The sequence below is a fragment of the Engystomops pustulosus genome, chromosome 3, assembly GCF_040894005.1.
Source record: "Engystomops pustulosus chromosome 3, aEngPut4.maternal, whole genome shotgun sequence".
Lineage (NCBI taxonomy): Eukaryota > Metazoa > Chordata > Amphibia > Anura > Leptodactylidae > Engystomops > Engystomops pustulosus.
In genome coordinates, this window is record NC_092413.1 from 150,900,039 (window position 1) to 151,188,396 (window position 288,358).

The 288,358-nt window shown below is 41.1% G+C and overlaps 1 protein-coding gene and 1 long non-coding RNA gene across 7 annotated transcripts; one reads left to right on the forward strand and one right to left on the reverse strand.

The window, feature by feature from the left end:
* Positions 1-459: 459 nt before the first annotated feature.
* LOC140120584 (uncharacterized) lies at positions 460-55,879 on the reverse strand. Of its 2 annotated transcripts, XR_011853886.1 has the most exons (4): positions 55,779-55,879; positions 52,772-52,925; positions 3,311-3,495; positions 460-653 (listed from the first exon to the last, which is right to left on the reverse strand). It is a non-coding gene; the product is annotated as an uncharacterized lncRNA (long non-coding RNA). The 2 variants fall into 2 exon arrangements; XR_011853887.1 differs by lacking the exons at positions 460-653; positions 3,311-3,495 and adding an exon at positions 27,780-27,948.
* Positions 55,880-69,524: 13,645 nt separating this feature from the next.
* On the forward strand, positions 69,525-225,160 carry IL1RAP (interleukin 1 receptor accessory protein). 5 transcript variants are annotated; one of them, XM_072142580.1, is made up of 12 exons: positions 69,525-69,707; positions 94,019-94,083; positions 155,369-155,433; positions 185,290-185,575; positions 188,511-188,700; positions 194,726-194,891; positions 199,881-199,952; positions 203,902-204,031; positions 208,707-208,861; positions 211,977-212,126; positions 213,530-213,673; positions 223,906-225,160. In XM_072142580.1, exons 3-12 carry the CDS (start codon positions 155,370-155,372, stop codon positions 224,628-224,630), a joined length of 2,082 nt encoding a protein of 693 aa, XP_071998681.1. In that variant the 5' UTR covers positions 69,525-69,707; positions 94,019-94,083; position 155,369; the 3' UTR covers positions 224,631-225,160. The 5 variants fall into 5 exon arrangements, with proteins under 5 accessions (XP_071998681.1, XP_071998682.1, XP_071998680.1 ...); XM_072142581.1 differs by lacking the exon at positions 94,019-94,083; XM_072142579.1 differs by lacking the exons at positions 69,525-69,707; positions 94,019-94,083 and adding an exon at positions 95,944-96,059.
* The last annotated feature ends 63,198 nt before the right edge of the window (positions 225,161-288,358 follow it).

Consider the following 288,358-nt stretch of genomic DNA (forward strand, 5'->3'; position numbering starts at 1 on the left):
TGTATATAGTAATCACTGGGGGTTGTACATAGTGGTTGCTGGGGGAGCTGTATACAGTGATTGTTGGGGAGCTGTATATAGTGATTGCTGGGTGAGCTGTATAGAGTGATTACTAGGGGAGCTGTGTATATTGATTACTGGGGGCTGTATATAGTAGTTGCTGGGGGAGCTATATAGCTATCTTGCCATCATGCTCTTTATTACACATGGTTTGGAAAGATGTTTCTGTAACAATGTAATAGAGGCTGCAAGTGGTCGACAGTGGTCGGGTTTTATTTTTACCACATTCACTGAGAGGGTCCAATAAAGTTTTTGAGTTATTGTACAGATTGTTACAGATATACAAAATATGTTTTTTTGGGGGTTTTACTTTATTAGATTACAAAAGTTTTGAGAGGAAGCGGTGTGAATAATAGAAGTCATAGACTTTGCCACATTTATTAATATGTGCAGCATCGTTTGGTGCAAAATATGGAAAAATAACAAAAGACGTTATTGTCTCCGAAAGTCATATGCAAATAAGTGGAAAAGAGTCACAAAGGTCTGGAAGCAGATTTCACTTCAGAAACCAATATCTTTGGTTCTATAGGAAATAGAAACAGGCTTCTTAGGTCATTTTAAAGATGCTCTCTGTGGTGTACAAGTAAGTTTCCCTGTGGTGTAGAAGCAGAAATATAGGCAATTAAAAACATAGTTGGAAATTAGATCTTTGTCTGCAATGTTTTTATTAAGAATTACACTAGAACAATGGTTCTAAGTTCAACAGAGCCCAAGATAGCCTCACAGATACTCACCTCTAGTATTAAGAGATTTTACATAAAAGAGGGAAACTACCTTTTGTTTTGTTATCGGATTCTAAAATGCTGATTATTTTTTTTTAGCATTCTACTTTAGCATTTGTAATTTTAACTACAATGTACTTCTGTTTTTACACTACAGAAAAAAATGTAAAGTTTACTTTATTACTTCAAATAAAGTATTCCCTTCATACATTTACTAGTATACCTTTTCTGAGGGTTAAATGACAGAAATGGTTACTTACTCTGCATATTAAAGCATAATTAGATTAATTATTCTTTCAATGAGTTACACTTTAATACAAAAGAAAAATATGACTGCAGCCATCAACTTCTCCCACAGCACTGCTATCTTGGCAGCAGTGTCTAAACTGTTATGTTAATATAATTCGACTAGATAGAACTGACTGTTTGCAATACCTATGGACTTGATGCTGATGAATTCCAAATACAAAAGTCACAAAAAATAAAGCTTAAAAGGCCTGCGATTTACATTAACATAACAGTCATGTTTTTTGCACTTTATCTAGGTAAACTCCATTGTGGCTGGTCTATTGATGTATTATTGTACAGTATATTATATTTCTTTAGCATTCATTATAATTAATTTTACCTTAAATGTAGGGATGAGCGAAACCAAACTGCAACATAGGCCCTCTTTGGGTATAACTGTGATTGGCCAGGTGGGACATGTGACTCAGCAGTTTAAGAGCAAGGTCACATGTACAGACACCAATACACACAGGGGACATGGCTAGGGAGAGGTTGCTGTTGTTCATGAAGGCAGTCAGATAGGCACTTGGGTAGGGACAGGAGGCTGCTGTGATTAGGGACAGGTGGAAATCTGAAATAATTACCAATTTTAGGCCACTGTGAAAAACTGCATTGAGCTACTGATAGACTACTATAGTGCAGGACCAGAGTAAGTACTATCACATTTACATATATATTAACATATATACATATTTACAGCATCATGCAGCAATAACTTAAAGGCACACTCTCAGTATAGTGTGCAGTTGCATCAAAATCTGAAAGGGGCTGTGGAATTATAGTTTGCAATTCCTGCATCTTCCAGCATTTTCCTTAAAGCACAATACAGGCGGTCCCCTACTTAAGGACACCCGACTTACAGACAACTCATAGTTAAAGACGGACCCCTTTGCCCACTGTGACCTCTGGTGAAGCTCTCTGGATGCTTTACTATAGTCCCAGACTGCAATGATCAGCTGTAAGATGTCTGTAATGAAGCTTTATTGATAATTCTTGGTCCAATTACACCAAAAATTTTGAAACTCCAATTGTCACTGGGGCAAAAGAAAAAAAATTGTCTAGAACTTCCATTATAAAATATACAGTTTCGACTTACATACAAATTCAACTTAAGAACAAACCTCCAGACCCTATCTTGTATGTAACCCGGGGACTGCCTGTATCAGTATAGTTTGCAAATTAATGAAAATCTGAACGGTGCCATTGTGTTATAGATTGCAGTTGCGTCAAAATCTGAAAGGCAATGTGTCATAATAATTTATAGTGGGATCATTTCTAGCAAGGTAATCGATACTGGTGGCTATGGGAAAAACCTGGCCATTCCTCTCAACGCCTTAAAAGATAAAATAGGAATAACCCAGCCTACTGCTATCCGCCTTAAAAGATGCATTGGGAAAAACTTGGTCCTTCATTGCACTGCCTTAAAAGATGCATTTGGAAAAATCTCGTCCTTTCTCTCACTGCAATGGGAAAAAAATTCCTCGTACCACTGTAAAAGATGTAATGTGAAAAACCTTGGCCCTAGTCTTACCACCCTAAAATATACAATGTAAAAATCCTGGCCCTTTCTCTCACCCCCTTAAAAGATGCATTGGGAAAAATCTTTAAAATCTCACTCCCCAGATGCAGGGACAAGCTGTCCTTGTTGGAGTGCCTTCTTCCCTTCACATTCCCCCAGCAAAGCTCCAGTTACACCTGTGGGCTGTACTGGATTTCACCCTGCTGAGGGGAAATCTCCTCCTCTTCCTCATTGTCCTCCAAAACTGTCTCCTGGCTGGACAGTGGAGCACCTCTTCTTCCTCCTGTGGGAGTGATTTTTTCCCAATTCTGGGCGATGCATGGTCTTTTGCCCAGACAAATTGTGCCAGCCCAAAACTGACTGGATGAGGAGGCAGGAGAAGGAGGAAGTAGAGGAGGCAAAGATTTATGTCTGGCAATTGTTTGTGGTGGTAGTACAGTATACTGTATACGCTGCAGCGATTTCTGCCTAGGGCCCAACCACCACTATATTAACCCAGATGGCAGTTAAGGAAATGTAACATCCTTGCCAATACACTTTGTCTATGTATCAGTTGTGATGGGCAGCTTGCAAACAATAGTTTTGTGCAGTGCATGCTCTATGTTGTCCACAATCAGTTGGAGTAGAGCAGGGTAGGCCTAATTAGTGGCTGGAAAAGACATATTGTTGGACAGTCACCCCCATAAGATTTTTAAAGCTTTTCAAAGGTCAGCAAACTTACCCTTTTTATCCATTGTTTTGTGGCATAGGTTGCTGAACACTTCCCTGGGATGATGTGGAGTTTGGAAGAGTGAAAAACAGGCTGAGGCCGCGCTACTCAATTTTCCATTTTTTATTTCAGAATCAGGGTGGACTACGCGTTTCGAAAGCGGAACGCCTCCTTCATCAGGTCCAAGAATACAATTTCTAAAACAAGTACAAGAGATTTTTGATACATAATCAGAATGGATACTGACCGATTGAGCAAGTTTTTTTAAAAAATACACATAGATGAGAAGAGAATCATAAAAATCATCAAAATTGTAAAAAAACTATCAAAATTGTAAAGAATCAACATAGTGGTAAAAAATCATCATAATCATAAAAACATGTTTTTGCATATATATGATGAGCCAGAATAAATGAGTGTGTAGTAGGTATTAAAAGATTACATAAATTAGTTAATGAATTGATAGATCAATAAATTAATTAAATTAATTAATAGACTAATAAATTAATAAATATATGAAAAGGGGAGAATGATTTGTTTAATTAGAACAATAAATAAATAAATAAAAGAGTGAATCCCTACCCAATAATAATCTTTCAGGTGGTATGCCCCAGGTGGATATGATAGGGATACTAAAGCTGTCCTATAAATTGTATGGTTTACACGGAGGAAGAGATATAATTAGTAAATTGATGCATATACTGTGAATAGTAATAGGTGGACTTGGATATGGAGGTACCTGTGGTGTGGATCTGGAATGTATAAAGGGATCTGGAATGACAGGAGTGTGTATAAATTAGGGGATTTGTTCAAGTAATTTGTTCAAGTAATTTAAATAGAGTAGTGATACCTGGAAGGATGTAGTACTTACATTATTAGGAGAGCGAGCCGGCAGGGGAGCTGTGCATCGTGTCCCCGTCAGCTTAACGAGAGGTTCAAATAGACACTGAGAATGTGATGTGCGCGTGCGCGCGCGGCGGCGCGCATGCACAGTGGCGGGAATTATGTAATGCACATATGGTTTAGTGCACATGCGCGGACCGAGGGACCGCGCATGCGCCGTGTGAGAGAGATTGGACTTCTATTTTAAGAGTGTCATCATGAGGTGAAATATTCGCTGGATAAGAGGACAGGTAAGTAGGAGTTATGGATCTGTACCCAGGTGTTTGGGACTGGCATGATATAAAGGCAAGAGCAAGGATACACAGGGTAAATATTAAATATAATGGATAAAGGTTAAGATGGAATGTATGGAATTAGTACTGATGACAGAGTACGTGGTACTTGATATTAAAACACAGGTTAAATGCGCTCCATAGATTCATTAAGACCATATGGGCACATTGGGGCAGATTTATCAAGCTGTCTGAAAGTCAGAATATTTCTAGTTGCCCATGGCAACCAATCACAGCTCAGCTTTCATTTTACCAGTGTTCATGAATATTTTAAAGAGGAGCTCTGATTGGTTGCCATGGACAACTAGAAATATTCTGATTTTCAGACACTTGATAAATCTGCCCCATTGTGTTCAGCTTAAAAATCTAGTAATTTTCTCTTTTGATCAGTTGTGATAGACGGTCTGGATGGTCCTTAGGGATCTGTTCGATCGCCAGAAGAGAAAGCTGGTTGATGTCATTATTATGATGTTGGTGACAGTGTCGTGAGACACTGTGGAGCTGAAAGCCACTTTTGATTATGCTCCTATGGGTGTTCATCCTATCTCTTAAGGTTTGAGTTGTTCTGCCCACATACTGGAGTGGGCAAGGGCACTGAAGTAGGTAGATGACATAATCTGATGAGCAGTTGAGGAATTTTTCGATTTTAAAGGTCTCTCCTGTGACCGTGGAACTGAAGGAATATGTACAATAGAGGATGATGTCACACGTAAGGCATTTACTGCCATTGCACTTGAAGCTTCCTTTCAGGTCCGGAAAGAAAGAGGGTTTTATTTGTCAGATGTTGTCTAAATTCCTAGTTTGTCGAATCCTTTTGGGAGCCTGGGATGATGTGGATAGGCCTGGTGATGATTGTGGTTGTGGTATCACATCCTACCTTTGTGGGGAGGCAGCGGTAGGGGCTTAGACAACTGAAGCAGCAGAGGGAACCTCAGGTATTTTCATATTTTTTTAGGTGTGTCGTCCATTGCAGCTAATGTTTTGTTTGTTGGGGAAATGGTCATATACATGGTGCTCAGAATGTTGCTTGCTTTAGGGACGGGTAGCACAGCATGCAAATGACACATGTTTTGTCTTCTGCACATTGCTTGAAAAAATACCATGCCAGGGAGTTCCTCCGGGCTGAGCTTTGTGTGTTCAGCCCTGTGCATGGAGGCAAGGTCATGGCTATGGCCTGCCGATACGCCTTCCTCAAATTATCATTGCCTTTGCCATCTTGGGTCTAGGCATTGTCATCAACCCTCAGATCTTCTTCCACCAAGCCCTCACTGCTGTCCATGTCAGTCTGGGCATTTAAAAAAAAACAGCAGTTTCGGGCAGGGGCATGCGGATGACTGCGGAATGCCAGAATTACTTGCAGTAGTGAGTGTAGTGAGTAGTAAGTGGGGGGATAGAGCAGGAGTGAGGCGCAGGGAGTGGATGGAAATGAGTGAGGAGGAGGGGCGGAGGCATTAAGTAGAAGACGGCATTTGAACTATCCCCATTTGAACTATCCTTTCCACGGGATTCCCCACCCACTGCGGCAAGGGAGCCAGATAATGTTAAAGAAATTATTAAAATTCGGTGTAATTCCTGATGACAGGTTATCTTTAATATTTGATTTTATAGAAAAAAAATGATATGAGAATTTGTCAAGCCACAGCTTTATAATTCTTGTCTTTTTTTCACTATTTGTTAAAAATGTTATTTAGAAACACCTTTAAAAATATTATAAATTACAAAATTATTTATTTTTTTCATTTATAGCAGATGTTTGAAAGATTCTATGGTAGTAGATGCCAAATGATCTATTATTCCAATTGGCTAGGGGGATGTTACTGCTGTTCAAATAAATCAGCAAAGGTGAGTGTGGTGGCACTGCACACTTATATTAATGGGCACGATTACAGTTCCTGGGATGTTCTGACAACAACACTTTATCATCTGTCTGGCTACTCTTAGGGAAATTGAGGTCAACATTGCTGATTAATAATAATAGCTGCAAATAATGTACAATGGATGAAGTGGTAAAGGTCATACCAGGCTGAGAATTAAACATGACTAAAACCTGTAATATAACTATTGGTAAGAAGAAATTCCTAAATTATAAAGGAGACAAATTGGTCTTATTATCAGCACAAAATCAGCGCATATGTTTTGAATTATAAGTCTATCCTTGCAAAGAAACTACCAGTCATCTAATTAAAATAAAGTTGCAAAAGATCCTGATAATTGATCTAAAATGGCTTAAAAATGTAATAAAGATCTAATAAATTTAAAGACACATTTAAAAAAAAATATCTCAGTGATCTCCAAAATGTGGCTCTTTAGCTGTTAGAAAACGAAAAACTCTCACAGGTCCTGGCAGGAATCTAAAAGGGCATGATAGGAGTTGTAGTTTCCCACTGTTCTAAACCCTCATAAAAGCTGAAAGTGGACCTTTTATGTAATAAAAAAAAAAATGTGTGAACTGCTAAGCCATGGCTTTACAGCAGCCTTCTCCATTTACCAATTACAGGCAGTCCCCAGGTTACATACAAGATAGGTTCCGAAGGTTTGTTCTTAAGTTGAATTTGTATGCAAGTCGAAATTGTATATTTTATAATTGGAGTTGGAGGCAAATTTTTTTTTTTGCCCCAATGACAATTGGAGTTTCAACATTTTTTGCTGTAATGGGACCAAGCTTCATTACAGAAACCTTACAGCTGATCATTGCAAACTGGGACTATAGTAACATCCAGAGAGCTTCACCAGATGTCACAGGGGTCCATCTTTAACTAGGGGTCGTCTGTAAGTCGGGTGTCTTTAGGTAGGGGACCGCCTGTACTTTTGGATCTTTCTGAATTAAGTTTTGTCATTTTGACGTCTGGCCACCAATTATTCTTTTATAAAGATGCTTATTATTTTTTTTTTAATTCTCATGGGCTTGAGGTTGTACGTTTTGATTTGTTATTCATCTGCAATCCAAAGTCCATTCTTATAGGTTTTACAGTATTAGAGTATATAGAAAATACTTCTGAATTCATCCTACTAGCTTTATCTGCAGACACACTAAATGATGGATCAGGCCCAACCAGGCCTGTCCAGGTAGGGAAAGAGGGTATGAGGCCTCCCAAACCACCCACATGATGTGTGTGCCTGCTGTAAGCTATTGGCAGGTCTGTGTCATCAGAAAACAAATGAACTGGATCTGCATCTTTAAGACACACATGCAGTTGATAGCGAGATTGGTGCAGAAAGTGGCGCAGACAGAGATATAGGCATGATGCAATTATGGAATTGTGCCATACCTGTGTCCTTTTAGAGAAGCTCAGGCACTGCAAATTAGCCTGGAAAAGTATTTGAGATGATGAACAGGGAAGGAGCAGGGCCTGGGCACAGGCCTTTTTGTGCTTCCTATCGGATTCTCAAGCCTCTGCCCTGAGCCAGTTTGGTGAGTGCCACATATTTCTTTTACTCGATGTTCATGTGGACTGTATATTTTAGTGGAGCACCGCCATTTGTGTTGTGCTCTATATCGTGGATTGTATCTCTGTCCAGTACGGCTGAAAATGCCTTGACAAAAGTGGATGGTGCGGAGAATTCTTTCTTTGCTTCCATATATTATGGGGAAAGGTGCTATAAAATTATTGAGGAGGACTAAAAATTTAGAATATGTAACTTAGTATATAAGGGGGCTGTACATTAATGGATGTTGCTGTATATGAGAAGGCTGTAAATAAATTAATTAGGAGGGCTGAATATGACAAAAATTAGGGGGCTGTGTAAAGTAAATTTGACGGCTATAAATATATTTTTTAGAGAGCTGTATGTAAATAAGGGGGCTTCATATATTCATTAAATAAGTTGCCACTTTAACCCCTTAACAACTTTTTGCACCTTCCTGACATGGCCCATTTTTTCGAATATGAATATGGTTATAACTTTTTGAGTTAGTTTTCGCGTGACACATTGCACTCTGCATAGTTTGAAAAATTGGTGATATGAAAATGTTTAATAATTCTCAATTTTTTAAAATTCTAAATTTCTGACACTTGGTCATTACACCGAAACTACTTGATAACTAACATTTACTGAATGTCTGCTTTATTTCGGAATGTTTTTTAAGTGTCATCTCAATTTTGTAGTATGTTATGAGGCTTAGAACTTTAGGTGCGATTTATCACATTTTCGAAGAAAAGGAACATCACACTTTTCAGGAACTTGCTCAGGTTTCAAGATACTTTGAGAAATCTAAATAATAGTAAACCCCCATAAATTACCCTATTATAAAAACTACACCCCTCAACTTATGTAAAAAACTTTTTTTTACACCCTCTAAGTGTATAGTGCCATCAAATTCTGTAGCGCTTTACAAATCATAGGGGACATAAACAAATATAATATTACATTACCAAGTTCAAACATTTATATGGAAAAATAGGAGTGAGGGCCCTGCTCGCAAGAGCTTACAGTCTATGAATATATTTTTCAAAAAATGTACTCAATGGATAAAATACCACAACACTCCACAAAGATTAATACCCATTTTCTCCCGATTATGCCAATAGCATATGTGGTGGTAACCTACTGTATTGGCACATGCCATGGGATTGAAGGGAATCTGCACCTTTGTCACTTTTTTAAGGCTATACTGTACAATCTTTACATTTTTTGGGCAATTTTGCTATATGAAGCATTATTTTTGTGGGATGAAATGTACTTTACTGTACTTTAGCTTATTGATGAAATTGCACTGTGTGGATTGCACTGTGTTGTGCAATCCACTGACCATCCTGCGCATTCTTAGTAGACTACAGCCGGGTCCTGCCTTGAACATTCTGAGAAGATTGCATAGTCCTGGGGCACTGGCAGGCTATATATTATGGGGACTGGCATGCTGTATGCTGGGAAGGGTCAGGCAGGCTATATACTACAGGGCTGGCAGGCTATATAATACAGGGGCTGGCAGACTATATACTACAGGGTCTGGCAGGCTATATACTATAGGGGCTGGCAGTCTATATACTACAGGGGTTGGCAGGCGATATACAGGGGGACAGGGGCTGGCAGCTACATACCGGGGGAGACAGGGGCTGGCAGGCTACATACTGCAGGGGTGGGCAGGCTGTATACTGGGGTGCAGGAGCTGCTGCCTATATACTTGGGATAGAGGCATTTCCTACCCTTGGCTTATACCAGAGACAAAAGGTTTTCCCAGCTTTTTGTGTTAAAATTAGGTACCTCGGCTTAAATAACAAAAAGTGGCAAATCTCATGTACAAATAGCTACAATATGGTTTCACAATAAGTACAGTAATTAAACAAACGTTAAAGTATATTGTGTGCTCAAACTATGGGCATGATTTAATGGGATTTGAGTAACTACTTGAGTAAACTAACTTCTGAATATAAGCCCAATGATAGGCTAGAATAATATATTATGTATGTGTATATATGCATCTATATGATCAGTACCTTAAAAAGGAATTCAGTCAATTCCATTTAAGATGTGATACAACATGTTCATTACAAGGACTGGCTTCTCTTGTATAACTCACAACATGCATTTAAATGGAAATGACTTTCTTTTCTTATAGCCAAACAAAGTGTCACTTTAAACAAATATTCTTTGTACATGAAAGTTGTCTTCATTGTAATAAACCCTTTTCTTTCATTACACTTTGGCCTTTACTGTTTATCTCTAACATCTGGGAGCTAAATGATATGTTAAAAAAATCAGTAATTCAGCTGCATGAACTACTGAACACATAAATTGCAAGCTTACATTGCTTACATTTGAGTTAATGATACATCCGTTTACGCCCCGCGCATTATAAAATTCCTGGTTACACACTGCGAGGACACTTGCAGGCACACAACACACTCTGCTAAATTTCAGTGTAATGGTCTGGAAGCTTTATTGTCAATTGATGCCTTGGTTTATGTTTGCTCTTGGCCCACAGTAGGAGGACAAGCATTTTATCTTCATGAGTTTTCAGCACTAAGCTCAATCAACCAACATCATTTTTCCTGCTGTGATTTTTCTGAAGCAATCTCTGGAATCCTGAATACAGAATTCTATTTCCCATTATCCTTGTATTGTAATTAAAAAAGGAGTCACTGAATGGAAAAACAGTGATTCCCAACTTCTACCATGCTGAAAATGAACAAGTTGAAAGGGGAAGTCTGTCTATAAGTGAATTTCAAACAAGTGTTTGTTGGAACTTATAGATACAATTGGAAAGCTTATCTGGGCTTGTAGGTCCCCATTTGCCTCTCTCATGGAATACAGGTGGAACGTAAATTAGATCTTTCATGTTTGTCTATTTTCCCCCAATTTTTTTTTGTTATTATTCTGAAACTGCAGGAGTTCTTGTAGTTATTACGGATCTAGAAACATCTATGGTAATTGTAAGATATACTATGGCCTGCGCTAAAGCTTTAGCTACATAACTGTAATTGTAGACATTGGGGCACATGTACCATAAGTCTGGATTTTTCTGTCTGGTTTTTTTAGACTTTTCTTGGCTTTCCTGCTGGTCAGATGTATGTTAGTGGTTTATCCTTATTAATACATGCAGCGTTTGGTCTGTGGTGAATTTGTGACTTTTTAAAACGAAAGTTTCCAAAAGTTGCAAACAGTTCCCCAGCTAATTTCTACGCCTGGTCAGGGGCAGCCATAGATTTGCGCAAAAATGTGCAACTTTTTTGTGACTTTTTAAAAAAGTCGCAACTTTCACATCTGGATTTAGGTGATAACTCGGGGAACACTGCAGAAAACAAAACGATCTTTGAAGGGAGACAGTTTTAGGCACAAAAAAAGTTTCAAATGAGCACAAGAGACATGAAAAGTCTTAAAAATTAAAGAAAAAGGCAAGCCAAAAGTTTGATACATGTGTCCCATTGAATTAAGAGTTTGGCAACCTGGAGTACCACAATTGTGAATATACTAAAGAAAAAAACATAACTATAAAATGTCATTATATAAAAAATTATATTCCTACCTCAAAATAATTAACACCAATTAATTGTACAAGTAAATCTGGCAATAAGTAAGATTGAGATGCAATCTCACAACTTCATTGACCACCACAGCAGGGTCAAGTAGAAAGAAAATAAACGCAATGCAACGCAATGAGGTATTGCCTTGCTTGTAGACTAGCCTCCATTATAGTCAACAGTAATAAAACCAAGTGATAAATCAAATTTGGGTTGTGTGTGATTTCACTGTGATGTCCACTAATCATATATATCTATGATTTTGTTGTGTTCATACATTGTATTTCCAGTATTAATGTTATTAGTGTCCTAGTCGACAAGCTGTTTATAAAGACATTACCACATTACAGCTTTACAAACCACTCTAAACTATGCAGAAGAAAATATTTCAGTTCTCTGTCATATCACAAGCACCCCGCTGTCTCTTGATAGGATGTGAATTGGAAGTCAGTGCTCATTAGGAACTTTAAAAGCCAAGTAAGACATTGGATCAGAAAAAAATAGAGAAAATTTTATATTGAAAATTTTTTTTAATAATGATATTTTGTTTCAAATTTTTGAAGGGTATAGTGTAGAAATGTGGCATTTTTTTTTTTAGAAATAATAATCATTTTTTAATTTTTTTTATAAGCAGAAGATACTGTTCATATTGTTCGTACTGGCTCAGAGGGAGAGAGAATGGTTGTCACTGTACTGTGCTTAAACCCTTTCTAATGCTGCTGATGGGCATACAACCAAGGGAAAAAGTGAGGGAAGACACAGAGAGTAAGGAGTGGGAAAACTACCAATCTGTCCCTACCTACTGATCCTAACCTGAATAGTAGAGGACAACTAGGGGATGTGCCCCTAAGTTTCTGAAGCACATATTTTTCTGTGCTCTTCCGTGACAACACTACTTTTCTGGTGCACATAATAATGTGTGGTATTCTGCAACAGCACTACTTTTCTGATGTACGTATTCACGTGCACTATTCTGCGATGACACTAGTTTTCTCCTGCACATAATCATCTGTAATAGCACTTACAGTAGGAACTTTGCAATCAAGGATGAATACAGTGGATGAATACAGAGAAAGGAGCTACCAAATCCTGCTGGATGGTGCAGTAAATGCTAATAAACTTTAATTTACAAGTAATGCATGTCACAGGTGGTCGCGGGCTCACCCGTGCCTCTCACCCCTCGCCAGTGCGCCGCAGGCGCGTCTCACGGACCCCAGCTCCTGCTCCAGCTTCTGCGCTCCCTGCCGCGGCTGCTCCATCATCTTTGGCCGTGCGCGCACATCCCCGACTCCTAGGATGCGCGCACACTGGCTTCTGCAGATTTAAAGGGCCAGTGCTCCATTAATTGGCGCTGGCCATTCCAGGTAATCTATTTAATCCTGCCTCTTCCTGTGATCTCTGCCAGATCTTTGTGCTTAGTGCCCTAGAGAAAGCTTTGTTTATGCCGTGTGCTGTTTCTGTGTTGTGACCCTGGTTCTGCCTTTGACTTCGCTCCTTTGCCGCCTGCCTTGACCTATTGATACGTCTCTGACTCCGATCCTGTGCTGCCCGTCCTGACCGCCTGCCTGTCCACAACTACGAGATTGCCTGCCATTTCTGTACTTCGACCTTGGCTGCCACTGCGGACAAGTCACGGCTGTGGAACGACCTAGTGGTACCATGCAGCAGCAAGACCATCCTGCTTTGCAGCGGGCTCTGGTGAAAACCGGGTACCACTTAGACTCCGGTCCCAGGTTGTGGCTTGTGCCATCGTCCGCAGTGGTCCAGAGGATCCACAACCTTGAAGCCTGACATTGCAGTATATTCCTCTATAATCAGTGTCACGGTTGTCCCCCTGATCCATGCCGTGGATCGCGGGCACTCCCGTGCCCCTCTCGGTGCCGCGGTCCCCGTTGTCGCTCCCGCTGTCCTGCTCCCTGGCCCGGACTCACCTCTCCACGCTCCTGGCTGTGCTCCTGTTTCCCGAATAGGCCATACGCTTCCCGCTCCTGCTAAGTGAAAGCCCTCCAGTTTTCCCTGTGTTTCCAGTGTTCCTCTGTGTTCCAGCATTACCAGTGTTCCCGTTACCAGTTCCTGCCTGCCTGTACCGTGTGCCAGATCCTGTAGTCCTGCCGTGACCAGGACCACACCTGCCTGTATACCTGCTGTCATCCCAGGCTCGGACTGTATCCTGCATCTCCCTCAGCACTACCTTGGCTGCCACCATGGGCCTAGTCGCTCCCGTGGAACAACCTGGTGGCACCACGCCGCAACATGACCATCCCGCTTTGCAGCGGGCTCTGACGAAGACCAGGTGCCACTTAGACTCTGGCCCCAGGTGTCAGCTAGTACCATCATCTCCAGTGGTGGTCCAGAGGGTTCACAGACTCTTCCCTAAAAGACTCTCTGACAGTTCGCCCCCTCTGAACTGTGACAATCAGTAAGAATATCACTACACTGATGCAATTATTTCAGATTTCCACCTGTCCCTAATAATATGAGCCTCTTCTATACAACTATACAGCAATTACTGTTGTTTCACAAGTTCCTGCCTAGCTGACTGACCCAGCAAGCTCTCCCTATCTTTATCTGCTATTCGTAATAGTATATGGACATGTGGCCCTGCTATTATACTGCACATGTCAAGGCCAGCCAATCACAAACATGCCTACACCGTAGTGTAGTTGCACGGTGGTTGCTATGGGGCTTGAAGTGGCATGACTTGCCATTACAACAGTGAATTAAGCAGCTTTGCACTTTTTTCCCAAACACAGAACCCGAGCCTGAATAGTGAAACCTGTTCGAACTTCATTTCCGTTGGTGATGAACCCAGGAAATTCTGTGCAGACCCGAACTATTCAGTTCAGGTCTGCTCATCCCTAGTATTATTATTTTTTCATTTTTGAGGAGTCTGACCACTTTAGAAAACAAATAGTCAACCATGACAACAACTTTAGAAAGTTGTTCTATTTAAGGCCCCTGTATTTCACAATGAAAATCTCAGTTACAGGAACCCCTATGAGACAGTATGGGGCAGATTTACTTACCCGGTCCATTCGCGATCCAGCGGCGCATTATCTGCGGTGGATTCGGGTCCAGCCGGGATTCACTAAGGCAGTTCCTCCGACATCCACCAGGTGTCGCTGCTGCGCTGAAGACCATCGGAATGCACTGAAGTTCCCCGTCCTATCGTGGGTGAAGGTAAGCGCGTGTCGAGCGACCCTTTTTTTTTTTTTAAATGCGGTGGTTTTTCCGAATCCGTCGGGTTTTTTTTACGCCCACGCCCCCATTTCCGCCGCGTGCATGCCGGCGCCGATGCGCCACAATCCGATCGCGTGCGCCAAAATCCCGGGGCAATACAGGGAAAATCGGCGCAAATCGGAAATAACACGTTGGGAAAACGTGAATCGGGCCCTTAGTAAATGACCCCCTCTATGTTTAATGCTGCTGACACCAGAGTAAATGTTAATTTGAAATCCAGTTTAGTTCAGCTTCATTGTTACAAAAGCCCAAAGGAAAGTGGTTGAAAATCCACTTATTGTGTGAAAAAAAATAATTTCCTTTTCTATTGTAACTTATTGCACTTTACTGAAGAGTTAAAGTTTTACAGCATCACTGTCACATGTCTGGAAATGTGGTATGCTGCGCTTTGACTCTCTCATTTGCTGCCAGGCTTAAGCTTATTAGGGGGATGTATTATACTGGGGGCAATGATTCTGGCTTACATCCCAACCACCTATTTTAGTGATTTCCTGGTAAGAACATTTTCTTATATGCAGCAATCTAATAGTGACTTTAGCACAGTGTAATTCTCATCATTTAGATGCTGGTATTCAGAGCTGAGCTGCACTGCATTATAACCATTCACAGCCTTTTACAAAAAAATACTGCAGATAATACTGTGCGCTTGCAATTTGTGTGATAAAAAGAATGGGTCATGCTGCGCAAACACATTAAAGGGATGGAGAAGTATATTTCATACACTGATGTGCAGCTTATATAGGGTGGGGGTGTTGGATGTCCATGGTGCATGTCCTTTGTCCAGCTGATTTGTATAAATTACAGGAAAGATCCGAATGGCAAGTGATTTGGATGCTGCTGGATTCCCATATAGGACTTTTTGATAAAAGTTAACAATTATCATGACCATGTGTAATTTAGGATAGTTGGTCATTGTTAACTAATGGAGTTCAACTATAAAACTATGACTATGAACTATGTTATAATCTTGAAATTTTACAGTATGCCATGGATACATACATAATTTTGCTTCCTCTGTATGACATCTTTCCTGTGCCCCCTCCTGATATATTCTAAGATCCCCTCATTTCTATATTATCTGTACTCCTATATCCTACAACCCTTGTGTCCACCCTTGTGTTGACCACCTAACACTCTGTTCTCCCCTGTAACTTAATTTCAGGAGAATATTAGCACCTGTTTCCCCATATTTCCTACATACTATAGTACAAAATACTATCAATCTGTGTCTCCCCACCTTTATAGTACTATTAACCCAATTTTTCCTCCATCTTTACATGCATCTTATCTCCTATATCTCCTCTACTATAGTTTATGGCAAACAGTCACACTGTTGCAATGACATGGCTTCAGGGAAACATAACAAAAGTTAGAAAATGTTAACCAGTTTGCTGTTCCCGATGGCTGACACAACTGGACACTCTTGGCAAAGGCCCTATAGTATCTTATGGCAAATACAGACATTTAACAGCCAGAAATTCATTGCACAGAGAAGCAATTTATAGTAGAGACAAAAGATTTTTAAGATATGTTGTAACCTTTATATGATTTTACATATATGTGTGTGTGTATTGTAAGATAATTATGATTAATAGAACTGTATTAGTAAGAATGTCAAGTGACTTTGGTTATATAAATGACCTACAGTCAGGGCTGGGACAAGACATTTTGGTGCCCTAGGTAGACAAGACTATGGTGACCGCCACCCCATTAATATTTGCACCATGACAATGCCACCATATCTAGACCACCGATATATTGCATAAATAATAGGTACAACCAGACATATGGATTTAGCAAAATTAGAGATTTAGCAAAATACTTTATGTACACAAACTGTGCTGTATTAACTATGGAACTATATAGCTCTATCAAATACAAGCAACCAACCATAATAAATGAAAACACGTTCTGTGACCCCCATGGCATTTCCGGTATCGGCCGTAGTAAGGTGCACTATATATACAGTGCTGTGCAAATTAATTGGGACAAATTGGGACAAAGCAAGACTACAGTGCACACTTGGAATTCTGGCATGGAGCCAAATGGAATGTCCCTTCAAATTATGCATGAATGGCACAATAAAACATTCTTAAACATCTATGTATTTGGATGAATTCATTATAACATCAACAGGAAATAAGCTCCCCATACTATCAGCTGTAAAAAAGCCCCAAAACATCTGTTTGGTGTTTTACAGTTTGTTAAATATGATCAGCTCGCAACGGTTCATTTTTACTTCTTCTAACAACAATTGCTCTGTACCCTTGAACAAAAAGATGGGTTTCATCATTGAAAATTACCTTTTTCTACTAGTTGTCCAAGATTTATATTTGTATGTTTTGCCTTCATTGAAGATGTCAGAAGTTGGATTTTTACTGACTTTGTTGCCCTCCCACCAACTTTCAGTCAAATCGCAAATATCAATACCTACAGTGAAAAAGTCTCTTTGGAGGTCTTCACTTGTTTTTCTTGCAATAATTTTACTATTTCTGATAAGTCATTTTACTTTTCCTTCCACATTTCCTTTTTCGTTTTGGAGAAAATTATCGAGTTTCATTGTGTTTGTGAATTATTCTTGAAACAGTAGATGTTTCAATACCAACGTTGTATGCGATTTCTATTACAGTCAGACTTGTATGTTCAGTTAGAGTAATTATTCTAGTCCTCTTCCGTGGAGTAACATCCATTTTTACAGGCACGAATCACACTGAGAGAAAAAGTACACTAAACCACTCCTCACAGAAACAAGCTCTCAAATTAAGCTTAGGTGTTAGTTAGCTGTGATTTTCTGACTAAAACCAGTCAAACCATATTTTGTTACTGAAGGTTGTACACTCACACCTGTTCAATCAGTTACAATTGGTTTGAAACATAACCAAGTTACAATTTTACTCAAAATATGCTTTGTCCCAATTAATTTGCACACCACTGTACATCTACACTCACCGGCCACTTTATTAGGTACACCATGCTAGTAACGGGTTGGACCCCCTTTTGCCTTCAGAACTGCCTCAATTCTTCGTGGCATAGATTCAACAAGATGCTGGAAGCATTCCTCAGAGATTTTGGTCCATATTGACATGATGGCATCACACAGTTGCCGCAGATTTGTCGGCTGCACATCCATGATGCGAATCTCCCGTTCCACCACATCCCAAAGATGCTCTATTGGATTAAGATCTGGTGACTGTGGAGGCCATTTGAGTACAGTGAACTCATTGTCATGTTCAAGAAACCAGTCTAAGATGATTCCAGCTTTATGACATGGCGCATTATCCTGCTGAAAGTAGCCATCAGATGTTGGGTACATTGTGGTCATAAAGGGATGGACATGGTCAGCAACAATACTCAGGTAGGCTATGGCGTTGCAACGATGCTCAGCCTGAACCGTTGATACAAGGCAGGATGGATCCATGCTTTCATGTTGTTGACGCCAAATTCTGACCCTACCATCCGAATGTCGCAGCAGAAATCGAGACTCATCAGACCAGGCAACATTTTTCCAATCTTCTACTGTCCAATTTCGATGAGCTTGTGCAAATTGTAGCCTCAGTTTCCTGTTCTTAGCTGAAAGGAGTGGCACCCGGTGTGGTCTTCTGCTGCTGTAGCCCATCTGCCTCGAAGTTCGACGTACTGTGCGTTCAGAGATGCTCTTCTGCCTACCTTGGTTGTAACGGGTGGTGATTTGAGTCACTGTTGCCTTTCTATCAGCTCGAACCAGTCTGCCCATTCTCCTCTGACCTCTGGCATCAACAAGGCATTTCCGTCCACAGAACTGCCGCTCACTGGATGTTTTTTCTTTTTCGGACCATTCTCTGTAAACCCTACAGATGGTTGTGCGTGAAAATCCCAGTAGATCAGCAGTTTCTGAAATACGCAGACCAGCCCTTTTGGCACCAACAACCATGCCACGTTCAAAGGCACTTAAATCACCTTTCTTCCCCATACTGATGCTCAGTTTGAACTGAAGGAGATTGTCTTGACCATGTCTACATGCCTAAATGCACTGAGTTGCCGCCATGTAATTGGCTGATTAGAAATTAAGTGTTAACGAGCAGTTGGACAGGTGTACCTAATAAAGTGGCCAGTGAGTCTATATATATATATATATATATATATATATATGTATATATATATATATATACACACACACATATATATATATATATATATATACACACACACACATATATATATATATATATATATATATATACACAGCATTTTAAACTACCCCTTCACTACTAACAACATGCTCTCCTACTCCCGACTGTCAACATGCAAGTTCCCCCTCCCCACTGAAAACACACATACCTCCCCAATGACAATATATAAGCTTCCCCTCCCCAACAGACAACATTCAAGCTCCCCATTCCCCACTGACAACATCCAAACTTTCCCCGCTAACAAAAAACACACTGCTTCCTCCCTCACTGACAATACACATACACTACCCCCTCCCACACTGACAACATCCAAGCCTCCCTTCTCCCACTAACAACATTCAAGCTCCCCTGCTGACAATACACACACTACCCCATCCCCATCTACACTGACAACATGAAAGCTGCCCCTTTCCCCGGTTACAACAACCAAGCGCCCCTTCACCCATACACCCACCCCCTCCCTCACTGACAACACACACACTCCCCCCTCCCTAATGAATAACATTTCAGTCACTTACCTCATGTTAGCAGTCCTCCATGCAATCTGTTTCCGGTCACTGGACAGCCACTGTTGCACCCCGACTGAAAACCTATAAATAAGCTAACATATGGATAAATCATAAATAGTCTAGGCCTGTAAATCTCTTTAAGCCCAATTGTGTACGTACCTTGAACGCCAGTTTTTTGGCATGTTAAGCGAAAAAAAAAGATTACAATTTATGGCACATAGCGATGAAAACAAGACTTTTCTGTCCTTCTGCACCACTTTGAAAGAAGTGGGTGAAGCACAGGGAACAAGGCAAACCAGGGACACCTTGGCCATCCAAATTTACTATCCATCCCAGCTGAATTGTGCCCCAGCACAGGATTGCTATAGATTTTAATGCTAACGTGCATTCCAAGTGCTGTACCAGAATAATTGAGAGGTTGTAACTTAAAAATTCAGTTTTTCTTTTAAACGTATTTGTCCTGAAAAAAAGCCAATCCATTGAACTTGAAAAAAACAAAAAACTCTCATCGGAATGCGCACCTTGTTGCAAGGAAAAGACATAGGGGCAGATTTATCAAGCTGTCTGAAAGTCAGAATATTTCTAGTTGCCCATGGCAACCAATCACAGCTCAGCTTTCATTTTACCATTGCTCATGAATATTTTAAAGGGGAGCTGTGATTGGTTGCCATGGGCAACTAGAAATATTCTGACTTTCAGACAGCTTGATAAATCTGCCCCATAGTTTCTTTATTATTTAGAATTGCAGGGGTCAGATCCCACTGATCATAAAATGTCATGGCACTTGTTAGTGACATAAGACTGGGAATAGCCCAGTTTGTGTTAAGAAAGCCTTCAACATAACTGACGAGTTGATGATGTGTAGTAGAAGGGTGACAGATCTCTTGGGTACACGTCTGTTCAGTTTAGCATTCTTGTATTGTATTATGTGATTTTAGGATATCTCTAAGAGAACCAACATATAAGCACACATGAAACACAATTTTAAATATAATCAAAATTATATATATCTCATATACCACTTATTGATATCATTAGTGCTAAAAGATTTCTTACAGTATGGCTGCTCCTTTGTTGTAGAGCAGAAAAACATCTGTGTGTATAAGTTATGTCATCCTTGTCAAACAATTTTTTTTGTTGCTTTATCTCTGAAAAATAGAAGAAAATGATACTGGAAGTCTTTTATAAAATATCTTCCTAAAGCTCAATTTTTATACAAATTGATGCTCATCAATACCCTGTTGCCCAGCTTATTAGTACCTGAAAATTGTAATAGCCGGTCAGAGACTCAATACTGATAATTAAATTATGAAAGGTGTACTGAATGTTTATGTTTTTAACATGTGCTGTTTTTTTATTTTTTTTTTATGTTGATTTGTATGCATATCATTTTATGTCTTGAATCTTGATTGTTACGGCTATAGCAAATAAATTTCCCTCCAGGGACGATAAAAGTCTTATCTTATCTTAAAATAATATGCACAGATTTATTAAAATTGTTATTTTTTTCTCCACATTCACCAGAATCAAGGCAACAACATTTATTATAGAATGTGAAGAGTCAGATCTAGTTGAGGTGGTGACTCATGATGAGTAGACCTGCATAGTTTGTGTCCGTACTGAATTTCACAGGTTTGGCACCCATGTACTTGGAGCCTGAACAAGCATCACTATTCAGGATCCGGGTCTGCATTCTGGAATGAAACACAAAGCTGCTTGATTGACTGCTGAAGAAGCCAATCAAGCATCTTACAGTCTCTTAGGAAGTTCTCTTTAGGCATGCCAGTGACTGGCCAGACAGTACATGAGACACTTCAGTATAAGAGCAGGGTCACATGTCCAGACACCACTACACAAACAAGATAGCTAGGGAAAGGTTGCTGCTCATCACAGGGTCAATCATACAGACAGGGACTTTGGAAAAAACAGCAATTGCCCTTGTTAGGTGCATAGATGAGGGTCCTGTTATAGGGACAGGTGAAAATTTGAAATAATTGCCCTGCTCTAAAGAATGAAATGATATTTTACTAATCATCCTGGATTATAAAGCAATACTTACAAAGACTAGATAGGATTATTAGCATTTACTAAATTATCCATGGAGATCTAGGTCTTGGCCCTGTATAGTATTCAGCTCCAGAAAAATCTTGAATTATGCCTTAATTGCAAAGCACACATGAATACTTGCTTAAGTAATGTAGTGTCAAAGATTAGTGCACATCACTTAGTGCCTTAGGAAAGTTGTGTTGTCACAGAATAGTACACACGATTATGTGCATCACAAAAGGAATGTTGTCACAGAATAGCGCTGATCATTTTTTACATCATTACAGAAGTAAGTACAGTTGTCTCAGAAGACAGATTGCAGTAATTTTACTATTTATAATCTTTACACTTACCCACCCCCATCTTTAATTTATTTTTATTCCCTGACAACCCCTTTAAGAAGTAATATCATTAGGCCCTATTATTCATGTCTTTCTGTCTGTTACAAAAACTGCTGGTTATAAAATTCACACTATTGAATTCAATTTTTAAAAATGATTTTAATAGCAATTGACTAGTTACATATCTCATGTAAACTTATACTAATAATATCATTGCGTGACACAGGGCAATCAAAACAGTCATCACTTAACACTTCAAGGACCAGTTTATTGCATTTCTGTTTTACACTCCACTCCTTCCATAAATCACATTTGTTTAGATGGTGTGTTTCCTGTATTCTTTTGGTTCATAGAATCACTGCGATACCAAATTTATTCAGTTTGGATATGTCTTAATAGTTTTTATAAATTGTAAAAACGTAGCCAAGTCCTGCAAGCTATGTTTTGCCCATTCTTTGGTTTATGAGGCGGTGTAATTTGGCAATTATTGCAGGACAAGCTGACATTTTCATAGATATAATTTTGAGAACTGTAGAACCTTTCAAACTTTTATAGGTGACAAAATGGCAAAAAAAAATGTTTAATGATTAAAACATTTTTTTCTGTTGCAGTGTTAACCTCATGGGATTACAGTTTTTATATTTTGATAAACTGGACATTTTGGGATATGGGAACAACTAACATGTTAATAATTTCATTTGTTTTGTATGAATGTGCTTTAGGGAAAGGTATCACTCCTACATAGTGTTGAGTGGACCCCAGACCGATTCTAGCCTTTTTGTTGCCTGAGGCAAAAATTGAAACCCCCCCCCCCCCCCCTCTGATAATGCTACCTCATACACTAGTAGTCAGTCAATGACTCAGACATTAGTGACATCTAGTACCTTACAGGTGATGATATGCTCAATCAGCAAGAGGACTTCTTTACTATTTCTCCCAGCCATGGATTATCTCTGCTGAATCCACAGTCAAATATCTTCAGCTTCATGCAGCACAACTCCACACAGCGTTTTTGCGTTTTCGTTTTGCACTCCCAACCTTTAAAAATGATGTAATTGATTTTTCAGCCTTCTTCAGCATTTGGCAAGTCCGTACTACGATCAATTTGCTGCCCCCAAAAAGGGTCTACAATCTGCTGCCTGAGGCAGGGACTTCATACCGCCTCATGGCGGTAACAGCGATAGGCAGTAACGGTACCGCAGTTATAGACTGGTCAGGAGAGTAAACAGACAAAGTCCCATTACTGTAATAGTGAGCTGGAGCCAAGTGAGTTTATTCTATTTAATTTTTTTGTCCCGCCCCCAACTCAATTACCAGTAAGTATGGAAAATCACATTTAACATTTATCATCTACCTGTAGGATAAAATTAGTAATGTCACTAATGTTTCCTGGAGTACAATTCTTTTTCCTTCATGTTTATGATTACACTTGTAAGGCCGTGTTCACATTTCTGCAGGAACCTTCATCACAGAAACAGTCTAAAATCACAGACACAAGCAGTATGCATGACAATCTTGTCCAGTAACATTCACAATCAAGACCTGGATGGTCATTGGTGTCAAATGGCCATTGATGGTCAAATGTCATTAGTGTCTTTTTACGGATCTGGAACGTCCTTTATTTCTGTTCTTCAGCTCCTTTAACAAAGCAGAATAATAAAATAAAAACTATCCCAATCTGAACTCGACCTAGGATTGTGATGTAAATGCATTCATGACAGGCCAGATAGTGCTAGAGCAACTACTCAACTGTTACAATACTGTCCCCCCTGCTGGCAGCAAATATGTGTTTTAAGCATTAGTTCTTATAATTGTTTTTATAATGTAGATATCCAACAGGAAGTAGTTCCATTTAAAAGGCAATTGAGTTAAATTACACAAGAAAATAATTATGTCAGATTACCCTTTAGCAAGAAGAGCTAGCGGAGCAGCTAGGAAATCATTATTTCTGTTTATTTTAGAAAATCACCAAAAGTCAAGATATTTGTTGTCACACAATAAGAAGGGATAATTTATGATCTTTGTATCATTAGCTGGTGTATAATGTTTAGTTCCTGACAGTAAACAGAAGAACAAAGAAGAAATATCTATACAGAAGGGTGTATAAAGTATACATGCCAGGAAACTTTTGGACATTTTGGGGGTGATTTATCTTTGGCCATGAGTCATACACCTTTTTTTTTCACTTTACAGCCCTTCAGATTTATCTGAGATGAATCATGCTCTTTTGTGCTATTTTTATAAAGGGTGCAGTTATTACTGCATCTTATATCCTACAGTTGTCTCTGCCCGGTGGGATCTGGAATGTTCTTTCACTTTTAAGGCGCACCAACATCTTGAAGCCTGTTAAACTATAACATATAGAAGGTAGAAACCAGGCTTAAAAGTGCACAGCGAACTGGGTCTGAAAAAGTTGCAAAAAAGGCACAACTCTAGTCTTGCGCCAAAAAAACAGCAACGAGAAGAGATAAAAAGGAGGAAAACATGAAACAATCCCGTCTGAGTTTAGTCTGATAGGCCTATTAAACTGCAACCAATATTCCTAATGTGCAGAGCATTGGGCAGCAACAGAAGGTGAGTGTCTAAGTTTATTGTATGATACACCGACGAGCTGCATTGGGCATTTCATACTTAAGGGGGCTGCATTGGGCATTTCATACTTAAGGGGGCTGCATTGGGCATTTCATTATTAGGGAGCTGTAGGGCATTTCTTTTTTAGGGGGTTGCATCAGGCATTTCATTATTAGGGGGAGCTGCATTGGGAAATTCATTAATAGGGGGTTGCAGGGCATTTTATTCATAAGGGGAATGCAGAGCATTTCATTCTTAGGGGGATGCATCAGGCATTGCATTATTAGAAGGGCCGCAATAAGCATTTGATAAATAGGGGGGCTGATTATGTATTCCATAAATAGGGGGTCTGCATCAGGCATTTAATTACAAGAGGGACAGCTGTAGAACATTTCATTATGGGGGGCTCCATGGGGCATTTTTCTTGACTGGGGAAGGGCTGCATGGGGCATTTCATTATTGAGAGAGGCTGCTGGGCACTACATTAGGCACTACATCACATCAGCTGTGACAATGCATTTCCAACTTTAAAATTAGGGGTCTCAGCTTATAATTGGGATGAATTATTCTCGAGTATATACGATATATTAAAAAAGGCTCATAATGTTCCTTGTTAAAGATAAATCACCCCTGCAATAATTTACTTTCAGCAGACATTTAATTTCAATTAACATTTAGGCGGGTATTTATCAGGGCTTCTGTGTCACGCCAGTGTCATAGAAGTAATGAAATAATTGCAAATGCTAGCATATTACTAGGACCTGTGATTATTTCCCCCTTTCCACCACCTCCACACCAGAGGAGGCACAGGACATTGAGAGGTCGGCACAACCGGTAGGGAGTTGGCCGGCGCGTGGCTTACCTGTCTCTGGCCAATGCGCTCGTTTTCATATATGAAAAGTCACTGACTCTTTTAATTTCAGATAGGGCCTGGCATAGAAATATAGAAATAAACAATGCACAGATGCCTTTATTTGACTGTAATACAATTCATCACTATATACAACTTGTTCAGTGTTCACATTGTTTAGTATAAACTTATTACCTGTAAGTGTATGGATACCTGTAAACTGGATTCCAGTAAAATTCCAAGGAACATTGAATACTATAAACTTCTAGAGATTCTATAGAGCTTCTAGAGAAGTCATGTGACCTGGTAACACATTTACCACTAATGATCCTACTAGTATCATGTACCGTAAGTTAGATCACACTTCAGTGTATAGCAAATGCTATTACTGTATTTTACTACAGAATAGAGTTTTACAGCCAGTACTCCGTATTTGACAGCAATAAATGGATAGCCTGTGGTGTAGACAAGTTCACATCTAAAGTCTCCATTTTCACATGCTACAATTCAATATAAGAATGAAGCATTAAATTTATCACAGAGGATGTAGAACATAACTATTACTTAAGTAAAAGATTAAAGTTCATTTGTGTGGGAGGAAGTCAAATTTCATCTCTTTTTTCATTTTTTTATTTCCCTTCCTTAACCATTAACAGCATTAAGAGGGACCAACAAGAGGCCTAACATTATGTTCAGTCTATAATTTGGATCTTGCCACATTTATGGAGGGGTGGATGAATCGTATATTTGAGTGACTTGACCTTAATCTCCTTATGGCAGTTTAACTTTTGACAAAATACTGAAAATACTCACATAAGAGCTTGACTTTATCTGTAAATTGATAAACAGAGTTGAGATTATGGCTTTATATTCACTCGCTCGCTCAAAACAAAAAAACAACAACTGATTATAAGAAAATGAAGCTATTGACGTATGCATGGGACTCAAAGCTTTTACTAAGTACTTCAAATATTCTCAAGAATTCACAGCGAAGGTAAACTCAAGCTATTCCTTGCCCTGATTCGAACTCTAAAAAGCTCTTAAAAGACCAAAAATTGAAAACAGCTCGAACTTGGTAACTTAACCATATTTCATTACATAAATGCATAGTCCAAGTGATAATAGTGAACTTTTTAATATATTAAATCATTGACTGGCTCTATGTGTAAGTGTAACTGGTTTATCATGCTTAATATTGATAGGTCTATATTTCTAAAAAAAAGTTTAGTACAGCTGGACACAAAAAAATGCTATGCGTCAAGAAAAACAAGTTTTAACAACTCTGTTAAAGTCCAAATTGAGATTGGCGGTATTTGGTTCATAAAATATGGTTAGTATTTCAGCAGAACATTGCTTCGATTCCGTCTCACAGTATTGATCTATTATACTAAGTGTAATATGACTGTATGACTATTCACCTGCACTGAAAACATTATTGTAGTTCAAGATAGGGGTGCCATAAGGAATCAGGGCCTCTAAGCATCTAAGATGACTATGATACTGGCTGAATGTTTGGATCTCTGTGCACTGTTATCACCATTAGATAACTTTCTTATCTTATGAATTTGATTTTAAACATTTCATGTCATTTAACAAAAATGAGAATAGCTGTTGTGCATTTTTTGTGTATTGTGCCCTTGTTGCTATTATGCTTATTATAGTCTTCTTGCTTGTAATGTAGTTTCCTTCTTATGACTCATTAGAGATTACTGATCAGATACAATCAATATATAAAATTTTGATTAATACATAATACTGAAAGAAGAGTGATTTAAGGAGAGTTTCAGTATATTTAGAAGAGCACTTAGAGGCTTGAAATATGTTTGTAGGTTGTTCTGTGGCTTTTTGTGGTCACAGAAATAAGTTCACACATGTATCTTGAAATGTATCGGATTTTTATTTTAAACAGTTACACAGAAATCGTTTACTAATGATCGAGAGGAACCAAAAGTAAGCCTCCCTCATTTAATTACATTTTGTCCTTACTTTAAAATCCCAACTCCAAATATATCAATCAGAATAAATCCCTGCCTCAGTTCCATATCTCCTAACAGACTCTTTATTAATTCATAGAAAATTAAATAAACAAGCAAAATACTAAAATGGTAGCTTTGAAGAGCTACATAAAAGACTGACATTTTAGATAATTGGTAGTTACTTGGTCTGAAAATAAAAAAGTTAAAAGAGGGGAATAGTCGGTAGGAAAATATTTAGTTATAAAAGCTAATTAAATGAAACAGAGGGTCTTTGGTCCCCTACAAAGAAACAAAAAAGGAAAAGTTTTTAGTATGAGAAGTGGATGGGTTAAAGTGAAAGGAAAATTATTCATGGTCCAGCCAGACTGCAAACACGGATAATCTTTTATTTTGGTAACAATAATGCCATGTTAATGAATGTTAATGAATGTTAACTTATTTCCAAACATATGTAATTTCCGGTTTGTTTAAAGAGTTAAAACCAGCCCTATCTCATCAAAGAGAAAATCGGACTGTAACAACATTATGATTACAACACAAACAAATAAACGGCATGACATATGGAGCAAAAAGTCTCCTGAACAACTATAGGGTCCAATCAATTGGCATAAGATCACGTGATGCATGTTTCACATGTAAACATCTTATTGGGAGCCACCGGAACCAGATGATATTGTGGAAAGATAGTAGACCTGGTAAGTAAAGCTGAATATATATCGGACGCACAGTGAAGAAATACGACCTTCCGTAACTTGCGGCGGAGTCTGTTTGATTCCCAGTTTCTCTGTCTCAGACCAAAGGAGATAGAAAATGACTGGAATAAAACATATAATAAAAAACTTGGCACTCCGTTCAGTGATGCAAAACTTTGAATTTTACTGGTGCATAAAGTATACTAGTTACCCACATTGTCTCAATATAAAGAAGGAACTAAAGTACCGTTATCTCAAGAAGTGATATAATTAAAAAAAAAAATTCCCTTACTGTATGCTCCTAATGTTTCAATTCTTGGATGGATGTTCTAGGCGAATCATGATTTAATTCTCATTTCAGTATAGACGAAAGTATTTTATTCTCAGAAGATTTTCTAACTTTTCATAAGACCCAAATTTATGTTAATGTTTTTATTCTATAGTATGGGACTGCATGTCACTCCACCAGATATATTTAAAGGCTGCTCATGTAGAATACCAGTCCATTCACAAATATAATAAAAAACGGCACTCCACTCAGTGATGCAAAAATTAGAATTTTACTGATTCATAAAGTATAACAATCCAAATTCATGGAATGTGTGGAAGAAATGGGGTCACTTAATGGATATTACTCCACTTAATGGGGATCCGAAAAATTGTGCTCATTGGAAATTGGATTGTTGATACTTCATTTTTACTTTATTTTATTTTTTCTATTCATTCTATTTTTACTTTGTGGACGCTATACTTTCAAATTCATGGAATGTTTTGTTCTGAACAGTAGACCTTCTTCAGACACAGGGTTATATAGCCTTGGGGCTATTTCCTGGCAGTGCTTACTGCCTTACCTACCACCTGGCTCCGCATACCGGCTTACTTTTACTCCTGTTGACACCTTGCAATCCTTGTCTGAAGTAGGTTTACTTTTCAGACCAAAACATCACATGAATTTGGATTGTTATACTTTATCCATTGGTACAATTCTAATTTTTGCATCACTGTATTGAGTGCTAAGTTTTTTTATTATATTTGTGAATGGACTGGTATCCTACTTGAGCACCCTTTAAATATATCTGATGGAGTGACATGCAGTGCCATTCTATAGAATAAAAACATAAACATAAAATTGGGTATTATGAAAATCTTCTGAGAATACAATACTGTCTTTGATACTGAAATGAGAATTAAATCATGGTTTGCATAGAACATCCAAGAAATCCAAGAAATGAAACATTTGGAGTATACAGTAAGAAAATGTTTTTTTTTTAAATTACATCACTTCTTGCGATAACGGTGCCTTAGTTCCTTCTTTAAATTCTTCCTGGTTATTCAGAAGTTATGCAAGATTGCCACATCTTATTGGTTTATATATTTGTTAAATAATCAAGGTGCTTATGCAATGCGCATTTCCTACGTCTTTGGCCGCTCCTGACATTTTACGAGAGATATCATATAGATCTTCTGTAAACCTCCATTTGAATTTCCTTATTGTTTGCCGACATAAGATAACATTTCATGTATCTAATCATATATACCTCTTTGCAGGAGTTGCAGTTGACATAACTTCGAATTGGGAAATTTTAGTCTCCCTCGCTGATCATGAAAAACTTTTTCTTGTTTTCTGCATAATTGCATGTAAAAACCCTGTACCAATAACCAGGATTCTTTAGTCTTCATTTTTAATAGAGACACATTACCCAATAGTTGTCCCTTTGATAGAATTTTCTCAAGGATCGAGTCCACATTTGTGGTGCAAACACATCTTAAATACCTGTGCAAGCAGTTTTCACTAGAAAAAACGTACAAAGTCCGACAGAAAACTGGCGCAAAGCCCTTAGTAAATATGCCCCATAGTCTTTGTTTTTCACGCTGTTTTTAACTCTATTAAGTGCCCATTCCAGATATTGATGGTCCTGCGTCCAGGGACATCATTTATCAGAAGTCTGGCGCATGATGTCACATGGGAGGAGGTGTTTAGTTTTACAGTTATCATAAATACATTGTAAGGGGTTAGTCTCGGGATCGTCGTCTCCTAAGGTAGATGGGCACAATTCATCAGCATTCGGGTACAACTGACCGCAGCCAGCTTTATCCAGCAGTAATACAAAAAAAAGAAAACATGAAAATAAAGCCTATGCCTCTCCGGCACTAACTACACATTGAGGTTCCCTACCTCACCAGGCGCTGGCCTACTGCCTGGCACCACAAACACTCCCGGAATCAGTTCACTGCCACAGCTCCACAGGCCTGGGAAGTCTGCACCAGGTACTTGTGCAGGACTTCCAGCTGGCTGCAAATTAAACTTAATCAGACAGATCCAACTTTCCCAGGTCAGCTTTTCCTTGGGCAAAATACACCTTTAATGCCCAAAATCTGCTTCAGTGGCAGCTACCCTGCCACAACATGTAATCTGAATTTTACTTCCCCCACAAAGACAGAGGCAGCAAAAAAACCATCATAAAGAGGTTGTTCACCTCTGCAAATAAATGTTATTGGTTATACAATGAAAAATTATTCAATTTTTCTACCTACTTTCTGTATTAATTCCTCATATCTTTCTCGATCTCTGCTTTCTGTTATTCTGTAGGAATCTTCATTGTTTACTTCCTACAGATAAAAACCAGTCCATTATGATGTTACACAGGTGAAAAAATCTATGGTCTTGGTACATGGCAGAAATCAGAAGGGAAGCTCTGTTTTCACCAGATAGGAAACGAATAAGCCCCAAACATAGTGCTGGGCAGAGACCGGCATGACTGGGGCTTGGAAAAAGCGTATTAGCTTCTTTAAATGATGCGAGTGCTGTAGCCTATCAGGAGAAAGTGTGGGAAGACATGTGGAAGTCAGTTTGGTGAGCGTTCTAAGGAGAGTAAGTCACTCACCTCAGCTCTCTTGTGATGGCCTCCACGCAGGATTTATTGACACAGCTTGCTGCAGCAGCCAGTGATTGGGGAGAGGACTGGTTGCGGGAGGCAATAAGATTGTCAGCTGACAAAGCAGGCACAGAGCAGCCGGCCAGGAGGACAAGGATGCTGCATTGTCCAAGCCCTGAGTCGGGTTCACCGCAGCAGCCCCTCCAGGGACCCTCCAAGTTGGGCACTGCGCTCATCTGCCTAGACATGGCTGTCCCTGCAAGAGAAGAATCTATAAAGGTGCCTGGGCCCTGCGGCAGGAAGTGGGAGGTGGCTTGACAGTACTGCACTGTCAGCTTCCTGTATGACAACAGGATCTACCATTTATACAGCCGCAGGTCCCTCTGGTGATGTTCTGGTCAGAGGTCCTGCCAGACAGCAAACAGAAGAGCTCCCAGGTGGCCGGGTTCCATTCAGAGAGGTTCAAGGCAAGCTGCAGGCAGCAGGCTCAGTGCCCGTGTTCCTATATCAGGTGGGCGGGCTAAAGTCAACTGGCCTTGAAGAATTTTACAACAATCGGGTTGTATGGAATGGCTTCTACAGGGAATACGCAGCAGATTGTATTTGAGGCAAGTGTCGGGGAGCGAAGTGGTGTGGGAGCATCCTCCAGTCAGCTACATGGACAATCATCTGTATTATGGCAGGTCAGCAGGGACTATGTTGGGGTGTCGGACAGTGACAGCCTGCTTTTTGGTTCAAAACAGAGATGTCCAGATTTGGGGTGTTCAGCTGGCAGGACTTCAGCTTCCGAGCAGCTTGGTGAATATGGTTCTTTGTCATGTCTGTTTCCTCCTTATCTTATGTCCCAATTTGCAAGCAATAGGCGTGAAGGGGTAGTAGAGAGTATACCGGTTAGTGTGCCTGAGAGTACGGCAGAGGCTGAGGGCGGACGGGAGTTACCTGGTAGGGTACTGTTAGAATATTGTGATAGGGGTCTATTGCAGTTGCCAGTGGCAGCTTGGGTTCTGGGTCCATGGCGAGTTGCGGTGTTAGCACAGAGAGTTCAGTGACACGTAGAGAGGTATGAGTCAAACTAACCGTCCAGACTAAAAAGGAAAAGGAGGATAGTGTGAGGTTGGATGATAGAGCGAGGGGTGAGGTTTATGTTTGTTTTGACGGTCCCACCTTTAGAAGGAGGTAAAAGAAAAGATATGGAAGGATGAATATGTTGAAATATTCTCCAAACTGCCTCTGGAAAAATGTTATCTTGATAAAGTAAAAAAGATGGGAGTAAAAAAAGAGGAAGAGGATAAGCGTAGGTGGCGGCTGATTCCTCAAACTTTTAATAATTGGTGGCGAGCTTTTGCTATACTCGTGACTGTTATAGGGGAACAGAGAATGGCTTTGACCATTTCTGCTGTGTAGATGCGATAGGTGAGGCTCATCGTGATTATGGGAGACGAGTTTGGCTCCGTAATAATGAGCAATTTAGACACCGCATAGCAATTAGACTTGCTATTAGATGGGACCAGAAAGATAAAGGTCTTTAGTTTAGGGTTTTCAGCCCAAAAAAGTTTGGCATTCCTTTCGGGAGTTTCCGGCTTATTCGGGACCTCAGGATCGCATGGGAGTCAACAGGCGGTTAGCAGGTCTGGTTTGTGCTGGCAATATAACGAGTGCCAGTGCCAGTTCAGATTTATTTGTAAATTTAAACATGCCTGCTCAGCTTGCAGAGGTACCTCACATGTAGCGGCAAAGTGTTATAGAAAGGGAAAGTGCGAAGATCCTTGAGGTACTCGAGGTACTGTCCCGCCCCTATGGGCGCTGCTGCTTACAGAGAGTGGATACACTCTAGTGGATGTAAAATATTTTTTTATTTGGAAACACTACACGTTTTGGATCCGGACCGGAGCCTTCGTCACGTGTTCATGTACCACCCTTTCACCCCTGTGTGGTATAACCCACAATTACTGGAGTTCTTCAGATTGGATGGGGTTCAGTCCCAGGCAAGACTTGGCATAAATGCAGCTCGTGAGTTGATCCGTGGATCTTTGGCTTATGGGACATGGAAGGTCTATGAAGCTGCTTGGCAGGAATAGAAAGTATGGTCGGGTAAATTTGCAGGATTGCAGAGTGATAAGGATAGGATTGGAGCATTGTTGTGTTTTTTGGGAGAAGCTGCAGAAAAAGGTCGGTCCGTGTCCCAAGTTAATAGAATTTTAGCAGGCATTGCTTTTGATTTTAAGTAGCAGGGATTGCAGGATGTTACCAGGGCTTTTCAGGTGCAGCAGGCATTACGTAGTTTTTCAAGTGGGGGAAAGTTAGCTTAAACAGCCACCGTCCAGTTATTTTTGCTATCTTAACTGGTCTGGCGATAGTGGTTGTGGAGACATGCGTTAACCAGCATGAGGTGTCTTTATTCAGACTGGCATTTTCCCTAGCATTTTGTGGCAAGTTGCGAGTGGGGCAATTGGTGTAACCATCCAAGAATAGGACCAGGGGACGGGGGGTGGGTGATGTGGTTAGGGGCGGAGGGGTCATTGAGTTGTGGATCAGGAGATCTAAATCTGATCAGCATGGCCACAGGTGGGGACTCAGTTATTAAGTGGGTCCATGGGAATCTAATAGATATGTCATACATCCGTCCTTAGTGTAATGCACAAATTGATTCGTCAGGTTTCTGTTAGGCGGGTGTTGTTAGAAGTTTTTTAAAAAAGGGGTTGATGAACATGTTTTATTTGAGATTGGTCTGGATCTTCGGACATTCGTTTGTACATTGGAGAGCAATTAGTTCAGATGTAAGACAGAACGGCAGACAGCTCAGTTTTCCTAGGGAGGCAGCGATTGTTCGTTGGCTGGGTTTTCAGGGCATGAGTTGGTGTAATGTGCTGTCTCAAATTTGTAGGTTGGCGGGTTTGGACAGGCCCCCGGATATTTTAGTGTTACACATAGGTGGTTTGGACATTATATTAAGCACAATATGTTGAGATTGTGGGTGTTGCATCCTAGGGTGTTGGTTGTTTGGTCAGATATCGTTCCACGTTTTTCATGGCCAGTCAGTGTAAGGAATCAATAAGGTGAGAGTGAAGTTAAATCAAGCTGTTGCTGGTTTTGTGTATAGAAATGGGATAGCATTGGCCTTAAGGGGGGCGTCACATGCTCAAGGTGTCAAGGCATGTGTGCTGTGGCGTATAGATGGTTCCTAAAGTTGGTGGTGAAATTGGAAGGGAGGTGAAGTCACAGGGCCTGGCCCACCTCCAGATTATTGGAGACTCTGATTAATGGGCATGCGCCTTTGGGAGGAGGTACTCAGACGGAGTCCCGAAGCATATTTCTGGAATGTGATGAGCCACTTAACGTGGCTGATGGAGCCTCTGAGGGGGTCGTCACATTCAATATGGAACATTTAGCGCACATGGACCATTTTTGGGCTTCTAGAACCCACTACCATATTAAACAATGTTTTCATTTTTTCCTGTTTGTTAATAAACCATGGCTGCTGTGGCCAAAGAAACAATTATGGGGGTTTAATTTCAAAGAAAGTTGGTCATGGTGGCTGCTAGGGGTTGTGAGGAGCAGTATTGACAATACCCAGTCATGGTTTTTGGGTGTGTTAGAAGAGCCCCTGACATAGCAGTACAATAGAAACACCCAAGAAGTGATCCTATTTTAGAAACTATACCACTTAAAGAAGTTATCAAGTGTTGAAATGAGTATTTTAACCCCCGAGGTGCTGGTCTATATGTAAGATATATTGTTCTCATGCCAGTAGAGACTATGACCCCAAACATCACTATATTTCACAGATTTTTTAATAAAGCCTCTAAGCTAAATTAGTAGATTCCCTGTAGTGTATAAGGATCTAACCTAGAAATAGTTAAATATAGCCATTATTATCAGCTGCATTCAAAGTAATAACCACAATGTTTTATGTGTCTTTCTAAGCCCAAGATAATTCTTAAAAACCAGTAACATTACAGATAACCTTAGAAAAGATCACACCTCCAAACAAACTCCACTAATCTTGTAGTGAAAGCTATTTGTAAGATACATGATTCTACCTAGCCTCCTATCACCTTTACACCATCAAGAGATTAACATTCATCAGAGGTCAATCAAAGAACAGATAGTAATATTTCATATTTCAGGTCTTTAACGGCATAGACTCCCCCTGCAGCATTGATATTAGTGGCGTGGGATGCTGGAGGACGCTGGGTATTTAAACAAAAATATACACACATATTGATTTGTTCACTGAACTTATGAATGCAGAATTGAAAAGCCTGCCACGTTACAGTGATGAGATGTCTAAAAATGTTACTTTTGTTAATTTTGTCATAAAACCATGGGACAAGAGCAGTATCATTGTGCCCATGAACCATGCAGACTATGTTCAAATGAGCAAAAATATGCTGCGTGATACACAATGTAACAGTTCACTCTGGTATAATCCGACAATCCAATTAAAAAAAGAATTGGAAGTCATGCTTGCAGAAGTGTCACCAGCAAGGCTTATAAGTATGGATGAAGCAAAATTTTTTATGACCCCAGCAGCGGTGGGTGGCGATACACATGGGGTTTCTGCCCCAGCTCCCCAACATAGATGGACCACTTGCTTTATCGGATAATTGATTGTATTGTTCATGGCTGATTGATTATTATTGATATGTTTTGCTTTTTGAGCACCTGCACTATGTGAAAAGTTTACTATTAGAGATGTGCGAACATACTCGTTCGAGCATTAGAGTACTCGAAACTGCTCGTTGCTCGGACGAATACTTCGCCCGCTCGAGAAAATGGCAGCTCCCGCCATTTTGCTTTTTGGCGGCCATAAACAGAGCCAATCACAAGCCAGGAGACTCTGCACTCCACCCAGCATGACGTGGTACCCTTACACGTCGATAGCAGTGGTTGGCTGGCCAGATCAGGTGACCCTGGAATAGACTAGCCCCTGCCTGCGCTGCTCGGATCATTCTGTGTCTGGATGCCGCTAGGGAGAGAGCTGCTGCTGGTCAGGGAAAGCGTTAGGCTGTTCTATTAGAATAGTGTTAGGCAGGAGTGATTCTACAAGAACCCAACAGCCCTTCTTAGGGCTACAATAACGTTATACTTTTTTTTTTTTATTTGCAGCTGGTACCATATTGTGAGGAATTTGCAGGGGGACTTGCTACCGTTGTGTTTAGCTCTTAGTGACACACACCTCAAACACCAAAGTGGGAAAATTTATTAGGGGTTTGATTTCAATTAGGCACAGTCTGCCATTTACTTTTTATTTTACATTTATTTTTTCATAACTCAGCGTCATCTCATCTGGCATAGCAGTGTGCTTTCATACTTGGCTAGAAAATAGCCATAGGAGAATCCAAACGGCTTACTTACGCCTACAATAGCGTTATATATTTTATTTCTGGTTGATCTGCTGGTGGCTGTCCTTGCTGCAGTGCATCTACTACCAAATTGTGAGGAATTTGTAGTGAGACTTGCTACCTTTGTGTTTAGCGCTTAGTAACGCACATATCCATCGCAAAGACCGAAATGGGAAAATTTATTAGGGGTTTGATTTCAATTAGGCACAGTCTGCCAGTTTCTTTTTATTTTACGTTTATTTTTTTAATAACTCAGCGTCATCTCATCTGGCATAGCAGTGTGCTTTCATACTTGGCTAGAAAATAGCCATAGGAGAATCCAAACGGCTTACTTACGCCTACAATAGCGTTATATATATTTTATTTCTGGTTGATCTGCTGGTGGCTGTCCTTGCTGCAGTGCATCTACTACCAAATTGTGAGGAATTTGTAGTGAGACTTGCGACCTTTGTGTTTAGCGCTTAGTGACGCACATATCCATCGCAAAGACCGAAGTGGGAAAATTTATTAGGGGTTTGATTTCAATTAGGCACAGTCTGCCAGTTTCTTTTTATTTTACGTTTATTTTTTTAATAACTCAGCGTCATCTCATCTGGCATAGCAGTGTGCTTTCATACTTGGCTAGAAAATAGCCATAGGAGAATCCAAACGGCTTACTTACGCCTACAATAGCGTTATATATTTTATTTCTGGTTGATCTGCTGGTGGCTGTCCTTGCTGCAGTGCATCTACTACCAAATTGTGAGGAATTTGTAGTGAGACTTGCGACCGTTGTGTTTAGCGCTTAGTGACGCACATATCCATCGCAAAGACCGAAGTGGGAAAATTTATTAGGGGTTGGATTTCAATTAGGCACAGTCTGCCATTTACTTTTTATTTTACGTTTATTTTTTCATAACTCAGCGTCATCTCATCTGGCATAGCAGTGTGCTTTCATACTTGGCTAGAAAATAGCCAAAGGAGAATCCAAACGGCTTACTTACGCCTACAATAGCGTTATATATATTTTATTTCTGGTTGATCTGCTGGTGGCTGTCCTTGCTGCAGTGCATCTACTACCATATTGTGAGGAATTTGTAGTGAGACTTGCGACCGTTGTGTTTAGCGCTTAGTGACGCACATATCCATCGCAAAGACCGAAGTGGGAAAATTTATTAGGGGTTGGATTTCAATTAGGCACAGTCTGCCATTTACTTTTTATTTTACGTTTATTTTTTCATAACTCAGCGTCATCTCATCTGGCATAGCAGTGTGCTTTCATACTTGGCTAGAAAATAGCCATAGCAATAGGATAGCATCGTTTGGTTTTAAAAACTAAAAAACACAAAAAAAAAAAAACACAAAAAAAAGTTAAAAAAAAATTAAAGTTATAACTTTCATTTTCAAAATGTTTAACCCGAGGGCTAGGGGTAGAGGACGAGGGCGGGGACGTGGGCGTCCAACTACTGCAGGGGTCAGAGGCCGTGGTCCTGGGCGGGGTGAGACACCACCTGCTGATGAGGGAGCAGGGGAACGCCGCAGAGCTACACTCCCTAGGTTCATGTCTGAAGTTACTGGGACTCGTGGTAGAGCACTGTTGAGGCCAGAACAGTGCGAACAGGTGATGTCGTGGATTGCCGACAATGCTTCGAGCAATTTGTCCACCAGACAGTATTCCACGCAGTCCACCCATGTCACCGAAATCGGCACTCCTCCAGCTCCTGCACCTCAGCCTCCTCCCCCCCAGTCTGCCCCCTCCCAGGAAAATTTGGCATTTGAACCGGCATACTCTGAGGAACTGTTTTCTGGACCCTTCCCACAGTCACAAACCACTTGTGCGGTTGCTGCTGAGCAATTTTCCGATGCCCAGGTTTTCCACCAGTCGCAGTCTGTGGGTGATGATGACCTTCTTGACGTAGTGGAAGAAGTGTGTAAAGAGGTGTCCGACGATGAGGAGACACGGTTGTCAGACAGTGGTGAAGTTGTTGTCAGGGCAGGAAGTCCGAGGGGGCAGCAGACTGAGGGATCGGAGGATGATGAGGTGACAGACCCAAGCTGGGTTGAGAGGCCGGGTGAACACAGTGCTTCTGAGACGGAGGAGAGTCCTCGACCAGAACAGGTTGGAAGAGGCAGTGGTGGGGCCAGACGGAGACGCAGGGCCAGAGCAGGTGCATCAGCGCCAAATGTTGCCCGTAGTCAAGCTCCCGTGGCGAGGGCTAGATTTTCAGAAGTCTGGAGGTTCTTTAAAGAAACACCGGATGACCGACGGACTGTGGTGTGCAACCTTTGCCAAACCAGGATCAGCAGGGGTTCCACCACTACTAGCTTAACTACCACCAGTATGCGCAGGCATATGAATGCTAAACACCCCACTCAGTGGCACCAAGCCCGTTCACCTCCGGCCGTGCACACCACTGCTCCTTCCCCTGTGTCAGCTGATAGTCAGCCCCCTGCCCAGGACCCTGGCACAAAAACCCCATCGTCGCCTCCACGATCCTCCACAGCATCCACCAGCGTTCAGCTCTCCATACCCCAGACGCTGGAGCGGAAACGGAAATATAGTGCAACCCACCCGCACGCCCAAGCCCTTAATGTCCACATCTCCAGATTGCTTAGCCGTGAGATGCTGCCCTATAGGCTAGTAGAGACCGAGGCCTTTCGCAACCTCATGGCCGCCCCTCGGTATTCGGTCCCCAGCCGCCACTACTTTTCCCGATGTGCCGTCCCAGCCCTGCACCAGCACGTGTCAGACAACATCATCCGTGCCCTGACCAACGTCGTTTCTGACAAGGTCCACCTGACCACGGACACGTGGACGAGTGCTGCCGGGCAGGGCCACTATATATCGCTGACGGCACATTGGGTTAACTTGGTGGAGGCTGGGACCGAGTCTGACCCTGCGGCTGGTCATATACTGCCGACGCCGAGGATTGCGGGGCCTACCTCGGTCCAGGTCTTTCAGGCATACTATGCCTCCTCCTCCTCCCACCCCTCCTCCACCTCCTCCTCCGAACTACCATCCGTGGGCATGGCGCCATCAGTCGCTAGCTCTAGGCACAGCAGCAGTGCCGTCGCTAAGCGACAGCAGGCGGTGCTCAAACTGCTGAGCCTAGGCGATAAAAGGCACACCGCCCAAGAACTATTACAGGGCATCACGGTGCAGACTGATCTGTGGCTGGCACCGCTGAACCTGAAGCCAGGCATGGTTGTGTGTGACAACGGCTGTAACCTGGTGGCGGCTCTGCAACTCGGCAGACTGACACATGTGCCATGCCTGGCCCATGTGTTAAATCTGATAGTTCAGCGTTTCCTCAAGACATACCCCAATCTGTCTGATTTGCTCACGAAGGTGCGCCGCATCTGTGCGCATTTCAGGAAGTCCAGCACAGATGCTGCCACTCTCAGGGCAGCGCAGCGCCGCCTCCAACTGCCCGCTCACCGACTGTTGTGCGACGTGCCCACGAGGTGGAATTCAACATTAACCATGTTATCCAGAGTTTACCAGCAGCGCAGAGCGATTGTAGACTGCCAGATGTCAACTTACACCAGCACTGGTAGTCAGGTCAGTCAGCTTCCTCAAGTCTACAATGAGGAGTGGACGTGGATGTCTGATATCTGTCAGGTGCTGAGTAACTTCGAGGAGTCAACAAAGATGGTCAGTGGCGATGCCGCCATCATCAGCCTCACCATCCCGCTGCTTGGCCTGTTGAAAAACTCTCTGATCAGCATGAAGTCGGAAGCTTTGCGCTCGTCACAAGAGACGGGGGAAGAAGATTCCCTTGTTGATAGCCAAAGCACCCTTAGGTCTGTTTCTCAGCGCATATCGGAGGAGGTGGAGGTGGAGGAGGATGAGGAGGAAGAGGAGGAGAATGTTGGCGAGACACAAGAGGGGACCATTGTTCAGTCCTTCACTGTTCAGCGTGTATGGGCAGAAGAAGAGGAGTTGGAGGAGTTGGAGGAGGAGGAAATGGACAGTCAGGCCAGTGAGGGGAGTGAATTCTTACGCGTTGGTACTCTGGCGCATATGGCAGATTTCATGCTAGGCTGCCTATCCCGTGACCCTCGCGTTCAAAGAATTTATTCCAGCACCGATTACTGGGTATTCACTCTCCTGGACCCACGGTACAAGCAAAATCTTTCCACTCTCATCCCTGGAGAGGAAAGGAGTGTGAGAATGCATGAATACCAGGAGGCCCTGGTGCACAAGCTGAAACAGTATTTCCCTTCTGACAGCGCTAGCGGCAGAGTGCGTAGTTCTGCGGGACAAGTAGCGAGGGAGAGTAGGCGAGCAGGCAGCTTGTCCAGCACTGGCAAGGGTACGCTTTACAAGGCTTTTGCCAGCTTTATGTCACCCCAGCAAGACACTGTCACCTGTCCCCAGTCTCGGCAGAGTAGGGCTGATCTTTACAGAAAGATGGTGAAGGAGTACGTAGCTGACCATACCATCGTCCTAAATGATCACACAGCTCCCTACAACTACTGGGTTTCAAAGCTGGACATGTGGCACGAACTGGCGCTGTACGCCTTGGAGGTTCTTGCCTGCCCTGCCGCTAGCGTGTTGTCCGAGCGGGTTTTCAGTGCAGCTGGTGGCATCATCACCGATAAGCGTACACGCCTGTCGACTGCCAGCGCTGACAGGCTGACGCTTATTAAGATGAATAAAGCCTGGATTTCTCATAATTTCCAATCTCCACCAGGTGAAGGAAGCTCAACCTGAATAATATTTTTCACTCCTCCTCCTCCTCATTTTCCTCCTTCTCCTCCTCTTTGTACACTAAAGCAGAGGAAACTGGCTATTTTTTTACAGGGCCCACTGGCTCTAACTATAGTACTTTATGCATTTAATTTTTCTGGAGGGCCACCTACCCGGTCCTCTGTTTTAAACAATTTTTTGGAGTGCCACATACAGGCACTCAATCTATTCAATTTTTCTGGAGGGCCACCTACCTGCTCCTCTGGTTTGAAAACTTTTTTGGACTGCCACATACAGGCACTCAATCTATTTCATTTTTCTGGAGGGCCACCTACCTGCTCCTCTGGTTTGAAAACTTTTTTGGACTGCCACATACAGGCACTCAATCTATTTCATTTTTCTGGAGGGCCACCTACCTGCTCCTCTGGTTTGAAAACTTTTTTGGACTGCCACATACAGGCACTATCCAAATTAAATTGTCTCCATAGCAGCCTCCACACGTTATCTCCATTGCTACCTCCAAAAGTCATCCATATAGCTGCCTCCATACATCGTCCCCTTATCAAACGAGGTGTGTCAGGCAGAAATTTGGGTTGTTTTCATGGATTCCACATCAAAGTCGCCACCCTGCTGTGTTATCCACAAAATATACTGGCAAACTTTTACCATTTACGGATATTATTTCAGTGCTTCTTGCGCATCTGTTTACATTCCCCTCACCCGCCATATCCCAAACTTATAAGAACGCTACTACACTTAACTTGGTGCAGGCTGGGACCGAGTCTGACCCTGGGGCTGGTCATATACTGCCGACGCAGAGGATTGCGGGGCCTACCTCGGTCCAGGTCTCAAAGGCCTACTATACCGCCTCCCACCCCTCCTCCACCTCCTCCTCCTCCGAATTACCATCCGTGGGCATGGCGCCATCAGTCGGTAGCTCTAGGCACAGCAGCAGTGCCGTCGCTAAGCGACAGCAGGCGGTGCTCAAACTGCTGAGCCTAGGCGATAAAAGGCACACCGCCCAAGAGCTATTACAGGGCATTCCACATCAAACTTGTTAACTTTGTCGCCACCCTGCTGTGTAATCCACAAAATATACTGGCAAACTTTTATCATTTACCAATATTATTTCAGCGCTTCTTGCGCATCTGTTTACATTCCCCTCACCCGCCATATCCCAAACTTATAAGAACGCTACTACACTTGATCTTATACAAAAGGTTCTTAGAAGTGCTGTTTGGGGAGTAGCCTTTAGGCTTGCCTAAAGAAATGGGTTTAAAAAGCACGTTTGAAACTTTGGAGGTTAGGTATTAGTCTGATAGTCCGGGGCAGAGCATTCCATAGAATTGGTGCAGCTCTAGAGAAGTCTTGGAGACGCGAGTGGGAGGTCCGCACTAGGGTAGAGGTTAATCTAAGATCACTGGCGGATCTAAGAGCACGGGTTGGGCGATAGACTGAGATAAGAGAGGAGAGGTAGGGGGGTGCAGCATTATACAGAGCTTTATGGATGAGGGTTATTATTTTAAACTGTATTCGAAAGGAGACTGGCAGCCAGTGCAGCGACTGGCATGAACTGTAGGCATACATGGTCCCCTTATCAAACGAGCTGTGTCAGGCAGAATTTTGGGTTGTTTTCATGGCTTCCACAACAAACTTGTTAACTTTGTCGCCACCCTGCTGTGTAATCCACAAAATATACTGGCAAACTTTTATCATTTACCAATATTATTTCAGCGCTTCTTGCGCATCTGTTTACATTCCCCTCACCCGCCATATCCTAAACTTATAAGAACGCTACTACACTTGATCTTATACAAAAGGTTCTTAGAAGTGCTGTTTGGGGAGTAGCCTAGAGACAGGGGCTTGGATTGGCGAAAGCTCGCCTGGCAGCGGAGCGCCAGCTCCATGCCAAGATCCAACTAACATAGTTTTAACTGCAGCACCTTTAATCTACTACTAGTTCACTGCCTCCATACATGGTCCCCTTATCAAACGAGCTGTGTCAGGCAGAATTTTGGGTTGTTTTCATGGCTTCCATGTTAACTTTGTCGCCACCCTGCTGTGTAATCCACAAAATATACTGGCAAACTTTTATCATGTACCGATATTATTTGAGCGCTTCTTGCTCACCTCCTTTGGTTCCTCTCTGCCACCCATTGGTTTGAAGCCTGAGTCCATTTAGGGTATGTCGCCATGCCACTCTCTAGCCTGCCGCTGCTGCCTCTGCCTCTGCATGCCGTCCCCTATAGTGTCAGGGTCAATTATTGGATGTTTTAGATGCTATCTAGCTTCATTCTGTCACTCTGTCATGGCCATGCTGTTGCCCATAATTTTGGCATAATGGTGCATTTAAGCAGCCTCAGAGGCATCCATGCATGCTGCCCCTGCTGTTTCCTGTCCATTTCCGTGGTGTTTCCATCCTTTTCTGAGGTTCCCAGGTGTTTGGCCAAGCTTCCCTGTGCAGAGCCTTGGTCCCCTTGAAAAATGCTCGAGTCTCCCATTGACTTCAATGGGGCTCGTTATTCGAGACGAGCACTCGAGCATCGGGAAAAGTTCGTCTCGAATAACGAGTACCCGAGCATTTTAGTGCTCGCTCATCTCTATTTACTATCCCATGAATGATTTGATATATGCATAGTTGTTTATTGATCTACTGTTTCTATGGTCATTGTCATGGTTTGCAAACACTGACATATGCTGTGCTTTCCCTAGAAATGTCTTTTTGGTGACATCTTTTTTGGTTTTCACCTTTTTAGTTAATTTTTGTGATGAAATGTGACCTTTTCAGACCCCTGAGGTCAATTAATTATCCTTTTACAGACACTTTCACTAGCCTCAGTGAAACAGAACCTTATCAACCCAATAAGCTGCCACCATCTTTCACTTAATATAAACCCGGTCCGTAATGGGATTAAATAGTTTGAGAAACCAACCCGGTAACGTGTATTTCACCAAGGCACACAGTGTATATATATATATATATATATATATATACAGTTTGCAAATTACAACTACAAGTGTAGGACTACAAGTATCAGCACATAGTGGGCCTAATGGGGACAGATAGTCCACACTTGATGATCCTCCCTGTATTTAGACTGTGAATCTTTCCCCCAGGTAAAAGACCCTGGGCACAAGTACCATAACTCCATAAATGGGATATTAATAATTCCTTTGTCTCTTATCTGAGAAATTAAGGGAAGCTCCTGAAAGATCTCTGGAGTTGCTGTGGCTGCGAAGGTGCTAGTTAATAGCTACCCGCTACAGAGCCTTCCTGCAGAGTCCCTCTGCAGCCTTTGTAGTAGGACATTCCCAAGGTCTCTTTAATTATATAAGGTAAGGCTAGGGGGATATTGATGGCCTGATGAACAAGAACAAATCTGGCATGTGAATCCCCCTTGTATATATGTATGTTCATCACAAAATCTGGCATGTAAATCCCCCTTGTACATGCATGTTCATCACATTATCTATTAATACATGGCATGTTTCTTTGTTTATTATTGATTAAGCCTGGTTGTTGAGGTATTATATTCCTCCAGCTCCCATGATTTGGGCATACAGGCAGTCAGATGTTACCTGGAGACTAGGTGGACCCATTTTAGGTGACACAATGATCTCATTATTAAACTTCTGAGATTCTTGTAGGAGAGAAACTATTCATCTTTTAAGGGCCACATCTTCCACCAGCAGCTAGGTACAGCAATGGGGAACCTGGTGGCCCCAACATATACCAACCTGTACCTCGGCTGGTGGGAGGAAACAGTCGTCTTCTCCAATGAAATGTCTAGATGGACATTATTCCAGAATTTCAATGAAATTCTGGCAGCCCTAAATGTGAACAATCTAGGCTTCACTAGAGAAATCAACAGGACCTCCCTTGCATTCTTGGATCTGAACATAACCCTCTTACCTGAGGGTTCCATAAAAGTACACAGGAAAGACATGGCTATAAATAGGTGGGAAAGCTTCCATCTGCTCCCCCTTAAAAGGGGCATACCACAAGGTCAATTACTCCACAGAAATTGTACTGGGATGGATGACTACATTTGTCAGGGAATTGAAATAGGATGCCACTCTGTGTAGCGTGGTGCAGGTGGACCAAGGAATAAATGGCAAATATTTGCATAGAAGAAATTTACCAGAACTCACTGTTGTCTTAATTCTTAGAAAGGTTATTTAGCCAAACAGCATACATAACATAATATTATGTTAAGACAAATAAATACAGTTCGAAAACGTCCCCTATATTGATGTCATACCACCAGCAAATCCTGGCCAAGGTATGATGCAGTTGGGAGGTGGGATGAAGCATGTCAATCACTTCACCGTACGTTTCTGGGGATAGGTAAGAGAGTCATCAGTGCTTCTTAATTAAGCCAAACAACATGAAGCATTCTATCTTTATTAACAATAAAAAGAAAACAATGTACACACAAAAAAAACTTTTATTGTGCATTTTAGCTGAACACATATGAATATTTACTTGGAAACTAATTTTATGGCTATTAGGTTACAACTAATGCTCAGAATAGCTAGATATCACTGCCATTATAAACTGAATGCACCACTTAGATACTTTGGGGGTCATTCATCATATCCCAGCACTTGTTTTCCAGCTTATGATGAAATACCATCCCTTCCAGCACCGGCAGATACATCAGGAAGCTCCGGCCTTCTGATGTTAGTGGGGGGCGTCTGCACTGGGAAACAATTCTACACTAGATCCTGTATGGAGTAGAATTGTGCTATAGCCTGAATAGCACTTTTAGACCTGAATTTTTTCAGGCTATAGGTAGTATTTAGATAGCCCATGGAACACTTGCTTCAGCCCACTCCACTGCTGGCCACACAACTCCACACCCACTTCATGCGTATATAACATGAATTCATAATTACTAGCCCTTCGCTAGTGATTGTGATTATTTTACAAATTATTCACTAAAATCATGGTCCTGATAAATGTCCCTTTTGATTTAAACTCACACCACAACAACATAGCTGTAACAAATATGCCACCTTGTAAATCCTGCCTTCAATTCTCAAGATGTTGTGACAACAATTGTTACAAGAAGGGTAATATTTAGAAGTCTGTTTCAGAAACAAGATGTAATGCACATCCATGCCACTTCTCATTAGCAAACCATTTAAACCAAACAAAATATAGATACCTTTTTTTAGCAATGGAACTGAAAGCTATAACTTGGGTGACACAGTGTGCCTCCATATTTAGATCAACTGATTTGGGTATGACAAGTTAGTATATACAGAAAGATCTTGGAAAAAGCCATGGGCATAACTGCAAGCAAAACATCTAATTGAAAATCTCTGCTTAAGGGTACATGTAGCAGATTCGTTTCAGACATTTCTTTTCAGACTGTTTTATTAATCTGAATGTGCCTTGCCAAAAGCTATGTGCATGCTCTAATAATAACACAATACACATGTGTATTACACAAGGAATAGATTTTCTGCAACATTTTTTCTCATAACTGTGTTGTGTCATCTCTGTGCTATTCTTCAATCATTGTCAACTAAGATAAAAGATGTCTTCCACTAACCATGAGCATCGTTCTTTTACGTTGTGTAAAGTTTGACTTCCTACTATTGCATATGATCTGCCACCAATAGTCTTTCTTATATTGGAATTTGTAAGCTAAATAAAGTCATTTTATTTATGGGATCTATGTGATTTTGTTTATTGGACCTATAGGTTTTTTTTTGTTCATATTTGATGCTGTGAAGTTGACAACTTTTTACCACTGTTTACCAAGCAGCCTAGGTTAGGACCTTCTCTAACAATCTGTCGATTTATTCACACATTTTTTAAAGAAATACATGACCAGCTAAGAAAATCTGCTCAATAATTATTTAATTTGAAGTTCAAGTTTTTCCTTAATGTAAGAAGAAGTGAGAAATCATATTAAAATAAAATATTTGCTGCTATTTCTCACGCTTTTTACATTGTTCTGATGGAGCAAATAGCGCTTGATATAGTAAATATGAAAAGAAAGAATCCTCATTCTTTTCGCAGAAGCATCTGTAATATTCTACACACAACATAACTGTAGAAATGTGTAGTCACCCTAGCTTTTATTGCACTTTGATATAAAATTGAAAAAATGATGTATAAAATAAAAAGACTACAGTATACCCCATGTACTGTTTATCACTGGAAATTACACTTAGCAGTACCTTTCTATTGCTTGTGTTCCTTCTCTATCTATATAGAAACAGGAAAACTTGCAATGTGCTTTCATAATTTTTTTGCTTTGGAATTTACTTTCAGTAAGAACTGGATCATAGATTAATGGGGGTCTAGGCAGATTGCCAAAGTGCTAACTTCCCATCAACATGTCCTTAAAAAGACCAATACATTTTGATCTAGTTAAATTCATATGACTAAATAATGTATACCAGTATATATACACTTATATATCACTAAGATTTATATGACTCATTGAAATTATCATGTGATCTATCATATTATTAGTGACCACCACTTGTTTTATTAATGTACCCCACCATCTGTGCTTGCTACGGGTCACAGTTACATTATTCATAAAGATGTACCATATATGACAGGGTGGATGGAATTTTTTGTCAAAGCATGACAAAATATGCAACTATTTGTCCTGGAAATATTAGCAATTGTCAGGGTGCCCTCATAGTGACACTATGTCTCCCAAGACATGAGTCATATGACCCCCAATAATAGCTGCTTCATAAACACTTTAATTGTGAGCTGAAAATAAGAAGTTGACAAAAAGAAAATGTTCTAATGTTGGAACAGGAAGATGAAGCGGCTTAATGCAATCGTCTGATACTATTGATTAATATTAAACACTTAATTCACTTGGCATGGTGCCTAAAAAGCCATTTTTATATCCCATGAAGGATGAGATAAAGAAAATGAGAGTATTTAAAGAACCCAAAGCAAGGAGACATTGAGAATCTTTATTTTCCCTTCCCTTTATTTTCTCTGGGTGTTGGAACCCAACTTCATTTGTACTATGTATCTTGTATTACCATTAATTCCTGTGTGTCTAAACACAAAAATAGAACATAATAAGCATGATAGAATTGTACCAAATTACAGAAGGCCATGCCTTAGAGGACCTGTTCAGGCTTCAGCTTCATCCTCTGCCAGTAAAGTTCAACTAACTGACTGTAGAAATTTTGGATTTAGTTATCATTCTGTCCTTCAATAGTCTGAACACTGCCATGTATAATTCTTGGCTGTCTAAAGCGATTTCCACCACACCCACCTGTCTACTGTTGACTTTGTTCTAAACAGGAGACAGTTATCATAGTATCATAGTATATAAGGCTGGAAGGAGACGCAAGTCCATCAAGTCCAACCTTCAAGAATTAAATAAATGTTTTATCCCCATAACCCGTGATATTTTTTCTCTCCAGAAAGTCATCCAGGCCTCTCTTGAACATGTACATAGAGTCGGCCATAACAACCTCCTGCGGCAGAGAGTTCCATAGTCTCACTGCTCTTACAGTAAAGAACCTTTGTCTATGGTGATGGTAGAACCTCCTCTCCTCTAGGCGTAGAGGATGTCCCCTTGTCCTGGTCACAGGCCTAGGTATAAAAAGATCTTTGGAGAGATCCTTGTACTGTCCGTTCAGGTATTTGTACATTGTAATGAGGTCTCCCCTCAGTCGTCTTTTTTCTAAACTGAATAATCCCAAATTTTGTAATCTGTCATTGTATTCTAATCCCCCCATTCCCCTAATAATCCTGGTTGCTCTCCTCTGAACCCGTTCCAGCTCTACTATATCCTTTTTATACACTGGTGCCCAAAACTGTACACAATATTCCATGTGTGGTCTGACCAGGGATTTGTATAAGGGCAAAACTATGTCTTTATCATGAGAATCTATTCCTCTCTTGATACATCCCATTATTTTATTTGCTTTAGCAGCAGCCGCCCGGCTCTGGTCACTAAAATTAAGTTTACCATCCACCAATACCCCCAAGTCCTTTTCAGCTTCAGTTTTACTAAGTAATTGACCGTTTAGAACATAATTATACTTTTTGTTTCCATGGCCCAAGTGCATAACTTTACATTTATCTACATTAAACCTCATCAACCATTTCTCTGCCCATCCCTCAAGCTTCCACAAATCCCTCTGTAATGCTAAACTATCGACCTCAGTATTTATTACTTTACACAGCTTAGTATCATCTGCAAATATTGAAACTTGACTGTGTAAACCCACTACAAGGTCATTAATAAAAATATTAAAAAGAAGTGGCCCCAATACTGACCCCTGTGGCACTCCACTGGTAACATCAACCCAATCTGAGAATTTGCCATTAATGACGACCCTCTGTTTTCTATCACTAAGCCAATTACTTACCCAGATACACAGATTTTCTCCTATTCCCAGCAGTCTCATTTTGTATACCAACCTTTTATGTGGCACGGTGTCAAATGCCTTTGAGAAGTCCAGATATACAACATCCACAGCGTCCCCCAGATCCAGTCTTGAACTTACCTCCTCGTAGAAACCAATCAGATTAGTCTGACAGGACCGATCTCTCATAAACCCATGCTGACGCTGGGTTATAAGGTTGTGCACAGTGAGATACTCCAGGATAGCATCTCTAACAAACCCCTCAAATATTTTCCCCACCACAGCAGTTAGACTTACGGGTCTGTAGTTTCCAGGATCGCTATTTGATCCTTTTTTGTATATTGGTACCACATTTGCTATGCGCCATTCCTGTGGAACATAACCAGTCCTCAGTGAATCTTCAAATATTAAAAATAACGGTCTGTCTATCACGGTACATAATTCATGCAGAACCCGGGGGTGTATGCCATCTGGCCCCGGTGATTTATCTATCTTAGTGGTTGCGAGGCGGCGCCGTACCTCTTCTTGGGTTAAACTGTTGACATTATAAAAAGAATTAACATTATTCCTCATTGTGTCTTCCACCAGGGGATTTTCCTGGGTAAAGACAGTTGAGAAGGCGACATTCAGTAGATTGGCCCTTTCCTCATCTCCTTCCACCATGACCCCCATGTTATTTCTAAGGGGACCCACACTCTCTGTTTTTAGTTTCTTATCATTTATATACTTGAAAAATAATTTGGGATTATTTTTGCTCTCCCTGGCAATATTTCGCTCAGTCTCTATTTTTGCGGCCTTTATCTGCTTTTTACAGGATTTATTTTTCTCTCTATAATCCTGTAATGCCTCATCACTACCTTCACGTTTTAGCACCTTAAATGCTTTATCTTTCTCGCTTATTGCTTTCCTTACAAGACTAGTTAGCCACATAGGGTTTTTCTTGTTCCTTTTATGCTTTTTCCCATAAGGTATGTGTTTCTCACAGGACTTTTTCAGAATATATGAGAAAAAGTCCCATTTTTGGGGGGGGCTTTTGTCCTTGAGAGCATTATCCCAGTCTATGCCTTTAAGGTCTTCCCTTAGTTGCTGAAAATTTGCCCTCCTGAAGTTTAGAGTGTTGGTTGCCCCTTCACTAACGTGCTTAGTAAAGCGTAATACAAAATCAATGATATTATGATCACTATTCCCCAGGTTCCCCCCAACCTGTAGTTTTGATATCCTATCAGGTCTGTTGGTAAGGATAAGGTCCAGCAGTGCCCCCCCTCTTGTTGGCTCCAGGACTAGTTGCGACAGGTAATTGTCTTTTGTTGTTGACAAGAACCTGCTACCTTTGAAGGACCTGCAGGTTTCTGCCCCCCAGTCAATATCTGGGTAATTGAAGTCCCCCATGATAAGTACTTCCCTGCGCTTTGAAGCCGCATCCATTTCACTTATCAGCATTTCCTCTGCTGCCTCCATTATATTTGGAGCCTTATAACAAACCCCTAGTAATATTTTATTATTCTTTTTCCCTCCTCTTATCTCCACCCATAGGGACTCCACATTTGCGTTACTGATGTCATCTCGCAGGACGGGCTTGAGGCAAGAATTCACATATAAACAAACCCCTCCCCCTTTTTTATTTATACGATCCTTTCTAAAAAGACTATAACCATCTATAGTAACAGCCCAGTCATAGCTACTGTCCAGCCATGTCTCGCTGATACCCACTATATCATATTTCCGTTCCAACATCAAGAGTTCCAGTTCCTCCATTTTGTTTGTGAGGCTTCTGGCATTTGTGTACATACACTTTATATGGTTTTCCCTGTCCGTATTCCTTTTGTCCTTATTCCCCAATCTCATTCCAGCCCCCCTTCCTCCCCCATGGACTATGACCCTTCCCAGCTCTCTATGTACACCGTCTATTTGCCCTGCACAAGTGTAATTGCCCTCCCCCCAGGTCTCTAGTTTAAACACTCCTCCAACCTTCTAGCCATTTTTTCCCCTAAAACAGCGGCCCCCTCCCCATTGAGGTGCAGCCCATCCCTACTGTAGAGCCTGTAGCCGACAGCAAAGTCATCCCAGTTCTCCATGAACCCAAACCCCTCCTTCCTACACCAACTTTTGAGCCACTTATTTACCTCCTTGATCTCCCGCTGCCTTTCTGGTGTGGCACGTGGTACAGGCAGTATTTCGGAGAAAATAACCTTTGAGGTCCTTGCCCTGAGCTTATGGCCTAAATCTCTGAAATCATTTTTAAGGACCTTCCACCTACCTGTTACTTTGTCATTAGTGCCAATGTGGACCATGACCGCTGGTTCCTCACCAGCCCCTCCCAGTAATCCGTCAACCCGATCCGCAACATGCCGAACCCGAGCACCCGGCAAACAACACACTGTTCGGTATGCACGGTCTTTGTGACAGATTGCCCTGTGTGTTCCCCTAATAATGGAATCTCCCACTACCAGCACCTGTCTGACTTTGCCTTTGCTCCCATTACCCTTCTTACTGGAGCAGACATTCCCCTGGTTGCTAGCGGCCACGTCTTTCTGCAGCATTGCTACCCCAGAGCTGATATCCCCCTCATCCGCCAGCCTGGCAAACTTATTGGGGTGCACCAGATCAGGACTAGACTCTCTACAACTCTTCCCTCTACCCCGCCTTCTACATGTTACCCAACTAGCTGCCCCCTCATTCTGCACCTCCATACTTCCCTCCCCACAACCATCTTCCCCAGAGAGTTTGTGCTCCAGGAGCAGCAAACTTCGTTCCATATTATCAATTGCCCGCAGCCTTGAAACTTGCTCATTTAGATCCAGAATCTGGGCTTCCAGATGAGCAATTTTCACACACCCCACACAGCAGTATTCCCCCTCGAACGGCTGTTCAAGGAAAGCATACATGGCACAGGATGTACACCTTGTAGCAATGCCACTTATGGAGTCCATAATTCTAATGGGGATTACAATATAAATATGCACAGAAAGAAGAATCTACAGTCAGAGTAACACAAAACACAGCAGTTACCTGCTAAAGCCCCTCAAACTTAAGTCCCTTAAACCTAAGTCACACTTATGACACTGCACAAACTTTGGATCAGTGCACACTCGCTGCCAAGCTCACACACTCGCTTTGCTAATGCTTTTTTTTAAAAGTTATCGGCCACAAAAATCTGCAGAGCTCACTGCACAAGATCTGGCTGCAAAACCCAAGTTAAGCTAGCTGTGGTGGAAAGTTGCCTCCTCCACTCATCCCTCCACTGTCTGGTTTATCTGGATGTCGGAGGAAAGGTTCAATCACTTTATGGACTACTTATAAGAGATTATCTGCCCACTTCCCAGTGTTTGCTGTAAGTCTTTTTTTGGCGTTCATATTGTTTTGTTTACATATTTTCACTTTGGCAGGAAGGGAGTGTTGACCAGTTATCACCTATTGTTGGTAAGCAGGTAGGGACAGCAGGCTGGGTCTATCTTTAGGGCTCACTGCCTGTCTCTGTCCTTCCTTTTTCATCTTGTTGTCATTTATTGTTGGGTTATTTAAAATTAAAAAATAAAAGATTTTAAAAGTACAGAATTCGTTGGTAACTACTTTTATTTTACAAGGTGTTTTGTGAAGCTTAGACTAGTAATCATACGTTTAACCTCAAGAGAGGAAGTTATGATCCACCTTCAGCCCCCATTAGGAAAACAAGCTTGCTTACCTCTCATATCCAATGTTTCCAAAGGCATGGCAGCCATATTAGTTATTTGGGCTAACAATGCGAATTCTGTTTTTGTAGCAGAAGTTATTATCAGCATTGTATATGATGGGAAAGACACTGGTCCTGTGGATTCTAAGTGAGGTTTCATCAATTACTGTTGAGTGAAAAAGTGACAGTGACAAGAGAGCAAGAGAAGTGAGTTAGAACACTAGATTTTATACACATGATTTTATACACATTCTAACTGAAAATTACAGTTGGATGACTGTTAGTTCTTCTTAGGGTAATGCGGGTAAGCAAAGTGACAAGAGGAAAAGAGACCACTCACTCACATTTGCATTCTCAATGTAGACAGCGTTCGACTTCTTCTTAAAAATAAACTATTTTTATTACATAAATGTTTAAAAACGCAAGGTCACATCTTGCATAACATCCAATAGAGGATCTATGCGTTACAAGAGCTGGGGGCAGGAGAGGGGGACAAGAACTGGAGGCAGGAGGGGGACTAGAACTGGAGCCAGTAGGAGGGACTAGAACTGGGGGCAGCAGGGGGGATTAGAACTGGAGGCAGGACTAGAAATGGGGGCAGGAGGGGGGACTAGAACGGGGCTGGAGAGGGGGGATAGAACTGGAGGCAGGAGGGGGAACCAGAACTGGAGGCAGCAGTGGGGGGACTAGAACTGGAGGCAGCAGTGGGGGGACTAGAACTGGAGGCAGCAGTGGGGGGACTAGAACTGAAGTTAGGAGGGGGACTAAAAATTGGGGCAGGAGAGGGGACTACAACTGGAGGCAGTTGTGGGGACTAGAACTGGGGGCAGCAGGGGGGAACTAGAACTGGAGGCAGAAGGGGGGACTAGAACTGGGGGCAGCAGGGGGGACTAGAACTGCAGGTAGGAAGTGGGGGGACTAGAACTGGGGGCAGTAGGGGGGACAAAAGCTGGGGGCAGTAGGGGGGACTAGAACTGGAGGCAGCAGTGAGGGGACTAGAACTGGAGGCAGCAGCGAGGGGACTAGAACTGGAGGCAGCATAGGGGGGACTAGAACTGGAGGCAGCAGGGGGGGACTAGAACTGGGGGCAGGAGGACGGCTAGAACTGGAGGCAGGAGGGGGGACTACAACTGGGGGCAGCAGGCTGGACTAGAACTAGGGCAGCAGTGGGGGGACTAAAACTGGAGGAAGGAGGGGGGACTAGAACTGAGGCAGGAGGGAGGAACTATTACTGGGGGCAGGAGGGAGGGGGAACTTGAACTGGGGGCAGTTCTGGGGTTTTAGTTCTATTATAGCAGTTATATTCTTGTACATAGGGGGCAGTATCATAGTAGTTATATTCTTGTACATAGGGGCAGTTTTATAGTAGTTATCGTCCGAGGACCAGCCCCCCCCCCCCCCATTTCTGTTGCGTGAAAGCCGATGCGCCAAAATCCGATCGCGTGCGATCCAATCCCCGGCGTGATCCCCAAAAAGTCTGGAAAACAGATGGAAATGCGGCCGCGGGACCCTTAGTAAATAAGCCCCATAGTATTTAACCTTTAGCCACACCACAAAATAACTGTATGTCAAGGTGCGGTTTAGGCTATATAGATAGTTACCACTGCAAAAACGGAATAGGACTTTGTCCTCTATGTGTTAAATATGTTTTATAGTAGGTGCTTTAAAAGGTAATATAATTGACACACATCTAGCTTTTCTATTGTAGATCATATCTTCTTTTTTACCTACAACTATTGTATTTTCAGACAGAGATTTCAGATTATCCTTTCTCACTCCTGAGCAATACTGGGGGTGCAAAGTTTACTGGCTGCGAATGTGCTGCTCTTTGGGGTTTAGAAGTTTCTTACAGATATAGTTTGTGGATGTGGATTTTGATATATTTTCACTTACTCTGATATTCCTATGTTGTTTCTCCAGTCACTAATATAAACCCTTTGCACATATCTATTGGATTCTTACATTTTAAACAGGATATTTGCATTTAATTTAATGAATCTACTATATGTATACATTTATTCGTACCTGCGTGACCATAATTTCCCATAAATGTAGTCATGTTGTTTCTTAGAAATGACCTTGGATATGACCACTACCACAGTCTTCCAACAGTGGCCACAGATACGCTATTAAGGCTCTTCCCGACCACCTGGATTTAGTGTTCATTACCATGGAATGACAATGGGACGTGCAGTAACTCATGTCCATTTCATATACAAAGACTATTTGTTTATTCATACAATCACTCCAACAGAGGTGGTCACATCCAAGGACGACTATCTAGTTTCTAAGGGACATGGCTACTTTTATGGGAAATTATCTTCACACAGGTTTTTTTTTATAACATCCCATTGGAGAAAAGTATGTTTATGGCAGAAAGATTTAATTAAATTAAATTTCAGCATTTGTGTGACTGTGCTAAGCAGGAGAAGTCAATCAAAGGTTAAAGAAAGGTCTAAGAAGGGTTAATATGATATGCAAATCTAAAGCACCAAGAGTGGTGTTCTTTGTGCAGTATAACAATGCCTTTAGAGTTTACAATGTACCTCTAGAGGACTATATATATATGTTTTTTTTTACATAGCTATCAGGCAGAGGGCACACAGTAAATCAGTATCAAGCAGAGCCCATTTATAGCTGTAACATTATGACCAAAAGTAATACAGACAATAAAAAAGTGACAAAAATATTCATGTGCAGAGCTAAATCTGGTGCAGCAAAAATAAAATATTCGCTTCCTATTGCTATTAAATGTATGAAGTCTGTATATATGCCATGTAACATTCCTCCTTGACTCGGAGCTTACACATTCCCCCTTCCTCAATAACAGCACACACTCCCCACAGAAAAGCACTGCACCTTGTCACAACTACACACTTCCCCTCCCCCACTAACACTACACAAGCCTAATTTCCACCCTGTCACCACACTCCGATCTGCCCCACTGACAACATACAAACACCCTCATCCTCCCTGGCATCACACACAATCCCTATCACCACTGACACCCAACACTTACTTCAGCTTATAAATGTCTCATCTCAGTGCTCTCTCTCTCATGGAAGCAGTCATGTTGTGGGGGCGGTGCTTCATGATGTATGGGCGGAGCTATATCTGCTCTGTACCTCTTCAACTTTAAAGCGAACATGCTGCAAGATGCCGTGGGGCAAGGCTGACAGCATGGAAGAGAAACAAGTCCACGCTGTTAGCAGATCAAACTCTAGACCCCATGAGGCAGATCAGAGGTTACGCCCTAGGCAGGCGTCTACTTCTGCATATATCCCTATCCCAGATGAAACAGTCATGCTACTGGTGGGAGCTATAATTTGGCCCTGGTGTTGTGCAGCAGGCAAGCCTATGATGATGATCTGCCTGCATTGCTGATCGCACAGCACAGTCAGCAGTCACTCTGCAGCGGTTCCACACTGATTCCCTTTAGCCTCCTTCTTTTGCTGACAGATACAGAGCCAGTACATGCTGCAGTCACAGTTATTTCCTTGTGATATGTCTTGGCTTACCGGCCTCATACAGTGTCCGACTGCTGTATGATGTTGTCGCCCCTCTATCGTCCACCAGGGGACGCCGCCAGAGGCGATATTCTCAACTCGCCTCATGTGTAGTACGCTCCTGGATATTCAGTATAAGGAAGGACCACTGCATTTAATATGTATTTTTTCAAACATAAAACAGGATTTCTCTTATATTGTGTGTCACGGGTGTCCCCGCGACCCACGTTACGGGTTGCTGGGTACACCAATGTCTCACTCCGGTCCCCAGGACCTCCGCGGCCCCCATACTGCCTTACCTCTCCACGCTCCCACTCAGGATTTGGCAGCGAGGTAGCGCTCGAAGATTTAAAGGGCTAGCACACCGCTAATTGGTGCTGGCCATTTCCAGGAATTTTATAAAAGCCGTCCACTTCCTGAATTGCCCTCCGGGTCTTTGTGCCTCACAGCCTTAAAATAAGCTCCCCAATGATCCTCCTGCATTCCTGTGTCTTCTGTATCTCCAGTGTTCCTGCTCCTGAGTTCCCGTGTCCTGCGTTCCTGTGTGCCTGTGTTCCCGTTGCAGACCCCAGATCAGACTTGACGTTGTATCTCTGCCGCCTGCCCTGACCCTGTGCCTGGACCTGACCACGAGACTGTCTTCCGCTAAGGTACCTCGACCTCCACCGTTGGCTAGTTGCTCTTGTGGAACGACCTGGTGGTACCCTGCCAAACCAATACCATCCCATTTTGCGGCAGGCTCTGGTGAAGACCAGGTGCCACTTAGACTCCGGTCCCAGGTGACGGCTAAGACCACCTCCCGCGGTGATCCAGAGGATACACTCATCCCAAATCCTGACACTGTGCATCAGTAGGACTTCAATATCTTAACTTTTTTATTACAATACATGAACAGGATATAAACTTGGGCACATTATTTATATGTTTGTACACTACTGTTTGCTACATTTGACCTTTATTTCTAATGACCTTTTCAGTGTTGTGTAAACAATGTAAGACCTATAAACCTGCAAAGTAAATAAGCAATGCATTGCTTTAGATTTATTAAGTAGTTCCTCAACTTTCATATATATTGATTTCTCATGTACTGTATACTGTCACAAGCAGAATAATAAATCAGAATTACTTCTTCTTCATGTTCATTGAAGGATTATGACTTTACAAGTTAAAACTAGTAACAAGCTGATAACAGGTAACAAATATAACATCTAATTTTGATTTTAGCCAAATGTTTTTATTTATATTTTTTAGAGTCTATAGAACACCAAATTAATAAAGTTATTTGGTAAGGAAGAAAAAAAACTATGGTGTTGCAGCATATAGGTGAGAAATGGCAATGTGTCTTAAATAGTCCTTTACAAACTTTGTACACGGTCATATAAAGCAATCCAAGTGCAAAAGAAATCTATATGCGTGCTGATAATACATGGTGCAACTTTTAGAAAATTCAAGGAAGGTTACCTGAACAATAATTGTAATTTCATGAGTTAAAATTACTGTTTGTGAGTTACTGAAATAGCAGATGTCTGTAAAATGATTTTCGAACAGTGGAGAATCATTTTAGCAGGTGCCATTCGAGACAAATGTTATCAAGTATTGTGGGCAAGGGATATCTAAAAATATCAGCTGCAGTTCAAAGCACAAAAGATCACACCTGAAAACAACAAATTCATAACTCTGATAGAAAAATCCCCAAATTCATGTTCCTAACAAATCTAAGTTTTTTTATTTAGAACATTGTCCTCATGTTTAATTGGGCTGCAATTGAAAAATGGCACTGCGATAGGTGGCTGCCTTTGTGCTGTGCTCCAAAACTTTCCCCCACTTTTCCCTTTGTCTCCCCAGCCTCTACAGAACTCTTGCCTCTCTCACCCCGGTGACTTGTGGACCTGAGCGATGTGGTGGAGTACCGACAGCTGGTGGTGGGAGAAGGCCCATCAACAGCATGTGTCTGGAGGCTTTCCTGAATTCCACCAAAGTGCCATCCTGCCCACTTAACGAGCGACCTGCCAGCCAGCAGCTGGATCCCGTCAACAGATGAGGATCATGCCAGCCACTTCACTCCAGCGGCCAAAGATTCAACGTCTGGCCCGAGTAGCTGATGACCCGGACTTCCCGCCAACAGATGAGGATCAAGGACCTGAACTAAAGATCTGGCATAGTGGCACCCCAGCAGCACCTCCATCTCTCTCCATCTCCTCAGCCTCTCAACACTGCTAAATCTCGGCACCTCTAGCACCATCTGGCATGTCTTGTCCCTGGACTGGAGAGAAACGTAGGTTGGTTAGGGTAGGAGCAGCAGATAGCCGATGCAGGGAGGTTGTGTAGGAGTCGCGGCCTAACAACAGCATCGGGATCCCTCGCTGCAGCATCAGTGGGGGCGGCAAAAGGAGCACATGCTATGCAGGCAGCAGCAGGGTCTCGGGCTTTTGAGGCAGCAAAAGGGGTCTTGTGCAGGGCCATGGCCTGACTGTGGCAGCATGGTTGGAAAATCACTTCAGCGCCACGTGGACCATGGATAGCTTATAACACCGCACCCTCCTCTTCCCCCCCCCAGTTCCTGCTTTCTCCCAAGGCCTCTCTGCCAGTCTGCCAACTGGTACCTGACTGGGCACCAAAACATGTGGGTGCGCCAATGAACATTGATGGTGGCCCATGGTGCCAGTGCTGAAAGACTGACTGCCTGATCACCATGCTACATTAGAGCGCAAGGTTCAGGTGCACTAGAGCGCCGGATCCTGGCTGCACACAGCACTTGATCCTGAAATGTATCAAGGTGCCAGGGGGATCTGTGGCAGCCAAAGAAAAAAAAAAGAGAAGCCAACCTCGAGCCTTCACTCCTTTACACCACCAAGCTATGGTCCCCCAACTCCTCCCCCCAATGGTACCTACCACAGCAAATGGAACATGTCCAACCATCGGTGTGACAGCGCTGGACGTTATTACAATTATCTATGTATATTGTATTATGTTAACCATGTAACTAAGACCTTCAAAACAAACAATTGTTAGTCTGTTGTCATCCTGATGTACCATGTATGTAACTGTATGTAACTACCAGTACCCCTTTCTGTAAGTAACAAGATGCCTGAGCACTGTGCACAAAATAATTTCCCAGCAGGGGATCAATAAAGTTATATTGTATATATTCATACTAATCTTATTTCTGTCAAGCTTTTGATGCAGATTTGTTTATGTAACTTATTTTACTGGTTAAATTAAAAACATACATTTAAGCATATAAGCTAACACAGATATAAAGTGCAAAAAGATGAGATAAATGTGGCTAGTTGAGGGCAGAAGAAAGAGGAGATACTTGTGACCAGATCAATATGGGCCATGGAGAAATGTGCTATAGACCCTATTATATTTTTTTTTAAAAAGGAAATGTAATTGTGATAGTTGTACTTCTATATTCAGGTTGGTTGCAAATATATTATAACGTGGGTACGGAAAGCATTCAGACCCCTTTACATTTTTCACTTTTTGTTTCATTGCAGCGTATTGGTAAAATGAACAAAATTATTTTTGTTCATTAATCTACACTCTGTACCCCATCTTAACAGAAAAAAATCCTGAAATGTAGATATTTTTGCTAATCAAGAATAACTGAAATATCACATGATCATAAGTATTCACACCCTTTGATGTGACAGTCATAGTTAACTCACATGCTGTCCATATCCTTCTGGTCCACCTTGAGATGGCTCTACCCCTTAATTGGAGTCCAGCTGTGTTTAATTAAAATGACTGGACTTGATTAGGAAAGGCACACACCTGTCTATATAAGACATCACAGCTCACAGTGCATGTCAGAGCACATGAGAATCATGAGGTTTAGGAAATGCCCAAGGAGCTCAGAGACAGAATGGTGGCAAAGCACAGATCTGACCAAGGGTACAAAAGAATTTCTGCAGCACTCAAGGTTTCTAAGAGCACAGTGGCCTCCATAATCCTTAAATGGAAGAAGTTTGGGACAACCACAACTCTACCTCTATCTGGCCATTCAGCCAAACTAAGCAATCAATCGAGGGAAAAGAGCCTTGGGGAGAGAGGTAAAGAAGAATCCCAAGATCACTGTGGCTGAGCTCCAGAGATGCAGTAAGAAGATGGAAAAAAGTGTCAGAAAGTCAACTATCACTGTGCCCTTCAGCAGTCGGGGCTTTATGGCAGAGTGTGCAAACAGAAGCATCTCCTCAATGGCAGCCTCTCATATGCAAGGCATTTGAAAGCCTCCATATGGTTTGCAAAAAAAAAAACAGAATGGACTCCCATACTATGAGAAATAAGATTCAGAAGAACCAGTGAAAACAAGGAAACATGGTGGTGGCAGCATCATGCTATGGGGGTGAGGGGTTCAGCTACAGGGACAGGACTAGTGGTGGTAATTGAAGGAAAGATGAATCAGTATAGATATATCCTGGAAGTATAAATATGGCCTGGATGAAAACCTCTTCCAGAGTGATCTGGAGCTGAGACTGGGCCGAAGGTTCACCTTCCAAAAAGAAAATGACCCTAAGCAAAAAACTAAAATAGCAAAGCAGTGGCTTCAGAAGAACTCTGTGACCATTCCTGACTGACTCAGCCAGAACCCTGACCAATTGAGCATCTCTGGAGTGACATGAAAATGTCTTCCAATAATGTTCACAATCCAACCTGATGGAACTGGAGATGATCTGCAAGGAAAAATGGTAGAGGATCCCCAGATCCAGGTGTGAAAAACTTGTTGCATAATTCCCAAGAGACTCATGGCTATACTAGCTCAAAAGGTTTCCTCTACTCCATACTGAGGAAATGGTGTGAATACTTATGACCATGTGATATTTCAGTTTTTCTTGTTTAACCCCTTAAGGACGCAGCCATTTTACAGCTTAAGGCTCAGCCCGATTTTTTGGATTCTGACATGTGTCGCTTTATATGGTTATAACTTTTAAACACTGCTACATATCAAAGCGATTCTGAGATAGTTTTTTCCTCACATGTTGTACTTCATTTTAGTGGTAAATTTTGGCTGATAAGCTTTGCGTTTATTTACAAAAAAAAAAGAAAAAATGATGAATTTTTTGAAAAATTTGCCATTTTCGAAATTTGAAATCATTGCGTTTTCAGGCAGATAGATTTACCACCTAAATAAATAGCTGAATATCATTTCCCATATGCCTACTTTGCATATTCAGCATTTTTTAAATGTCTGGATAATTTATTTTGACATTACGCGGCTTACAAATTGAATAACGCTTTTCCGGATTTTCAGAATTGACTATTTTGGGGATAAATATAGTTTTGAATGAAATTTTACATATTTAGCATATGTAACCGACCAATTTTCAAATCTGCACCCCTCAAGCTATCAGAAACAGCTTTTACGAAGATTGTTAACCCCTTGAGATCTTCATAGTAATTGAATCAAAATGGAAGTGAAATTTAGAATGGTCAAATTGTGCCAAGTTATACGTTCATTTAGCCCTAAAATTGACACATTTCCAAAAGATAAAAAGAGAAAACCGATCATACAAATTGTTCTATAATTTCTCCTGAGTACAGAGACCCCCCACATGTGGCCATGACTTGTTTTATGGGCGCACAGTGAGGCGCAGAAGGGAAGGAGAGCTCTGCAGCTGCCAAGATTTTAGTTTCCTCATTGGCCCCTTTTGTATGCTATACAATTTTGGCGCCATGTGATGGCATTTTTTTTTGCGGGATGAGGTGCTTTTTCCAGTGTTACCATTTTGGGGTTGGTATCCCCTATTGTTGAAAATTTAGGAACTTTTTTTTTGAGGAATTTTTTACTTTTTTTTTTTTTGGTGCTCACCATTTAGCCTAATAATCATGTTGTCTTTATTTTATGGGTCGATACGATTACGGGGATACCAGACATGAATATTTTACTAAATTTGTCAAATAAAACCCTAATGTGGGGAAACATCTATTATTTTTGTATTGCCGTCTTACAATGTTACTTTTTTTGCTACGGAGCTGGTTGATGGCTTGTTTTTTGTGGGACATGTTGTTCTTTGCACCTGTATAATTCTGGAGTACATATGTTTTTTGATCACTTTTTATGGCATTTTTTGTGGGACTGAATAGGTAAAAATCATAATTTTTGGAGGGTTTATAACAGTTTTTTTTAACTGCATTTATCGTGCGGGTTCAATAATTATTTAGTGTTATTCTACGGGTTGTTACGGACGTGGTGATACTATATATGTGGGGTATGTTTGTTTAGACTTTTTTTTTGTGTTTTTTTTTAGTTATATGTCTCTTTATATTTATATCGCGGGTGTTACACTGGGGTGCCGGCTATATATTACATTCCTGTTTTTTTTTTTGTCAAAATCCGGTGCAGTGTGTACATTATGAGCAAAAAAATAAAAGAACATTTTTGATCTTACCAATTGGCTGCAATGAAACAAAGAGTGAAAAATGTAAAGGCATCTTTCCATACCCTCTGTATATTTATAACTTTGCAGGTCTTTTAGAAACATTCCATGGGATACATGTATCCATATATTTAGTGCCAAAGTGAACTTACACCAAGCAGCACATTTTTTCTATGCCAGTATAATGTATCCGGATAAATATACCATCTTGCACTGAAGAAGTTAAAATCTATATTTTCTTCATTCTACAAAGAAACTTACTGCCAGGGGCCAAAACAAAATTGCAGACTTAAAAGCATCTAAGCAATTTCATAGCTTTTCATAGGGTTGTGTAGTTTTAATGACAAGTTGTATTGTGTTATTTGGTATAATACAGTAACTGTCATTGCACTATACGTTAAAATGTCATTTTTACATTTCTTTCTAAATGTACTCTTGTCAAATGTCTAAAGTGACCCTCAGTGAACAACAGCATATGATTGGAGGCTGGCAAGTAGGAATTCTAAGAAAAAGGCTGAAAATAAGGAGTAAGAATCGTCAGGCAGAACTGCAAGATCCTGGCGCACACTCCAGACATATCCATAGGCTCCCTTATACCACATTACATGGATTCATAGCCACAATTTGTACATGCTGATAATTTGCTAGTGGTCATTGATGATATAGCAAATCTTTTGATGTTTATTTCCTTGAAATTGTGCAGTTATGATGAGGGGTTTGTAGGAATAATCACTTATTTAACATAAGGGCATGTGCTGCTAACTATGATTTTTGTATATGACAGTATAACAGATGAAATAAATGACAAGTAAGTTTTCATAGTAAATCATTAGACAAGTTTACCCAAGACAATAATTAGGAGTGAACATTGATAGAAACTATTGTTCAACTGATTTTTCAGCCTATTATAAAGTTTCTGCCGTGATGAAACATCTTGTAAAAATGATACTCTATAGAAGTCACACCTTTTAAAAGATTTTCTTTGCCACACTCTGGATACTAAATACCACTCTGAAAAGATGTAAGATCCCTGGGTGCATAGTGTTCAGTTCATAACCTGATTACCCATAATAGTACAGTGGGTATGGAAAGTATTCAGACCCCTTTAAATGTTTCATTGCAGCCATTTGGTAAGATTAAAAATGTTCTTTTTTTGCTCATTAATACACACTCTGCAATACACCTGCAAAAAAAAGCAAAACCTGAAATATCACATGGTCATAAGTTTTCAGCCCCTTTGCTCAGTGTTGAGTAGAAGCACATTTGGAGCTAGTACAGCCAGGAGTCTTCTTGGGAATGATGTAACAAGTTTTTCACACCTGGATTTGGGGATCCTCTGCCATTTTTCCTTGCAGATCATCTCCAGTTCCCTTAGGTTGGATGGTGAACATTGGTGGACAGCCAACCCAAACTTATTCTATATGGATTACACTTGGAGGACACTTGGCTCTCAGGAACCTTGAAGGCTTCAGAAATTCTTTTGTAACCTTGGCCAGATTTGAAAAATGTTAAAGGAGTCTGAATACTTTCCATACACACTGTATATTTATAACTTTGCATCAATTATTACAGAGGATGCCAGCCACACAGGGTTGGGCGGGCATGTGTGGCTGGCGTCCTCTGTGTGTGTCTTAGTGAGTATATTTTAATAAAGAACACCGGAGTTTGTATCTTCTCTCCATGTTTGCCTGGGTTTCTTCCCACACTCCAAAAACATACTGGTAGGTTGATTAGATTGTGAGCCCCATTGGGGACAGGGACCAATTTGGCAAGTTCTGTGCGGCGCTGCATAATCTTATACTGCATTATTTTATATACTGTATTTTGGGAGGTTTTTTTCAGAGAATGAAAAGTTTTTTTAAGACAATCAACTTTTTTTTTTAAGCTTAAAATTCTAAACATGCCTTCTAATTTTGTTTATACATGTTTTCGAGCAGGTATATTTTTTACAGACTATCCATTCAGAATCCCCCCATGTACAGATGCAGCTGCCTAATTATATTATATACATCCCACCCAGTAATATTAAATGTAACATGTGGCCAGTAGTTAAATAACTAATACTTACCTGCAGTGATGCTTCTCCACCACCACTGCTATCTTTCTCTTACTCTCCTGGTTCTTGATGCCATCATCACACGCTGCCTGTGTCCACCATAGTGAAAACAGCAGTGCAGCGCTCTGCCTATCATTTGTGTATTAACCCCTAGGCGCACCTGGACGTTATAGTACGTCCCCGGGGCTAGATGCTTAGCGCACGGGGACGTTCTATAACGTCCTGCTTCTGGCACCGGCTCACGAACGGAGCCGGTACCAGAAGCAGCGGCTGTCAGCTGTCTAGTACAGCTGACAGCCTGCGCTAACACCCGCGATCGGAGCCGGCTCCGATCGCGGGTGTTAACCCCTTACACGCCGCGGTCAAACATGACTGCGGCGTGTAAGTGTGTTTGAGCTGTGGATCGGATCCCCCGTGCCGCTTACCGGGGGATCCGATCCACTTCTGGGCAGCTCCGAGGACTGGCATGTGCTCCGGAGCTGCCCGGTCTCCATGGCAGCCAGACCCCTTCCGGGTCTGGCTGTAAACTGTCTGAGCATGCGCAAGCTTGCTCAGACAGTTTACACTGCTCTACAATAAAATAGTATTGTAGAGCAGTGTATTGAACTTAAACCAGTGATCAGAGCATCACTGGTTTAAGTTCAAGTATGTATAATTAAAAAAAAGTCAAAAACACTAAAGTAAACACATTAGAATAAATAAAAAATAAATACATAAAAATATAAGCCCCTAAAATGTCACTTTCCCATAAAAAAACTTAATAAAGTATAAAAAACATAAAAACACAAAAAAACCCCGCATATTTGGTATTGCCGCGTCCGTAACAATCTGCATAATAAAACAGAATTGTTACTGGACCCGCACGGTAAACGCCGGAGGAAAAAAACGCAAAAAACATTCCGAAAAAAGATAATTTTTAATTAATACCCTATAAAAAATGCTCTAAAAAGTGATTTAAAAAATGTTATGCACTCCAAAATAAGCCCACTAAAAAGAACAACTGTTCTCGCAAAAAATAAGCCCCTAACAAGATTTATCTGCCAAAAAATAAAAAAGTTATGCATATAAAAAGATGGTGATGCTAAAATGAATTAGATTTTCTCCAAATTAGTTTTTATTCAGTACAATTGAATAAAATACACAAAACCCCCACATATTTGGTATCCCTGCGTCCGTAACAATCTGCATAATAAAACAGAATCGCAAAGTTAACCCCGTAAAAAACAAAACAAAAAAAAGCTCCAGAAAAAAGATCATTTTCAATTAATACCCTATAAAAATGCTCTAAAAAGGGATTTAAAAAATGTTATGCACTCTAAAATAAGACCACTAAAAAGAACAATCCTTCTCGCAAAAAATAAGCCCTTAAACAGATTTGTGAGGCGAAAAATAAAAAAGTTATGCATATGAAAGACGGTGATGCTAAAAGTAACAACATTTTTGCCAAATTACTTTTTATGCACTAAAAATGGGGAAAAAATAAAAAATCTATATAAATGAGGTCTTTTTGTAATCGTGGCGACCCATAGAATAAAAATAATATACTATTTTTATGGTATGGTAAACAGCCAAAAAAAAACCCCATAAAAATCTTCCTGAAAAGTGATGATTTTCATTTCCTCCACCAACAAAGAGTTAATAAAATCTCACCAATTAGCCTATAGATTCCCCCAAATTACGTACCAGAAAAGTGCATCCCGTGGCAAAAGAAATAAGCCCCTATAGGTCCACATTAAAAAAAAGAAAAAAATTATAGCCTGTACAATGTGACATGGCAAATCTGATCTGGATGGCGCCTCCTTCCCTTCTATGCCCGGCCGTGCGCCCATACAGCAGGTTACCACCACATATAGAGTATCCGTGTACTCGGGAGGAATTGGGTAACAAACTTTGTGGAGCCTTTATTCATTTAATCCATTGTAAATGTTTAATTTTCCACCCAAAATGAGTGTATTGTGAAAAAATATTACAATTTGCAGACTGCACCTCCATTTTGTTTTAACCCCTATAAAACACGTAAAGCGTTAACAAACTTCTTAAAAGTGGTTTTTCATACGTTGAGGGGTGAAGTTTCCATAATGGGGTAATATATGAGTCTCGCTATTATTTAGGCCTCTCAGTGTCAATTAGAAGTTGAGCAGGTCCATCTAAATACAGGTTTTGGTGATTTTACAAAAAATTTGAAAAATGATACCTAAATTCTGAGCCTCATAACATTCTAGTAAAATATGTGGAATCTTAAAAACCCATGCCAACATAAAGCAGACATTTGGGAAATGTAAGTTATGAATTTATTTGGGAGCTATGACTATCTGCATCAAAAGTAGAGAATTTAGAACGTTGAAAATAAAGAATTTTTCCAAATTTTTGCCAAATTTAGTTTTTTTTCATAACTAAACACAAAAGATATCATCCAAATTTTTTAACTAATTTGAAGTACAATGTGTCACGAGAAAACAATCTCAAAATCCCCTGGATATCTCATAGCGTTCCAAAACTATAACCACTTATAGTGACACAGGTCAGATTTGAAGAATGGGGCCGCGTCCTTAAGGCCAAAATAGGCTGTGTCCCCTAGGGGTTAACATAGATAGAACTCCCCTGTATTATCAAAATACCTGCAAGAACATAGACCCTGTGATGTAAGCAGCTCCCAGCGCTACCCCAGATGTAGTAGTGTTAAACTGCCAGCTGTATCGGAGGGTTCCACGCAGTTTAACACGTCAACCGCCCAAAAGACCCCCACCAAATGTGTCGCCCATAACACTCCCCCAGCCCTATTCTAGCAATGACATTTTTTAAAAAAATTTCGGTTAGTAAAGTTAGTTTTAATCCATTTGCTGTTGGCTCTCTGCGATACGGCCGCAGAGGAGCTTACTCTCAGCACTGTGAATAAGCATGGCGCCGCCGCATCACTGCATAATATATGTGCTGCTGCCGGCTATTCTTACCGGTCCCCGCTGACAGAGGCGTGGAGGGGTGTCTCGGCTGGCCCCCTCATGAATAAGGGGACTGCCAGGGGACAGGATACGAGGATCCTACCTCTTATTTGATAAGAGGTCGAATGGATTAAAACTAACTTTACCAACCGAAATTAAAAATAAAAAATGTCATTGCTAGAATAGGGCTGAGGGAGGATTATGGGGGACATATTTGGGGTGGGGGTCACAGGTCCTCTTTAAAGGTTATTCTAGCATTCAAATATAAAGATTTCATAAATGAAAAATAATAAGTATTTTTCAGAGGAGAAAAATAAATCCTCTCAATGTGGTTGCTGCTTTAGGGAAATACCATGTAAATTTCGGAAGAAGAGAACACTTCTGATACTAGATACTGGTCTCTGGCAGTTATGTATTCTGTAGGTGTAAGTATCATACTTGTTGCACAACTGCTTTTCTCATAGCTGTGACATTTTAATGTAAGTGTTAATGACATTGGTATGTGTCACCAATCTTGTGCTTTTCCAAAATTTTGCAACAAAAAAAACTTAAATAGTGATGTGTATATGTGTGCAGTCCTCTGTAATTAGACTGTAAAATCCAGTATGTCTATTTGCAATATAAGCGCCATATGTGACCGAACCCTCAAAGATTACCTGCAGTCCCATGTAACATATACCTCATCCCCCACCAGACACACAGTCCCATGTAAGATACACCTAATGCTACCTCAGTCCCCACCACACAGTCCCATGAAACATACACCTCATGCCACCTCCAGACACGCAGCCCCATGTAACATACACCGCATGCCACCTCCAGAGAAGCAGTCCCATGTAACATACACCTCATGGCACCTATAGACACGCAGCCCCATGTAACATACACCTCATCATGCCACCTCCAGACACGCAGCCCCATGTAACATACACCTCATGCCACCTCCAGACACGCAGACCCATGTAACATACACCCCATGCCACCTCCAGACATGCAGCCCCACGTAACATACACCTCATGACACCTTCAGAGAAGCAGTCCCATGTAACGTACACCTCATGGCATCTACAGACACGCAGTCCCATGTAACATACACCTCATGCCACCTCCAGACACGCAGCCCCACGTAACATACACCTCATGCCACCTCCAGACATGCAGCCCCAAGTAACATACACCTCATGCCACCTCCAGACATGCAGCCCAAAGTAGCATACACCTCATGCCAACTTCAGACACGCAGCCCCACGTAACATACCCCTCATGCCACCTCCAGACACGCAGCCCCATGTAACATACACCTCATGCCACCTTCAGACAGGCAGCTCCATGTAACATACACCTCATGCCAACTTCAGACAAGCAGCCCCATGTAACATACACCTCATGCCACCTCCAGAGAAGCAGTCCCATGTAACCTACACCTCATGGAATCCTACAGACACGCAGCCCCATGTAACATACACCTCATGCCACCTCCAGACACGCAGCCCCATGTAACATACTCTTCATGCCACCTCCAGACACGCAGCCCCATGTAACATACATCTCTTGTACTAGTTCAGCTCAGCGCCAGACACGCAGCCCCATGTAACACACATCTCTTGTACTAGACACGCAGTCCCACGTAACACACATCTCTTGTATTCGATCATTACTTGACCGTACTCTAATCCTCATATCATCCCGTACAGCCCCTTACACTCTCGCCTCCGTGTACACACATGTAACCAGACATGAGTCCTGTCACTCCTTCTCTATGTATAATCAGACATGAGTCCTGTGCACTCTCTCCCCTCCTCTATGTGTAATCAGACATCACTGCTTCTCTGCTTCCCGCAATGTGAAGCAACAGCCTAGAAGCCACACCCCTTTCCCGAGAGGCCACACCCCTTCCCGTGACATCATACCTACCAGGAGCAACTCCATTCTAGACACGACCCAAGCAGAAGAGAGAAAAGTGTCATGGAAAGTGTCTGGGTGACCCGCGGCAGGGCTGCGGCTGACATTCCCGGGGGCTGCACAGCTGGACGGAGCGGGAGGTGTCATCAGTGACTCCGGGCACAGGTGAGACTGCACATTACATCGCTGTGTGCCAGCTCGGAGTGGGCATCACACAGGGATGTTACTGGTGGGCACTCTGTAGTGGGTATGCTCAGTGCCCGGCTGTACTACCAGGGGCACAGGCACTGAGAGTTACTCCAGAGTTGGCTGGTGCTGAATGAAGGATGGCACTGCCTGGTGACATGTCTGTCCTGGAGAAGACTTGTGCCAGTGACTAAGGCACCTGGAATGGAGCAGACTCTGCCCCTCTCCCTGCCTGATCCTGCATTACCTGCTCTCCTCTCTATGACATGGTTCATGCTTCCTGCATATGAGGGATAATATTGGTAACAGAAATTTCAGGTTTTTCAAGAATGATGTAAAGGATTTGATAGAACCATTGATGTATCATAATGTATCGTCCTGCCCACAGACTCTGGAGAGTCTACTAGGACCCTGTGCTGGGTACAGCAGGCACAGGCCGCAAGTATTGCAGAGAAAACTGTGCCATAATTGCCACCCCCCACCCTTGGCATGAAGATATTGCCATAAATACATGTGGACATTTAGTATCTACTGTGACACTCCTTGGAGTTACAGGATCCATCGTTCTTTGCTTCTTCAATTTTCTTCTTCTTCTTCTTTTTTTTTTTGGATTGTCTTTTGTGTTACTGCCTGGTACCCAGTGCTCATAATGTTTTCTTGCCATACACTCTCACTTTTTCTCATAAAGACTGTTATCATTTCCTTTCTCTGTACTGATCTCCTTAATCCAATCACTTGCATATAGAAATAATAAATGCCAAGAGGTCAGGACTCCAGGCTCTGGCACGGATGTTTGGCTGCCTGTTTACATTAATATATATATATATATATAGATAGATAGATGTCTGTATGCTGTAGTGGAAAGTGTAACCATTGTACAGTGGGGTCTTTCTGGAGGTCTTAAACATGAACATGTAGCTCAAAGGATGCAATATTCTGGAGGAGTTGGTACGTCATTTATTTCACTATGAAACAAGCTCATGGACCTCTTGGGGAGATTGGGGTGCCCCCTTGGTAGCTGTACAAAGCCTGCACATGATATCCCTGAGTCCCTCTATACCGCTTGCAGTGATGCCCTTAAGTCTTTGTTGCTAAAAGGCTGGGTTATTGTTTCTTGTGGTCAAAACAAAACTGCTACAAATAAATATTGATGTACATTTCTCTAATAATTATTCTGAAGCCAGCTTTACAGGGCCACATAGCATTCAGGTATGGATCTGTATCACTGGTGGGCTAGGACAATGAAGGAGGTTTATGTCTGAATACCTAGTGGTCTGTCAAGATGAATGAGCTAGTGCTGCATGCTTTGTGGACTAGGGAAGTGAAGCAGGTCCCTGGTGGTCTACAGCAGGACGAAGATACTTGTCAATATAACTGCTGGTCTGTGGCAGCAAAAAGGGTGAATGTGAACATCTCTGAACTACTAGGGCATTGCGGAGCCCATGGTTATATTTATAATATGAAGAACAGTGGAAGGGTAGTGGTACATGCCTGCGCTCTGTCATGTCACTGTCCCTGCAGTTAGGGGAGTCTGCGGGCCTAATTGCAATGGCAGGTATCCCTTTAACAAGTTCTCTTCAGGAGTTTAAACCTTCTCCTTTAACACTGATAGATGGTTGTGTGGCTTGTGCAGTAATAATCATGCTGTTACTCTTTATTGCTTGCGTTTATACATTTCCAATAATTGTCGTAACGTTGATGGTTTACCGATTTATTTAAAATGAGTAAATGGAGAGTTTTTATTTATACGATACACTATCATCCATCTAAGTGGTCTGCTTGGCATATTTTACCTCCGCTATGGCTCCATTGCTTGTGATAGAAAAAAAGGTTGTTGCTTCATTGTAGGTGACCTCAAGGTCAGGGATGGTAGACATCACTAGGTGACATTATAGATTGGGACAGTTGAAGGGCTCATCTGGGCATTGACATTTAATGTAATTCATCTGCCATGTACATACATTTCTTCCATTGGATGTGATGAAAGAGGTACCTGTGTGGAGATAATTTCCACTAAATATAGCCATTGTTGTCCTTGGATACAACCATGGAAATGTCTGGGAGTTACTGCATGTCCCACATCCGTCCTGTGGTTATGAACTCCAGGTTATCAGGCAGGGCTCAATAGAGCATTTCAGACCACCGCTACCAGGGTGCGGGAGTGGTCGTATCCAAGGACAGACATTTTTTCTAATAACATCCAACTGGAGTAATATATGTAAATGACAGAGAAATTAAATGAAATGGGAAATGCCCCTTTAAGGTTATAACTCTTCATGGGGATTAAAACTGAGGTCAGCAGAGTTATGTCTTACAGCTATCTGCTGTCTTCATGGATCCTATAGGTATAAATCAAGGGGCTTGGTTTATGCTCCACTACCGCTGCATTCTAGTGATTAGTAGGGGTTTCAATGGTGAAATACTACACTCCTTTTGTCTGTCCTGGGGCCATTTTGTATTAGTTTTTTTCCCCATATTTAAAGTCTGAGAACAAATTGCAAGCAGTGGCATACATTATTGTCCATGTGACTTTATGGTGACCACATACTACATGCATATGTGTGTGTCCATGTACCCAGTACAACTGTAAAATATGTTTCATTGATTGGAACTCTGATTAATGGGGTAGACATGCATTACATTGATCCCTATTCCACATAAGTGCTTTGTCTCACAGGGTTGCTGCCAGCGTATAAAAACCTGCAGTTGTGTATTTGTTGAGTCCACTTTTGATACTGTATATGTGTTATGTGTCAGCTATGTGCCACCTCTAGGAAATGCTAGTCGGCAACGAGCATCCATAATAGGACCATCTACCACCAATAACGTACCAATAGGTTAAGCTAATTTCTGTTTCCCCTTTAATTATTATATATATTTATTATTATAATTATTTTTTGCCATTATAACAAAATTGTGATGGAAGCCAACGTTCCATTGAAGCCAATGAGGAACAGATGGTGAACGGACACTTTCCATTCACCTTTCATTCTTGGTGTCATTTATATTGTAATCTGCAAGATTTCTATGAGAATGTGTTGGTTAAGAACATTGTACTTGTGATTCTATAGCCGCCCCTCCACATCATAAATATATTACCCATTTTCAACTAGAAACTGTCAATGCAAAATGAACATTTTATTCCCAGATGGAGATGCTGACTATTGAACTGTTAGCATTATACATATCATGGTTGGTTTGTCACAGCTTCAGTCACTATCTCCCTAACAGATGGTAGGTGCTGTCATATAGCTTTGGTACTAATATTTTATCACCGTGGCAGCGAATGTATCTCTGGGTGCCGGGTATCAACTTTACAGTTTAATTTTGCTACTAGAAGGACCCTGCAAATGAAATACGATTGGAATAGAATTGCAGGCCTATCTAGCGATGAAGTAGATGGGCTGCATGACTTGATCAAGGTCACGTACTGATTGTAAGGGTGGGGGATACAAGTGAAAGGGTGCTCATCCATTAATTGTGATACCCTGTCTCACTGAATACATGACTAGCCCACTCCTGTGCTGGCAATTGGAGAATCACCTGGTGCGTGCAGGAGGGTAGCATGGCCCAATATGGTAACTGTATGTTTCTTGTACTATGTACTTGTATTTTAACAAGTCAAATTAGACATAACCTTTTATTTAAAGGGAACCTGTCACTAGCTTTTACACCACTGAACCAGCATCCTCAGTGGGGGGATAACATTTTTTCACATTCATACAGAAGAGACACATTTTGCCTGAAATGAGTCACTTTTAGAGGCCGGGGGTGCCTCAGATGCCCCTATATTGGCCACTACAGTAACTAGAAACATGCTTTGGGTTTAAAATTAAAGAATCTCCTCTTTCACATCAGCCTTGTGCTTCTATGAGCAACAGAACCAGCGGTACAGATAAATAGTTGGGAATGTGAACTGCAGATAAAGATCCAGTTCCTGCCAATTCTGTTTGGCAAGTTTTTGATTTTTGTTGCGACTTTATAGGTTCATTTATGGAACTAAGCATGCGTTTTTCACCTAAAAAAGTCTCAGTATTCCAACTTTTTGTAGAAAAAAATCAAAGAAAACATCTGTCTTGGAAAGATACATTTCGGAACACTGTAACAGACACACCCACCGACCCTGGCATAGTTGCAAAATTGCACCCAAAAAAACTGGATAAAGAAGAGAAATAAACTAGTCAAAATAAAGATACGTGTCTCCCTATGTGCAGGAAGTTCTTTGCCCCCGGACGTGCGGGAAGGGGTTAAAGTGTGCCGCTTAGTTCATAATGATTTTTACCAAATTGTTATGTCTGATTCCCCTTTTAAAACAAACAGAACAAAGCCCATATTGTGTTGCTCATCTATTTTATTTCCAGTGTTCCTTTTTTCTGTTATGAAGCTAATTGTTAAAAATCTTCTTTCTTAGCAGATAAGTGGGCGGAGTCCAAGCTCTTCCTGTCTTTGCCCTAATGCTGAGTTTATTACATCTTGCCCACACTTCCCAAGATGGCTTGTGTTATTGTTAAAAGAAATTTACCAACAGGATCAAGGATTGTAGACCAAGCACAGTTACATGCTGGTGCAAATCCCCTCTGAGCCCTTCAGGATCATTTGTAAAATTTTTAAAGCCTTTTTTCCATAATAACAAGGGCATAAAGAGCTAAATTAAGAGCATATTCTTCCAGAGGATGCACTCGCCTGTATGTAAGTGAGCTTGGTTTACAATCCGTGACCCTGTTGGTATATTGTCTTTAAAGGGGTTGTCCCAGTCTTATACTGGGACAGTTTTATCATCCAGCATTAGACACTTATATAAATCTGGTGCAGAATAAGACAGTGCAGAGTTAGACTAGACAGTCTTAAGACACTCTTTATAAATCTGCTCCATTTTTAAAAAAATGTAAGTAGTCTTACCCTGTAATGATCGAAACTAGACCTTCTTTTTAACCCGATCTATACGGCATAGCTGTAAATGTCAGCCTTGTGTAAAACCTGTAGTGTTTCAAATATTTTTTTATATGGTACTGTATGAAAAGAAAAGAAATAATTTGAAGTAATTTATTATTTTGATGATACTTAAAGGGCTTTTCTCCTTCATACCATGTGTTACATTTTCAGAAAATAGGTGATAAATGAGTGACCACTTTAATCCCATTTACATATGCTCATCACAGAATTGGGTTTCCTGGGTCTATTGTTAACAGCTTTGACTTTTTTGTATATATCAACAGACAATGAAGTAACTGTTACTGGTGATCTGTTTACACAGACATACGGGGGGGAGGATTTATCGGGGCGTGTGTGCCAATTTTCTCGTGTACAAGCCCTGAAAAAGGTGCAGTTCCTGGTGTTCCAGGAATTGCATATATTTCCCACCTTACGCCACCTCCACACAAGTAGGCGTGAAGGGGAGCATTCCCGCCCCACGGCTACGCACTACCCAAAGCCTGCTCAAGGAACATCAGGGGTTTTATCAGGTGACCGGAGTCTCCTAATACTGTAGATCTAGCAGAGGGCAGGAGGAACCTCGTACACTGACAGTGTCGGACTTGGTTTCCTTAGGCCCCCCAGAGAAAATCAATTTGGGGGCCCACTTTTCATTATTCCCCGGGAAATATACTCTAGCATTCTCCATGGTGTTTTCAGATGGACTTCTGTGGTTCAGTATTGGGTTGAGCCAGGGCCCACTGGAGGAACCTCTGGTACACCGGTGGGCCAGTCCGACATTGCACACTGGCACATGGTGCCCCCTCCCCAAAACAGAGAAGAAACAGATTGCTTGTTTTCAAGCCCCCCACTGCATAGGTAATCGTTGTCATTCATGATGTCAAGCAGTCTCTTATACTGAACATCAGTGGGACAGGCTGCCCCTGCAGATGGCACTCTGGTAGGCACCATCATACTCGCCACATTATTTAATGGATTGTATTCAAAAGGCCTAGTTTTATAGTCTTGGATGTGGTTGTTAAGGAGTTAAAACCATAATGTACTAAACAGACAAGAATAAACCGCACATTGTTTAATCCTCTGCTTGCGTCTCTTCCCAGCAGGAAGCCAATAGGACACATTTACAGACAAGCCTAGTATTCTGATTGGTTGTGTGCGATGTAAGGACGCAACCGGAGGATTAAGCAACAGGACTTCTTGTGTTAGATGTATACTGCTGTTTCTTTGATAAAGCTTAGATTTTAGATGAAGAAAGTAAGATCCATTATTAGATGTATTTACATAATGTGCAGGAGAAGGTCACCTCAACAATACATAATTGTATCATGCGGTAACGCCAGTGAACAGGTTTGGCTAAAGCCACAATGGTCCCAAGATGTGTTAAAAAAAAATCTTAACAAATCTTAAATAAAATATTTATTTCTTTTTAAAATAATAATCTTCTGTCTTGCTGGCCTCGCTGTTTTAATCTTATAATAAAATCTAGGTCATCATGACTGTGCCCAGGATTAAAATTGGATGAAATTAATATTTCTGTCAGTACTGAAAGTATTATTTTTGACATTAGTTATACCATAACTGACAATCATAACTTTCTCATGCCGTGCCATGAACAATTTCTCATGCCATGCAGATTTGGACCTGGAAACCAGAGAACCATAGGTTCCTTGTGGAGGTCTTATACCATAAAAGCACCCATTGGAGTGAATTTATAAATCTCTTTATGACAGAAATCCATCCCTTCGAACCATGGACTTAAATGGCGTTCACCAAATTTGTAAATCGTTTTAGACAGGCTGTATGTCAATAAAGACTTGTCCCCATGAAAAGCAGTGTGGCCTAAGTTGTGCCACAATTAGAGATGGGCTAATCGATTCTAAAGATCCTAAATGCGTTTAGAATTTCAAGAAAAATTAGATTTGTCTCGAATCCGAAGTTAACAGTGAATCGTGGGATCGAATTTTTATTTTTTCTTCCCCTTTATTAGCAAAATGGCTGTAAGTACTGCGTGTTACATGGGCCAGAGAACTCTTGGAAGAAGAAAGGAACATGGTGGTACTGTTCCTCATGGGGGCAGCGTTCCTCACTGTATGGGGGCAGCGTTCCTCACTGTATGGGGGCAGCGTTCCTCACCGTATGGGGGCAGCGTTCCTCACCGTATGGGGGCAGCGTTCCTCACCGTATGGGGGCAGCGTTCCTCACCGTATGGGGGCAGCGTTCCTCACCGTATGGGGGCAGCGTTCCTCACTGTATGGGGGCAGCGTTCCTCACTGTATGGGGGCAGCGTTCCTCACTGTATGGGGGCAGCGTTCCTCACTGTATGGGGGCAGCGTTCCTCACTGTATGGCTGTAGTGATCCTCACTGTATGGCGGTAGAATTCCTCACTGTATGGGGGTAGTGTCCCTCACTGTATGGCCGTAGTGTCATCATCCAGAAAATCAATCTTGAAGTGACATTTTAATTGGTTGTTCCGGAGGCAGAGAGTTTAGCACTGAAGTCAAGCTCTCTTCGTCTTGGAAAACCCCATTCACTGTATTAGATGGGCCTGCATTCAGGGACATAAGTAACCAGCTAAAGTCTGGTGCATAATATCAGTCACAGCAGGGAGGCACATTTTGTGGTGGGAACTTCAGTGCTGAACTCTCTGCCTCCATGACTTTATACAACCAATTTACATCCCTTTTCAAAGTAGATATTCTAGATGATGTCACTATACCGGGCAATGAAAGGAACATGATCTGTAATGTGTTTGGTCCCTCGTACACAATTGAGTGTGATGCGTCCAACTTGTAACACACTCCCAGCTTATGCTAGCTGAAATGTCTGGCCCAAACGCTGAGAACTGGGAACTTAACTTGCCAAACACTCAAAATTAAAGAACAACACACAATTGTCTACACAATGTCATTGTGTAGTGCTATGTGAATATACCATAACATGAGTAATATAGCAGTATTTTAAGCTTTTCATAAATTGTATATATTCTTAAGCACAGAATAAAACATAGAACATTTTCAGATACCTGCAAGCCAGATTCAGATTCTGGCACCTTGTGCTAATTTCCTCATTTCTCTGAAAAACCCTTAGGCTACGGTCACATATTTTGCTAGCTTTGCGTTTTAGAACATGTCACAAGCACAGGGGGCTGTGCCTCGGCCGGATTTAGTTAGCGTTTCCAGTGAAACGCATGCGATGGCTTACCGATCACATGTGTTCCACTGTAAATGCAAATGAGTTTGACCCGAGACATGTCCCCATCGCGCTAGCGCAGCAATTTCTAATGCAGCGCTAGCACGGTGTATGACCTACCCTTACAGTTTTCATTGACTTTGCAAAAATGGTGTGCCGTTCGAAAGTGCCAATTGAAGGCCTATCAGCCATGGCAAGAGAAGTTGGTCATTCCAAGTTTGTGATTTCTACAATATTGCTTCTTTACAACATCACAAACTAATTCAAGTGTCCCAAGAAGGCTTGTCGTCCTCAAAGACAAATACAAGAGAGGACAGGATAATGTATAGAATCTCCAACGGTAATTCAATACTGCAACTGGAATGCCCCTGTCACACAGCAAAATGTTATGGTTTAAAAACAAAGGTATAAGAAGCTTAAATTCTACCTCAAAAACTTCTAAGTTCAAGTCACAACTAAGAAAAAGATAATCCCCAAGTGACGTCTACATCTATAGACTGAAATCATTTTAAAGAAAATCTACCATCAAAATCCATGATGATAAACTTACTCATAGATCCAGGCACTGTGACTGCGGTAATCTTCTTCTTATATTCGTTATCCATGGCCTCTTTCCTTCTAAAATTAACTTTCAAAATTGTCTTTCTGAACCAGAAGGACTCTGGGTGGCATTACTAAAGCCCCTTCGTGCTGCAGCTGCACTGGCTGTTACACCGTTTCCTGCTCCCTCAGCACTTTGCCCCTCCCTCTGTCTGATGTAAGCGTCCCTGATTTATCATGCTTGATTTTGATGGTAGATTTCCTTTAAAATAAATTGTTACAATTATTATTATTATAATTATCATTTTACTATTAAAATATTTTTTCATAGCCCTGCCCCTAGACTGATCAGTATTGGACCACTTTTACAACACAAATATCAGATTGTGTTTATTTTTTGTCTTATTAGATGAAAGCAAATCAAAATCATGATCAAAAAAAAAATCCAAGTGGAAGAAAACATTCTTTAATAAAGAGAATATTTCCCCATTCCCCTCGAGCCATAGTTTGACCAATTTTTTGAATTGAAAGTATAGGGAAACTGATCTCCACATGATGTTAAAAAAGGCTCCAATTGCTATTAAACACAATAGCCCCAAATTTAGACTTTTAGAAATCCCTTGTAGCAATTTCCTAATTTTCTTCTATTAGTGTATATGCCATTTGCTATTACTAAGAAAGCTTCTGCCGGAAGTCGCATTTCCTGTGGTTTTTGACCTTGTTTGTATATAAGCCCCCAGTACAATGAAGATCCAGTAGTTCCCTTCTAGGATACTAACCAAACCTGATCATGTTGTGCTTACTCTGTAAATTGCCTTGCTATAATGCATCAGTTTTAATTAAAATTGTCCTTTCTTGCTGTACTATTCTCCTATCAAGTCAGTATCAAACTGTGAGGTCATTCATTGATGTGCTGTGACAGCTAAATGGCAGCTGGAGCAGCCAGAACCTAGTGTCCAGCGCTAGAACGAAAGGGTCAGGTATGTTTATATCAATTATTCTAACACAAAACTACAGTTTTGTGTTTGAGTTAGAAAACCCCTTTGATCCGCATACATTTTCAAGCTATTTAGGGCATCTGCAAATGTTGCAGGTTACGGAAAATCTGCAGCTGAATACAGTATCATCAAAGTGAATGTGATTTGGGAAAAGTAATGTAGACACCGTTTTTTTTTTCTTGTGGAAATTGTTGCCCAATGCTGAAAATAAAACAATGACCATATTTCTCTTCTTATTTCTGCTGATTTTTGCTTGTTTTTGTATACATTGTAGTCTAAGGGTATGTGAAAATGATTTTTGCTTGAAATAACATCAGATAAGGTCGAAAAAGGATGGGTAAAAAAAAAGTTTATGTAACAATCACATAAAAAAACCCATTACAGAAATCACAAATCTCCATTTGAAACGCACATAAAATAAAGCATATTTGTAGTGGGTTTTTGATGCAGATTTTAAATGTGTCCAGCTACCCTAGGGCCCTAAGTCCAGACTAGATTCAGCTACCCTAGGGCTAAGTACACAAATTAGCATTTTTAAAAAGGGTAATGCTTGCGGCCCATTTTGGTCAAGTGGACATAGGGGTGAACGCTGCTCGGACTGTCCGGCTCGGTCATACTGTGGCTGTGCATAATGGGGGCAACAGCATCCTTGAGCCGGCTGCACTAATTGCCTTTTATAGTCGTCTGCATGAGGCCTAAAGGGGACTTCTAGTTTTGATGGAAAATCCCTGCAGGATAAGGGTCCTTGCACATGACTGTTGGCTCACTGGAGCTGTATGCTACAAGCGGGTGGAGGAGGGAGGGTACTCCTCACCCTTCCTCTCTCCATAAAAAGCCTAGTGTCTGCCACCAGCAGTGAGATACAGAGGGCCTAATTTATCAAAACTGACTGAGATCGAAACTATTCCAGTTGCTCATAGCAACCAATCAGAGCTTTGCTTACATTGTATAAACTGATGTGGGAAATTAAAAGTTGAGCTCTGATTGTTCTAGTTTCTCATCGCAACCAGTTACCTCTTAGACACTTTATAAATCTCTGCGCTCACCGCAACGAGATCGGGTGCCATTTTATGTCTATGGGGGCCGTGCTCTAGCCACAAATTGTGCAGCCAGGTTACGATTCCCATTACAGTCTTGTGCATGAGGCCTAAAGGTAAGAAAATAAACTGTAGTTGCCTTGCTTGTGCTATTGTTTAGGCTCCCAGATGGCTGTAAGCTTTGGTGTTCACATGAGCACTGCAGGGAATCCATGGTGTCAGCGGTCACAGGAGCAGAAATAGTGATCGCACTGTTGATCATCCCTGGTATTGCACCTGCTGGGGCCACTGATTGGCTGCAGTCATCACATGATGACAGACATTTCTGGCCCAGCCTGTATGGCATCACATGACCAGGGACTGGTGTTTATCCTCAATGAGTAAACTACAAGGCTTTCTATAGAATGAAAGCAAGAAAATGGTTAGAAAACCGTGAGGAATTGATACAGAAAGTATATTGGGAAATTATATTTTTATTACACAAACACTACCATTTATTTGGTAAAATAATTGCCTGTACTACCTTTTCCACCTTAGTGCTTATTAAATGATCGATGATTAATGAAGTGATTGGAATAAATATAATAGATGGCAGAGAGAGAATTGTGTGATGCAATTGTAAACATGTTAAAAATCTGAAAAAATAACATATACTTTTAAATCTTAAAGTATATTATTTACCTTCTTTAATAAAAAAAAAACAAATTATGATACAAAGAGTTAGGACAATATGACAATATATGATGTTTCTTTTATTTCACAGTGTTCCATTAAAGAAGAGAAGGCCTACAATTAGTGGGGGGGTTTTCTTTGGAAATGACTACATTTCAAGGATTATTGCTTTGTCTAAATTAAATTTCACAGCTGGCGGTGGTAATGCATTGACAGCCGTGGAAAGGGGTTGCCACCAGCAGTACAAATGGCACTGCGAGTGACAAAAGTAACCGTAAACATTTCATTCAAAGATTTGAATAAATCATCCAGAAGAAACGGCGTCCTCCTTGTAGTCAGCTGGAGCCGATCTACTACTTATCATGCAATGATTCTCCCTTCTATGAATTAGCAAGAACTGCATTATAAATTCACATCTGTGCAGAAGATCAGAGTTTCCACCTTTTATGTGAATTGCAGGTGCTTTAATATGACTCTATTCATGTGAATTTATGGAAATATCTCTGCAGAAAGCTTGTGAACTATAAAATAGTCAAAAATAAGGCAGAAATATCAATGTTGCAATGATCTTGCATGTAAAAAGTCCATTCAGCAAGCAGCACGCTATACCTGCAGCGCCCCCTTTGCATGTACACAGGCTTAAGCCTAAATGCACACATATTTCCCTGCCAAGCAATTCTGGAAAAAATAAATTCTGAACAATTTTTACAATTTTGACATGTAAAAATAAAATAAAAATTATAGCATAAAGAATTATACTAAACCCCAACAAACCATATATTTTCTGAAAGCCCTTGCCCCATTTTCAAAATTGCATTAAAGAGTTTCTAGACGTAGAAACCTTCATACAATTTTGATTCAAAGTGTAACATTTTATAAAAAATATATAAAAATTTACTTTGTTGGGAAAAAATGTGCCCCAAACAGAAAACATAGAACTTTGTAGCTCCTAAATGTCATGGATGAACATAGTATTGGATGAACTCATTCATATGTTCACATGAATAAATCATCATAATATCACTAAAACTAAAATAACCAAGAATCTGCTTTTCAGATAGAAATAATTAGACAGGTCACAACCTGCAAAATATAGCAACAAAACATATTAAAAAAGCAAAGGCACCTCTAAAACCTAATATATATATTTTAAAGCAGATAACCTGGTGATTGCATTTGTTTTGATTAACAGTTCACAGCTACCAACATGCAACTTTGTGACAAACACAAATGATTAAAAAATGCTTTTAAAAATGCAATGAAAACATACTGTATATCTTGTGTATAATACTCGAGTCAATAAAAAAAAATAAACTTAAATACTTCCCCTCCGGCGCTCCAATGCTCGGCGCGGCTCCCTACCCTCGTCGCGGCAACTGGCGTCTCCTCTTCTTTCTTCTCTGTGCTGTATTAGCCGGCAGAGGCACGTCAATGTGAATTACCTCAGGGGGCTGGCTAGCTATATACTATAGGGGCTGGCAGGCTATATACTGGGGGGACTATGACCAATGCATTTTCCACCCTCGGCTTATACTCGAGTCAGTAGGTTTTCCAATTTTTTTTTTTTTGGTGGTAAAATTAGGGGTCACGGCTTGTTATCGGGTCGGCTTATACTCTACTATATACTTTACATATATTTACATAATACATGTAAGAGAAATTTTCCCTGCAGCCTACTGGCTAATAATCTGGAGGGGAGGGGGTACAATTCAGAGGGCTATGCCTTCAGATCTGTGGCACCTAGAATCTCAGTTCTTTTTCATCTGAAAGATCAGAATCTTTACAAGTGCAGTTGGGAGTGATCTTTCTCTATAAAAACTGCACTCAAAGTTTTTACTTCAAACTTAAAAATCTCTGGTTCTCTGGTGCCTTGAAACACAAATCATATGAAAGAGGAGGTTCTTTCTTTCAAAGGAAAGAAAATGTGAGATTCTAGGTGTCAGAGATCTGGAGTAATAGCCCTCTGAAGACGGGACATACGTCCTTACAGATGCCACCCGGTGAGGACATATGACATACGTCCTTGGCAGGAAAAGGGTCAAGGACTGAACAGAATGCATCAGTTGTTTGTATTTGTTCTCAGTATTTGTCCTGTTCTCCTGTTTTTTCCCTTGTGCCATCTAGAAACCGATCCACACATACTGAGGGCATACGGGTGTGTGGCAGTATTTTTCACAACTTAAAGGGGTATTCTCGTCTGGGCATTCACATTCAGATTCATTAATCTGCCATATATATATATATATATAATATTTCTTCAATTAGATGTCATTAAAAAAATTTGACCTGTATGAAGATAATTTCTCATAAATGTAGTCATATGGTCCCTTAGGAACAAGACCCTGGATACGACCACCTCTTCTGGAGTGATTGCACAAAGACACAAAGGGTGTTTGTATATGAAATGTCCGGGAGTTACTGCATGTCCCACAGCCGTCCTGTGGTAATGAACGCTGATGTGGAGGTCAGGCAGGACTCAATAGTACCTGTCTGACCACTGCTGCAAAAATGGGAGATGGTCGTATCCGAGGAAGCTATCTCATTTCTAAGGGACCATATGACTACATTTTTGAGAAATTATCTAAACACAGGAACATTTTAATAACCTCCAATTAAAGAAATGTTTACATATTGCAAATGAATTAAATTAAATGTAAATGCCCAGATGGGGATACCACTTTAATAGATAGGCTGCAAATTCAGGCAGGAAAATGACCTGCTTAAAAACAAATTAAATGGATGTGACCCACAGTGGCAGTGTGCAGGACTACATTGAATAACATTGAAAAGTGAGACAGCTGTATAAAAAACATAGTGTGCAAGTAGATACCGTACTTTTTTTGTTTGGGTCACATATTTTATGCACCATCTAAATATTTTTTTTTTTTAGTTAAATCTGGACTATGTGACAGGTGTCTATGTATTTCTGTATTGGGCCTAGTAGTTTATATGTGTGTTTTTGTTTTTTTTTTTTAAACATAAACTGTCCTGGTTTTCTGAGATGCAAACCCCAGGAGGTGAAAGGTTAATGCTGATTGATATACTGTTGATTTTGTTGGTACGTCTTGTACTCCCATGGAGGTGAAATGATATCTCCATCAGAATGGTCTTGGTGCTTTTGTTGCTATAGGAAAAATGACACTTTAACACCTACGGACTTCACGCAGAACTTATTCTGTCACTTTTTGTTTGTTACAGCTGTCAGTGATCTGTTGCATGACTCTGCTCGCAGATAAGAGATTGCTCTGATTCTTTTTTAGGTGTATCTATGACTTTTGCTACAGTACATGGCTTTGCAGTAGGAAACTCTGAAATGTGAAGTGCCTGGATACCTAAGGCTTGTTAGATTTATCATGATGTCTACTGCTGGATGAGAAATCTATGAATCTGGAGACATGGCAGACCCAGGTTCTTATATCCCTTGCAGAACTGGATAATATTTGATCAACCATAAACACTGCAATCACCAGATCACAGCTTCATTGAAAGGAGTACTTGCCCCTTTGGAGTGTTCACTTAAAAAAACAACTGGGACAAAGGGGGGATGTATTGATCTGGAGGAGGTTTCCATGGTAGTATGCCAATCCTGGTGTTTACTGCCATATGCTGAGTAGTTTTAGCTTAATTTTATATATCCAAGTTGTTGGACCTGGTCTCCTGGTATCAGTCCCTTTACAAACTTTCTGTAAAAAAATGATTTTCTGATTTTTACCTGATTTTCACAGACTTTTCAGCTTTTTATTGCAGGCCAATTCAGATGGCCGTATCTAGTCTGGGAATCTGTGTGCCTGTGTTATGGACGCTCAGAATCATAGTACAAAACCGTAGAGACACCGCTGTTTGAGACTGTGAATCTTCTCGGCTACCACCACAATACTGGTCATATCCAGACGCATAACTAAAGTAAAGTAGATAGAAGAAGGCACTGGTTATGTCCTAAAAACTTTATGACTGAGAGAATATACAGTGTATTCCTTCAATCCTGAGATGTAAATGATTGACATTACAAGTACCAAGCCTCAGGCTGCACTACTGAAGCATTTGGATGACAAGATGTCCTCTTCTAAAATGAACATTGCAGTGATGTTAGAGGACATGTTTGGACACACTCTACAGCATAAAATATCTAGATTATAGATTAGCCAAATCTATCGTTGGTATCTTCAAGATTTTTTCCAACTTCCTGTAAGATTTTTTTCCAAGTATATAAGTAGCATATTACAGAGGACCGTATATAGCTGTACTAGCGGCAGCTGCCATAGGGGTGCTGGAACACAGAACTAGCTCTATCTATCGCCATACGTACAGCCTATTGAGGGGGGTGGAGTCCCTCCACCATGCACGGGTATAAAACATAGCTCTGTAAACAAATTTCTTTTTACTTTATTTTGTTACAATTATCTTGTTATTGTTTATATCTTCTGCTCATGTCTGTCCGTTCTTATGGCCAGGCCTGTGGTACAAATTGTAATCTGCTCTCAGTACTAGATCACAAATGTCTTGTGTAATTGGTCCATGGCTCCATAGGCTGTAGCTGAGTGCTCCTCCTGTTCTGCTCCTCATTCTTCGTCTGTATCTCATCAGCACAGACATGCATGAGCCTCCGCCATAGAGCGTTTTATTGCTACAGCAGCAGGAACGGAACATAACTCTCCCACTGTGATAGAAAATCTTTACATTTTGAGCAAGTTGAATTGCTGCCCTGGTGATTGTTAAACTGTGCATCACTTGATCATTGTTTAACCTATTAGGTGCTGATTCTTTAACATGGAAATCGCCAATACCATTGAACGTTGATGAACATATGACCATTTTTGGGGATTATTTATGGCCGATCTAGATGGTGGCCTAGGAAACGGTGACACTTGCATTTCCCATAGCCAATGGGATCTGACTGAACTGAACTTGGTATGTAATAGTGACATCTAGTATGTAATTTCTGTGATGCTGTGACATCCAGTGTGGCACTGGACCTGTTGCTTTCCCTTGCAGATGTCTTTTGGACTTACATTGACCCTTAACTACCCGGCCCTTTTTTTTTGTTTTTCATTTCCATTTTTCATTCCCCACCTTTAAAAATCTAGAGTTTTTTTAAATTTTAAAAAGAAAAGAGCTCTGTAATGGATTGTCTTCTGCGTAGCAAATTGCACTTCATAGTGATGGTATTGAATATTCCATGCCGTGTACTGGGAAGCAGGAAAATGCTGTCAAAATGGTGAAAAAACGCATTCACTGTGCGCCTCAAATGACACATCTTCTTTATTCTTTGGGTCGGTGAGATCACGAGGATACCAAATTTGTATATATTTTATAATGTTTTCATACATTTATAGAAATTAAAACCTCCTGCACAAAAAATTCTTTTTGATTTTGCCATCTTCTGGCGTTAATAACTTTTTCATACTTCTATGAACAGAGCTGTGGGTGGTGTCATTATTTTTACTTTCACTATTTTTCACACCCCCTAGGGTGCTTTAACCCTACAGTATGGCACTATATGGGGATATTCCATCTCCTTCATTAAAATGTGCAAATCGCACATTGTAATGAATGGGTTAAAACAAGACAGCCTCGGGTCTTTGGAAAACCCAAGGCTGTCATGGGGACAAATCGCGGCTGTGAAAGGGAGCGCCGATCGTCATCGAGATGGCGCCCATTCGGCGCCATCTTTTTGAATCCTCTGGGCAGCTTTGCCGGCGGCTATTGACAGATAACACCCGTGATCAGTGCAGTACTATTACGGCGCACGTCAGGAAGGGGTTAATATAGCCGCTGAAACACCACCTAAATAATAGGGGGGGGCAGTTTGGTGAGTCCTGTAGGCGGGGAGCAGCTGCAGCCTGTGTGTGCCTGTGTCTCTTCATGCATTCCTCTCCTCCACACCATTCCACTTCTCCCATGGCTGCTCAATGCACATGACAGGAAGTGGGGAGCGGTGAGGGAGCTGCATGAGTTTGGAGGAGAGAAGACTGACACAGGCTGAAGCTGCCCCCCACCTTCCTCTCCAGGACACACCACACGCTGCTGGCAGCCGGTCATATGAATTAAACTAGTATAAACTACTGAAATGATTCAGAATGCTGACAAAGACATTTTTAAAATTAGCATAGCACAGGCTATTGGATTCTGTCACCAGCTAAAAATGGTGACATGTTCTCTTTAATTTCTTTCTGTTGCCTTCATTTATATACAGGCATCTTGATGCAGTGCACCAGTTTTACTGTTGCAGACAACAATGACATTTCCTGCAGGTCATTGTTATATGTCATTGTATTAGGAGAATTTTAGTTTTTGTAGGTAACCAGTCTATGAATGATATTTTTAGAGAATATTTGTGACTTAATTTAAATTTCTAAACAAATAAACAGTATATTTTTCTGCTTTGTAAAAGTCACTTATCTTAAATGTACAGATCCTTATCGGAACCAATTGCTGTTGGACTCTCTGAAAGTCTTGCAGGGTCTGAACATTTATCAAATTGTGAAATTGTCTACACCTGATGTGGATTAAGGTTTGGCCAGTTAATTAAATTATAAGACTTTACAAAAAAGTAACACTATTGATTCTACTGGAAAGTTGCCCACACTTTTCAATGTGCCAACATTTTTGTCATTTTTCCACTGTGATCAATTCAATAACTAAAAAAGTAATGGCAAATTATAATTTGCAGAAAATGTCATGCTAAAGTTTTTTTGTCTCCCTGTAGAGGTTCTGTTTATTGCTTTACTCTTGGAAAATCAACCTGTAATTTATAGTTGGCCAAACTTTGTGAAAGCTGTATTCACCAGTAAAAAAATAAAGGAAAAAAATAAATATAGGTATGATTAGTATAGGAGGTATAATAATAAAGATGGGCACTTTACCAGTCTTATAACAAGACCCAGAGAGGGTCACGCATATATTACTTACTCTAGTAAAGTTTGTGTACAGGAACCACATGATCCATCGTCAGCAGGACGTCCTGTGACGACATTTGTCCTGCTGGCTTACATTAATGTCTGCACACCCATCTCCGTGATAACCACTCCCATAGCACTGGTTACAGAGGTGCGTATAGGACATCCACCAAATTTGGATTCCTACCGAACTGTGTCTCTTTGTGTCCCCTGGACTTGACCCAAAACTTCATTAGCAGTCTGTCCGTGTCTGGTAATTCCCAATGCTACCAACAGCGTCAACCCTCCCCAAACTGGGTATGCTACCAGCACTGACATAGATTTAAATGCCGTTGGCAAATAGTTAATACTCTCCAGCTCCAAGTGTGGGTGTTTCTGGTGGGGATTTTTAAAATTGGGGTCTGCTCATCACTTTTAATGGTGGAGGCTTGTAGACATTAGGAAATCACAGGAAGTCCTACTGTGTCACATGACCATCCCAGTGGCTTTACACAAACTTTACTAGGGTAAGTACTACACGGCTGCCCTTATTAGGGTCTTGTACTTGCTCTGGTAAAGTTTTGTGATAGTGACCAACCCCTTTAATAGCAACAAATGAACCCTTCTGTGTTATTTTATATTAGCAAATACTTTTTCATCTGTTTGTGATGTGTGAAGTTAAATTCACTACTTAAATGTGAACATTTTGAAGCGTTGATATATTCTTTTTATGGCTGTTCCATATGAGTTGTAGCCAGCTTTGCATATAAATAGGTTGTATGTGTTTCCAGAGGCTTTTTCTGTAAAGGTCCAATGTTTGGGACACCCGCAGTGTAACCAGCTGAGCATATTGGATCTGTTACTATGAAAATTATTTTTACCAATGGTCTCCCATACAAAAAGTGCTAGTGCTATTCCCTATTCATTTCAAACCTCTAAGGATATTCTCCCTTTATCTCATTTACAGCGCAGATCACTATAACTTAATTGTCTCCCATGACTGCCAATAAAGCTTTGCTATAAGGGATCAATACCGCTGACTTTTGGAACGGTTGCGTTTGACATGGCGGTTCTCCACTATCGTCATTAGTTGTAAATATATAATGCGGAGCCCTAGATTGAATTTATTACAAGTGTAGCTGAAATGGGTTAAATGGTTTTCCTCAAAGGGTTAGTGTTGTGTTAAAGGGGTTTTCTGGGCTAAAATAATTGATGACATCCTAAAGAATGGTCATTATTAATATCAGATGGGTGGAAGTCCAATACCTGACAGGTATCAACTGCTTTCAGCTGCTGATAAACAGAGAATTCGGAGGAAGCATACAGCTCCCTTCTTTGTGAAGTGGCCGAACTGAGTCACTGCAGCTTATCTCTCGTTCAGTTATTCTGATCGGCAGTAACCCGCTCTGACTGCTTATTATTGCTCAAAAGAGCTCTTCATGGGGGGTTTTCTACCATCACCAATCTTATATGAAGGACCTATTCTGTGTTCACATTATCAATACTTATAGCCCATTCCTTAGAGTAACTGTCATTTCAGAAAACAAAAAATTTATATTGTGTGAGGGTAAGTAAGTGAATATTTTACTAATATACTTTATCAATAAATTCTGCTTAGTTTGTAAAGAAACAGACTGCAATGTGACCATAAATAGCAGCTTTACTTTGGCTCTGTAGGCTACCAGATTAAAGACTGAAGTCTCTCTCCCTGCCTGTTTGTTTACATAGCTGTGAGTGTTAACCCTTTCTGCTCTACCTGGCTGAAGTATGCTATGATCATTATTTTTCAATATCAAGCTGTGAGGGAAGGGGTAAATCCTCACTGCCCAGAGCTGTGTAACTAAACACAGGGAGGTTAGATAAGTGGATAAGAAAGATGTTCACAACAAATATTAGATACCCATATTACAATCAATCTCTAATGACACATTCCAGATGACTTGTATATTGGAATGGGCATTGTACAATCCGCAACGAGCACCGTGTTTTTTGCGTCTGTGTACTGATTAAAAGGAATCAAAACGCAATTTAACCAGAAAGTGTGAAGGCAGACTCATAGGCTGAGCCCTCTCCATACACAGTGGACGTCTGCTGCATGATGGTTGAATTGTGTTTTCATTCAATTCAAACGGTACAGGGATGCAAAAATACATGGTGCGCGTTACTGATTGCACACTCCCCATTCCAAAACGCAATTCAACTGGAATGTGTGAACACAGCCTTAATGTACAGTAGTGCCTTTTTAGTCTTTTGGTTAACCTTCTCTGAGGCTCCCACAGCTTTTATAGCAGGATCTGTAAAGAACCACATGATAGCAGGCACCATCCCAAAAATTAATCAAGTGTGCTGTCAGGTTGTAACACTAAACTTACAAAAGGGGGAGAAAAAAAGCATAACTTAAAGAAAACCTACCACTTGAAGTGGCAGGTTTCAGATGGAAATACCGGGCACCAGCTCAGGGTGTGCTGGTGCCGAGCTGATTTTTGTTAGTGTTTTAAACCGCTGTATTGCGACCGTGCGCGCGGCTACATAGGAAGTGAAGGAGAGCCGCGCGCACGGTCGCGCGCATGGTAATCGCCGAGCGCGTACCAACCTGCGCCGGCTATAAAGTTTAAAAAGTGTTTTAAACCGCAATACAGCTCGGTATTTCCATCTGAAACCTGCCACTTCAAGTGGTAGGTTTCCTTTAAGTGATGCATGCCATGAGCAAACACAAGACGTGGAGTACAAATACTTTACTAAACATTGGAAACATATACTACAGAGGTTAAAAATAATAAGCTTAAGCTTAAAACAAGCAAATGACACAATGGATTAGGGGTCCTCATTGTTTACGACGATACACATTGGAAAGCATCGCCACCCTAGACCACCAATGTAGGTTTGTGTATAATTAAAAACTATGATCAAAAAGCATTGCCCTTATCCCTAAATGTTTCCTTTCCATGGCTGCAATGTTAAAAAACAAATCTGTTTATATGCAACTTATGTGATTTGAGTCTGATGAAGCCTTGCATATTCAGTGGTTACTGCATTGCCCTGCCTCCTTGTTCCTGATTGACAGGTCTTACTGCTACAGAACATGCTGCTGTGTGGAACATTGAAAGAGAGCTCTGTTACATCATTGGCTACTTCATGTCATGTGATGGGTGATGTCATCTGAGGTCAGAACAATAATACTTATGGGGCCACTCAATAGATGATCTGCCCAAATGGGAACTGGGGAGGTGCTCATAAGCCGTCTTTTGTAACTGAGACAAAAGTATAACATAAAAACACATATAGTTCAGAGAACCAAACCTCAGTATTCCCTCAACACCTTGTATAAAGCAGCAACAATAAATGCAGCAAAATATTTTTTTCCCAAAAGATTATACATTTTTTAAAGGAAATCTACCACCAAGATAAAGAATTGTAAACCAACCATACTGACATACTGGTGTATGTCCTCTCTGGTAGGTTCTGCTTTTCCTTTTAGCTTTTTAAGACCTTGTTTTTACAATAAAAAGGTTTGACAAATTATGCAAATGAGCCTTAAGGGCTAAGGGGCTTAGCCTTAGATATCAATGGAGCTTGGAGCCCCAAAGTCTCATCTGCATAATTTTAAAGCCTCTTTTTCTTAAAAAACAAAGGTATAAGAAGCTACAAGAAGAGCATATCCCTCTAGGGGGGGCGCACACCAGTAGGTCAGTGAGTTTGGTTCACAATCCTTCATCCTTGTGGTAAATTTCCTTTAAGGTTTTAACCATAACTAAAACTATGCAAATGTATACGTTTTGTATCCCATTGATTTATATAGACCCAAATTGGATTTTTTCCCTAATAGCTATTAAATACACAAGGAACAAAAATGTGTACAGCAGATCATAATCCCTCATACTACTATGCAACTGGAAAAATAAAAATGTTCAGAATTTTTGGAAAGTAAAGAGTAAAAACCAGAATGTCGAAAACAAACTATTGCTGCCGCCTTAAGGGGTTAGAAATGTATTCAGGGGATCTTTTTTCTTAAAACCACTGGATTTGTTTATTTGTAGTTCGTAAGTTATAATCTTGTCAGGAGAGAGCCGCACTCGCATAGTGGTCTCTGTGTGAACTGCCTGTAGCCAAACCCCTTCCTACCCAAGTAAGGCTAAAGCCGATATTGCATAGGAGATAGAGTAAAAAATCTTCCCCAATGCTTACCCAATGAATGTGAGGTTTCCGCCTCATGCGGTTCCTGCATAGAAGACTCTATGTGAGCTGTCATCTGGATGGATAAGAAGTGACTACTTAATTATATAGTCTCTGCTCATCTATTTCAGGGACCATCTAAACATATGAAGGTGGTTCATGTGGTTGTGTAAACCCTCGCTGAGAGCTGTAATTAAACCGTAGCTGTGATATGTTATAGGCAGAGCTCTCTTTTTAAGGTTTGCATCTAAATTGGATTTTGACCATTAAGTAGAAATTTGTAATAGTTGAAGCGCAGACCAAGCAAAACTGTTGAAGCGTGTTGAGAAGTAAATATGTCTGATTCTAGAGAAGGTCATTTACGCATTTATACTGCTTTGAAACCTTGCAAGTAGATATACAGGGAGATGTATAAGGTAAAAAAAAATCAGCATTTTCAGTAGCATTTTAAAACTTTTCTTGTTTGGATTTTTAATTTTCATTACAAGTGAGTGTGGTTGTAATGTGTTTAACCCATTTTGCCTATATATAGCATTATATTATGAATATATTCCTTGTAATGTTTCTCCTATACCTCCTTCATTTATGTTGTACTGTATTTGGTATTAAAAGGAACCTGTCAGTAGAATTTACATAAAACATCACTCTCAGTACCTGTTACTTTTTGGTATAATCTAGAAAAGTAACTTTGAAGTGATGCACAAATTAGTTGTATAAAGTCAAGCTCTCTAGTTTTTGATTTTAATGCATCAAAATAGAAGATTTATATTAATTTCCATAATCATTTGCTGTTACATTGAACTCTGTTGCAATAATACTTAAAGGGGTTGGCCACAATTTTACATCACTTGCCAATGTGCCTTTAAAGCCTTAAAGGGAACCTGTCACCAGGGACCTTATTTTCACTAAAGAAAGGTTGCAGAAACCCATCACACCTGCAGTGCAAATATGACTTTCTGCTTTCTCTAAGCATTTGCATTACAATATAATTGTGTGTTATAACTTACCTTCCACCCTGACAGAATCCTCTGTGTAGTCCTAGGGGTTGGGCTTTGGTCTGGATGCATTTCAAAAAACAACATATGACTCTCAGCCCCACCCTTTGTTCTCCTGTACAGCTCCCCCCTCCCCCTCTGATGTCAGCTCACCCTTCTGTGACCTCTGTGAACGAGTAGGAGGGAGGAGCTGTACAGGAGCATAAAGGTGGGGGCTGAGAGCTGAGGAGTCTGCAGCACTGACAAGTCACATGCTCTTTGATATACATCCAAACCAGAGACCAACCCCTAGGTCTACACAGAGGATTCTGTCCGGATTCAAGGTAAGTTATAACACACAATTATATTGTAATGCAAATGCTTAGAGAAAGCAGAAAGGCATATTTGCAATGCAGCTGTAATGGGCTTTTGCAACCTGTCTAAAATGAAAATGAGGTCCCTAGTTGACAGGTTCCCTTTAATAATAATAATCCCTAAATGTTCATCAAGTGTTACAGCATTCCTGATACTTACATTTGTGCTGTCTGTTAGTTTACATGTGTGAGCACCCATGAATAGGAGGGGCTGCAGCAGTAGAGATATGCTCAACCTTGCTGTGTCTGTCAGTGACACGGACTGTGAAAGAGAGAGCCATAAGGATGGGCGGGAGCAGTGAGCGAGAGGAAGCTGTGTATATACAGAGGGCAGCATGGTGAGAACAGGCTGAAGCTCTCAAAGGAGGCAGTGGTACAGGTACATATACATGTAGAGACTTGCCTAATGGAACAGATTTATTGAAAAGTGGCCAACCCCTTTAAAATCGATATGTGCTAAATGCTGATTTTGATCCAGCTTAGTAGACTATTCTTACTTTTTTCTTTCATGTGTTATATATGCAGGCCATCGTTTGAAGTGTCTTCGGCCTCCTCCTAACGACCTGCTACTACTAACAACACACACAAAGGTATGGTTAAACAGATCGCCACAGATAATACCTTACACTATCTGAAGCTTTGTCTGGTAACGCCCTTTAAGACCATTTTTACAATTTTCAGCTGCAATATGAAAGCTAGGTCATTAAAGAAAATGATGTATGTGAGGAACAACACTATATTTGGCCACAATGTGACTTGTATTAATTTTCTGCAGTTTTCCTCTTTGCAGTCTGTGTCTCCTAGTTTACTGTTTTCTCAAAGCTCCTGGGAGGCGTTATAACCTTTTTTCAGCAGAGATTTGAGAGCTAAAAGCAGAAGATAAGGGCGAATAATAAAGGCAAAAGTGGAGAAAGAAGAGCTTTGCTCTAGGAAGATATGTCAGAATGGTTCTTGCTGAATTGGGGAACCCTAATAGGATATGTATGGTGTTGCATTTAGCTCTGGAGCTCAAAATCGAATTTTAAAATTAGACTGATGTTAAGAGTTGACATAAAGTACCAAAAGAAAAAGCAAAAGAGGAAAAGAAACACAAGGCTACAAAATGAGCAATGGAAAAGTGATAATATTTACATATTACATATCAAAAGACTATATAAAAACTATATAAAAATAAAAGATAAATGCATCACAGGGCAAGATACATAATGCACGCCAGGTAATAGGTCCTGATAAAGTAAAGTATCAAAAGAGTAGTACAGATAATAAGTAATATAAAGTCACAAAAGCACATATAATATAGCAAGAGGTAATAGACCATAGACACTGGTATACGTATACATGCTTACAAAAAGCGATAAGGTGAGGAGTGTACCATAGCTACCAACAGATGTACGTCCAACCTGACAAGAGACATAACATGATAAGTGAACGCCAAAAAGAGGTGAAGTTAAGAGTTGTTCAAGTTATAACCAGTTGATCGGTGAGGGTTTGCCTGCCGGGACCCCCACTGATCTCGAGAATGAGATCCCCATCAATAAGGAGAATTGGGGGGCCTTACATTTAATGGGTGAAGTGAAAGGAAGAGCATGCGTCCCATTTCGTTCAATTGCATGGGACTGACGGAAATGACCATGCTTAGCACTCGACTATCTTTGGCTCTCCCGTTTATTGTATGTAGTAATGTAGAAGCAACACAACACACCAAAACAACACATGCTCGATCTGCCCTCCCTCCATCAATAAGTTAGAACAGGAAACCCTTACCATTAAGGTTATTCTGTGGATAGGGGATAAAGTTGGGACAACTCCTTTAAGTTCCCTGTGGTTTCCATCTCTAGTTGGAAACAATAACATTTATTTATAGAAATTGGAAACCCTCTTTAAATAATTTCTCTTTGTCGGGCAAACTGTTTAGGTAAAATAGCATTACTGTAACATGCAATGTATATTGGGTTGATTCTAACCAGAAAGCATTTTGTTACTGTTTTGCTTTTACCATACATATATTTTGCAAAACTTCCAACTTTTTAGATTTTCCTAGGTTACTGATTTGTCCAGAGTGACAGGTCTATGATTGGGTCATAACACACTGTTTATTGCAATGTGGATCATCTAGTTTAGTAAATAAATGCTAATCGCAGGTCAAGTAGTGTTGCTGTGAAGATGAGAGCATGTAAGTGCTTTCATTCCATAAACAGGTTTCTTTTCAGTTACGTTGAGGTCAGCAGTTTTCCCTGATTGTCACGGACCGTGGCTTTAATACCTCCATAAAACGACTTGACTGTCATGAGAGATCAGCTCGCTGGCTGCTTTCCATGGCTACTTGCAGGAATATGCCCAGGGTTTTGATGGCATGGCTGTGATACTCATTATACCATGTAGAAGGCTCCACTGCTTTGCACCTGTTTGTATGTGATATAAAGGAAAGTGCTCCTGCCATCCATGAAGGTGTGAAAAGAAACCGTATGAGGCGCTCAGCCGCTGTGCGAAGAGGGAAGCTGCCTGGCACAATTGCTGTTTTCCTCAGTTGTGGCAGAAATCCAACAGTGTTGCTGCTGAGCAGAGAGTAAGTCTCCTAAGATCTTTATTACCTCTCTTCACAGCTCTACCTAGCGTAATGAATTTATACAAGCAGGGAAAATGTGCTCCGAGGATCAGGCGCGTTGACCGCGATCTTAGACACAGCAGCTATACTCTTTATTTCCAAATCATATGTTACATGGGCAGGGTTTTTGTGGATGAATTTTTTTCTGTTGTGGGAGGAATTCTTATTTGGCAGAGATGTATACATTGTAGATCTAACACGGTGACAGCTTTCGCTAAACTGCAGGCTTGATTCTAAATGCATGGTTCAGATGTCACACTCCTACTATTCCATGGAGGATGCAGGGATGGGATATACTATGTTATTCTGCATCCCACAAAATAACTTTTTACTGTATCTACCCCCAGGTTTCATCTTTAATCTCACATAAAGAAGTGTACAGTATTAGTGTACAGCTTTCTTGGGTCGTTTTTTGTGTGAGGATGTAGCACAAACCTACATTGATGATTGCAGGTTGTGTTGATTTAGGTTAATTAAATAGTTACAAATCAATTTCTATAGGATATGACAAAATAGATTTTAGCCGAAATGGGATTTCACAGACTTGTTACAGTAACAAAATACATATCTTATATTTAAATACTGGTTGCTTCATGTGATTGGTGGGAAGTCCCTGACATTTTATTTTTTTGCATATATTTTCTATAGGATATCCTATAGTGCCATATTAGTGTTCCTTTTACATTTACTTCAGGATACGTGTGCATGTTATCCTGTTCTGATCCATTTATACAGCATTTCTATATAGAATCTTCTACAGATGGCCATAATTAGACCTTAAAACAAAGTTCAAAGTTATTGTTACTATGTCCAATGCAATTGATCTGTTTTCTTTGTAAAAGAAAAGTAGATGATTTGTCAAATGGTACAAAAATCTTTGATTATTAGCCTCAGGGTACTTGTGTTTATGAGTCTGTTGTATTCATGAGTATAGTGTTTAACCCTTCTTTTAAATTATAGGCACTGCAAATTGCAGATACAGGAATCTGCCGGCACTGAATGCCGTAAAATCCATTACAGGCAGTCCCCAGGTTACATTCAAGATGGGGTCTGTAGGTTTGTTCTTAAGTTGAAGTTGTATGTAAGTCGGAACTTTATATTTTATAATTGTGCCCCAGCCAGAATTTTTTTGGTCTCTGTGACAATTGGATTTTCAAAAAGGTTGGATTGTCATGAGAAACAGGATTAACAATAAAGCTTCGTTCCAGACACCTTTAATAACTGCTATAGCTGTTTATTGTAGCCTAGGGCTAAAGTACAGTAAATTGCTAATATCCAGTGGTCCATTTGTAACTAGAGGTTGTTTGTAACTTGGGTGTTCTTAAGTAGGGGACCACCTGTACTTCTAGATGAGAATGTGTTCATAATGGTGGCTCGATAAAGGAGGACACTGTATATGACAAAACGCACATCCACATGGATTTTTCATGGACCCCACTGGCACCACCATATAATTCGCTTTGTGGTTTCCTAAATCCCCTGTCACTGATAAATGGCTCAATTATAAACTAAGTTAGTCTGGTGGACTCCAATTTCTACTTCCTACCAGCCTGGAAACAGACACATAATGATGAGTTACCAGCATTTCTCTTTAATGAGAAAGACGAGGCTTGGTCTTCACAGAGGGTTTAGATCTAGCGTTGTTACCCTCCAGCCACATCCAGCCTAAATATATTCCAGCCACTGCTTACTAAACAGCTATGAAATTATTCATTAGGGAGTCTGTAAAAACTGAGTTAACCTTTAATTTTGTGTAATAGTAATTGTGTCCTAAAGTCCTTTATGGCTTTGGTTTTAAACTGATATTTTCAAAGCCATCTGCTTATATTAGGCCAATTTATTCCACCTCACCCTTCTGTCATAGTTCTTTGTCTTAATTAGGTGTTAATGAAACTTCATTGGGAAGATTAAATGTTCCTATTATGGCACATTTTAATGGTACAAGGCCACGCTTTGTACTTAACTATATACATTGCATCCATTTGCTTAAGTCATTACTAGTGGAAGAGTGGATGTGACCCTGAAACATCCAGAATCTGAATGTATTGATCTCAAAGTCTCACCGAGTATGTTGGTATGTTTAGAGTGAAATTAGTTTTTAGAAGTTATTATCCATGATGCTATTTATTATTTTTATAATCATATTTTTGGTCTTTCATTATAAGACGTCTTTAAAAAGATGCTAAAAAATTAGCATTTTATGGGTAATGTATTTGCTAAATCGACAAAGTAGAAGTAGCGACTGCTGTAATTATGGATAACAAATAGACAAAAGTATTTTTGTTGTTGAAACAAATTACATTTTTATATCCTGAAGAATGTGTATCTCCATCTTTGGTTATTTACATGCTCAAACACTGAATGGATGCCAAAACAATCTTCGAATGCATGTAACTGCAGTGACAGGGAAGACTTCAGGTTAACTAGTGCTTAAGGAGACGTGTATGCTTCCTATGAAAAATGTTTTATAGTCCTTTTGAAACTAAATATAAAGAGTCTTCACTGAAATGGCATCCTCTAGAAATGCAATTACACTATTTTATTTTCATCTTGAAAGAGCCATCAGCATTGAAGCCGCATCTTGCCGGTCACGTTTAGAGATGATATTCACCCCCTTAATAATTCCAAATTAGTGCTCGGATTCGTTTTGTGTTGCAACTTCATGCATAAATCTTATTCAACCTTATTGCACATTGTATTTTATGAGACTTTATGGAGGCATGCTGGGATTTTATGTGATCAGATACATACAGTACACGGGAAAGATATTGCAAATGTTAGTGGGTAAAGGATCTTGGATGACATCACCCTGGTCACATGACATGAAGTGCTGAATGGTAAGAAAAAGGCTTGTGGCATGGGGGGGAGATGCTTGACTCAGGACATGCCCCATCCTATTCCTGCTAGATCTGGCTGTATGCCAGGTAAGATAACAAAGTTGATTTTATGTGGATGTGAGGGAAACCATTTTAAGCTAAAGGAAGATTTGGTTAATAGGGCTTCCCTTTAAACTATATACAAAAAACTGCAGCTGTGAATAGCATATTAATGTTTCTAATAATAATAATTCTTTTAATAATTCTTTATTTTATATAGCGCACACAGATTACGCAGCGCTGCACAAAGCAGGTCAAATTGGTCCCTGTCCCCATGGGGCTCACAATCTAAACAACCTATCAGTATGTTTTGGAGTGTGGGAGGAAACCGGAGTACCCGGAGGAAACCCACCCAAACACGGAGAGAACATACAAACTCTTTGCAGATGTTGACCTGGGTGGATTCGAACCCAGGACCCCAGTGCTGCAAGGCAGAAGCGCTACTCACTCAGCCACCGTTTCTAGAATCTTAATGACCGCCATATTGAGTTTTTTACGGCGACCATTAAATTTACTACTTCTGACGTGCCACCTTTGTATGCCGGTGGGCCAGAGGAGGTTTGCAGGACCTAGTGTCCTGCAAGAACCGGTGCTAGGCTGTGTATATAAATATACTCTGAGGGTTCAAGGACATTAAGGAGAAAAATTGAGAATAAAAAGCTTCAAAAAGATTAAAATTGTCCCCTTACCACTGTAAGTACACAATAAGAAACAAGTAAAACAAATTATAAACCTGATTTAAAGCAAGCCTATCGCCAGGAATGTGATGTTTGGGTGGTGACAGGTTTCAGTAGCTTATGTTTTGCTTATTTTAAAAATGCCTTTACCCACATTCTGAATCCTTTCAGTAGTTTAAAAAAGTTTGATTTGCACTACGTGGATCCATGTGGTGAGTCCCAGGTAGGGGGTTGCAGCTGAAACCTGTATATACCTGTGTCTGTGGAGGAGAGAAAACTCAATGATATTCCAGTCTGCCTGTCACCTGCTAAAAATCACATTCCTGGTGACTGCTTCGCTTTAATAAAACTGTAAAAACAAGTTACAGATGGGATAATAAGGAGAGTTTTTTTTTTTACCTTGGAAGAAAACAAGGAATTTTAAATTCATTTACATTAACAGTGGTGGGGAAAAGTATTCAGTCAGCAACCAATTGTGCTGACTAAAAGTTCTCTCACTGAAAAGATAGGCCTGTAATTGACATAAGTAAACCTCAACTTTTAGAGACACAATTAGAAAACATATCCACAAAATCGCATTGTCTGATTTTTAAAGAATTTAATTGCAAATTATGGTGGACAATAAGCATTTGGTCAACTACAAACAAGCAAGATTTCTGTCTCTCACAGACCTGTAACTTCTTATTTAAGAGGTTCCTCAGTCCTCCACTCATTTCCTGTAGAAATGTCACTTATTTGAACTTATCGGTATAAAAGACACCTGTCCACAACCTCAAACAGTCACACTCCACTATGGTGAAAACCAAAGAGCTGTTGAAGGACATGAGAAAGATGAATGAGTGAATGGAGCCATATAGAGATTTTGAGTGCAAACCTTCATCCACATTTTATTGTCAATGCCTTTCCTGATGGGAAATCTTTCAGCATGACAATAATCCCAAGAACGGCGCCAGGGCAATGATGCTGTGGCTTTGTAAGAAGAATTTCAAGGTCCTGCAGTGGCCTAGCCAGTCTCCAGATCTCAACCCTATATAAAATCTTTGGAGAGAGTTGAATGTTCATGAAAGCCCAGGGTCAGCCCCAAAACTTCATTGCTCTAGGGGTGATCTGCACGGAGGAATGGGCCAATAAACCAGCAACAGTGTGGGCCAACCTTGTGAAGACCTCTCTCGTGGCAACCTCTGTTGTTGCCAAAAAAGGATATGTAACAAAGTATTGAAATGAACTTATTATTTATTGACCAAATACTTACTTTCCACCATAATTTGTAAATAAATTCATTGGCATAAATAAATACATTTTTGGACTTTTTGAATTTGTTTTCACATTTTGTCTCTCATAGTTGAGGTCAACCTTTGATGGCAATAACAATCCTCTCTCATCTTTTTAAGTTGGAGAACTTGCACAATTAGTGGCTGACTAAATACTTCTTTCCACACTGTAGCATTGAGCACTACATTTAGCATCTGTGCAAATGTTTGAGTGGATAAAAATGAGCACTGGCCTGATGTCTAGAAATGTTTGATTTATTACAAGTTATGTGCTTTGAAGCAGCCACTGCACTGTATTACATGGCACCCATTTTAGATAAATAACCATCCATATATTTAGACATTCCAGGTCCACCATGGAAGAACAGTGTTGGTCCGCATCCCTCATCTCACAGAAAAGGGTCCTAAGTGGAGTTCCTAATAACATAACTCCTTGAAACCTCAGACATATACTTTTTGAGTGCAAAAATGTTATACTTTGGCTTATAGTCATATTTTAAGTTAAGGAAATACCTAAATCTTTGTAATGTTTTGTATGCCCCCTGACCAGATTTCTTAGATACAACTTCACGATGGAATGGGTTGTGGTATAGACAGGTTTACAGAAAGTTAACAGAATTTCTTCTGTGCCAGTATGAACTTACTAAGAGGTCTGTATGAAAGAATGGATAATGGTCTTCACATTTCCAGTGAATTCTTGCTTCTTATTCAAGCATATTTAGATGTGCTGTTTCTTCCATGAATTCAGTGGCGCCTCTGTACAATAATGTGTTGTAGCTACAAACCCTTCTTTCTTTGTTTTCTGTCTTTTAATTGCGGATTTCAATCATGTTCATGGAATGCAGTGTCGAGGTTAAAGTTTGGTCAGGCAGAACTGTCCATAATTCTATGACTTGTGCCGCAACAAGATTTTGTTTGCACTCCTCAGTTTTATTTAACTTAAAGATGGGGAGAGCGGAAGCCACGTTGCAGACTTGATTAGCTTCTTCCCTGTAATGTATTGCTTTGTAATATGCAAGTTTACACTTGCATACAGAATTGGGACTAGAGCATGAATGGAGCTGATTCTGTTTTGTTAATTTTTTTTATTTTTTTTATCTCATAATCAGTGTTTTGGGTTTTAATTAAACCATAAGTACAGAGCTAAACAGTTGGTGCTCATTATGTCCATCCATGTATTTAGTTCATTTTATGTGCAACAATAGATGGATTAAACAGCTGGAAAAACTCTATCTTTGAGGAATGGGATGTTAAAACTATACTCTGAGGCTTTTGTACATCTTTGCAGTAAGGAGAAGCAGGTTCTATGAATAGCAGGATCAGATGACATGCACAAAACACATTAGATGTCTCTCTAGACAAGCTGATCACAGACTGATCTATTATCTAATTTTTGCCTTTACATATGATTTTGTTTAAAAAGTGACCTACCGTAATTATAATTTCTGCCAGATTTGTGATAGCGAACATACACATTGGAAAACCTATTCAGACCTAGGGCCAGCTGTACTCATTCCAAACTCGGTAAAAGCAACAGTTTATCTCCTTAGCTTGATGTTGAAAGGGCCATTTCTCCTCAATATCTGACATCAAAGTGGAATCAGGAATCAGGTCCTTATAAACATTTGACTGTTGGACAGTCTTACTAAATTTAGTAGATCTTATGTAATGTTTATGGCCAGCTTTAGTCATATTAAAGTTTTATGATTACAGTAGTTCATATACCATTATGACACTTACATTGCCTCCGTATGTCCTTTCTAAATTGAAATATTCCGAAATCTGAATACATTTCAATCCCCTTTGCATTATTAATTGTCTAAATGATACTCTCCTATCTTCTGCTCTTTTCTTAATGACAGAAATCAGTCTGAATTTATTAGATTTAGCTAAACCATTTCTAATACAGGCAGTCCCCGGGTTACATACAAGATAGGGTCTGTAGTTTTGTTCTTAAGTTGAATTTGTATGTAAGTCGGAACTGGATATTTTATCATTGTAATCTCAGCCCAAACTTTTTTGGTCTCTGTGACAATTGGATTTTAAAAATGTTGGGTTGTCATAAGAACCAGGATTAACAATAAAGCTTCATTACAGACACATGTGATAACTGTTATAGCTGTTTAATGTAGCCTAAGGCTAAAGTACAGTAAATTACCAACATCCAGTGGTCCGTTTGTAACTAGGGATCGTATGTAAGTCGAGTGTTCTTAAGTAGGGGCCCGCCTGTAATCTATAAGCATTTACATGGCTGAGAAAAGAAACGCATCTGCAGGCATAGGTATTTTCATCTTTTTTTGGAAGTCATCAGCCCAGTGCAGTGTTCTAGTAAGATATTGTATGTCAGCTGCTGTACAGTCCTTCTGAAGGAACATCACTTGTATTCAGCAGTGGGAAGGAAGAATTTGGCAATGTCTCCAGGGAAAAATATGCAAATGTACTTTCTGTGATAAATGTGGATTTCACTGTAGATTCGCCACAGAGTTCAATTTTATATCGCATGGAGAATACCACAGAATGATAGTGATACTGCTTTGAAACTCCATGGTGTTTGCAGATTGCTTTCCCTCTATATGTGTGTGTGTGTGTATGTATGTATATATATATATTATATTATATTATATTATATTATATTATATTTAGTGCTCAAATGGAACATGTTAATTCTGGGAAACCTTTTAGAGACTATCCCCCAAAACTAAATATATTTTCATAAAGCATTGCCACTATCCCTACATTGTCCCTCCACATGCCTGTAACTCTAAACTCTAATCAGGTACTAAAGCTGTATGCAATGAGTCATTATTATATTCAGCAGTCCAGCTTATTCATGAGGCACGGCCACACCTTCCATTGCATAACTGACAGCCTGTATAATGATGTGACACTTCTGGGGCTGGCTCCTCTATGTGCCTCCTGGTACTGGCACTCCCTGCAGCCTGTGTCTGTATGAGATACTCCTATACACATGACTGGCAGCCTGTATAATGATGTGACACTCCTGGTGCTGGCTCCTATATGTACTTCCTGGTGCTGGCGCCACCTTCAGTCTGTGTGTGTATGAGATACTCCAATACACATGACTGACAGTCTGTATAATGGTGCTGGCTCCTATATGTGCTTCCTGGTTCTGGCATGTCAGGTACTTTTGTAGCTGATGTCTGTGTCTCAGGCAGCAGATAAAGCACAAACACTATTAGACATTGCACACAGTCATGAGCAGGTGGAGGGCTAACGGGGGAGGCATAACTCTCTCACCATATGCCCAGGCTTATTTACATAATACAGAAAATATTATTTTATAATGATTAATGTCAGGACCAACTAGATAAAGGCTGAGATTGAATCCTTATGAGCAGGTTGTGGAGACAGAATTAGTGGCAGAGACCTTACAACAGGTGTCCTTTTTGGGCAGTTTTGTCCCATAAATTATAATAAATCTGCTGGCGTATAGTGGATCAGTCCCTTCCAACCAAAACTGCTTAAACACATTTTTTCACAGCTGCAAAACTAAAGTATGGCTTGTAAACACTACATAATCCATACTTTGGATCTGTCTGTCTAATAATGTTTATCATTTTATCAATTTTTTTAGGCAAATTATAAATAAAAACTTCCAGTTGTACTATGGGCCTGGAAAAATGGTGGACCTCACTGTAACACAATCTATGAATGAAGTACACCAAAATAGAAGACTAGGCAACAACTTGCTAGACTGTTTTCCTTATTGTGCACTATAAAGGGTTTGGCTTCAATATAGCTTGACTTACAGACAGATGTATCTACAAGAAAAGCACAAATGTTGCACAAAAACCTGGAGTAAAAGAAGGCAACTAATTGGAACTGCAAAGTGTGCCTAGGTAGTCTTGGGGCTCAACTGGGTTTTACAGTATGCTAACTGTATTTTTTAGAGCTAGCACACATCACCATTTAGCACATACGGAAGGACCAGTGTTTGCGTCATGTACAATAGCATATGCTGGGTGCATGTAGCCTTATACTGGGTCGGCTCATTATATATCACACACCTCCGACTATTCTGTGATACTAACGATGACCAGGGAAAGAATGACAGCAAGCAGAGACCTAGAAAATCGTGAGGATTTGATACATAAGTACATTGGAAAATTGTATAACTTTTCATCACATCAACAATAGCACTTATTTGCTGAAACGGGAACACCCCTTTTAACAACACTTTGGATAAATCTACTGCCTGTCTTTTTGCTAAAATCATACGCCCTGGCCGCTGGCCTACTGTGACATAGCACTGATAGCAGCCAAAAACTTTTTGACAACCTTATGAAGTCTATGGGAGTCATAACTGAGCTTTGTACCCACACATTTCAGTTTGGAATGAAATAAAAGTTGACGTTCGGTACAGTGTTACACATTGTCTGTTTATCCATAATTCCCTCTTAATGTATTAACTTTTTGTTCATTTCCCTAAATGCTTTATTCTAGTTTAGACATTGCCTATGTCTGCCAGGATTTTCTTTAAACGCCCATTGTTCTCATTGATGCTAAACACATACATTTCTCTTCCTGTGAAGCGTAGCATTTAGTGTGATTGCTTGCAAATATTATATTGCATTCTTTCATTGTGGCAGGTGGGAAATGCTGAAAGTTCCCACCCTGCAATCACAAGCTAACCTTCCCCTTTGCATTGTGTATTAATTCGCGTTTGTCGTGGAGATTTTCTTTTTCCCCCAATTAGTAGTTGACATTTCAGTGACATTAATTTCGGCACCCAGACTGCAAAGGGATGTGAGTGTTTATGACATTAAACGCAGGGCTGAGAGCTGTGTGCACAAGGTCTCATGCAAAATGAGTTTATGTATCTAAATCTGTAATGTTATGCACAGTAGAGAAATATATAAATATTTACCATGTCTACATGGATGCACATGGTACGTGATCTGGCACATCAATACCGAGACTTTCAGAAAGAGCTGACAGGGAAGGTTGCTATATACAGTATTTAGAATTTTACAGGCTCAATTAAACTATTGCCCTGGAGACTTCCACAAGACAAACTTGCAAAACTTACAATGTTCTCGAAAGTGCATGTGTGATGCTATTTTAAGTGCAATCTTGCCTTTTCTCTTTTTTAAAGTACAGAATGTGTAGTTTTTAATTTAAAAAGTGAAGTTACAGTATATTATTAATAGAATACTTGTTGTATCCATATTCAGCAAAAGAAATAGCTAGGGAGATAAATTTCAGTGGCAAACTTTTTCGTTGTATTAAAAATATTTTCCTAGTGATGTGTATAGATCTATGTTTTAATTGGTATGACGCATGAAGACTTGCCAGCACACAACCTGTTTACCAGGCCACAATGTATATCCCTAATCGAAAGAAATTGCTTAAAGGGAACCTGTAACCAGGTTTTGGCCCATTATACTACCAGATCCTCAGGTATGAAATGTCCTTTCTAGAATTCCCCCTTTACTGTGAAATCTCTCACTCATTTACCTAAAAAAGCATGCAAAAATAAACAGAAAAAAGTCATATTTGAGATTTAAACTTTGAGTTGAGTCAAGTTTTAAAAGCTGCAAGGGAAGTATTATCTTCAGTTCTATAGAACCTCGAAAACATGCTGCTGGTGTCATGTTAAAGAAAATAATCTCATCTTTTACATCACATCAGGGTTGTGATTCTGGGAGCTACAGAACCACAAATAGGATAGGCAAAATAGGACTCTTCGCTGCTGTTTTTCACTTAAAGAGGTTTTCCCCCAAACTAAAGTTGGGCCCTATCCACAGGAATGGCTACCATGAAGATTTCTAGCATAACTGGAAGCCCCCTCTATAGAAAACCTGTTCCCAGGTCACCCAGGTTCCCAGGATCTAATTAACAAGCTGGGAAAGAACAGGAGGATGGCTTTTTGGGTAATATACTGTATACCTGGTCACCTCCTTGGGTGTAAGCACATCAAATGTTCCTAGAAGCAGCTGTACGCCTGGCACCCCAATGAGCCACTCTACCAATCAGTGGCCTATGGCAACACTTCTCAAAATAAAGTAGCAAAATAGAATAATTCCTAATTCACAATGGAATTGCTGGATCCAAACAATTTCCAGTCAAGTCCAAACCATAAAAAAAAACTTACAATAAAAAATATAAATAATAAGTTATGTATAGTGAAAGGCAAGTGATTTGAATTTTTATTTGGTTATCTTGGTTGCTAATTTGATATACTGGAATATTTAATTTAGAGTTTACTGCTTACATAATGCTTCACTATTGGAGGCTGCAAAATGTTTACTGAAAGCCTCTTCAAGGTGCTCTACCTTTTAAGCAACTGCAAGTCTACCATCAAAATTAGCAATGCTAAACCAGTGACACTTACTGGTAGATCCAGGCACTGTTATCTGTCTTTACAAGGCTGTTACACTGTCTTATTTTTTTCATAGTAAGTATATTTTACTATACTTACCTTGGTTCTTGCCTCCACTCAGTATCTGGAGTATGTTGTTGGTGCCGGCAAGCTGTAGAATCAAAGGAAGTATTGCTTCTTTATTATTTACACTACCTGGGTCCAATGTTTTATCCCAGAAAGCCCTACACCTTGTTTCTTATTCATTATTTCTTTCCTCTTGCAATAATTTGGGAAGATGTTGGGATATGTCTTGTCTGTGTCCTTGAATTGAATTTTATTATTTTCAGATTTAATTTTGTTTACACCTTGCAAATTTGTATTTCTGCTTTCTCTAGTATTTGCATTACAATATTAATACTGTGTTATAACTTACTTTGCACCCTGAAAGAATCTACTCTGTAGTCCCAGGGGTTGGGCTTTGGTTTGGATGCATTTCAATAAGAAACATGTAACTTGTCTGTGCTGCAGACTCCTCCACTCTTGGCCCCCACCATTGTGCTCCTGTACAGCTCCTCCCTCCTGCTTCTTCACAGAGGTCACAGCCTGTTGAGCTGACATCAGTGGGGGGAGGGAGAAGTTGTACCGGAGCACAATAGTGGTAATCTGCTTAGGTAAAGCAGAAAGACCTATTTGAACTGCAGCAGTAATGGGTTTTTGCAACCTATGTTAAGTGAAAATGATGTCCCTGGTGACCGGTTCCCTTTAAATACATAAAAAAAAAATTCTATGTCAACATACAGATTGATAAGACAGGATCTGCCATTACTATTTATGGTGGACACAGATCACCTCACCCCCCCCCCCCCCTGCACAGGACAGACATGTGCAGAAAACTCTCCTTTAAAAATCAATGAGAAACCTTCAGTCAGCAGCTACTATGGTCCACGTGGCCGCAGTAAATCTCTAGATGCTATTTCCAGCAGCTCAGGTAAGACGACCTCCCCCATAATTTCCTCTTATATGCATTCTGCTGTGATACACTTAGAACTTTTGGCTGTATATTGTTCAGATGAAGAATGACTCTTAGTACAATTACTTCTTATCTGCAATCATTCATGTAATCTTCTAAATCACTAGGTAAGCAGTTTTACAACCAATTGGCTGTAATTAAGTTATGTCACATCAGAGACCTTCAAAGTAATGGAGGTCTTTTAATAGTGACTATTTTTAACATCGTAATCAATAGCGGGACAAGGCTTGAAACAAGATGCAGAATATATTCCCAAAGAAAGCAACTTGATTTACATCTAAATTGTATTGACTCTCACCACGGCTGAATAATAACTAAAATTAACATAATTGATTTATATTTACTGTACATTTCTCCAGTGATAAGATATGATTAGACATTGCTTGGGATGTATGGGATGTCTGTCAGCACCAGACCTTCCTGCATTATAGGAAGGTGACTATTATATATTTAGTACCTACTGTTTGTCAGCTTCAGAATACTTCTTGGCTATTATAAAATTAAGGCTCGGTGAATGAACAATTCTATAATAACATTTATGGCTGTTGAGCTGCTGTGGCGAAGGTGAGGCTACTGCGGAGTTGTCTAGGGGACTGTTATTTGTTCTTGTGAATGAAGCCCTGTAGGCGCGATTGTATATTACAGAATTGGTCTCCAAGTGGTTCAGGTGTTTGGCAGCAACGATTTCCATTTCCAATATTATGAATATATTTATATGAAAAATGTACATTCTAGTTAGGCTTTTAAAGAAAAGCTTATTTTGTATAGCTTTATGGTCATATACAATGTTTTAAAATATATCTAGTACTCCAATTAAATCAAAACATTAGAAAGTCCAGCAGCACCAAAGCAATAGCAAAAAACTTTGTAGGTGCAAACCCCCAAAACTGGTCTTAACACACCAGACAAATGTACTCCAAAAAAATGAGACTGCACTCCAAATTAAATGTGAAAAAACAGGTGTTTTATTTACCCAAGTAAAAAAGGATCCTGAATAGGGTCTGAAATGTTGCACTTGGGTAAATAAAGTACCCATTCGTTTTTTTCACATTGAATTTGGAGTGCAATCTCATTTTTTGTAGTACTCAAAAAATTTCCCTGCTAGGGTCTTTTTCTGTGTGTTCATGTACAGAAGAAAAAGATAAAAAGTATACACTTAAAAGAGGTACTTAATGTTGTAAACGTAAACTTAGTGTGGCTTTACTGATGTATGGGCTGCTATGGGGTACTGGGGGCCCATGGGCTGCTATAGGAGCGCTGATGGCCCATTGGCTGCCATAGGGGAACTGACGGCGCGTGAGCCGCTGTACTGGCACTGACGGCGCGTGAGCCGCTGTACTGGCACTGACGGCGCGTGAGCCGCTGTACTGGCACTGACGGCGCGTGAGCCGCTGTACTGGCACTGACGGCGCGTGAGCCGCTGTACTGGCACTGACGGCGCGTGAGCCGCTGTACTGGCACTGACGGCGCGTGAGCCGCTGTACTGGCACTGACGGCGCGTGAGCCGCTGTACTGGCACTGACGGCGCGTGAGCCGCTGTACTGGCACTGACGGCGCGTGAGCCGCTGTACTGGCACTGACGGCGCGTGAGCCGCTGTACTGGCATTGGCAGCATATAAGGACATTATTAGCAACTAAAATCATTTAAGCCACTGCAATGGCGTCAGCTATGAGAGTTTACATTAATAGTGGAGCGTTATTGACAAACGATCAACCAATGACAAATGAAATTCTCACAGGGTGACAAAAAGGTTGGGTACAAAATTTTTTAAAAGGTTTAAAAAAGAATTAAATATAATATTAAAAAAATCCCACCACTGAAACCTTCTAAAAGTGACCAAAAAGCTCCAATTATTTTTTTTTAAATTACAGTATTCCAGCATATAGAAGAATACCTTAATATACGAGTACTGTACATTATAAATGTCAAGAAGAATAATACTAATGAGATTTTAAGTCCTGTAATCCTCCCATTTAGAATAATTGTGTCTGTAGCTTCTGTGTTTCTGCCTCCCTTACAAACTGTCCTGGATTTGAGATTAAATGACAAAGAGGCTGGGATAATCCTGTGCAAGAGTGCTGGGGTCTCCAGGGTAGTGTCACTCCAGGGTAGTGTCCGTGTAGTGTCACTTGCTCTGATTCGCTCTCGCTGGGTTTTCTTCTACCATATAATGGTGTCAGATAGTGTTCAGGTCTGCATGGCTACTTTTTACACTACAGTGAATAATAGAGGAACTATTTCCTCTTTTGTTTAAAGAAACCCACCAAAAACAAAATGATGATTAAAAAGTATTGCCTTTATCCTTAAATGGATCCTTTCCATGGCTGCAATGTTACAAAAATTAGTTTGTGAGTGCATCAAGTAAATGAGTCATACATATTAAATTTTACTTGCATTGTTCTGCCTGATTTTTCCTGATTGACAGATCTAAGTGCTATGATATTCTGGTGTATTTAACATTGAGAGAGAGCTCTGTTACATCGTTAGGCACTTAAAGTCATGTAACCAGGATGACGTCATCTAAGGTGCGGTTACATAAATGACTTCTAACCCATGTATGTATCTGATCACATGAAATCACTGCATGTCTCCATGGAAGGTGGGGAGAAGTTGGAGTCCATGGAAGCTGATTGTCATGCTCATGGTCTGGTGAGATACGGGGCATGGACCATGCCATATTGTGACTGCACAATAGACCTCAATGGTGAACTTTTTCAAGTGTTTGTTTATGTTAATGTTGTTTGTGGTTTACAGCTAAGGAAAACCAAAAGGTCATTATCTCAGAAATTAATTAACCCACAACACTAAAGCTTCCTAAGCATTTAAAAAGGTGTCTTCGTCTGGTTCAGTTGGTGATGCAATCATGGGGTAGACTGCTGACTTGACAGATGTCCAGAAGGCAGTCATTGACACACTCCACAAGGAGGGTAAGCCACAAAAGGTAATTTCTTAAGAAGCTGGCTGTTAAGAGTGCTGTATCAAAGTATGTTAATGGAAAGTTGAGTGAAAGGAAAAAGCGTTGTAGAAAAAGTTGTACAATCAACCAAGAAATCCACAGCCTTGATGGGTGTGTATAGAAAAGGCCATTCAAAAATTTAGGAGATTCACAAGAGGTGGACTGCTGCTGGAGTGAGTTCTTCAAGATCCATTACACACAGATGTATCCCAGACATGGCCTACAAGTGTCTCATTCCATCTGTTAAAGGGAACCTGTCACCAGGAGACCCATTTTTAGCACTCCCCCAGTCCCCACAGAGCATAGTACATACGCTGCCAAAGTGTTTTTGTATAAAAAATAGGTTTTACAGAAAAAAAAGATATGTTATATTGTACCTTTCATTAGCATCTGCTGTGTGACTAGGCAGTTGCCAATTGAGAGGGGCTGGAAAGGAGCAGTCCCCCTCCACCCTTGGGAAACATGTGACCTTTTCAAATATATGAATAACTCCCCACACTCGGGATTGGCTGTAGAGGAGCAGGGGGCGTCGCTAAGCCAAGTGATGGGTGTTTTCATATATTTGAAAAGGTCACATGTTTCCCAAGGGTGGGGGGGACTGCTCCTTTCCAGCCACTCCCCATAGGCAACTGCCTAGTCACACAGCAGATGCTAATGAAAGGTACAATATAACATATCTTTTTTTCTGTAAAACCTATTTTTTTATACAAAAACACTTGAAAGGAGGGCCAGAGAGAGCTGGATAAGTGTGGAGGAGATTAAGCATGCATGAGGAGACTGAAACAAAGGAACACAGGCTGCTGCAGCTGCCCCCCACCCCCACCCACACACCCCCAAGATGCTGCTGACTGGAAGCCAGGTAATGTGAAATAAAGGTTTATAAAGCAGTATTCATAATGCTGACAAAGAGGATTTTTTTTTAATTGGTATAACATAGGATATTAGATCCTGTCATTAGTTAAAAATGACATTCCTGGCGCTTTGCATTAATGAATGGCTGAGAGGAGAATCTTACCGTTACCATTGGCCATTAGAAGATAACCATAGGGCTTATGTGGCCCTCAGTGAAATTGAGTTTGACACCCTTGCTTTAAAAAATCACCTAACAAACATAGCAAGGTAGACATCTTCCAGAAGTTAAAAAGCAAAAATACACAGCACTTTGAGGTTTGTATTGTTGAGTAATGCAGCAATGTGCCTATGCTGGTGCATGGGCCATATTACTCATTTGGTAACATTTGCAGGGCAGGGAATATTCAAACCAGATCCGGATAAGATCCTAAAAAAAGACTCAAAAACCTTTCTCTTGTCCATCTCTGGCCTCATTTCCCCTTCTCACCCATAGAGCTACATGATTCAGGAGCCGGTGGTTGCTTTCTGTGAGAATAATGTAGGATTGTGTTATGAGTACTTCTGTGAGGTCACTGCTAATACTTGCACTGATGTAAGGGCACAGCTGGCGCCTGGACTTCTGTAAGGGTTGCGCTTGGTTTTGTATTGCTTTAAGGACGTGTTTGAGATGCTGTAGGGTCAATGAGATGGAGGTTAATATTGAAGTAATTAGAGGCTCCCACTGGGTATTATTGCTTCACTTGTCTGATGCTTGTCATGATCTTCCTGTCTCATTCTGCTAATTAATTTACTAGTTCCTACCTTCATTTACCAAGTATACTGCTGAGATCTTCCAGTGACACATTCATTTGTCATCTTGACATATCATTGCCAGGTCCCGACTCTTCCTAAACTTTGGTACGTGTTCTCCAGACCTGTTGAGTGCTAATGGATATGTAGAGTTCAGTCATCATTTGAGGCTGTATATTATTAATTTCTAATGCAGATGAAACGACGATTGAATAACCTTGCACTGTAACAAAAACTGTGCCTCATTTATAAAAACTATTAGTCCTTGGGAAAATGAAAGCTGTGCTGTAAGTTACTATGGGCAAAAAACACAGTTTAACCCCTTCCCGACATTGGATATAATAGTACCGCATGGCGGGAGGTGTGTTCCTGCATTTTGCAGTACTATTACGTCAAGCTTCTGGCGCGGCTCCTGAATGTAGCTGGCGCCAGAAGCTGCGGGTGTCGGCAGTATATTATAGCCGACACCCTCCTCTAACACCCATGATCGGAGATTCTTACGATTGTGGGTGTTAACCCCTTACATGCCACGGTCACTCCTGACTGTTGTGCGTACGGGGTATTTAGCGTGAAACTGACCCCCCCCACGGCGCTTTACGAAGGGGTCCGCTGCTCCAATTGCAGCCCCGGGGTCTGCCAGTGCTCCGGGGCTTCGCAATCTTCTTCTCGTGATCATCAGAGCATCATCAGAGCATCACTTGTTCAAGCCAACCTGTTAAGAAGTGAAAAATAAAAGTTAAAAACATTTAATAAAGTTTTTCTAATAAAAAGAATTAATTAAATAAAGTAAAAGTCCCCTGAACACAAAAACCACTAAATCACCAAAAAACCCACATATTTGGTATTTCTGCGTAACAATCCATACAATAACTCAGAAACATTATTGGACCCGCTCAATGAACGCTGTAAAAACAAAACTCGCCAAAAATGTACATTTTTCATAAAATCCCTTCACAAACATGTTCTAAAAAGTGATTAAAAAAAATGATGTGCGCAAAAATGGTACCAATGAAAAGGACAACTCAACACGTAAAAAATCTGCCTTAAACAGCTCTGTCAACCAAAAAATATTAAAGTTATAACTCCGCAAAAGATGGCGGTACAAAAACAATTGAGATTTTCTTCTATATTTGTTTTATCGGAAAGAGATAGTCCAAGAGATATATAGGTTTGAGGAACAAGCCCACTGGGAGAGGGGTACCCAATCTAAATTCATACGTATCTGGCACCCATGGATAAAATACATTGATGGCAATGCCACGATCTAGTCCCCCACCCCCAACCCTCCTCCCTCCCCACCGATACTCCTTTACATATAGAGACGTCAAGATATAATAGAGCCTATCTATGGTTGCCAGTTCATAGTTCTTTCAGTTTACTCACTTTTACGTTCCAATAACAATGCATAACATGAGACGCAGTGCCGAGAAGGAAGTAACATATGTAGATCTGTATGATGTATATGTACAGATTTGCTATATATACGAGGAATTGTATTAAAACCTTGACATTTGAAACTTAAAGCATTGTAATAACCTGCCTCTGAACATGTATACGATGCTCCATATCGATTGACATGGAACTGTTTTTTTTTTAAAAAAAAAAGGAAAATTGTACAATAGAGGCATGTTCAAAAGGATGTATGTGTTGCATTGTAAAACAAAACAGTTTTAAAATAAATATATTCGTTTTATCCAGTAAAATAGTAAAAATATGTTTTAAAAAACTATACAAATGAGGTTTCACTGTAATCGTAGTGATCTATAGAATAAAGATAATTTGGTATTTTTAGTGTACGGTGTACGACCCCCAAAAAGTACAAAAAGAAAGGAAACCAAAATTTTCTTTTCCTCTATACATTCAAGAGTTAATAAAATCTCATCAATAAGATACAGACCCACTAAAATGAAGTATTTGTAAAGTGCATCTCATGTCGCAAAAAATAAGCCCTTATATAACAAAGAAATAAAGATTGTATAGCCAATAAAAAGTGACAATGCATAATCTGCTGTGAATGGTGCAGCTTCCCTTCGGTGCCCTGGCGTGTGCCCATACAGCAGGTTACCACCATATATTGTTATGCTCGGGAGGGATTGGGTATCAAACTTAATGAACTGTTTTGATCCTTTTTACTGAGAATTTGTACATTTTATGAAAAACACATTTATTTAGCCAAAAATGCATCCCATTTTGTTTTAACCCCTGTAAAACAATTAAAGGGTTAACATACTTCATAAAAGTTGTTTTACGTACATTGAGGGGTGTTGTTTCCATAATGGGGACCTGAGCAGGTCCCTTAATAGCAGGATTTAGCGTTTTTTATGAAAATGTGAAAAATCGCACCTAACGTTCAAAGCCCCATAACATCTTAGGAAAATGAGAGGATGCAAAAAAAAGCTAGTCCACATAAAGTGTACATTCTGTGAATGTTAGTTACGTTTTTTTGTTATTGTTATGACTATGTAAGGAAAAAAGTAGAACATTTTGAATTTCGAAAACCGAGAATTTTTCCACATTTTTACCAAATATCTGTTTTTTTCATAAATAAACGCAAAACATACCACCATGTTAGTTGAAAAATTTTGAAGTACAAAGTGTCACGAGAAAACAATTTCAAAATCACTTGGATATGTTAAAGCGTTCAGAAGTTATAACCACTTATGGGCAGATTTGAAAAAATGGGCCGTGTCAGGAAGGTGAAAAGTGGCTTTGGCGTTAAGGGGTTAAAGTTTTAAATATTGTAACATGGAAGGTATAAAAATGACAAAGGTGCTATACTCGCACTTCTCCATTGCAGTGGTTCTGTATGGCATTGTCTGTTTGTATACAGAAGCTGAACGGTGACACCACATCAACAACCGCGCATACGCTATAGCAGTGATGGCTAACCTATGGCACTGGTGCCAGAGGTGGCACTCAGAGCCCTTTCTGTGGGCACTCAGGCCATCACCAGAGATGACTCCAGGTATCTTCCTGCAGTCCCAGACAGCCCAGGACTTGCTGTGCACAGAGCTATTTTAAAGTGACAGATGTACCTGGGACTATTTTCTGCTTTATTGCTGTCCTCAGAGTGCTGGTATCAATGAAAACTGTGACAGAGAAGGGAGAATAAATCACAAATTAAATTTCTGTGTTGGCACTCTGCGATAAATAAGCGGGTCTTTGTTGTAGTTTGGGCACTCGGTCTCTAAAAGGTTTGCCATCACTGCGCTATAGCGTCTCTTGCATCGCTGCTAAGCCTCTGTAGCCAAATGGTGACCGGCAATGGCTGTTGATATTGATAGTTTGGATAAATTAGACCAGGATCCTTTTTGTGTCTGTTCACTCTGCCTATAACACTAAACATTTGGATGGAAAGTGACATCTGATGTAAACAGTTTAGAGGGGTGGAGGGGGTGCCAGCAATGTATTCTGCAGCAATGTAATATTCCTAATTCTGCAGCAATGTATTGTAGTGTCTCCGCACTTTCTCCTGCTCTTGCTCAGATTGTGGGAGTAGGTCTTGTCTCCGGCTGTCAAACATACATGATTGAAAGATACAAATTTACATTGGATTCAGTTCATTCGGTTGTAATACACCAACATCATAAGGGCAGATATATGGGGTAAAAGCAGCATGGAATGATAACATACAGTAAATAGCGCAAAATAAGAGGAAGGTTACATTATGGCTTTCTTACAGTTTTCTATTGAACTTCTGAAGTCTTGTACCAATTACCTTCGTCTGAAAACTCTTTCCTTTCTTATGTTCTCACATCTTATAGCTTTTCTTGTCCTTGTAATATATTTAAGGGCCCTTAGAGTTGTGATCAAGCCTCCGTCTTGACAGCTTGTCGTCTTCCTCTAGATTTTATTCTTGGTTCTCAGAAAATTGAGTTTGCTATTTAATGCGACCTTTACACATTTAGAGGATGTTTCGCTTTTAATTTCCCTCTTCACTCTGTTTTTGGAAGCTGATGTATTATAACAGACTGATTGAATTGTGTGCACCGATGTATTGATTTATACTCCTTTCTCTTTAGAATTTTAAAGTTGACATGAATAACTTGTTTGTCGTCTTGCATTGCCTTCTCTCCCCACGTATTTATACATTTAAAGGTCCAGTAAAACAAAATGTACAGTTTCTTTAAAAGGAGTCATAAAATGGTGTTTAATGCATATACATTCTCTAGATTAAAGTTAAGACTGTTCTTTCCTGAAATTTAAAGGGGTTGGCCACTTTACCTCTTGTTTTTTGTAATGTGTGTGGGGGCAGAATATTATGTAATTTACCAATATACATCTATTATAGTTCTGCTCCGCTTTCTTGATATGTAAAGTGAAGCCTCCTGTCTTTTACCTCATCAACCAGACATTCCTGTCCATAACATGGCTGCAGACGGAGGGTTGTGTGATCTTATCTCTCCATGACCAAACTACCTTGCAGGATTGTTGGGGCTTTTTCACATTGGCGTAGTTTTTCATTCGTGAAAAAAATTCAGTGATTGCCTTACCAAGCCATTGGATACACAGTGGATGCGTCACGGAGACACAGTGGATGCGTTGCGGAGACGCAATGGAGGCGTTGCGGAGACGCAATGGAGGTGTCGCAGACACAAAACTGAATGGATGTGCAACTGAAGCTGAACATTAATGCCAATGTTAAAAAAAGGCCTCAGTTGGAGATCACACGACCCTCCATCTTTGGCCATGTTATGGACAGGAATGTCTGGCTGATGAGGTAAAATACACGAGTCTTCACTTTACATATCAAGAAAGCAGTGCACAACTATAATAAATGTATATTGCTAGATTACCTAAACTTAAGGTAAAGTAACCGACCCCTTTAACACATTTTCTGGATATGTGGGTTGATGCCAAACATTTAATGATATTGTTATTTTCATAAATTTTTTTTTAATATTTAAAGACAATTTATCTTCAGACAGATGTCCCCTCGCCAAGTAAGGCCACCAAAAGTCCATTTACAATTTAATCAATTTTTTTCTGCTACATTGGTGGGCTTGGCTCAAAAATGTCAGTATTAGTTAAGAAATGTATTCATATTTTTAACATTTATTGTATTAATTATTTATTTTCACTAAATAATATAACTGGAAGCCAATTGGTGAAAGGTAAGAGTCAGATCTTTATAGACATTTGTTCTGCATGGCAAATATATGGGTGTCCCTTGTATCAGATCTGCGGGAGCCTCTAAGGGGGCACTTCTACTTCTGTGGGGTCCATTTGCCTTAGATTTCCTGTTCCTTTAAGCATATTAACCATGAGATACAATTGGCTATACAATAAAAACAACGTTCTTTGAGAATCGACGTAATAAATATTTAAGTTGGATAAATCCAATCTTCGGTATTAGTAATCTTGGAAGCTGTGTTATAATTCTGTGATATCCTTTTAAGAAGATAAATGCTCTCAGGTTGATGCTTTGTGACATTAAAGGGCTGACATTCTGCAGATGGCTTTAAATGTGTTCTCATGTGACTTTTATTAAAAAATATTATTTTCGTTTCCTGCTGTAAGGGTCATTTATAAAGTAGACTGTTATTTGTGCAGTTGCTTCTTCTCATCTGTCAAGTGCAATTGAAGTCTTACACATATCGTCGGTTCTCTATTTTGGAGACACCATGTCAGTCATATTAGTACATGTATGTGGCTTACAGTAAGTATGGTACATTATACGTCCATTTCTTTATCGCAAGCTTTCATAGCAAAACCTATAAATTATATATACCCTGATCAAGCAAATAAATGATTGATGTTTGACCTGGTACAAATCTATCTTTCACATGGATTATTTTATTTAGGTCCTTTTTTGCTGCCTTTTCATGTAATATGTATCACAGCTTGAACCCTTTGCTCACTACTTGTACATCTCAGAACTTCTAGGGCTTGTACCCCATGTTCAGAGAGATTCAAGTATTTTAAGATGCTAGTCTTTGATGAAGTATTTTATTCAAGGCTCAGTCCCAGCAAAAGTTGTTTGCTTTTCCATTTGATATAATGTAATCCCAATTTTCAAGCAGGACGCTGCAGTGACTATCATTGAAGCTTCATTAAATGCTGGATGCCTGCTAAGCGGTTACTTCTTCATACAAGCTCTCTTGGTGGTGCAATCTACTCCAAAATGATTAGGCATAGGATTGCAGATGTAGATGTATGATCAGTTTTGTGGCTGATGTTACAACTTTGAGCACACCTGCTCCTCACACGCCAGTGTACGTCAGACTCCTAGCTGACATAGATCTAAAGGAAATCTATCATCATAATCTATAAACAGTGTCGGACTGGCCCACCAGAGTACCAGGAATCCTTCGGTGGGCCCCGACGCCTGCGAGGCCCTGGTGCTCCGCTGCCTGCGCGGCCCCGGCGTCTCACTGCCTGCGGGGTTGTGGGGTCTCGCTGCCTGCTGGGTCCCGGTGCCCAATGCCTGCTGCATTCTCTATACTGGGGTGGGAGGGGGAAGCCCTATTTCTATCCTGGGGTGGGGTGGGGGGAAGGCCCTGTCTCTATATTGGGGTGGGGGGAGGACCTATTTCTATCCTTGGTATTGGGGGGCGGTGGTGGTGAACTTATGGCATGGGTGCCAGAGGTGGCACTCAGAGCCCTTTCTAAGGGCACTCAGGCCATCACCAGAGAGGACTCCAGGTATCTGGAGTCCCAGACAGCCCAGGACTTGCTGTGTACAAAGCTATTTTAAAGTGACAGCTCTACCTGGGACCACTGGAGGAGTGGGAAGGTGTGGACAGATCTGGATTATCATTGTAGCTCCTGCTCCGGCCCTGACAATTCTTGTTTATGGGACCCTGGAGCAAAACTACAATGATCATCCAAATGTCTTCTATTTTCTGCGTTATTGGTGTGCTCAGGGTGCTGGTATCAATGAAAACTGTGACAGAACAGGGAGTATAAATCACAAATTAAATTTCTGCGTTGGCACTTTGTGATAAATAAGTGGGTTTTGGTTGTAGTTTGGGCACTCGGTCTCTAAAAGGTTCGCCATCACTGGCCTAGGATCCACCAGTGAAATAGATTCTGGGGGCCCACCTACTGCTACATGGACATATTACCCATACATTCTTAGGCCGCATTTACACAATGCATTTTCATTGAAAAGCACTACAAATGCATCGCAAAAAGAACGCATCACAACTCACATCAGTCTTAATGATGGTGAAAAAATAAAGATGTATTTTGAGGTGCAAACACTTTTTGTGTGCACAGCCTATGGTCATGTTCACAAGATGTGACTGAATTGTGTTTTAAAATGCGGTAACTCTCCTCCCTGAACATAGATGGGTTTAGACCAAAATGCTTGAGTTTGGTAATTAGTAATGCGCTTTGCTGTGTTTTTGCAGGCATTTAGATCTAAACACATCTGTGTTCGGGGGGGAATTCAATTTTGAGATCATGGACTTAAAGGGGTATTCCCATTTCGGCAAATTAATGTCATTGTTTGTATGATTCAAAATTATTCAATTTTCCAATTTCCAATTTCTACATCTCTGCTTGCTGTCATTCTATAGAAAGCCTTTGTTTACTTCCAGTTGACAGAAATCTGTCCATGATCATACAGGTGCACGGCTTGTTAGTATCATAGAGAATAATCAGAGCTGTGTGATATAACGAGCTGTGAACCTGTGTGACCATGGTCAGATTTTTATCCACTAGAAATAAACAATGAAGCTTTCTATAGAAGGACAGCAAGCAGAGATCTAGAAAACCGCGAGGAATTGATACCAAAAGTATATTGGAAAATTGTATAACTTTTCATTAATCAGCCAATAACATTTATTTGCTGAAATGAGAACACCCCCTTAAGGTCCAGCATTCGGTAGGACCATTTATTAAAAGCATGGGTTTCCTCCAGTTTCCTCCCACTTTCCAAAACTTACTGGTAGGTTGATTCGATTTGGCAAGCTCTGTGCAGCGCTGCATAATCTGTGAGCGCTATATAAATAAAGGAATTATTATTTTTATTATAAGCAATCTGTGTCTTTGCCAGCCCCTTCATCCGCCCCTTGTATTGTGGCCCCTCATCTTCCCCTCATATTTTGGCACTACATTTCTCCCCCATATTGGGGCCCTTCTCATCTCCCCCTCATATTGTGCCCTTCTCCTCTGCCCTTTATGTTGTGGCCCTCATACCACCTCATCTTGTGGCTCCTTAATGTGTGGGCTCTTATACCCCCTTAGCTTGTGGGCTCTTATACCCCCTTAGCTTGTGGGCTCTTATACCCCCTTAGCTTGTGGGCTCTTATACCCCCTTAGCTTGTGGGCTCTTATACCCCCTTAGCTTGTGGGCCCTTATACCCCCTTAGCTTGTGGGCCCGTATACCCCCTTAGCTTGTGGGCCCGTATAGCCCCTTAGCTTGTGGGCCCGTATAGCCCATTAGCTTGTGGGCCTGTATAGCCCCTTAGCTTGTGGGCCTGTATAGCCCCTTAGCATGTGGGCCTGTATAGCCCCTTAGCGTGTGGGCCTGTATAGCCCCTTAGCGTGTGGGCCTGTATAGCCCCTTAGCGTGTGGGCCTGTATAGCCCCTTAGCTTGTGGGCCTGTATAGCTCCTTAGCTTGTGGGCCTGTATAGCCCCTTAGCGTGTGGGCCTGTATAGCCCCTTAGCGTGTGGGCCTGTATAGCCCCTTAGCTTGTGGGCCTGTATAGCCCCTTAGCTTGTGGGCCTGTATAGCCCCTTAGCTTGTGGCCCCTACACACCCCCCTCATATCTTTATGCCGGAATATTTTTTTTGTATATTTGTATCTTATGCCCCTGTGGTCCATCCTTCTGATGCTCCCCCCACTTATATCTCTGTGGCCTCATCCCCCTATGTTACCCCATTTATCTTTTTATGTCCTCTGCACATTAATGCTCTCTCGCAGCTCTAATGTTAGCCCTACCCCTTCCTACCGTAAGCCCAGTTCTAAGCTAACATTGGTGTTCCTACATCTCTGGAGGGCAGCGAAGAAGGAGGAGCAGCATCTGGGAGCTGCAAACATGAGCTCTCACCTCCAATATTCAATCCATTCCGGGGCAATTTAATCAACTTACCCTGATAGCATTAGTGTTTTTATTTTAAATGTATGTGTTAAATCCCATGACTAATCAAAAGGTGGAGTACTATGTGCCCATCCTCAACATTTTCAACTAGACCTAAATATAGATTTTTTTTTATTTGAACTTCTATATACTTTTAAATGCTTAATCATGTTTGTTGCCATTTTCAATCTGTTTTTGTAGTTAAACATAAAGATGTGTTCTCAATGTTGAAGACATGTACTGTAATATGGTTGCAGCTGTGATGTTGAATTCATGGTAATAATGTACTGCCGCTGCCGTGTGGATGACAGGTTATTACACGATTATGTACAAAGAGTTTAATCATGTCAAAATCATCAAATATATGGGATTGTTGTAATATACTCTACTTTATTATGCTCATACAAAAATTAAAGGTAATTTACTATCACACATGCTTGGGGTCAATATCAGAGCCTCTCTATGCTGCAGCTTCACAGGCTGTTACACCGTCTCCCCCTCCTGCCTGCTCCCTCAGTAGCCCCCACCATCTGCCTGATGTAATCTCACTGCAGCAGAGGAAGTTTCGGCACACAGTGGGAGGTGTAAGTGCTTCTTGTGAAGCTGCAAAGCCCTTCTAATACATTAGCATAATTTTAAAAGAGGTGATAAATGCAGAGGTACAGAGATGTTTACCATAGTCACTGCATCTGGATCTATAGTATATAGAGGAAGTGTGCATGGTTTATCATGCTGGATACCTTTAATTATCTAATAGGGAAACATGACTTTTATCATTATACAGGAAGTGAAAAAATTACTTAAAGGGAACCTGTCACCAGCAATTGGCCTAATAAACCACTACCAGTATATTGTATAGTAACGTTGGGACCACACACTCCAATGGGTTTAACATGCATTTAATATCTTCAAAGTGATAAATTACAGCAGTAATACTTGGGTGACGTTTCAGCCACAAGGGCCTTTTTCAAACACTGTAAACTAAACATATACACAAAATCAATATTTCAGCAAGATATACTAGTGGATACAAAGTACATATATACATATATACATTTAAGGGGAACAATCCAAAGGACATCAATATTATCTCTGTGTGACCAGTTGAACGCGGTCATAGTATAAGGTCCTCAGAACAAAGTCCATCAACAAGTGTAGTTAACATCAGTATGAGTATATGAAACTTGTAAACTTGCAGGTTACTATAGTAAACATAGTTGTGCAGACACATATCAGCAAAATATAGAGTCAAAGAGAAGAGGTTAATGCTTACCAAATCTGTATACAAGAGTGTGTCTGGACGCTGGTGCTAGGTATCGTGCTCACTGTACACAGGAGAATGAACTAGTGGGTATGATCTTGTGCCAGCTATTTAAACAGGAAGTGCCTCCCTCCAGGGGCCGAGTCTGAAGACAACCAGTATATTGTCAAGCAGCATAACACCTTCTAGTTTATGTTTTTTTCATGGCCCAGTGTGGTGGCATCATCCAGAAAATTAATTTTGAACTGGGATATAAATTGGATGTAGAAAGTCAGAGAGGTGGAGAGTTTAACACTGAAGTCAAGGTGGGAGCGTCATCGGACAGACAACGGATTAGTTAGTGATGTCTCTGGATGCAGGACCATGAATTACCGTGAAGGGGGCTTTACTTTATACAGCCAATTTAAATCTTACTTCTAAGTTGATTTTCTGGATAATTTCACCATAATAGGTCATAAAAGAAACACAATTGGAGGGTGTTCAACTGCTTGGCAACAAACAGGCAGTGGTTTATTAGGTAAATTTCTGCTGACAGGTTCCCTTTACTTTTCAAAACCATATCTAATGTACATGTTTTTTACTAAAAAAAAACTACTCCTGGAAAGGTCACAACAACTCTAATTACATGAAGGGAAAAAGAAAAAGTGGGCTTCACAATGAGTCAATGTAGTTCTAAAAGCGGAATGCATCCTTGTTATTTATTGAACTGGTTGGCAGTGTAATTTATACTTGTCGGTATTTATGGTGCTGACTCACTTCTATCCAAATCCGTTCATTCATAATGTTTTGAAATAAGCCTGAAGCATATGTCGTTACCTTCTTGGCTTAAGCATATTTTATTTCTAACATAAAGGAGTCCACTTGTGAATACAAAGAACTACCCTTTGGTTTTTTTGTCCTTTAGAAAAAACAAAAAACAGAAAAAATAGAAGTTAAGAATTCCCAACAATGTATAATAACATTGATTAGAAGTCTGTGTTTCAGGCAAAGCGGATAAAACTTCAGCATTAATAAAACACCTCTCTTACATACACCTGCTAGTTTTTATTAAGATAAATTGATACAAATACAATTTGATTTCCAAACCTGATAACTGCTAAATATTTTGCCCTGTGGTGTGATCATACCGTGTCTTCTTGCTGCTGCCAGATAATGATTTATATGGAAATGATAGGATCATTATCATACATTTTATTAAACTCAGTCTTCATTTAAAGAAATATGAAATGGTTGACAAGCCTGATAAAAATGTGCCACGGAAATCCACTGCGCAATATGGCAAACATGTTCAGGTTATCTTATCATATTGTATTCAGGAGGCAATAAGCGATACTAAGGTGGTAGTGATGGTATAGAACATGCATACTTACATAACCCAAATCCCCTTACATAGCTGTTTAAGGAAAAATAAGAAATACATTAAAGTGAAGAATAGATTGAAGAGAACATAGTTATAAGAAAGAGACAAGAGACTTAAAGAGAAAGTTGATATTACTTTAATGTATTTGGATGTGACTCTTGCCATAAGATCATATCTTTGTGTAAAGGTTTATAGGTGATAAGATTTTTTTTTTTCACATGATGTTGTATTAATTTCTTGTATATTTTTCATTTTGTATACTGTACATTTACTGAATGTATAAATTCAGTAAATAATAAGTATAGAAACCATAAATTTGAATATACCCCCTGATGTATATATTTATCCTTGAAATTTTGTTTTGGGGTGGCCTGTGCATGCAGCGAGTGCTTCAATATGTCTTCATTATACCTTTATTGATGATATAGAGCACTGCCATATAATAAGTATGCTATGACACTTGTGTGAAGTATTGCCTGAAGTGATGGAGGATTGGTTTCTGCATACGGCTTGTAATTTCTTTCTTGTGGATGTGGATTTTAATTGATTTTTAATAAAAATATATTATTATATAAGTAGGTGATATAAATGAGATCTACATATCTGGGGAGCTATTCACCAAGTTATGATGTGGAGTCTTCGCTTGACTTTGCCCAGTTTTTGAAACGTTACCTACAATGTTGTCTTCTTGACCACCGTAACAGTTGTTGAAAGAACTCCTATGGCTACCTTAATGGTAATTCTAGCTTTGTTCCTGTCACTTGGTTCTAAATAAGGAGTATTTAGCTCAGCCTTCCTAATGGCATACATATACAGCAATGAGAAGATAGATGGAGAGGATAATCACAATGCCCTCTCCACTAGCACACATGATTCCATCTCTGGGTGGTCATCTGATGCTGTACTGAAGCATTATGGACCAACTGCATACCGGAGGAGAAAAAAAGTACAGTGGAGAGATTTATCTGGATTTTCTGGGCAATTACTTGGCACACAGGCCATGTAATAAGCACAGTTACTGCCATACCACCAGTAATTGCAATATTTCCCCCTTTACACCACCTCCACGCCATTGAAGTGCAGCCTGTGGCAGAATGGTCTGGTGTAGGTTGTTTCTGCCCCCACCAGCATCTGCTACAGCCAGCAATCTCTCATGGCTGAAAGATCATAGGCAGCACTGGAATCCTATACCAAGCAGGGCCTTTTGTAAGAGTGTACACTGGCACAGTCACCTCGCCACTTCGGTGGAGACTTTATCATATGGCAGCACTTGTGTACTGGCATATGATAAATGACACCATCTACTAAAAGAGAATTTAAAAGATTTTCACCTTACCTTGACTTTTGACTTGTAGACTTGCTTTTTGGTCTAAAACACATGCAAACACCATGAAAACGCAATGTAAATGCAAATGCCACACAAACGGCATATAAATGCAACACAATCACCATGTAAATGCAAACAACACGTTGACGCAAATGCCACGCAAACAACAGGGAATCACAAATGCGAAATGTGTGTGAACACAGCCTCTAAATGAGCATAGAGAAATCACAGCTCACTACTGTTTATAGTAGCTTCTCTGACATTGCCTGATGCTGATTGGACAGTATGAGAGAAGATTAGCATAACACATGCCCCCAACCCCTGCTCCTCCTCTCTAACAGAAGATCGATTACAATGGTCAGATACCAGGACTGATATCTCCACAGCTATAAGGGCCGGAAAGAAAATTCTAATCTGTGTAGCAGTCCCTACAGAATGGTATACTAATCTCCATATAAGTGAGGTGGTGAAAGGTCCTTGTTAAGATGTGACTAAATTATATAAAATGTTATTTATCTAGAAATAGGCTTAAAAAACAGCTCGGAAGAGCTAAAAATAGGGGAAACACTAGCTGGATAAGTAATATAACAGATGGGCAGAGTGACTGGGGAGGCAGATGATAATGAAGGTGAAGGGCAGGACAACATATTAAGATGAGTTTATGCAAAACACAACTTAGTTTTTATGATTTGTATTATGCTTTTTCAGAAGATTGAGCAGATTAGGTTTTCTGGTTAAATCCTCTTGCTATATTCAAGCCCCTTATTTGATGCAGCTGTAAGATTTATTTTTTTTTTTAAATCACTTTAAATCCCCCAGGGCACTCGGCAACATTGTTGTGTTATCTGCAGTCACTGTAGTAAGAAATGACGGTCTATGAATAAATAATTGTGTGACACTATAATGGATTCTCTCCGTTATTTTATGCTGCAAGACCAGGCTATCAATAACTAATGTGACTGTGATACAACTATGTGGGGAGAAGACAGACGAGTCAGTTAATTCTTTTAAACAATATATGACATTCTGACAGAAGGAAAATGATTTATTGTTTACATTGTCTGCAATGGGAGTCGGCAGTGCACTGCAGTCCCAGTAGTTTCACTACGATGAATTTTGATCTGTCAAAAGAAAATGAAGGAAATTACCTAACTGTGTTTCAAAGAACATTCATAAAGATTCAGGATTTCTTCAGAATTTAGCATCAGATTCTGGCCCTTGACCATGACCAAATTTTATATACCATTTACACACTGTGAAAACAAAAAGTGTATGCAGCGTAATGTAAGCACAACAGATTTTACATGGTCAGCTATGCATACAGTTTTTAACATAACAATGTAAGAAAATTTTGTAATATCAGTGAAAAATTCCTTTTTTATCGATCTATATAAACTCCTTACACAACTATTTCAGCCAAGTTCCACCTTGCTAGCAAAAAATAGTCATGTGTCATGTAACGGCTCACAATAGACTATATGAAAGAGTGAACACTAATATGGGAGGAGGAAAAAAGAAGCTCCAGGTATCTGTGAGATTTTTCTCATTCCCCACATCTGGCTTTAATCCTACATCATGTCATTAGGCTTCCTGAAATGTATGCCTCATGGTTATGGGGGCTGCCTTACAAGGTAGTAAAAAGATACATGGTTTTTCAAGTCCCATCCTGGAAAATGTATTTGCATTTTTCCCAGGATCCCCTAATGGAGCATCAATGGCTATAAGTCTCTAAAAGTCTTAATTGGCAATGTCTCTGTAAGGAGAACTCTTTCTCCCTGACCCTTGTTATACCCCGATACATGTCAGTATTTCTCTATAATTCTCTGTATAACTCCTATTGAGTGAGGGAGAGAGTGAGTTACAGGGGTACACGATTGTTATGGGAGACATTATTACTATGGGAGACATTATACCAGCAAGTCTCCACTAGCCAGCTAAGAACTAAAAATTAGATGAAGAAGCTGCAGGGAGAAAAAGATTAAAAGTCAAAACTTACAATGGCCAGGAATTCTCTAATTCTTATATGCAAACACTGTATAATGATATAAGCAACATTTTAGAGGCAGGTATGCTTTAAGCATAACTGTAAAGTTACTTAACAAAAAATAGTTTGGCTGGAGAATTACAGCAATTCCAGCAATACCAATATCATGTTTCTGGCTTCTTCCTATCCTGACATATAGCCTCATATATTTATTATCCCCATCTGTAAAATCCTCATAGCGTCTCCTGAAGTGGGTTGCACTTCCTGGTTTGTGACTTCAGCTAATGGCAGTGAGGACTGAGGCCATTCACATAAACGTGCACAGGCAGTGCAGCCTATGAGGACACAGAATCGGTGTTATTGCTTCTACAGATAAATACGGATTCCCATGACAACTAAGGAAACCAGTGACAAGGAGAGCAGCTAGGGAGCAAGGAAAAACCCCTGCTAGTAGGCAAATGGCTGCAGAAGAGAGTAAATTAGAGAATTGCTTATTTTAGCTGAGTGCAGAGTTAGGCAAACATTTTTATACTTTACAGTTGTTCTTTAAGTTATTTATTGCAGAATATTCCATTTTTAATAATCCATTAGTGGATCAGATGCCACAAAAATGCTCAAAATCCATGTTACAGATTTCTGCTGATATTTTTGCATGCACATAGCTTAAGAATAAAACTAACATTTTAATTAAAAAAAAGTTGACTAGTATAGCAGAACTTGAGCTCTGAATTGGAATATAGTATGGCGACTCATTTTGCCCTTTTATTATTTGTATGGGGAATATTCTCTAGTCCAATAGATTCTACAAAGTTAGACAATACTGGGACAATATCAGGCACAATGAAGAAACTTTACTTAGCTGCTGAATCCCCTCTAGGCCATCACCTCTTCCCAGTTTCAATTTTAATAATAATTTATTAGGGAATGACTGTTTATTAGGGAATTCCTCAAAAACTAAACAATTTTGTGTGGCATTTGTAATTTGAGGAAATGTTTAGCAAACATCTAGCCTCAGGTTGTAAAATACATCGCAAACCATGTAAATGATTCATGTAATAGAATTACTGAGGAATTTTATGACTTGGGGATTTGTACCTGGGTTTTCCTCAAACCAAGAAATTAATGAAAAATGTCAGATGAGAATTTTTTAACAGTTTGCTTTGGCCTTTGCAAGCTTTTAAGCAGAGCAGTCTAGAAGAAATGTGCGACTTTCACACAGTGGTTTTGCTAATTCAGTCACAACAGTAAAACTGAGTTGGCCTTAAAAAAATATTTCTCCTTGAAAACTTTGTGTGTGTCCTGAACTGTTAAAACTCACCTGCCCCGACACTCCCATTCAGCTGTGGTGCCATCCATTACTAGTGTTCTCTATTTGAGTACAGAGGCTGGCAGTGATGCATCACTTAGAGTTGCACACCTGCTACAGCAGGAGTTTCAGGAAGTACCAGGCCTGCAGCAGTTGACTTGTCGTCAGCTACACCCTCTGTTTACAAACCGAGACCAGCGGTGACGGTGAGACCAGAGGTGACAGGCGGCTCTGTGGCTGAGTGGGGGGGGGGGGCAGAGAGATGTGTATGAGGTCTTTATTAGTTGTAAAGCCCCCACTCTCCACCACGCATATAAACCAAAATTTGTATTTAAAGCCAACCCCCTTAAAGGGGACATTTTTTGCTACCTTCACTGACTCTGACTTTTCGCCTTCTTTAATGTGGTGTAGTTCCACTGAGAGTCTTCTTGCATATTGGGCATCAAAAAAAAAAAAACCTGTGCTGATGATATATTAGGGACAGAGAAATATTTTGACTGTTCTGGAAACGTTCAACTCTTGTTAAACAATGCAAACAGTTGGTGCTGCAGTTTCACAGGCTGCTTGACTGTCTCACCCTGCCACTCTGCTCCCTCAGTACTTCCCCCTCCCTCTGCCTGCCACTGCAGCAGAGGAAGTTTGAGCACACAGTTGGAGGAGGAAGTGCTCCTTGCACACTGTAAGAGCCGGTGAATCTGCACCACGGAGGGGCTCTGGTAGCCGCCCTAGTAGCCTTTCTGGCTCATTAGCATCATTTTAAAAGTTTGATTTTAGAAGGAAGGCGGACATGGCTAACAAATAGAAGATTACCACTGTCAGAGTGCCTAGATATATGAACGAGTGCCCCTGGTTTATCATGCTTGACTTTGGTAGATTTCCTTTTAAGACTGTGAAATCTTGTAGCAAGGTATAGAATTAGATGGTAAACTTTTGAAAGTCCTTTATAACTTAAAACTTGATGAAAATATATTCTTAAGGTGCCTAGATTGATTTTGCACAGCTCTTGTGTTAGCCATTAATGGAAGAAATGTGTAACGATTAAACAGATCTAAGAGAGCACAACTTTAAAATGAACAGTTAATCATATTCCTCAGGATATGCAATCAGCATTAAATGAGCGTCTGTCATATTATTTCTATTCAAGGAGAATATTAGCCCATCAAGACCTTTTTGAAGTTGGCCCCAGTGACAACAAAGAATGCAGCTTTGCTCTTCAGATCATTAATAACAAGAGCTTTTAGTGCTATAAACAGCTGAGCAGGTTCACTGAGTTTTACACTTAAAGCATTTACAAAGATTAGACCTGGACTGTGCAATAGATTGGCCTGTCATCCTCTTCAGCTGAATAGTGACAAAATTCTCAGTATAAGATGGCTTTGGTTGAAAACTACCATTACGTCTTCCTTCAATCACAATCTAGTTAAATATGTATGTATTCTTTTGATGTTTATAATGTTTACTATATAGAGTAATTGTGTAGGCTCGTCCACTTTATTTTTTGGTCACAATAATGTCTCCCAACATTACAGGAGCCCTAATTTCACAGCACGTTGAACCATACCACTAAAGCTATTTAATAGTATAGATCAGAGCTGGTACCACATGGTAATTAACTAGGTAAAGTTGGACTCTAATTTTAGGCAAAAGAATATAAATCACTCCGGCACTTGATGTAGTTTTCATCCAATTTTTAATCCCGTCATATAGCGATTTCACAATAAAAGCTGTGTGGTCATGGTACCACCATATCAACAAGCAGGAAACAGCCTATGCGTTTCAAGTGTTCATGCCATGATAAAAAGTGTCTTGAACACTTGAAATTCATAGGCTGTTGTCCATGAAAGAAAATTTGTCAAATTTTAATCCCCTAGTGACGTTTACACACTAAAGTTAATTTTTAACTCCCTTACTTTACAATTTTACTCAGTTTTATTGCTTTTTTTAGTGTGTGGACAGTGACTCGTTCTAAGTAGACACTTCGGTGCAGAGAGATGCTGTTTGCTGACAATGTGCAAACCCCTTTAATTCTTCTTTACTTTTCTCAGTTGCGTACGGCTGGTCCATAGGGCAAGATCAGCACTCCCTGAGAAGGGAGTTTCGTCATCAATGTTTTACCAGTATTTGGCACTTTGTGTTCTGCTTGGACTGATTGTAGAGCAATTAGCAATTGGTTGATTTTTTTAAAAAAAAATTATTGTATTGTATCATTTCTATGATTAACTGTTAAGAAGCCACAATGGATAAATAGCTCAGTCAAGTAGAGAAAAGGTCTTTATTGTTGGAGCACAGCCTATAAACTCTATGAAAAGTATAGTTTCTGCTGTTGATACAGAAAAGCCGAGAGCCGAAAAGCATTAGTGAAGTACTGTATACTATGATCTTTGTTGCTTTCATGATTACAGGCTACTGCCAATGACTATGTGGCGGACAGTATTGTCCACACTAAGCAACATTCTGAAAGCTTTAAAATGTTTTGATTGCTGCAAAAATACTGTATATACTCGAGTATAAGTCGAGTTTTTCAGCACAAAAAATGTGCTGAAAAACCCTAACTCGTCTTATACTCGAGTCTATGACAAAAACCTGTGTACTTACCCCCGCAGTTCTTCTATTTACTCTTCAACTCCTTGCACGGTCCTGTCGCATACAACATGGCGTCAGCCACTTGCAGACATCATGGTGTGTGTGTCTGATGCCATGTTGTATGCGACGGGGCCGCGCGGGGTGCCAAAGATGTAGCTGAAGAAAGAAGAGGACCTGCGGGGGCCGTTGGAAAGGTGACTAGAGGATATTTTTCTTTTAGGCTGTGCAGAGGCTGCAGGATATATACTATGAGGGGTAGGCACTGCCCCTTCCAGTTTTCCCACACTGTCCGCATTTGCATTTGTTTTTAGATGTCTTTTTTAATGGGTCTTTTAACACAGATGTATTTTTTGTGATGTATTGTCAATTGATATTGTAATAAAGATTTTGGATTTATTTATCGATTGAGGTTTATATGTGTGCTCTTCTATGGAGGCTTAATAGGGGTTATTTTGATGTTTTGGGGCTCTCCGACTTTTTGAGCAGTGATAATGGATTAGATAGTTATTTATTCCTGCAGTTGAAGATTTTTCTGTTTTCATATTGATGGCAGTTATTTACTCAGTGGAAAGCATTGGAGCCTATGGGGGGACATATGCAAAGTATTGCAACCCTCCGTTGCTTTCGATTAATGTGTACGTCACTCAGCTGGAGGTCACTCACAGTGATGTCACTGTCGAGAGAGTAAGATCGCTGGGAAAACACCCTCAACATTGGCAGCAGCCGAAATCAGGAGGATATCTGATCATGCTGGTAGCCTGTGAGATGTAGATTAGCTGAGCAAGGACCTGAAAGCTAATTGGCTTTGTTGCCATAACTCATAGGTGGGATCCAGTTTGGGGGCTGACTTCTTCCAAGTCTGAACCCACTCCTGAATAATTGATCAGGGAGATGGGGGAAGTACTGGGGTCTGCACTCTTTTCTGCCTGGGCCGTTTACTGGAGTTCCAGGATTCCCAGCACTGATGGTGGCCCTGTGTATGAGTTTGTCACTATACGACATTGATGAATATAAATACACAAAGTGCATGGAGTACAGAATATAGTTGGCTTAGTGATAAACTTTATCTTTCGGTTTTCTATTTTTGACTTGGTATGAGGCTGCAGCATTGTAAGGTAATGTAGTCTTACCAACCAGGGTTTGATACGTTGGGATTTCAGGTCAGATGAAAAATAGCTTTTCCATGAACCTGTATTTATTGAGTTATTGGTGCAGAAAGAAATAAAATGAATACATTTTCTGGGTCTATTAAAATTATGGTGATGCATAGAGGATAATAATAGTAATAATTGCTAGCTATAATTGATACACAGGAGACTTCATTTGGAGATGTCTCTGTGCTTTGTGTACTGAAAATCTGTTCAGTAAGGTATTTTAGTGAGTTTATAAGCAGCCAATGACACGCCATATACAGAAACTAATGACTAGGTCAAATTAGGTCTATTGAAAATGCCAAAGCCACTTTCAGGAATTGGACATTTTTTTTCTTCTCTATTCATTGTTCAGTACTATCTCTCTCTGCGGTAAGAAGACAAGGAGACTTTTAAAACAGTATAATTTTTTTAGTTAGAAAATCCACTGTGCATTGTGGGTTTTTCTGTTGGTGTATAATAAAGTGCTATGACAGTAAGTGCCTAAATATGCTGCTTCTGTGGGAGCTCGAATGAAAAATGCAGGACTATAATCCTTAATAATTGCCTTTGGGCTACATGATTTACGTAGTTCCCGTGCAATTATTTTTAAGTAAGTAAAGAAGAAAATAGAAAAAAAATCAATGGTTTGGCTCTGTAGGAAAGTGAATCTTGAGATTTGATATATCTACCCAAGCATACCCTCCAGCTCACAAAGGTAAACAGATAAAAGTAGAACGTATTTCCATTTTCCAAATGTTTTCAGAGACAGCTGCAACTATTTTGCATATCTTCTATCTGCAGGAGTTAATGTATCCATTCCCCTCTTTTCAAAACTATTTTTCCTTTACTTGAAGAAGGAAAAAAATAAAAAGACTCAGCGCAGCAGAATGAGTTCCTGGACACCCATTGTTCCTTTGTAATTTGTACACTCATGTAGAGTAGTGGTGGCAATCATTTTTTGTATTATACCATTTATTTTGATACTATAGGAACATTATTGGAAGTTGTTCTTTTTGCATAGTGGCATCTTTTGACAATTTTCAAAAAGGACTTTATTAACACAACAATATATAATTTATTATTGGAAAGGTTGGAAGTGGCTCTTTTTATAGCAGGCAGAATGCCTGCATCGGTCATTCTGGAGCAAACTTCTTAAAGGGGTATTCCCCCGAAGACAAGTTTGTTATATGTACTCAGGATAACAAAATAACACATTCTCTAATTCACATTTATTAACAAAAATACACCAACCTGTCCCTATCAGTCTTCGTGTTCACAATTTCAGTTGCCCCTAGACATGACCCTATAACTTCTTACTTAGGGTCAGGTGACCGCCATCTTGGTTTTCTGTGTGAGGGCGTTCTGCTCCCTGCCTCTAGCCACTCCTCCCTGCAATCCAGCATGGAGCTCAGACACTCATCACTTCCTGCCAGCAAACAGGGAGAAACTGCAAACTACAGACAGATATGTGCCCATCTCCAATAACAGATATGAAGCATAGTTGACAGTGTAAAATTCTGTCAGCCTCTGTCTGTCATGCCTCTGTGTAATAGGCATCTCATCATCTCTGATCTGTCTCATCTCTCTTTCTATGTGTCCGTGTGTTAGTATAATGTCAGAAGCCAGATGAAAGTGTATGTACACTAGGACCATGATAATCTAACCACATTGTCACCCCACAGAAATACATGGATTATAATGTGTCTGCTTTGAGAGTCCCCCCCCCCCCCCTCTGAAATTTTGCACTCACTAGCCTAGGAAGTGATAGAAGCTAAAACTGCAATAAAACTGAGTAAAAGGGGTTAAAATGTAAAGTAAGGGGTTAAAATGATCTTTATTGTGTAAACATCACTAGGGGATTGGGATTTGAGAATTTTATTTTGTGGGAAAACCCCTATAAGTTCTCCTGTGGCATCTGGCCATATTAGCAGCTACTCCTATAAAGGGCAGCTACCAGCTTCCTAATTACCTTACAAGTAAAACCATCATTGTGTAGGCCACTTTAAGGGTTTCCCTTTTCCCACTGATGTGTCATTTTAGATAAAATTCTCAATGGAAATCTAACCGCACTCCTCAATTCAGTAGGTGGTAGTTTCCATATACGGTCCCACTCCCATCTTGAACATAAAATAGGAATAAGGCACTCAACCAAGATCGAGTTTCCAAATGTTTTATTCTTAAACAAACCAATACATTTTTCAATGGTTTGGTCTAAACCGACCTTCATCAAACACTCGCTGTCTCCAGCCCTGTAATTTTTTGCATCCTGCAGGTCATGTGTGACATGTGAGGTGATGATCATATGACCTGCAGGAGAAGACCATGTACAGGAGGCAGAAGTTACAGGGTTGGAGACAGTTAGAAGATGGGCAACACGGTGGCTTAGTAGTCAGCATTACAGCCTTGCAGCGCTGGGGATCTGGGTTCAAGTCCCAGGGTCAACATTTGCAAAGAGTTTGTATGTTCTCTGCGTGTTTGTGTGGGTTTCCTCCGGAAACATACTGGTAGGTTGATTAGATTGCGAGTCCCACTGGGGACAGGGACCGATTTGACAAGCTCTGTGTAGTGCTGCGTAATCTGTGTTCGCTATATAATAATAATTATATATATATATATAAAAAGGAAAAATAAAGAAATAAAAGGAATCTGCTGAAGGTTGTTTTTTATCAAAATGTCTTAATTGGATTGTTTTGAGAAAAAAGCATTTGGAAAATCAATCTTGGTTGAGTGCCATATTCCTGTTTAGAGAAAATTCTATAACCTATGAGAGGATAGACATTTACATCCAGAAATTTGTTAGCAGTATCCAAGTAGTATCCAAGCTTGGTTTAATTAATTTTTGACGAGACACCCTATGACCGTGACATTTTCACATACTGTAAATAATCAGGATGGATGCTAAGACTGGTGAACTGCTGAAGGGTGAACACAATAGTGTTGTAGTCACCATCATTTATGTCTGGGGCGACATATATGTTTGTGTATAATTAGGTATGGTAGCTATGTATCTTTCACTGAGCTCTTTTTTTAAATCTCTTATGTTAGTGATAAAAATCACTGTTGCATTGTCCTTTATGGCAGTTTCTTAGATATTGGACCATTTTCTAATCCTCTACCAATTATTTAATGCATGCTTTTTATTTATTGCAGGGCAACAACAAACATCTTCTGTCTTTCTCTACATATTTTATATTTGGTCCCAGGAAGGGTCCAAATATTTACAGACTTGCAGACTTGCACGTAGCTGTCATGAGGATTTAGGTCCATAAATTATCAACTTCGTATGCAGGACAGTTACAGGATCAAATGATGTCCTTTTTTTTCTTTGGAAGGTAACATATAAAAAAAACTTTGAACACTGCTTTCGAATGACCTAAGGAGTGTATCATCATACGCTTCCTCCAGCAGCTGCCTGCCAGACTTGTAATAATGTACCTGGACTATGGTGCGACAACTAATAACCCTTCTCCAGCCCCAAGGCTCCTTACTAGTTTTCTGTTATGCTGAGTCTCCCAGAATTTCAAAGGACATCACTGTGACGTTACCGGCGTAACAGGTTTCATAGTTTCATAGTTTATACGGTTGAAAAAAGACACTTGTCCATCAAGTTCAACCAAGGAAGGGAAGGGATTGGATGAGGAAGGGATTTAGGGGAAACAATTCTATATAACATAACCATCAATGGTATTTAGGTGTAAAAAGGCATCTAGACCCTTCTTAAAGCTCTCTTCTGTCCCTGCTGTGACCAGCGCCCGAGGCAGGCTATTCCACAGATTGACCGTTCTCATAGTAAAAAAGCCCTGTCGCCTCCGGTGATTAAACCTTGATTTCTCCAAACGGAGACAGTGCCCCCTCGTCTTTTGATTTGATCTAATCTGAAACAACTTACCACCATATTTTTTGTATGGACCATTCATATATTTATATAAATTAATCATGTCTCCTCGTAGTCGTCTCTTTTCCAGACTAAATAAATCTAGTTGTTTTAATCTTTCCTCATAACCAAGACCCTCCATACCCCTTATCATTTTTGTGGCTCTACGTTGAACCCTCTCCAGCTCCAGGGCATCCTTTTTATGGACCGGTGCCCAGAACTGGACAGCATATTCCAGATGAGGCCGAACCAATGCCTTGTATAGTGGTAATATTACATCCCTATCACGAGAGTCCATACCACTTTTGATACATGACAAGATCCTACTAGCTTTAGAGGCAGCTGATTGACATTGCATGCTGTTATTCAATTTATGATCTACTAGTACCCCCAGGTCCTTCTCAACAAGGGACTCTCCCAGATTTACTCCCCCAAGGACATATTTTGCCTTTGGATTATTGGCCCCCAGGTGCATAACCTTACATTTATCCACATTAAACCTCATTTGCCAAGTGGATGACCAAACATTCAGTTTGTCCAAGTCACCCTGCAGCCTATGAACATCCTCCATAGACTGTATTACACTACACAGTTTGGTGTCATCTGCAAAAATAGACACAGTGCTATTAATTCCTACCTCTATATCATTAATAAATATATTAAATAGTAGTGGGCCAAGCACAGAACCCTGGGGTACACCACTCATAACTGGTGACCATTCCGAGTATGAATCATTGACCACAACTCTCTGGATACGATCCTTCAGCCAGTTTTCAATCCAATTGCAAATGATTTCTGCCAAACCAATAGCCCTAATTTTACCCATCAGACGTCTATGAGGGACAGTGTCAAATGCCTTTGCAAAGTCCAAGAACACAATATCCACAGCTGCTCCTCCATCCAGGCACCTGCTCACCTCTTCATAGAAGCAGATAAGGTTAGTTTGACAACTTCTATTCTTAGTAAACCCATGCTGGCTATCACTTATTATTCTATTTGATGTCACATACTCCAGTATATAGTCTTTTACTAACCCTTCCAATACTTTCCCCACAATGGAAGTTAAGCTTACAGGCCTGTAATTGCCAGGCGAAGTTCTAGAGCCCTTTTTATATATTGGCACCACATTTGCCTTGCGCCAGTCACTTGGCACCACACCAGACATTATGGAGTCCCTGAAGATTTTAGACAGTGGTACAGCAATAACAGAACTGAGTTCTTTAAGAACTCTGGGGTGTAACCCATCTGGTCCAGGAGCTTTGTACACATTGATTTTATTGAGCTTAGATTGGATAATGTCTACATTTACCCAGTCTAGTATATTACAGGGTGCATGACCCGCACTGGCACCACCCACGTCAGAAGTTCTCTCTTCTATTGTATAAACGGAGCTAAAAAACCTATTAAGTAACTCCGCCTTCTCTTGGTCTCCAGTCACCGATGCCCCATTTTCAGAATAAGAATACTCCCTCTATTTATAGTAACCCAGCTACCCACCTGGCCCTGCTGGCTTTCCTCTCCACCCTCCACTTCTACCCCGCTTATTGCTTGCTCAGTGAGCAGCATACTCCTCTCAAGATTGTCAATTGCTCGCAGCCGTGCAATATCTTCCTCCAGATCTCTAACACGAGCTTCCAGTAGAAAAATATGGGCACATCTGTCACAGCGGTATTCACCCTCGAACTCTTGCTCCAGCAGTGTATACATGCGGCAGAGTGTGCACTGGAGCATACCACCAATCTTGCTAGCCATATCCTAGTAACAAAACTGTGATGAGTATATAAATCAAGAGATATAAAATGTAGGTTACTTACAGTTCTGTGGACTTCTCTTTTTCAAACTCCGCTTTTTTCAACTCACTTAAATTCACTAGCCACTTAGAATCACAAGCCAAAACTGAGCGAGCTCAAAAGTGAGTTGCTAGACCTTAATTTATCAGGTGTGAACACTAATCCCTCCTCCCAATTAGCAGACCAGGCAAAGAAAGGAAAAAAAAATCTATTTAAAATGTGACACTAAGAAAAGTGCTATTACCTATATACACAGTCCACAATCACCCAAACAACAGATTCACTCTTAACACACACAAATCTCCGCTTTTTTCAACTCACTTAAATTCACTAGCCACTTAGAATCACAAGCCAAAACTGAGCGAGCTCAAAAGTGAGTTGCTAGACCTTAATTTATCAGGTGTGAACACTAATCCCTCCTCCCAATTAGCAGACCAGGCAAAGAAAGGAAAAAAAAATCTATTTAAAATGTGACACTAAGAAAAGTGCTATTACCTATATACACAGTCCACAATCACCCAAACAACAGATTCACTCTTAACACACACAAATCTCCGCTTTTTTCAACTCACTTAAATTCACTAGCCACTTAGAATCACAAGCCAAAACTGAGCGAGCTCAAAAGTGAGTTGCTAGACCTTAATTTATCAGGTGTGAACACTAATCCCTCCTCCCAATTAGCAGACCAGGCAAAGAAAGGAAAAAAAAAATCTATTTAAAATGTGACACTAAGAAAAGTGCTATTACCTATATACACAGTCCACAATCACCCAAACAACAGATTCACTCTTAACACACACAAATCTCCGCTTTTTTCAACTCACTTAAATTCACTAGCCACTTAGAATCACAAGCCAAAACTGAGCGAGCTCAAAAGTGAGTTGCTAGACCTTAATTTATCAGGTGTGAACACTAATCCCTCCTCCCAATTAGCAGACCAGGCAAAGAAAGGAAAAAAAAATCTATTTAAAATGTGACACTAAGAAAAGTGCTATTACCTATATACTCAGTCCACAATCACCCAAACAACAGATTCACTCTTAACACACACAAATCTCCGCTTTTTTCAACTCACTTAAATTCACTAGCCACTTAGAATCACAAGCCAAAACTGAGCGAGCTCAAAAGTGAGTTGCTAGACCTTAATTTATCAGGTGTGAACACTAATCCCTCCTCCCAATTAGCAGACCAGGCAAAGAAAGGAAAAAAAAAATCTATTTAAAATGTGACACTAAGAAAAGTGCTATTACCTATATACACAGTCCACAATCACCCAAACAACAGATTCACTCTTAACACACACAAATCTCCGCTTTTTTCAACTCACTTAAATTCACTAGCCACTTAGAATCACAAGCCAAAACTGAGCGAGCTCAAAAGTGAGTTGCTAGACCTTAATTTATCAGGTGTGAACACTAATCCCTCCTCCCAATTAGCAGACCAGGCAAAGAAAGGAAAAAAAAATCTATTTAAAATGTGACACTAAGAAAAGTGCTATTACCTATATACTCAGTCCACAATCACCCAAACAACAGATTCACTCTTAACACACACAAATCTCCGCTTTTTTCAACTCACTTAAATTCACTAGCCACTTAGAATCACAAGCCAAAACTGAGCGAGCTCAAAAGTGAGTTGCTAGACCTTAATTTATCAGGTGTGAACACTGGTTTGTGGGTCTAAATCCTAAGGACAAGTTTCCATTAAGATATTAAAAATACAAAAGTCCTTGTCAGTAGGTTCTGTTACTAATACATGAAAAGAATTCATAAAATCTGAAATACATATGCTCTTTCTGGTTAAATCATGGGGAAAAAAATTGTCTGCATTGTATTATTCAGCAGTGTCATCACTCAAGTTGACTACTTAAAGGACATCTATGACCAGGATCAAGCATTGTAATCCAAACACATTGACATACTGGTGTGTGTCCCCTTTGGCAGGATCTGTTTTTCGTTTTTACAAAAAAAAGCTTTTAAAATTATGCAAATGCTCAGGGCGGCTCAGGGCTCCATAGGTGTTAAAGGAGCCTGGAGCCACCAGGCTCATTGGCATAATTTTTAAAGCTTTTTCATTTAAAAACCAGGGCAATAAGAACCTTAACTGAGGGTAGATAGAGCCAGAGGCGACACTCATCAGCACGTCAGTGTGTTTGGTTTATAATCCCTCATCCTGGTGGTAGATGTCCTTTTAGAAGGTGTTTGTTGTAATATTCAAATGATATCACATAATTATAGTGGTTGGATATTATTTTCTTATTGACAACTGCAGTGAACTTTGTTTTTCTAATTCTGTTTGAAGGCTTTACAACATAGGGTTATATCATTTTTTTACTTACTTTTTTACCACACATCAAGGCTACAAACAATTGAGGCACAAGCCGGCTGGAGAAGGTGGGGGGTTCTACTCTCCCCTCTTCCCCTCTCCAGCGGCAAACTCAGTGGCCAAATCTGGGCAGAAGTATGACCTACTCTATTTTAAGTACTGCGGCCACCCATGCACAATGCATGTCTATCCTGGCAGTGATTGCACCTAGCTCATGGATGCTTTTTGCGAATGCGTGCATATAACCTAACTTGGATAGAAATCCATAGTTACTTGTTTTCTCATTGGAAAGATACTTAATCTGTAGGGAAGTATTACAGTGTCAATTTATCACAGCGGTAATTGCCGGGTCAAGCACATCACAGCGCACTGGAGAGTAGGATGGGTGAGCATCACTCACCATAGCAATGCACAGCGCCTGGCCATAAATACAGGGAAAGATAGAGCGCCGGGCACCATAGCCATATATTGGTTTGTATATCAGATATACACTACCTCTCAAAAGTTTAGGGTCACTCAGACAATTTTGTGTTTTCCATGAAAGCACCTACTTTTATTTTTCAAATGAATTATAAAATTAATAGAAAATATAGCCCAGACATTGACAAGATTTGGAGTATTTTTTTCATTTAAAATAATAGTTTTACTTTTCTTTCAGCAAAAATGCTCCCTTTGCTGCAATTATTGCATTGCAGAGCTTTGACATTAGCTGTTAATTTGCTGGAGAAATTTCACCCCATGCTTCCAGAAGCCCCTCCCACAAGTTCGATCCGCTTGATGGGCACTTTTTGCGTACCATATGGTCAAGTTGCTCCCACAGCAGCTCAATGGGGTTGAGATCTGGTGACTTTGCTGGCTACTCTATTACAGATAGATACTTAAATAGCTGCCTGCTTCTTCCCTAAATAGTTTATGCATAATTTGGAGGAGAGCTTTTTGTTATTGTCCTGTTGAAGGATGAAATTGGCTCCAGTCAAGCTCCGTCCACAGGGTATGGCATGGTGTTGCTAAATAAAGGGATAGCCTGCCTTATTCAAAATCCCTGTGACCTCCTACTTTACTAGCACCAAAGCAACCCCAGACCATCACATTACCTCCACCATGTTTGACAGATGGCATCGGGCATCTTCCAGCATCTTTTCAGTTGTGATCAAACTCAAACTTAGATTTGTCTGTCAGTAATACTTTTTTCCAATCTTTCTCTGTCCAATGTCTGTGTTCTTTTCCTTTTTTTTTTAGCCACTCTCAGATATGGCTTTTTCTTTGCCACTCTACCCTGAAGGCCAGCATCCTGGAGTCGCCTCTTCACTGTAGAGGTTGACACTGGTGTTTGGTGGGTACTATTTAATGAAGCTGCAAGTTGAGGACCTGCAAGGCATAGGTTTCTCAAACTAGAGACTCTAATGTACTTGTCTTGTTGCTTATTTGTGGAGTGGGGCCTCCCACTTCTTTTTACTCTGGTTAGAGCCTGTTTGTGCTCTCCTCTGAAGGGAGTAGTAAACACCATTGCAGGAAATATTCAGTTTCTTGGCAATAGACTGTTGAGTTATACATGAAAGTTATGTTTTCCTGGCCATTGTTAGAGTTTCAAAGAAAAAAACAAATGTTATGGTCCAGATTCTCAACCATCTCAAAGGAAGGTCAGTTTTATAGCTTCCCTAATCAGCCAAACTATTTTCAGCTGTCCTAGCATACTTGAACCTTTGGAGTGGTGGTTGTTGAAAATAGGCCTATATATACCCTTTAGATATTGCATTAAAAAACAGACGTTTGCAGCTAAAGTAATCATTTACCACATAAGCAATGCATAGAGTACATTTATGATTCACTTAATGTTAGCTTCATTGAAAGAAAATGTGCTTTTCTTTCAAAATTCAGGAAAGTGACCCCAAACTTTTGAGTGGCACATGATCAGTTTGAAAGGGACCAGTTTTTAAACCTTTAGCCTTTTAGTTGTGTTTCTTCTGGATGGCAAATATTTAATCTTGATAGGAGCAACCACATCTTATCTAAGATGCTTGCTGACATACATTGTAAGATGCAGAGTAGAACTAGACAGTTCTGTGCTGTGCCTGATTAATTATTGTGTCTGATGCTATATTATTGAGACTGGGGAGTTGTACTTTGCACCTTCAATTAGTTGGTCAAGCTTGCTTCGTCACAATGCAAAATTTTGTGGCACACAGACTGAATTCTGTGGTACATGGGCTATTTCCTACAAGACCATATATATGAGGCTGACCAGTCTAAAACCCACAGTAAATGTGGTGTACGGCTTTTCAGCTGCATATTACTCCAGAATTTTGGAGTCAACCGATCGATATATATCTCCCCCCTTGTGTTAACTCATTCCTGAATTTTTTCTATACCAGTATGTCAAGTGCCAAAACTTCCGCTGTTATAGTGGTGGTCAAATTTGCTGATGATCATTTAATCAATTCATATACCAGCACCTGGCTGCTACTTACCCGATCAATATTTGTGGAAACACTAAGGTTATACTAAGGACCAAACTTTTTTGAATTATGTCCTGTTACACAAAACCATACAATTAAAAGACTGTTCATGGTTAGCACGGTGGCTGAGTGAGTAGCACTTCTGCCTTGCAGCGCCGGGGTCCTGGGTATGATTCCCACCCAGGTCAACATGTTTGTATGTTCAATGAGTCTGTATGTTCACTCCGTGATTGCATGGGCTTCCTCCGGGTCCTCCGGTTTCCTCCCACACTCCAAAAACATACTCCTAGGTTGTTTTGGGTTGTGAGCCCCATGGGGACAGGGACCAATTTGGCAAGCTCTGTACAGTGCTGTGTAATCAGGCGCTATATAAATAAAGAATTATTATTGTTATTATTATTTTATTATTATTCATGGTGTTCCTTTTTCAATCATGACTGCATAATGAAACCATAAGAAAAAACACCATATTTAGAGGATGTGAGGAGACATTGGAGGTGCATCTCTGTAAGGTGTCTTTTAAAATAATTTTTAGCTATTTTTTTTTTTTTTAAATCTTATTTCTTTCAAAACTAGCAGAAAAAAAAGAGTAGCAACATTTTGGTTTTGATCTGGGTTTGAAAAACAAACCTTTGATAAATGTAGGCTAAGGATTTCCTGGCTGTGTTTTTATCTAATGTACTGTAGCCCCTGTCACAAGGACTATCAGCTGCGAGATGTGCAGTTTACCTGAAGCAGTGGTCTGAGAATAAATGCCTTAGATGTGTCAAATTAAAGGCCTGTGCTCGGAGTCCTCCTGAGTAATTACTTGTTTCGGTTGTGTCTGGAGCGGCAGTAGAATAAAGGATGTGCTTTGTGTGCATATATGCATGCAGAATTACCTTATGTAAAACATCACATTATAGTGTGGACAAAGAACATTTCTTTTTATTTGTTACAGTGATTGTGCTCCCTCAAGTTGATTTTTTTTCTCCTTTACTTCATTTGTGGGAATTTTTCATGGTAATGGAGACTTCTGCAATCATTTCTGCATAACGATGTAGACTAACATTGGCGTGTGCGTAAATGGCGCTGAGTTGAGTAAGTATGCTGAAATAAATAAATAAAAAGAGATGAATTGCTTGACAAGATTTAGAAGTATAATCATACCTTGAAAAATCAATGAAATGCCACAGTTTAAATTGATAACAAGTACATTTTCATACTCCTATAAATCAGGAAGGAATTGTAGGGTTTTTTGCAGATAATTTTTTTTACCCATGTGACATTTAGATGTTACTAGGCAAGTAAATATATTTGTGCATGCAAAGACTGCAACTATCAGGAAACAACTCTGCACTCTGCAATTTGGGACACTAAACCAACTACAGGTCCTTATGCAGACATAGTTTAGTGTGCTAAACAACCATTTAAAAAAACAAACAAACAAGAAAATTTTGACCTCATTCAGCCTTTATTTGTTTAGCATGTCCCAAAATCACCCTGACAACTTCCCTTTAACCCCTTTGCGTTCCTTGATGTATTATCACTGCATGAAGCATTGTAACTTAACACTCTGTGCAGTAATAGTACTTCAAAGAGCCGTTGCCGGTTCAGCTTATCACCGGTGCTGCATGGAGAAACACTGGGTGTCAGCTGTAATTTACAGCTGACAACCCTGTGTAACACCTTTCAGTCAGAACAAGCTTCGATCGCAGGTGTTAACACGATAATGCCTGCAGTGGGATTCCCCTCACTATCGGCACCCCCCACAGACTTCTTGGAGGGGTGCCGATTGTTGCTATGGCAACATCCATATTAAATGCCTGTAACTAGCTATAGTGATTGCCTGTAAGGTCCTGTCACAGACTGTCACAGCCAATGCATCTGCATAGGCTGACCGTAATAATATTCTGCATCACTATTGCAAGGTATTATAATGATCAAGCAATCGGATAATTACTTGGTCCCATAGTGGGACAAATAAAAAAAAAAAAAAAAAATTTAATTAAATAAAACTGTTAAATTCATAAAATTGTCCCCAAATACAAATAAAAGTGACTTATGCGATAAAGTGAAAATCACCACACAAACCTTACATATATGGTATCACCACGTCCATAATGACAATAAAACAAAAATCATTATTGAACCCACATGATGGACTGCGTAAAAGAAACAGAACAGCTGTTTTTAAAAGATTGAGGGGTGCAAATCTGAAAATGAATTGGTTTAATAGAGGGTTTTGAAAGAACATTAAAACCAGAAATGCCAATTGTGAAATCTCTTTGAAAATACAGAACACCGATGTTTTCACAAAATATATTAACCCCTTCACACACTAGGACATAATAGTATGTCCCTGCGGAAAGATACTTCCCGCACATAAGCGTTCTATTATGTCCCGTTTCTGGCATCTGCTTACTAATGGGGTCAGCTTTGTTACAGCTGACACCGCACTCTGACACTCGTCGTCGGAGTCGGCTCCAATTGCAAGTGTTAACCCCTTACATGCAGTGGTCAAGCATGACCATTGCGTGTAAGGGTGTTTCCCCTAACGTTCAGACCCACCAGCCGCTTGCAGAATACAAAACTATTCTGCCCTACAAAAGCTCAATGGTGCTCCTTCCCTTCACCATGTGCTCTGACAGCGGGTTACAACCACATATGGGGTATCCTCTTACTCGGAAACAACTGCCTAATATATTCCTAGATGCATTTTCTACTTTTATTTAGTTAATGTGGTTAAATTTTGCAGCTAAATGAATTTTTTAATAATAAACATTAGTGAATTCCAAATTACACCTTCATTTTGTTAGAATTTCTATAAAATACATAAAGGGTTAACAAGCTTCCTACTTGCTGTTTTGAATACTGTATATATATGAAAATGTGCTGAAAAACCTCACCTTAACTTAAACACGAGTCAATAAAAAAAATAAACTTACATACTCCTCTTCTGTCTTCTCCTCAATGCTCTGGTCCCCGCAACTCCTCTTCTGTCTGCTGTAACAGTCGGCAGAGAAACAGCCATGGCCGCGTCTCTGCCAGCTGTTACTGCAGACCGGAGAAATTAGAGGAGCTGCAGGGTTTGAAGCATCGTGGAGAAGACAGAAGAGGAGCCGCGCCGAACATCGGAACCACCCAAAGGCAAGTATGTAAGTTTATTTTTTTTAAGTGCTGGGCGGGCTGGGGGTTGGCTGGTTGTATACTACAGGAGAATGGCTATATATTAAAGGGGGCTGGCTGTATACTACTGGGGGCTGGCTGTATACTACTGGGGACCTGCTGGCTATATACTGGGGGGGGGGCTGTGACCAATGCATTTCCCACCCTCGACTTATACTCGGGTCAATAGGTTTTCCCAGTTTTTGGTGGGAAAATTAGGGGCCTCGGCTATTCTAAAGTTTTCTAGTGTCGTAATAAAACAAAAGGACACTTATAAAATCATGCCAACACAAAGCTGAGGTATGGTAAGTGTTATTTTTTTTAACTAATTTGGGTAGTAAGAAAAAACAGAAAAAACAGAACATTTTGATGTTTGAAAATCACCCTTTTTTCAAAATGTTTACCAAATTCACTTTTTTTTCCATAAATAAATCCAAAATATATCAACCAAAATTTCCTACTAACATGAAGTACAAAATGTCACATATAAAGAAACTCAAAAGCAATTGGGTAAGTTAAAGCGTTCTAAAGTTATAACTGGAGGCGCAAATGAGTTTGGTCACTAAGGGGTTAAAAATAACAATGCTTCTTGCAAAAAATAAGCCCTTAACCAGATTTGTCAGCCGAAAAATAAAAAAGTTATGCATTTGAAAAGATGGTGATGCTAAAATTAACATTTTCTCCAAAATCCTTTTTATTCAGTGAAATTGGGAAAAAAAAAATGTAAAACATCAGTATAAATGAGGTATTTTCATAATCGTGGCGACCCATGGAATAGAAATAATGTAATATTTTTATGGTATGGTGAATTGCCAAAAAATAAAAAAATCTTACCAAAAATTGATTTTCATTTTCTCCAACAAATAAATAGCGAATAAAATCTTATCAATTCGCTATAAATGCCCCAAAATTATGTACCGGAAACGTGCTTCTCATGTGGCAAAATAATAAACCCCTCAATGTTCACATTAACCCGTTAACAACGCGTATGGTATATGATGGGTATATCGGGTGCGGGTGCATGAAGAGGGCTCGCGGGCTGAGCCCTCTCCATAGCTAGTAAGTCTTGGTGAAGATCGTTGCTCCACATGACGTCATTTGGGGGGGGGGGCAATCGGTTGCCATGACAGCCTCGGGTCTTCTGAAGATCCAAGCCTGTCTTGTTTTAACTTGATTTGCACGTTGTAATGAATGAGGAGGAAAATCCCCATGTACTGCCATACGGTAGTATGATAGTATATGGTAGGATCGATTAGACAACCGAAGGCTAAAGCAACCTTAGGGGTCTGAAAAATAGAAAAAATAAAAAAGTTTATATTAAAAAAAACTAAAAATTCAAATCACCCCCTTTCCCTAGAAGTCCTATAAATATACAGTAAAAATTATAGTACATTAGGTATCACAATTTGTTATGCAGAAAACAAGCCCTCACAGTTCTACATGTAAGATTAAAAATAGTTATAGATTTTTGATGGTGGGGAGTGAAAAATGGAAATGAAAAAACAAAGGGTCGTTAAAAAATTATAGCCTGTACAATTTGACAATGCAAATCTGCTCTGGATGTTGCTCCTTCTATTCTTTGCCTGACTGTGTGCCCATACAGCAGGTTACCACCACATACAGGGTATCAAACTTTGTGGAGCCTTTTTTCATTTAATCCATTGTGTTTCATTTTCCGCCGAAAATGAATGTATTGTCCAAAAATATTGCAATTTGTAGAACACGCCTCCATTTTGTTTTAACCCCTATAAAACACTAAGAGTTTTTTTTCATACGTTACGGTGTGTAGTTTCCATAATGGGGTAATTTACACTGCTGCTTTATAAAGCAGACATTTACAAAATGTAATTGAAGTGCAATGTGCCACGAGAAATCTCAAAATCCCCTGGATATCTTATAGCGTTCCAAAGCTATAACCATTTATAGTGACACCGGGCAGATTTGAAAAATGAAATGAGTCCTGAAGGCTTTAAGAACCTGGCACATTTTCACTTCAAGGACCCAGCCCGATTTTTCAAATCTTCCTACTATGCAAATCACTTTGTAACGCTTAAACTTACCAGGGTGATTTTCAGGTGTTTTTGGGATTTTGGTTGAAATGTTGTGCATTCATTTATAAAAAATATTGAGAAATTGGTAAAACTTTTGAAAAATGTGCGTTTTTTAAATGTATTTATTTTTTTTAAATGTTATACTCAGCATACAGTTTAATCAAACAAGAGGGGAGCTGAGGATAAGGGCACCAATGCGGGTGCCACTATATAATCCAATGCTCAAAATATTTCATATCTGACAGAAAAAAAAATGCATAAACAAATAATTTATAAATGTTCAATAAATTTTAATAATACATCACATAATAAGATCATCATTACAAAAAATGGGGAGGTAGCAACACAATGGAAACCAAATATTAAAAACAGTGTATTACCAAGACAATTAAGGAAAGTATCAAAAACAGACACTAAGAGTCGGTATGAAGAGTATAAAAGAAGGGACTGGTATACAGCAACTAAGTACAGATGTAAACATATGAAACGAGAATCCAAAGAACAACCAGACTCCAATTACCATACCGTGGAGAGAGGAATACACTGTGTGACCCCGACACGTGTTTCGCCAACTGGCTTGACTCCCCTTGAGAAAGCCAGTTGGCGAAACACGTGTGGGGGTCACACAGTGTATTCCTCTCTCCACGGTATGGTAATTGGAGTCTGGTTGTTCTTTGGATTCTCCTTTCATATGTTTACATCTGTACTTAGTTGCTGTATACCAGTCCCTTCTATTATACTCTTCATACCGACTTTTAGTGTCTGTTCTTGATACTTTCCTTAATTGTCTTGGTAATACACTGTTTTTAATATTTGGTTTCCATTGTGTTGCTACCTCCCCATTTTTTGTAATGATGATCAGCGTACAGTTTGTTTACCCCCCCCAAAAAAAAATTGGTTATTACCCAACATTTACCATATGTCTGCTTTATGCTGATGTTTCAATTTTATCTTTAAATCTTCACTTTAGAGGCCTAATCATATTTATAGGGGTTTTAAAAGTTCTATTTCTTAGAAACTCCCAACAAATTATCACATTTTTAAATTTTACCTCTCAACCTATTCAAAACAACCCTTTTTAAGCTTGTTAAATGTTTACGCATCGAAAATGAAATAAAACAAAATGGAGGTTCTATGGTAAAATGTTTATTTAGCTCTAATTTACATGTCCATGTCAGATTTTGCTGTGCAGTTTCTCTTGAGTATGGCAATCCCCCACATTTGTATGTAAACCACTTTATGGGGCCATAACAGAGCGCAGAATGGAAGCAAATTTAGCTTTTACAACTTTCAGGTTCTATGTGGCATTTGCTAAGCCTATACCATACCAGAACAAGAAAAACCTATAAAAAGTGATATCATTTGAAAAACAAACCCCTCAAGGAGTATAGTAACACTATATTTTTGGGGTGGGGTTTACCCCATTGTTTACATTTTATTAACTTTTTGGTGAGGATGCAAAAAAAAGTGTCACTTTAATTTTTTTTTTCTTACACTTGCTTTACTTTTTTTTTTTACACTTTTCTACAGTCACACTCTCTGGGACATGAACAAGCGATCCGTTGATCACTTTTCCAAACTAACACACTGACATACTGATGTATGGTAGTGTAATAGCGTAGTCAGCCTATGTTATTTATGTTCTACAGGTCAGTACAATTAGGGTGATATCCCATTTATATAGCTTTTTTATATTTGAATAAAAAACACATTTGGAGAGAAAAATCGTTGGTTTGTGCATCGCCGTCTTCTAAGAGGTGTAACCGTTTGATTTTTGTATCGATTGAACAGTATTAGAGCTTTTTTGCAGAATGAGTTGTGCTTTTTATTGGAATTGTGGGATAAATGTGACTTTTTTTTGCATTTTAGTATTTAATTGATTTAATTGTACAGGTTGTTATGGACATGGCAATACCTGATATGTGCGATTGTGTGGTGATTTTCCTTTGTTTTGTTTTTTTTGTTTTTTTTTGTTTAAGATGTGGGAGTTTTATAATATACAGGCGGTCCCCTACTTAAGAACACTCGACTTACATACGACCCCTAGTTATCCCACTGGATATGGGAAATTTATTGTACTTTAGTCCTAGGCTACAATGATCAGCTGTAACAGTTTATCAAATGTGTCTGTAATGAAGCTTTATTGTTAATCCTGGTTCTTATGACAACCCAACATTTTTAAAATCCAATTGTCACAGAGACCAAAAAAGTTCTGGCTGGGGTTACAATGATAAAATATACAGTTCAGACCTGCATACAAATTCAACTTAAGAACTTACGTTTTATTTTATTCTTATATTTGTAAATTTTTTATTCTTTTTTTGCATTTCTGTCCTAGGTCCTTAAAGGGCTGTATGCTAATGAGCCTCAGGGACTGCATTAACACATATGGAGCCTGTAGCCCCTCAGTCTCATTTGCATACAGTCCTTCATCCTGATGATAGATTACCTTTAAGGAGTTAATGGTTTTTGTTTGAACATGATAGAATTGTGTAGGACTCTTGGACATTATAGGGAAAAACAATAGAGTGGACAGAGATTAACAGTATGTTACAGAATTGCAAAGCCGTGTATTACACAGATTGAATTGGCAACTCTTGCTCTACACAGGAAAAATACAATGCACTTCAAATTCAACAAAAAATTCCATGCGTATTTCAGAACAAATGGAAAATAGATATAAGCTTTTTCATTTTTAAATACAGCTATTGTTTTCAGTTTTGGAAAGTTTCGTTTCCCTTTTGCCAGTCCATTTCACCTATTTCCACACCCTGTAATTTAGCTCCGCAGGGCCACGCAGATGATATATTATCTCCGTATGGCTAGTGCTCTCATTTACTTTCTGCGTGATTAACTTTTTTTGCATGCTTTATTCTGATGATGACAGCACAGTTCCAATAAATATATTCTCAGTCCAGGGAGCCTTTATAAGAAAGTTCACACACTGTAAAGCATAGTTTAAATACAACTGGAAGTTTGCAATCTGCTCCATTTAACCTTTTAAGGATGTGGACAACTTTTGGCCAAATTTTTGACAATGCATTGCTTTTTATAACTTTTTTTCTATTTATTGTGTGGCATGTTTTTTGGGGGTGAGTTATATTTTTATGGAACCATTTTGGGGTGCATTTAGTGTAATTTATATAATAATTTATTTTGGGGAAGGTTCTGCCATTAGCTTATTAGAGGTCTTTAGCTTATTGATGACATTTTACAACTCTTGAATGTATGGATCACTTATTCAAGCGTTTATTCATCTGACACAGTGCAATACAGATGTATTTTACTGTGTAATGTATTTTGCTTCGCATACACCTGTAGAAGGCATTGCACAACCCCTGGGCACTTGCAGTACGCAGGCCCTGCCATCGGAGGATCTGACAACCCTCGGTAAGCTGTGCGGGGAGGGGAGTCCGTTCCTCATCAGAAGCCCCTTACATGGCGCACACCGCGTAACGATTCTGTGTGTTACAGGCAGATGTCAGCTGTAATATACAGCTGACACCCGCAGCTTCTGGCACCAGCTCCACTAAGGGGCCTGTGGCAGAAGCTGGACATAATACTATGTCACGGGTCGGCATGACACTGCCATCCGTGAAGTACTATTATGTTAAATGTCGGTAAGGATTTGCTCCAAAGCCATCGATTTTACAGCTCTGTCATATTCTTGTGCCCTAAATCCTTTCCTGCAGCAATGTATGACACTGAAATAAGTCTTCAATGTACTGTTCTCTATTTGTTAGGAGACAACCAATTAGTTTTTCCTTTCTTTCCCTATAATTGATCTAGGGTGGGGCTTAAACGAGGTTGTTTTAGTGGTCAGACCGCAGTTTTCACAAAGCTCAGCTGCTCTATGTTATGCCAAATGGACCAACTCAATTTTATATCTTTATTCTATTGTAAGGAGAATGCAGAAGCCATTGCATTCAGTTATTATATTTTCTCTTTCACTTCTAGGCTTAGTATTCCTTAGTAACACGCAGATAAAAAAAAAAAGTGACTGCTCATTTATTGCACAATTGTAAATGAGCATTGAAGAACTACTAGCTCAGTTTGTCAGGTAAAGAATAGAGCCTGCACCAGGAGATAAACAAATGAAGGCATGTTTGTCATATCTCGTCCCTGGTAAAAGGACATCCATCTCTATGATAAGGCTTCCATTAACTGCTGCCCTGCGGCGACAAAGAAACCTTCCATTTTACTGCGCTCTTATTTCCTGTAACCAAAAGTAGTGACCTATATTAGGGCTGGAATCAGTGTAGATGCTTTGTGGTTTCTCATGGGTATTTGGCCCTGACCCTCCAGGGCATGAAATGTAATTATACAAAGGTTTGCAGGAGGAATTCTGGGAATCTGATGTGCAGGCTTTTCTTCTGGTTCCTAGCGATGCATACACCTTCACATTTATGTGAGAAGGATTCAGTGTCTTTTTATTTGTTACATGAGTTTTTATTTTAGTTGTGGCATGCATACAAAAGATTTTATTGTGATTCATCCACATCATTGTGATTATACGCTGAATCCTTTTTTTTCACAGTTTACAGTACATACAATACATTTTGTTATATCAACATCATACTGCATGTGGTTACATCGGTTAAACAGCAACTTAAAAAATAAAAAATACCAAAACTGGTTAATATACTTTAATTATGAATTTTGCATCAATGTCCCAATGCCAGTCTTCCTCTTGTTGACCAGAAAGCCTTTCCACCATAACACAAACCTCTTAGGGCCAGTTCTCATCTCTGATAGCTCTTCAAGGTGCAAGTCTTTCTGTTATTTCTTACCTATCTGTAGTTGCCTCACCTTGTTTTGGCTCCCAAAAAGGCCCCTTTCACATGAACAGATTTTTTTTCTGTTGTTTCAGTACGGATAGAATGCAGCCACATTCATTTCAATTGACACATCCTTATGAATGGACATATTGCCCACCGTACTGTAGATCATACATATGGCAGCGCTCATCCCTCCCCTTCTCCAGCTGAACGTAGCATACATTGTGAACTGTCCCTTTCCCCATCTCCTCCCATTCTATATTGGTGATGGGCTGGATCTTTAGCATAGTCTGAGTGTGTAGGGATTATACATAATGAGTTTGCACAGATAAAATCACATTTGTGTGTGCACACACCTTTTTCAGGCTGTGATGTCACAATCACACAAATCGCATGTATCTTAGGTTAGCCCATGGAAGATCACTGCGGGGTGCTGCCCATTGAATACCCGGTTTGGCAGATGGTAATCCAGGCTTCACGATCTAGTGGATGTGGGCATACGACCATAAGCAAAACAATTGCAATAGGGCGCTCCTTGTATAAAATCAATAATAAAAAATGTGTGAATGTTTATAATAGAACTGAGTGATTAACTAGAATGATATTGATATTTGCTCTAAATGTAATAGATAGTGTGGAGACAAGTTTGCTCCTAATTCCCCAAGCCTACAAACAGAGCCTTCTTCTGTAATATGTACATCCCCTTGAGGTGTTTTAGCATATTTCTTTTAATCATCTTTAATTCTTTTGCATGATGCAGTCAGACAGTCAGGTAACCGCACCTCCTGCAGTCAGGCTGCTCCGCCCATTCCATGCATCCTGTCCAACCATGCCTCTTTGATCTTCAGATAGCCAGAGAAGGACATTAAAATTAGGAGGAAGGGTTGGGGTTTCAGATGCATGGAGTGGGTAGAGCAGACTGACTGCTTGACTTGACTGTCTGACTGCTTTCTACAAAAGAATAAAAGATGCTTTTATATTCATGCTGCAACCTATAAATATGCTCAAAAGACCTCCAGGTAACTTACATATCGCAGAAGAAGGTACTGTTAGTCTTACTTCTTACTCTTAGAAGTGGATGGAGACTAGCTTTTATGATGTCTCCTATAAACAGCAGATTCAGGAGACTGATTCCTGTCACTAAGTGGCAGCAGCAGGATCATATAGAAGATAAGACTGAACTGTGAACAATAAGATAATGTGAACAAAAAACGTGGAATTTAAAAAAGAATTTGTGTCGCAAGATCAGTACTTACATGCATCGGTACGAAGAAGGTGAACCTCGGCGCAGCAGCGACACCTAGTGGATATCAGGTGCACGGACCTTAGTGAATCCCGGCAGATCCGAATCCTTGTCGGAGAACGCTCCGCTGGATCGCGACTGGACCGGGTAAGTAAATGTGCCCCAATGTTTATTAAGTTGCGCATCGATGCTAAATACATTTTTACAGAATGATGTCACTAGATCGTAGATAACAGTAAATAGTACACTGAAACAAAAACTGCATTCACCTGCTTTTAGCTTTTAATACAGCCAGTACAGCCAGAAATCTAGTCAGCATGGAAAGAAAAATTGACAATCCTGTACATTTTCTTGAAGAATCTTTTAAAAATATATATGTAGCGTTCAGAGTACCTTGTAGAATGCCATTTTTTTCTAAGCAGTCCTATTTGTATAGAGTAAATCTATTTCATCCTTCATCTGAAGCTTTTCTACCTGACTGTTTGGGAAGCCTGGATTTTGTATTGGATTTATAAGTCATCATTAAAATGGAAGAAAATTCAGTTCCAGCGACCCATGCATTGCTTACATAACAAAAAGAACATTCAATTCTCAGTTTTGTTTTCTTCGATCATAAGTTTCGAGTTTAGAAATAATAGCAGAGCTGTCATTTCTCCAAAGTTAGGATTTTACAGTTCATATCTATATAACTGTGCTGTGAATTCATCACCTCCTTTGGAATATGATACGTTCTTGTATTTGTGCACAAAGTGCAAAAAGGTCCTATTGTGTCTGTGTGCACTGTCAAATGTAATAATAACCTCTGCTATCATCCCTTACACTACATTCTATTTTTTCTATAGGATGAAGATCAGTTTCCTTTTGATATGCTTACTTGTCCTCACAGTCACAAGAGACTGCACTAGCGGTAAGTAGCAATCAGGCTTAATACAAAATTGTTCTTCTCCCTTTTTATTGTTATAACGTATCTAAAACAATGCATAAAGGAATTTGTAAATTAGTTATAACCATTGCAAAAAACAAGCCACTCTCTTCATTTGTATAATGAAATTTTATACAATTTTCCAATATACTTCCTGTATTGATTGCTGACTGTTGTCTAGATCTCTGCTTGCTGTCCTGCTATTGAAAGCTTTTAGGTTTACTACCTGTGGATAAAAATCTCTTCTTGGTCATGTGATGTCACACAGGTGCAGGGCTCATTGGTTTCACAGAGAGTAATCAGAGCTGTGAGACATAACGAGCCGTGTGACATCACATGACCACCGACAGATTGTCCTCCAAAGGAAGTAAACAATGTACCTCCACATAGTATGAAAGCAAGGATCTAGAAAATCACGAGGAATTGATACAGAAGGTATATTGGAAAAATGTATCTTTTCATCATAAAAGCATATAAATTATAAATTACTTGCTGAAAGTGGACAGCCACTTTAACCTCAAGCGTTTCTGGAAATTATGTTACCGTATTGGCCAGAGCAGTTTATACAGTTTTGACACGTAGAAATAATATAGTGCCATCAAATTATATAATTATATTATACTTAACCCCTGCAAAGCATATGTTTTCTGAAAGCAGAAACTTACCCTATTTTCCAAATTTTGAAATTAAGTATGGTAGTTCATAGACACAGGCATATTAATTCAAAGTTATGGCTCCTAGAATCCTGGATGTATCTCATACGCTCTTCGCCATAGAGGTACAACTCGATGAGGATGTATGAGATACATCCTTGGCAGGGAATGGGCTAAGGGTGCTCTGGGCAACCTTCCTAGAGCCATGTTACTTGCATTTTTGTATAGGGTCCAAGTGCACATGTGTATGAGGATGATGGAGGAATAACCATTGGTAGCATATGGGAGTATTATATCTAGTTGAACCCTGGTTTCAATATCCACCTTCACTGCTGTTGAATTTTAATCTGGAAACCCCAAGTGTGCTCACAAGTGTGAATCCACCCCTTCCCCCAGTGTGCTTACACGCCGAGTCCACCCCTTCCCCCAGTGTGCTTACACGCCGAGTCCACCCCTTCCCCCAGTGTGCTTACACGCCGAGTCCACCCCTTCCCCCAGTGTGCTTACACGCCGAGTCCACCCCTTCCCCCAATGTGCTTACACGCCGAGTCCACCCCTTCCCCCAGTGTGCTTACACGCCGAGTCCACCCCTTCCCCCAGTGTGCTTACACGCCGAGTCCACCCCTTCCCCCAGTGTGCTTACACGCCGAGTCCACCCCTTCCCCCAGTGTGCTTACACGCCGAGTCCACCCCTTCCCCCAGTGTGCTTACACGCCGAGTCCACCCCTTCCCCCAGTGTTCTTACACGTCGAGTCCACCCCTTCCCCCAGTGTTCTTACACGTCGAGTCCACCCCTTCCCCCAGTGTTCTTACACGCCGAGTCCACCCCTTCCCCCAGTGTTCTTACACGCCGAGTCCACCCCTTCCCCCAGTGTTCTTACACGCCGAGTCCACCCCTTCCCCCAGTGTGCTTAGACGCCGAGTCCACCCCTTCCCCTAGTGTGCTTACACGCCGAGTCCACCCCTTCCCCTAGTGTGCTTACACGCCGAGTCCACCCCTTCCCCTAGTGTGCTTACACGCCGAGTCCACCCCTTCCCCTAGTGTGCTTACACGCCGAGTCCACCCCTTCCCCTAGTGTGCTTACACGCCGAGTCCACCCCTTCCCCTAGTGTGCTTACACGCCAAGTCCACCCCTTCCCCTAGTGTGCTTACACGCCGAGTCCACCCTTTCCTATAGTGTGCTACCACACTATGTAGTCACTAATAATCACCTATTCTTTTTGCTGTAAAAATTATAGTAAAAGTATAAATGTTTGTTGTTGTTTTTTTGTAATTTACTACAGCCATGGATCGAAATAATATATGGAGCTTTGGGTATTTATTTATAGAGCACAATTAATTCAATGGTGCCCTACAATCCGTAATGGGCTCACATACCATTTTTTTGGACTATAAGGCGCACAAAAAATCCTTTGATTTTCTCAGAAATCAAAGGTGCGCCTTATAGTCCAGTGTGCCTTATATATGAACCGTACTTACAGACAACAGCTGCCTTGAACTGTGCACAGGTCTGCCACCTGCTGGTCATTCATCCTTATAGTCAGGTGCGCCTTATATACGAACCTAGATGTTTTAGCAGGCATTTATTGATGGTGCGCCTTATAATCCGGTGCGCCTTATAGTCCGGAAAATACGGTATATTACATCAAGACAAAAACAAACGCAAGTACAAAATACAAAAAACTACAGAGATCTGAAACAAGTGGGAGGAGGACTACTAAACCACTGAATCATAAGGAGCTGTGGGGTGCTGGAGTGTTCCAATTCCCTTTAAAGCAATGGCATCCTGAATCTTGTTTTCCCTTTGCTTGTGTAGATTTCTATTTAACGTCCACTACCTGTCTGGCTTGTTGTATGGCCAATCGGTCACTGTGTTTAGTTCAGGGAAAGCACTCGTTGGTGAGAGCACAGTACCTGTAACGGTAGACATTCCCTTTAGTACTATGTTACCAGAGCCAAATGTGTTACTGGAAGAGTTAAAGGATCATGGAAAGAGGAACGTATAGTTTCTTCACACACTTCACAAACCTACTTAGGTAATAGGTTAAATTGACTTTATATTGAACTTGCTTAAGATAGCAAAATTAGATGATAGACCCACTTGATGATTGGGCAGATGTGTGTTCATTGCCTATACAACGTTGTGAAATATTTTGACTCTATAAATAATTGGAAAATAATGAATGTAATAAATTGGATGCAACTGCAATGCTATTAAAGCGACCCGCCAGGCTTCCCGTGACTAAGGCTCATTTGCCTCAGTATATGTATGGCAGCTATCCAGTATTCATCTATTTCTCACTAGTGATTAAGTACATTTATAATCATTCTGCTCTTGCGGTAATAGAATTCTGCTGTACATGCACTGACTTACTGGTGAACTGTGATGGATTTCTTATGCATCTAAAACTCTGAGCTGCAGGAGGATTGAATATAGCAATAGCCTGCAGCAGGAGGTGTATGTAAGACTACATCAGACGACTCCTAGGTAGTATTTAGCTTAGCTACATTCACTAGTTACAATGGATCAGGTGAAAAGCAGGCAGCTAGTAAAGACTGAGGGAAAACTACACTTTTTTCCTGAAACATTTAAAGAATATAAGTATATAGTTATAGTATTGGTCAATAATGCAGGGCCAAATTATCTTTGGAACACCTCCTGCTGGCCCCATGATTCTCTGTTTACAGAGGGACACTGAAAATGATGCAAATTTCCTATCTTTGTACTGTGTTGCTGTCCTCAAAAGGCCAATATGATTGAAAGTTGTTAAAGAACAGGGAGCAATAAGTTACTGCTTTAATTTATGGTTGGCACCTCGCAATAATTAAGGGGGGTTTGGGGATCCTTTTTGGGCACTCGGCCGCTAAAAGGTTTGCCATCACTGCAGTAGGGGATCAGTGGGGGGCAAACCCAGTGCTCCAACTTACATTGTCACTAGACTAGTGATTAGTGAGGGTCTGACTATTTGGACCCCCAACGATCACACAAATGGGACCCCAAGTAGACCAGAGATTGGGTGTTCTCAGTAATGGGTGTAGCCGCAGGATAAGCATGGACAAGCAGGACAAGCATTTCTCCTGCACCATATTGTATTCCGGGTATATTCCCAAGTAACTAAATACCTCCACATGAATTTAACATCTTTACCATAAATAATTTTATTAAGATTATTTTCCTTTGCTGCTTCAAAATGAAATTTGCCATCTGTAAGAAACTACTGAACTACAATTGTGGCTCATTAACTCTTGGCCCACTGGAAAGTTTCTTGCACAAATGCCACTTATGTGGCAGGTCTGGTACATTTTGTCTCCTAGATTTGGGTTCAAGAAGGAACCTGCTTGGATAAGGATTCTTGAAGGTAATGTGCCAGATCATTGACAGCAGATGGTCAAGTACAAGGTGATTGCTGGAAATTAGGTTAAGGTGCTGGCACGGTGCCTCCTTGGTGCTTATGATTGCTGAGAAATGTTCAAGTTCTTTGATGTGCAGTATAGCATGTATAGTAACAAGCGGTGCAGTTTTAATATTGCAGACAGAAAGCATTTGACTTAACTCTATGTATACCATACTATTCGAAGGATTGTATTCATGGTCATTATTAAGACTCCTATAACATCATTTATCTTTGTATATTTTTGTGCATTTTAGTGTGATCATTTCTACTACTAGTTATACATCCTTGCTCATACTATAAAGGAAATAGATAATTGTACATATGGTGATTGTAATATTATGTAGTAAAATGGATTATGATTATGTAGCATTGCAGTTATTGTGTGAGTCATTCTATACCGTCTACTGTATTCACACTTTAGGTCTTTTTAAAGGACTACATCAATCTTCATCATCGTCTGGCTATGTAGACATTTTGGAGTGCTCTGAGAGTTCATTGTATTCTCTGCTATGTCATTAGCGGCTTGGTCTGTGGACAGAGGGTTCCACTATGTCAGCATTTACATCTTGGGTCTATACATGACCTTTTGACTAGTATCTGCGAAATAGCAAATAAAGTCATCATGGCCTGACAGCTGCAACAGTTGTATTGTAGGAAGATGCTGACAAAAATAAAGTAGCTTTACTCTAGGGAACGTTTGTGTGATACAGGGTAGATTAACATAGGTAATCAATATTGTAATTAAATGTAAGTGAGGTGCTATCACGTATTCTATTGTTTTCTAGTGGTCTTTTAAGGAGCAGCGTTGTAGTGACAGTCCATTATCCCATCCATCCACATTAATTCTATTGCTTCTGAGGTTATGTAGTCCAGCTACAGCTATCTATAAATGTTTTATCCGTCCTCCTGATCCACAGCTGGATAGCCTTATATTCCCCCATTCCTTTTATTCTACATTAAATTCTTCAGCCCATTATCCTCAATAATAAAATATCTGTACTTTACTTGTATCTCTTGTTACCGGTTGGCCACTACCTTGACCTCCTACTCTTAGTTGTAGATATGCCTGAAGGCTATGAATAATACAGACATCTTAAATGAGTGTAATTCCGTTTAGTACTATACTGCAGGCCATATAACATAACTCATGGGTCACAGTGACCTAAGAAAATCGAAAATTAAGCTCATGGCCCTTAACTGGAATGCAGACATATTTATTTCCCAGCATTGTTCTTGGAGATTTTCCAAATTACCTGAGCCTTCTACTCATAACATAATAGTCTACAAGCCGAAGATGCCCAGTGTAATTCGGTAGTTATTGCAGGGGTTATTGAAGGCACTTTTGAGAAAATCTGTACTTAGTTATTCATCTTTAATGGAAGTCATCTTGTAATTTTATGTTCTGAATACTTTATAAGCTATTTGCTTGTGGCGGTCTGCCCTTTGCCTGACAAGCATTTTTTTAAATTTACAGACCCGATGATGCCGCAGAAACTCTCCCAACAAACCGCAACATTTGTGATGGGACTACTGTTCATGGCTAATGTTGGTCATAAAGTGCATGACCAGTTCAAGATGTTTTACTTAAAGGAAACCTACCACTTTAAAATTGTACTTGTAAGCATCAAAGACCGTGCACCAGCTCAGGGTGAGCATATCTTCATTATTTCCATGAAGCGCTGTAATGCTTTTTAACACTTTTTTAATCTTTATATTCTAAGCAGCTTCAGTGCACGGTGATAAGCGTTATGCGCACCATGCACACGACCGTTTGTGACGTCACCGGCTCTCACTTCCTATTCAGGCGCACGCATGGTCGTGCGCATGGTGCGCCGAGCGCGTAACACCGTGCGCCAAAGCTGCTTAGAATATAAAGATTAAAAAAGTGTTAAAAAGCATTATAGCGCTTCATGGAAATAATGAAGATATGCTCCGGCACCAGCTCACCCTGAGCGGTATTTGATGCTTATAAGTACAATTTTAAAGTGGTAGGTTTCCTTTAAGAATTGAAGGAGATGTTTGTATATTGTCCTATTGACAGAATATACCACTGCATGCCGGTAGCTAAATGCTTCCTCAGTGGCAGTATGAAGTCATTATTCCTTAGTCACATTTGGATATCCAGTAATGAGCCAATTTCCGGACCACCTGAATGTATCAGAAAAACGAGAAGCGAAGCCACTATGTTTTGGATGATTATACAAAGATTCTATATTTGATTAATATTTTAAGACAGTCAGGTTGAGACAAGCGAGGAAGCTGGTAACTGAATGGAACATGCAGTAGGAAACAAAATCAAAGACTTGGCACCGTGTCTGGGAAAGTTTTCAGCTATATTATATATTAATGTGATCAGTGTTATGACCAGGATAAAATACTTGTAATATTTGAGCAAATTTTAGCAAATCTTTGCATAATATGGTATGATATGATTAAAGCACTACCTAGGAATCCTAGTTTGTCATCTTCACTCTCATGACCCAATGCAAAACCCTTACTGGAGAGTTAGTGGAGAGACACAGACTCAGCATAAGTTATATATGAACTGACCTGCACAAACTTATTGGGGCAGATTTACTTACCCGGCCCATTCGCGATCCAGCGGCGCGTTCTCTGAACAGGATTCGGGTCCGGACGGGATTTATGATGGCAGTTGGCCAGGTGGCGCTGCTGCGCTGAAATGCATCTGATCGCGCCGGAATACACCGAGCTGGACCAGGTGAAGGTAAGCGCTTCCCAAGCGACACATTTTCGGTTATTAAATGCGGCGGTTTTTCCGAATACGTCGGGTTTTCATTCGGCCACGCCCCCCGATTTCCGTTGCGTGCATGCCAGCGCCGATGCGCCACAATCCGATCGCATGCACCAAAATCCCGGGGCAATTCAGGTACAATCGGCGCAAATTGGAAATATTCGGGTAACATGTCGGGAAACCGCGAATCGGGTCCTTAGTAAATGACCCCCATTGAGTGAAAATGCCCTTCAAGAAAATTCTGCTACAAAAAAGAGCTACAGATAATGGGGCACATATAGTAAGGGTCCGTTGGACGTATTTCCGTCGGGGTTCCCACATAATTCCGATTTACCCTGAATTGCGCAGGAGTTTTTGGCGCAAGCGATCATATTTTGGCGCATCGGCGCTGAATTCAAATTGTGTTGCAAAATCAGCACTCGCATACACCGGGAAGAAGATAGTGAACTCCGGCGGACCTAAGCGGGGAAGCGACACATTCAAGAAATCGGGCGTATGCTGTAAGTGAATTGCGGCAGCTACGAATCCCCGTCGGGCATTCCAGACCGGCGGACTGGATGGGTAAGTAAATGTGCCCCAATGTGTATAGAAACTGAAATGCAATCTGGATACAGATCTACTCAGTGAATAGTCTAAATGTGAAATATCAGGTAACAAGTAATAATGTAGTATGGCTGGACATTTATGACTTTGTTCCAAGTAAAGTCTGACAAACAAATACAGTTTTTTTACATAAATGTTATACGGTTTTGTGCACAGATAGAGATAATCGTCTATCAATTTTTTTTTACCGGATTATAAAGCACATTAGCAAATAGGGTCTGCTAAGACATATAGGTTCATATATAGGGCACACCGGCAGGGGCGTAACTAGGAGAGCTTGGGCCTGCATAGGCACCCCTTCCCATTTAAAAAAAAATATGTACATATTTGAACAGACATGATTATACAATCACTTACGTTTACTAACTCATATACACGCACACACACAATTATGCACTCATATATACACACATTTATATTATATACACACACATAAAGTTCTACATGCTTAATCACGTTTATATACTCACAAACCTATATATACACTAAACACACACATTTATGTGCTCATATATACATTTACACACTAATACTTACAGTATATACTAACTCATACATTATATAGTATGTACACATCCATACATTTATACACACATACTGTATATAACATACGCATTATATACATACAAATAGTATATACTTATACTTGCAGTATACACTCATTGTATATATACATAAACATGCAGTATAAACATACTGGAGGATATTTATCAGGACCTCTGCGCACCGCCAGTGGCGCAGAGGCCCTGAAATAATCGCAAATGCTAGCTTATTGCTAGCTTTTGCGATTATTTTCCCCAATCCGCCACCTTCACGCCAGTGGGGCGTGAAGGGGCTTGAAGGGGGGGGGGGCACGGCCGGCTGAGCGGGGCTGGCGCGGCCGGACGGGAGTGGGCCGGCGCGGGCCGTTACTGTCCCCGCGCCTGCGCACTCGCTGCTGCCGGCGACTTTTCATACGTGAAAAGGGCCTGGCGTAGGATAAACGCTGCGCAACTGGCAGCCCGATACATCAATAGGCAGAAGCCTCTTGATGTATCGGGCTGCGAATTTGCAGCGGCGGGGCTATCATACGCTGGCGCACGAGCGATAAATATCCCCCACTATGATAAATATCCCCCACTATATACAAATACATAGAGTAAATACACAGCATATGCTCTTGTGCCAGTGGCCAATTTGGAGGCCAATAATGGTGGGCGGACAGCACAGCAGACGGGGCCCCATTAAATTGCAAGCATGCTCGGGTCCTCCTCATCATCATCATCCGAGTCAGACTTCAGTGATGATTTCAGCCTTCCTGAAAGCTCAGGTGACACTGGAAACTGGTACCTTCTCTCAGATATCCACAATCCACTTGCACATAGGAGCATAACTCGCCGGCATTGCCTCCCGGTGATTGTGAATGTGTGCTCACCTTCTGTCATCCAGTGCTCCCATGCAATTTAACTTTAACCCCTTGTCACTGAAGCCACTTTTCACCTTCCTGACACGTCCCTATTTGTCAAATCTGACATGTATCAATTCATATGGAGATAACTTTGGATCGCTTTAACATCCACACTGATTTTGAGATAGTTTTTTTCGTGACACATTGTACTTTATGATAGTTGAAAAATTTGGGTGATAACTTTTGCATTTGGTTATAAAAAAAATTGGAAATTTGGTGAAAATTTTGAAAAAATTGTTCTTTTCAAACTTTGGAAATTTCTACTTTTCAAGCAGATTGTAATACCCCCCAAATAACCTAATAACTTGCATTAACCTAAAGTATTCTTTCTGTTGACATGATTTTTTAAGCATCTTATACTTTTTTTTAGGAAGATAGGAGACTTATAACTATACTATATTTGGGTAAATCGACAAAATCTATGTTTTGCATGACTAGTTAAGTTTGAAGTGACTATAAGAGGCCTAAATGAGAGAAAACCGCCTTTAATGACCCCAGTTTAGAAACTGTAGCCCTCAAAGAATGTAAAATAGCTTTGAAACTTTGAAAGTTGTTAACCCTTTAATTGTTTCACAGGAGTTAAAACAATATTGGGTACAATTTTCAAATTTAATTTTTTATAGCTAAATTAATGTATTTTTTGAAAAATCTACACATCCTCAGAAATTAATACCCAATTTCTTCTGAGTATGCCAACACCCAATGTGTGGTGGTAAACTGTTGTACTGGCACAAAGCAGGGCATAGAAAGGAAGGAGAACAACCAAGTTTTTTGCAGAGTAGATTTAGCTGGAATACCTTTATGTTACCATGATGCCTTTTGAGAGCCCCTGAAGTACCATTACAGTGAACCCCCCCCCCCCCAAAAGGACCCCATTTTGGAAACTACATACTTCAGAGATTTTATCAAGGTGTATAATGAGTATTTGGACCCTACATGTGTTCACACATTTGGGCTGAAACATGAAAAAATTAATATTTTTCCATTGAAAATGCACTTTTCCCCAATACCCCACATGTGGATATAAACTTCTGTAGGAACACACAGCAGGACATGGAAGGGAACAAGTAGTGTGTGGTTGGGTTTATGGTGGTGGTATGTACCAGGGCAGATGGGCCAGGAGGTGGTAACCAGGGTAGAGAAATTATAACTGAAATGCAGGTGAATGATAGATTCTGAAGCACTCTTTAATGCAGAGGCCAGGTTTTTCAGGACAGGTGTCACATTGTGTCCTTTCTTTTCCCCATTTTGTAACATACTTTGCATCTTTTTTGTGTCCTTCCTCGTTCTCCAGTTTAGGGTACCTCGTCAGGGAAATGTTGCCCTGGTACAATACGGGGGACATCAGAAGTACTGGGTCCTTCTACATGACCATTTGGTCATTGCCTTGATCACCGTCTCTTGAAAGCAAATAAATGATACCACATGACCTGCACATTGGTATAGCAAATAGGAATTATTCAGTGCCATCTGTACAATGTGCATGATTTTTGTACCATATCTTTGTTTTCCGTAGAGCACTGTACGGCTAAGCACTTAATCTGACAGATCAACCCCACCCATGTATTTATTGTAAGCCAGGATGCAGTCTGGCTTGGGGGCAGTTGTAATGGTACCTCGTACAGGGGTGGCGGTGCTGGTGTCTCTATGAATTGTGGTCAAAATAAGGACATCCCTTTTGTCCTTATACTTGACCAACAGCATGTTCTCACGGCAGAGAGCCCTCATGTCCCCTTAACTTATCAGGGTCTTAGGGAGGCCTCTCTGTTTTTTGCATACAGTGCCGCACGCTACAGTACCCCTGGAAATGAGGGACCTCAAGAGTGGAATGCTGGTATAAAAGTTATCCACATACAAGTGATAACCCTTATCCAGCAGTGGGTGCATCAGATCCCAGACAGGTTTCCCATAATTCCTAGGACAGGTGGGCATTCTGGGGGGCTAATCTGTTTGTCTTTTCCCTCATAAACCCTAAATCTGTAGGTGTACCCTGTGGTACTCTCGCACAGTTTGTGCCTTTTACTTTCATACCTTGCCCTCTTGCTGGGCAGCTATTGGCGTATTCTTAGTCTTTCTTTAAAATGTACAAGTGACTTGTCTCCACAAATACATTTTTCAGGGGTGTAGGCCTCAAAAAACTTGGTGCTAAAGTGATCAAGGATTGGCCTAATTTTGTATAGACGGTCAAATGATGGGTCGCTTTGAGGTGGGCACTGCAAATTTTTGTTGTAGTGTAAAAATTTTAGAATGGCCTCAAAGTGCATGCGAGTCATTACTTTGCAATAAATAGGAGTACTGTAAAAAAATATCAGAACTCCAATACTGCCTTACGTTTTGACAATGCTCATATGTAGCACAAGTCCCCAAAACGTCATAATTTCTACCGCATCTACAGGGGTGCAACTAGAAAAGTTGGGTTTTGTGCCAAAAGCATACAAATTTGTTTGTACCACCATCAAATTCACAAGATCCTCAAAGAAAAAGACTTTGAAAAAGTCAATTTCTGTGAGGCCTTTTGTCTCAAAATTAATTCCTGAACTTCCCACAAACTCAGGAATTTGAGGCTCACAATTATCGGGGAGTGGGATCCATTCAGGGTCACTTGGGGGCTGGGGAACAACCTGGGAATGCCCTGGGTGCCTTCTAGAGGGCTTTTCATCACTGGATGAGGAGGAAGAGGAGGATGAGAAATAGAGGAATGTGGCATCCTCCCCTTCTGAATCAGTATCGGAGGCAAGAAAGGCATGTGCCTCCTTTGGGATGAATGGGACATTTTTTTATTGGGAGGGGGTGTGTAAATGTTGTGCTTCAACACGTGTAAAAACTTTTCAAGGGGGTGTGTATGTTATGATTCAACACGTGTACGGAACCAACAACACTGTACTTAAAAAAAAAAACGACCTGTGTACTTTCAAAAAAACTGTACTAGAAGTTACTACAGTAAAAAAAAATAACTTTTAACCTCCAATACCAAAAAAGATACTATGACAAAAAAATGAGCACAGACCTGATCAATAAAATGTCAGTGATCAATGCTCAGTTGTCACAGCACGTACCAAAAATGCAGTAAAAAAAAAGTTACTGCAGAAAAAAACAACTTTTATTCTCCTATATCAAAAAAGATACTACAAAAAAAAATGAGCAGATGCTGATCATCAAAATGTCACTGATCAGCGCTAAGTTATCACAGAACAATTTCCCAAAAATAGAGCACAGACACTGACCAGTGAAATTTGGCAATGATCAGCGGCTGGCGGTTTGCAGAACGCACGCAGGGGGTGCTACTGCTACAAAACTGACAAAAGGAGTAAAAAAAAATGCTCCTGTACCAAAAAATGAACAGAGATGCAATCAACTGCTCAGCGGTCACTGGATCCACACACCAAAAAAAAGTGCAAAAAAAAAGCACAGACACTGACCAGACCATGATCAGCGGCTGGCGGTTTGCAAAACGGACACAGGGGGGTGCGACTGCTACAAAAATGACAAAAAGAAAAAAAAAAACCACCAAAAAAAGAGCACGGAGGCTCAAAGTCGCCACACGCAGAAAAAGTATGTGTTTGTGTATATGATGTGAGAAAATGAGAGGTGTCATTTGGGAAAACCGCTATCTGTCATACAGGCAGATGAAGGGTGTGTGGTAAAAGCCCTGGATTTGTCTGCAGTAACCCAAGGGTTAATGCAGACATGTAGTAAGCAGGAGAAGTCTGTTTGGTCTATGTTGGCCTCTCTAGCATAGACACCTTTGTAATGTCCGTACTGGGCCTGCTTATTATGGAGTAGGGGTAGGCTGGTAGTGGGACTCCTACTCAATCGGGCTTTGGTCCTGGGCTATTGTATAGCCCACAGGTGTGGGTCACAGGCCTCGTTACAGCCTGATTTAGTCTGCAGGCCAGAAGCAGTAGGGGAGGCACTACCTGGAGAGCTGAAGGCTGGACCGTGTTCACACATCAAAGGTAACTGAGTGCCTCCTGATATTCTGCTGGCCAAGAGCGTGTGCCAGGCAGCCTGGTACATGTATAGTTAGGTGCTGTTATTTTATTAGGCAGTGCCCAGCAGGGTTTATTTTTGGAATTTTGTATGTGCCTAAGCCAAGGCTGAATTTGTGTTTTGTCAAGAAAGTGTGAATAAACACTTTGGACTTTAACCCTGCGTGTGTCCCTGCTTCCTGCACTGCTACAAAGGATCTACCAGAGCAATTCCCCACAATGAGGAATCTTAATATTTCTGACCATAATAAAGTACGAGTACTTTAGTAGATGATGGCTCAGAGCTACAAAGTGGACCAGCTATTATGATCTTTCCCATAGACATTACATTGAGAGAAGAGGGGATTCAGTTCTATATCTCAAAAAGCAGCACAAGCAGCAGCAGCATGAAGAGCAATATAGAGCAGGACTGAGTGCTGCGGCAGCCTCTTTAGTGTCTATGTCGTTGTTCCCTCCCCCCTAGGCCAACTTGTGTGGCTACATCTGTGAATTAAAATACATTGTATTATCACAAGTCTTTAACATTGCTTGTACTAATGATTTATAAATGTACATTTTTTTTTTTAATGAGGGAAATGAAGCAGGGGCAAAAATGTTTTTAAAAAAATACAGCTTCACTTCTCCATAGATAAAGAATTAAGTTATATGTGGGTCTTAATTTCTGATCACAATTTGAAATTACCATATTGTAAAGCCTTAGACTGGCAACGTAATAGGAATCTGGGTGGAATTACATGTTATTAAGTGAAGCTGGTTAATGGAAATTGACTACTAATTGGTTTCTAATGTGGTAAAAAAAAATTCTAAACATGCTTGATAAACACCATCTCGGGTGTAAAGGCCGTAATTGATAAAGGTTTCTTCAAGGTGCGGGCAGCTTAATTAGTCACATTACTTGGATTTTAATTAGCAAAGATACACTGAAGCTTAAAGTTAGTAAAACTAAGAAGCTTTTATTGAGTAAAAGGTCAAATACTTTGCAGTCATTGTCTTGTTTATCTAGTGTAACAATGTAGTTCTCTGCGTGGAGACGCTTTAGAACTAAAGGAGCCCGTTTTCCAGAGTCGCAGTGCGTGATGTCTTCAGAAAAACACATCTTCTGATACTTGTCTGGTCTGCTTCCGTGAAAATGTCATGGCACAAATAGCGGGACTCATCCATCACATCTCCGTGTCTGCTGAATTGGAATATAAGCCATTAAATGTCTGACTTATGGGAACAACGCATCTTTTACTCCTCATCCATTATTGTGTTATTATAACACAATCAGGCACATTTTAATTTGTTGACACTGTGCCAAAGGCAGACGGGAGTGGGAACTTTATTCATTTTAGAAAAATATTAATAATCGAATCCGTTCTCCAGGTCAGAAATATCAGCAGACACAATTACAGTTTGTCATTGGCATTATTAAGAACCACTCACGGGGTGAAATATTGGACCAGGAACAGGGCACAGTGTCCTTACTAGGAGAGCTTATCCATAAGTAGAGATTCAAAGACTGCTGCAATGGGGACTGTGAATAATTGCATTGTTTCTTATTGTTCTTCACCCTTTTAGTTAATCTGCACATGTATACAAAGATTAATATTCTATTTGTACAGATCATCCCTATAATCTGAATAATGTTATTAAGCAAACTTTTTTTGCTTGGAGTTATACATGGGCAGGAAGGCTACAATTTATCAGTTACGCGTTGTACTTTTGTGAGGTACAAGAAGTCCAAGTTCAGTCCTGTATTATAAAGAAGCTCTGACAAATGGTGTCAGAAAGGGCATCCTTAAACTCTGTACGCCACTATATGAAGTATATGAACTATATACTAGAAGTGCAATAGAGATGATCACACCAGTGGCACTCACTCATAGATCCAGGCACTGAGACTGTGGTTATCTTCTTGTATATCTTATCCATGGCCTCTTTCCTTCTAAAATTATGCTAACAAACCAGAAGCGTGGTGCATTCTCTGGTTTCACAGTCTATAATACTGCAAAGCAGCATGTCTCGCCCTCCCCTCTGCTTCCTTAGCATCCCCCCTCCCTCTGCCTGTTGTAATCTCACAGTGTAACAGCCTGTGAAGCCAGAGCACTGAGGGGCTCTGGTAACCCCAACATAGCACTTCTGGCTCATTGGCATAATTTTAGAAATGGATTTTAGAAGGAAGGAGGCCATGGATAACAAACATAAGAGGATTACCACAGCCACATTGCCTGTAACTATGAGCAAGTCCCTGGTTTATGGTAGATTTCATTTAACCCCTTACCCACATGACGTAATAGTAAGTCACATGCCGGGTCCCCGCGAGCCCTCTCCATAGCCGGTAAGTCTTTGCTGCATATTGCAGCAAAGGCTTACCGGTAACGCCCGCGATCGGTGCCGATCGCATGGGCGCCACCATCTTTCCGAGGATCGTCGCTCCCCGTGACGTCATTGGTCCGTCACCATGGTAGCCTCGGGTCTCACGAAGACCCAAAGCTACTTCGGATTAACCCATTCATTCCAATGTGCAATCAGCACATTGTAATGTATGAGTATTAAAATCCACATATACTGTAATATGGCAGTATATGATAGGATCGTACAGGCACCCTAGGGTTATAGTACAAAAAATAGTAAAAATAAAAACAAAAAAAAAATTATAATAAAAAACCCTAAATATTCAAATCACCCCCCTTTCCCTAGAACTGATATAAATATAAAAAAATAGTAAAAATCATAAACACATTAGGTATTGTCGCGTCCGAAAATGCCCGATCAATCAAAATATGATAACGGTTTTTCACTGCGTTTAGCCCCGTAACAGAAAATTGCGCCCAAAGTCAAAAATGCACTTTTTTGCCATTTAAAAAAAAAAAAAAAATTCTATAAAAAGTGATCAAAAGGTTGTACAGTCCAAAAATGATAACATTGTAAATGTCATCAAAATCCACAAAAAACGTCACCACCCACAGTTCCATACACCAAAGTATGAAAAAGTTATTAACGCCAGAAGATGGCAAAATCCCCCCCAAAAATTTTGTACAGGAGGTTTTAATTTAATTTTATATAAATTTGTTATTCCCGTAATCGCACCGACCCAAAGAATAAAGTAGACCTGTCATTTGGGGTGTACAGTGAAATCCGTAAAATCCAAGCCCACAAGAATACGGCACAAATGCGTTTTTTTTTACCAATTTCACTGCATTTGGAATTTTTTTCCCGCTTCCCAGTACATGACATGGAATATTAAATACCACCATTTTGAAGTGCAATTTGTTATGCAGAAAATTAGCCATCACACAGCTCTGTACATGGAAAAATAAAAAAGTTAATGGTTTGTGGAGGAGTGAAAAATTAAAACCCAAAAAACAAAAAAGGGCTGCGGCGGGAAGGGGTTAAAGTCCATTGATGCTCTATTATATCTTTGCACAACTGTGCCATGTGTATTCTCTTCTGTCTGCTGTACAGTCTTTACAATTTACTAATATTTCCAGAAACCTGTACATACTATGTATCATATGGAAATCATATCATGAGGAACCATTTTGGAGCTTGGTAACATACATGGTGATGCAAAATGCAGTATTAAAAGTAAATTTACATTTTTCATCACTAACAATTTTAGAACATGGACATTTAAAAATGTCACCCCAACACAGATTTTGCCAGCTAGTACTCAAGACTTTCTCCGGTGATCCAATACAGCCCAGGACGTGCCATGCTCAGCGCTATTTTAAAGCAACATCCTTGGCTGCCAGGACTACAGGAGGAGCGAGATGGTGTGGATAGAGATGGATTGTCATTGGAGGTCCTGCTCTGGGTCCCCTGATTCTCTCTCTTCAGGGGACCCTGGAGGGAAGCTACAATCCAAATGTCTCCATCATCTTTTTATTGTATTGGTGAATTCAGGAGGCCAATACGATTAAAACCTGTGCTACAGCAAGAAGCAATAAGTTACTGCTTAAATTGTCATGTTGGCACTTTGCGACATATACGTTGGTTTTGGTTGTAGCTTGGGCACTCTGTTTCCAAAAGGTTCGCCATCACTGCCCTAGCTTGTCCTTCTGTGGATCATCATCATCAGTGCAAGATCATAATCTCTTCTGCAGCTCACCTTTTTTTGTTATGAAACATTGGCCATATCATATGACTATTGCTCAACTAATGTGGCTAACAAGCCACGTAGAGCGATTGTTTATGCCAAGATGCTCTAGAATTTAGAAGTATGAGCCAGTACGATAGGAATCACGTGCGAGTTTGCTTTCAGGCCAATAGAACCTCAAAACGGTTAGGGAGAACCCCACTCCTACTACGGTTTGGCTAGCACATTGGCAACCCAGTTCTTTTCCAGATTATCTGTGGGTGACATTTTGTTTTGCCCTCTTTTGTTTTTGAGATGTTTTATATGCAGTCCTAAACCTTGTTAATGAAGATTGATTTAGCCTAAAGGGGTTGTTCAGGAGAACTGCTTTTTGCACCATAAGCACTTTTCTAATATAATGTGATTACAAATTGTAACACCATTTTATGAATTCTTGGCTCCTTGTATCATGACAGAAAGCTTCTCAGCAGGATACTCAAAATTCCCTTCTTGGTCAACTAATAGTGCTTTCACGCTGCTCCTAAGATGCTTCTACTGTAAATAATTCACACATTTCACATGTTGGAGATGGGTTTTGAACCGAACACTGCTGATATTGATGGTGAGAACATTGCCTAAAAGCCTCAATAACAATGTTATTTACTGGCACAAAACACTGGTATATGGAGATATTATAAATATAGGAAATTAGGAAATAACTGCTCTTAGTTTTAACAAAATAGAATGGGTTAACAAAACAATATTTTATATGCATCTATCTCTCTCTCTGACTGTCACTGATCATCTGTCACTGGCAGTCTCCGTCTCTGATTGTCTGTTTCAGTGACTCTGACTGTCTCTTAGTCTGGGTAGATTTATCAGGAGTGTCAGAGCAGCAATGCTCTAGTTGGCCATGACATCAGTTGATCGCTGATTGGTTTCCTTGGGGAACTGGGGCAGTTTTATCTCAGAAATTTCTGATAAATCTTTCGATCTCTATCCCTCTTACCTCACACATAAGCTGCCTTATACTCATCGCCTACAGTAACCAATCAAAGCTCTCTCACACACACACATAAATATATATATTCAGCTTTATATATTTACACACACATCAATTCCAAAAAGTGTAAAATGAAAACTATTTAGAAGCACTGTGAGTTGGGAGGTGGAGAAGCTTAATGGCATTGCGAAGGGCGAGAAAGTTATATTAGATGTTGAAAATTTTTATGGCCTTATAATGGAAAAATGTTTTTATTGCAAAAAGCTACCATTTAATTGTATATATTACTGCATCCTATTTAGAATAAACTCTTCAAAATAGTTTATTTGGCACAGCCCCAATACTTTAAACTGTATGTTATCCCCATTTGACATATTTCCATGTTGTGGGAGTGATTGATGTGCATGGGATGCTTCTCTCTATAGGTTTAACTATAGAAGACTTAAAGGAAACCTACCACCACAAATCTACCTATAAAGGTAGATCGGGTGGTAGGTGGATCAATGGGACGTGAGGATAGCCCTTTTTCCCTCCTACTAACCATCTTCGGCGCGCAGCTCCTCGTAGCTGCGCGCCCTCGTCCGACGATCCTGCCGGCAGGATCGTTGGACGAGGGCGCGTAGCTACGAGTAGGAGGGGAAAAGAGGCTACCGGGGCGTGGAGTAGCCACGCCATGTAACCTCAGATGCGGCTACTCCACGCTTCAGTAGCCGCATAACAAAATTTGCATTAAAGGCTAATAAAAGTTACTAAAAAAGTGCGGGGACGTGAGGATTAGCCCTTAAAAGGGCTATCCTCACGTCCCATTGATCCACCTACCACCCGATCTTCCTTAAAAGGTAGATATCTGATTTTCAGCATTAAGCTTTTGTAGTCACTTAAATATTTTAAAACCGTAAGTATAGATTCTTGACTATATAATTGATTCTATTATTCAACAACAGACTCATCCCCTCATATGGTTCATAAAGTTCTATAATGACTTGGAGTAAGAGCAACCTGAAAAAGCTCAGGGATTTTAAGATTCAAGTTGATCATGTTTCATAAATCAATTGTTTAAATTGTTAATATTAATTATTTTTATTAATGAAGATTGTGTGAACATTCTTGTGTTTGTATTGCTGGGTTTTTATTTTACATTTACTAGAAACACACCATCTTATGTATACCGTATAAAAGTATAAGTCGACCTGAGTACAAGCCGAGGCCCATTTTAACACTAAAAAAATGGAAAGATCAATTGACTCGAGTATAAGCCGAGTGTTGGAAATGCATTTGTCACAGCCTCCCCCAGTATGTAGCCAGCAGCAGCCCCTGCCCCCTAGTATAAAGCCAGTTGCACCCTTGTATATAACCAGTGCCTGTCCCCTCGTAAATAACCAGCAGCCCCCTCCCCCCTTGTATATAACCAGCCAGTTCCCCCTAGTATATAGCCAGTGCCTGGCCCACAGTATAAAGCCAGTGCCTGGCCCACAGTATATAGCCAGTGCCTGGCCGACAGTATATAGCCAGTGCCTGGCCCACAGTATATAGCCAGTGCCTGGCCCACAGTATTTAGCCAGTGGCTGGCCCATGGTATATAACCAGTGCCTGCCCCACGGTATATAACCAGTGCCTGCCCCACGGTATATAACCAGTGCCTGCTCCACGGTACATAGCCAGTGCCTGCCCCGCGGTACATAGCCCGTGCCTGCCCCGCGGTACATAGCCCGTGCCTGCCCCGCGGTACATAGCCCGTGCCTGCCCCGCGGTACATAGCCCGTGCCTGCCCCGCGGTACATAGCCCGTGCCTGCCCCGCGGTACATAGCCCGTGCCTGCCCCGCGGTACATAGCCCGTGCCTGCCCCGCGGTACATAGCCCGTGCCTGCCCCGCGGTACATAGCCCGTGCCTGCCCCGCGGTACATAGCCCGTGCCTGCCCCGCGGTACATAGCCCGTGCCTGCCCCGCGGTACATAGCCCGTGCCTGTCCCCCGTATATAGCCAGTCCCTCCCCCCCTCCGTATATAGCCAGCAGCCCCCTGCCCAGCCTAAAAAAACCCCAAGAAATCTCTGTCCTCACCTTTCTGACGCCCCCGCAGGTACTCTTCTGTCTTTGGCTGACATCATAATGTGTGCCAATGATGGCACACAAACTATGATGTTGGTAAGGAAGTGAGGTCATGGTGTGTGCGACAGGACCAAGCAGGGAGCCGAAGCTGAGTACAGAAGAGGATCAGTGGGGAGTATCGGAAAGGCGAGTACAGAGTACAGGTGAGTTAGGGGTTTTCAGCACATTTTTTGTATTCACACCTTTGACCTTGTGATTTTTTGTTTTTGTGTCAAACATAACATTAGGTGCCAGGTACAAAATATCTTAATGGAGGAGAAAATCAAGGTGTTTTATTTATTTTTTTAATTTTATGTTGTAAATGAATTAGCCTTGCCTTTACCAGCCTTCAACACCAATTAATAATTTATACACTCCATTTCCTTTGTACTCAAATATGGGCTCTAGCACCCATGTAAACTGTATAGATTGTATAGATTGTGAGATTGTATAGGTAACACTCACAACCCCACCAAGTGTCACCAGCTTTATCATCGATCAGCTGCATAAAAATGGGCAAAGAGCGGCCAGAGACCTGTGGAGATCCAATCAGTGGGTTACATCCATATATATGTCCCGCTACCTTCCACAGCCTGGATGCCAGTATCAGAAAATTCTTCAGGAGAGCATCTACACTTTATTTTGACAAAGGGTAGGATTTCCAACTTTCCATCAAAAAAGGTTACTTGCATCCATGGCACAGAAGAGATTGTTTTCATGTCGCTAGATTGCTTACAGCCAGCTAATGTTTTATTGCTTTGCAGCTTACAGCACAGCAGTGTTAATATCCTGAAGTTGACAAATCAGAATCCAGACCTCAATCCACTTTAAATCTTTGCAGCAGGACTTTATGTTCACTCCAATTTTTCTTTTTATTACTTGCCAGAACCTGGACATTTTTTCAAAGCAGAACTAATTCACACATATTCCTCTTTGGGGTAAAGTTATTAAAGTGTTTTTGTAGGAATAGAACAATAGGGCGGCTTTCTTCTAGTTGTGCATGGGGTAAATTTTACAGTAGCCTCCCTTCTCAATATATATATATATATATATATATATATATCTCCCATCATATATGTGTATGTATTAAGTTATATGCAGTCTGCATGAAATAACTTTATTTTATTCTTTATGGTAAACCCCTCATGGAATAATGACTAAAGTGTGGTGTGGGTGTGGAAAGCAGGATTTGAGTTTTCCTTATGAGTCCTAGCATATGAGACTTGTTAAATATTACATTTTTGTTTTATCAACAATGATATATTCTGCAGCAATCCTACTTAAAGAATGGCTACAATTAGACTTTATGCATTGTAAAGCAAACATACCTTGAGAATGCTATAGCTACACTGATGCAGAAACATATCTTGTTTAATCCCTGAGCCGAGTGGTTCTGCTCAAAAAACAATTATAAAAGGCTGGAGCAGTGCATAATTAGGAGGAAAAGCGTCGGAGCCAGCCAAAGGAATGACAGAGCCTCATTATCATAATTTTATAATTTTCTTTTTCAGCAAAACCAGTCAGTTCAGGGATTAAACAAGATATGTTTCTGCATCATTGTAGCTACAGCATTCTCAAGGTATGTTTACTTCATAATGCATACAAAACTATTGGTAGATTTCCTTTAAAATCCTTTAAATTGGTAGATTTCCCTGTATACTTGTAGAGCAATATTAATTTTCTTTTCATCTTTATTGTTAGTCATTTAGACATTTACTTCAGAATAGCTAAATAGCTAACGTTCAACAGGCATTGTAGCAGTGTGAATAGAAGAAAGCCTACTCATTCTGCGGGTTGTGTAAAAGCAATTCTTTAGAACACTTAGCAGCGTGTTAAACTCTCTAAGGGCATATTAAAATATTGCTAAACTGCAGCAATGTGTTTTTGAATGACTGGTTGTATTGTATTTCTAAGTGTCAGTATTACTGGTACAGTAGCTGAGCCTCTGAACTGCATCATATCCCTTACATGTGACTTTGTACCACCACATTCATCCATCTTAGACAGTCCTGGATACATTCCTGTCTTCTTATGTCATAGCTATTATTTGTTGTGAAAAATGGCATATATGAGTGCAGTATAGTCCGTTCCTAGGAGAATTCTTAGCAACAAATAAACCTTTTCACAACAGCCAGGATATGCTGTAGATTTATGCAGGTATTGGATTTAAAGAGGACTGTACAGCAGTTCTAACTTATTCTAACTTATAAGCCGAGTTTTTCAGCACAAAAAATGTGCTGAAAAACGTCCCCTCGGCTTATACACGAGTCAATACAGCAGTCAGTCAATAAAAATTACTTAAAAAAAAAAAATAAACTTATATACTCACCCTCCGGTGGCCCCGATGTAAACTGATGGTATCCCACCAGAAAAACAAACTGGAGGGAAAGGAGGAATAACCAAGACAATATGTGAAATATAAAACAAAATTATTTTATTGTAAACAAGATAAAAATAAACAAAACATGTAGACAAAGTGCATACAGTATGGTGATGACACAGAGAGAATGGCGGTCAGAGCCGAGGACAGTGAAGGAACCTGAAAATATATGTTGTACTGGACTATGTACCAAAGGGGAACCCACTAAAGTCCTGGCAGGTAGGAAGTACCGTGCCCGGTCACAGACCAATGATGTGGGGATATACCCGATGTTAACTAAAGTCCTTACCAGTTAGTAATGATGAAGTGTTTCACTGCCTGGGATGAACCGCCTGCCCCGACGCGCGTTTCGGCTCAGGGATGAGCCTTCGTCTGGGGGTGGCGTCATGACGTTGGAGGGCCCTATGATAAGCGGTCTATCAACCAATAACAACTTGCCGTGATGTGCACGTGAGCGGTGGGTAAGATGGTACCTGCCCACCATGATGCCGAGATATCGCGAGTTCGTGTCACGTGATCACGAGATCACGCGCTCGTAACATCGCGACACTTGGGATCACTACGGAGCTACTAAAGAGTTTTTATCGGGGGCATCTGGCCAGCGCGTGCCAGATGCGCATGCGCTCAACCCCGATGCATCCCTCTGCTAGAAATGGATACATCCTTACAGTGGCGTGAATTACAAATACTGGACAAATCAAAAAGTGAAAAAAGTCAAATACTGGCCCCGATGTGCAGTGCTGCTCCCCCGATGTCCGCGCGGCTCATCTTCAGGCTTCTGTGCCCGTCTTCTTTCTTCTGCTCGGCGCCGCCATTGTTTTTCTCCCGGGCGGCGCCTAGCATAACGTCAGCAGCGGCGCGTCATACTAGGCGCCGGCCCGGGAGAGAGCAATGGCGGCGCCCCGCAGAAGAAGGAAGACGGGCACAGAAGCCTGAAGACTAGCCGCGCGGACATCGGGGGAGCAGCGCTGCGCATCGGGGCCACCGGAGGGTGAGTATATAAGTTTATTTTTTTTTTTTTTATGCTGGGGTGGCTGTATACTACACGGGGCAGGCTAAGAAAAGAGATTCAAAGTTCCTGCTCACCTTCTGGCTTGACTGACTCCCAGCGCAAGATACATCCAAGAAAGCACCACAGACCGAAGGCACAAAATCCACAATAGGAAAAAAAGATGTCCGCGCTTCAGGGGATATGCAGATAAAACAAATTCTTTTATTTGGCATCCATAAAATCCCAAAACTGGCAAAATATAATTGTGTGATGGCCCAGGTATGGTGACCTACGCGTTTCGCCCTCTCTCAGGGCTTAATCATGAGACCATGACGGGCAGGCTGTATACTACTGGGGGCAGGCTGGGCTGGGCTGTATACTACACTGGGAAGGCTGGGGTGCTGTATACTACTGGGGGCAAGCTGTATACTACTGGGGGCAAGCTGTATACTACTGGGGGCAGGCTGTATACTACTGCGGGCAGGCTGTATACTACTGGGGGCAGGCTGTATACTACTGGGGGCAGGCTGTATACTACTGGGGGCAGGCTGTATACTACTGGGGGCAGGCTGTATACTACTGGGAGCAAGCTATATACTACTGGGGAAAGCTGTATACTACTGGGGGCAGGCTGAGGTGGCTGTATACTACTGGGGACTGGCTGTATACTACTGGGGGCAAGATGTATACTACATGCGGCTGGCTGTATACTACATGGGGGCGGGCTGGCTGTATACTACATGGGGGCAGGCTGGCTGTATACTACTGGGGGCAGGCTGTATACTACTGTGGGCAGGCTGGGCTGGCTGTATACTACTGGGGGCAAGCTGGGCTGGCTGTATACTACTGGGGGCAAGCTGGGCTGGCTGTATACTACTGGGGGCAAGCTGGGCTGGGCTGTATACTACTGGGGGCAAGCTGGGCTGGGCTGTATACTACTGGGGGCAAAATGGGCTGGCTGTGTACTACTGGGGGCAAGATGGCCTGGGCTGTACACTACTGGGGGCAGGCTGTATACTATAGGGGCTGGTTGGCTATATACTGGTGGGGTCTGTGACCAATGCATTTCCCACCCTCGGCTTATACTCAAGTCAATAGGTTTTCCCAGTTTTTGGTGGTAAAATTAGGGGCCTTGGCTTATACTCGGATTGGCTTATACTCGAGTATATACGGTAGTCTCTAATGCTCCACATTTTCCAAGAGTTTTAGACACTTTGATGCTCTCACTTTTTGTCAAACTAATTTACATGATTTTCCTGAATATGGACTAAGTAATGACATAATTCTCCAAAAATGCAACAAAATTCTGTCAATATTTTTCTGGTGTAAAAATAACTGACTGCACATATAAAGTTAGACTAGCTAGTCCTAAAGTACAACTAAACAAAATGTCATAAATCAGTAGTGCAGCTGATAATCGTAAACTTTGAAATATACTGTATCGAAGGAATATGTTCATGTGTCCTTTTTTCTCTGCCTTCCTTTCTTCCTTATTCAACACCTTTGTGACCAATGGTTATTGGTGCCTGCGCTTTAAATGTCAATATCTCTGGAAAAGCTTTACATATAATAACAAGTTTTACTATCTTTTTTTTCATGATATTTGAGGCTTTAACTTGATAGGATAGTTTTATTAAAATTTGCCAATAATTGACAACAAGTGTAAAAACAAATAAGCTTTTTTGTAATTTTTCCAAATAAAGTTTTTTAAATAAGGAGTATTTTTTTTTACAAATGATGTTATAAATATGTACAGCATTACTCCATCACACTTTTCCCAGGTTCAGCTACAGATGCAGAGGGTGCATGTACTTCTGCAAAGTGAAAGTGTTTCCTGCAGCTCCTTCAATATTCTGCCTTCAGCTGACAGGCTGGAGCGGGGTACACCTCAAATGCCTAGATCTCTTAAACCCCTGCAGGTAGGAACACAGGAGAGTCTCCTCTTTAATATGATATATGCATTGTGTATGGATGCTTAAGAGAACCGGAGATTTCTACTCTCAAAGTTACAATCGGGAATAGAAAGCTGTACAACTTTAAGGGTGGATATGTTTGGCTCTGTTAAGCATCCATACACAATCCTCTGATTCTTCTGTTTAAAATGACATAAAAATTATTTTAGTATGTGCCAGGGTTCAGAAGATATGGCCGTTTGAAGTTGGTCACTGTCAAGATGTTTATAAATGTCCTTTCTGCACGGGGCATGTACAGTTTATGTAAATCGACTTTATGTTCTGTATCCACTGACTGCTCTGAGATAAAGAAACCTGATAATGTTTCTAATGATGTAACGCTTTTCAGATGGTCTATGGATAGATTTATCACTTTGCAAAGCTGAATCATCAAGGAAAATGTTCTCTCGGTATGGTGCTTTGGGACAATTTTCGTCTCCCTTGAACTTTTCTACCATTTGCCACAGAAATATGGGGCTTTATTTTTATCTGGCTCACTTAAGTTAATACTTTGTAACACCACCTTTTGCTGTGATTACAGCTGCCAGTCGCCTGGAGTATGTCTCTATTAGGTTTGCACATCGAGAGACTGAAATTCTTGCCTATTCTCCCTTGGAAAACAGCTGGAGCTCAGTGAGGTTGGATAGAAACAGTTTGTGAACAGCAGTTTTTAGCTCTTTCCACAGATTCTGGACTGTGACTTGGGCATTCTAACACCTGGATACGTTTTTTTTGTGAACCTTCCATTGTAGACTTTGCTTTATGTTTGGGATCATTGTCTTGTTGGAAGATAAATCTCTGCCCAGCCTTAGGTCTTTTGCAGACTCCAACAGGTTTTCTTCCAGAATGGTCCTGTATTTGGCTCCATCCATCTTCCCATCAAAGTTAAGGGGACAAATAATATTGCAGGCCCCACTTTTCAGTTCGTTTACAAAAATTTTAAATATTCCATTAATTTTGTTCCACTTCACAATTGTGATTCTTTAACAAACATTACAATTTTATATCATTATGTCTGAAGCCTAAAATGTGGCAAAAGGTAGAAAAGTTCAGGGGTGCTGGATACTTTTGCAAGACCCTGTAGTTGATCTTTAGCCTCCTTTCTTTATCTCTGTGCTGTCTAGGGGACTTCATATACACTGCTCACTATAGGAGAAATAAGGGGTAGAAAAAAGGCACAGAGAAGCAGTTTTTACTATTTCACCTGCTTTATTCGTTTCTGCAATAGAAAAATAACTTGTGCTTTAACAGCACCAGATTTCATACATTAGATGATCTGGTGAAATTTAAGACAGTCTGGTCTAACCTTAAGATCAATTAGGTGCCCCTAGGGCAGTGGTGGCGAACCTATGGCACGGGTGCCAGAAGTGGCACTCAGAGCCCTTTCTGTGGGCACCCAGGCCTTCACCCCAGCACAGAATTTGCTAGATGTGACTAATGGCGGTCCAAGACAGCCATGGACATGCCATGCTAAAGCGACACCTCCTTGGCTGCCAGGACTACACAAGAAGCGTGTGGACAGAGATGGATTATCATTGGAGCTCCTGCTCTGGGTCCCCTAATTGTTTCTCTTCAGGGGAACCTGGAAGAAAACTATAATTTCTCCATCTTCTTTCTGTTGTATTGGTGTCCTCAGGACGCCAATACGATTGAAACTTGTGATACAGCTGGGATCAATAGGTTACTGCTTAAATTGTCATGTTGGCACTTTGCGACATAAAAGTAGGTTTTGGTTGTAGGTTGGGCACTCTGTCTCTAAAAGGTAAGCCATCACTGCCCTAGGGGGATTTTTTTAAACTTGTATATAGCATATTAGTCACTTAGTCTGCCCTAAGACTTGACGAAAACACACAGGTGGAGAGGTCTATGGAGACAAGGTCAGGCTGTAAAATACCTTAAAGTCTTGCATCCAATTTTCACAGATCATCATATACTATAGCGATGAGCAAATCTATTTGTAGATTTGGTACAAATCTGGTGATTTTCAGGCACCAAGCAGAATATGAATGTTTTGGATTTGCTTTAGACATACAGTATCTTATATGTCTAAAAATGTCATTTTAGTGAAAACTAGAAAATGAAAAAAATTTAAAAAAATTACTGGAACATAATTGTACATTTTTGTTTGTTTTTTTAATCTGTTTTTTGGAAGGGGTTATAAACCAATTTCCAGGACAAAAAAGTAAAATCATTCATTCAGACCTGCAAAGAATCTTACAAAAAAAGTTAAAAAGTTTCAGCGGAGCGCATGTTGAATGATGCACTTACACTCCTCTATATGTACGCGTGGTCCATGGAAAATGGTTCTGATTAGAACATATTCTACTACTTGATAGATTGGACACGTGATCTGTTAAAATAACAAATGTGCCAGGATCCAATGAAAAGTATTGCTTTTATTGCAGTGTATGACATCCTATCTTTGTGTCCCAATTTTTACTGTCATGCTCATCTGTCATCAGACCATAAAAAAACACAGAAGAAACATAATATAGTAAACATTGACATGATAAATCCTAGCAGCCATAAATGCAATGCAACAAGAAATTTTCTAGTGTTGCATACATCACTCAGTCCCTGTTGTATTGCTGTCTATGAAACTACATAAGCAGTATGCCAATCTATCCTCTCCATTTAGTTCCCTGAAGACAGTTCCACTATAAGGCACCAAGTGATGTTTTGCTAAGGTGTCACATCAATCATGTATCTGTTACTATAGTAACTGATATAATTGTGCTATCAGCTGTTGGTAACTAACACAATTACTGTTCACATACAGAGAGATCCAGATGTTCAGAACTTTGAGTATAATGGTTGTGTAATACAGATTGGGTTCTAAATAGTCTTTGTAAATGAAGTACGTTGGAATTCATCTATATAATGGAGAGTTTTACTTGTTTGTTTTGCTCTTCTGCATCCTACGATTTCAGGTTTTAGCTTCTACAGAATGAGTAGGTTTACAATGCAACATATCCTCACAATATGCAATAGAATGGTGACATCTACAGGCCGGAGAGTAAGCAGAGGACTGCTTTGCTGCAGTGTCTTACATACATTAAAATAATTATCAAAGCAGTTTATTTATACATACTTATGTTACACACATTGTTAAATACAAGGAATATGATTTGTTTTCTCCGGATTGCAAGCATCTCTGACAATTAAGAAGAAAACTTCACACAAACTCATAAGACTGGCTCCTTGTGGAGTGCAGTCTGTTATGCCTAACAGATCCCTAACAGATCTTTAATGTAACCATGTTTTATGTATAGCAGTCTTCTTTGAGAAGATTACCCCTAGAACAACATTTTTTAATTCAAATTTGCAGGGGTGTGGAGTTCGTAAGCTAAACTTCCAACTACAACTCCTGAATTTCCCTAACACTGACTGTAACTGCGGAAATGGTAACCGACCCTGACTCAAAGACTAGTTTCCGTGTGGGCATTCCTTCCCAGCGCCTTTCCCTTGTGATCTGCAACAGAGCAACTTCACTACTGAGCATGTACGTAAAGTGCAGCACACATTCATCTCAACCAAAAACTTAGAAGAGGATGCACAACCCGTGGATGATGGGACACATGAGGCCTGTCAAGCCTTGAGCTGCAGACCACACCCTGCTGACAGAGTCCAGTGAGCACTTCCATAACTGATGGCAGTGAACATTGGTGCAGGAGGCCAGGCATTACTAAGTACAGCTGAGAAGTCTTTACCACTCCTGGCTATCTCCTGCGGCTCCGTACTTCTCACAATCTGTGCAGGACACAGAACAGATTGGCACATTGAGCAGAGAAAATGTTTCAGAGTTGTGCTGGGAGGAGAAAAGAAGCCAGGAAAGGAGAGGATTTATTTAATTTGTTTTGGTCTTCTCTGGAGTTCTCCAGTATTTGTCTACTCTGGAAGTCTCCTTTTTAGCAGTTGTCTTTGGGGTCTTTAGTATAACTATTTGTCTGTTTTGGGGTCTCAAGTGTTATTATCTGCTCTGGGGTTTCTCCATTAATAATATTCTCCATTCTGGGTTCTCCACTATTTTTTTTTTACTCTCAAAGCAGTATATGGTTGCTGGGGTGACAGTTCGTACTTTACTGTGGTTGTTTGTTCATCTAGAGTGTTAGTTACTGGTGTGCGCCCTTAAACTTGAGCAGTGTGGAAATGTGGTCTTTGGACCAGTTAATCCATGTGGTCTTGGTCAGTTAATCCATTTTATCATGACTCCACCAAAATGGTTACAGACCTGCTGTTTTAACTGATCATATAAGGTTTCACTAAATCTATTTCCTTATTCATTTGACTTTGCCAAGTCTGGGCAAATCTTTGAGGTCACCAACCAACATGCCAAGAGGCTTCCTACTATTATGTGTTATTTTCTTGGCAACCTCTTATTCTTTGGTATTCAAAGAAAATAGATTCCTAGAGCCATGTAGCATATGTCATATGTTTAAGGAGGGTGAAGATATCGGTGTTATGTTTATCACCTGAACAATACCAACTTATAACAATAACAATACCAACTTATTTTCTTTGTTTTAGAACGATGTGATGACTGGGGAGAAGACACTAGGAAGCTGACACAAGCTTACGATGGGGAACCTGTCAGACTTAGATGTCCTCTTTTCGAGGACTACCTGAAACATAATTATAGTACAGCCCATTCAGCGGGCCTTACCTTAATGTGGTATTGGACTGGTAAGGGAAAAGACCTTGAGGAGCCGATAAATATCCGTCTTCCAGATAATAGAATCAGCAAAGACAAGGACATACTCTGGTTTCGGCCAGCTCTTCTCAATGACACAGGAAATTATACCTGTATGTTAAGGTAAGTTAGTTACTTAACATTTTCTCTGTACCAAAATGAAAAAGGTAAGGACCATTTCATATCTCTGTTAGGTCTTCAGTTATTACCTTCAGTTATGTTTAGCCAAAACTAGGAGTGGTTGAACACACAGAACAGCTACCGGTATTTCTATTATAGCTTCTCTCTATTTGTTCACTGGAAAGTCTTTCACTTGCTCTAATTGCAACCACTCCTATTTGTGGCTAAATAATAATAATGATCTTTATTTATATAACACCATCAAATTTCATATATTCATTTCATATTATGCTGAACAAATAGAAATAAGACATTAGAACAGAAGCAAAAAACTGAAGATAACATTCTGAGATAAAAAGATCTAGAACGCAAATCCACACATTACACGATAATCTATTGTCGCTAGGCTACATTAACAAAAAAAAAAAACCTCAAGGTTCTTAGTTACATTTTGATCAAATTGCCTAAACCCACTTACTACTTCATGGTGACCTCCTTTATTGGGTCCCTACTAGAGATGAGCGAGTATACTTGTCCGAGCTTGAGAGGTGTGTGTTATAATGAGCCTTGTACCTGTGTGACATTGCATAACCATAGACCCATTTTATACAAATTAAGTAAACAACTCCAAAAGTTATTTCTCTGCCCTGGGCTCGACCTTCTAAAAATTATCATATATGTTCATTATGTTAGAGAGCTTAGTCTCATTTGTAAAAATCTAAGTTTAATTAAAAATAAAATATTAAACTGATTGGTTGCCATGGGTAACTAGAAATATTCTGACTTTCTGGCATCTTGATAAATAGGCCCCATTGTGTCCCTATCTCCTTTTCACTTTTTGGTGTGAATCATTATGACCTTTTAAAAACTTTTGCTGTATCTAAGGTACACTGGGCTTATTTACTAAGGTCCCGTGGCGTTTTCCGAAGTTTTCAGGATTTTCGCCGCTGGGACAGGTATTTGTGGATTGTGTCACACATGCAATCGGATTATGGTGCAGTGGCGCCGGCTTTCATGCCACAGTAAACAGGGGAGGGCCATCAGACGATCCGACTAATTCGGACTGAGCGTGGGATTTAACTTTTCAAATTGTGTTGCAAGATCCAATTGTGTTGGAAGATCAAGCCTTTACATCAAGCAACGGGAAGAAGGTGAACTCCGGCGGACCTGAGCGGGGAAGGGACACGTGCAGGATATCGGGCCAACGACCTTAGTGATTCACGGCACAGTGCATGATCGTCGGAACAATGCACTTTGGGTGAACTCCTCGGACAGGTAAGTAAATGTTACCCACTGTCTAATTGCCTTAGCCACCGCCAACAAGAATATATATTCTGGGCCCCTGGAATTTGACAGACCCTGCCAGATAAAAATGAAAGAAAATGAAATTCACTTTCATATCCGTTTATCCTACTCTACTCCCATTGCTATTTTTTTCAAGGCCGATTGAAATATTTATGTGGTGGTGGGATACAGCAGTGCTGATGTGTTTCATAAAGAGCAGTAAGCTGGTTGGTTAAAGGCACAATACAGGCGGTCCCCTACTTAAGAACACTCGACTTACATACGACCCATAGTTACAAACGGTCCTCTGGATATTGGTAATTTCTTGTAGTTTAGTCCTAGGCTACAATAAACAGCTGAAACAGTTATCACAGGTGTCTGTACTGAAGCTTTATTGTTAATATTAAATCTTATGACAACCCAACATTTTTAAAATCCAATTGTCACAGAGACCAAAAAAAGTTCTGGCTGGGATTACAATGATAAAATATACAGTTCCGACTTACATACAAACTCAACTTAAGAACAAGCCTACAGACCCTATCTTGTATGTAACCCGGGGACTGCCTGTAATTGGAATAACCTTAAGGCCCCTTTCACACTTTTTATGAATTTGTATGCAGTGTAACATACTAGTATACTTCCCCTCCCTTTAGACTGTACTCCTTCATGATATTCTTTAATATTTTTATATTTTGTTTTCTACATAAGTATATTGAGGGGTTTTTGATCTGGAGTCTAGGATATCTTTTTTGTTAGGTGAATGACTCCTTAGGCACCAAAACAACAGCATATCTTCTCTTCAGTTATTAAGTAGGAGTCTATACAGACAGTATATTTTTGAGCAGCCACATTTGTTACCTTAATAGACACAACAATGTCTCCCTGGCTGGACAAGTGTACCATTTCATCACAGATAATCATCCGTCAACCACAGAATACACTAAAAATGTGCATTGCTGTCAGGTCAGTGAATACTTCATCGACGCTGTACAACTTGATTGTCAGTCAAACACTTGGACTGCTGTGGGATTCCTGGGAGTTAATTGTTACTGAGCCGACAGTTAGTAAACTAGACAACAATTATGTGGGTTATGTATAGAGAAACAGTGAACGCAACCCGGGGACTGGCACATATTCTGATAAAACAAGCCAGATCGTAGTGAATTTGTAAAGTTATTCACGTATCTAAGATGTGGAATTTGCTTCCTCTCGGTTTCCTGTAAATAGTTTTTTGTGCCTCATCCTTTAATTCACTGTTATTACTATCAATGTCAACAGCCTATTTTTACTGTACAGATTTCAGTAGGGAGACGTACCTCGCACATACCTTATTTAGACCAGTTTGCTGTACTTATTCCCTTGAGTGAGGTATAATGTAAGTTTTGACATAGTTTCAAGATTACAAACTTTCAGCAAATGCAATAAAGGGAATTGTTATTGCTATTTGATAAGCTGGTGCCGCTTTTTATTGATTTGATATTCCTTTTTTAATCTTCAAGGTACCGTTGAGAAAAGAAGTGGTATTATACTGTAGCCTATAAACTTTATGAAACGGTCTTCCGACGTTCCATCTTAAAGTGGAAAGAGCTGTCTGTGGGCCTAGAACATTTTAAACCTGATACAGTAATGGTTTCTTTTCTTTGTCTCCCAGGAATACCACATTCTGCCTCAAAATTGCTTTTCCATTTGAAGTTCTGAAAAAAGACGCAGATTCGTGCGTTAGCATCAACAAGGCAGCAGAGGTAGTAATTTTTCCTTTACAAGATACCGCTTTATTGACTTGTCCAGATACCACGGGCTACTATCCAACAGATGTAACTCCCACTGTGAACTGGTACATGGTAAGGACCTTTACAATTCTATATATTGTTGCTCATGGCGGTCCATTCATTTTGATGCTCATTACTAAAAGTGAATTTTCAATAATTGTTTTTGCAATATATATTTAAATTTGATGAGGGCAAATTCTCATTTTGGAAAATGTAATAAAACTCCAGATACTGACATTGTCATAGAAGTCCCAAGGGTCATCATTGCTATTTTCTGGAACCCCTACTATTATGCAGAGTGCACCAACCCATATCAATGACTATAATGAAGAATTAGCCAGGTCTCACTCACTCTTCGTAAAGGAAACTACTAATTCTTGATTTAGAGTTACAGTTGACGAACTTATGGACTCACAATAATGTTAGAAGGGACATTACTTTATTACTGTTATCTCATCAGAATTTTGTTAATAATTTTACATGTAAATACAAAAAAAGGGAAATCTCTAGTTCCATCACTCCAGAGGAACCCAACTAGAGTTCCTAAAAATATGCAAGCAACGAAAAGGCAACACTTGCTTAAAGTAAAAAAAAAAAAAAAAAAACTTGTAGAGCCTTTCATAAAGGGGTTAGACACTTTTCAAAAAATATCTTCTATTATTATGTGTCTGCATGTATATGTATATGTACCTGTACCTTTGTCTCCTTTGAGAGCTTCAGATTCGGTCTCCCCAGCCTGGTGCAGGTCTAAAATATATGTTTCTGGTATCCTTTGACAGCTCTTTGGTCTTCACCATAGTGGAGTTTGGAGTGTGACTGTTTGAGGTTGTGGACAGGTGACTTTTATACTGATGACCAGTTCAAACTGGAGCCATTACTACAGGTTAAGAGTGAAGGAGAGGAGCCTTTTAAAGAAGTTGTAACAGGTCTTTGAGAGACAGGACTCTTGCTCGTTTGTAGGTGACCAAATACTTATTTTCCACCATAATTTGCAAATCAATTCTTTTAAAATAAGATTTTCTGGATTTTTCTCATTTTGTCTCTCATAGTTCAGATCTACCTATGATGTCAATTACAGGCCTCTCTCATCTTTCTAAGTGTGAGGACTTGCACAGTTGGTGGCTGCCTAAATATTTTTCCCTACTGTATATGAAGAAGGGTCACAGGCTGAGCCCACTTCAAAATCACTCGGTGTTTGCTGCATAATGCAGCAAATATCCACTGCTAAAACCTGCGATATTGGTGTTAACCATTTTAAATGCGGGCGTCGGTTGGGCCCTGCCATCTTGGCCCAGATAAGAGTCCATGTGAGACCTGTCACTCCGCACAATCTATGAATATACCCCCCATATACTGCAAAACTGTATATGTTAGGGTCATTCAGACCTTCCTAGGTATGAAGTACTTTAGAGGGTCTAAAAAATAGTTTTTAACAAAAACCTAAAAATTCAAATCACCACCCTTTCCTTAGAACTTCTATAAACATAGAAAAATAAAATCATAAGCATGTTGGATATCACTGCATCTTAAAATATGAAACCTGTTATTCCTGGTTATGTACCTGCTAATGGAACACAGTGCCCAACTGGATTGCCCCTTTTTCTCTCCCATACAGGAATGTACCTGGAAAATTAAAAGGCTATGGATTTTTCAAGTGGGCAACTGAAAAATGGAAATGCAAAAAAAAGTGCTATGTGCTCAAGGGGTTAAATATAACAATCCCTTCTTTCAGGCTTGTGGTACTCTTCCTTAATCTTTTCTGACCTGGCACATTACAGATGAATAAAATTGTAAATAATATACCATTTATACTTGAGTATAAGCCGACCCAAGTATAAGCCGAGGCCCCCAATTTTAAGACAAAAACATGGGAAACCTATTGACTCGAGTATAACCTGAGAGTGGGAAATGCATTGGTCACAGCCTCCCCATTATATAGCCTGCCGGACCCTGCCCCATACTATATAGCCAGCACTTGCCCCCCAGTATATAGCCTGCCAGCCCATATCCCCCAGTATATAGCCAGCCACCTGCCCCAGTAAATAGCCAGCCCCCTGCCCCAGTATATTGCCAGCAGCGGGGGAAGCCGGAAAGGTGAGTTTTGGTATATATTTTTTTTACTTGAGTATAAGCCGAGTTTGGGGTTTCAGCACATTTTTTTGTGCTGAAAAAACTAAGGCTTATACTCGAGTATATATGGGTAAGTGGGTGCAGTACCTTGTCTTTATGCAGTTGTTTTTGACCTGATGTGCTAGACAATATGTAGCAGTAGCAGTGTGTAGCAGCGTCCCTTCTTTCACACCATTATATAAAACTGATCTTTCCACACAGCCAAGACAAATATCACAATGCCTGAGGAGATTAAGCCGCATGACATATTTTTGTGGTTTTATATTAAATTTAGGCATCTCTTCAAGCTTAAAGCCCCATTGTTCGTGTCTTCCTTGTATGTTTCTGATCTATAAAGTCTATTTATTCTGTAATGGTTGTCTTCTATGCTGGATTATTTTACACTTTGGGAAATGTGCATTTGTCAGTCCACTTGGGGCCTCAGAGTAGAATAAGAATAAGAAAGTGTCTGACAAGACTCTAACTGATTTAAAGTGAGAACAGAAGAAATGCTGGAGGAATATTCACCCCAATAGATTCATCTCATTGTACTCTGTGCTTTAGCATGGAGCGCATCAGCAATATATTTATTAAAGAGAATAAATGAATAAGACTCTTTGCCTACTCCTCATTGTGTATTACTCGCGTGGAGTTACAAACTGTCCCCTTTCATCATTTTTAAGTTACTGCAAAAAGTTGGGTTTATTTTCATAAACTTTAAATTAACCTATACAGTCTTTAAAGAGAACCCGTCATGCAAAATAACCCCCCTAAACTAAATATATTTTCATAAACTGCCATTAGAGAGCATTGCCTCTATCCCTCCATTGTCCCTCTACATGCCTGTAAACCTAAGCAATGAGGTCCTAAAGCTGTATGCAAATGACCTGTGAAATGTCCAATGAAGCATTAGCATATTCAAGCTGTCCACTCTATTCATGAGTGGGAGGCACAGCCACACCCCCAGTGCATGACTGACAGCCTGTATAATGATGTGAGGCTGTATAATGACGTGCTTCCTGGTGCTGGCGCCCCCTGCAGCCTGTGTGTGTATAGGAGAGATACAACCGCTCCAGGCAGCCATGTTATAGCAGAACATGTCAGATTCATGTGTAGCTGATGTCTGTGTCTCTGTATATTAGGATTATGCAGCATGTCAGCAGATGCAGCACACACACTAGCCATGCTTTACTATACATTACACACAGACATGAGCAGGGGGAGGAGAGGGGAGGGGTAACAGGGGTGACATCACTGCCTCTGACCATGTGACCAGCCTCATTTACATAATAAAGAATAGATGATTTTACAATGATTAATGTATGAAATAACTAGATAAAGGCTGGGATGGGATCCTTGTGAGCTGCTCCAACAGGTAGAGGTGACAGGACAAGTGACACAGACCTGATGACAGGTGTCCTTTAACTTTGATTCAAAATTTTACACTTGAATTATTTCTCTTTATTTCTCTTTATAGTATAGTAGGGGTTCAGCTCATATGATGGGGCCAGCGATGACCGATGTTTAATATGCACCAGGATTAAAGAATGCCCTCCTATGCCTTTCCGGCATGTATGATACCTTGCTATCCTTGTGCATACCCTGCACAAAATGTTACAATGTCCATACCTCCTGGTGTGCAGTTGACCTATTCCCAGGCTTCTTTTTCCCAGGATGACAGTCTGTGCAGTTCATTTATTCCCCTCTGATGATCTTAGAAAGCCTCACATGAGAACACCATGGATTAGGTGAAACACCTGCATTGGACTAGGAGTGTGGACTGGAAGACTCCCACTACCTGCATGCCCTTCAGTCCAAGAAATTTGGCTCATTTATCTTAGGCTACATTCAGACACGGTGCACGGGAAAGGGGGTGAGTGCTGCTCGCCCCCGCCCCTCTCCATAGAGATACATGGCACAGTATTATGAGGAAAGATAGGACACGTCCTATCTTTACCCGGGTATGAAACGCTACGGTACCGCAAGTGTGCTGCACCTTACCGCGCTGTACACCCATTGCTGGCCTGTGGGGGACACATATATACAGCAGCTGTATATACATCCACGAACAGTCGTCTGAATGTAGCCTTAGAGTTTTTTTAGGCTGCCATAGCAACCTGTATCTTTTTGGATGTCTGTTACCTTCCCTGGCTGGGGAAGCCAGTAGAGTTATATACCTCATCCACAATCTTACCATACACATCATCACAGTACTCATTGTGATGCTTACAATGTCAGTAGCTGAACCAGGTGTTCTTCATGCGAGACAATTATGGAGACCCTGCAGGCCATGGTAGGATGTTTAGATCAAGCAAATAGCTCGTAGTAGGGCCAGGAAATATTGTATGGAAAATTGGCTCGTGGAGATATGGCTATACAATTGGTTCATTTAATAAATGTAACACCAAACTGTTAGTGTAGATAGTCACGGCTAGAAATGCCTGTGCATTTTACCACCCCATAATGTCATCCAGTGCAGGTGAAATTTTCCCACATAAAGGCCTCTTAATAGAGTTAATCAAGTGGTTTCCCGACCAATCTGTTGCTATTAGATCAGTGGCGTAAGGTCTGTGCAATACCTGTGGCTGAACATCTGGCTCATAAGATCATCACGTATCATTCAAGTGCTTTCTGATATTGTAGACCCTGTTTGACAGCTTAGTCTCAGTATGTGATACCTAGTATGGAATGGATTACTACACACCGTTCTTCTAATCTGACTATGTATCCCAGCAGAGGTTCACCTTTAAGTGCTATCGTTCCAGTTGGTCATTATCCCAACCACTGGGCCAAGTAACGGTGAACATTTCAGTCTACAAAGTAAAAAAATCTACGAAGTAAAAAAATCAAGGCTTAAGTATTTTATTCCTTCGAGGGTCATCATTTGATACGTTGATTACCAGTAGGCTCAGCACATTCACACCACAAGACTTGATCTGGTTTATGAGGTTTCATATGGATTAAAAAAAAGTTTTCAATTTGGTTTTATGGACTGATCGCATGCAACAGATTGTAGATAAGTACTGTAAATTTGCATATGTTAGCAGCCTCAATTACACAGAGTCCTTAACCATGTGGCTTGCACTTCTTGGAGTTGCAATTTAAATTTTGAGGAGTCACATCCTCCATTAAAAAGTCCCCTGCACCTTTCCAGATTTGGGGAGTTCCACATGACAATATTCCTCTGACTTAGAGCTTCATTACTTCACTGATCTTATGATAATGAATGCCTTCTAAGTTGCTATAGAAACATTCTTTACTCTAGAACTGGAAATAGATAGATGAATAGGTAGATTTTTGTATTGACCCATGATAAGTAATTATTAACCCCCCCCCCCCCCCCACACACACACACACACACACACCCCAATTGTCTTTCTACTAATCAATAATCCTAATGTTGACTATTGGATGTCAGGTTTAAGTCAGGTTTATTCTGTCCGTAGATATATGGTGGTACATTTTTATGTTTTGCTACACAATATAGCAAGGTAACGTTTCGTAGAAAACAAGTTTATGTTAATATATACAGCAGTTGACTACAGAAAGTGCATAGCATGGGTGGAAAAGCAGTAACTAAAATCACCAATCAAAAATGTGGAGGTCGAGGAAATGAAGCGGCTCTCCCGGTGGACACTTCTCCAATACCCAATAAAAGTATAATTTTCTGTGTGCTGCATGATTAATTCTGCTTATTATTCCTACCAACTTAGAAATGTTACACATAGGTCACACTTTCTTGTGGGAATCATATCCAATTGGAAACTTGTTTTAGTCCATTCACATCTAATCTAAAGTCTGAATATGAGCAAAATTACATTTGGTTCAACTATTACAACTGCTTTCTGTAAAATATCACTTCCAACTCCCATTGTATGATGAGTGTCCTTGTCATAGCCAAACACTTGGATACATAGTAATTTTGTACAGTTAGAGTATATTAAAACAAGGAGAAATACAAATAGCATTTTTTACATTTTGTTTTCAGAATTGCATTTTGGTGGATGGTTTTGTTGATCGGGACCCCAAAGGACTCAGCTTGCAATTTATAAATGTATTGCAGAAGTATGAAGGCAACTATACGTGTATTGTGTCATATGACGAAAATGGAAGACCATATAATCTAACTAGGACCATTTATGTCAAGACTATAGGTAAGCAGACATGTTATGTGAGAAGTCTCACTGTACAGTTTTTATAATTTGCATTCAAAGTATATTTATAAAACACATTCCAATTTATTCTGGAAAGTTCTAAAATACATACAGTATTGATTTTAGCAGAGGAAATCTGCAACAAGGGCCATGCAACTACTGTGTGATAGGATGAAGAAAGATAATTAAGTTTCATGCCTCAGAATATAGAAGACACATAGAAGTATGGTAGACAACAATGGTTAAATGAATTACAGTGTAGATATAAGGACAGAATACATGTAGATATAAGGGAAAATAAGAAGGGTAAAGATAGGGAGTGGATTGATCCTAAAACCTAAGATTCTCCAAAAATCTTATTGTCACAGATGTTTGACACTAACATTAATAATAGTTCACACTGTAGATCCTATTCAAAGTATGAACAAGGATATAAAATGAGGAGGGGTCCCCTTAAAGGGGTTATCCGGGTTTAAAAAAATTTTTATGGCCGGTCTGGGGAGGGCTATTTAAACACAACAAACATGTACTTACCTCCTCCGGTGCTGCCGATGTCCCGCGCAGCGGCCGGTCTTCTCTGTGCTCCGGTTTCAGTACAAGGGCGCACAGGGAGCTTCCGGCCGGCCGGAAGCTCCCATGCGCACCATCTCCCAGCGCTTACAACGCTGAGAGATAGGGACGGATGGGAGGAGCCGTCCACATCGCGGACCGGAAGCTCCCTGTGCGCGGCTTCCGTGCCCCTGTAAACTAACAGGGGCATGGATCGAAGGGACTGTGGCACCGGACGAGGTAAGTACATGTTTATTATGTTTAACTAGCCCTCCCCAGCCCCGCCATAAGAAATTTTTTAAACCCGGATAACCCCTTTAAAGAGGAACTGTTACCCTGTATAAGTCCGCTAGGAGTTGTTTATTTAAGTAAGCAGCTCCTAGCCCTACCCCAGATTTAACAGGGTTTAACTTCTAGCTTTATCGGATCCTTCCGTAAAAACTAGCAAACACTGCAGTACATAGCGCTGTGAGGGGGCGGTCCGATCCTCTGCTTCTTCCCCGGACCGCCCCTCCCACACCATAGGCCGGCTGTGTCTGCCAGGTTTAATGCGTCAGTCAGTCTCCTCGGATCATGAATACGCTGGGACACTGTAAGCTTGGTCCGGTATACACAGTGCTATGTACTGCAGTGTTTGCTATCTTTATCAGTATGTTCCGATAAAGCTAGCAGTTTAACACTGCTATTGGGGTAGGGCTAGGAGCTGCTAACCTTAGTGAGCATCTCCTAACGGGCTTATACAGGGTGACAGGTCCTCTTTTATATGCACCTCCTCTGTTATCGAATCCCTGAGTGTGTGATACTCGGAGGCAAAGAGATATCAGGCATATCAGTAAGTGTATTGCTCAGAGTGATACTGGATAACTACACCTATTCAGAGTCATGTGAACACAAATCCAGTCTCCAGGTTTTAAGACTGTGTACACTAACAAGCAGGTAATTTTCCGCCAGTGAACTCTATTCAGACAGTGTTCAGCAGGATTATGCAGAAATGGAGAAACAAAGCGGCACTCACCAGGCTAAAAAGCAGGAACAAACTTTATTGCAGAAGGATTTCCAGTACAGTGGGGGATACACGTCGGATGTCTCGGAGGCTTGAGAAAGCACTTTGTGTACGAAACGACCCGTCGCCTTGCCATGACGTGCATCCCCCCAGTCCTGGAAATCCTTCTGCAATAAAGTTTGTTCCTGCTTTTTATCCTGGTGAGTACCGCTTAGTTTCTCCATTTCTGCATTGGACTGTGCTTTGGCTTTCTACGTGCACCCCAGGTTTAAACTCGCTATATGTCGGCATAGACATGCAGCTGCAATAGCAGAACTAACTCTGTGAAGTCTCGTTACAAGGTTAGTGCCGGCCACTTTCCATTCTCTGGTTTACCGTATCGTTCAGCAGGATTATGCACTATAACCTGGCTTGCTCCATATACCGTAGACATTAGTGTAAGAATTAAGAAATCACTTGACATAGCGGATGGATCTCCTCTCATGCAGAAGCTGCCACTGAGCTTCAATTCAACTCACTATCCTGCCATTGCCGGCTGTATGAAAGTGAGACCATACAGTACTGACTGTCTACTGTGTGGATCAACACTGTCCTGACGTACGTTTGCCAAAAAGCTTGGCTTTAACTAGGGCTGCAGGCGGCCTCACCTGGCCAGGTTTTCTTAATTTTGTGATTTTATTGACAGGAATGATGTCATCAGGTGAAGATCCTCAATCTCCATCTATACTCCATCTTATTTTATATCAATAAAGGCTATATTTTAATATTAACCAACTCCCTATCTTTATCCTTTTCCCTGTCCTTATATCAACATAGTATCATTAAGGTGCTGTACACCAGGGAGTGATCCTTACATCACAGAACAATTTATTTTTTTCAATTTCTTTTAAATGACAGACAGCCCTCATAAAAACTGAATGTCTACTCATCAAAAATACTTACAAAAATCATAAAAGTAAATCTGTGTAAACTGCATTTGATTTGCTCAAGTGCTATTCATTAAAGTTTTATATGATGATAACATAGATGCTTATAGGGTATGTGACAACTCACCAATTTGCTTTTTTTTCATAATTCCCCTTTGGAGTCTGATCATGTGTTTCCTAAGCATTAAATGAATGCTGCAAGTTTACTCTAACCTATCTGTGGGCAGCATATTATAGTCACTAACACAATGATTGCAATTCTTAAAGGGGAATTCCAGGAATAAGGATTATTCATATAGAAATGGGGCCTTAAAATTTAAGCTAATATGTAATTAGTTGTTGTTTAAAATTGTACTCCCCTTAGCAGAAAAATGCTGTGGACATAGACTGTAATGAAGAATTAAAATACTACTGGCCCTTTAATCAGTGCTTTAATTTTCTCCATGCGGAGAAGGTACAGGGCAGAAGATGGCCTGTGGCCCACATCACATGTCCTGCACCTGCCTGGCAGGTCATGTTTGGCTGTAGTTGGTTGGTTGCACTGCATCCAGTATGGCCAGTGTTGTGGTGAGACACCATCTCAGTGAGGTAATGTGCGGTGATGGCAGTTACACAGTTTTGGGAATTCTGGGAATCCTCCTCTATGTCTGGAGTTATAGCTGTTTTATGACCATATCCATAGGTGTTTTCTGCCAGGTCCCCAATTTGACAGTCTTATTTGGCAGTTTTCTTGTTTTTCCTTAAAGGGCACCTACCACCACGAATCTACCTATAAAGGTAGATCGGGTGGTAGGTGGATGTATGGGACGTGAGGATAGCCCTTTTTAGAGCTAATCCTCACGTCCCCGCTAGCCTAGCATAAACTTTATTGCCCTAATATGTTAATTTAATTAAGCGGCTACCGGGGCGTGGAGTAGCCGGACACGAGGCTACACGGCGCGGCTACTCCACGCCCCAGTAGCTGCTTTCCCCCGCCTACCCTGTGATCTTCGGCGCGCAGCTCCTGGCAGCTGCGCGCCCTCGTCCGAGAAGCCGGAGTTCTGCGCATGCGCAGTAACTCCGGCCAAGATGCGCGATCTCGGGAACGAGGCCGGAGTTACTGCGCATGCGCAGAACTCCGGCTTCTCGGACGAGGGCGCGCAGCTGCCAGGAGCTGCGCGCCGAAGATCACAGGGTAGGCGGGGGAAAGCAGCTCCTGGGGCGTGGAGTAGCCGCGCCGTGTAGCCTCGTGTCCGGCTACTCCACGCCCCGGTAGCCGCTTAATTAAATTAACATATTAGGGCAATAAAGTTTATGCTAGGCTAGCGGGGACGTGAGGATTAGCTCTAAAAAGGGCTATCCTCACGTCCCATACATCCACCTACCACCCGATCTACCTTTATAGGTAGATTCGTGGTGGTAGGTTCCCTTTAAGTCCTTAAATTTTGCAGTCTACTCTCAGGTTTGCCTATGGGGGGGGGGGTTCACCCTCTAGTCTGTGAAGTTTGTAGTTTTCACTTAAAGGGGTATTCTCATCTGGGGACTTACATTTAGTTACTTACATTAATCTGCCATATATATACATTTCTTCAATTACCCCTGTGAAGATAACTTCTCATGAACGTAGTGACATGGTCCCTAAAAAAACAAAACTGTGTCCTTGGATACGACCACCTCTGCCGGAGCAATTGCCCAAAGAAAGAGAGTTCCTGCAGGTCCCACAGCCGTCCTGTGGTAATGATTGCTGGACCCAGGTGGTCAGTTAGGGCTCAATAGCGCATCTCTGGCCACCGCTGCCAGAATGTGAGGTGGTCGTATCCGAGGAAGCCATTTTGTTTCTAAGGGACAGCATGGCTACATTTATGAGAAATTATCGTCACACAGGAACATTTTTTTTAAATAAGAAATGTTTACATATGGCAAATAAATTAAATTATATGTGAATGCCCAGATGGGAATACCCTTTTAATTCTTCTAGCGGGCAGTTCCTTTTCTGGTCGGCCATTCTTATAAACCGCTTCCACTTAGTTTTCTTTCAGGTCCTCCTAGACATAAATGTCCCCCATTGTCTTTCATGGTTTTCTGCTTACCTGAAATTCACTACATTAACTTGCTGACAGGTCTACTAATCTAGTTTCATAATATCCAGCTCAGGACTAGAAAAGGGTTAAAAACAAAGCATTTTGGTCATGTTAAAAAACAATGCAGGGAGAGCTGTAGGGTGGCTTGACAGCTTAACTTTAAAAATATTTCATTTACCCACTGAAAACAAAGGCCATGATTAAAAATACATTAATTGGACCTTATTAGCATTTGTTGTCCATATCTGTCATATTTTTGTTATAAACCGCTGTGTTCTTCCATTGTAATAGATTTGGTGCTTGCAGTATAGCTGAATACAGGGTACTGCAAGCACCATACTTTTATCATACTGCTCAGATACAGGCATATAGTAAATGTTTGCATGACTTATAGCTTTATTTATTAAAAATTACCTGTCCTATTTCTAACGGTTGATATTTTATATTTTAGCTTCCCATTTGCAAGCAAGACCACCTGTTATGATAACTCCAAATGATAAACAGACATTTGAGTTTATTGCAGGTAAGTTGCCATGGTCTTTATGTAAATTACTGAGCGTTTATTAAGTTTTATATTTAGCATTTTGACTTCAATTTTAGGTTGCCTTGATTTTCAGTTGTGTACAAGGCACTTTAACATTTTTCCTATGGAAGGGCTGCCAATCAAAATTTTTTTCTTGCCTGAAGCAGATGGAGGACTTGTGTGTCCCTCATTCCACAGTTACTACCCAGGAGTATTAGCTTACCAGTTAAAACGTTGGTGGCAGGATGACCCTTTCAAATTTTGGGTGCACATTAAAAAGCACTGGTTGGGCCTCCCCTCTTTTCAATCCTTGCTATGGATATTACATTTTGCACAATATAGGCCCAATTCACTAACCTTGCATATAAAAGCAACCTTAGAGGTCCTTAAAGACCATCCTTTCCCCAAAAAAAGTTATCCAACTCGATATTATAAAATATGCCACTGCTGATGGTTCATCATACAATCGCTCACTTTAATTTTGGATTAGCAAAAACATTTCTTGGGTTGATGATCTATTTATCGGAACAAACTCTCCTTTCCATTACGGAATTATCTCAGAATTACAACCTCCCTAGAGGAGACTTTTACAAATACATACAAATCTGCCACTAACTGGCATGAATAAAACTGCCCCAGGGACATATACCCATACAGTACAAACTATACTTCCTTTCTCTCACACAACCTTAAAAAGGAATTTCAATTACTTACTCAATCATTCTGTGTCCCAAAATCCCCCATCATACTCTTTTAAAGACAAGTGGGAGTAAGATCTTCAATAAAAGTGTAAGGATCCTCAATGGGACCTAACCCTTCATACCAATGCTAGGTGGAAAGATTTGGGGCATGGGCCCCGGATCCTTTGTCCTGTGTCCCGGATATCTCTGAGCTGAAAGAAACAAGTTCCTCTACAAGGCCCTGCCGATAACCATTTAGTGGAATATAGCACCCAAATGTCTTAAAAAACACCTTTTCCCCCCCGTTTTAAAACACATAAAATTTTTATAAAATGTGATCAAAAGGTCGTACAGTCCCCAAAACAAAAACATCTCATCCCATAAAATATGACACCTCACACAGCTCTGTACACCGAAGTTTATAAAAGCTGAAGATGATGACATGGATTTTTATTTTTTTGTACAGGTGTTTTTTTTTTTTTTTTTTAAATTTAGTAAAACACAATAAAACGTGTATAAATTTGTTCTCCCCTTGATCGAAAACATAAATGGCTTTTATCTCCAATTTCATCGCATTTGGATTTTTTTCCTGCTGGTATACAGCATGGAATGATTAATACTGTCATACTGTTACGCAGAAAACAAGACCTCATACAGCCCTATACACGGAAAAATAGATTTTTAAAGGTTGAGATTTCTCCTGTTATTTCTGTAGCTGCATATTAAAAGCATTGCTATTTTTGATATGGTGGCATGTAGAGGGGCGGTCTCTCAAGGTGGATGCTCCTAGGAATTTGATACATATGCATTGGGGCCTGTGCAATGTTTACCCGAATTGAAATTTGCCTGAACTGTTCACAGATAAGTTGGAGGTGCTCTTGGGAGACTGGCTCTCATTAAAGGAAACCTACCATTTGATGCATTATGAAGCAAACTTACCTTAAGAATGCTGTAGCTACACTGATGCAGGATCATATCTTGTTTAATCCCTGTGCTGAGTGGTTTTGCTGATAAAACAGATATAACATTATGATAATGAAGCTCTGTCGCTTCTATTGCTGCTTCAGCGCTTGTCCTAGCAGGTGAGTTTTTCCCTGCAGGAGAGGATGATGTAATCCCTGGGTTGTGCCTGAAGGCAGAATAATCAATTGCCGCACCATCCCCCAGCTGCTGTGTAAGTGATGCAGCTCAGGTTGATTAGTCATGTCTTGACTAACCTCCATTTGTAATTACAAGCTCTGTGTGTGTGTAATGTATTTATGCCAGCCAGCCTGACCCAGCTTTCCCAAGGTCCTAAATGTTATAATTGTTTTTTCAGCAAAACCACTCAGCGATTAACCAATATATGATCCTGCATCAGTGTAGCTACAGCATTGTTAAGGTATGTTTGCTTCATAATGCATCAAATGAAATGGTAGGTTTCCTTTAATATGTATGGTGGTACTGTTAAACACTAGCCCATTTCTGGCAGGAAATATATACTCACCAAGGTATACCCCCACCCCCAGTCAGGCAAACATGACTCACATCAGGATCCCGTTTGGTGGCAGGCGTACTGTCACTTCAGAAACCCTTATCTTTAGTTCTCTAGTACCTAGAAATCTAAAGAACCTAGAAAATGTAATCTTTCAGATCCTATAAAGCGTATGGTTCTGTAAGCTACAGAACTGGACCTACAGGCTGTTAAACAAAAGGCAGGAAGAACTGGATCTTTATCTGCAGCTTCCATTTCCAACTATGTTTTTAGCTGCTCTGATTATGTTACTAACAAAGCCATAGGCCTGATGTGATCTCTAATATGACACAAAAAGCATTTATACCAAACCAAAGATATGGACTTCTGAATAGACACTGTTAGCACTAAACTGATCTCATGTGTGTATGAGGTGAGAAGATATATCTTTCGGGGAGATTTCTAATAAAAAAAGGAATTCTACAAAGGATATTTTATTCCACCTAAGGGGGCTAGTACTTTAATGGGGTAAAACCTGGTGACAGGTTCCCTTTAAGGGATAACAATGCTAAATAGTTTTTGATGATTTCTTATGTTCAGTTCCAAGGTCAAATATGTTTTATATACTGGTCAAGTCATTCTGAATTTTCAGCCGCCTGCTCATTAACTTCTAAAGAGGAAGGTCAACTTGAGAAACACGGTGTCCTAGGTATAATGAACCTAAAATTCACTAAAGGTGTATAGCATATTGTATACAAGCTAGCCATGTGCTATTATGTCCAAAAAATAGTATATCTCTATATGCCATTGGTCAAATAATTTGTAGAAAACCAGTTAAAAAAAGTCATAAGCTGATGTTGCCTTTATTACCTACCAGGGAGGTTGTAGTGTCAACAATCAAGCTCTCTAAATATATTCCATGTTGGTCATAGGACACCTAATATTAAATGTCCTACTATGTGACCTCTGACAGACATAACAGTGGATTATTAACAGGGTGCTCCCATCTAATGGGCATCTGATGAGATGTCAGCAGTGCATGGATGATCACAATTGCCTAAGTATTCCCTATCCCAGTGGTGGCGAACCTATGGCCAGAGGCGGCACTCAGAGCCCTTTTTGTGAGCACCCGGGCCATCGCCCCAGCACACCAGACAAGACTCAAAGAATCTTCCTGCAGTTCCAAGAAACTTAAAAAGATGTGGCTTTCAGTCATATTTTGCTACTTGCTTACTTTGCTACTTGGGACTGTAGGAAGAGGGAGAATTTGACAGTGTTGAATTATTTTTGGAGGACCTCCTGCTGGCCCCACAATTCTCTGTGTACAGAGGGACACTGGAAAGAAGCTAAAATGCTGAAGATTTTCCATCTTTCTACTGTGTTGGTGTCCTCAGGAGGCCAGTATGATTGAAAGTTGTTGAACAGGGAGCAATAAGTTACTGCTTTAATTTTTGTTGGCACCTTGCGATAAATAAGCAGGGTTTTGGGATGCAGTTTGGGAACTCGGCCTCTAAAAGGTTAGTCATCACTGCTCTATGCCCTTCCTTTCATGTGTGAAATACATCTGTGCCTCATATTCTAGGTGTTGCGCACATTCAAAAAAGAGAGGTTTCTGTGCTGCTATCAAGCTCTGGACCTATCGCTGTATGCGATTACAGTTTAGTATCCGTACTATTTTAAGGCTATTCATGGCCACTATGTTTACACTTTCCTGAATTTTCTATCCAGTGTTGTTAGAACTTTTTCTGTTATGGCAGAAATCAAACTGCCTATAACTACAATTCATACTAAATGTGCTGCACTTTGTTTTATTTAGGAGGAGAATTACATATTCCATGTGAGGTTTATTTTTCCTATGTAAATAATTCGTATACTGATATTGGGTGGAGAATAAATGGAAAGAGTGAAGGAGACTTTACTGACCAAAGAGTTCTTGTTAATGAAAGGTAAGAGGGATTTTCTTACATAAATGATTCCATTGTTCACTGCAAAACCCTCAATTCCTTATTTCGGTTACTGATCCTGTATCTATTAGATATTGTCAAATAATAGAGAATAATAAATTAAAATCTCTGCATACATTTAATGATACAGTTTGTACATGCTAAATCTTAAAATCAACCTGTCGCCAGGAATTTCATTTTTATGCCTAAAACCAGCTAAAAATCACATTCCTGGTGACATGTTTGCTTTAAAGGGGTTATCTGAGTTTAAGAAATAACTTAGGGCCGGGCGGGCTGTTAAAAAATAAATGTGTACTTACATCCTTCAGCGCTGCTGATGCCCCGTGCTGCGGTCCGTCTGATCCGTGCCCCTGTTTGTTTACAGGGGCACAGAACCTGTGCTCCAGCAGCTGAGGTGGCGGCCAGGCCCATCCTGCACCTAGCTCTCAGCATTGTAGGGCGCTGGGAGATGGTGTCTGATGGGAGCTTCCAGATGTCCTAAAGCTCCCTGTGCACCCCTGTAAACAAATCGGGGCACCGATCAGACGGACCACGGCGTGGGACATCAGCAGCCCCGTAGGAGGTATGTTCACATTTATTTTTAATAGCCCGCCCCAGCCCGGCCCTGAATTATTTCTTAAACTCTGATAACCCCTTTAAGGCAAAACTAACATCAAAATTGAGCGTGATAAACCAGTGACATTTACCTGTAGATCCGGACTGTGACAGTGGAATTTTTTTCTTGTTTTACTTCTAAAAATCTACTTTTAAAATTATGCTTATGAGCCTAGAAGTCTTTCTGTGATCCTGCTTTCTCAGCACTTGTGCTGTGAGCACTTCCTGAGGGAGGAGGGGGAGACAGTGTAACAGTCCATAAATCCAGATAACAGAGGGGCCCCGGGCTCATTAGCATTATGTTACATGAATAAAATAGCATAGTAGCAAGTTAATTTTAGAAGGAAGGAGGCCATGGATTACAAATTTAAGAAGGTTACCACACAATTCTGGATCTATGAGTAAGTGTTTTATCATACTTTTGATTCTAGATTTCCTTTAAGGTGATAAAAACTGTACAAGTTTCTAACCTTAAAACCTGCATTCTTAATGGACAATTTTTTGTGAGTAATGAAGGTCACACTTGTACATATAACCTTGGATGAGGCTGAGGGTAAATCCAATGTTAAGCACTACTCTTTCATGCTTGGCTGATGCTTTGTTTAAATATTAGTAGCAGGAGTCTTGTTTGCCATTTAAGATGACTGTGAATACTGTCAGTATCTCATAGACCAATATTAGGGAAAAATTATACTTGCTGTAAAAAAAAAAAAGAATTCTACAACAAAAGGATGCTGTGGACACAATAGCTATTCTTCTGTGCAGGGAATGTTCGATATGGGATACAGGCAGTCCCCTACTTAAGGACACCCGACTTACAGACAACCCATAGTTACAGACAGACCCCTCTGACCTCTGGTGAAGCTTTCTGAATGCTTTAACATAGTCCCAGATTGCAATAATCAGCTGTAAGGTGTCTGTAGTGAAGCTTTATGGATAATCCTTGGTCTAATTACAGCAAAAAATGTTTAAACTCCAATTGTCACTGGGGCCAAAAATTTTTTTGTCTGGATCTACAACTATAAAATATACAGTTTCGACTTACATACAAATTCAACTTAAGAACAAACCTCCGGACCCTATATTGTACGTAACCCGGGGACTGCCTGTAATGTCCTCCCTACTGTAGATCATCTGCAGGTCATAATACCCACCTCAGCTGCAGCAGAACCTACCTTTACACAAAAAGCTGATTATTATGTTTACCATTGATTGATATAAAAGCATCCTCTCCATTTTGAAGAAAAGAAGATCCTGCAATAGATATTTCCATGACAATGATTTTGCAAGAAGAACTAGTTGGTACACGTATAGCGCCATTCATCTGGGTATATTTGTCCAGTTGTGACATTATAATGTTCTGCTTGTAATGATTATTCTTGCAGAATGTTAATTGTATTATATTGTGTCGTAGAAATACAGAAAGCAGATTACAAAACATTGTGATGTCAAAAAAGTCATGTCAATGAAGTTTACATGTAACGGAGGAGGACCTACCAAGTCCAATTTTTCAGCTTTCAGTATAAAAGAATGAGCAATGCTTGGCACATAAAAAATACCATTCGGCACTTGACCCTGGATAATATTTACTTTATTTAATAATAAAAAAAATTAATATAAATAAAATAATAATAAAATATATTATTATTTATTCATATATATATATATATATATATATATATGTGTAAGAAATATACATATATCTAGAAACTTAAAATCTTAAATAAAAAAGCATGCAATGAATCTTGTAAAAAATATTTCAGCTTTCAAATGGTCCTTATACTGGTCTGTTTTACTACTGTTTACTACTTTTACCAGTACTGTAGTAGTAATGAAGTTCTAACACATTTTTTTCTGAACTACTAAAGGTTCAGGTGTTCAGGTTAGGGCCATTTAAAAGTGACTGATTTATCACATTACCCAGGTTTAGGGGATTCCTCATATACCTAGGTGCTTCCCATAGAGTTTAGCTTATAAATAGTGGTTAGTGAAATCTGAGTTTTTTTCACACATTTGAGTTGGAATGTAATATTTTAGTATGATTGACAGTTTATATTACATATTTGTGCTAATATGCTGTGTTTTTATTTTTGCCAAATGTTGTGGTGTGAATTATGGGCAGAATAATCCACTATGGTATGGTTTGACCAAATGAGATTGATTGGAAGCTTTGATTTTGATTTAGATGCAACTGTTTTGCTACATTTTGTCTGGAAGGGTTGCCAGGTAAAACCATTGTCTTTGTAAACGAGCTATACTTGTTCATCTTTTCTCTAATTGAGCTGTCATGAAGTTGAACTTTATGAACTCGACCTTGTGTTGACTTTGGTTTGATTTTAGTTTGAAGTTGCTGGGAAGTCCTCTTCTGGGGAGATTGAGAAAAAATGAATGCATGATAGTTGGAGATAGATGTTTGTACTGATATGCTGTTTGATTTTTGCCAAACAAGGTGGTATACGTTACAGTCGAATATCTTGTCTGTCCAAAGGACATTGTTCTCAAAGTCTTTTGTTGTTTGGATGTAGCTTTGAAACTTTTTAGAATGGAGAGACTTTTTCCTGGAATCTTCCAAATAAGTCTTTTTGTATTTGTACTAACCTTGATCTTTTAACATTTGGAAGCCTAAAAAGTCTGAGATTAAACTCTTTGGGTTTATGGTGACTGTATCTCAGAGCAATGCATGGTCATATTTGTGTTTGGTTTATCGGGAGATGCAGGGAAGAGTCTACCACTTCCTGAAGCATTTAATCTGCCGGCAGCATGTTGTAGAGAAATGCACCGTGATTTTAAAAATGCATTTATTATTACTTTCCATTATGTAATTTCTGGGAAATTCCCATTACCAAATTCACATATGGTAATAAGGCAGCGGGTTCACACAGAGCTTGTCCTTACCATCCAGCACTGTTTTTCCTGCGTAAACCACCATTATCTCTCTGAAATAAAAATGAGATTTGTCTTTTCAGAATCATGGGGTCACACAGTACAATGTGGGAATAGCAGTGCCTCATTGGCATATGGATTGTATATTTTGTAAATGGCATAATGGACAGAAATAATAGAGATATGGTCGAAATAACATCGCATGCTAACGCCAGGTGGAGGCGGGAGACTCCCTTGAATGTTTTCACTGTAGAATGACTTCCAGTTGCTTTAAAATGACCTCACATCCCTTCCAGAATTGATGAGCAGAAACAGTTGTTTGATACCAGGATTTGATGGTGTCTTTGCACCTTGACATTGTGCTATACTACAAGTGAATGCTACAGACAGGTAAACTACCAAAACCTTTAGAAAGGTTGTCACACTTGCTGAGGATCAAAGAATCAATGGTATATGTTTAGCAACACCTGGCTCTTTACTCTTCTACCTCGAGGTTGTTCTTTTTTTTAACTTACTACTTTTAAATTTTTAATTTAAATGTCCAGCTACAAAAATGAAACTCAAGTTTTCCCCTATCCATAGTATAGAGAATAACTTGCTGATATCCATCAATGTGCTATCTTTATCAATATTCAACCTGCTGCCCCTATCATTTGGGGTACAATGGACCCTTGTTCTCATGATCCGATTCCACATTTGAACCCCCACTGATCAGCAAGTTACCCCCTACCCTTTGGATAGAGGGTAACTTTTTATGGCTAGAAAACCTGTCTAAGGGGTTATAGAAGATGACCAGTTGCTAGTAGCTCTAGTGAAGCTGTTGTATATTATCTGACATCAATTGCAGAGTTTTTATTTATTCTTTTTAATTACTCTCAGATCAGCATATTTAAATCCTTTTTTCCATCAGTGGTGGTAAATATTTGTAGAAATTTAATTTTTAGCATACATATCCCCATGTTTAATTCCTTTAAGATACGTTCTAAAATCGTAGAGTTAAATTTAAAAATCAAAATATACAATTTCTACCAAGAGACGGGGACTTTTTATCTTCAAATCTTGTTTTGCTTTTAACCTTGAAGTGAACTTGTTGCCACACAAGCATGTAAGGAGTTTATCCCTGTCTGCACCATTATGAGTTAGGAAAAGAAATGATGCAAGGTTTTCTCATTTTCTTTAGTGTTACATTGGATATGGGCAATCCTGGAGCCAAGACCATAAAAAAGGAATTACGGATCAAAAACATTACACCAGATGAGCTCAAGCACAACTATACCTGCACTGCAAAAAACACCTTGGGGGTGGTGTCCAGGCAAGCACTTGTCAAAGAGAAAGGTGCTTAAATATCATCTAAATTGTTTTACTGTTATTGTTATTATTGTTATCACTTCTTATTTGGAAAGGACTTTTACATTTTGGTAAAAACTTTAATAATAGGAAAAAAAAACACACAAGCTTATCTAGATAAAATGGAGTAAAGTATCTGCACAGCATAAGACGTATAAATCTAACAGGGTTTATATCTTTGAAGCTTAAAGTTTAAGAAGAAAAGATATATATATATATATATATATATATATATATATATATATATATATATATATATATATACACTCACCGGCCACTTTATTAGGTACACCATGCTAGTAACGTTGTTGGACCCCCTTTTGCCTTCAGAACTGCCTCAATTCTTCGTGGCATAGATTCAACAAGGTGCTGGAAGCATTCCTCAGAGATTTTGGTCCATATTGACATGATGGCATCACACAGTTGCCACAGATTTGTTGGCTGCACATCCATGATGCGAATCTCCCGTTCCACCACATCCCAAAGATGCTCTATTGGATTGAGATCTGGTGACTGTGGAGGCCATTTGAGTACAGTGAACTCATTGTCATGTTCAAGAAACCAGTCTGAGATGATTCCAGCTTTATGACATGGCGCATTATCCTGCTGAAAGTAGCCATCAGATGTTGGGTACATTGTGGTCATAAAGGGATGGACATGGTCAGCAACAATACTCAGGTAGGCTGTGGCGTTGCAACGATGCTCAATTGGTACCAAGGGGCCCAAAGAGTGCCAAGAAAATATTCCCCACACCATGACACCACCACCACCAGCCTGAACCGTTGATACACGGCAGGATGGATCCATGCTTGCATGTTGTGACGCCAAATTCTGACCCTACCATCCAAATGTCGCAGCAAAAATCGAGACTCATCATACCAGGCAACGTTTTTCCAATCTTCTACTGTCCAATTTCGATGAGCTTGTGCAAATTGTAGCCTCAGTTTCCTGTTCTTAGCTGAAAGGAGTGGCACTAGGTGTGGTCTTCTGCTGCTGTAGCCCATCTGCCTCAAAGTTTGATTTACTGTGCGTTCAGAGATACTCTTCTGCCTACCTTGGTTGTAACAGGTGGCGATTTGAGTCACTGTTGCCTTTCTATCAGCTCGAACCAGTCTGCCCATTCTCCTCTGACCTCTGGCATCAACAAGGCATTTCCGCCCACAGAACTGCCACTCACTGGATGTTTTTTCATTTTCGGACCATTCTCTGTAAACCCTAGAGATGGTTGTGCGTGAAAATCCCAGTAGATCAGCAGTTTCTGAAATACTCAGACCAGCCCTTCTGGCACCAACAACCATGCCACGTTCAAAGGCACTCAAATCACCTTTCTTCCCCATACTGATGCTCGGTTTGAACTGCAGGAGATTGTCTTAACCATGTCTACATGACTGAGTTGCCGCCATGTGATTGGCTGATTAGAAATTAAGTGTTAACGAACAGTTGGACAGGTGTACCTAATAAAGTGGCCGGTGAGTGTATGTATGTATATATATATATATATATATATATATATATATATATATATATATATATATATATATATATATAATTTGCATAATTTAAAAGCTTTTTTTTTCTTAAAAACAAGGGCATAAGAATCTAAAGCAAGAGCAGATCCTTCCAGAGGGGATACACACCTACATTTCTTTCTGCTTGGTTTACAATCCTTGATCCTGGTGGTAGATTTACTTTTTTGCATGAACCATCACTATGAAAACTGCTGTGTACTCTGTCGGTCCCATAGAATTGAATAAAACATGATCATGCATGTTTACTACTGGCCCATTCATGAATAGAGGCAAAAGTGCTACTGAAGACATTCCTTTAAATATGGGAATTTGAATGTCCTTGCAACACAATTTACTGTATATACTTGAGTATAAGCTGACCCGAGTAAAAAACGAGGCACCTAATTTTACCACAAAAAAATGGGAAAACCTATTGACTTGAGTCAATTTCCCAAGCATGGGAAATGCATCGATCACATGCCCCCCAGTATATAGCCAGCCGCCGCCCAGTACATAGCCAGCCCCAACTCCCTAGTATATAGCCAGCGTCTGTCCCCTATTATGAAGCCAGTAGCCCCCTCCTCCCAGTATATAGCCAGCAGCCTATGGCCCCCATTATATAGCCAGCCCCTAGTATATAGCCAGCAGCCCGCTTGTATATAGCAGTGTCTGCCCCCTTTTATATATCCAGCCCCTGCCCCCCAGTATATAGCCAGTGCCTGCCCCCCAGTATATATCCTAGCTACACCTATCCCCCCCATTTAATGGCAGCGCACACACTATGATTTTGGCAAGCTGCTGACGTCATGGTGTGCGCGACACAGCCTTTGAGACCCGAAGACAGAGTCGGAGCTGAAGATAGAAGAGGACCTGTTTGGGGGCGTCTGAAAGGTGAATACAGTTTTTTTCATTGACTCCAGTATAAGCCCAATTTCAGCATTTTTAGTGCTGAAAAACTCTGCTTATACTCAAGTATATATGGTATATAGAAAATAAGTTGTAGACATTCTCCAGGTCTGAACCCTGGACTTCAGTGTTGCCTTTGCAACCATGTTTATGTCAGTGATATCACAGAGTCGGATTTGAACATCATTTAAGGTTTTGTACTTTTTGTTTGCTTTGCTCTGACCTTTTAGCCATTATCTTCCTGTATGTAAATGTATTTGTGAACTCTTGACACCCGTTCTGCAAACCTAGCTGTTCAATTTCCCAAGAGAGAGCGGAGAACTCTCATTGTCCTTGTCTGTGGAATAATTATTGACACAAACAAGGATAACAAGAAGTTACAGTGAGATACATTCATGATACTCTGCACTCTAGTGTATCGGACTGGAATCTTTAAGACCGCCAAAGTCAAGGCAATTTGTAAATTCTTACATCAGAATGCTACTTATTCCCAAGGATCATATGTAAAGTGACATATGCTAAAAAGGCCTCAGTGTTGTACAGTACTGATATGCATTGTAATAACGAATTTACATCTTTATAGCTTTTACTTGTTTATGAGGTTGAATCATCAGGGACATTGTTGCATCTAATTTGAATATGCTTTTTACCGTTATTGACATCATATAGCACTGTACTTTTCTATGCAGTTGGGACTCCTCGATATATAACGGAGCTGGCATGTGGACTGGGAGCGACCCTGTTTCTTGTAGTGTGCTTTGTGATCGTTTACCATGTGTATTGGCTGGAAATGGTGCTCTTCTACAGGGCTCACTTTGGAACAGATGAGACTATTGGAGGTACAAAATTAAAAGAAAAAAGTTACCCATCACTTAAGTCTGAAAACATATTGAAACATTTTGTTAGAATTGCATTATAAGCCCTGATGAGGACAGGGATCCATGTAAGTGAAGTCATGTTTTTAATTTATGTATGATTCAAACAAAATGGAAAGGTCTCTGTCTACATGATAAAACTTTCCTCTAGAAACACTGCTGTACTTGCAGGTAAGTTGCATACAGTATACAGCTGATACAGACTACAGAGAAAAGGGGCACTGGGGAAGGTGCACCAATGGGGTACATACAATAATGTAGCCACAATTCTAGTTCAGATTGCAAGGCCGTATGTCTACTATTGCTACATTTGTTCTGTTTTCTTGACTGGGAATTGATTGTGGTTTAGCGAGGGAAGGCCTGACAGAAAAGGAAGTGATTTAGAAATTTGCAAATCTCATGTATTTATAAGCCAACAAGAAAAGGAGTATAGACTAAAATTAGACGATCCTAAAATCTTTTCATTTATGATTCAGGATCAGCCACTTCAATACATCTTGGGCATTTTATGACTGTCTAAGTTTATACTGACAAATCATAGCACAGTGTGAGTAAATCTATGGAGGGCTGCACAACCCTCCATGTGGTTGCCAGTGGTAGCCTTACTGCCATTAGGTAAAGAAATGAGATCCTAAGACCCCTTGTGAGATCATATGCTGGTGCGGTTAGCCCTGGGTTCCTCTTAATGCAGGACAATGATAGACCTTGGGGCTGGAGTTGCTGCAAGATGATGCCATTGAAGCTATGGAGTGACCCGTTTGTTTCCCAGATCTGAATGTGATTGAGCACATCTGGGACATCATGTCTCTCTTCATCCACCAATGTCATGTTACACCACAGACTGTCCAGAAGTTTGCGGATACTTTAGTCCAAGTCTGGAAGGAAATCCCTCAGAAGACCATCCGCAACCTCATCAGAAGAATTCCGAGTAGTTGTAGAGAGGTCATACAGGCACATAAAGGCCACACACAATACTGAGACTCATTTTGTCTTGTTTTCCGGACATTACATCAATGTTAGATCAGCTTGTTGTGTGTTTTTCCACTTTAATTTTGTGGGGATTTCAAATCCAGGCCTATTGGTTAATAAATTTCCATGGATTAATTTTTTTGTGATTTTGATGTCAGCACATTCATTTTTGTACAGAACAAATATTCAATGAGAATGTTAAAAGTTGCAAGAAATGTCAGCTGCAGTTTTTTTTTTTTTTTAATGATAAAGCATTCCGCATAATACCGCATAATATTCCCATTTGGTATAACCACTTGTCTCACAAAAACAAGTCACCATCCAGTTACATTAACAAAAAATGAAAAGCTATGTCTGTATTTTTTTGTTTTGGCCTGACATTTTTATGTTTTCCCTAGATGGCAAGGAGTATGATGTATATGTATCCTATGCAAGAAATGCCGAAGAGGAAGAATTTGTACTGGTGACACTAAGAGGAGTACTCGAAAATGAATTTGGCTACAAACTGTGTATCTTTGACAGAGACAGCTTACCAGGTGGAAGTAAGTAGCATCTCTGTTCTTCAGTGGAATGAGCATAGTATTATATGCCTATATTTATCGCATGTGACAGGGAACTATAAGAAGGAATTGGTGACAAACAGTTACTCTGAAATGACCTGTCCTTAGATTTCAGACAGTCAGACACATCCTCTATTTATAACTCTGCTGTAGGCCCCAGTAAGACAATTCAGTTATTCTTTTGACGTACTTAGCCTTATTTTTAGTAGAAAGCATATGTCCGGTTGCTGTGACCATCTGGTGTAGTGAATATGTGGATAGCAGTTTAGGAAACAGTCTAGACTCTCAAGTGGCTCGATGCTGGATTGGGAAAACTCAAATAAATGAGCCGACTACAGCAAAGTATTTCTTAATCTTCATTAAGGAGTAATTATTTTCTATGAAAACTTAACCAATTCTCCATACTCATTTTCTACTGATCTAATCTTGACACTTTAAATAATATAGATAAATTGAATCTTTGTGCCCTACGTTTCTTTAAGATCTGGTGCCTTTAGAGTTCCACTTGGGAATTCTGCATGAATTTTTTTTTATCCCTCGTGCGCAGCAAATAGCAGTAACAATCGTGTAATTTCTTTAACATGTCACCTTTCTTTTTCCAGTCATTACGGATGAAACACTGAGCTTCATTAAGAAAAGCCGACGTCTGCTTGTTGTGATTAGTCCCAGTTATGTCCACCAGGGTACACAGGCCCTCTTGGAGTTTAAGGCTGGCTTGGATAACATGGCTCTCCAGGGCAACATCCAACTTATCTTAGTGGAATTTAAATCTGTTAAAAATAAAGAGAAAGTAAAGGAGCTAAAACTAGCACAATCAGTGCTAAGTGTTATCAAGTGGAAAGGAGAAAAATCTAAGTATCCTGGCGGTAGATTCTGGAAACAGCTTCATGTAGCACTGCCTGTAAAGAACACCTCATCAGCTAAAAATAGTTGTAGTTTCCATATGATCCCCCAAAATCTGGAATTTGAAACAGAGTTTAGCAATAATGTAACAACTTAGAGTTGATAAATGTTGTGTTGAAGCTATTAAAGCTAAGGATTCTATGTCTTGATATTTTAGAGATTGTAACTCTTATACAACCTGAGCTGCATTGAATGTTTAGAGGGAAAAGCACGTTAATTTTCCATATTCCCAAGTTTTGGGAATGAACAAAGTGGGATATCTTATTCAATATAGATTAAAATGATTTAAGTAAGATATATTCCTATCCTATAAATTGTAAGGTCATAGAAACAAGTGAGGGCTTTGTGCCGTGTTCTCTAAATTCTCAGGACTGGGATCCCAGAGGTCAAAACTGATCATAAAGGGACGGCACATATCAACAATATGCTTTCACATGGGTGTGCTACTTTAATGTATACCTATTTTACTTATGAGAACCTTGCATTTTATTCATATTTGTTAAATGGTTATATAAAAGGTGAAAAAGGTGGAAAGTAAAAAACTATTGTTCTTGTCTGGACAAAAATTATGTCATATGCAGTTCCATTCTTCCATCATTCATAATAGTAATGTGTGATGGGATGATCTGGGTGACAGATCCTATAGGATCCTTTTTTACATCTGGTACTGACTAAAATGCAGTTCCAAGTAGAATTTTAGTCTTAAGTATATTCTGTGGTAATCATTTTGATATGAATCAATAATTATTGTGGGGTAAACAGTTTTACTGTAGCTACCAAGTAGTATTTATATAGTAGTGAAATAGTGTAAAATGGTTGAAAAGATTTTCAAACTCTAGAAAGAAATTATGAAACTGTGGTCAGATAGGTGCACTTATTAGTAGGCCAATGTGTTCATATGTAATTCAACAACTTCGATGGTCATTGGTGCCCGAATGTCCAGGTCAATTTATGACGTTCTGCTTTTTAAAATGGCTATATTTTTGAAAAAGTTTTACATATCATAACAATTTGTACTTTGTTTTTTTTTCATGACATGTGAGACTTTAACCTGATAGGATAGTTTTATAAATTACACATTTTTTTCTTTATGAAATTTGCCAATAATTGACTACAAATGTGAAAAAATAAGCTTTTTTGTAATTTTCCCAATACATTTTTTTTTAAATAATTATAAAAACATTTGGTAAAAGTTACTAAGTATGTACAGCATTATTCCATCACACTTTCCCAGGTGCAGCTACAGATGCAGAGTGTGCATCTACTTCTGCAAAGTGAAAGTCTTTCCTGCAGCTTCTTCTATATTCTGCCTCCAGCTGACTGGTTGGAGGGAGGCAAACTTCATTCGCCTATATCTTTCCAACCCCTGCACTTAGAAACACAGGAGAGTCTCCTCTTGAATTTGATATATGGATTGTGTATGAATGTTTAAAAGAACCGGAGATATCCACTCTTAAAGTTACAATTGGGAATACAAAGCTGTACATAACATAAAAATCATTTTTTAGTACAACTTTCAGGGTGGATATCTCCAGTTTGTTTAAGCATCTGTACACAATCTATACATCATAAAGGGAAGATTCTTCTGTTTAAAATGACATAACATTGTGTTTCTATGTACCAGGGCTCAGGAGATGTGGCCGCTTGAAGTTGGTCACTTTGAAGATGTTTATAAATGTCCTTTCTGCACGGACTAATATAGCCCCATGTCAGTAGTGAAGGGGTTAATCAAAATGGCCATGTATGTGATGTCATGTGTTTAAATGATCAGTGAAAGTCCAATACAAGTCATTACTAGAATCTATGAATCGATTCTGGGAAAGTCTCTTTAAGTCTGATTTCTTCTTAGTGTTTTATGGTACAGTATTACAAACTACTATTTTTTTCAAGTTTTGAGTTTTATACAGCTGAATGTATTACTTACTAAACTACTCATCTGGATAGGATGTTTTTTGATGGAGAAAGCACACAAATCTCCCTGTCCTCTCTAGTTTCAGCCATGCTCCGACCCACACAACACTATGGGCAGGGAGCAGAGTGGTCGGAGAGCAGGCTAAGGTATGCAAGTCACATTTACTATAGTTTTCCCGGAATACCGGTGGAGACTACAGTAGAAAACTTCACCAGTTCCAATCTGATCTACAGGTAGGAACTGTCGTAGTTTAAACTTATGTTTACTAAGCGGCTAGAGCGTCTTATTGAGTACAGGTCCCGGACCTCTGGCTGGGAGAATTTTAAGATTGACGTTCTAAACGCCCCCCAATGTTGTGATAGATTTTCTCCTTTGAATTCTGTTCTTTTGATGTAGAAGAAGACATAAACCCCTTTAATCAAGGAGTTTATCAACCTGATCCCAAAATACCTGATTTACACAATTTGTAACAAAAGGATCCAAATAGATATTAACATCTCTTCATGTAGGCCTTTCCATAGTGTATCTACTCTAACTGTAAATAACCTTTTCCTATACTGATTTATAAATTGCCTTCCCTCCATCCGCAATGTATGTCCCCTATCCCTTTGCACAGTTCTTGAAAATAATAAATTATGTACATATTAGCCTAAGTACTTACCACACACATATATTTTTTAATGTAAATCATCTCCAAGGCATCTTTTTTCTAAGCTAAAAAATCCAGCCTTTCATTGGAAAAGAGATGTTCCATCTGGTTGTCTTCCTCTGAACTCTTCTGTAACCGTTTTTTAAATGAGAAGCTCAAAGCTAGAGCCCAGAACTCATAGTTGCAGTCACCAATCTTTGGGGTAGATGTATCAATTTGCACCTGATATGTCACTCCCAAATCGATTAAAGGTCTTAGACCATTTTTAGTCAGTTTTCCATCTACATTTCCCCCTTTGTGGCCAGATGATGGAGATTTCTGACATCACAACTTAGGAACAGGTTGCCAGAAGCCGTACCATTGAAAAGAGTATGTATTTTGCAAGCTTAAGCTTCCTCTTGGTGTTATTTTACTAATGCGAATGTACCAGAAATATGTAAACCTGTATAATGATGAAGGTGTTAGTTTCGACCCTGATTATTTTATTTTTACATTACCTCTTTGCACATTACTATACTATGTCCCCTTATATTCCACTGACCGTGATAGACTCTTTTATCATTCCAGATACAAAAAAGGTAACAAACAGTTTGCAAAATAAAAGTCTTACTTGGGTTACCACAAATGGACAGCAAATTTGTAGTGTATATACACTATATACAAAAGTCTTTGTTACATATCAGTCAATTCATACACAGAGGTGACAAACTAATAGCACATATACCTCTTCTTTTGATGTCCGTAACCTGGAATAGAAGAATAGCAACCGGAGATCCTGATGTAAGTTCCCAAACCACCTCCCATGGAGCTTGCCAGATGAATTGGGAGGGTACATCGGGATCCCATTGCGAATCTTCTACTCAAGATTATGGACATAACAAGAAGGGGGTATTTGTGCTTTTATTTTACCACCTCTGTGTATAAATTACCTGATGTTGCAAAGCACAAAGACTTTTCTATATATTGTTTTCATCATTCCATTGCTTTTACAAATTTACTTTATGACTTTATGTTGCTTTTATGTGTAGTTTTTCTCTTGTGTAAGTGTCATTAAGTTTGTAATAGTTTATTACAAAGGGCAAGTATTCTTGTAAAATAATTGTAGTATTATTGTCATCCTATCATCCTCATGTCATTATTTTCCATCTTTTTATTTAGTTCTGTCACATTTTAAGTGCCTTTTGATTTACAATGCATTATCATAATGAATAAAATGCATTTTTATGTTTTGAATCATTGTACTGTTTTGTATTATTTTTTAATCCTTCAGGCTTTCTCATTCCTAACCATGAAATCTTCAAAAGCATAACCCAACTTACAGATGACCCCTAGTTACAGAGGGACCTCCCTGCCCACTGTGACCACTGGTGAAGCTCTCTGGATGCTCTTCTTTAGTCCCAGACAGCAAAACTCAACTTTAAGGTGTCTGTAATGAAGCTTTGTTGTTCCCATCACAGCACAAAATTTTGAAAATCCATTTGTCACATGGACAAACATTTTTTTTTAATTCAACTTAAGTACAGACCTAAAGAACCTATCTTGTACGTAACCTAGGGACTGCCTGTATTGGTGAATAAAACACCATAAACATTAAATAATTGAATATGCACCTCCTTACATCATTGATCACAACATTCCTAAATGAGCACTGAATTTACAAGTTCTCAAACTGCAAGTTGATTAGATTCTTCTCAGTCCCTTCTGGGGGTCACAGGGTAAAGAAGTAGTTTTCTTCTTAACCTCTCAACCACTGTGCCCTACAATTATGTGCTGGGCCTTTTCCATACATAGCAGTTGTTTGCTTCACTATGGAACAAACACTACCAACACGGATCGCAGGTGTAAACTGTTTAAGGTATTGTGGCAGTGCCAGCTTGTATCAGATTGAAGCCACCAGTGACTTTATCAGGGGGTACCAATTGGTTGCTCCTTGAGACTCCCATGGCCAGTTATAGCGCTATCTGTAATAGATGCTCCCGGGGACAGGGTCTTTTACTTATGTAGTTAATTCCATTTTACTGCAGTAAAGTAGTAGAGGGATCCTGGAAACAAATTAACCCTGCCTGGCATGCTTACAAGGAAGAACTGGAAAATATATTTGAAAAATTATTACATTAGATGTCTCATTAAATGTCTAAGACATATGCGGCTAAAGCTGGACATATACCTTCCCTAGTTGTCCATTGTATGCTGCTTTACTTAACAGATATCATTCCTCTTCCCCAAGACACATGCATGTAGGTTTCATCAATTATAGACACCTTGGGGGATATTTATCAGGACCTCTGCGCACCGCCAGCGGAGGGCGCGGCCGGACGGGAGTGGGCCGGCGCGGCACGTTACTGTCCCCGCACCCGTGCACTTGCTGCTGCCGGCGACTTTTCATACGTGAAAAGTCGCCAGCTGCGTTTTTTTCTACTCCAGGCACTTCCTAGCATAGGATAAACGCTTTGCAGCCTTCCGCCCCGATACATATTCTGCTTTCCACATTGGCAACTTAAGACAAGTAGATGAGCCAATGGCCCAAATTGACTATTAGTGAGGCAAGCAGCACTCCGTGCAAAGTGTGTCAGATTAACGAAAACCGGAGCATGGTCCCTGCACTCTTGGAACCTGCACGGTTTAACAAGCGTACGCCACAATTATGTTGGTCTTGCCGACATAAATGTGGCACCCAATGTGATTCTGAACCAGGACACCCCTTTAGGTGCACAGTACTGGTGGAATTGCTACACAAATGCATGTGCAAGCAGTTTTCACATGTATTTATGTGCAAAATATGCCAGAATACTGGTGCAAGAAGAATAATACATCTGGGCCGAAGTGTTGCCTCCTGGTTAGGGTTGTAAAGAAGGCAGTAGAACAAAGTCAAATGGGCTTTATTCCCACTAAATACACTTACCCTTGATCCATGAAGTAAAAGATATGGGTCCCAACACTCTGTGTCTGATATCTAAGAATGGAAGCTGACCAGGAAGTCCCGTAGTAGTAAAGGGATTGCTGGTACTGCAGCCCACCACTTGCATGACCTTATTATTGCTGGGGCCACAGAGTTCTACCCCTCAAATCATATATTAATCTTATGTCCTGTCTATAGGGAATAATTGTACACACTGGGGAAGAAACTATAATGGTCTAGGTGTTGCCACTAACGGGCATCAGAGATCTAGAATTGGCGTAAGACACCTTCGGGAAAGTCAACAACATTTTTTTCTTTTAATATTCACTACATAGACATCCCGTGACACATGCCTACTTACCTGTTCACCTCCTCATGTAGCACATAAAGAATCTGCCCATTTCACCCCCTTTCCAACAAAAGCAACATTGTGAATCCTTCTGAATATTTTCCAGAAATCAGCTGTAAGAATTTTATTTTATGTTCGTCTAATCATAAAGAATCAATTTCAATTTCTGTTTAAGAAGAATGTCAGGAGAATACGTTATCTTATGTGCCTCAGCGGGTGCCACAATGAATTTAAATCAAGATTGGAGATTAGCGTACAATGAAGCAGAATTAACTAAGGAAAGCTCAGAGCGAACCAGTCCCATTTGGCAGACATTATTGAATATGCATATTCACATCAATATTCTGTGAAAGAGAAACAATTAGGCAGAAAGATGCAATGAATAAGATTAATGATGCCCCTGCCTTACTCTTTATTATTCTACACTGTTAAATGATATATGCCATAGTGGTCCTCTATACCTTAAACTCAACTGCCTTGTGTTCATCCAAAGAAAATGCACCTTTTATAGATCTTTATAGACCATAAGTCATAACACGGTTTATCAGCATGATTACAGTGCATCACTATTAACCTCTTTCAAGTAGAACATCATGCAATCCAATTTCTTTGTGTCTTGGTGATCTGTAAAATGTATTATTTTTGCAAAGGAGTTTAACAAAGAGACTTAAATATTCCAGAAATATACATGAAATGCAGTATTCAATGATCAAATACTATATTTACTGAATTTAGATCCAGAGTTGCTTTTTACAGTCATGAGAAGATGTAAGTACGAGCTCTTGGGATTCTATGGTTTTGCGTTTCAGGAAATAAAAAAACATCAGTTCCTTATAAGGTCTTAAAATGAAGTAATAATGTCATAATGCCATGAAACTAGGCCAAAATGTTAAAGCCATGTGTAAATTAAATTTATTACTAGTAGAAACACATCAGAAATATCTTCAAATATTCATTTTATGTATGGGTTTATTGGTCTCTTATGTAATTCTGGATGGAGGGTCAACTGTTGCTTCCATTTTTTTTATCTTAGTGGGCATTTGTATATGCTACTCTTTTCAGTTGGGGGTCTTCATTTGGGAATTGAGATCCAGACTTCAACTCCTTGATTTTATTCTGTTTTTAGTCACACTGTAAATAGACCAATTTTTATCTGTTAGATACGTGGCAGTAAAATCTGGCCAGATCCCATGTCTGTAAAACATACCCAAATTAGTCATCATTTTTTATAGTTGGTATGAAATATTTATGTTGGTAAGTTGTGTCCGGTTTTGGACAAACATGGTGCCTCATTTTATGGGCACAGTTAACTCTGGCAACTTTGGTCTTTTTGGGGTGTTTTTCTAAAACTCTTGTGGCATTTCTACATGTAACTTGGGAACTTTTTATAAAATGGAGGCTTTCTCCTGATAACAAATTTGACCATCATACATTAGAAAAAGTGTTTTTGTGATGCACACTATCCCCTATAGGAGCTGCCAAACAGTCACAGATGGATCCCACATCTAGCAATTAGTAATAATAAAACAGTCTGACCGGAGCTCCTTGTGTGTCCTCTTATATATCCTTTGATAAATCGATGATTTCACTCCTTTCCCAACTATGTTCCAAATTCTTCAGTACACTTCCACACAAACGGTATTTGGATGGGAATAGATCACTATTCAGACAGTTTTAAGCTGCGTTCTCTTGCATCCTGTAGCCAAATAGTGTACAGCTACTATAGAAGAGATTAAGCAGCAGATAGGGTAGTATGTTCAAATATATGGAGTTTATTTTATTAAAACATACTCACAAAATAGAATAAAAACATGCGCATATAAAATCCACCATGTGGACGCCAGACTCGCTAGTTCGCCCGACCCAGGGTTTCGCTACCACGGATCCCCTACGATCTATAGGTCTTGCAAGCAAATACTAACAAGAATGTATTGACTTCTATGTATAACTATGGAATGAAATAAGAAGTACTGAAAAGTATTATATGGCTATGAATTTACAAAGTAAAAGTAACATTTTGTGAAAGAATATTCGTTTTGTTTGGTCAATCTTTTGGACATTGTTCATTGAATGCGATCTTGTCAGAGATCATCACTTCACTTGACAGCATTGGGGAGCTACAATCGGTCCCCATGACAGCATCTGATCTTTTTAAGACCCGAGACTGTATGGTTTCTGCAGATCTGTTACAATGTGCCAGTGGCACATTGTGATAGGTCATGTGTAAAATGAACATACTGTATTATTGCAGTGTATGGTAGGATCAGAAGCTCTGAAAAATGATAAAAAATATATATTTATAAATTAATATTAAAAAAGTAAAAAAAAAATAACCTAAAAAAAACCCAAAAATTAAAATCACCTCCTTCTCCTAAAACTAATATGAAAACAAATAGTTTTGCAACATATAATAAAATGTAATAAAAAGTGATCAAAATGTTGTACAGTGCCCAAAATGGTAACAAAGAAAATGTCAGCTCATTCCACAGAAAAACCCCTCACACAGCTCTGTACTGTGAAGTATGAAAAAGCTATTCACTTCAGAAGATGGCAACATTTATTTTTGTACAGAAGGTTTTTTATTTTTTTAAATGTATTAAAACACAATAAAACCTATATAAATTTGGTATCCCTGTGATTGTGCCGACCCAAAGAATAAAGGAGAGGTGTTATTTGGGGTGAACAGCGAATGCTATTAAAACGAAGCCCATAAGAAAATGACGCAATTGCATTTTTTTTCACCAATTTGCTCACACAGCTCTTTACGTGGAAAAATTAAAAAAAGGTATCGATTTTAGAAGGTGGGGAGAGAAAAATGGAAACACGAAAATGAAAAAGGGCTTGCTCGTTAAGGGGTTAATGTCAAATCCATGCCAAGATTCTAGAAATGAACATACCCTTAGTATATCTATCCCAATGTATTTTAAAGGGTTGTATTAATCACTATATTTTAATACTTAATATATCAAAAGAATACTGTGTTTTCTTATTTTGGTTTCAATTTGTTTATATAAAATAGATGAATTCATATCAGTTGAAGTAGTAAAATGTAATAACTGTGAAAGCCTGACATACTTGGTAAAACCTTCTAGAAGGAATCTTTAAGGTAATGAATTTTAGGAATGAATTCTGCAATTGAGCTCTTTACTAGTCAGACAAATTAACTTATCACTAGACAGGGCTGTCTTATATGTGTTGATCCTCATCAGAACAGACATCTCTCTCTAGACAGCACTGTCTCGTATTTATTGACCCTCATCATTGCGTAAGAGGCACCCATCTGTAGATGGCACTGATTCATTTTATAGTACAGGTGTCAGTGTGGTGCGTAAATGTCTTTTGTAAAGACTTTAATATAATTTCTTGGATCTTCCTATGTTATAAAACACTAACATGATTCTTCTTTTCCACACTATAGCTTTCTGCTCTTTTCTAATGCTTTCTCTTTGTAAATCCTCTCCCATTTCATCTCCCCTGCCATGCCCCCTTTTATACTTCCTAGATACAGTGGAAGCCGTTTTTGAGTTTATTCAGAGAAGTCGAAGAATGATTGTTGTGTTGAGTCCTGACTACTTGACTGATAAAAGCATTAGTATGCTGGAGTTAAAACTTGGTATAGTGTGCCACAATGCCGTCTGCACCAGTCTCATCATTGTGGAATATAAGCCACTCCATGGAGGACACACCACCATTTCTAAGCTCAAGGAGAGTGTGCCCTTTGTCCGCTGGGAGGGAGAAAGTTCCAGACGCAGCAGCTCCAAGTTTTGGAAGGCCTTACGATTGTCATTACCCTTGCGGAGCCTAAACACAAGGTCAAGCTGGAATGAGAGCTGCTCTTCCCAGTCAGATATCAGTCTTGACCAGATTTCAAAGAAGAAGAGACGTTTAAAAGAGCCATCGTCTGTGCAGCCTCCCAAAACCAATACTATTGACAGAAATGTGCCTCTTGGCTCTGTAAAAGTTAAGAATGGCCCCAAGGGTGGAAAGGCCTGTCAGTGTTGTGTGACTTATTGTGATAGTGATAACAGACTTAGAAGTAAATGCAGAGCAGAAGCAAAACCTAAATGGGAAACGCATTTATGCAAACCTGTTACATATGGGAACAAAACTCGATGGGTTCAAAATGGTACAGTGCAGCAGGCCCCAGCACCACCCCCTGTACCTACCTTCAGCCTACAGCAGTATACAGATTTATCCAATAATAACAGCGATTTTTATGTCCTATAATAGAAAACATGATTTACTGTTCACAAGGACTGTTTTACAGCATCTAAAAAGCAGACACCTTGGATCAGAGAAGTTCCAATCAAACTGTGTTCTTTAAGGAACTGGAGTGAGGACAGACTCATCAGAGAATCAACAGCCGGTTCTAGAAAAACTGACATCTGAACAATTAGTTAAAAAAAAAAAAAACTTTTTGAAACTTTTTTTATGTGTCATTATTTTGAATATTCAGTTATCCCTGTATTTTGACTATAATTTATTATTAAGCCCAAACTGTGGACTTGTTTTGTTCCTGCTATCATCATGCACCGAAATCTGTTAATCTCTTCTGCTATCAAGTCTCCGAAGAGCCTTCTGTCTTCCTCCACGGCAACCCAATCTAATGTAAGATATAATAACATGATAAATAAATCTGTGTGCACTTGCCAACCGTAACAGGCATTTGTAAAGGAAATAAATTGACTTCAATGGCATCTTATCAACGTGGATATGACATAAGCTGTCATCAAAATGAGTAAATGTAGCAAGCACTTTGGCTGACTGATGTCTTCTGGGTGTTGAATTCCATGATTACACATTTGCTTATATATATATATATATATATATATATATATATATATATATATATTCTCCATAACATTTGTAAAAATTTACCGTATTCTGCCATCCTAAGAAATATCATTACAAATGTTTGATATTAGGCTAAAGTTGCATATTATTTTGGTTTAATTTAGGAAGCATGTAGTTAAAGGGGTATTCCCATTCCAACAAGTTATTGATATTGTTTGAGTAATGAAAAGTTTTTCTGAATCTCTGCTTGCTGTCATTCTATAAAAAAAAGCTTTATTATTTACTTCCAATGGACAGAAGTCTGACCATGGTCACACAGGTGCGCGGCTTGTTATAGCCAACAGCTCTGATTACTCTTTGCTACATACGAGCTGTCGACCTGTGTGACTATGGTCAGATTTCTGTCCACTGGAAGTAAACAAGGAAGCTTTCTATAGCAGGACAGCAAGCAGAGATCTAGAAAACAGTGAGGAATTCATCCAGAAAGTATATTGGAAAATGTATTGTTTTTCATCATACAAACAATAACATTATTTTGTTAAAGTGGGAATATCCCTTTAATATGACTAATAGTTTATGTGAAATTCATGATTATGCTTCTTTTTGGAGTCTACTTATACATTCATACAGTACAGACCAAAAGTTTGGACACATTCAAAGAGTTTTCTGTATCTTCATGACTATAAAAATTGTAGATTCACACTGAAGGCATCAAAACTATGAATTAACACAAAGTTGAATTATATACTTAACAAAAAAGTGTGAAACAACTGAAAATATGTCTTACGGTATATTCTAGGGTCTTCAAAGTAGGCTCCTTTAGCTTTGATTACTGCTTTGCACACTATTGGCATTCTCTTGATGAGCTTCAATAAGTAGTCACTAGAAATGGTCTTCCAACAGTCTTGAGGGAGTTCCCAGAGATGTTTAGCACTTGTTGGCCCTTTTGTCTTCACTCTGCGGTCCAGCTCACCCCAAACTCGATTGGGTTCAGGTCTGGTGACTGTGGAGGCCAGGTCATCTGGCGTAACAACCCATCAATCTCCTTCTTGGTCAAATAGCCCTTTCACAACCTGGAGGCTTCTTTGGGGTCATTCTGCTGTTGAAAAATAAATGATGATCCAACTAAATGCAAACCAGATGGAATAGCATGCTATGTTAACCATGCTGGTTCAGTAATCCTTCAATTTTGAATAGTGTCACCAGCAAAGCACCAAAGGTCTCAAATTTAACTCAAATTTAAATTTATTTATATAGTGCCTATAGATTACGCAGTGCTGCACTGAGCTCGCCAAATTGGTCCCTGTCCCCATGGGCATCGCAATCTGAATAACTTACCAGTATGTTTTAGATTGTGGGAGGAAACCCACGCAAATACAGAGAGAACATACAAATTGTATGCAGATGTTGACCTGGGTGGGACTTGAACCCAGGACCCCAAAGCTGCAAGGCTGTAATGCTACCCACTCAGTCACCGTGTTGCCCAAATTTGGATTCATCAGACCAAAGCACAGATTTCCTAATATCCATTCCTTGTGTTCTTTAGCCCAAACAAGTCTCTTGTGCTTGTTGCCAGTCTCCTCGCGTTCGGGTGCTTAGTTGTACCGTGTGCCAGATTTATCATTCAAAGTCCCACAGAAATGTGTTGCACACCCCATGTTAAAGAGGCACTAAAAAATGTGTTGCACTGCAGTGCAGGAAGCGACAGATTCATGAAAAACGAACGCCAGAAATACTGAATCTGGCGCCCCCTGTACACTACGCTGACAAACTGCACATAGTACAGACTGCACAGTTCTTATTAAATGTGCCTCATTGTCCTGCAACTGCACAATACCTCTTAAACAATTTACCAGTTCAATTAATACAGGTATACGGTTATGATAGGATTCATTGCAGAGACATTTATTGTTAGAAATTCTTTCTGACCATAATATCGACAGCAGGGAGCATAACAGTCATCGTTTCAGACTCTATGGATGAAATTTATCTAAGGTTTTGGGAAATGGTGGTAAAATGCATACATTTTAGTCAGTACTGATTTGTATTAGGCTACTTTCACACGGGGGCAAACTTTCCTTTTTCCCATTTCGGCATGGAGAACATGGGGTGGGAGGTAAGCACACTTAACCCCCCCCCCCTCTCCATAGTAAAGGAGTGGCTGCCCCAAAAGTTGGTACAGGAATAGGACTTGCTCTATAATTTGCGGCCTCACGGCTTGGTCGTGGTTCAGTGACGCGAGTTGTGCTCACCCCACCGTGAACATGCCGGGTACCCCGTGTTCACCGTGGGGTGTCCTAAAAACACTTTCAAAATCTTTAAAGCACATTGCATACACCTGTATCCATATTCTCTGTAGGCTGTGGTTACAACCTGCATCTTATTTTAAGAGAAAATGTAATTGACAACACTGAGCTTTGCAGAGAGGAACTGAGGAAGAAGAGAGTCTCTAGAATTGGTCTTTTAGGGATTTCAAGAATTGACTGTTTAATGCTTATATGAAAAGGAATTATAAGGACGTTGGTGATTAAGGCTTCCACCATAGGTTTATTTCACCAGAGGTTTTTTTCTAGGCCACATGAGCTTTATAACTATAAACACTACAACTCTTGCCTGGAAAAGTGCTAAAAGTTGTGTACCTTCCACATCTAACTATGGTAATTGTAGGGCAGTTATTTATAAGTGGGTAAATAGATTTTACTAGATCCATTCTGGATTGGAATGTATTTCAACGTTGTGATTCTTCCTTCTCTATTTGACATTTGAATTAAACAAGCTTTTAATATGCAGCTCTAAATTTCCCAAATAATCTGAAAGGTCACATATCCTGAACTTTAGATTTTTTTTCCAGTATTAAGTGATGTGAAAAATGAAATCTTTGTTGTAAAGTATGTGTGCGTGTGATTAGAAAATATAAAGTTGATAAACTGAAAATCTTATCTTTATTGATATTCATGATGTAAACATAGTATAGTCTGCCAATTACACTGTCCAGCCATTACACAAGGAACTTTCCACTACACAGTTCCCTTCACTGTGCAGTTTCTGGAGCTGATCTGCACCCTGACTGATCTGATCTTGAAGACATATTAGTTGGCTAGATTATTAAAATGAAAAAGCTAAAATAGAAAATGGGCATCCTGACAAATGATACCTCTATAACACTATTGTAATGGGCATTCACAGGATGAAGGTAGGTCTGTTAGACCAAAACATGTTATTTTTCTCTTGTCTTTCCGATATCTTTCAAGCAGGAACACCATGGGGTGGGGGAAATACCTAAGATTACAGTCAGGGGACTGGCCGAGAGAGGGGCCCAGACCTCGGAGTTACAGTATTCCCTCATCCTAGCTCTGTGGCTTCTGCACAGCAGAACATAGAAGAGAGGACACTTTACACACTTTATAATGAATCTTAAAAAGAGCACAGGGGATCCATGCTCTCAGCTGTTGCATGCCCCACCAACTACAACCTTTTTGAGGGTGTTCTAGCACCCTAGATTTACCTATTATATACATCATTCTCCTAAACCATTAAACTACTGCATTACCCAAGACCCCCAATGATATAAAATTCAACCACATTACTACTGTGTTTCTCTGAAAATAAGATGGGGTCTTAAATAGCTTTTTGCTTTGAAAAGTGGGAATTTCAATGGAAGAAAAAATCCACATTTATTCTTGAATAGTGATGAGCAGGTTGGTCGAAATTCATGTTTGACGGGTTTGTCTAAATTTCACAACAAAATTTGGTTTAGGACCTGCACTTCAAAATAATAAAAATAAATAAAATAAAATCATGTTTATGAATCATAAAAGGTTAAGTGGCTCTGCGTGTTCAGACCCAGTCAGTCATTCTCATAGCGGTAAAAGAAGCAATAGGAAAACCACAAACCCTCTCACTTTCATTAAAATCCGGCAAATCTGCAATCTTACAATTTTACAATTTACAACTTACAATTTCTAATTTAAATTCAGCTACTGTGCAAATTGATAAATTCCAAAATAAATTCAATGAATGCGCAATTTTATTCATTTAAATTCCAGTAATGCACATTTTGATAATTTCAAGGTTAAATTTAGCACATTTTTAAATTTGATGATTTTCTATTTAAATTGGGCGAATACATGTTTGTCAAATTTCAAAGTTAAATTCACTCACCTAAAGCTCACTTAGTTGCTGACACATTTTAATGAACATTAGAAAGGGGCTCCTCTTGTTGGTAATGACACCACACCCAGTTCTGAGCTCAGGCTCTGACAGCACACTTGCCTCAGGGCAGGACGATACCTGTAAGGCATCCAGGGCAATGCTGTGGCCATGTTCCTTTTTTCCGCACGAAGAAATTGTATGCGTAGGACCCATTCTTCACCACCAGGAGACGTGTGGACAGGTAATCTTTCCACAGTGTCAGTCACAGTCTGCCGCCTGATACTATGTGCCATATCTGATGGTGGTAGGGGTTGAGGAATTGTACATGTCGTTTCACATTATGGCCATGCTCACTCTCCCTCCTGAGTTGGTGTTGGTGTTCCTGTCCCATTGTTGATTTCCCTCTCCTCCTTGTGCTGACGCAAAGCTCTCAATTTCATATGGGAACTCCGCCAACAGGTCCCCCACTAATTTGCACTTATACTCAATCAATCATTTTTGCTCATGCTCCTGTGCTGTAATAAAGGATACTACACTATCTTTGTAGAGTGGATCCAGCAGACCTGCTCCGCATCCTTCCCTTTCTCTTCCGAAACTGTCCCATGTCTAGGCACTAGTGTACTACCTGACTACTAGTTCAGAAACCCACCCTGTGAACCATGTTTTTCTGGGGTAGTCACAGTCACTCACTACTCAGCTCTCAGCCATCACCTTTGTGCTCCTGTACAGCTCCTCCCTCCTGCTCCTTCACAGAGGTCACAGCCTGGTGAGCTGACATCATTGGGGAGGGAGGAGCGGAACAGGAGCACAAATATCTGAGGAGTGAGTACACAGACAAGTCGCATGTTGTTTTTTGAAATGCATCCAAACCAAGGTCCAGCCCCTGTGACTACCCCAGGATTTTGTCAGGGTGCAAGGTAAGTTATAACACACAATTATATTGTAATGCAAATGCTCAGAGAAAGCAGAAAAAATATATTTGCACTGCAGGTGTGATGGGCTTCTGTCTTTAGTGACACAGACAAGTCACATGTTGTTTTTTGAAATCCATCCAAACCAAAGCCCAACCCCTGTGAATACCCCATGATTTTGTCAGGGTGCAAGGTAAGTTATAACACACAATTATACTGTAATGCAAATGCTCAGAGAAAGCAGAAAAACATAGTTGCACTGCAGGTGTGATGAGCTTCTGTCTTTAGTGAAAATAAGGTCTCTGGTGACAGGTTCCCTTTAAATGGGGCTCTGCTGAGGACATTTCATTGAAGGGGGGAATGTTGTGAACATTTCTTTAAAGGGGGGCTTTGCAATGGCCATTTTTTAAAGGAGGGGTTCTGCAGTGGCCATTTCATTAAAGGGGGGCTCTGAAGTGGAAATTTCATTAAAGGGGTCCAATACGGACTGTGGTAGTTTCTTCAGACAGAGCAGATAAGTAGAGATGAGCGAACATACTCGTCCGAGCTTGATGCTCGTTCGAGCATTAGCGTACTCGAAACTGCTCGTTGCTCGGACGAATACTTCGCCCGCTCGAGAAAATGGCATCTCCCGCCGTTTTGCTTTTTGGCGGCCAGAAACAGAGCCAATCACAAGCCAGGAGACTCTGCACTCCACCCAGCATGACGTGGTACCCTTACACGTCGATAGCAGTGGTTGGCTGGCCAGATCAGGTGACCCTGGAATAGACTAGCCCCTGCCTGCGCTGCTCGGATCATTCTGTGTCTGGATGCCGCTAGGGAGAGAGCTGCTGCTGGTCAGGGAAAGCGTTAGGCTGTTCTATTAGAATAGTGTTAGGCAGGAGTGATTCTACAAGAACCCAACAGCCCTTCTTAGGGCTACAATAACGTTATACATTTTTTTTTTTTATTTGCAGCTAGTACCATATTGTGAGGAATTTGCAGGGGGACTTGCTACCGTTGTGTTTAGCTCTTAGTGACACACATATCCACCTCAAACACCAAAGTGGGAAAATTTATTAGGGGTTTGATTTCAATTAGGCACAGTCTGCCATTTACTTTTTATTTTACGTTTATTTTTTCATAACTCAGCGTCATCTCATCTGGCATAGCAGTGTGCTTTCATACTTGGCTAGAAAATAGCCATAGGAGAATCCAAACGGCTTACTTAGGCCTACAATAGCATTATATATTTTATTTCTGGTTGATCTGCTGGTGGCTGTCCTTGCTGTAGTGCATCTACTACCATATTGTGAGGATTTGTAGTGAGACTTGCGACCGTTGTGTTTAGCGCTTAGTGACGCACATATCCATCGCAAAGACCGAAGTGGGAAAATTTATTAGGGGTTTGATTTCAATTAGGCACAGTCTGCCATTTACTTTTTATTTTACGTTTAATTTTTCATAACTCAGCGTCATCTCATCTGGCATAGCAGTGTGCTTTCATACTTGGCTAGAAAATAGCCATAGCAATAGGATAGCATCTAGAGATGAGCGAACATACTCGTCCGAGCTTGATGCTCGATCGAGCATTAGCGTACTCGTAACTGCTCGTTACTCGGACGAGTATTTCGCCCGCTCGAGAAAATGGCAGCTCCCGCCGTTTTGCTTTTTGGCGGCCAGAAACAGAGCCAATCACAAGCCAGGAGACTCTGCACTCCACCCAGCATGACGTGGTACCCTTACACGTTGATAGCAGTGGTTGGCTGGCCAGATCAGGTGACCCTGGGATAGACTAGCCGCTGCCCGCGCTGCTCGGATCATTCTCTGTCTGGATGCCGCTAGGGAGAGAGCTGCTGCTGGTCAGGGAAAGCGTTAGGGTGTTCTATTAGCTTACTGTTAGGCAGGAGTGATTCTACAACAACCCAACAGCCCTTCTTAGGGCTACAATAACGTTATATTTTTTTTTTTTTATTTGCTTGTGGCTGGGCTTGCTGGCACTAGTAGTGCAGCTAGTACCATATTGTGAGGAATTAGCAGGGGGACTTGCTACCGTTGTGTTTAGCTCTTAGTGACACACATATCCACCTCAAACACCAAAGTGGGAAAATTTATTAGGGGTTTGATTTCAATTAGGCACAGTCTGCCAGTTTCTTTTTATTTTACGTTAATTTTTTTAATAACTCAGCGTCATCTCATCTTGCATAGTAGTGTGCTTTAATACTTGGCTAGAAAATAGCCATAGGAGAATCCAAACGGCTTACTTACGCCTACAGTAGCGTTATATATATTTGATTTCTGGTTGATCTGCTGGTGGCTGTAGTTGCTGCAGTGCATCTACTAGCAAATTGTGAGCAATTTGGAGTGAGACTTGCGACCACTGTGTTTTGCGCTTAGTGACGCACATATCCATCGCAAAGACCGAAGTGGGAAAATTTATTAGGGCCCGGGGTTGTATTTCAATTAGGCACAGTCTGCCATTTCCTTTTTTATTTTACGTTTATTTTTTTCATAACTCAGCGTCATCTCATCTGGCATAGTAGTGTGCTTTAATACTTGGCTAGAAAATAGCCATAGGAGAATCCAAACGGCTTACTTACGCCTACAGTAGCGTTATATATATTTGATTTCTGGTTGATCTGCTGGTGGCTGTAGTTGCTGCAGTGCATCTACTAGCAAATTGTGAGCAATTTGGAGTGAGACTTGCGACCACTGTGTTTTGCGCTTAGTGACGCACATATCCATCGCAAAGACCGAAGTGGGAAAATTTATTAGGGCCCGGGGTTGGATTTCAATTAGGCACAGTCTGCCATTTCCTTTTTTATTTTACGTTTATTTTTTTCATAACTCAGCGTCATCTCATCTGGCATAGTAGTGTGCTTTAATACTTGGCTAGAAAATAGCCATAGGAGAATCCAAACGGCTTACTTACGCCTACAGTAGCGTTATATATATTTGATTTCTGGTTGATCTGCTGGTGGCTGTAGTTGCTGCAGTGCATCTACTAGCAAATTGTGAGCAATTTGGAGTGAGACTTGCGACCACTGTGTTTTGCGCTTAGTGACGCACATATCCATCGCAAAGACCGAAGTGGGAAAATTTATTAGGGCCCGGGGTTGGATTTCAATTAGGCACAGTCTGCCATTTCCTTTTTTATTTTACGTTTATTTTTTTCATAACTCAGCGTCATCTCATCTGGCATAGTAGTGTGCTTTAATACTTGGCTAGAAAATAGCCATAGGAGAATCCAAACGGCTTACTTACGCCTACAGTAGCGTTATATATATTTGATTTCTGGTTGATCTGCTGGTGGCTGTAGTTGCTGCAGTGCATCTACTAGCAAATTGTGAGCAATTTGGAGTGAGACTTGCGACCACTGTGTTTTGCGCTTAGTGACGCACATATCCATCGCAAAGACCGAAGTGGGAAAATTTATTAGGGCCCGGGGTTGGATTTCAATTAGGCACAGTCTGCCATTTCCTTTTTTATTTTACGTTTATTTTTTTCATAACTCAGCGTCATCTCATCTGGCATAGTAGTGTGCTTTAATACTTGGCTAGAAAATAGCCATAGGAGAATCCAAACGGCTTACTTACGCCTACAGTAGCGTTATATATATTTGATTTCTGGTTGATCTGCTGGTGGCTGTAGTTGCTGCAGTGCATCTACTAGCAAATTGTGAGCAATTTGGAGTGAGACTTGCGACCACTGTGTTTTGCGCTTAGTGACGCACATATCCATCGCAAAGACCGAAGTGGGAAAATTTATTAGGGCCCGGGGTTGTATTTCAATTAGGCACAGTCTGCCATTTCCTTTTTTATTTTACGTTTATTTTTTTCATAACTCAGCGTCATCTCATCTGGCATAGTAGTGTGCTTTAATACTTGGCTAGAAAATAGCCATAGGAGAATCCAAACGGCTTACTTACGCCTACAGTAGCGTTATATATATTTGATTTCTGGTTGATCTGCTGGTGGCTGTAGTTGCTGAAGTGCATCTACTAGCAAATTTTGTGAGCAATTTGGAGTGAGACTTGCGACCACTGTGTTTTGCGCTTAGTGACGCACATATCCATCGCAAAGACCGAAGTGGGAAAATTTATTAGGGCCCGGGGTTGTATTTCAATTAGGCACAGTCTGCCATTTCCTTTTTTATTTTACGTTTATTTTTTTCATAACTCAGCGTCATCTCATCTGGCATAGTAGTGTGCTTTAATACTTGGCTAGAAAATAGCCATAGGAGAATCCAAACGGCTTACTTACGCCTACAGTAGCGTTATATATATTTGATTTCTGGTTGATCTGCTGGTGGCTGTAGTTGCTGCAGTGCATCTACTAGCAAATTGTGAGCAATTTGGAGTGAGACTTGCGACCACTGTGTTTTGCGCTTAGTGACGCACATATCCATCGCAAAGACCGAAGTGGGAAAATTTATTAGGGCCCGGGGTTGTATTTCAATTAGGCACAGTCTGCCATTTCCTTTTTTATTTTACGTTCATTTTTTTAATAACTCAGTGTCATCTCATCTGGCATAGCAGTGTGCTTTCATACTTGGCTAGAAAATAGCCATAGCAATAGGATAGCATCGTTTGGTTTTAAAAACTAAAAAACACACAAAAAAAAAAAAAATACAAAAAAAAGTTTAAAAAAAAATTAAAGTTATAACTCTCATTTTCAAAATGTTTAACCCGAGGGCTAGGGGTAGAGGACGAGGGCGAGGACGTGGGCGTCCAACTACTGCAGGGGTCAGAGGCCGTGGTCCTGGGCGGGGTGAGACACCACCTGCTGATGAGGGAGCAGGGGAACGCCGCAGAGCTACACTCCCTAGGTTCATGTCTGAAGTTACTGGGACTCGTGGTAGAGCACTGTTGAGGCCAGAACAGTGCGAACAGGTGATGTCGTGGATTGCCGACAATGCTTCGAGCAATTTGTCCACCAGTCAGTCTTCCACGCAGTCCACCCATGTCACCGAAATCGGCACTCCTCCAGCTCCTGCACCTCAGCCTCCTCCCCCCCAGTCTGCCCCCTCCCAGCAAAATTTGCCATTTGAACCGGCATACTCTGAGGAACTGTTTTCTGGACCCTTCCCACAGTCACAAACCACTTGTCCGGTTGCTGATGAGCAATTTTCCGATGCCCAGGTTTTCCACCAGTCGCAGTCTGTGGGTGATGATGACCTTGTTGACGTACTGGAAGAAGTGTGTAAAGAGGTGTCCGACGATGAGGAGACACGGTTGTCAGACAGTGGGGAAGTTGTTGTCAGGGCAGGAAGTCCGAGGGGGGAACAGACTGAGGGATCGGAGGATGATGAGGTGACAGACCCAAGCTGGGTTGAGAGGCCGGGTGAACACAGTGCTTCTGAGACGGAGGAGAGTCCTCGACCAGAACAGGTTGGAAGAGGCAGTGGTGGGGCCAGACGGAGAGGCAGGGCCAGAGCTGGTGCATCAGCGACAAATGTGTCAACTAGTGAAGCTCCCGTGGCGAGGGCTCCTGCGGCGAGGGCTAGATTTTCAGAAGTCTGGAGGTTCTTTAAGGAAACACCGGATGACCGACGGACTGTGGTGTGCCACATTTGCCAAACCAGGATCAGCAGGGGTTCCACCACTAATAGCTTAACTACCACCAGTATGCGCAGGCATATGAATGCTAAACACCCCACTCAGTGGCAACAAGCGCATTCACCTCCGGCCGTGCACACCACTGCTCCTTCCCCTGTGTCAGCTGATAGTCAGCCCCCTGCCCAGGACCCCGGCACAAAAACCCCATCGTCGCCTCCACGATCCTCCACAGCATCCACCAGCGTTCAGCTCTCCATACCCCAGATGCTGGAGCGGAAACGCAAATATAGTGCAACCCACCCGCACGCCCAAGCCCTTAATGTGCACATCTCCAGATTGCTAAGCCTGGAGATGCTGCCCTATAGGCTAGTAGAGACCGAGGCCTTTCGCAGCCTCATGGCGGCGGCCGCCCCTCGGTATTCGGTCCCCAGCCGCCACTACTTTTCCCGATGTGCCGTCCCAGCCCTGCACCAGCACGTGTCAGACAACATAATCCGTGCCCTGACCAACGCCGTTTCTGACAAGGTCCATCTGACCACGGACACGTGGACGAGTGCTGCCGGGCAGGGCCACTATATGTCGGTGACGGCACATTGGGTTAACTTGGTGGAGGCTGGGACCGAGTCTGACCCTGCGGCTGGTCATATACTGCCGACGCCGAGGATTGCGGGGCCTACCTCGGTCCAGGTCTTTCAGGCCTACTATGCCTCCTCCTCCTCCCACCCCTCCTCCACCTCCTCCTCCGAACGACCATCCGTGGGCATGGCGCCATCAGTCGGTAGCTCTAGGCACAGCAGCAGTGCCGTCGCTAAGCGACAGCAGGCGGTGCTCAAACTGCTGAGCCTAGGCGATAAAAGGCACACCGCCCAAGAACTATTACAGGGCATCACGGCGCAGACTGATCTGTGGCTGGCACCGCTGAACCTGAAGCCAGGCATGGTTGTGTGTGACAACGGCCGTAACCTGGTGGCGGCTCTGCAACTCGGCAGACTGACACATGTGCCATGCCTGGCCCATGTGTTAAATCTGATAGTTCAGCGTTTCCTCAAGACATACCCCAATCTGTCTGATTTGCTCACGAAGGTGCGCCGCATCTGTGTGCATTTCAGGAAGTCCAGCACAGATGCTGCCACTCTCAGGGCAGTGCAGCGCCGCCTCCAACTGCCCGCTCACCGACTATTGTGCGACGTGCCCACGAGGTGGAATTCAACACTGACCATGTTATCCAGAGTTTACCAGCAGCGCCGAGCGATTGTAGACTGCCAGATGTCAACTTCCACCAGAACTGGTAGTCAGGTCAGTCAGCTTCCTCAAGTCTACAATGAGGAGTGGACGTGGATGTCTGATATCTGTCAGGTGCTGAGTAACTTTGAGGAGTCAACACAGATGGTCAGTGGCGATGCCGCCATCATCAGCCTCACCATCCCGCTGCTTGGCCTGTTGAAAAACTCTCTGGTCAGCATGAAGTCGGAAGCTTTGCGTTCCTCACAAGAGATGGGGGAAGAAGATTCCCTTGTTGATAGCCAAAGCACCCGTAGGTCTGTTTCTCAGCGCATATCACAGGAGGTGGAGGTGGAGGAGGATGAGGAGGAGAATGTTGGCGAAACACAAGAGGGGACCATTGTTGAGTCCTTCACTGTTGAGCGTGTATGGGCAGAAGAAGAGGAGTTGGAGGAGGAGGAAATGGACAGTCAGGCCAGTGAGGGGAGTGAATTCTTACTCGTTGGTACTCTGGCACATATGGCAGATTTCATGCTAGGCTGCCTATCCCGTGACCCTCGCGTTCAAAGAATTTATTCCAGCACCGATTACTGGGTGTTCACTCTCCTGGACCCACGGTACAAGCAAAATCTTTCCACTCTCATCCCTGGAGAGGAAAGGAGTGTGAGAATGCATGAATACCAGCAGGCCCTGGTGCACAAGCTGAAACAGTATTTCCCTTCTGACAGCGCTAGCGGCAGAGTGTGTAGTTCTGCGGGACAAGTAGCGAGGGAGAGTAGGCGAGCAGGCAGCTTGTCCAGCACTGGCAAGGGTACGCTTTACAAGGCTTTTGCCAGCTTTATGTCACCCCAGCAAGACACTGTCACCTGTCCCCAGTCTCGGCAGAGTAGGGCTGATCTTTACAGAAAGATGGTGAGGGATAGCTGACCATACCATCGTCCTAAATGATCACACAGCTCCCTACAACTACTGGGTTTCAAAGCTGGACATGTGGCACGAACTGGCGCTGTACGCCTTGGAGGTTCTTGCCTGCCCTGCCGCTAGCGTCTTGTCCGAGCGGGTTTTCAGTGCAGCTGGTGGCATCATCACCGATAAGCGTACACGCCTGTCGACTGACAGCGCTGACAGGCTGACGCTTATCAAGATGAATAAAGCCTGGATTTCTCCTAATTTCCAATCTCCACCAGGTGAAGGAAGCTCAACCTGAATAATTTATCCACTCCTCCTCCTCCTCATTTTCCTCCTTCTCCTCCTCTTTGTACAGTAAAGCAGAGGAAACTGGCTATTTTTTGACAGGGCCCACTGGCTCTAGCTATAGTACTTTATGCATTTAATTTTTATGGAGGGCCACCGACCCGGTCCTCTGTTTTAAACAATTTTTGGGAGTGCCACATACAGGCACTCAATCTATTCTATTTTTCTGGAGGGCCACCTACCTGCTCCTCTGGTTTGAAAACTTTTTTGGACTGGCACATACAGGCACTCAATCTATTCAATTTTTCTGGAGGGCCACCTACCTGCTCCTCTGGTTTGAAAACATTTTTGGACTGCCACATACAGGCACTCAATCTATTCAATTTTTCTGGAGGGCCACCTACCTGCTCCTCTGGTTTGAAAACTTTTTTGGACTGCCACATACAGGCACTCAATCTATTCCATTTTTCTGGAGGGCCACCTACCTGCTCCTCTGGTTTGAAAACTTTTTTGGACTGCCACATACAGGCACTCAATCTATTCCATTTTTCTGGAGGGCCACCTACCTGCTCCTCTGGTTTAAAAAGTTTTTTGGACTGCCACATACAGGCACTCAATCTATTCCATTTTTCTGGAGGGCCACCTACCTGCTCCTCTGGTTTGAAAACTTTTTTGGACTGCCACATACAGGCACTCAATCTATTCCATTTTTCTGGAGGGCCACCTACCTGCTCCTCTGGTTTGAAAACTTTTTTGGACTGCCACATACAGGCACTCAATCTATTTCATTTTTCTGGAGGGCCACCTACCTGCTCCTCTGGTTTAAAAAGTTTTTTGGACTGCCACATACAGGCACTCAATCTATTCCATTTTTCTGGAGGGCCACCTACCTGCTCCTATGGTTTGAAAACTTTTTTGGACTGCCACATACAGGCACTATCCAAATTGAATTGTCTCCATAGCAGCCTCCACACGTTGTCTCCATTGCTACCTCCAAAAGTCGTCCATATAGCTGCCTCCATACATCGTCCCTTTATCAAACGAGGTGTGTCAGGCCGAAATTTGGGCTGTTTTCATGGATTCCACATCAAAGTTGTTAACTTTGTCGCCACCTTGCTGTGTTATCCACAAAATACACTGGCAAACTTTTACCATTTACGGATATTATTTCAGCGCTTCTTGCGCATCTGTTTACATTCCCCTCACCCGCCATATCCTAAACTTATAAGAACGCTACTACACTTGATCTTATACAAAAGGTTCTTAGAAGTGCTGTTTGGGGAGTAGCCTAGAGACAGGGGCTTGGATTGGCGAAAGCTCGCCTGGCAGCGGAGCGCCAGCTCCATGCCAAGAACCAACTAACATAGTTTTAACTGCAGCACCTTTAATCTACTACTAGTTCACTGCCTCCATATATGGCCGCCTTATCAAACGTGCTGTGTCAGGCAGAATTTTGGGTTGTTTTCATGGCTTCCACAACAAACTTGTTAACTTTGTCGCCACCCTGCTGTGTAATCCTCAAAATATACTGGCAAACTTTTACCATTTACGGATATTATTTCAGCGCTTCTTGCGCATCTGTTTACATTCCCTTCACCCGCCATATCCTAAACTTATAAGAACGCTACTACACTTGATCTTATACAAAAGGTTCTTAGAAGTGCTGTTTGGGGAGTAGCCTAGAGACAGGGGCTTGGATTGGCGAAAGCTCGCCTGGCAGCGGAGCGCCAGCTCCATGCCAAGAACCAACTAACATAGTTTTAACTGCAGCACCTTTAATCTACTACTAGTTCACTGCCTCCATACATGGCCGCCTTATCAAACGTGCTGTGTCAGGCAGAATTTTGGGTTGTTTTCATGGCTTCCACAACAAACTTGTTAACTTTGTCGCCACCCTGCTGTGTAATCCTCAAAATATACTGGCAAACTTTTACCATTTAAGGATATTATTTCAGCGCTTCTTGCGCATCTGTTTACATTCCCCTCACCCGCCATATTCCAAACTTATAAGAACGCTACTACACTTAACTTGGTGCAGGCTGGGACCGAGTCTGACCCTGGGGCTGGTCATATACTGCGGACGCAGAGGATTGCGGGGCCTACCTCGGTCCAGGTGTTTCAGGCCTACTATGCCTCCTCCTCCCACCCCTCCTCCACCTCCTCCTCCTCCGAATTACCATCCGTGGGCATGGCGCCATCAGTCGGTAGCTCTAGGCACAGCAGCAGTGCCGTCGCTAAGCGACAGCAGGCGGTGCTCAAACTGCTGAGCCTAGGTGATAAAAGGCACACCGCCCAAGAGCTATTACAGGGCATTCCACATCAAACTTGTTAACTTTGTCGCCACCGTGCTGTGTAAGCCACAAAATATACTGGAAAACTTTTTTCATTTACGGATATTATTTCAGCGCTTCTTGCGCAGATGTTTACATTCCCCTCACCCGCCATATCCCAAACTTATAAGAACGCTACTACACTTGATCTTATACAAAAGGTTCTTAGAAGTGCTGTTTGGGGAGTAGCCTAGAGACAGGGGCTTGGATTGGCGAAAGCTCGCCTGGCAGCGGAGCGCCAGCTCCATGCCAAGATCCAACTAACATAGTTTTAACTGCAGCACCTTTAATCTACTACTAGTTCACTGCCTCTATACATGGTCCCCTTATCAAACGAGCTGTGTCAGGCAGAATTTTGGATTGTTTTCATGGCTTCCATGTTAACTTTGTCGCCACCCTGCTGTGTAATCCACAAAATATACTGGCAAACGTTTATCATGTACCGATATTATTTGAGCGCTTCTTGCTCACCTCCTTTGGTTCCTCTCTGCCACCCATTGGTTTGAAGCCTGAGTCCATTTAGGGTATGTTGCCATGACACTCTCTAGCCTGCCGCTGCTGCCGCTGCCTCTGCATGCCGTCCCCTATAGTGTCAGGGTCAATTATTGCATGTTTTAGATGCTATCTAGCCTCATTCGGTCACTCTGTCATGGCCATGCTGTTGCCCATAATTTTGGCATAATGGTGCGATTAAGCAGCCTCAGAGGCATCCATGCATGCTGCCCCTGCTGTTTCCTGTCCATTTCCGTGGTGTTTCCATCCTTTTCTGAGGTTCCCAGGTGTTTGGCCAAGCTTCCCTGTGCAGAGCCTTGGTCCCCTTGAAAAATGCTCGAGTCTCCCATTGACTTCAATGGGGCTCGTTACTCGAAACGAGCACTCGAGCATCGGGAAAAGTTCGTCTCGAATAACGAGTACCCGAGCATTTTAGTGCTCGCTCATCTCTAATAGCATCGTTTGGTTTTAAAAACTAAAAAACACAAAAAAAGTTAAAAAAAAATGAAAGTTATAACTTTCATTTTCAAAATGTTTAACCCGAGGGCTAGGGGTAGAGGACGAGGGCGGGGACATGGGCGTCCAACTACTGCAGGGGTCAGAGGCCGTGGTCCTGGGCGGGGTGAGACACCACCTGCTGATGAGGGAGCAGGGGAACGCCGCGGAGCTACACTCCCTAGGTTCATGTCTGAAGTTACTGGGACTCGTGGTAGAGCACTGTTGAGGCCAGAACAGTGCGAACAGGTGATGTCGTGGATTGCCGACAATGCTTCGAGCAATTTGTCCACCAGTCAGTCTTCCACGCAGTCCACCCATGTCACTGAAATCGGCACTCCTCCAGCTCCTGCACCTCAGCCTCCTCCCCCCCAGTCTGCCCCCTCCCAGGAAAATTTGGCATTTGAACCGGCATACTCTGAGGAACTGTTTTCTGGATCCTTCCCACAGTCACATACCACTTGTCCGGTTGCTGCTGAGCAATTTTCCGATGCCCCGGTTTTCCACCAGTCGCAGTCTGTGGGTGATGATGACCTTCTTGACGTAGTGGAAGAAGTGTGTAAAGAGGTGTCCGACGATGAGGAGACACGGTTGTCAGACAGTGGTGAAGTTGTTGTCAGGGCAGGAAGTCCGAGGGGGGAGCAGACTGAGGGATCGGAGGATGATGAGGTGACAGACCCAAGCTGGGTTGAGAGGCCGGGTGAACACAGTGCTTCTGAGACGGAGGAGAGTCCTCGACCAGAACAGGTTGGCAGAGGCAGTGGTGGGGCCAGACGGAGAGGCAGGGCCAAAACAGGTGCATCAGCGCCAAATATGTCACGTAGTGAAGCTCCCGTGGCGAGGGCTCCCGCGGCGAGGGCTAGATTTTCAGAAGTCTGGAGGTTCTTTAAGGAAACACCGGATGACCGACGGACTGTGGTGTGCAACCTTTGCCAAACCAGGATCAGCAGGGGTTCCACCACTACTAGCTTAACTACCACCAGTATGCGCAGGCATATGAATGCTAAACACCCCACTCAGTGGCACCAAGCCCGTTCACCTCCGGCCGTGCACACCACTGCTCCTTCCCCTGTGTCAGCTGATAGTCAGCCCCCTGCCCAGGACCCTGGCACAAAAACCCCATCGTCGCCTCCACGATCCTCCACAGCATCCACCAGCGTTCAGCTCTCCATACCCCAGACGCTGGAGCGGAAACGGAAATAAAGTGCAACCCACCCGCACGCCCAAGCCCTTAATGTCCACATCTCCAGATTGCTTAGCCTGGAGATGCTGCCCTATAGGCTGGTAGAGACCGAGGCCTTTCGCAACCTCATGGCGGCGGCCGCCCCTCGGTATTCGGTCCCCAGCCGCCACTACTTTTCCCGATGTGCCGTCCCAGCCCTGCACCAGCACGTGTCAGACAACATCATCCGTGCCCTGACCAACGCCGTTTCTGACAAGGTCCACCTGACCACGGACACGTGGACGAGTGCTGCCGGGCAGGGCCACTATATATCGCTGACGGCACATTGGGTTAACTTGGTGGAGGCTGGGACCGAGTCTGACCCTGCGGCTGGTCATATACTGCCTACGCCGAGGATTGCGGGGCCTAACTCGGTCCAGGTCTTTCAGGCCTACTATGCCTCCTCCTCCTCCCACCCCCATGGCGCCAACAGTCGCTAGCTCTAGGCACAGCAGCAGTGCCGTCGCTAAGCGACAGCAGGCGGTGCTCAAACTGCTGAGCCTAGGCGATAAAAGGCACACCGCCCAAGAACTATTACAGGGCATCACGGCGCAGACTGATCTGTGGCTGGCACCGCTGAACTTGAAGCCAGGCATGGTTGTGTGTGACAACGGCCGTAACCTGGTGGCGGCTCTGCAACTCGGCAGACTGACACATGTGCCATGCCTGGCCCATGTGTTAAATCTGATAGTTCAGCGTTTCCTCAAGACATACCCCAATCTGTCTGATTTGCTCACAAAGGTGCGCCGCATCTGTGCGCATTTCAGGAAGTCCAGCACAGATGCTGCCACTCTCAGGGCAGCGCAGCGCCGCCTCCAACTGCCCGCTCACCGACTGTTGTGCGACGTGCCCACGAGGTGGAATTCAACATTAACCATGTTATCCAGAGTTTACCAGCAGCGCAGAGCGATTGTAGACTGCCAGATGTCAACTTCCACCAGAACTGGTAGTCAGGTCAGTCAGCTTCCTCAAGTCTACAATGAGGAGTGGACGTGGATGTCTGATATCTGTCAGGTGCTGAGTAACTTCGAGGAGTCAACACAGATGGTCAGTGGCGATGCCGCCATCATCAGCCTCACCATCCCGCTGCTTGGCCTGTTGAAAAACTCTCTGATCAGCATGAAGTCGGAAGCTTTGCGCTCGTCACAAGAGACGGGGGAAGAAGATTCCCTTGTTGATAGCCAAAGCACCCTCAGGTCTGTTTCTCAGCGCATATCGGAGGAGGTGGAGGTGGAGGAGGATGAGGAGGAAGAGGAGGAGAATGTTGGCGAGACACAAGAGGGGACCATTGTTCAGTCCTTCACTGTTCAGCGTGTATGGGCAGAAGAAGAGGAGTTGGAGGAGTTGGAGGAGGAGGAAATGGACAGTCAGGCCAGTGAGGGAAGTGAATTCTTGCGCGTTGGTACTCTGGCGCATATGGCAGATTTCATGCTAGGCTGCCTATCCCGTGACCCTCGCGTTCAAAGAATTTATTCCAGCACCGATTACTGGGTATTCACTCTCCTGGACCCACGGTACAAGCAAAATCTTTCCACTCTCATCCCTGGAGAGGAAAGGAGTGTGAGAATGCATGAATACCAGCAGGCCCTGGTGCACAAGCTGAAACAGTATTTCCCTTCTGACAGCGCTAGCGGCAGAGTGCGTAGTTCTGCGGGACAAGTAGCGAGGGAGAGTAGGCGAGCAGGCAGCTTGTCCAGCACTGGCAAGGGTACGCTTTACAAGGCTTTTGCCAGCTTTATGTCACCCCAGCAAGACACTGTCACCTGTCCCCAGTCTCGGCAGAGTAGGGCTGATCTTTACAGAAAGATGGTGAGGGAGTACGTAACTGACCATACCATCGTCCTAAATGATCACACAGCTCCCTACAACTACTGGGTTTCAAAGCTGGACATGTGGCACGAACCGGCGCTGTACGCCTTGGAGGTTCTTGCCTGCCCTGCCGCTAGCGTGTTGTCCGAGCGGGTTTTCAGTGCAGCTGGTGGCATCATCACCGATAAGCGTACACGCCTGTCAACTGACAGCGCTGACAGGCTGACGCTTATTAAGATGAATAAAGCCTGGATTTCTCATAATTTCCAATCTCCACCAGGTGAAGGAAGCTCAACCTGAATAATTTATGCACTCCTCCTCCTCATTTTCCTCCTTCTCCTCCTCTTTGTACACTAAAGCAGAGGAAACTGGCTATTTTTTGACAGGGCCCACTGGCTCTAGCTATAGTACTTTATGCATTTAATTTTTCTGGAGGGCCACCTACCCGGTCCTCTGTTTTAAACAATTTTTGGGAGTGCCACATACAGGCACTCAATCTATTCAATTTTTCTGGAGGGCCACCTACCTGCTCCTCTGGTTTGAAAACTTTTTTGGACTGCCACATACAGGCACTCAATCTATTTCATTTTTCTGGAGGGCCACCTACCTGCTCCTCTGGTTTGAAAACTTTTTGGGACTGCCACATACAGGCACTCAATCTATTTCATTTTTCTGGAGGGCCACCTACCTGCTCCTCTGGTTTGAAAACTTTTTTGGACTGCCACATACAGGCACTCAATCTATTCAATTTTTCTGGAGGGCCACCTACCTGTTCCTCTGGTTTGAAAACTTTTTTGGACTGCCACATACAGGCACTATCCAAATTAAATTGTCTCCATAGCAGCCTCCACACGTTGTCTCCATTGCTACCTCCAAAAGTCGTCCATATAGCTGCCTCCATACATCGTCCCCTTATCAAACGAGGTGTGTCAGGCAGAATTTTGGGTTGTTTTCATGGCTTCCACATCAAACTTGTTAACTTTGTCGCCACCCTGCTGTGTAATCCACAAAATATACTGGCAAACTTTTATCATTTACCAATATTATTTCAGCGCTTCTTGCGCATCTGTTTACATTCCCCTCACCCGCCATATCCTAAACTTATAAGAACGCTACTACACTTGATCTTATACAAAAGGTTCTTAGAAGTGCTGTTTGGGGAGTAGCCTAGAGACAGGGGCTTGGATTGGCGAAAGCTCGCCTGGCAGCGGAGCACCAGCTCCATCCCAAGATCCAACTAACATAGTTTTCACTGCAGCACCTTTAATCTACTACTAGATCACTGCCTCCATACATGGTCCCCTTATCAAACGAGCTGTGTCAGGCAGAATTTTGGGTTGTTTTCATGGCTTCCACATCAAACTTGTTAACTTTGTCGCCACCCTGCTGTGTAATCCACAAAATATACTGGCAAACTTTTATCATTTACCAATATTATTTCAGCGCTTCTTGCGCATCTGTTTACATTCCCCTCACCCGCCATATCCTAAACTTATAAGAACGCTACTACACTTGATCTTATACAAAAGGTTCTTAGAAGTGCTGTTTGGGGAGTAGCCTAGAGACAGGGGCTTGGATTGGCGAAAGCTCGCCTGGCAGCGGAGCGCCAGCTCCATCCCAAGATCCAACTAACATAGTTTTCACTGCAGCACCTTTAATCTACTACTAGATCACTGCCTCCATACATGGTCCCCTTATCAAACGAGCTGTGTCAGGCAGAATTTTGGGTTGTTTTCATGGCTTCCACATCAAACTTGTTAACTTTGTCGCCACCCTGCTGTGTAATCCACAAAATATACTGGCAAACTTTTATCATTTACCAATATTATTTGAGCGCTTCTTGCTCACCTCCTTTGGTTCCTCTCTGCCACCCATTGGTTTTAAGCCTGAGTCCATTTGGGGTATGTTGCCAAGACACTCTCTAGCCTGCTGCTGCTGCCGCTGCCTCTGCATGCCGTCCCCTATAGTGTCAGGGTCAATTATTGGATGTTTTAGATGCTATCTAGCTTCATTCTGTCACTCTGTCATGGCCATGCTGTTGCCCATAATTTTGGCATAATGGTGCGTTTAAGCAGCCTCAGAGACATCCATGCATGCTGCCCCTGCTGTTTCCTGTCCATTTCCGTGGTGTTTCCATACTTTTCTGAGGTTTCCAGGTGTTTGGCCAAGCTTCCCTGTGCAGAGCCTTGGTCCCCTTGAAAAATGCTCGAGTTTCCCATTGACTTCAATGGGGCTCGTTATTCGAGACGAGCACTCGAGCATCGGGAAAAGTTCGTCTCGAATAACGAGTACCCGAGCATTTTAGTGTTCGCTCATCTCTAGAGATAAGGCCTCGGGGCATGAGATTGGTTTAGATGCTGGGAGTGCCCTAGTTGCGTAAAGGTGGTGGTGGGGGGGGGGGTCTGTGGGTATTTCTGTAAAGGGAGAGGGTTCTGTTGGGGACATTTCTATAAAGGGAACTCTGCTGTGGACATATAATTAAAGGGGGGCTCTGCTGCCTGTGGACATTTCGTTAAAGGGGTCCAGTACGGGCTGTGGTGGTTTCTTTGGACAGAGGAGATAAGGCTTCGGGCATGAGATTGGTTTGGATGCTGGGAGTGTCCTAGTCGTGTGAACAGCCCAGGGCCCATGGAACATTTAATCCGCCTGTGAAGGCCACTACAAGGTTTCGGCTATTTACGCACACTACTTTTGCACGCCTAAGGTTCAGTGGCCCCAAATACTCATATGTCTGCTTCTGGATTCCAGTCTACAGCTCCATTGCAGTATGTGGTCTCTCACCCAGGCAGATGGGTTTCAACACGGCCTGTGCCATTTCCCATGGCTTTATTAAAACTGGTGTTGTAGCCACTGTGCTGACGATATGAAGAAGTAGTACAGGAGGAAGCAGAGTAGGATATAACTGGAAGCAAGGAGTTATGTCTGGCAATCTAGTGGTGGTAGAATGTGAGCTAAAGAGCTTGTATCTGCAACTACATTAACCCAGTGGACAATTAAGAGATGTAATGTCCCTGCCCATGCTTACTTGTTCAAATGTCAGTTGTGAGGTGCACTTCAGGACTAATGGCATTGCACAGTGGACATCTGAGTTTGTCCACAACCTGTTTTTGGAGGGAGGGGAAGGCTTGATGGGAAAAGTAGTGTAGTAGTAGATATCGCCATCGGATCTTCAACTCTGTCCTCCTCCACTAGTCAAAGAGGTCGGCAATTTTGAAATGCTTCAATTGAAGGCCAGAGTTAATCATAATAATAATAATTCCTTTATTTATATAGCACACACAGATTATGCAGCGCTGCAGAGTTTGTTTTAGATTTTACTCCCTGGTTTAGCCCTTAGTTGATTAGATTTTTTATAATTATGATTTTAATGCTGCACATTATTGTGGACTTTTATCAGATATAGTCCTACACAGTTTTTTCTGTTTGCACCACAAAATGTTCAAGTGATTATCAACGTTAGTACTTAATTGTGCCCTGTGTGATTATACCATACACACGGTGGACAAGGCATGGATTGCAAGCACCTAAGGCTAGTTTTATATAGTGGACTATATATGTAAGTATAATGAGACCTATATGGAATAATAACTAATACATTGAGGATATTAGGTGGTGATTGTATAGAATCATATTTTTAAATAAATCAGAGAAGGCAAACAAACATGGAATGCATAGGGAACGTCTTCCTGAATTTGGACTTTGTTTCAATTTCTCAGTTCATTGAATTATTCTAGACTTTTTCCTAAATGAATAAAGGCCATTTTAAGTACATGGTGTATGGTAATAGTTAAATTTCATCAAAACACGTTGTCCATTTAAGGAGAATAGAACAGAACATTCTGCTACAATTTTTCGATGTATAAAACCTTAATTTCCAGCATTAATAGTCATTACAATGTAATAGCTTTTAATTATTATAAATGATGATTCAATGTTCAGTTCACAAATATACATTATTATATCAAATTGAGGAGGAAAAGACATTTTTAAGCTCTACCACTGGGTAATACAGCGATTGCTACTGACATTATCATTTCCCATCTCGGAAAATAAAGACAAATGTGTCGCTGACTGTTGTCATATATCATGTAATTAACATGTAAACAAGCAATTACTGTCCTTATAATAACAAGGCTTCATTCCCATCAGTTATGTGTAATGGCATGACCCTCTGAAGTACAATATTAGTGTTTGTTATATATTATTACAGTTTATAAATATCACATAAATGACACTATAAATCATCATTGGGCTACTGAACACATGATTTACAGCATGCATATCATTATAGTCTTGTGCGGTATAACTATGGCATCAATTTTCTTAATTGCAATTTTAATGTAAGTAGTTGTATGTCAGACAGTATATTACAACTCAGATACTCACATTCTAAAGTGCACCATGCCATTACCCAGCCCATGGGCAGACCATTCTTCATTTTAACATTTTCATTTAGGTATGTGCAAGTGTGGAAGCTATACCATAAAAGCGTAAATAGATTATTTTCTGGTGACACAATTTGTCAATATATTCGAACCAATGTAAAAAAAAGTCCCAGATTAAAAAAGGGTCGCACACTTGTTCTCTCCAATTTATAGATGCAATATCCCTGGTTATCCATCTGAGGGTGGAGCATGTGAGCGGATGTCCGGTCCGCCGCCCCCGCCCCCCATGCCGTGGCACCTAGACGGCCTCGCTGGGATGCATCATCTCTAGCCTGCACTGGACCCCGGGACCGGCGCGTAGCTCGATTCTCGATCTGCGCGCTAATTAGCTAGAGACACATGAGCACCATAGGGAGAGGCACGTCGCAATACGTTTGATCTGCTAACAAGGAGTGGGCTGCAGAGCGAGGAGCACAGACTACCATCGTTTTCTCCTGTGGACGAAGGGCGTTCGTTTTCTTACCTGGCTGGAGCTGTCGGCTGGTTTGCATGTCCCTAAGGGGAGGTGTGGAACCTGGAAGAGGAGCCTGCCCTGGTGGAGCGAATGCCGATGTCTGCATAGAAGTTGAGGAAGTTTCCTGTTGCTATAGCTCGACTGGATGCAGTTAAGTGTCTGCTGAATTCCCTCCTGTTCCTGGGCTATACATCTTCCTAGGAAGCGCCACAGTTGTCGTCTCGGGTATTTACAGCTGGAAGGTGTTAAGTATCTCGCTTTGTGCTAAGCGTTCTTCCTAACCTTCTAATAACTATGTGCCGGCTATTTAACTTTGCTTCATTCTAACGTGACTGTCCTCCCTGTCTGCATGACTTTGCCATTATCACACGGCAGCAGCTGTGAAGTCGCTTACTGTTTGTTGAACCCTACGTTGTTGGCTGGCCGATTTACGCGTTAGGAGGTGACAAGGCTGTTGTTTGCATTTTACATTTGGATTCCACTCTCTGTTCAGTCTTGTGTTATGCACCTCTAACCCTGTTAACACACATGTGTCAGCGTTACAAATCTGCCTCAAGTGCTTTGCTAATGTGACTGCTCCTTATGTTTGAATGTCCATCTCGGCATTGCAAGAAAGTATCTGTGGAACTGTCTAACGCATATTTAACTTTTTTTTGGCTTCAATACCTGGTATAAGGCGCTACAGCTACTGCCATTGGGGTTTTCATATGGAAGCCCTGTATTGTGTTATGTGTTTCTCTTAATCCACTAATCCACAGGTGCTATTGCTTTAAAACTGTCTCCAAGTTTACTAACGTGCTATTGCTTTAAAACTGTCTCCAAGTTTACTAACGTGCTATTGCTTTAAAACTGTCTCCAAGTTTACTAACGTGCTATTGCTTTAAAACTGTCTCCAAGTTTACTAACGTGCTATTGCTTTAAAACTGTCTCCAAGTTTACTAACGTGCTATTGCTTTAAAACTGTCTCCAAGTTTACTAACGAGACTGCTTTTGCTTAAATGCATGTCTAATCTTCGCATGCTTCCTGTCTTCATATTGGTTATAGGGAGCGGTTGCTATTCCTACAGGGTTCTATAATTGGAAGCCACTAACTGTTCTGTATAGTCGTACTGTTTATTTATGTGATTGATCCTCCTGCCGACTATCGTGGTATCAGAGGAAACATGCCAAATAATAAGAAACTGGTAAAAGGGGGGGCGAGTACCATGGCTACTACCCCAAAAGAGCAAAGAAAAGCCGCAGAAAAGGCTAGGGAAAATGCTAAATCTAAATTGAATAAATACGCCCTTTCCCCGAAAATTCCACAGCAGAGCAGGCTTTCCCTGGGGGGAAGTGAGAAGGTGAATGAGGATAAGGAGGATGGGTCCCAGGCTGGTCTATCTGCCCACTCTGATGAATCATTGGGAGAGATAACGTCAGATACTTCAGTGAATAACATCTCTGCAGTTAGTATGGCTGAGACCATACCGGGGAAAGATAGTAATGGTCATAGCCCCTTAAGTAATCGTCAAGAAAAAATACAGGGGAAACAACATACAGATATTCCATCCTTAAACCAGATCTATGAAGCAATCTTGAATTGTAGGGGTGACATTAGGATGCTAACAACAGAGGTCACACAGGTGAACAAGGAAGTGTCTCAACTCAGGATCGATATTTCAAAAATGGGGCAGCGGTTGGATGAGGCGGAAGGTCGAATCTCTGACGTTGAGGATAAACTTGTAAAAGTAGAGACAGAAATTAAATATTTAAAATCTGAATTGACGATACAAAACAAAAAAATAGTGGACCTAGAAAATCGGTCCAGACGTGCAAATATCCGATGTATGGGTTTCCCGGAAAAATCGGAGGGTGGAGATGTTGTTTCTTTTATGCAAGAATGGTTAAAAACAACTTTAGGCCCCGAAATTGCTTCTTTTCCATCCTTCATCGAGAGGGCTCATAGAATCCCCAGCCGCAATCCTATCCCGGGGGGCCTTTCTAGACCAATTTTGATAAAATTATTTTCCTCGAGAGATAGAGACATGATTATGCGCAAGGCCCGGGAAAAAGGGAAAATAGAGTATAATGGGCAAACCATTCGTCTGTTTCCAGACTTCGCTAAGGAGACGAGAAATAGGCGTAAAGATTTTTTTGAAGTAAAGCAAAAACTACGCCAAGCTGGTATCCAGTATTCTATGCTGTTCCCGGCTAAATTAAGGGTTATGTGGAAAGAAAAAAGTGTGTTCTTTGAGGATCCAGATGATGCACTGGAATGGTTTATAAGAAGATGATGTGTCATTATTAGTTGATGAATAAGCTGGAGATGACCGGCGAGGTCGTTGGGGTGTCGGTATGGGGGGGAGGGAGGGATGATGCGAGGTTTAGAGGTTAGGGCTGCCCCGAGGTCTTTGGTTTTGGGACGGTCCCTTGGCCATCTGGAGGTTGGGAGAGGTGAAGGGTGGGTTTGGGCGGGGGGGAGGGGGGGGTGGGGAGGGGGGGTGTGGAGGGGGGGGTGGGTGGCCATATCTCTAGAGTATTCACACAGTTTTTTTTTTTGTTTGTTTGTTTTTTTTTCTTTTTCTCTTTTTCTTTTTCTCCTTTCTCTCCCCTCTTCCTGTTGCATTTTATTGGTGGTCAGCTCTCGGTTCGAGTGGTCAGTCCCCCTAATAAGTTTTGGTCGACTTGAGAGCACTGAATGAAAGTTTTGTCATGGAATATTAGGGGGCTGGGCCCCAGGAACAAACAAGTTGCGATTTTTGATTTGATCAATAAACACCGTCCTGATATTGTTGCATTACAGGAAACCCATTTGACCACTGAATCAGCGGTCAAAATTGGAAAAAAATGGATTGGATGGATGTATCATTCTTTTTTCTCCTCATATTCGAGAGGGGTAACATTAATTTTTCGGCGGGATTTGGAGTACCAGGAGATTCAAGTAAAGGTGGATCCCGAGGGGAAATACATCTTTGTGTATTGTATTAAAGAGGGTAAATCATGGGTTATTGGTAATATATATGTCCCACCCCCATTTTCCACAGGCGTAATAGTAGAATTTTTCACCTTTTGCACAAAGATGGGAGGATTATACACGCTATTAATAGGGGACTTCAACACAATTTTGGACATAGAGGCGGACGTTGCCCAGTTGGGTCCGGCTAAGCGTTCCTATCACAAACCTCATATGCTTAAAAATTTATTGGAGTCATTCGGATGGTATGAGACATGGCGGGAATTAAATAAAGGAAAAAGGGGTTTTTCATATTTCTCTAAAACTCACAATGTTTTTTCACGGTTAGATATGGCACTCATTAATGCTAGTACTTTGTCCCTCTGCACGTCATGCACTTATGGGACTAGAGGGGTCTCTGATCATACACCTTTAATATGTAATTTTAATTTAGGGAAAAAGATAAATACTAGGTGGTTTAAAATCACCCCATCATGGATAAACACATTAGGGAAAAGTGATTGGGTGGTAAATAGAGATGAGCGAACATGCTCGTCCGAGCTTGATGCTCGGTCGAGCATTAGGGTACTCGAAACTGCTCGTTACTCGGACGAATACTTCGCCCGCTCGAGAAAATGGCAGCTCCCGCCGTTTTGCTTTTTGGCAGCCAGAAACAGAGCCAATCACAAGCCAGGAGACTCTGCACTCCACCCAGCATGACGTGGTACCCTTACACGTCGATAGCAGTGGTTGGCTGGCCAGATCAGGTGACCCTGGGATAGACTAGCCGCTGGCCGCGCTGCTCGGATCATTCTGTCTCTGGATGCCGCTAGGGAGAGAGCTGCTGCTGCTCAGGGAAAGCGTTAGGGTGTTCTATTAGCTTACTGTTAGGCAGGAGTGATTCTCAAAGAACCCAACAGCCCTTCTTAGGGCTACAATAACGTTCTACTTTTTTTATTTTAATTTGCATCTTTTACCATTTTGTGAGGAATTAGCAGGGGGACTTGCTACCGTTGTGTTTAGCTCTTAGTGGCACACATATCCATAGCAAAGACCGAAGTGGGAAAATTCAGTAGGGGTTGGATTTCTATTAGGCAATAACTCAGTGTCATCTCATCTGGCATAGTACTGTGCTTCCTTTGATACTTGGCTAGAAAATAGCCATAGGAGAATACAAACAGCTTCTTGAAGCCTACAGTAGCGTTCTATATATTTGATTTCTGGTTGATCTGCTGGTGACTGTAGTTTCTGCAGTGCATGTACTTGCCAATTCTGAGCAATTTGTAGTGGGACTTGCGACCGCTGTGTTCTGCGCTTAGTGGCGCACATATCCATAGCAAAGGCTGAAGTGGCAAAATTCAGTAGGGGTTGGATTTCTATTAGGCAATAACTCAGTGTCATCTCATCTGGCATAGTACTGTGCTTCCTTTGATACTTGGCTAGAAAATAGCCATAGGAGAATACAAACAGCTTCTTGAAGCCTACAGTAGCGTTCTATATATTTGATTTCTGGTTGATCTGCTGGTGACTGTAGTTTCTGCAGTGCATGTACTTGCCAATTCTGAGCAATTTGTAGTGGGACTTGCGACCGCTGTGTTCTGCGCTTAGTGGCGCACATATCCATAGCAAAGGCTGAAGTGGCAAAATTCAGTAGGGGTTGGATTTCTATTAGGCAATAACTCAGTGTCATCTCATCTGGCATAGTACTGTGCTTCCTTTGATACTTGGCTAGAAAATAGCCATAGGAGAATACAAACAGCTTCTTGAAGCCTACAGTAGCGTTCTATATATTTGATTTCTGGTTGATCTGCTGGTGACTGTAGTTTCTGCAGTGCATGTACTTGCCAATTCTGAGCAATTTGTAGTGGGACTTGCGACCGCTGTGTTCTGCGCTTAGTGGCGCACATATCCATAGCAAAGGCCGAAGTGGCAAAATTCAGTAGGGGTTGGATTTCTATTAGGCAATAACTCAGTGTCATCTCATCTGGCATAGTACTGTGCTTCCTTTGATACTTGGCTAGAAAATAGCCATAGGAGAATACAAACAGCTTCTTGAAGCCTACAGTAGCGTTCTATATATTTGATTTCTGGTTGATCTGCTGGTGACTGTAGTTTCTGCAGTGCATGTACTTGCCAATTCTGAGCAATTTGTAGTGGGACTTGCGACCGCTGTGTTCTGCGCTTAGTGGCGCACATATCCATAGCAAAGGCTGAAGTGGCAAAATTCAGTAGGGGTTGGATTTCTATTAGGCAATAACTCAGTGTCATCTCATCTGGCATAGTACTGTGCTTCCTTTGATACTTGGCTAGAAAATAGCCATAGGAGAATACAAACAGCTTCTTGAAGCCTACAGTAGCGTTCTATATATTTGATTTCTGGTTGATCTGCTGGTGACTGTAGTTTCTGCAGTGCATGTACTTGCCAATTCTGAGCAATTTGTAGTGGGACTTGCGACCGCTGTGTTCTGCGCTTAGTGGCGCACATATCCATAGCAAAGGCTGAAGTGGCAAAATTCAGTAGGGGTTGGATTTCTATTAGGCAATAACTCAGTGTCATCTCATCTGGCATAGTACTGTGCTTCCTTTGATACTTGGCTAGAAAATAGCCATAGGAGAATACAAACAGCTTCTTGAAGCCTACAGTAGCGTTCTATATATTTGATTTCTGGTTGATCTGCTGGTGACTGTAGTTTCTGCAGTGCATGTACTTGCCAATTCTGAGCAATTTGTAGTGGGACTTGCGACCGCTGTGTTCTGCGCTTAGTGGCGCACATATCCATAGCAAAGGCCGAAGTGGCAAAATTCAGTAGGGGTTGGATTTCTATTAGGCAATAACTCAGTGTCATCTCATCTGGCATAGTACTGTGCTTCCTTTGATACTTGGCTAGAAAATAGCCATAGCAATAGGATAGCATTGTTTGGTTTTAAAAACTCAAAAAAAAACAAAAAACACAAAAAAAAAAAAAAAACACAAAAAAAAACAAAAAAAAGTAAAAAAAAAAATAAAGTTATAACTCTCATTTTAAAAATGTTTAACCCGAGGGCTAGGGGTAGAGGACGAGGGCGGGGACGTGGGCGTCCAACTACTGCAGGGGTCAGAGGCCGTGGTCCTGGGCGGGGTGAGACACCACCTGCTGATGAGGGAGCAGGGGAACGCCGCAGAGCTACACTCCCTAGGTTCATGTCTGAAGTTACTGGGACTCGTGGTAGAGCACTGTTGAGGCCAGAACAGTGCGAACAGGTGATGTCGTGGATTGCTGACAATGCTTCGAGCAATTTGTGCACCACCAGTCAGTCTTCCACGCAGTCCACCCATGTCACCGAAATCGCCACTCCTCCAGCTCCTGCACCTCAGCCTCCTCCCCCCCAGTCTGCCCCCTCCCAGGAAAATTTGGCATTTGAACCGGCATACTCTGAGGAACTGTTTTCTGGACCCTTCCCACAGTCACAAACCACTTGTCCGGTTGCTGCTGAGCAATTTTCCGATGCCCAGGTTTTCCACCAGTCACAGTCTGTGGGTGATGATGACCTTCTTGACGTAGTGGAAGTGTGTAAAGAGGTGTCCGACGATGAGGAGACACGGTTGTCAGACAGTGGGGAAGTTGTTGTCAGGGCAGGAAGTCCGAGGGGGGAGCAGACTGAGGGATCGGAGGATGATGAGGTGACAGACCCAAGCTGGGTTGAGAGGCCGGGTGAACACAGTGCTTCTGAGACGGAGGAGAGTCCTCGACCTGAACAGGTTGGAAGAGGCAGTGGTGGGGCCAGACGGAGAGGCAGGGCCAGAGCTGGTGCATCAGCGCCACTGTCAACTAGTGAAGCTCCCGTGGTGAGGGCTCTTGCGGCGAGGGCTAGATCTTCAGAAGTGTGGAGGTTCTTTAAGGAAACACCGGATGACCGACGGACTGTGGTGTGCAACATTTGCCAAACCAGGCTCAGCAGGGGTTCCACCACTACTAGCTTAACTACCACCAGTATGCGCAGGCATATGAATGCTAAGCACCCCACTCAGTGGCAACAAGCCCGTTCACCTCCGGCCGTGCACACCACTGCTCCTTCCCCTGTGTCAGCTGCTAGTCAGCCCCCTGCCCAGGACCCTGCCACAAAAACCCCATCGTCGCCTCCACGATCCTCCACAGCATCCACCAGCGTTCAGCTCTCCATACCCCAGACGCTGGAGCGGAAACGCAAATATAGTGCAACCCACCCGCACGCCCAAGCCCTTAATGTGCACATCTCCAGATTGCTTAGCCTGGAGATGCTGCCCTATAGGCTAGTAGAGACCGAGGCCTTTCGCAACCTCATGGCGGCGGCCGCCCCTCGGTATTCGGTCCCCAGCCGCCACTACTTTTCCCGATGTGCCGTCCCAGCCCTGCACCAGCACGTGTCAGACAACATCATCCGTGCCCTGACCAACGCCGTTTCTGACAAGGTCCACCTGACCACGGACACGTGGACGAGTGCTGCCGGGCAGGGCCACTATATATCGCTGACGGCACATTGGGTTAACTTGGTGGAGGCTGGGACCGAGTCTGACCCTGGGGCTGCTCATATACTGCCGACGCCGAGGATTGCGGGGCCTACCTCGGTCCAGGTGTTTCAGGCCTACTATGCCTCCTCCTCCTCCCACCCCTCCTCCACCTCCTCCTCCGAACTACCATCCGTGGGCACGGCGCCATCAGTCGGTAGCTCTAGGCACAGCAGCAGTGCCGTCGCTAAGCGACAGCAGGCGGTGCTCAAACTGCTGAGCCTAGGCGACAAAAGGCACACCGCCCAAGAGCTATTACAGGGCATCACGGCGCAGACTGATCTGTGGCTGGCACCGCTGAACCTCAAGCCGGGAATGGTTGTGTGTGACAACGGCCGTAACCTGGTGGCGGCTCTGCAACTCGGCAGACTGACACATGTGCCATGCCTGGCCCATGTGTTAAATCTGATAGTGCAGCGTTTCCTCAAGACATACCCCAATCTGTCTGATTTGCTCACGAAGGTGCGCCGCATCTGTGCGCATTTCAGGAAGTCCAGCCCAGATGCTGCCACTCTCAGGGCAGGGCAGCGCAGCGCCGCCTCCAACTGCCCGCTCACCGACTGTTGTGCGACGTGCCCACGAGGTGGAATTCAACACTGACCATGTTATCCAGAGTTTACCAGCAGCGCAGAGCGATTGTAGACTGCCAGATGTCAACTTCCACCAGAACTGGTAGTCAGGTCAGTCAGCTTCCTCAAGTCTACAATGAGGAGTGGACGTGGATGTCTGATATCTGTCAGGTGCTGAGTAACTTTGAGGAGTCAACACAGATGGTCAGTGGCGATGCCGCCATCATCAGCCTCACCATCCCGCTGCTTGGCCTGTTGAAAAACTCTCTGGTCAGCATGAAGTCGGAAGCTTTGCGCTCGTCACAAGAGACGGGGGAAGAATATTCCCTTGTTGATAGCCAAAGCACCCTGAGGTCTGTTTCTCAGCGCATATCGGAGGAGGTGGAGGTGGAGGAGGATGAGGAGGAAGAGGAGGAGAATGTTGGCGAGACACAAGAGGGGACCATTGTTGAGTCCTTCACTGTTCAGCGTGTATGGGCAGAAGAAGAGGAGTTGGAGGAGTTGGAGGAGGAGGAAATGGACAGTCAGGCCAGTGAGGGGAGTGAATTCTTACGCGTTGGTACTCTGGCGCATATGGCAGATTTCATGCTAGGCTGCCTATCCCGTGACCCTCGCGTTCAAAGAATTTATTCCAGCACCGATTACTGGGTGTTCACTCTCCTGGACCCACGGTACAAGCAAAATCTTTCCACTCTCATCCCTGCAGAGGAAAGGAGTGTGAGAATGCATGAATACCAGCAGGCCCTGGTGCACAAGCTGAAACAGTATTTCCCTTCTGACAGCGCTAGCGGCAGAGTGCGTAGTTCTGCGGGACAAGTAGCGAGGGAGAGTAGGCGAGCAGGCAGCTTGTCCAGCACTGGCAAGGGTACGCTTTACAAGGCTTTTGCCAGCTTTATGTCACCCCAGCAAGACACTGTCACCTGTCCCCAGTCTCGGCAGAGTAGGGCTGATCTTTACAGAAAGATGGTGAGGGAGTACGTAGCTGACCATACCATCGTCCTAAATGATCACACAGCTCCCTACAACTACTGGGTTTCAAAGCTGGACATGTGGCACGAACTGGCGCTGTACGCCTTGGAGGTTCTTGCCTGCCCTGCCGCTAGCGTCTTGTCCGAGCGGGTTTTCAGTGCAGCTGGTGGCATCATCACCGATAAGCGTACACGCCTGTCGACTGACAGCGCTGACAGGCTGACGCTTATTAAAATGAATAAAGGCTGGATTTCTCAGAATTTCCAATCTCCACCAGGTGAAGGAAGCTCAACCTGAATAATTGATCCACTCCTCCTCCTCCTCATTTTCCTCCTTCTCCTCCTCTTTGTACAGTAAAGCAGAGGAAAATGGCTATTTTTTGACAGGGCCCACTGGCTCTTGCTATAGTACTTCATGCATTTAATTTTTCTGGAGGGCCACCTACCCGGTCCTCTGTTTGAAACAATTTTTGTGAGTGCCACATACAGGCACTCAATCTATTCCATTTTACTGCAGGGCCACCTACCTGCTCCTCTGGTTTGAAACATTTTTGGGACTGCCACATACAGGCACTCAATCTATTCCATTTTACTGGAGGGCCACCTACCTGCTCCTCTGGTTTGAAAAACTTTTGGGACTGCCACATACAGGCACTCAATCTATTCCATTTTACTGCAGGGCCACCTACCTGCTCCTCTGGTTTGAAACATTTTTGGGACTGCCACATACAGGCACTCAATCTATTCCATTTTACTGGAGGGCCACCTACCTGCTCCTCTGGTTTGAAAAATTTTTGGGACTGCCACATACAGGCACTCAATCTATTCCATTTTACTGCAGGGCCACCTACCTGCTCCTCTGGTTTGAAACATTTTTGGGACTGCCACATACAGGCACTCAATCTATTCCATTTTACTGGAGGGCCACCTACCTGCTCCTCTGGTTTGAAAAATTTTTGGGACTGCCACATACAGGCACTCAATCTATTCCATTTTACTGCAGGGCCACCTACCTGCTCCTCTGGTTTGAAACATTTTTGGGACTGCCACATACAGGCACTCAATCTATTCCATTTTACTGGAGGGCCACCTACCTGCTCCTCTGGTTTGAAAAATTTTTGGGACTGCCACATACAGGCACTATCCAAATTAAATTGTCTCCATAGCAGCCTCCACACGTTGTCTCCATTGCTACCTCCAAAAGTCGTCCATATAGCTGCCTCCATACATCGTCCCTTTATCAAACGAGGTGTGTCAGGCAGAAATTTGGGTTGTTTTCATGGATTCCACATCAAAGTTGTTAACTTTGTCGCCACCCTGCTGTGTTATCCACAAAATATACTGGCAAACTTTTACCATTTAGGGATATTATTTCAGCGCTTCTTGCGCATCTGTTTACATTCCCCTCACCCGGCATATCCTAAACTTATAAGAACGCTACTACACTTGATCTTATACAAAAGGTTCTTAGAAGTGCTGTTTGGGGAGTAGCCTAGAGACAGGGGCTTGAATTGGCGAAAGCTCGCCTGGCAGCGGAGCGCCAGCTCCATGCGCATCATGCGCTTCTTGCGCATCTGTTTACATTCCCCTCACCCGGCATATCCTAAACTTATAAGAACGCTACTACACTTGATCTTATACAAAAGGTTCTTAGAAGTGCTGTTTGGGGAGTAGCCTAGAGACAGGGGCTTGAATTGGCGAAAGCTCGCCTGGCAGCGGAGCGCCAGCTCCATGCGCATCATGCGCTTCTTGCGCATCTGTTTACATTCCCCTCACCCGGCATATCCTAAACTTATAAGAACGCTACTACACTTGATCTTATACAAAAGGTTCTTAGAAGTGCTGTTTGGGGAGTAGCCTAGAGACAGGGGCTTGAATTGGCGAAAGCTCGCCTGGCAGCGGAGCGCCAGCTCCATGCGCATCATGCGCTTCTTGCGCATCTGTTTACATTCCCCTCACCCGGCATATCCTAAACTTATAAGAACGCTACTACACTTGATCTTATACAAAAGGTTCTTAGAAGTGCTGTTTGGGGAGTAGCCTAGAGACAGGGGCTTGCATTGGCGAAAGCTCGCCTGACAGCGGAGCGCCAGCTCCATGCGCATCATGCGCTTCTTGCGCATCTGTTTACATTCCCCTCACCCGCCATATCCCAAACTTATAAGAACGCTACTACACTTAACTTGGTGCAGGCTGGGACCGAGTCTGACCCTGGGGCTGGTCATATACTGCCGACGCAGAGAATTGCGGGGCCTACCTCGGTCCAGGTCTCAAAGGCCTACTATACCTCCTCCCACCCCTCCTCCACCTCCTCCTCCTCCGAATTACCATCCGTGGGCATGGCGCCATCAGTCGGTAGCTCTAGGCACAGCAGCAGTGCCGTCGCTAAGCGACAGCAGGCGGTGCTGAAACTGCTGAGCCTAGGCGATAAAAGGCACACCGCCCAAGAGCTATTACAGGGCATTCCACATCAAAGTTGTTAACTTTGTCGCCACCCTGCTGTGTAATCCCCAAAATATACTTGCAAACTTTTACCATTTAGGGATATTATTTCAGCGCTTCTTGCGCATCTGTTTACATTCCCCTCACCCGGCATATCCTAAACTTATAAGAACGCTACTACACTTGATCTTATACAAAAGGTTCTTAGAAGTGCTGTTTGGGGAGTAGCCTAGAGACAGGGGCTTGGATTGGCGAAAGCTCGCCTGGCAGCGGAGCGCCAGCTCCATGCCAAGATCCAACTAACATAGTTTTAACTGCAGCACCTTTAATCTACTACTAGTTCACTGCCTCCATACATGGTCCCCTTATCAAACGAGCTGTGTCAGGCAGAATTTTGGGTTGTTTTCATGGCTTCCATGTTAACTTTGTCGCCACCCTGCTGTGTAATCCACAAAATATACTGGCAAACTTTTATCATGTACCGATATTATTTGAGCGCTTCTTGCTCACCTCCTTTGGTTCCTCTCTGCTACCCATTGGTTTGAAGCCTGAGTCCATTTAGGGTATGTCGCCATGACACTCTCTAGCCTGCTGCCGCTGCCTCTGCATGCCGTCCCCTATAGTGTCAGGGTCAATTATTGGATGTTTTAGATGCTATCTAGCTTCATTCTGTCACTCTGTCATGGCCATGCTGTTGCCCATAATTTTGGCATAATGGTGCGATTATGCAGCCTCAGAGGCATCCATGCATGCTGCCCCTGCTGTTTCCTGTCCATTTCCGTGGTGTTTCCATCCTTTTCTGAGGTTCCCAGGTGTTTGGCCAAGCTTCCCTGTGCAGAGCCTTGGTCCCCTTGAAAAATGCTCGAGTCTCCCATTGACTTCAATGGGGTTCGTTATTCGAGACGAGCACTCGAGCATCGGGAAAAGTTCGTCTCGAATAACGAGTACCCGAGCATTTTAGTGTTCGCTCATCTCTAGTGGTAAATCAAATTAATGAATTTTTTTTGTTTAATAAGGGGATCTCCCCATTAGATTTAGTATGGGACACGGCCAAGTCTTTTATTAGAGGTATATTTAAGGCACAAATACTTAGGCATAAGAAGAAAACACAGAAAGATACACAGGTTTTGGAAAATAAAATACAATTACTTGAGGAAAAATATATGTCAGACCCCTCGGAACAAAATAGAATCAATTGGGAAGAAACACAAAATTTACATTCTGACCTTATCCAGGCCCAAGTAAATAAGAAAATGGGGGACCATGCCAGAAAGGGTTATATAGAAGCCAACCTCCCTGGGAGAATGTTAGCAAATTTAATTAAAGAGGAGAAAAAGCGGGTGATAATTAAATCTATAGAGGGGTCAGGAAATGGGACTCTCCATCGGCCGGAAGACATCCAGAAGGCCTTTGTGGAATATTATGAGGAACTTTTTGAGTCCAAGAGTACAATGACGGGCGATCAGTTAAGGAAATATCTTTCGCAGATTCCATTACCGCACCTATCAGGGGAGGAGAGAGCACTGTTGGAGGCCCCTATAACCCATGAGGTCCTCTCACACACGGCGCGGGGCAGCTCCCCCGGTTTGGACGGGATCCCGTTTGAACTGTACGAGTTATATAAAGATGAACTAATATCCCATTTATTGGAAGTATGGAATCACGCGATTACCAAGAGGGAGCTTCCTCCATCCATGAGGGAAGCCCTCATAACTTTGATCCCAAAAATAGGGAAAGACAGTAATAAGCTGGACTCATATCGGCCAATCTCCCTGATCAACACAGATAATAAGCTGTTCGCTAAACTATTGGCTGAGAGACTGAAGAGATGTATTAGGAGTGTGGTCCACGTGGACCAGTGTGGCTTTATGCCGGGCTGCTCCACGATGGACAATCTTAGGAGACTGTTTCTTAATCTCCAGTTGATCCCAGCCAATACGGGGGAACGTACTATCTTAATGCTGGATGCATCTAGAGCGTTCGATACTATAGAATGGGACTATCTTTGGGCAACTCTGGAGATAATGGGGTTCGGTGATAAGTTTATAAACCTGATAAAAACTTTATATTCAGGCCCCTTAGCCAGGATTTTGGTGAACGGGGAAGTTTCTAGGGTACTTAAACTAGGTCGAGGTTCTAGACAGGGTTGCCCTCTTTCCCCGTTATTGTTTGCCATAGCCTTGGAACCCCTTGCATGTCAAATTCGGCAATCCCCAAATATTAAAGGATTTAATCAAAGGGGTACCGAGGAAAAGATTTCGCTATATGCGGATGACATCCTGTTATTTCTGGGGGCCCATGAGGCCATCCCGAGGGTTTTTTCAACATTTGATGTGTTTGGGAGGGCCTCCGGGTTGACCATTAACTGGCAGAAGTCGGCATGTCTGCCAGTGGACCCTCTGGTAAAATCTATACCCCGGGGACTTAAGACGATTGAGGTAAACGGATGGGTGGAATATCTTGGGATTAAATGCTCAATAGACATAACCAGATATACGGAGCTTAATATAATGCCAGTGATAGGGTATATTAGAAGTAAGATCAAAACGTGGAAAAAACTACCCATTAATTTGATAGGTAGAATTGCCCTTATTAAAATGCAACTTCTCCCTAAACTCCTTTACGTGTTGGCTGCGGCTCCTATTTGGATCCCAGCAAAAATCTATCGGATTATAGAAAGCCTCTTTAGGGAGCTAGTTTGGAGAGGTAGGCAACCACGCCTGAAACTGGAGGTTATGATGCTCCCATATGAAGAGGGGGGCTTCAACCTCCCGGATTTAAAAGTTTATTTTTTAACATCACAAATTAAACATATCTTGACCTGGGATTGCTCTCCCCTGACAGGTCTTCCGGGTAGTGTGATCGGTTCAGGGGATCATACGCTTAAACTTAACATTTTTGAAGCTCTAGAGACTGGTAACTGGGAAAGACAGCCTATGAGGAAAACGCATCCCACACTATCCCTGATGGTTCAAGTGTGGCGTGAGATTAAATCCCTATGGGATATTGAAGATATTTTCCCCTTCTCCCCCATATGGAAAAATGCAAACCTGGGTTCACCCGATATTATAGAACGTCCATGGATAGAGAAGGGAGTAATTCACGTCCACCAGCTTGTCAGAAACGGTAAAATAAGGCCATTTTCAGCTATAAGAGAGGAGTATGATATTCCCCCCTCATGTTTTTTTGCATACGTACAATTGGCCCATTGGTGGTCCTCTCTTAATAAGACGGTCCTGGAATGGGAGGGGCTACCCCCAATTATAAGATTATTGTGGACATTTAATAAAAGAAAGATTAAGACTCAAAAAATATATTCTAGTATAGTCACACAAAGGCACCGTAGGTTACTTAATAGACCCAGGGAAAAATGGATGGAGGAAATTGGAACTGTTGAAGATCAGGCCTGGGGAGATACCCTGAGAGATATAAAAAAGATACTAAAAATCCCTGCACATAGGCTGACGCAATTGTCAATCCTGCATAGGATATACTATACCCCAAAAAAAATTTCATTATTTTCAGGAGAAATGGTCCGGTGTAAACGATGCGGGGGGGAGAATGCTGACGATGTTCACATGCTATGGTCATGTCCATTAATGCAAAACTATTGGGAAGGAATTATTAAAGAAATTGTAAATTGCTTTGACACCCAAATCCCATTTCACTTCACCACCTGTATTCTAGGCATATGGCATAGGGAAGATGATAGAGCACTAGGGAATTACGTAGTTAGAAAACTGCTGTTTCTCGCTAGATTTTGTATTGTCAAAAAGTGGATATCCTCAGACCCCCCCTCACTCGCTTTGTGGAAACGAATCACGAACAAGACAATCCTAGCTGAGGGTTATGAAAATGGTAGAACAAACACCAGCTCTAAATTGATCTATTTGAGAAACTGGCAGAAATGGATAGATTCCTATTTTGCAATAGAGGAAAAGAAGATTTTAGGGGTATTATAACTTCCCGTGAGATAGGGAAGGCAATATGGAAGTGGGGAGAGGGGCCATGAAATTGCCATACTTTGTTCACTCATTAATTTTATAATTCTTTTTTTTTTTTTTTTTTTTATTCTCTTGTTAATGATTTATGGTGATTATCTAGGGATATGACTGGGGGGGGGGGGTTGGGTAGGTAAGGGGTAGGGAGGGAAGGGAAATGGGGAGGGAAGGTAGGGGATATAGGAAAATTGTATCATGTTTTATAACGGTGACTACCCAAGTTAAAATTGTAAAGTTTGTTGTATATAAAAGTAGTACCTTATACGTGCTTAAAATATTTGCTATGTCCTGGTTTAAACATTGTTAATATTGGTTATGCTATGTTTATGCGGATGGGTAGATGTATAATATATGTGAAAGATTGATTTGATCTATGTATAATGCAAGCTAGAGGCCCACCTCTAAACCTGAAAGTAAATAACTAGCCGGTTGGACTGGCAATTAATTAGCAAGCATCCATAACTAGTAAGGGTAGAAACCTAATACATGTTATAAATTTCTTATATGTAATGTAGCACTTTATTTGTTATATGATTGTATTGCTGGAAAAATCAATAAAAAATTTTATAAAAAAAAAAAAAAAAAAAAAAAAAATAGTATATAATCATAGTATATAAGGCTGGAAAAAGACACAAGTCCATCAAGTCCAACCTTTAAGAATTAAATAAAGGTTTTATCCCCATAAAAAAAAAAAAAAAAAAAAAAAAAAAAAATAGATGCAATATCCCTTTAAGAGAGGGTATGTGTTTGCATATAAAAAACCGCTTTGTTCTTTCAAGTTGTAGAGGTAACGGTGCTCTATCCCCTTATCAGATTATCATCCTAAAACAGTCCTCTGTATCAAGGCTCAACCTGTATCACCACCTCCTGTGTTACAAGGTCACCTGTCTCCCTAAAAAGGCAGGATGTTGCACTACCAACACCCTGCTAATCGTCTTGTTGAATCACAGATGAAAGAACCCGCAAATACTGGGACTCTCTGACAGCTGAGGACTATTGGGCACTGTATGTACTGTGCTCTGTGGGGACTGGGGGAGTGCCAAAAATGGGTCTCCTGGTGACCGGATCCCTTTAACTCAGTGATGCTCATTGTAAAATTCCAGATTATGGTCGGGTAGTCTCTAAGCAGACACTTCTATGCTGTGAGATACTGTGTGCTGACAATGTGCTTAGATCATCAGGGTACAGGGTTTATCCTCATCATGAGATGGATATAAGACTAAATGACGCATGCCAGCTCTGCTATCTCATTTATAACACAGACACTCAGTTCTGCTATGCCCCCCTCCCCTGGAGCTGGTCGTGTAATGCAGGGGGGAGGGGGCAGAGACTACTGCTATGTGCAGACAAGAAGAGCTATTCATGTGGAGAATCTGACCATAGTCAAGAATTACAGTCGGATCCAGGGACAACCAGGTTGGAATTATATCTGTGAAATTCTGTATTTTTGTTAATAACAGTGAATTAGAGAATGTGTTATTTTCTTATCCCGAGTATATTTAAGAATTTTGTCTTGTGGGATTACTCCTTTAAGGAAAGGAAGTCTGATATCTGTGTTACACTGCCTGACTTCCATGTCCACAAAGTCCTAGGGAACTGCAGTAAAGCAGGGTGAATATCAGCAAAATAAACACCGTTAATAAGCAACCAGATAGCCTGCCCTAGTACACTGTAAAAGATTCATCATTTCCAGAGAAACTCTGGACCATTTATCAGTAATATCTGGCTTCTTAAAGGCATCATGCTCATGAAAGAGATGCACCACATGGAAACACTGTGGGTTTGTACTGCTGTATGGTGCTGTAATATTGCACCATGTTATACAGATACAATATATTACAATCTTAATAAATCATACTGTAACAAGTTGTGTGGTGCTATACTACTCCATGCTCCATGTGCATGACCCTTGTAGGAAAACAACAAATCAACCTCTTTAGAGGCCATTTAGAGCCATATTCTGAATATGTACACATTAACAATTATAATGACCATAATTATGCATTTTGGCCACAAAGGAATGTGAATCCTTTTTTACCTTTTATCAATGTTTCTGTTGACAACTAAGAAGCAGCTTCATACATTGTAATTGCTTTTATAATTAAAAAGAGGCCGCTCATTTATCAGCCCGACACAGAGTGAGAGTGTAATAGCTGTCGGAGTAGTGTCTTGGGATCAGTGGATAAACAAGAGGAAGCAGTTTGGTCTTTTGATACCTGGAATGTGACACATCTCCTGTAGAGAAGGCTTTGTTGGGAATTAGAAGAGTTTATATTATGTCCTTACATCCTTTTCTTCTACGAAGCTTCAACAATTCAAAACTACAGATATGCAGATATTTTCCTATTATTGCATTCCATGTTGGAATACACACACACAAAAGAAAAAAGCTAAACGGGGTCAAAGTTAAGTTATGACAATTACTTCATATATCCTTATAGCATTTAAATGGTTTTGTGTTAGAAGTTCAAATTGCACAGATTTAAATGTGTTAGGATAGACTATATTATAATAAATAATCGTTAGAAAGTTCCATTATATCCTGCAGAGCTTTACAATGTTTTATAATGGGGTGCATATACAAACAAAATTAGACATTACAGAGTAAAATCATGGTCATATGACATAGTAGGAGCGAGGGCCCTGCTCGTGAGAGCCATAATTTACAGGGGCACATTTACTTACCCGATCACCGGAGTTCACTGAAAGTGCATTGTCCGTCTAAAATGCACTGTGCCGCAATTCAATAAGATTTTACGCCTATTATCATGAATTTGTCACTTTCCCGCTCAGGTCCAACAGAGTTCACCATCTTTTTAGTGGTGCATCTAAGTGCTAGGGCTTGTGACACAATTTGAAAGTTAAACCCCACACTCAGTCCGAATCAGTCGGACTGTCCAACTAATCTCCAACATGTCCAACGCATGGAAGTGCAACACTCCTGCCAATACATAGGCAGGCTGGTAGTTGCGAATAGCGTCCTCTCCAGGTGAGGAGCTGTCAGCGGGAGTTGTGAACCCACTATGAAGGTTCTAGAACCTGGACATTATGTAATAGCAGCTGTAGCCTCTGCCTGGAAAGGCAATAGTTAAGTAGGTGTAAGATCTTATCCAATTATGTGAGTGTATTGTAAACTGGAGTGTGATTGAAGAGGTGCTACCACCTGACCAGGGGGAGTATAAAACACCTGTTCAGTGGGAGCACATGGTCTTCTTTGCCTGTCAGCAGTCCAGACCTCATTATCTGAGTGAAGAGAGAGAAAGAGTGTGGAGCACACCTTCAGTACAGCCACAGAAACTAATCCCAGGAACTGAGTCAGGAGACTCTAATCCAGAGCTGCAGCTTCCACAGTTTGTACACAGCTCCATCTAAATTATCCCAGCCTGCACCAGGCTGGTACTTTATTCCAGTGGACCCCTCTCCATGACCACTCCAGACATTGTAACATTGTAGCAAATGTCTTTTTCGCATGGTTATATGGTGCAATGATAGCAAATGTTTAGTTGCAATGTCTGTTCCAGGAACACCCACATGTATTAAATTCACAGATGCAGAGGGTCCATGTGTAAGCCATCAGCACATGTGCTACACAATGCAATGTCATTACTTTTCTCAACTGACAACTAGGGAGAGGCGCTATTGGACTAAATATTAAACAGAGCTAAGAAAATAGCAAATGTGTAAGTAATGGAGAATACGATTCACATTTCCATATGAAAACCATATATAATTCAAAAGCCTATATCAAGGGCTAGGTACCTCCCAAAAAGCTTCAAGAAAATAAACTAAACCCATACCCCAGATCCTTAATCTTTAAAAAAAAAAAACTTTTTTCAAATGTTTAAATTTAAAAAGGAAGGAATAAGACACCATCACATAATACATAAGGGGTTGTAAATAAGAGTATACACTGTAAATGCAGTAAGGTTGCTTACATTTTTATGGGAATAAAAGGCTGGAAATAGGAGAAAACAAGTGGGAATAAATCAAAATGTGAAGCAAAGAAAAGCAAATAGAAGCATTTAACACCGTTGTCCTAACACAAGTTATCCAAACTGTTTAACCCCTTAGTTCCCGCGGTCAATGCTGTGACCCATGGGATCTATATACCTGCTGAAGGCTCCCTCTCCTCTGGGCACCCTGCAATCACATCGCCATCTTCAATGCCAGACAGCTGAGGACCTAATGAAGGATCTGTCCAAGGTAAAGCCTGCTCGGTCCTGCCCCTGGCTGAAAATAGCGGTCTGCATGTCAGCCTATGTACTTGCAATAAATAGTTATCACATGATCACTAGTTCATATGCTAGTAATGTAAAAATAAAAAATGTAAAAAAAAAACATATAACACAAAATATAATTTGAAAAAAAATTAAAATAAAAAAAATACAACATATTTGGTATCACCGTGTCCCAAAATTCACAGTCTATAAAAATATAAAAACAATTATTCATAGTGGTGAACCCTGTAACGGAAAAATGCACTTGAAAGTCCGAATTAACGCTTTTTTGCTGTTTTGCATCGCATAAAATTTTTTATAAAAAGTGATTCAGTTCCCAAAATGTTAGCAATGAAAACACAAGCTCGTTCTGGAAAAAAAAGACATTTGGAGTGCACAATGAAAGACGCAAAAATCACAAGAAAATGGTGGAAATGCGATTTCTTGTCAATTTATTGCAGTTTTAATTATTTTCCACTTCTCAGTACATGTTATGGGATATTAAATACTGTCACTGGAAAGTACAATTTATTGCCCTCATACAGCTCTGTACATGGAAAATAAAAAAGTTATTGATTTTAGAAGGTGGGGAGTGATAACCAAAGTAAAATGGAAAAGTATGCATACCTGGCTGCAGGCAGGGCACAGTACTGGGGTCTACCAGAGCCCCTGCGTGCAGCCAGTTATTCACACTTACTACTTGCTGCATGGGTTCAGACAATTTCCATCTTCATTATTATGGTCTTGTTTGTGCACTGTATTGTAGTGTTACTTATTGTACAAATGCAGTACGTATTATGCTGTAGCTGTTTCTGAGGGGCATTTGCGCTGTACTAAGGTATTAGTTAATAGTGCATGTTAGTGGTAGTGGATATGTGGGAGTGCAGTGGACAGGGCCTAACTTTACTTTGTGGGAAAACCCCTTTACATGGTTTTCCAGCAATCAACTTTAACTATTTTGTACATAAGTGACTATTGTCCATTGAATCACAACTCCTTTCACTGTTGGGAGTGGGGGGGTCTGACACTGCACCCCATCAGCTATATACCAGCAGATAGGTGCAGGAGTGACAACAGTAAATGGTGACGGGAGTCCAGCTCCACTTCCTGGTCCTGGGTATGCATCGGAAACACAGCAGAGCTACAACTGGAGTACCATATGTTTCGGACTATAAGGCGCACAAAAAATCCCTTGATTTTCTCAGAAATCAAAGGTGCTTCTTATAGTCCAGTGCGCCTTATATATGAACTGCACTTAGACAACAGCTGCCTTGAACTGTGCACAGGTCTGCCACCTGCTAGTTATTCATTCTTATAATCAGGTGCGCCTTATATATGAACCTAGACGTTAAAGCAGGCATTTATTGATGGTGCGCCTTTTAATCCGGCGCGCCTTATAGTCCAAAAAATACTGTAAATAGACAATTAATATCATTATCCCTGAAAACATCTTTAAAAATGACAGACATGTACAACTGTATAGACATACAGGGGGATATTTATCAGGACCTCTGCGCACCGCCAGTGGCGCAGAGGCCCTGAAATAATCGCAAATGCTAGCTTATTGCTAGCTTTTGCGATTATTTTTCTCAATCCGCCACCTTCACGCCAGTGGGGCGTGAAGGGGCGTGAAGGGGGGGCGCGGCCGGCAGAGCGGGGGGCGCGGCCGGACTGGAGTGGGCCGGCGCGGGGCGTTAATGTCCCAGCGCCTGAGCACTCGGTGCTGCCGGCGACTTTTCATACGTGAAAAGTCGCCGGCTGCGTCTTTTTCTACGCCAGGCCCTGCCTGGCGTAGGAAAAACGCTGCGCAGCTGGCAGCCCGATACATGAAGAGGCAGAAGCCTCATCATGAATCGGGCTGCGAATTTGCAGCGGCGGGGCTATCATAAGCTGGCGCACGAGCGCCAGCGTATGATAAATATCCCCCACATACCCTATTGAGTTTTTATACTTTAGTGCAAGAAGAAACTTCTCCTTCCACAAGTAAATATTAACAGATCATGTGATCTACTTATTACTCATTTATTTAAGATAAGCTTCTGGATAATAACATTACAACATGTGGCTTGTCATCTTTTTCTTTGTGTCTCATGGTGCAGGATTATTGCTCCACCAGCATCTATTGGAGACATCCATTTCATTATTATAGTGCTCTGTGCCCAGTAAATCTTGTTGTTATGATAAATGAACAAACTATTAGCATGTGTTATTAGATCTACTCTCAATTCATCAGGAAGCGCACACTAGGGAAGCCACTCAGCAGTCAGCATTATAATGATTTATGTCCTCGGAGGTGGTCATTCTGACAATTTAAAGTTTTAGTCATTGATGGGTAATAAATCAGTTCGATTTAACCAGTTTTCTATTGAAAAGATAATCAGCCACTGAAATATAGAGAGGATGCTCCATAAAATATGCATGGCACTTAGAATGAGGGACTCTCATTACCTTTCTAGGAAGGATTGTAGTTTCATCAGCAAGAAGTCTATTTGGACAAGTACATTCTAGTTAGTGTTTTTTTCAGTTAAAGGGACTGTACCTCAATAGACATTTAACATCTGTTCACAAGAGAATAAGTGTGGATTGTCGGGGACGCCACTGCTGGGACCTGACTTGACGGAACTACTAAATGGGCCTACGAACTATGCTACACCTGCAGCTTCTCCCTCCTTTTTTGCAAATCCACCAGCCAGATACCTGCGAGACGTGCACGAGGCCTGTTCCTCCAGTACCCAGTGACCCTGACCGTGCACTAAGCTAGCCACTCAGGTACCAAAGGGAATCCAACTGCCCCAGCCCCAAATAGGCTAGGCTTGGTGGGAAATGTTGAAACACCTTACACCTGATCATTGCAGCCTGGGACCAAAGTAAAGCATCCACAGAGCTTCACCAGAGGTCATAGGGGGCAGAGAAGTCGGGTGTCCTTAAGATGGGGATCACCTGTACTGGTTTATTGATTTCCCAGGTAAATGATATTGATGACCTGTCAATAGACTAGGTTATCAATATTAGCTCATTGTGGGTCTGATACTTGCCTTTCACTGAAAAGTTGTTTCTGCTTTGAGTAAAAACCCGTAGCAGGCTTCTGGCACAATACTGTAGCAGTCCTTTAAAACAGAGATCTGAGACAGTGGGAAAGTTGAGAGCACCATAGTGAACAGATGTGGCTACATTGCACAATTCTGAAATCTAAACACATTTTTGAAGGTCCTGCTGCTACTAACAATACACAAAAAGATAAGATCTGAGTAGTTCTTCTGATGCAGCAGGTTTCTGCTTCTTCAAATCAGAAGGACTTAGCAGGAGATTGGGGCTTATTTACTAAGGGTCCCGTGGCCGCATTTCCGTCAGGTTTTCTGGTGTTTTCAGGGATCGCGGCGCTGGGACAGGTATTTAGTAGGCAATTGTCTACTAGTAGGCAATTTAGTAGTAGCAATCGCGACGGCTTACATGCGGCACAAATTGAGGGGCAAGTCGTCTGACGATCCGACAGATTCTGACAAATTTCGGGATTTATCTTAAAAATTGTGTTGCAAGCCATGCACTTACATGCAACTGGAGGAAGATGGTAAACTTCGGCAGACCTGAATGGGGAAGCAACACATGCAGGAGGATACCAGGCGCACGATCTTCTTGAATCACGGCACAGTGCATTGTCGTCGGACAATGCACTTTTGGGATCTCCTTTGCACCGTGTAAGTAAATGTCCCCCATTGTGTCCTTTAGGAGCAGGGGCTGGGTCCTGCACTGGAACTAACATCCAGGATCAGAAAAGCTGAAGTCCTGGGTGTTTTAGGCACACATGGGCTGTGATGACAAAGTGGGTGCAGAGGGAGTAGGTTCTCTCTGTCACCCATCGGCACATGGCAGCTGTGATTGTGGTCTCCTTGTACTAACAGGGTCAGGCCTGATAGACTGCCTGTAGTAACTGACACTATAGTACACTGCACTACACAAGTAATGCAGTGTATTTTAAAAAAGATCTAATGATCTCATGTCACTGTTTCCATGTTTGACAAAGAAATAAAAATTAAGTTTTATGTACAAAAATAAAATAAAGTCAGTAAAATAAAGGTAAGAAATAAACACAAATAAAATCCCCACCCCCACATTTAAAAAAAAAAAAGTTAAAATGTACCAACCGAGGTTAGAAAACTATGATGAACCACAAAGTTCATTAGAAGTTAGGGTGTGTTTTCGGCCCAATCAATGCTGGAAACATTTGTGGCCGTTAACCCTTTAAATGCCATTGGCAAAGTCGCAAGCGGTATTTAATTGACTATACCGCACCATGACACTAGGGAGCGTCAAGTCTCCCCAAAAATCCTCCCCATGAAAACCGGATCAGAGGGGGGGGGGGGGGGGGGGGGGTCACTGGTAGGGGTCTGGGATCAGGTACCACACAGGGTTTTAAAATTCAGACATCATTTACAATCCACTCTTTACAATCCATCACAAAAAAAAGATCAAAGAGCTTTATTGTGTGTACAAATAAAAACGACAGGGGATATTTTCATAAAATTCGATGGCTGCATTTATCACTACGTCAGACAGGGCCTGACATAGAGATACAAACTTTGCAGGACACCACTGGATACATCAAGAGGCTGGAGCAGGAGCGTCGGCATATGATAAATAATCCCCGGTACCTCCGAAAATTAGAATATTATATAAGACCAACTGTTAAACAATTAAAAGTATGTACAGTAAATGCGCTCAAACCTTGGTTTGGGCTCCTTTTCCACAAATAACTGAATCAATGTGGTGTGGTATGGAGATGATCAGCTGAAGGTACTGCAGAGGTGTTATGGAAGACCAGGTTTCTTTCATAGCAGCCTTCAGCTCGTCTATATTGTTGGGTCTGGTGTTTTTCATCTTCCTCTTAATAAAACCCTATAGATTGAGTCAGGTGAGTTTCCTGGCCATTTAAGCACAGTGATACGGTGGTTATTAAACCAGTTATTGGTACTTTTGGTAATGTGAACAGGGACCAAGTCCTGCTGGAAAATGAAAATTCCATCTCCATAAAGCTTGTTGGCAGAGGGAAGCATGAAGTGCTCTAAAATTTCCTGACTTTTGGTCTTGATAAAACACAGTTTGCACAACAGCAGGTGACATGGCTCCTCAAACCATCACTGATTGTGGAAATTTCACACTAGACCTCAAGAAGTTTGGATTGTGCCTCTCCTCCCTTCCTCCAAACTCAGGGACCTTGATTTCCAAATGAAATACAAAATGTACTGGAAACAACAACTTCTTTACCAATGACCTTTTGTGGCGTACCCTCCTTGTGGAGTGTGTCATTGACTTCTGGACATTGTGTGGCCTTACTAAATCAATAAATAAAAGTGAAATAATTGTGGAGTTTTATTTATTTATTTTTTAACATGTATCTGACCCTGAAGGTGTGAAGGAAAGGATATCAAAAAATGACATCTAGGTTTTTATGTCACATGTCAAAAAGAAGTCTCTTCTATATAAACACATCTTGTTGTGCACCAAATGTACCAAACAGACTATTAGGGCGAGAACAGCTCTAGTATTCAAAGGTCCACACACCAGCAATTAAGCAACTGAAAATTGGAAGAAGAAAGAAGTGTGCTATCATGGACCGAAAATAAGGTACAAAGTAATCTTTATTAGTACATGAACTTACAACTACACAAAAGTTAAAATCAATTAAAAGTACATAAGTACACAAAAAAGCACACTGGATGGACAAAGCGCAGTGGCTCCAATCCACCCACCACCCCTAACAATAGGTATAGAAGCGTGTACTAGGTGCCAAGGATGAATGTCCTATTATAAATCAGTATTGTTGACCACAAAACACAATAAATATATGAATCCACAAGATGTAAATTCCTGTCTACCAAAGGACCCCCACAGCTGCCAATATCACGAGGCAAAATGTAAACAACAACCAATAAAGTGCAAGTGCAAAAAAGTGCTGATTGTCAACTAAACCTCTAAGCAAAGCTGGGCTGCACCCCAACACGGCCCAGCACCCGGGAGATCAGTGGTCAAACAAAGGTGACAATACCCATACTAACACCTAAAGATTGGTAGGGGTGGGAGGTTCCCCACGCGTATCGTCGCTATCCGCGACTTCTTGTTGTGCACCAATATTTTTATTTCTATGGAATGAAAGCAAGTACTGGACAGTGATCTTTAGGAAGAAATGAGTCTCCCATTAAGTCTCACACATTGTAAGCTTTTTAGGTGGCACCTCTGTGGTCATTAGATCATAGAGCAGATGTACTGATGAAAATGTGCCAGATTGACCAAAAAAACTGTGACGATCCAAAGTGTGCAGCTGTGATAATTCTATGAAATGTAACATACTAGATATTAGATTAATAAAATCTCAAAAATGTAAAATAGAACCTGTAAAAAAAAAATACCGAAATTACAAACTTCAATAGAATATTTGTGTGCTCTTTTCATTGTCTCTTGGAAGTATGTTTTGTGGCCTTTTTTCGTCATTAGTAGCCACGTTTGTTTTGGAGGTACCACGCTGTGGGAAATAAAATAGTATCATATTTTAGGACCTTGATTACATTACATTATGTCAGCACTGCACAGGATACTAAATAACTGTCAGACTACATGGCGCTATTACACTTTCCCAACAATCAGATTGATCCATGGTTCTCTGACTCTATATTTTATACTCCTTCATCTATCGCATGCTGCTGTATATCCGGCGCTGGGAAATCTGTAAAATATAATAACGCTTAGAGAGCATTTGATAGCATCCTGGGACTCTTCTTACATCTTCGGCTTAGGGAGCAGAGACAGTCAGAAGGTTGACATGTCATAAATCAGACCTGCAGCAAACAGGGCAGACAGCATTCAATAAGGTCAGTAGACTGGGTAATTGTTTTGCTGGAATCTTTTCCATTTACAGTGTGCCTGAAATATAGACATGCTGGGCTGCAAATCTCAAATGGGAGTCCCCACTGAGATGACAGACAAATATGTATGTGATATGGAGCAGTGGAGTAAATAGACCAATTTACATCTCGATTTTGAAGCACACTGTACAAGCCTGTCATCACGCTGTGCAGGGACAGAACACACAGAGGAGATGTTATGCTGTAGAGACGGCTCACTGTCTGTCACACAGCACCACAATGTCACATTATATAACACTGTTTATCAATAGGGATGTGACAGACTGTCAACTTTCTGACTCAAGTGCCTCAATCCCGTGGAATAGATCTTTAGCCCACACAACAATAATGATTTAATTCTGGAATTGCTTACTCTACTGAAAGTAGGAATGCAAAAAACTTATATGCATCAATCTGTTTTAACCCCTTCCTGACGAGGCCCTTTTTTGATTTTACATTTTAATTTTTCACTTCCCATATTCAAAAAACTGCGCCATGTAAAGAGGACTTGTTTTGTGTGTAACAAATTACACTTCGCAATGACGGGATTTAATATTCTATGCAAATGTGAAATCGGTAAAAAAATGCATTTTACGGCCTTCACTGTGTACCCCAAATAAAATGTCTTCTTTATTCTTTGGGTCGGTATGATCACAAAATTTATATTTAAAATAATTCAAACCTTCTGTGCAAAACAAATCTTCATTTCTCCATCTTCTGGCACTAATAACTTTTGCGTCATTTTTTTCCAAGATGAGTTGATGTTTTCATTGCTACCATTTGTGGACTGTACGGCCTTTTGATAACCTTCTATTACATTTGTTATAGGTTGCAAAATGGCACAAAGATGACATTTTCCATTATGGGGTTAAACGCTGGGAATAACCGCAATTATATTCTGATAGATCAGACATTTTGGGACGTGGTGATGCCTAACATGTTTATGATTTTTACTGTTTATTTTTATATCCCTTCTTTCTAGGGAAAGGGGGCTGATTTGAATTCTTAGTTTAAAAAAATTTTTTTTTACACTTTTTAGGCCCCCTTGGGTACTTTAACTAAGGTTGTCTGAGTTGGCTAATTAATACTACAATACTATATGGGTATATGGGTATTTTGCTACTCATTTATTACAATGTGCCACATTGTAACAAACAGCCAGAAAGCATACAGACTTGGGTGTTACAAAGACCCAAGGTTATAATGAAGACAGTTAACGTTGTGTGGAGTGACGATCTAAGCCAATATTGGGTGTTACCGGTGGCTGTTCGCTCAGCCCATGTGCCCTCTCCATACACCTGTCGGTAAGGGGTTAAAGCAAGTTTTCCTGCAGTCTGACTATACAAAGCTGCAGACAGTGTTATTTCAAAGACATGATTGCGTTGCGATAACAACCAATTTTTATGTAGCAGCCTTCAGGGGCTCCATAAACAAACCTTTTTTTGTGTTGTTAGAAGTAGAAGGACTGTAAAAAAATGTATTTAAATTCCAGGATTTGTGTGGGATCTAATGACTGAACCCAGCACAGCCCCTACGGGTATTTAATATTCTATGCCATGTACTTGGAAGTGGGAAAAAAATTCCAAATGCAGTGAAAATGGTGAAAACACATTTGCGCCATTTTATTGTGGGCTTGGATTTTCGGATTTCACTGTGCCCCACAAATTACACGTCTACTTTATTCTTTGGGTCAGTACAACCATGGAGATTCCAAATCTGCATAGGTTTTATAATGTTTTCATACATTTACAAAAATTAAAACCTCCTGTACAAATTTTTTATTTTGCCATATTCTGGTGCTAATAACTTTTTCATACTTTGGTGTATGGAGCTGTGGGTGGTGTCATTTTGTATGACTTTTGATTACATTTTCAATGCTACCATTTGTAGGACTGTAAGACCTTTTGATCATTTTTTATAGAATTTTTTTATATTTTTCAAAATGGCAAAAAATGTGGCATTTTTAACTTTGGGCTCTATTCTCTGATACGTTAAACGCATTGAAAAACTGTTATTATATTTTGATCGGGCATTTTCGCAATATGCCATATACAGCAAAAACTTACCGGCTATGGAGAGGGCTTAGCCCGTGAGCCCTCTCCATGTACCAGCACCCGACGCAAGCCATACTGAAAGGCTTCTAACATTATTTCTGTCATTAATAACGGATACATATGGGAACATTGTCTTGCAAAATTTTTTTGCAATTTCCACAATTTCACATAACACATATACCGCACAGCCTCCCTATCACTACACCCCACAAATCAAATGCTAATGTGGGAACAATTAAAAATCTCCCAGATATAGCACTGATGCACAGAGATAAACAGCGTAGAGCACAAATAAATTAAAAAGTCCCACAGCTAGGATAGACATAGTCTTCACTTGCAGTTAAAGGCAATCAACCAGACAAAAACAAATAAAAAACCCTATAAATACTAACCTCCGCTCCTCTTCGTCTTGATCCAAGTGTGGTCCTTCGCTAGTTCGCTAGTCTTGACACTTTGGGATCACCTAGAAAAGAAAGTTGTAATTAGCTGCACGGAGTGCAGGGACAAGATGTCCGGCGCTCTGGGCTGCTAATTATGAAGGATGCGATTGAGTACTGCTGGACAGGTATACTCTCACTACAGATTGAAGGCAGGTGCATGTGTGGCTGCGCATCACACCCAGAGACAGTCTGTGACAGGCTGTAAGCTGACTGTTGAACATTGCTGATGGGGACCCCCTTATAAGTGGTGGGCACCTTGGGGTGCGTGCCCCTGGGGCAGCCCCTATAACCCATCCCTGGTGCTAAGCACAATACTATACTGTATATTACATTCTGTATAAGAAAATTTTAACATTTTTGCTTCATATCACACCAGCAATCATCTCTCTCCTCACCCATACTTCTGATAAGATAGATGAAATCTGTAGCGGTTGGGAATCACTGCCATCATTGACAGAATCTAGTCAGAATTCTATTAGTATTATACTTCGGCCCCATGCTGATTGATTGCTTGTCATTATTCTTCCATTGATTTTTGTATTTTGCTGTTTCAGACAAAAGAACAGCACAATTATGTAATCTTATACTTCAAGGGGGATGAAAATAGTTCTGATGCTATTCATACAGCCACTGTTTCTATGTGACTATATGTGTGTATTTATGTATATATACATTGTGCCATTTACATGTTCTCTTTACATGAAACATAATGGTGTCCTGTATAAAGAAGAATCACAGCAGAGAACTGAACATAATCTTTGGATCCATCCCTTGGTCAGAAGTAGTTTTATGCCCAGAATGCGAGTCTTGTCGTGTGTGTCACCTCAATCATAACCAAGATCTGATTTTTATTGTTGTAGAAGGAGCTGTTATGCCGAGATCTCCTGTGGAAGGTATACGGATGTCACATTCGGAAATGACAGTGGCTTGTCAGAAGTAATCGCCATTATACAGACCTTTGGTACTTTTTTATATTATTTTTTGTAGGATGTATTCATGTGTTGTATCGTGACATTCAGTGTATATGTCAAAATAACTAAGTTCTTACACCTTTTCACTGATTCACTTGTTTTGATAAAAATATAGAAGTCCTCCTTTTAATCACAAAGGATGTATTAGTAATTGGTTTTCTAGAATTTGATGTGTAAAAAAACCTTCTATAAGAAAAATCCACAGCACTTACAAGTTGATGCAATTAAAATGTTTTCTTGAATTCATAAACATCACCTGTAGGTTGTTAAAAGTTACACATTGTACAAGAACATTTTGGTCCTCACAAACCCCCTAAGGCATTATTACTGCAATAATTGATTTATTACCAGTGAGGATCACAAAAAAAGCATTTTATAAAAGGCAACCCCCACCCTCAATGGTAGCTATGGCAACTAAACGCCACAAGGGAAGGGGTCTAAAATGCTTCCTGTCATTGTAAAATATATCTGACATTGTATATTGTTTGTGGAGTTTCATTAGTTGAACGAAAAATGTTAAGATTTAAAGGGAACCTGTCAGGCACATCTAGCCCAACAAACCGAAGGTCCTACATCAATTATTGTAGTGAGTTGCTCTGCATGATAATATTGGAATGAGTCAGCCGCGCCTGTGAACTATAACATGAACCCCCTCTGTATTGTAATCCTGTGAATGGAGTTAGCTGGGTGTTCCTGGGCTACCAACAGGGGTGGACTGGCCATTGTACCCAACGGGAATTTTCCCTGGTCGGTCCTGTGCCGGTCTGGGGCCAGTCCAGAGCTGATCCGGGCCACCCGCACTCCCTCCCTACATTTTTTGATTCAATGTATAGTACCTGCATCGTATGATCGTTCGATGCAGGTACTATTAATCAGTACACAGAAGCAGCGCAGCACCGCTACTTCTGCGTCTGTGTATATAGGCAGCTACACAGGTTGCGCAATTGACGTCATTGCGCGACCTGTGTAGTGTGGAGGAGGCTGACACTCACCAGACGTCACCTGACCGGCCCTCCCTGCAGCTCCGCGGCTTGGTGTGGAGGCACGGAGCAGTGACGTCACTATCCCGTGCCTCTACACCAAGCCACCGAAGACCGAGGACAGGAAGAAACCAGCGCCAAAGAGGTGAGTATTATGGTTTTTTTTTTTAAATTATAGAAAGGGGGACATTAATTACTTGTCTGGAGCGGGGGGGGGGGGGGGTAAGACATTATTCTGTATCTGGGGCCCGCAGGGGGCATTAATTATATGACGGGGGCATTATTCTATATCTGGGGCTGGCAGGGGGCATTATTTATGTGTCTGGGGCAGGGGGGGGCATTATTCTGTATTTGGGGCTGGCAGGGGGGCATTAATTATATGGCGGGAGGCATTATTCTATATCTGGGGCTGGCAGGGGGCATTATTTATGTGTCTGGGGGGCATTATTGTATATCTGGGGCAGGCAGGGGGCATTAATTATATGGCGGGAGGCATTATTGTATATCTGGGGCTGGCAGTGGACATTAATTATATGTCTGGGGCGGGCAGGGAGCATTAATTATATGGTGGGGGCATTATTGTATATCTGTATATCTGTAAACAGGAAAGGAAAAAGGCGGATGCATATATACAAAATTAGACAAATTACATTTTTATTATTCAATATATACAAGAACATACAGTTTTAAAACACCATTAAAAGGTCCCAAATTGGACATACATAAAAAAACAGAATCAGGCAGAGGTATGGGGCTTGTAAATGGAGGTAGTTACAATGGAGTAACAGACATGTGCATTATGTATATACAATACAAAATTGTCTATATGTATGTGGAGACCAGAGCAGAATATATAAAGTAAAGTACAAATGACCGTATCAACTAAAGTCTTGGATAGAGTGATTCTAACCGCCTGGTCTCTATGAGGTCTATGTGGCCAGAGTTAAACTCGCCAACAGTTACATAAGGCACAATCTGAGTACATCATAAACAGATACAATGCAAGTTTTCGGTCCCAACCTGTGTCTGGAGGAGAGTAACCCGACGCGTGTCGCCTATCAAGTAGGCTTCATCAGGAGTAAGTGACTGCTGGGGGAGGACTGCCCTTTATACCCGTTGCTGCTCTATATTTAGTTCCGGTCCGGATTATGGCTGTATATCTGTATATCTGTATATCTATGGCGGGAGGCATTATTCTATATCTGGGGCTGGCAGGGGGCATTATGTATGTGTCTGGGGGGCATTATTGTATATCTGGGGCAGGCAGGGGGCATTAATTATATGGCAGGAGGCATTATTCTATATCTGGGGCTGGCAGGGGGCATTATTTATGTGTCTGGGGGGCATTATTGTATATCTGGGGCAGGCAGGGGGCATTAATTATATGGCAGGAGGCATTATTCTATATCTGGGGCTGGTAGGGGGCATTAATTATATGGCGGGAGGCATTATTCCATATCTGGGGCTGGTAGGGGGCATTAATTAAATGTCTGGGGTGGGCATTATTGTATATCTGGGGCTGGCAGTGGGCATTAATTATATGTCTGGGGCGGCAGGGAGCATTAATTATATCGTGTAGAAAGGAGAAAAATGCCAGCTCACCTCCACAAGGACATGATTAAGGACAGGGATTCTGTCTGAAACGCGTAGGCGATTATCGTCTTTCTGAGTGGATTTGTTATTGCCATATATGCTCCAATAAAGAAAAACTTTTTAAGACCGTGGACCTTGGCTGGACCGTCAATTGTTTGCTAAGCATTAATTATATGGTGGGGGCATTCCATATGTCTGGGGTGGGGGGGCATTATTGTATATCTGGGGCTGCCAGTGGGCATTAATTATATGTCTGGGGCGGGCAAGGAGCATTAATTATATGGTGGGGGCATTATTGTATATCTGGGGAAGGCAGGGGGCATTAATTCTATGTCTTGGGCAGGGGGGCATTAATTACATGTCTGGGGCGGACTGGGCACATTATTCTATGTCTGGGGCAGGCTGGGGCCATTAATTCTATATCTGGGGTGGGCTGGGGCCATTCATTCTATGTCTGGGGTAGGCTGGGGGCATTCATTCTATGTCTGGGGTAGGCAGGGGTGATGGTGGATCTAATGGAGAAGATAAGGAACGAGTACAATCCGAGGAGACGTCACCTGATGTCACTGGATGCAATAGGTGAGGATCTCGTGTTTTCTGTAGTTGTATATGATAAACACTGATTTTTTTTCATGTTCGCTTCTGTGTATATATGTAGTATTATAGTAGTTATATTTTTGTATATAGGGGCAGTATTATAGTAGTTATATTCCTGTACATAGGGGGCAGTATTATAGTAGTTATATTCTTGTACATAGATGGCAGTATTACAGTAGTTATATTTTTGTACATAGGGGGCAGTATTATAGTAGTTATATTCTTGTACATAGGGGGCAATATTATAGTAGTTATATTCCTGTGCATAGGGGGCAGTATTATAGGACTTATATTCTTGTACATAGGGGGCTGTATTATAGTAGTTATATTCTTGTACATAGGGGTCAGTATTATAGTAGTCATATTCCTGTACATAGGGGTCAGTATTATAGTAGTCATATTCTTGTACATGGGGGGAGTATTATAGCAGCTATATTCTTGTACATAGGGGGCAGTATTATAGTAGTTATACTCCTGTACATAGGGGGCAGTATTATTGTAGTTATATTCATGTACATAGGGGGCAGTATTATAGTAGTTATATTCCTGTACATAGGAGGTAGTATTATAGTAGTTATATTCTTGTACATAGGGGGCAGTATTATAGCAGTTATATTCTTGTGCATAGGGGGTAGTATTATAGTAGTTATATTCCTGTAAATAATGGGCAGTATTATAGTAGTTATATTCTTGTACATGGGGGCAGTATTATAGTAGTTATATTCTTGTACATAGGGGGCAGTATTATAATAGTTATATTCTTGTACATATGGGGCAGTATTATAGTAGTTATATTCCTGTACATATGGGGCAGTATTATAGTAGTTATATTCCTGTACATAGGGGGAAGTATTATAGTAGTTATATTCTTGTACATAGGGGGGCAGTATTATAGTAGTTATATCCTTTTACATAGGGGGCAGTATTAGAGTAATTGGCTTGTATATGGGAGAAGGTATTGTAGTAGTTTTTTTTCTATATAGAAGGCAGGATTGATTGTGTTATTCTAAATGTGTTATTGTAGCATTATTCATGTACATAGGAGTCAGTATCAATATATTCTTTCTTTGAATTGTACATGTATGGCACAGGGGAAAGGTATTTAAGGCTTATCGGGTCATGTGTTTGCATCATTTACTGATCGACAGGTCGCATTCTCTGCACATTAGATTCACCTACTAGCAAAAGATGTTCTTGTTTTGCATTATGGCCATCTACCAACAATTTCTCTGTTATAACCCCACCCACATTATCTGACCACACCCACTTGTTTTGACTCCGCCCATAAAATGGGGCCACTTTTTTAGTTTTTTCCAGGGCCATTTTAAATTCCCAGTCCGCCCCTGGCTACCAATAAATATAGAAGTTCAGTGATATTCTCTTAGAAGAGTATACATGTGGTCCTCCTGACAAAGCATATATGTGAAACGCGCTTCGGGGTAATTTATTTGGCCCCCCCCCCCATCTGATTGCCCTTGGTCTGTCCCTCACCATGCCTATGGGTAAGTGTGTCATGGATTTTTGGAACTTTTAATACCGGAAGGTTGGACTAATTGTTTTCTTATATGGTGGGCATACTTTGACCTTAGGACACATAGGAAGGGGGGTTATAGGTGCTCTGTGGATGTCCCATTTCCATCTGGGACTACTTGTTTCCCCTATGTATTTGATTTTTCCATTTGTGGGTCATATGTGTGTACAGATTTGCATAGAATGTTAATAAAAGATGTACATTTTTATTATTTATTTGGCAGCTCTTTCATTTGGTACTTCCGATTGTTGTAATTTAGGAGTTGAATTGCTATACCATAGAATATAGGGGCTGATTTGGTTTTTGTTGTATATATGTGGTTACTACTAGATTCCTTTCGTTATCCAGAAGTATACATTTGAAAAAACACGACTGACCACTGTAGATATCTTGAAAAATTCATATTTTATTGAGTTTAGCAATTCTTTACAATGTCAAGTATGAAGTAGAATACACAAAAGATAAAATTCTTTTTTAGCAACTTCTTTGAAGGATATACCTTTGAAGGATAATCCTTATCTTTAGCATGGGTTGTGCATACACAATTCCCAAACAGAGACTTAAGTGTTCCGTGACTTATGGAGACCGTTCACAGGTTATTCCGTGAAAGGAAACTCAATCCATTAGTAGTGTTTTAGCAGAGACGGCACTCGCATGGTTAGTGACGTTTTGGAGGTCACGCCTCCTTCCTCAGACAGGTTCGGAGGTTCCTGAGCTGAAGCACTCCCGTTCTCCTCTGTGCTATGATTTACACTCCCTCTGCACCCCCCTTTCTGTGATGTAGCTTAGCAGGAGGTGTGTCAGGAGGCGTGCAGGGGGCGTGGTTATCAGAAGGCAAGGAAGGGGTTGTTACAGCCTGACTCAGAGCAGCTCAGGAACACCTAGCTGACTCAATTCACAGGGTTAAAATGCAGAGTGGGGGATCATTTTATAATTCACAGCTGACTCATTTCAATGTAATCCGACAGCAACTCACTTGAGTAAATGAGGTAGGACCCTTGGTTGGGGGACTAGATGTGCCTGACATTCCCTATACAACTGTTGTACTGCATGGTATACCTGAGGGGGATAGTAGTTCAATGTAGTAAAATCTGTTGACAATTTCCCTTTAAAGGAAATCTACGATCAAATTCTTCTATACTGGGCTCTTGAAGTTTACATAAGTTGTCATTGTGTTCACAAAAAGCAATAAACCCAACCTTCGCAGGTTGTTACTGTCTAGGAGCACACCTCATTCACTCCTTTTGCAGCCCCTCCTCTGCCTGCAGTAATCGTGCACAGTGGGGAAGTGCTTGTGCACAGTTTAACAGCCTGTGAAGCTACACCATGGAGGGGCTCTGGCCCTTCTGGCTTATTAGCACTATTTTTTTGATTAGAAGGAAGGAGGTCATGGATAATAAATATAAGAAGATTACCACAGTTATGGTTTCTGGATCTATGAGTAATTGTTCCTGTTTTATCATGATGAATTTTGATTGTAAATTTCTTTTAAGGCCCAAAACAGGCCAGTTTATGAGTTCAATAGTGAAGTAAAAATATTACGTTTTTTAAATTGCAAAGAAAATGAATGAATCAAAATATATCACCTTAAAAATAAATAGAAAAGTTGCAGCACTCATTGGGGCACACAGTAGTGGTTTCTAATATAGGCTGTTTGGGAGGTAGCTTGGGGTCCATCGCCCTCCAATGCACCCACCAAATTTTATACTGAGAAGGACCTTCACTCATCTGTTCCTGCTCTCAATACACATGTACACAAGAGTGAGGCAGCCAGATACAACGCACCCAAGAAGCTTGATTCTAGTACCATATGTAGGAAGTGAATTCCAGACATGTAGGGGCTATAATATTTATACAACCCAGGGTCCATGGCTTGATGCCAGTTAAGCTGCCCCTGGGGGCATATGTAGCTTAAATTGGTATTTTCAAGTGGGTGGTGACATTTAATTCACCTACAATATACATAAATGTAGCCATGTTGTCCTTTAGAAACAAGACAGTTGTCCTTGTTCCTAATACCTATAAAAAATCCTCCCCAATGTGTTTTAACTCTAAATTGAGAATCATCATGGGGAAGTTAGTGCTACACAAGGAGTGTCCACAAGGTTAGGGACCAAAATCTAGATGAGAGGAGCAGAATACCCCCTTCCTCCTCAGTACATGGGAGTCAACAGGTGTTCACACTGTGAACAATCCATGTCTGCCCAATATTTATCTATCTATAAACATGCCTAGGGAAGCGATGAAAGCAGAGAATACACACCTCCAGTTACCAGGGTGAAGGTGAAAAACGAGCTGAGGAACCGGAAGTGCAAAAGGAGAGCATGGATAAAAACTGTGCCTGGAAACCGGATGTGTGTCTTCTCCCACCATCACTTCCTAAGGTGGGGTTGGTGCTTTAAATGTTGGGCACACATGGATACTCCCTGAACACACACCCTGCTCCCTTCTCCTACTTGGTAAGTTAACCAACGACTATCCCACAGGGATAATACTGGTAAGACCCATCCACTCTTTACTCTTTTTTCATATATCACTGATGTATTTTGAATTGAGAATGGCTCTTGCTGGTTGTTGAATAGGTACCTTTAACTGCGACTGTTTTCTGTCCAGTCCTTGTGAAAAATCGATCTTTATTGTGTTGTTTTGGTTAAAGCATTCTCACCATGTCTGCCTTTGTGGTGATTTATAAAGATTAAGTATTAAAGGAATTATTTTTAAACTTTATTTTTCTGCCCTTAATGTACGCGGTCCAGTTTCTACTATATGGTATCTTTTTTATTTGTTTATGTTGTGTTGATAACTGAAAGCATAGCAGAAAACACAATCTGGGAGAAATAAAGGAAAATTGCATTTGGCACCAAAGAAGTTGTAAAAAGTGCAAATACTGACGAAAAAGCAAAGCCAAAAAAGATACATGCACCCCATTGACTGTGTGTCCTCAAATAAGCTGTAACAGTGCCCATACAAACACAAGCCCAAACACATGCACACTCGGCTCAGTCTGTGGTCAGACTGAGAAGAGATCAGGGCGCAGTTTATCTTCCGAGTGAAGAAAAAGTTCATAGGATTGAAATGATAAATACCCTCTTCTCCATGTTACTTTCCCACTATATCAACAGATAATACCGACATGTACATGTTACATATTGTTACTCTGGAATTGTCTCAATAAACAAGACAAACTATCTGATAAAATATTGTTTACACATGTGTAGGTATCTCGTAAGTTTCGGCACTGCGTCCAACAAAGTTTCAGATTGTGTTCATAGAGCTGATGGATAGTACACAACGCGTTTCGGTATACCTGATGACAGCTCCTGTCCGGAGCTGAAACATGTTGTGTACTCAATAAACTATCCATCAACTCTATGAATGCAATCTTATCAGATACCTACATATGTGTAAACAATATTTTATCAGATAGTTTGTCTTGTTTATTGAGACAATTCCAAACTTTGCCTCGGAAATCCTCCATTCTGGGACGGCGGGCTGACATCTCATGGCCAGTAGCATTACGAAGGACAGAATACAGTCTGATAAGCTTATGCTTCATCTACATAAGGTGAGAGTCACTCTATAGGAACATAAACCACCTGTTGTACTCCTACACTTGAGTTCCTATGCACTTGTCTTCCCTTTTTCTGCCTATCCATCTATAATGGTCGTGGAGTTTCTCCATTGGTCATAATTTTTCACAGTCCATACAGCACATCTGATAAATCATACGTTACTTTGTGCTTTTATGTTATTGTAGTTTAAAAACTTTCACTCAAATAACAATACCAAGTTTGAGAATTTGCATTTAAAAACATTGCTGAAGTTTTGCATTTGCATAGAGGAATATAAAGCCAGCCTGCTTGATGTTCAGAGCTATTCTGTAAGTCTGCTCTGCCCAGGCACAGATATGTGGGGCAAATATTTCTTTTCAGACAACACAGGACAGTGCTCTGTCTCCACCTAGTGGTAGGTTTCATCATATATGACAACATGTGAAGTGTCAAACGTGATTCTACAGGATTATTTTATTAAATATATAAGGTTCATAAATGATAAACCTCATGATGTGGCGGGAATAATTGTACAAGATTAACCCCTTATTACTGACGCTTGTTTTCAGCTTATTGACCAGACTCGATTTTTAGTATCTGACGTTTCACAATATTTGGTTATGACGTTGGAGG

What these genes read in the sequence shown, in the direction of transcription:
- IL1RAP (XM_072142579.1), top strand. Translation starts at nt 95,959, where the DNA reads ATGAGGCGCTCAGCCGCTGTGCGAAGAGGGAAGCTGCCTGGCACAATT. An exon ending in CATTTATGTCAAGACTATAG is followed by an intron (nt 194,892 to 199,880) that starts GTAAGCAGACAT and finishes TTTATATTTTAG; the next exon opens with CTTCCCATTTGCAAGCAAGA. An exon ending in AACAGATGAGACTATTGGAG is followed by an intron (nt 212,127 to 213,529) that starts GTACAAAATTAA and finishes TGTTTTCCCTAG; the next exon opens with ATGGCAAGGAGTATGATGTA.